Consider the following 288,358-nt stretch of genomic DNA (forward strand, 5'->3'; position numbering starts at 1 on the left):
GAGAGGCACAACCCAATCCCACAGTGCCTTAGGATCCTGAGCTTGGCTTATTGTGACTGTCCAGTTTGGAGAGAAAAGAAAGTCAAAGGATGTGTTAAGCAATCCTTGAGCAGGGACTCCTGGATTCTGTGGGGACCAAGTAGCTGAACTTTAGGATTTCTGTATTCTCAATTCAATTAAAATTAAGTTTGTTTGGAAAGTGAGTACATGGTTCTTGGAATATGGGATGTTTTTGAGAGCCGACTTTATGGGCTCAAAAAGCATAAAACGAAGCCTCTTGGACTTGACATTTTATTAGCCTCATGTGTTTTTGTGTATGCAGACTCTTGGGGATTTCCTGGTAAAGCAGGTTCTAACATGGTAAGCTCATGCTTCAGCACTTTATCAAAATCAGATTAGAAAAAATGTTTTCTTGTCTAAGGTGGCACTACTAGGTTTAGTAATGGCTGTTCGAAACCTTACCCAAGATCAACCAAGATTACCAAGAACCTTACCATCTCCCTTGTTGGTCAATCGCCTACAGGATCTTCCAATGACTTAGTTACATCTGCACATTTTGTCCCCACTTGTTTGTATGCGACGTGAGATATCTAACAAGTTATTTGATTTAGTATTTGCAGATTCAAACATGAGGAGGATGTTCACAGAGCGCAAATGGAAAAAGTGCAAGTTATTGTTTTTAGGAAATACAGTGTGCTTTCTTAATGCTGTTTGGTCATGTTCCTGCAATTGTTAAACTCCTTGAAGTTCAGTAATAATACTGGTTCTTAGCAAAATGTGTTTTTTTCCATTCCTAGAAGCAGGTGTGTGCATTTGTGGTTAGAGAAACAAAAGCTATAGCTGACCAATGACCAAGACCTAGAGAAAGGTACGTTTCCTACATCAGGCTGTGGGTGGGGTCAAATGTTCATCAGCTTTAAGAAAATGTCTCTACTGCTTTGAATGGACGTACATCCATTTTCTATCAGCTTTATCCCTATCCCATCAAGCCACTGTTGCAAGGCAGGGTACATTCCAGACAAGATGCCAGTCCATCACAGGGCAGACTGACACAAGCACACACTCATACCAATTTTCCCAGAAGCCAATTAACCTACTGTACCAGTATGTATTTGGAGCATGCAGAGGAAACCCACACAGACACAAGAAGAACATGTAAAATCCAGGCAGGCAGCATACCTGTTCTGGAACTGAACTGGGATGTCCCGGGCTCCCACTGTGCCACCCATATATTAAAAATCTGGTTAGAGGTTATTCTGCCAGAAAGCAAAATTCTTTTAAGGGAGACACATCACCCTCACACACCTAGGAAAAAATCAATATTCCCTTCAAACACAATACTCAGGATGACAACAATGAAAAAAAATATTGCACGCAAGACTGAAACCTTTCGTCTTTTTTGTACCATATAAGATTATAAGCATTCATTATTATTTATTAATTTCACCTTCTGACTTGAACTGAGAGTGTCAAATCTCCAACAGAACTCATATGAAAAGGAAGGCATATGAGTTGTACAGTAGTCAGGCTATTTTTGCCTAACTGTTTCTCGCCCGGTATTAACTGACATTTTCCTCAAAGCTGAACATGATCTGGGTCTTGTCAAACAGGAGCCCAGAAATCCTAGCCTTAAGCTCCATGCAATGTATGAAGCCATTGCTGGATATAGTTGACATTTGGTACTGCAGGCTGCCTGCCAAGGACTAAACTCTTCCTTTCACACTGTGCTGTCGTTTGCCCCTAATCAGAAAACCTCCTATCCCTTAATGTTGAGTCTTATTGGAGATTCCGAGGAGTTAACCTCATTTCAGAGTCAATTGTTAAATTATCAATGCACCTTAACACACCTCTTTCAGCTCAGCCTTGCGGCAGATTGAAAGAATTGTTATTCAGGCCAAGAGTACTCTTATTCAGCAAGATTCAAGGACCGCTGGCCTTGCTAAAGCCAATCTGTCCAACTTTGATTAGAGAGGAGATTATTTTTTAAAATTGGCAAATCGCTTTCCTCTACTAACACGCATACCTAAATAAAATGTACAAGCGGAAACTCTTTAAAACAAATTGAGCACAGAAAGATCTACTGACTGGGAGAGATCAGGTGATTGTCTATAGACATTTTTTTCAGAGATAATTATCTTATATCAGACAAGAACTGTTTCTAGGCATAAACACATCTTTTCAGGCTGAATCCAAACAGTTCCAGCCAACATAAAACCTCTTATACAGTTTTAGTATGCAGATTTGCAAATATTGCCATGCTATGAAACAAAGAAAGGCAGAGCTTGTTTGCTTTAAGCACAAATGGCCCAGCTCCTAAGGGGGTGGAGTGGTCAGTGTAATGCAGCAGCACATACAGTAGCAGTGAGTCAGATCCCAGGCTGGGATCTATCTTTGGACCCCTGGTGTCACTGAGGCACCAGTCCCTTTCTCTCACCCTTTACCTTGATTTGCACGTGTTTCATCTGCAAAGACCCTGTTTATGATTATTTTCTTACATTCTAACTGTGACACAAAGAAAAAAAGAACAATTTGCAGATCCGGACGGACAATGTTAAAACTGGGCTGGTTATTGTATCTTTAGCATGCTTCTAAAATTAGAATAACCATAATAATCTGATCACCTTATCTTGATAACAAAAAAAGTGGAGAGGCAAATGTTTCAAATAATTATAGTTGCTGCCTGCCTTTTCTCTTCGAAGAATGTGTGCTGAATCCCTGTTTATTTACAGTATGCTCTCAGATTTAGCTCATTGGAGGATGTAATGATAGCGCTTGCTGTGTGTGGTGATAGTTTCAGTGTTTCCATGCCGTGGAGACTAAGCTGTTCTTTTATCAGTCTGTCTCAGGTGACTTGTGCAGTGGGGGACAGAGGCATGTGGGGTGGGGCAGTTTATTTGGGGCCTTGACCTTTCATTGGTACAGTATGCAAAAGCTATCAAATCAAAACAAAACAGCAATTTTGTAGAAATAGAGTATATAATATTTTTAATTTCAGTTGAGCCAGACTAGTACCTCAGCTGCAGTAATTTAACGTAGAACAATGGCAGTTTTGACGGAGACTCGATATCTTGTAAGAGGCAGGCAAAGGCAACTCAGACTGACTTTAAACGGCAGGCAGCCAGAGGGTTAATTTGAGAGCTGCAAGGAGCCCAGAGGGTTAATAGCAGCCATATCACCCTGCAACTCACAATTGGCAACCCACTGAAGCTAAGCAGGTGTGAGCCTGGTCAGTACCTGGATGGGAGACCTCCTGGGAAAAACTAAGGTTGCTGCTGGAAGAGGTGTTAGTGGGGCCAGCAGGGGGTGCTCACCCTGCGGCTCATGTGGGTCCTAATGCCCCAGTGTAGTGACGGGGACACTATACTGTAAACAGGCACCGTCCTTCGGATGAGACGTAAAACTGAGGTCCTGACTCTCTGTGGTCATTAAAAATCCCAGGGTGTTTCTCGAAAAGAGTAGGGGTGTACCCCGGCATCCTGGCCAAATTTCCCCATTGGCCTTTATCAATCATGGCCTCCTAACAATCCTCCTCTATTTATTGGCTACATCACTCTGCTCTCCTCCCCACTGATCGCTGATGTGTGGTGAGCGTTCTGGTGCACTATGGCTGCCGTCGCATCATCCAGGTGGATGCTGCACATTGGTGGTGGTGGAGGGGAGTCCCCATTACCTGTAAAGCGCTTTGAGTGGAGTGTCCAGAAAAGCGCTATATAAGTGTAAGCAATTATTATTATTATTATTATTAATGCCAGAGCTGCAGGTGCAGCAGGGAGCCCAGAGGATTAATGTCAGAGCTGTGGGTGCAGTGGGGAGCCCAGAGGGTTAATGTGAGAGCTGCAGGTGCAGCAGAGCGCCCAGAGGGTTAATGTGATAGCTGCAGGTGCAGCAGGGAGCCCAGAGGGTTAATGTCAGAGCTGTGGGTGCAGTGGGGAGCCCAGAGGGTTAATGTGAGAGCTGCAGGTGCAGCAGAGCGCCCAGAGGGTTAATGTGATAGCTGCAGGTGCAGCAGGGAGCCCAGAGGGTTAATGCCAGAGCTGCGGGTGCAAAAGGGAGCCCAGAGGGTTAATGCCAGAGCTGTGGGCACAGTGGGGAGCCCAGAGGGTTAATGTGAGAGCTGCAGGTGCAGCAGAGCACCCAGAGGGTTAATGTGAGAGCTGCAGGTGCAAAAGGGAGCCCAGAGGGTTAATGTGCAAAAATAATTACTCTGGATCCTCAGACAAACCATTCAATCTCTTCATTATTTGCTAAGTGCCAATCAAAGCAGCCAAATAAAGAAAATAGCTTGTAATTTCTCTCTTGTCCTTTCTTTTTTTTGCAGTATTTTAAAAGCAGGTTATCAGTGGGGAAAGTCAGTGGGACAATTGTCCTTGCAATCAGATAGCATTCACTCTTTACAAAATGTTTGCTTTTCTTTCTGTCGTTTTCCTCGGGAGATTTTCAAACATAACTTCCTCAATGACACTCAACAGAACAATCCGAAGAAACCTGTAGAACAGGCAAACTGAACTGAAAGCAAGACATTCTGGGCAGATAGAGGTGTGGAAGGGGAAAAAAAAAACAGGAACCTGACCATAAACAGTAAAAGAGCTCCAAAGTTCACTTCCACACCTTGTGTGCCTCTCAGCACAGATCAGAGATGCCACAAGTCCTTCTGTTTGCGGTGTACAAACTAAATCTGAATCAGGAAAAAAGTAAACTACATTTTGGTATTTTGGAATTCTCGGTTGTCTAATGGGAATATATCATTTTAATTTTAAAATCTGGTTTCCATTTTAATTTTTTCATTGGCTTGAGGGCTTTTGGCTTCCTCAAACCACCAGTTCTGCTGTTTCAGTAATGATGGGGTCTTTTTTTCTCTGCTTTGAAACTATGGGGCTTATTCTGGCCTTCATTCCACTCTTGTTCTGCCCTGGTAAGTTATTTTTGTACAATTTTTTCTTCATTTAAGACATTAAGGGGAAAGGCTGTGTTACCAAATGATTCTTCGCGGACTAGTATCTTCACTGAGGTATTTAACATTCAGTATAGCTAAAGGTTAGGTTTCACGTGAAACTCACCTGGTGTTTAATCACATCTACTGTATATATCAAACATCTAACTTGCTTTATTGTGTAATATTTCTTAGCTTTATGTCATGTTAAAAAGCAATCTGTTGGTTTTAATTTCAAATAAAAATGTATACTTTTGAATAAATGTTATTAATAGCAACGTTATTTTATTCAGATTTTGGTTTTGTCCTGAAGATGGCAAACCTTGTATATAACAATTGAACATGTTCATGATGTAAAAAATAGATTTAAGCAATAATAGTATGATAAGAATTTAACTTTATTAAAACAGCTCTCAAACAATACCCTCTTTGGCAATGTGAGGAGATTATCCTGAATAAAGGTGTCCTTGTTATTGAATGAACCACTGTTTAAGTGTAGTTTTTTATTAATTGCTTTGGATTTGAGATTGTGACAATATGATACACTTTGTACAATCTTTTTGAAACTGCTCTTGAGTTGCACATTCAGCAAAGTGAGGTCATTAAAGACTGTGCTGTTCTGGCATGTGAACATAGCTCAAAGCCAAGCTCTTGGCCTGCCCTCAGGTCAAGACCTGTCCAGATGTCCATGATCTGTCTTGTTCAAGAGGACTGTTTGTGTCTTAGCAACATCAGAAAATGGAATCACAATTACACAGCCTTGGTGTGTCTGCTTGACAGTTTAAACAAGCTTGGCCAGGTTTCAACACAGGAATGCTGGGCCAAGCTTGTTTCAAGGAAAAGCAGCTGTCATTTCTGGTTAAAAAAAAGAATGTTTTACGAATAGTGGACTCTTCCAATTAAAGCTTGATACAGCAGCTTGTCAATGTATCACTTGTTAAATACAGGGCATAGCGCAAATGTGTACTAAACAGAAGCCGGTCTGAATTAAAATGTATGAATTTTAGCTTTTTGACAAAAATTGGAATTACCCATTTTTGATTATGCAGACTAAGTTTCATGGAACTAAAAGAAACATACAACAACTCTGAGAAGTTTTATATTTTTCTGTGTATTTCTTAGGTCTTTTAGCATCAGAAAATTCATCACAGCAGACAGCATATTTTGATTCCCGAAATTTCCGCAATATCCTGCGCTGGGAAAGATTCGGTGGCCCAGATGAAATCGTCTTCTACAGTGTGCAGTATAATATGTAAGTTGAACATCCAGTTGCCTTGAAGTCTCCCTGTTAAAATAGTGGTGTTTAAATGTCTAGAGTCAGGCTCTTCAAAGCTGAACTACATAAATCTGTCCTTGCAAGAGTCCAGGACTTTTAAAGCCATTTATGTAGAGTCTGAAACACAGATGTTGTTTCTGGAATCTGTAAAGCTGCACTTTAAAACACAGGTGGACAATAGACCTTGAACAGTCTGGTGTTAGGAGTTAAAAGCTGCAGAATCTTTGTTTCACTTTATGAAATTATTACTAGGAAGGCATATTTTGAAGTGATAAAATAACTGCAAATTTGCTGATTGTGTAGGAGACATTTTAAAGACCTATTTTCCAATTTGAACAAAACTGTGTTCTAAGTATTGTATAACTAGCAAAATTGTCCTTGTCTTGTCTAGGGGGTCTTTTTCTAAAGTTTAGAGGAGAATCTGAAATATAAATTCCCCGAAATAATAGTGATAAGCTCACTGATAATACAGGGCTCCTCTGCTTTGTCTTCCTGAGGTCTTACTGTCTCAAATGTTCTGAATGACCTCCTTTCAAGCAATTGTCCGCTTTAAAGCTTCACTCCCAGTATCCAAGGGAAACTTTTTTTTCACCTCATAATATTGAACTTGGAGTTTTATATTTCATGAGATATACTGATATTGTAGCACGTGTTGTTGTAGCCCGGTTGATGTTACCAGTTTTATCTTGCTTTTCTATTGATTAATTAAAGCTTGATCATGATTTAGGCTGGTGTCAACCGCTCAGTCAAATTAGTTTTGCCATCTATCAGGGCTGCCAGAGAGTGAGCCTCTGTGAATTTGTCACGCCAGGGCCACTTGTTTCCTGCTGCAAGACCTGTGCAGCCCTGTTTTCAAATCTGATTCATTTGGAATCAGGATTCTTGTGACGTGGCCACAGGCAAGAAGTTTGTTTTTGCTGGGATTCTGTGCCTGAGCTGAATGTGTGCTGGGTTACTGGTCTGTGTTTTTTCTGTAACTTTCTTGAAACCAAGGAAGCGATACCCAATCATGCTAATGATGATACCTGTTCCCATCTCCCATCCTATACAGTATATTAATAATCCACTATTGACAAGTATAAATCCGCAGGGTTCTTTAGAAGCTAGATAGCTTTTTCAAACAAATCTATTATGAAAATTGCGCACTGTGGAGGAACTAATGCAGGCACATATAACTGAGACCCTAGCAGATATCTACTGCAAAATGGCAGTACAAACCAGAAGGGGCTAGTTTTTCCAAGTTTTTCCAAGTATCTTCTTTTTTATACTTTTTCTGCTCCAAGTATCTGCTATTTTATACTGTACTTTATACCTGTTGAACATCAGAGGTGTTTGTGTTCAGAGCAGTGAACTATTGTCATCCAAGAAAGCGTTTTCTCATTGTACCCATACTTTATATTGAACCCATATAAACTTACATTGTTCCATCGTGCACAGTTTTCACAATACAGTGTTATTTTCAGCTATTCCCATACTGTTACTAATAAATGTTTCAGGGACAGCTGATTTACATGAACAACAATAAACCTTTGTTGTATTAAGGAGAAATAGTAGTTCCTAAACGACAGACCTTGGCTTTGTCAGGTGGAAGGTGTTTTTAATCAGATAAGCATTTCTTTGGAATAAACAGGCTATCCAAAATGCAAAAATATTGCTCCATCCTGCAACATACTTTAAAACAGTAAGGGTGACCAAACAAAGAGCTAAATACAGAGTTAAAGGGGAAATAATCAGCTTAGGTGAGTGTGAGGTTATTTTTTTAACAACAAGTACTTTTCTTTTTCACATATGTATTTAACTGATGTCAGTCCTGTCTTACAAAATATTAAAAGACAGAGGCTCACATGAAAAACAGAGAACAAGACAAAACCACAAGGAGGAACGATCTTTACCCTAAACTGTGTATCAGAACACCAGGAGACCAACAGCTTTGCAAGAGTGAGATTCTAATTATGCTCATTCACTAAAACCCTTTATTCCTTTATTGGCTGCTAGTGGCTGTGAGAGACTACTTTATTGGCTGTGAGAGAAGCAGAGTTTGATATTACTCACATGCTCTGCTCTTAATTGTTAATCTTTCTCGTGGAATTCTGACTACATACGAAGACTATTCAAATGCTTGTTGTTAATGATAACTTGAAGGCAGAGGGAAAATCCTAGCAGCAAAAATGCAGTTACTTCCTTCTGTTTTATTTTTTGCAAGTGGAGTTCTGTCTGTTAAAAGTCTGGCATGATTAGTCTAGGAAAGCACCTAGATTTAAAGGATCTCACAGAGTGGTATCCAGTATTTTTACCTTTGAATATGGGCTCAGCTTGTTATACTTTTAAAGCTGCGTACACTTTACATACTCATTGCAGAATTGAATGCTTCAGTTTATTTGTTTGACATGCCAAAGGTATGGCTCAACTGAAAGTAAATGTAATTAACTGGGGAAGAGAATAATTTCTGCATTGGGGACAGGTCTAAACACTCTCTGATTTCACAGCTGTAGACAAGAACATTATCAAAACCATTATCAAACCTCAGCGTAAATGTCATTTTCAAAGCCACTTCCAATTCCCAATTCCAAGCCAATTAGAGATATGTGGCATTGGGCTAAGGCTGTGTCCCAGTATTCACATTTGGCTGTTGCACCCTTCATATGCATGTTATCTGTGGTCCTGGAGGAAGGGCTTAGTGTGAGTTTTGGGACATGGCATAAGACCGTGAGGAAACCAAGAATGAGAGGAATTGTAGAAATAATGTAGCATGACTAAGACCTAATGCTGTAACAATTCCTGCATTCTGATGTTAATCAGGGATTTTGTTTTTTATCACTGGCTGGCTCACCACTGTAGCTAAGACACTTCATCAAGAACTTCTTCAAAGCTGTGGTTAAACATGCAGACAATGGAAACAGGTGTAAGTGTTCAGATATTGTGGAACCAGGAACAGAAAATCTTTCCCCTTTTAAAAAAACCCCAAAGAGACACATACTGGAGAAGCAACACAATCTGCGCATTAATGCTGTATTGCAAGTTGTCTGAAACATTTAGTCTTAACTGTTTTACTTTAAAGCTTCACTTTAGTTATAGTATTTTTTCCATAGGCAAAAAAGAAGAATGTGCTCTTTAGAACGATGCAACACTTAATGTTTAAAAATGAATCTCATGATAACACCTTACAAACATCACAGCTCCTGGACTCCTGCCAGGAATCCTTGTGTATTCCAGTGAAGGTTTTGCAAATGGGGTCACTTTATAGTTTTGTGCTAATGCAGAACAGCTGCAGCCCTGTCTCCCCAGTTGTATTCCTGAGTGATGCATGTGAAAAGTGGATCTTCATGCAGGATGAGGAGTGAATGTTAAGTGTAAATAATAAGAATCCGCATCAGCCTGGTATGTTTCGCTTTAATGCATTTACAGTACGTGGCATGCGAATTGTGTATTTTAAGATTGATTTATAAAATGAATGTGTGAAGCTCAGTCCTGTGGGTGTGATCTGTATGCTTTTTTTAAACACGCAGCCTTTCACAAGGAATAAAAGTGATATGTAATTACATGTATATAATTAAATCATTTGTCAATGGCCATGAGGCGTTTGAGAGATGTGTAACATGAACTTCAGTGGAAATCCTGTATCAAGCAGCATCATACGAAGCCAAATCAGGGCAAAATGACTGGATCAGTTATTTATAAGCTTTTCCTGCTGTCAGTCACAAAATGCAGTGATATGTAAGAACATAACAAAGCTTACAATTAAGAGACTCAGGCTGTGCATTCAGATGATAGCACCACAAGGAACCACAATGCATCTACTATCTAGCAGTTTCCTAAAGAAATGAGATTTAGCAGTATGACTAGTGTCTCTCAAGCTTGTTGATCTTAATGAAAGCACATGAATTTATTTTGTGGGGCTTTTTAGGAGTTTCATTATGTGGATCAAGTCCCCATGTAATTTTCTCTGATCCAGTCTTACAAATAATTGAACTGTACCAGAAGCTTTATCAATATCATTGTGCGTTTTTCTTGTTACCATTCCTAAACAACAATTGAACTTCAATCTATCTATAACACTGCACGGAAGTGCCTTTAAAATTGAGAATAGGAGGTACATCCTTACACAAAGGATGGTGGGAGAATGGAACAAGCTACCCAGCCATGTTGTTGAAGCTGATACCCTTGTTTCTATCAGGAAACAGCTGGATGAGATCCTTGGTCCAATCAGGCCAGATAAGCTGAATAGCCTCCTATCACTTGTAACACTCCTTATATTCTTAGATTCTCATGATGTAAGTGATTATTTGAGGTTAATCTTTGAATGCTTAATTAGGTTTTTAATTCTGGTGAATTGGCACTAACAACTATCTCTTTCTCATGTGAGGCATCTGCGGTTGTAATAAAGAAATATAATCTACAGTACCAGGAGACTGGCATTCTAAACAATTGCTGAATTATATAAAATATATAGTCCCCAAAAACACATAGTGTGGAGTAATAGGAACAAAATAAACCTCAACTCAATACAAGGAATGACAATTATAAGAAATAATTATAATATATTGGGCTCAATGTTCACTGTTAGAAGACACCATTAAGACTTTTGTTTTTAGAATTACTGTACATACTGTATGAATGTGGCTTTAAAACTAAGGATGTACAAGTTCCTTCGAAGTAGTTTTCTGTAAACACAAGAGGCCGATAAAGAAGACAGTTCTTTAACATTTCTGCTTTTATGAGCTAAACCATCACACAGGCAGAATGCAAGAATGCACTTATTTTAATTGGCTTCCCATGAAATGAACACTGTGCTCAGCCTTCCCAAATGCCCACAATACCTAATGGTAAGTTCTTTTTATTTTCCTCACGCTACACCCTTAAATGGCTCACAATAATGAGGGCATTAGGTTTTCTAAATAGAGGTAGCTATGCAAATAAAAAACAATCTCATTCTAGTCTTGTTTACTGACCATGGCATTTAATTGAACTGAAATGTCAGTGCTTGAATTGCCCACTGTTGCTGTCCTTGGAAAATGTCAGGGTGGTGTAAAGATCTGTCACTTGGCAAATTTGAAGTACGTTTGATATTATTACCTGCTTTTTATTTTAGTTTAAAAGGAAGAGGAACAAACATGAAAATATTTAAGTTTAAGATGGATAATTCACCTCCCTTAAACTCTGATGCCCAACCTAAGTAAAAAGCCTATAGTTATCCTATCATACTGCAACATGAATCATGCTTTATGATCCAATTTGTTTGAAAATGACCCTCCATTCTTGTTGTTTGTTACTGCCTTCAAACAACTTTTAAAAAATGGTTTTTTACTGATTCATCTGTGGTGTACAACTGTCACTTGAGACTTTACATAGTGGGACCAGTATCCTGATAGAAGATATATTGTACCAAAACTATTGAGACAGCAAAGTTATTTTATTAATAAATAATAGGCTTTAGAATAGACAAGACTGGCTGCGGCAAAACAACTCTAATGATTACACTGAGTGTTTGGTGAGCACAACGGGTCACATACTTAATGCAGTTATTACCTCAATTTAAATATACTAAACATGTGTCCCAGATCATATAGTCACTAGAAATCACAGGAATGAAGAAAGTACAATATATTTTGGTTCTATGATCAAATGTGTGCATGGATTACCATACTGGTCTTGCCATTTGTACTAATCTCATGAATCCAAATGCAAATGTTATGCAAAAATAACAGTTTTGACTTTACTGTGGCCATTCAAAACCTCCAGCTCTGGCTCCACGCTCTCATTTTAGAGCGCTGTCACATTTTAAAACATTTTTATCTTTTAGCAACATTTGTTTTCTGGAAGCGATTGAAAAAGTGAAATTCTGGCCTAGCTTTTATTTTATTACATTTCTTAAACATACTGTAAGTGCCTGCAGAAGAAGTCTTGTGAATTTTGCACTGGGGCGAAAAGCTTTCAAAGTCACCCTGCAAGTGTTCGGTCATTGTGGTATATGGCCTCAATTATCTTGGTGAAAAAAAGGTACTTTCTTCCCAATTGTGATGACTGCATTCCAAATTTAAAGGGAACCGGTGGATTCAGCTTTGACCTCTAAAGCCAGATTTGTGCAAGATATATTACGCTTCAGGGTGGCATGGTGGCATAGTGGTTAGCATTGATGTCTCGCAGTGCTGAGGTCCTGGGTTTGATTCTGTATCTGGGGTGCAAACTGCAAAGACTTTGTACATTCTTCCTGTGTTTGTGTAGCTTTCCTCCGGGTGCTCCGGTTTCCTCCCACTGTCTAAAGACATACTGGTAAATTGGCCCTGGTATCCCGTCCAAGGTGTACCGTGTCTTGTGCCCACTACTTACCAGGATAGGGTCAGGCTCCTGTGCAACCCCGAAATGGAAGAAGTGGTTAGAAGAATTAAAGGATATTGTCTTTCTTACAGGACCATGTCGTTTGCCGCAAGACTTTATTTTTTCGGCGGCTCGCTTTACTTTGGTTAAGTTCAGATTCAAGTGCTCTAATCCTACACAAGGAAATACTCCACCCATTTGTTCCTACAATATTCATTTTCTCCTGTTACATAACTTTTTTTGGGCCGAGGTAAAACTCCAGACAGGGGGAACAGAATTGACAAGGGACTTTGCTCCCTCTGCTCCAGAGAGATGGTTTAATCCTTGTCTCAAGTACAATTAGAAATTCTTCTTTGAGGTAAACTAAGCACATCCCTATTTTTTTCTGTACATATTTTTTTTAATACTCGAGTACTGATGAAATGAACATTTCATGGAATTACATGTATAAGGACTTTGGAGAAGTATAGTTCAGATTTTTAATATCTTTCACATGAACTGTTGTTATTATTTTCCAGATATGGAACACCTTGGCGTGATAAAATTGAATGCCAGAATATCACTGTGTTGTTCTGTGACCTCACTTATGAAACAAATATATACGATGAATATTACCACGCCAGAGTGAATGTGGGAGGCAAAGAGATTTCTAAGACCCTTCGGTTTCATCCCAAGGGAGACAGTAAGTAATCACTTTTCTTTTATTCAGTATTCCAGAGTACAGAAAGGAGTTGGTTTATCTGCCCTGAGGTGAAAACTGAACCTGAAGACGATGGTGTACTAAACACAAATACGATACTACAGTGCTGCAGTCTTCTGAGCATTTGTTGTTGTTTTTTGTGATTCTTTGTCCAATGCGATCGTTTTAAACAAGTGTCTAATTTCTGGAAAGAAATAACCAAGAAGAATAGTGGAGAAAGCCCTGCAGCACAGCCTATTTGTATGCTTTCTGTAAAGTATATTGTATTTGTGAACATGGGATGTCTTGGAAATCTGGACAGAAAGAGGCTGTGTGTGGTGTTTGCATGTTCTTCAAAAGTTCACGTGGGTTGTGTCTGGACAGGTTTGGTTCCTATAAATGGGACCCCCAAGACTCAATCCCTTATTCCCACATGGAAGGTGGCTAGTCAACTCCTCCCTATTACACTGCCTGACCAGAGTCTCTCCAGTGCTCCTCTGCCCAGTATTTGGAACAGACTACACAGTTACACAGATATCAGCATAGACAGAGTTAAACTAAAATGTTGTTGACTGCAGATTTGAAAGTGCACCTGCAGCACTTTATGCACCTGGATATTAATCAGGATTTTCTTTCTGAACACTGTATTATTTTGTATTAAGCACCTCAATGGGAAAATTACTGTTGCTGAAGTGCTTGTTTTTTTCCTGGGTCAAAACTTCCTTTATTTGGCGCACATGTGAAGATATTCTGGGAAATTTCCTGGAAAAAGTCCAGAGAAAGCTCAGTAGCCTTGCAAAAGGGTGTTTAATATAAAATATTAAATGACAGAATAACAGTATGTCAATAATAACAATACAACACATGTAGTTAACATTTGTTACAGGAGACCTAGACAAAAAACAGAACTGACAGGCACATTTTCCAAATTCCAGTAGACTTTAATGTACAGTGCATCGACTGAGTCATTAGCATTACATAGAAATGGCTGGGATTTTCTTTCTCCTAGCTTGGGCCTCAGTCTACAATGTAGTTTATCCACACATATTAACTAAATTAGCTAAAGCCCGGATTACCGTAAAAACACTCTCAATCTATTATTGACATGCTGCTAGTGAAGCATTTACGCATTATATTTTGTCATTTTAAGTGGAATTGTAACTCCAGGTTGACCCCTTCCCAAATCAAACATTGTTCACTTCCTTCTAGGGAAAAATGAGCAGACTCCTTCCTTGTGCAGATCTCCCCCTTTTCTACTAACACTGTCTTGATCTTTGACACCAAAGCATAAGAGTTTCTATTGCAATCCTGTTCTTTTTCTGCTCGCTTGAAAACCTTTTTTTCAATCAGGGTCTTCAACACCTCTCAGCCCTCACATCTCTGGCAGCTGTCAATACCTTGCCAAGAAGTGCCTCTCTCCTTTGTGTGCTGCCACCTGCCACCACGTCATTCCTGTTCTTTGGAAGCAGGTTACTTCACCTTTGGGTCTGGCAAACAGGCTGCCCAGACAACCTGCTTGTCCGGAACCTGTGCCCCACCTCATTAAGACATTCATTATATCATCTTCTCAAGCTGTACTTTAGGGCTGTGATGCCCACAGGCCTATTAGGGTACAAATAACCCTTATTAATGAAGCTTGAACACATGGTACCTCCCAGGGGATCCCATTTTGTTTAGGGACACATCTTCATAACAACCACGGGCACCTGTACCTCAACAGCAGCCAGTTTTGATCTCTTGTTCCTTCCCTGCTTGAGTCTGCACGTAGAGTGACTCATATGACCCTCTGTCTTACTCGTGAGTGTGGCTTATTCCCTTAGAGGTTGTGCAATTAAGTCTTTTCCCTCCTCTGGAATTCCAGTCATTCTGCTAAATTTCTGGCATTTGAAAGCCCAGGTGTGTCTAATTCAAAACCTGCTTTAGTTGTTCACTATGCCATTAGCAGTCTCTCATGGCCTCCCTGTGACCATGGACGTCTTCTCTCACTCGATTACTGTTACACAGAAACCTCAACTCACCCTCTCATCGGAACTTGCCGACCTGTTTCAAGACGGTGGCTGACACTTTGTACTCAGTGGGAACTCAGTGGAAATATTTTAATTCTGGTCTCTGTGAGACTGGGAGCAAAAGCCTTTTCATTTTCATGGGCTGGTTACGAAGAAAGCTTCGAAGACAATGAAGATTTCTGAAAACAATGATTTTATTGGCTTAGCTTTGCTGCTGTCTGAAAGGATTGATTTAGAGCAGAAGTTCTCAACCTTTTCTATTCCATAGCATAATGACATAAATTTAAACGTTTTGTAGCACATTGCCTCGTTCTCTTTATATGCATACACCTCACTGGCCTGAGCACATTTTTAATAATATTATTTTAAAATCTCAGTGACTGATCTGATTTTGTTTTCAAACTACTCGGATGAATTTTCCTGCCAAGAGTTGTTGACTATAAAACACAGCTTACGTCACGCTTAGAAGTCTTCAGTTTTTCTTTCTTGCATCCATCAAACTCTCACCACACACAGTCCTCACGTGTGCAGTCGTCTGTATTGTGTGTATACACCAAACATGCACCGCGACACTTTGATCGGCACTGTCACACAGTGGTTAGCATTGCTGTCTCTCAGCTCTGGGTTCCTGGGTTCCTACATTAATTGTCTTCTCGAAAATTGAACCTGGTGTGAGTGTGTGTGTGTGTTTGTGTGTGCCCTGTGATGGACTGCCGTCCCATCCAGGGTATATCCTGTCTTGCCCTCTTTGCTTGCCGAAACTCCGGCTCTGTCACAAACCTGATTTGGATGGAGCGGTCAGAAAATAGATGGATGGGTTTATTTTTTTTGTTGTTGTTTATTTTTCTCACAAATAAACTTTACCAAAACCCCATGATGCAACTATTAGTGCCGAAAGTACACCACACCTCCTGAGAAACATTAACTTTAAGGATTAGTCAGAAAGTGTGACTCTAGGCACACCCTTAGTAACTGTTTTGCCAGCCTCCATTTTTTTTAAGCTTGACTCACTTATGCTTTAGGAAACACAAAAAGTTAATGTATGTGAAATAGTGTGTTATTTAAATAATTATTTTGTCACGTGTTCATATGTGAAAGAGTTTGCTGTATGAACTTAAATGTGTTTAAGCATTAGTATATTGACTGTTTGGTCTTTTACGCTGTCTGAAAGCTTTGTGTTCTTTTTTTTTTTAACAATGCAGCTCTCCTGGGACCCCCTGAAGTGCACGTGTCTTCCACCAGTTCATCAATCATTTTGAAAGTGATACCTCCATCAATCCCAGTCAATAACACATTGAACGAGAAACATGACAGTTTTACATATCTAGTCAATATCACACACCCGCCATCTGCAAAACGAGTAAGTCACAGAGATTTTGCTGTCTTCTCGCAGAAGCCAAATTGGAATCGGAGATTTTCATTCGAACAATAGTTTGAGTTTTTGTGCTTGTCTCTTCCCAGTCAGTGTATACTGTACGTTACAGAAATCAAGTTATAACTCAATCTGAATTTATACGATGCAGCACTATAATTATGAATTCTAACTGCAGGGAAATAAAAGCCTGTAATATCACACTTACAGTCGCAGAAGAGAAATATTAGTGGGATCTGCATGATAATAGGAAAGATCTGGCCAACGTACAAGATGTTGGCTGTAGAGCGGCTCTGAAGTGATCTGAAGTGACCGTTCTTCAGAGAGCAGGAATAGCTCTGTAGTCTCTGTAGTCCACAACCCAAGCCTGACTCAAGCCTGGGTTTTGTCACCTGCCCGCTGTGCAACCAGAACCTGAGTGGTCTGAGTTTGCAGTTTGTCACTGAGCGCTGCATCTGTTGCTCTGTTCAAAGCTGGCTCTGCTGTGACTTCCCCATGCATGATTCTAAGTAAGGAAGGCAGGTGCCCCATCTCTCCTGTGTGCCAATTCTACATCTGTGTGTGCTTTGATGGATGGGGTTAAGAACATCAACGCTCTGAGTGAGAAGAGCATGTCTTGCACAAATCAAACTGTGCATAATAACCGCCATTATTTAAACAACCCTGAATTATTTTGCAGGCTTTTATGAAGAAGGTGGAGAACATGTCCACACTGAAAGCTGTTAAACTGTGGAAGCCCAACATTTAACTTTCTGAACTTGTTTTTATACACGCACACACAGGAAGAATACACAATAACAGATGTTAAATGCAATTTATGTGCTTTGAGTAATTAACATTTATCTTTGTTAAAATGTTTTCTAGGTACTGGAGCAAAGCTCTGAGCAATTTAAGATTGAGTTTCTCAAAAATGACACTGAATACTGTGGATCTGTGACATACAGTCGCTTCAACAAAATGCACAGTGAATCCTCTCCATTCTGTACAAAAACTTTAAGAGGTAATGAAAGATTTCAAAATCACTTCAGAAAGTGAATATTAAATAACAGAAAAGCCTTTTTACGGAATTATGATGAATTTTCAAATCTATATACTGTACGTTACATGATTAAGTTGTATGTCATTTCAGAATGTTCCTACATCTGAATCATTTTATGTTGTTAGATATTAGATAAAACAGCAAAGTGAAACCTTGTTATGTGTGATAAAAGTGCTTCTTCAAAACCTGAACTAAATATTGGGGAACATTGCTTTATGACATTATTTAAAACAATTTTAAGTACTCTTACTGACGGTCAGAGCTGTGGTTAATTAGTTACTTATGGATCGAAGAATATCATGCTGTTAGCATGATTTCTGTTAATATGAAATTACCTGACTGGTAATAGTAAGCACCTGTGAAGCTCACTATGTTATTGCAGAAACATATTTTATTAGCATATAAATCATAGAGCTCGATTCACATAAACTACCTCAAATGCACAGAGGTGTTTTCACTTCAGATTGGAATGTTTTTATCCCATTGTCACCATCTGATACTGAACACAAGAGTTTGCTCTTTTTTTCACTTTTTTTTGCATTTTTAAGTGCCAGTTCTAAAATGTCTCCAGAGTGTGACCATTTAGAAATTATTCTCAAATTCTTGCAGCTACCCCTGTGACACCTACAGTCATTTACTGTACTGTATGTCTGGCATTTAAATTTTAAGTGATTCCTGTATTTCTGATACAAAGCCCAGCAAGCAAATCAGCATTTAAAATAAATAGATTGACCTGAAATTTATAGAGTCATTTACTAAGAATTAAAGACGTGTTGTGTGGCAAAAACCTTTACTAAACATCTCTTTCCTTAATTTGCTTCAGATAAAAAGCCCAGGGAACCTATCCATAAACCTAAATATTAACCTGCATCACTACTCTTGTTACTGCTAGAGTAACAGGTCTGAGTTTAAATTGAGAATACTAGGGTGACCAACAGTTCACATACTGTATGACATTAGCTTGTTTTAGAGGATCTAACTCTCTCTCAGAGCTGCCCCTAAGATGTTGGTCCAGACATGAATCCCTGCCATTGCTGCTGTTGATGGTTTTGCATCAGACCATTCCGGTCTGTTTGTGATTCTGTGCTGGAAAGAAACACGTCAGCACTGCTGCACTGAGAGTTGTGTTTGGGTTTCAATGAGTAACTCCACATCAAACTGTGGAAGGTGTTGTTTGAAAAGTTGCCAAGGATTTTAAAATGACTCTGATACACAATTAGCCGTATTTGACATTTTATTTCAAGATGACAAGAGCATAAGAACATAGAAAAGTTTACAAATGAGAGGAGACCCATCTGCCTCTTTTTAAGTCCTAAAGATGGAAGGTTTGAACTCTGTGTGCATAGGTCTTGTTATAAATAAATAGACATTTTAAAGCAGCACAAAGGCCCAATGCTACAGTATGTACTTTGCACAAAGCTTAAAGGAAGAAAACAGACGGTTTCATGTCACTTTATTGTTATGAAAGACATCATACTCCTTTTGAAAAATTGCTGGCAGAATATTATAACTTGCTCTGCAACTTTCGTTATTGATCGTTGTCAAAATAAGTGCCCATTAGTCATCTGACAGACCCTCCAAATAGCGCTTGGTGTGCTGGGAGCACTTTCAAGTAAAGACGTGCATTATGCATCTCTTTTTCTTCGTTTGCCTCAGATAAAAAGCTAAATGGAAATGTAAAATCAAAATACCGGTATATTGAATTACATAAAATATTTAGACAAAAACAATTGAAATGCAAAGTTGTTATCAACAATTCCTTGCAATTATAGCTGGGCAGTAATAGAATTAAAATGTAAAATTGAAAATGATGTATTATTACACATTGTATGTTATGTTTATGGGATAAATGAGTTCATTGTGATTAGATGCAGATGGATCAGTGGTGTGGTGCTTCTTAGGTTAATTCCTTACTGTGACATTGTCTGTGTGGAGCCTTCACTCTTCTGAAGGCATCCAGGGTAGGTGATGTGTCTTTGTTTGAGCCCTGTACTCCCTGAAAGATAGATAGCTGTTGCTGCAATTTACTGTCACAGGTTTAACATTTTAATCAATAGTATGAGTGGACCTCATAGTGAGAGAGGTACTTTACGTTTAGAAAAGAATGTAAGTATACTGTAGCACTAGATTACCCATGAATTTGCAGTCCCTACTAATTTTCTAAGATTTCAAATTTTCTCAATCTTTCCTTGATTCTAAAAAACAAAACAAATGTGTCTACTTTAATGGCAAAATGGATATTTACAATATCTTAAAATTAAACATTCTTTAAGTATATATTGCTGTTAGGCATTTGTCCACCCCCCTGCTCCCCCACCCAGCCTCTAACAATACAGGAATAATCTTCAGTTTGCAGAGTCACCGATTCAGAATGCACTTCAACACTGAAAGGATTCTCATCACCAGCGTGACAAAGAAGATTATTTTATTGTTCTTCCAGGGATTTCCTGAGAGTGTGCGTGTAAGAGAATGCTTCCTTGAGGCTGAGAGTGATTGCTCAATCTCTTGCGCCATATTGCATTCCTGAAATATACACAACAGCTTCTGGCTGTCACAATGGACCCATCCCTAGATGCTAATAAAGTTACAGAATGTTTAACTATGACTAAAGCAGTCGTAAAGCACAGGAGAGGACAACGCTCCTTTCACTCTGGATATACTCAGGGCAGTGCAGTATTTCTACGGTGTTATCAAGGTAAAAGGTAAAAACTGAACATACAGTACTGTGCCAAGGTGCTGTGATAAAGGGAATGTGGTTTGTCTTCATGGTGTGAGAATGAATCTTAGTGAGAACTTGATGCTGCTGAGAAGAGTGCCATTCTTTCCCAGTGGTGATTGGTTTTGACCTGGATGGATGGAAATGACAGCGATTGTGTATGAATGCAGCTGACAGCTCTCTTTCCCCCTTTTTTTTCCTTCCAGAAAGTACCAGCACATGGTCCCCCATCTTTTTCTTGCCCATCGTCCTGAGTATGGGTGTGATCATCGCCATAGTTGCTGTTCTTTCTTGGCAGTACGTGAGGAGGAAAGGAAGCCTGCCAAATTCTTTGGTAAGATTCAGGAACGTTGGAAAGAAGGCTCAAGGAAGTGAATTTGGCCCCATCTCTATTAAGCTGATCAAGAACATCGAACTGCTAGAAACTAGTAGTTCAATGGTTCCTACCACATACCTCAATATTGGCCTGGAGAGCATTACTAGGTATTAAAGGGCCTCATTATTAAGACCAGAGATTTCATATGGTCAGGTGAGGGGATTTTCCTTTGTGATATGTACTGTATATTCAGAAACCGGGGTCAATTTAGTGATTTAGTTTGGTTACAGACCGCAGGTATACACTCAACATCTTAAAAAAAAACAGGCAAGCTTTGTTCCTTCCAGTCTCTGGAAGGAATAAAAAGGAACACACCAAAGTGATACGACAGTAGATGCAAATCAGCAGGTAAGAGTTGTTACTGGGTAACCAAACACCATGTGTCATGTTATTATGCAAATACAATTCTCTATTTCTTCATTTTCCTTTCAGAAAGAAAGCCTGAATGAAAGGTAGTTTCCATTATTCTAGGGTTCTTTAACAAAAGGAGTATAATAATGCTTAAATAATTACACAATACTTAATACAGCCATCGCTGGATTAAAACAGAATTCTATGAATATGTACCACAACTTCAGAACAACATTTTGTAGTACTTGAGAAAATCTAAAATTATACCTGCTAAAGAGCAGGAAGTATTCTGCTACTATACTTTAGCTACTATAGAAGGTTCAGGTTTAGTCAGTACAGGTGTGTCTTGTGAAAATGCATTACTAAATGCTTATTTCTGGGGTTGGCATGAGACTTTTCAGGAAAGTGTTCAGAGAAAGGTTTTTCTATGCACATACAACAGCAGCTAAAAATAAAAAGCAGTTTTGTAACAGTTTGTTTGTCTGTTTTAGAACTTGTCCAAATGTGCTCTGTTCTTCTCTCCTTCCTGTGTTTAATTTTGTTGTTCAGCTTGTTGTTCTCTCTTGCATTAAAACGTATTCAGTTACACTGCTGAATAATAATGCCTACCTGTTTTACAACTTAGTGTTTTACCATTCTCTGTTAATATAGGCTTTTACTCGCAATGACTGTTTTTAGATTTGTCTTTGTGTTTCAAAAAAGAAGTCTCCCAATGCAATTTGTGGACAGAAAATGCTCCCTCCCCTTTGTCATAATTTAATCTGAAAAAAAAACACTGCAGATAAATTCTGGTGTTTTGAGTGCTTTTAAAATAAATTACAGTGGTTTAAGAGGATAATTACTGGGCTTGTATTATAGCATGTTTTAAGACTCCTTTTCCACCTATTTAATCTCTTCCTTTTAAATGCCAAAATCTGTCACTTCTGCTTTCGAGCCATCACTGCTAAGAGCTGTTTGTAACTGTAGATGGAAAGTAAGGTCCATAACTCATGTTTTTCTGATTGTTCTTAGCTTATAACCAGGAAGAGCAATTAAAGCAATACATATCAATATCATTTCTATTTAGAAAATCAAATATAGCCTATTTTATATTAATAATAAGAAGAATCACATTATTGTGCCTTACAAACATAGAGGGGTGAACAAAGCAAACTAAAACATATGAAGGAAATGGACTTCAGAAATAAATCTAAAAGAACATACATTTTAATATGTTTTAATAAAAGACATTTCTTGTTTGAGACGTTTCTTTGTTCCCTTGCTATTGAGGTAACAGGACTTTGTTATCCCGCAAGCTCGATTCCTTTTCTCTAAGTATTCTCTCTTGTCTTCTTTTATTTCAACAGAAACTGCCAGGCAAACTCCCCACTCCAGCTCTTTGGTTGTCAGAATCCCATGGATTCGTCCAAGAATTTGAAATCAATCCGTGCCAGCTGTTCATGGTTAAACAGGCTGACACTAAACCTCCAAACAGCTGGGCGTCTCTGCCAGTGGCACAGGGGAACCCTAACCCCTACCCTCCTCAAGAGTCCTGGGAAACAAAGCCGCCTGGATGCTCCCCATTGTACATGTCCCAGAACCGTGAGCCTCCAAGAAACCTTGACAGCACACGATCCTCAACCACCAGTTACGGGCTAGTTGTTGACCTGAAGCCAGATCTCGCCACAAAGGAGAACATGAGCATCAGGGACTTGAGGATCTGCGCTAATCCTGCTGAAAAATCTGAACTGAATCACTGTGCTGTCCCAGATGGCAACCAAGGTGAAGAGAAGAGACCTGTTTACTTCAAGAACAATGAAAGAGAGTGTCTTCCGGCGCACAGAACGCAGGCGTCAGAGCCATCCATCAGCTACCAAGCCGGGCCACTCATTCTCCCTGCAATGAGAGTGGGAGGCATCCTGACGCTGCCTTCATTATTTCTCAGTCTGACCCAGGATGACCAGGAGGTGGACACCAGTTTTGGTGGCCAGAGCTGCAGGGAAGACAGGCCACTGCTGTTAGACCTTAGAATCGACAGTGAGGACTCTTGGATAGAGCCAGTGGCATCAGAAGAGGAGGGGGAGAAGAAATACCTCCCTGTGCAGTTCCCTGCACCTTGCACTCAAGAACAGACTCTGTGTTGCTACCTTCCACCCATCCATAGTCAAACAGCAGGGCAAACGCCAGCGGTGTCTAACTGCAGCTCAGGTTACAAGCAGAACTGGACCCCCCAGCAAACACAATCCTTACCCTCATCGCAGCTGGAAAGGCCTGAAAAAGATGATTTCACAATACCTTCTTTCATAAAAACTGAAACAAGGGAAGGAGGGGACTTTCTCAAAAACTGGTGCATACAAATTCATGAAGGAAAAGACTAACCTGTTTGGCAGCTTTTATTTTTTTACTTTGATCTTTCTTTGATCCCATCAATTCACACATTTCACTCTAGAGGGCGTAATCTAAAGAAAATTTTCTGTGGTCTCACACGGTTTCCATTTTTGCCCGTAAACAAGCATCATCACGCAGCTAAGAAAGAAGATGATATCTGAGAATCAACAAGTAAAGCTTTGCTCTGAAATTAGGTTGCTGCTTTTAGTTTTCATAAAAACAGTGACCCCCACAATGACATAGTCCAAACACTATTGAGCAAAAGATGAAGGTTTCAATGCAGTACACATGACTATGCAGCATGCATTAACATTCTGGTTACGTTTCCAAGCATAACCCAGGCATCACAGTCCTTCACGGAGAGTCAAAATGAAATAGCACCCAGGCATGCCCTGATTAGCATGAGCTGCCTTAACTCAAAGATCCTGTACAATACAAGCGAAATGCCAAGCACAGCACAAAGTAGACACAAATGCACCCAAATCTGCCAGCTTGGTGTGTATCAAAATCACATCCACTTACCATTAGTAGGAAAACCAGACCACCCCAGTATCTGTCCCGGTGTTCATTTTGACAGAGAAGGCTCTGTCTATGCCAGTAAGGAAATGTGGGCATTATGCTTGTGTCTAATGTGTGTTATCTTTTCAAACTTTACAGCAGCTATTTTGCACATTCAGTTTATTTTTTTGTACTGGTAAAACATTATAATAAGTTATTTTGTGTGCTTAGTATTTTTTAGAAATGTGTGTAATTGAAGGAGACAAGGAATAAAAGATGGAGAGCTAGGATAGTTCATGCGACTAATGCATAGTTTGGAAGAGCTGGACCACTAAAGCATTCTATGGTACACCCCTGGCAGACCTCCCCTGGAAAGATTCCTTTTGCTTAGCAGTTTCATCCATTTGACACTTAGGTGAAATTGTATATATAGGATGGTTCAGTGTGAAAGACCAAATCCTGTCTGGGCCAGAGGAGGACAGCAGGCTGGAGATTGTAGCCTTCAACTGCATGTTATTCTAGCAGTAAACCTGATCTGTACGAGAGGAACCACAGGGATAGACGTGGTGTCTGTGCTTGGCTGAGGAGCCAATGGCGTGATTCTACCATCAGTAGGGTTGACAGTTTAATGCCAGTCAGAATCTCCCCTAAAAGGTTTTGGCATTTAGTAGTGTAATAGTAAAGATAAAAGAGGGAAAGCTGAACGATGCAAAATTCTCATACCAATGCAAATTTCTTTCCTTCTTTCCTTGTTCTTGAACCCCAATGAACGGAAATTGCTTTAAAGGCAGGACACTGCCCACCTAAAAAGTTGCCAGTTGGCCACATTTCATCCCTTCAAGCCTATTCTGTTCTTTGTGGGTAAATGTGTGGAGATTAGATTAAATGAAGTTAGAACAGTTTTCAGGAAGGGTTGTTCAGAAATGTTTATGAAGTTGTCAAGAAGCTTTGGGGTTGACCACCTGGCAGTACTGTAGGATGAGAAAGCTGAGACCCTCCTGCAGAGTGAGGAGTTACCCATGAGGCAGCAGCCAAGGTGGAGAAGCACTGGAGGAGGGGTGCAGAAAGACCAATGGGAGGAAGGGAGGTTTTTACTGTGGTATTTCCATCTTTCCAGGAAGTGATACTATGGAGAATTAGTAGTTAATTCCAGAGAAGAGAATTAACTTTTGGTGGCTCTCATCACCCCAGGGATTTCATTAAATATCCATAGAAATGTCTAGATTTTTGAGTGTTGTTAGTACAGTTTTAACTAGGGCTTGCAAACCCCAGAATGAATCGAGCTTCTCCGCAATCATCCTGCTTTTCATCCGGGCAGAGAGAGGCCGTCCCGTACTGGGAAAGTCAACAAGCCTGGCACACACTTGTGAGGTCATAGAAATTGATAAACCTTGTGTGCTAAGAGAGATTACAGCAGAGGACAAAAAGGGTGGGGTTTGTGATATTGGAGAAGGGTAAAGTACATAAGTGACAAATCGCAGGTAGCAAAAGTGATTTTTAAAGAGAAAGCAAAGAGTAGCAGGAAAAGACTTAAACCTTCTGAAATTTTATTTTATATATTTATTATATTAAATATTACTATTTTTATACTTCCTGTTAATTGACATACATGTATATTGTTTGGGATATCAAGAAAATAAATGAATCAATATGTCTCATTTTTAAGGCAAGACCATGTGCACTCTCAGGAATCTGGAGTGTCAGTGTCATCAGTCTAATTGGGGCCAACATTCCTTATCTTATCAATTGCTGGCCAGGTAGCCAGACAGGTTTAGGGATATACAGTATGGAAGAAACCAGACCATTCATTTTTGGGAGGTCAGTCAGTAGATCTTTTTGGCACAGTACAGCAACACGGCCCGTCACCAGTACAGTATAAATAACACTCCACACATTCACTCTTTGTCTCAGATGAAAACCCAGCAAAGTGATTAAGCTCCTACTGTACCTTTACAGGCCTTTACAGGCCTGGCTACAGAAACCTAATCTTAGTCAAAAGGACTAATCCCCTGTTAGGGCATTTTAAAGGAAAATGCCCTGTTGTCAAATACAGGTAATATTTATTTTGTTCTTGTGGTGTTGCCCAGGCAAAATAAATCTCTCTCTCGCATTTTGATGCACTAGCTGGTATAGTGAGAAAACCTCATACTTATCTAGTATCTGTTTTGCCCTGAGTAGGGTTTTTATTTTATAACAGATGTGCCTTTTTACTCCATGGTTTCTCTGTGTCATTTGCCTTTTTAAGATCTGTACTGGTTCTGTGGAAAACTGGACCCAGGTCCTCACAGGTTTTGTAAATAATCGTCAAAAATTGCTGTAGACAGTTACTGTTTGTGTTTTTCTGTTTATAACTGTAAATAAATATTTGCTGTATTTTTATATTCTCTGCCTTATTCATTACTTTACGACCGCCAGGAAGAACAAAGAAACCTGGTGCCACATGTGTTATCAATTCATATCCCCTGCCCATGTGGGGAGATGTAATTATTAACTTTTACCATTTATTTGCAAGGTAAGCTAGTTTCAGGACCTAATTTTTATTGTTTAATTTTAGCTTCATTTGTTAGATTTGTTTACACGTTCCTGGTTATTCCTCTCTATTTTAACTTCAGTTTATAATTATTCCATCTTCACTCTGCATATTCCAATAATGATTCTTAATGCTTTTACGGAATAATGCAAACCTCTATGGAAACTCTGAAATTGATTATTAAATCGTATTTTTAATTAATTTGCATGAGTTGAATAATGGTCTTCCTGTAACAGAATAATTGAATGTTAAATACCCTGTAATTTAACATGTGCTTTCTTGTAATAAAAAAGTCATCAAATGAAGTAAGTGAGCAGATATAACTATACTCTTCCAAGTCCCACAGCAGAGAAGGTTACTCATTTACAGTTTCATATGAAATGAAATGCTTCTCCCTTTGTGTATGTGTGAAGATTTTTATTTTGTCTTAATTTATATATGTCTCCATTCTGAATTTAAAAAATCGTTAAAACATTCCAGTGGAACAAGCTCCCATTTCAAAATGCTGTATTATTCCTAGAAAAGCACATATTTAATGTGGCAAAGAAAAATAAGGAATGAGGTACTCAGATTGTTAATAATGCCACTTATTTAATATGACATTCAAAAACACACCTTAAAATGTGGGGAAACAAAAAACAAATTCAATTGAATAAATTGAACATGATAAAATTAAATATTCGGATATTTTATTAATTTAGGTCATGATTTAAAAACAAAAGCTGGATCCGTTTTTTAATGGCCATGGTAAGAGAGATCCTCTGTTATGTTTTTTATATATACAGTGTAGACAATACTTCAAGTCAAGGGCAAAGCTCAAATATTAAATCTAATGCATATAATTGTAAATACTATATTGAGGATGTCATGGTAGCGCAGTGACAGCATTGTTGCTGTGCAGTGCCTAGGCCTGGGTTGAATTCCTGAGGTACTGTCTGCATGGAGCTTGCAAGTTCTCCCTGTGTTTATGTGGGTTTTTTTCCAGGTGCTTCAGTTTCCTCCCACAGTCCACAGACACACTCGCAGAGTAATTGGCTTCTGTAAAATTGGCCATAGTGTTAATGTGTGTCTGTATTTGAGTCTGTGTCTGCCCTGTCTCGCACCTGTTGTTTGCTGGGATAGGCTCATGCTCTCCCACAAACCTGATTTGGACACAGCAGTGAGAAGATGGATGGATTGTGTCATGTCTAAAATATTATGGTACATACAGTACAAGTCAATTGTGAATAATTCAGGGATCTATGATTTAAGTGCACATTTGCTTAAAAATAAAACAACGTAAGAGAAGAAACGTTAGAAATGACAAGAGATTGGTCGAATGGTTTTTAAATGTGTGTTTTTTTTTGCAGTTTGGCAATGTCAACCAGAAAATTCTTGAAGGAACGCAGGAAAGCAACTACAACAGCATAACTGCAAAGTTTGCTCAGAGGCAAAGAGTTGTGGGAGTATGGAATTAGAATCTTTCAAGCAGTGGTTGGATAAGAGACGTAGATCAATTAAGTACCAAACAAGCTAGACAGGATGTGCGGCTCCCTTCATTTGTACGGCTTCATTTGTAACCACTCTTATCTTCTCATTTTCATTGCTAAAAAGCTATATTATATTAGGTTTCAGTGAAAAAAAAAACTAAAATGGAGGAAACTAAGCTGATATTTCCCTTCTATGGCTAGGCGATCCAAGAGTTTAAAATAAAAAGCTTGATAGCAGGTGGTTCCTTGTGTTCAAGTCCTATTTTGTAACAGAGCAGCTCGCTGAATCACCCTTTCCTGTAAAATAAACTCCTCTGTCATTATAACATGGCTACTATGACAGTTTTGCTAATATGTAGTTATCCAGCTATCTCCTTTAGGACAAAAGTCACTACAAATCAACTAATTATGAAATTCATCATTTCAATACAGCAATACAATAATCATAACCCTGCATAATAATTTAGATATTTTTGAGAATCAATGGGTGTGTTTGTTCTGTCAGATATGTAGTGCTAACAGGAGCATTTTACTCCAAGATACATAAAACACTGAAACATATCAAAAGATAATTTTTTAAAGTATATTGTGTTAGAACTGTGTTAGCATATTAAATGCTATTGATCTAGGTAATATAACCATGTCTAGTCTGTTTTGAGTAGGTCACCTTGAGGACTGATTTTTTTTTCAGATGGTATCCTGTGCAATTTTTTCCTCTTTTCTTTCTTTCTCAGACTCCTTTGTGTCACTCTCAGAAAAGGCTAGCTCTTTGTTTATAAGCACAGGGATATTGCTGGCAGGCGAGGAGGGATGTAAGTTATTTCACTGCTATATCTTACTTCCACAACTTGTCAAAAAGAACTTGCAGAGATACATAAAAGCAACTTATTTACAAAAGTGCCTGAGGAGGCTTTAGTGACGCCAATAGCAGAAGCGCCATGTTATTTTCACAGCAGGTATTGACACTTAAACCCATCATCAATATGCCAAACGCTTTTCAGATGGGGGTGATCAGACAAGAATAATATAAACAACCTTGCATAGCGTAAGTGTCATTTTTCGCATCCAATAATGTAGAAGTATCTGCATTCTTTTATCTCAAGATAAAAGAAAAGATCGTAAAATAGTGGGAAAACCATTTCAAACATTTTCAAACAGCGCTAAAATCTTCAGTGACTGTTTTCCCAAACTACTTCAAATGTTAGCTCAAGCATTTTCAGAGCAATGGCGATAAAGTTAGTGTTACAGGCTGCTGGATGTACAGATGTATTAATTATACTATGCACAGCAGATGCTAAATGTTTTTGCTTTGCTGCCTTTGGTGAAGTTCTTATAAACTCCACAGTGGATGCAGATTTTTAAAAAGCTTTTTAAAACTGTTAAAAATAAAAAGCTATCAAGCTTTATCACACCTAGTCTTAGAAGAAAAATTTCAGACATTTTTTTTATTTAAACCAACAAGGGTTTTTACTGTTCTCACACTATACATACAGTATTATTTTGCTTTCTATTTATAAATGTGCTTTCAAAGATTTGTCATGGGATGCTTGTCTGTATATGGAACAGCATGCAAGAGTGTTTATTCCTCAAGAATCTATTCCTTTGAGCAGGACCTGCACCAGAAACAGGAAGTCACTGGAGGTGTAGCCATGCAGGTATAATTTGCTCACGATACCGATGTTCTGTGAAAATTCTGGAAACAGTATTTTGTACATGATAAAATTGTGAAATAAAAGATATCAGAGAAATGTGCACTACACTAATACAGCCTCAATGCTACAGAAGCATGCACTACTGTCTCAGGCTGAAAAAGGACTAAGGAAAGATTTCTTAATCAGCTATTTAATGTCACTGAAGCAAAAGAACTTGAACAGTTGATGACCTTTAGTAGATAAATTTAGATAATAGTTTATTTTACCTCGGTTTCTGATATTTTGTCAACCTCATCCTTGACAAAACACCCACATTTTAGTACATTCCACTGTTACTGAAGGGATGAATTTGTTTGTTGTGTCAAGCAGAATATCTGTGAATATTGCCTTCCATTCTCTACTGATTCCATATCTATGTTACCTCAATGTACTGCTGGCTGTACTACTGCTGTAATTTTCCCTAAATTACAGACCTTTGTTTTGGACTCTACCTATACAATTTCACCCTTGATTCCTCTAGGTTCCATTCTTGTGTCTCAATACTCTTTCTGATTTAAAGTCAGATAGTTTCATATAGTTTCTCCTCCCCCTCTTCTATCTTTCCTGTCTGGAACACTGTTGTATCTCCAAGTGTTGCATTTGTCACCATCACTCTGTTAGCCATGTTTCAGCTACAAAAATTACATCACAACTGCCTGCTAATGCAGAAGCTTTCATTTTCTGCAATTTGTTCCTAATGCTCCTGACATTTACGTATAAATGTTAACTCAACAGGTCCTGTGACATTTTGTTTTTTCCTTGGCTTTTTTTATTCCAATACTTGTGTATCTCCGTTTCGGATTTTCTTTGATTTCTTCCCCCTTGCAGTTTAAACATTTTTGAATTTCTGTGTAGGTCCTTCTCTGTAGTTTGATGAAGAAGATCTTGAAACTCACTTACAGTAACATTCAATACTGCTTAACCACTAATCTGGACACAGAATAAAACTTTGTTGGAACTGATCTGGTAAGAGAAACAAGCCTTAATCAGTTACTTACACTGTTACATTTCTGTGAGATTGCAGTATTCTGCCTGTTCTTTACAATTCTTCACATAGGCTGCCTCTTGAAGGTCTAGGAAACAATATCACTGTCAAATTGTTGTGTTGATTAATAAGCCAAAATAAAGAATCAGTGATAAATCATCTACAGGTATGGGATATGGTAATACCAAATCAAATGTGATTAAAGACCTTAAGATTATTATTTTTTCATTAGCTAACATGAAACCTGAAATGTAATCAATCAATACAATAAAAAGTCATTTTTGGTGCCTAGATGTTCAGCAGAAGGTTTCAGGTTCTGGGTAACAACAAAAGTGAAATTTGAAACATTTTCCAGCTAAAACTGTCACCAAGCTACAGGAAATCATATGTCATGACTCATTTTAGACTTTTGTTCTTCCTTGATTTCTTTGGCTTTATGGAACACAGTATCCCTTTTACACCACAGAAATGTGCTTGACCAAGTTTATATAACCTTGAGAAAGACATATTCTTACGTGCTCTGGGATTATTATACTTTATATTACAAAATACTTTATTTTGAATAATGTCTGACTTACAAGCTTAAAAAATGCTTGTAGGCCTAAAGCCTAAAGCTTTGCTTAGTCTCTATTGGTTAAGTTCAGGAAACATTAAACACCTGGAAAGCCTACAGCAGACTGATGTGCTTGTAAGAGTGATAAAACTAGATCTTAAATCGTGACAGAAGTGTATAAAAGTTTACCTTTCCCAGGAATCCCATCTGACACAGTTCAGTAATTCACAGCATAAACGTGGCGAGGAAGGCTTGTCTGTCATTGGTGAAATGAGGTTTATAATGTATCTTTGGAGGATTACAAAGAGAGGTATTTACTAAGGAGGACAGTAATTCACAGAAAGGAGGGGAGACACCTGCCTGTTGAATTTTAATAAAGAAAAGCTGAAGCACTGGGCATTTTAAATGTAAAAGAAAGAGACAACTCCCACTCAACCTTTTTTATTTAAAACGGCATTTCACCAAGGAAAGTGTTCAGTCTACAAATGTCTTGATGAAGGACAATACGCCATCCCCATTTATAGATTATGATACAAAATGTAAGAAATTCAATTCCTGAATCCTGTATCTTCTTCTCTTTCAAGTGCCATTTTCTTTCTGCTTTGATCCTCAAAACAACTGTTCTGCATTTACATTATGCATTAGAACACTGGGACACTTATGTGCCAGGCTCAATTTATAAACCATCCATTACAAACAGAAAAATAAGGTTAGAAAATGTTCTTTCCTTTGATATTTTTAAAATTTGTATCTTTTTAAATTCAGACTTTGAAGGAACACAACTAGAAAATTGTTCTATTTTCCATCTTTTAATCTGCATTTTTAATCTCCAAACACATTTTCCTATCACAGTGGGAGACATGATTACAGTCGCTTTTCAGATAAGTGAAATTCTGCACATCTGCATTATAATTTATTTGCAGTTTCTATTAATTGAGTGATCTTCTCATGCTGAATACCAATTACACTGTGAATAGGTGATTTGATATGGAATACCTCTTCTGCAATACAATTTCTGTGGGACAATACTCCTCATGAAAACAAATTCTGAGTCTCAGGACAGATATGTGGGTGGATGTTGAAACATTTTAGTAAAACTAGTTTTACTGACCTACACACTTTATATGTGGAGTAAGTCATTCAGTCCAAATCAGTTGGTCTTCAGACGTGAATAAATCTGCTCTCTAAGTCATAAGTTACAAAGACAGCATAATGCACAGCTAAGGTGTACTGAAATGGGTGGCTTTGACATAAAGGTACCTGTAACAGCAGAATGATTCATCAGCTAAAATGAATATGGGAATTCTCCCAATCCCCTTGCATTTCCAATTACAGTACTTCTGACTCTATCCTCTAGGCTGGCTCTTGTAAGAATGGGATGTTGCTTTAATTGTGTTCTAATCCTACTTTGCCACTTAGACGTCATTGTCAATCCTTAAGTCCCAGCCTCATACAGCTTCCTACAGTAGGCCAAGCAGATGAAACCCAGCTGTGTGGGATCCAAAGACCCAGGCTGGAAATTTAGAAAATCAGCCATTGGATGCACTGCACTGTGATGGCTTGTTGTCTCATTGAAGAATGACCAGCATTACATCCTTACCCTTGTTATCATACACCATCTTTCATACTGTGAGTTCTGCTCTGCCTATACCAGACTGATTTCTGATCATGCAGCATGTGTAAGAATGTTGGAACATTAGAAAAATGCAAATGAGAGAAATCCATTCTACCTGTCTTGATCACTTGGGTCATCAACATCATGACTGAACAGCTCGTTCAAGTCATTCAGAATCCTTAGTATAATGCAATGCAATTTGTATTCGGTGAAACTGATTTTGGGTTCATTGCTGAGCGTGAAGCACTCAGCTGTGTTCACTTTGCAAGAATTTTTGGTAGTGCATATACTTTATTTGTGTTAAGTTCTTCTTTAATCTTCTTTGTTTGATTATGAGGAGTTTTAACCTGTCAGCATACAATATTCCTTCTTGAATCCTCAATATAGTATTTTGAACTCTGCAGTAGGTGATCCTTGAAATTAAAATAAATAACATATTACATGAGCTTGATTAGATAATTTGGTTTTCTCACTAATTAAATAATTTGGTTTGCCCATTTTTATCTGACAAAAGCTTCATGTGAATGCGTGCTCAATTATACTGGCATGTGGGGAAAAGTGTATAAATAAAGGTGCTCATTAATTAACAGAAAGTCATAGAAGGTTCTTGCTGTAAGCCAAGGGTCATCACAGAAATCATACAAGACTGGATCGCCACTCAAAAGGAAGAGCAAACCTGTCAGGATTGTTAAGTGAGAAGCCCTGCAAAATGAGACACAGCTGGTCTGAATGTGTAATTAGCACTCAGAGGAAGTGAAATTCCACATGAGGAAAAGGGGCTAGTGGGATGGGCTCTGTGTGGAATTGGCCTCTCCTCTGGACTAATTAAGAGACTTATAAGACCAGCTAGGAGGAAGGGTTTTAGTCTGTGTTTAGCCTCCATGTTGGAAGATAAGAGGAGTCAGTGCTGTTGTGTAGAAGTGCTGATCAGTAACAGATGGAGGTGGGTTAGGGATCCTCTAGGAAATGTCACTTATGTATGTACTGAGGGGTGTTGCTGGTGCTGGACAGATGGCTTTTGGGTTGATTGTTTGCCAGTCTTGATGGGGTGTCCTCCTGTTTTGTGAAGCTCGGCTAGCTGAGCCATGGCTGATGGGGAAGGTGTTTGCTTCCTGGTATTGCAGTGTGTTTGCCTTCTGCAGTCAGCAGGAGGAATGTCAGTGACCACTTCACTCTTATCACCATGTGGATGGTCTTGGAGTGTGCAGTGAGAGAAACCAGGTGCTGTCACTAATACAGGCTCTGATTTATAGAGCAACATTGCTGGCCAAAGAGATCCTGGTTGCTTTAGTGGAGTAAAGGTTTGTGAATAAATTAGATTCTGGACATTACATTCAATGTAATGGTCTTTCAAGATCAATAAATGGGTAACACGCACTGTGAGATGAATTCAAGTTCCTCATCTGAATTATCCAGTACCTGTTGATCCAGGTGAAGTTGGGTGTTACACCTTTTATTGATTGACATAAAATATGGGTGGTGTGACAATGGGGAAAATCTTAACTAGGAGTCAAACCATGTGAGAAGCTACTGAGAAGATGACCATGTTTGATTTTAAGATCCTGGAGAGCATTTGAAAGACAAGGACATAAGAAGTCTGGTGTTGATGGAGCCTGTTTTTGCAACAACCTTTAACTTCTCCTCCTGCCCCATCCCTGTGTGGGAAGTTAACAGCTGCTCAATAGCAAAAGCTGGTTTAGGAAGGAGCTTGCTAAGAGTGATTTCAAGGCCAAATTTAAGTCTGGAAGTACAAGAACTAAAACCTACTCACAAATAACCGCACAAGACATGATGTGGAATAAGTGAGTAAGCACCTCATAAGAACCCTTTCAGATGAGGGTGGCTGTTCCGATGGCCTCAACATGTTTGAGACTCTCATCCCTTTTGGTAAAGTGCCCCCTTTTTGTTTTTACATGCACTGCCCTGTAGTTTTCACTTCTGGAGGGGGAAAACCTGCACAAAATTGAGCAATGATTGCACTACATCCCACAAGGATACTTATTTTGGTTTAAAGCCTTATTGTATAAGGCTTCCTAGCATGCGGTGTAGCTTTGTCAAAAGGATTAGCTGTCAACTTGCTTGTATTTCAGAGGCAGTATGAACAGCTAGTGCTTTTCTCACAGTCTAGTTAATCTCGGATCAGCTGCCTTCCCTATGCGGCTTCAGGAGCTGCACACTAATAGCCAATCATATTAGAATGGGAACCTTTTTTCTAAGAGTCAGGCTGAATGAAAATTGGAGTAAAGGAGCTCATAATTGAGGAAAAAGAGCAAGGGATCTTGGCCTGGTCCTAGTGATACCATTGGCTCATTTACTTAGTCTACCTACTCATTATGATTGAACTAATTTGCTTCTTTGAAGCTTTTAAATTTTAAGTTAACTTGCTCAATATACTGTAAATACCGATTTACTGTACAGGTAAATCCCTTTTCAGGTCTGAACCTGAGTGTCTCATTAAAATGTAATAGGTAAGCTCTGAGCTGGAAGACAAAGCAGCATAAAAGGAGGTATCGGGGAGCAGAATCACAAGCCCTCTAGACCAGGAATGTGGCTTGGCATCACTGCACGGCACAAGACCTGCCGCTGCTTTCAGTGCATGAAACTATTTGGCAGGAAGGCTTATGCTTTGGATCCTGTGCTGCCTTCCTGCAGCAGCTGGGTTCAACAGACCATTAGCAGTGCTGTTTAGCCTCCCCCTTGTGCTTTACTTAGCCAAATGTCATAGATGAAACATGAGGAGCTCAAGTCCCACAAGTCAGGCCAGCATTGTTGCTGAGGATTTGACATTGGTGGCAGGTGTGGCCTGTAAACATTTTATAAATAAACCTTGCTTAGCTACTGCTTTTGTCCTGTTGTTTTTTGTTTCCAGAATATAGAAACAGTTCTGAAGTAATTTCTTTGCTATGGTTGATTAGCAGAAAGTGCGCGAGCATGACAATCTGGATTTTTTTTTTTGGTCGGTTACTTTCGAAGGTGATTTAAACTAGAAGGCAGCATTGGACTGGGGGAATAAGTTTTGATCTGACTAAGGCATAGAAGTGCTCCTTTGTGGATTGGTGTAGGAGAGCTAGGCTTAAAAACCCAGTTTTGGTAGAGATGAAAAAATTGTAAAGGAAATCTTAATTGCAGTTAAGACAACCTGTCAAAGGCCGGGCAGTTGGAGGGCTCATGCTACCACTACCAAAGAACTTGAGCTTAGTCATCATTCTAATTCTCATTGAGAGCAGCACGTCCAGTTCGATTATTCATTGCACTCTATGTGAGCAATTTTGGGATCAATAGTACTGGAAGCAAACTGCTTCACTATTGTATACTGTAACAGACATTGGAAGGTGGGTGGTGGATGTATACTCTACCTGCAATATTAACAAGCTTCAGCCGAAGTATTCAGGGTAGCAACTGGAAGCCACTCCATTACTTCAGCATTTAGTAAGTAGAAGTATAGTTTTTTTCCCTCACCATAATTTACCCTCTGTAAATGGGGGGGGATATGGAGTGCATATTGAGCACAGCCAGTCTTAACCTGGGCAGTGTCATTTGCCAATTCTAGCCAGGATTCCGCAAGCATAAGGGTCCACTTGGCCAGATGTTATTGAATGTCATGTGACTTTCATTGTGCTTTCCTCTGCTTGCCAAGTAAGAGCAATCCCTGGAGCTTCTGAGACTCTGGGAACTGTCCTCAGGGAGGTGTTGCTCCTGCAGTTGGTGCTGTCCTGCCTCTGTGGATCTCCAGCAAGACGAATGATGAAAAGCTCAGCCCCCCCCACACACACACATCCTCCTAACATCTTGACGTGTATGTGGGGTGATCGGCAGTTGGGATTGTCAAAATAATGGATGCCTTATTTTATTTTTAGGGAAGGACTGGCATTAATAGATTTGGAGCTGTATGTGTTTTCAGTATTTGCGGATTTTGCATGCACTTTTTTCATGCTTAACTCATGATGCAAAAAAATGTTAAAAGGTATGAAATCGGTGTTTTCAGGAGTTAAAGCTCTTGAATGAAACGGAAGACAGGATGACATTTACGATGCTACTGTGACACCTTTCCTGACTATGCAGTTTTCTTTCCATGTCCCTAAAAGTCTTTGTCTCAAGTTGTAGAGTGATTGATTCCCCAGAATACACTGTTATTGGTTTATACGATGACGGGTGTCAGCGCCAGCTCTTGTGATAGTCATGTGATGCCACGCAAGTGGTGGCATCTCCAGCTACAACCAGATAGAGGCAGCTTTATCTTGCATCCTGCTAGAAGTCTACTCCTTGGAGCAGCCAGCAACTGAAAGTACTATCCAGGCTTCCTTGAGAAGCTCCTGTTTTTATTCTCTTCAGCCCTTTGAGCAGTACCATTTCACCAGAAATAGTGCTGTTAATATTTTCTGACATCTTGTCCATTTTATTTTTCAAACTTTTTTCTGCTCTTAATATTTATCCATCATTTCATTCGCAATTTGTGGTGTTAAATATTTTAGGGGATGGCTGTAGTATATTTTTGGTTATGTATTCTCAAATCTGTATTTAATGCTTTCCATAACTGACAAACACTGGTTTCTGAAATAGAAGACAATTTGTTTCCTTCACTTTATCCCAAATATGCTATTGGTCTTGCTTGTTTTTCTGCATATGATTTATGCATCCTACCTCTTTCATGCTGTCTTATTGCCAGGACTGAGGTTTTATTACTTATTAGAATCACAAGTGAGTATCTTGACTCTTCAGTGTCACATGACAGACTGCTGACCTCATTCATAAGAAAATAAGAAAGGGGATCAATGCAAGAGGCTGCTCAATCCATCTTGCTCATTTCTGCTCATATATTCCAGTGCAGGAACAGGCTGGAGATACAGCTGTCATTGCAATGAGTAATGCAAATAGCATGAGGCCTGTGCACATGCATATGAGTTGGCCTGTAGTTATGTTACATTAATCTTCACTGCTTTAGAGTTAATGTAGTACACAGTTGTGCTTTTGTTCAATGGTATAGCCTAATTCTCTAATATTGCTTCACACAGTGTTATGAATATTGATTTCTGTGAAATTTGAAGCCCATGACTGCCAGAATTTTTTAAAAGACTAGTGAACTAGGCAGCTGCCTCAATGTACCTTCTGAATTGTCCTTCGGTGTCAGAAATCTCCTGTCTGCAAAGGTCATGATGACAGGAGTGCAGGAAATTAAGGAAGGCAGTGCCTTATCCCTCAGCACTGTTTTCTTCTTGACAAAAACTGAAATCACATCAGAGGTGGCAGTCTGGTGTGTCTGGTGGAAAGTGCTCTCGAAAGCCCTCTCACTGTTTGGTGCAGCTCATCAGTCACACTTGCAACAGGCCCAAAGATGCATTGTAGTAAGTGAAGCTCAACAGCTTGTTGCTGGTACAGCCTTTTTCCATTTACTTTGTCTCAAATTGAATAAACCCCAAATTCATAAGCGCTAAAAGCAGAGAAACCCTCAAGTTAGCACTGGAGCTTAGTTCAATAAACCAAAGTAAATATTTAAAATGTAGATGTTTTTTAAACTAAGACACGTGCCTCACGTGAAACATGTTTCAAACATTATTTGGCAACTGTAATAGATGTAGAAATACTGCATGAAAGCCTACATCTGCATAGCTCCAGTCTTCCCACAATGAACACTGTTTGTCTAATTCCTGCACATAAACCATAGCAGGAAGGCTGGAAACATTCAAATAAAACTTTAGCTAGTGGCATTTCTGAATTGACAAGACCAATTAATACATTTAAATGTTTTATTGCACTTCTAGATGAGGAACGTGATTTCCTTTACAATTTGATGGCACGTTTCTTATTAAAGATGGCTTATGGAGTAGTCATTTTCTTAGAATAAGCTAGAGAAACTTCAAAAACATTTGCCTCTCTGTAAAGAAGACCTGCTGTTCAGTTTGAAGCCTTTCTGCCAAGATCTCTTTTCCTCTATTGTCTGTTCAGCTGCCAATGAAGTGTGGTGCTGTGAGTCTAACTGGGCTGTAACAGAGGGGAGTCTATATTTACTGCCTTGGGAAGGACACCATTGTGTGAGCCACATTCTCAGGCTGAAGGGCACAGTGTGTCATCAGCTGGGAGAACTAACCAGCTCTGTCCTCTCTTTTGCTCCTCAAGGTGCTCAAATCCCCTGTGTGTTGGAAGAGTCGTTTCTCTGCGACTGGCTTGTTGCAGCAACATCCTTGAGTGATTTGCCTAATTATTAGGTAAGGTTTTGTTTCAGAAAAATGGGGTTTGTCAAACGGGTGTCACCAGTGGGGGCAGATAGTGAAATGAAAAAAATCTAGATGAAATATAGAATTGAGAAGCTACCTGTCCCCAAATATCAGTTTTTTGTTACTGTTACTGTACGTCTTTGTGTTATTTGTTTGCTAGTATGTTTATTAAACTGGGATCCACCTTGAATTGTTCAAGAGCTTCATGTAATTTATTTGGGTGTTATCTATTTTTAGTGATGTATCTTTGTGTTCTTGAATGTAGAGCAATCTATTTTTCTTGCCTATATGTAATATGTACAGTTTCAAATGTACATAGTGGCTTATTTCTCAGTGATACCTCTTATTATTGTTTTAGCTAGTGGTAGTTTTTTTTTTACTTTGTACCATAAACTTGTTAGTTTTTTTTTTTTACCTTTTGTACTTGTAAATAAGACCCAATAGTTGTGACTGAAGGTGAAAATACTGAATATACATTTTTAGGATTAAACTATTTTTTTGGTTTAAATTAGTTCGGAGTTGACAGAAATAGATACTGAACTTACACTGTCTTAATGGAATTGCATTAATTTAATTTATTCCCTTTGGGTTCTCAGTTATCTGCAGGGAGCACAGATATGAGACATTAAATGTAACTGGATTAGATGGACTCATCCATCAAAGTTATCCTTCAAGGAGTGAAGCTTTCTGTAAAGCTACATAAGACTACAGGTCGAAATGTCTCATTATCTGATTTAAGATGATATTTCCCAAAAGCTTGTTAAAGAAGGTTTAAAATAAATTCAGAAAAGGTTTCATTCTACTGTACTGCCCTCTTGAGAATCTATTACGAAATTAAAGGGATATCATTAACAACATACTGTAGTCTGACATTGTTCATTTTAGTCCAATTAAACTTCACAACAAGTCATTGCAATAATCTAAGAGCGAGAGCTTTTGAATAATAGACCTGAACTGATTAGCTGCTAGGTCAATGGCCCACAAAGAATTATAGCCATATTTAATTTAATGGGTCTTTAAATTGTTAAATATATTTAATGCTCCTCTTTATTTTTCGATTTGCATTAATATTTTATGCTATGTTCGGCGTAAATAAGGCATATAAATGTCTTTCTTTATTTCCATTTCAAGAGTTGCCTCAGAATGGCAACAAAGACGCTGATACATCACACACAGGAGGAGCAGAGTGATCAGATGTTTCACGGCCTCCAAACATCCTCCACAACCACCAAGAAAAAATTCAAGTCGAGGTAATTAAGCCTGTCCATCTAAGTGGAGTCTTTTTTTTTTATTTGAACATTCCACGGTCCTTTATGAGGGAGAAGCACATAATGTTAAGATTAACATAATGTTCCTGCTCTCTTCACCAAAAACATTTCTGAATCCTAGCCACTTCCAATCAAGAAATAAGTCGGCACTAAATACTGTTAGGCCCCTACTGAGACAGCCAGGTGTCTGGATTTGACCTGTTACAGTATGTCTGAATGGTTTACAAGTCCGTGAGGCAGCAATGAAAAAGCTATCAAGTCCAGTTTTAAGATTATTAATTAGTACAGAAATCATGACAGGGCAAGGCCAGGCTAATATATTGATACAATCTGCGCGATAGTGTGGGGTAACCAGCTGAATAGGTTAACTATCAGGAGGAGCCTGGAGGTGGGGTGTGTATTAGAAAAAAAGTGAACTAAAGTGAGGTGTTGCTGAGCTGAGTGGATAAAGCAAACTCACAGTTAATAGCTCCCACATTCATTAAAAATACAAGGTTCTGAATGTTTCCATGCCCTCATTGTGAATATTTCAGCATGCAAAGAAGGCAAGAAAATGATTTGACTTTGGCCTAGGCTAATTAAGGAAAACATTTCAGTTTAGTCTGTGGAGGAGGTAGTGGCCCTATCATATCTATGACAGGAACAGATGTCAGTGGTGAAAACAAACTTTTGAAGCAGAGAAAAAAGGCATTCCTTAAGAATTCTGAATTACCATATGTCCAACCTGATAACAGATCATTCCAAACAAGGTACTCAATATTTCTCATTTTGTGGGAGAACTCTGTAGCTTGCATCCAAAACAAACCTACTGTGAAGTCCTTGGTTCAAAATGTGTACTGTAGGAAACTTATTGGGTGACAATTTGTTTAATCCACACCTAAATACTGACATTCCGCAGAATAATGCTTTGATGGCTCTGTGGCAACATTGCTTCGTTCTTTGTCAGATTTTTACAGCTGTCATTTTACAAAATTTTAAATTCATAGTGACTTTTGTTCCTACTGAATTTTAGCCTGAGCTCATGCTGAAATAATTATGCAAATATAACAGCAATGAAATACTGCCTTTAGGTCTCTTGACGGAAGCTTTCACCTGGAGAAAGACTATATCTGGCAAGAGGGATTGAGTGCAGGAAGAAGAGGGTCTGTTTTTGAGATGTGTATAATAGGACTAAGAAATGTTTGTTCGATATTTAAAGTCAATGGTCGTTTGCAGAGAGCTGTTATTTCCTCAAAACTCAGGTGCCAAGAAAATTCAATTAACTAATATTATTCATACAATCAAACCACTTTAGTGTCACTGCAGCAAGCATTAAATTGAAAACAAATTAAATAATCAATAGCAGCTTAAGTTACTGCTACACTGTTATTATCAATCACGTTCATCAGCACATACAGTATGACTGGTTTCCAACGTACTACGTCTGCTCACTGATTCTGCATATTTTCTGTATTTTGATGACTATCAGGTATGGTACCTTGTCACATAGATGAAAATGAGGTTTAGATATGTTAGGATATTTACAGTATGATGATACAGAAAATGCAGTTTTTGAGTTCCTGTCACAATACTCCAATATGCTCATCTAACAAGCAATGAGTCGTCAAAGGTGATGCAGGATAAATGAAGACAGCATGCTGGACAAGAGCAAAAGGAACATTTTGAAACAACAGCTGCAGTTTCATCTGTATTCTGACTGAATATCAGAGGAAGAACATCTGAATATTTTAGATAGATGGTAATACCATAACTGCTAGTGAGTAACACCATAAGGGTTTACATACAGTATGCACAAGATAGGGGGGCATGGTGGTGCAGTGGCTAGCATTGATGCCTCACAGTGCTGGTGCCCTGATTCCAACTCTGGACATGGAGTGCTATCTGTGTGGAGTTTGCATGTTCTCCCCATGTTTGCAACCCCAGTCTAAAGGCATACTGGTAGGTTAATTGGCTTCTGAGAAAACTGTCCCTGGTGAGAATGTGTGCATGGTTGTTTGTGTGTGCCCTGTGATGGACAGGACACCAGTCAAGGGTGTATTCCCCCATGACCCTGAATTGGATGATGTACTGTACAATACATCAGTTACTCCTTGCCAGAAATAACTCATTTGGAGGGCTGTTAGTTGTCTCCTGTTAAAATGAACCATGCTCATATCCCCAGTTTTGCTCGGTCTCATTGAACAGAACTGAAAAGAGTTTCACCTTATTTGTGCTTTATTTCAAAGTATTTAGAGATGGACAGGCTGAGGAATCCCTCTGGCCTTGCAACACAGTAGCCCAAAAGCTTCTCAAGGCCTGGATTGAAGTGTTACATTCATTACATATAATGACATCATGATTTCAGCTCAGTACGAGACAGTTTATGATGCTGTGAAGACAGAGTGAGGTCCCTCCAGGAACTGGACTTGACAGATGGTCAGTAACATGGATGGCCAGTCACGGCCCAGGAGGACTGCAGTCTAGCAAGTTTCACACGTCTCATTTTAAACAAGAAATCAAATCCAGCCATTAATTGGCCAAAAACCTGGAAAGTCTTATTCGGACCTGTCTCCTGCTTAGATTATCAATTCTTCCTGTGTTTGAAAACAAAAAGGTACGATTCAGGTATGGGTTACTCCAGTCTTCAAAGTCCACAGAAGCCTCCGATTCTTGTTCTTGTGAATGTTACTTACTGTATTAATTACTGTGTTGATTAATTGTTTGAATAAAAATCTTATCAGTTTTAGTCTGAATCAAATGCCTACTGCGAAAAACAGCAGGAATCCCAGCCTCTGAGGACCCATTCATTTCAGAGCGTAACCTGTAAAAACTGCCCGTGTTTTCCAGACCATCATAGGCCAGCTCTCGTCAGTGCATCAGAAAGATAAAATAGGGAAAAAAATGAAGCGTTCATCATAATTCACACTGCTTGGTGCTTCAGCCCATAAAAAACTTAATGAAAACTGGCAGTTTTATTCAGATACCTTGCTGATGGCATAAATAATTAAACAGCATGGAAATAAATGTCTACAGTGTGTTAGCCCTTGGAATGAAGAAAAGGGTGAAACATTTAATTGCTGGTATTGTCTTATGTTAACCTACCATTGCTTCAAGAGTATACGTTTTATTTTTTTTATTATTTTAGTTTTATCATTTAGCAAAATACATTTATTCGAAGTTTCAGATTATGTTAACTTAAAAGAATGTTTAAACTACAAATCAGGATTTAAACAATACAGACTATGGGGTGGGGGGGACAATGAATTATAATGACAGTCCTTTTTGTGGTTACCCATGAAAGCACTGGAGGGTCCTGTTTAAAGCAATTGTTTGGCATTGACGCCCCATTTTTTCAGAAGGCTTATGAGCATGTCTTCTCTGACAGGGCGTGATTTTTGTGATGTCTCAAGATCAGTGGAAAAAAGTTAAGGAAGGGAGAAAGGTTGGTTCCATGCACCTGAAAAAAGGCTCCACGGCCTAAACGTTGTTTCTTCTCTTTTCAGCATGGAACAAACCTTTACTTGTTCCTTAATAACACTTAAGACTTTCCATGTTTTTATAGATTTTCTCTGTGTAAGTTGTAACCCCTGAGTTACAGTGTTAGTCAGTCTTTTAAAGGAATTTAGGGGGACCAGGCTAAGCTTGTTAGCACCAGGATGCCGGGCGAATGTGACGCGCCATTATGTAAGGTCAAACAGATAAGCATGTGAAAGGAGAGGGCAATTGGTATTCAGGAGAAAAATGCCTGCCAGTACTGCTGCATGATAATTACTACAATCCCTGACCAAAATGAATCCTTGCAGAGAGCAAAGACAAAACTAGCAAAGGCTGCAGGAGGCTGTGAATTTTTTGTGTTGTCCCATACAGCGTAAGCAATCCTGTTCTTTACATTCGCAATGGCAAAAATGGGAAAATATAGCTTCATTTGTGTTTTCGGGAAAATCTATAGTTTTACCAATGGGGTTTTTACTACGAGGTGTGTACTTTACATCTTCATAAACACCTGCAATCCTAACCCTAAATCAATAGCATGAATATCAAATTCTTATGATAAGAGTTTGTAATCTGACAGAGTGTTCCCAACAGGTTTTTATTCTGTTACACTAAAGGTTAAGATATAGGTCAGCTTTTTTGGAGTTTACTGCTAATGTGAAAAGGATTTTCATAATGGCTTCTGTATAAGTTGATACTATACGATAGCTGATAACACTTGCTTTTGCATAAGTTGTAAAGTACAAGGACGATAACAAAGGCAGAGTATTACAAATTAGTTGATTAACACGTTTATATAGGATTAAGACATTAGGAATCTAGACATTTACTACAGAGTATTAATACTATAGTTTAAACCTCCCCATTATATTTTTTACTAAATTTTGCTTTTATTGTAGTATAAACATCAATTCATTTTCTAACCGTTTTATCCAGTATAGTGTTGCTGAGAAGCCAGAGCCTAACATGGCAAGCAACAAACACAAGAGCTGTACAAACACTCCTGTGCTATCTCAACTCTCTACAGCTGATATTTTCTGACTCTCTCCTTGAACAGCCCCTGGCCTACTGTATGCACATGACTGCTGACTTCTGACTCCTGCTGCCCCTGTCGAATGATCTGTTATGCACAGGACCAATCAGATTAACTTTTTCCTGTCTGTGAAATTCCATTCCACAGGAGGTAGATCTGTCAATTGAGGCAGGTGTCTCCAATTTAGTCCCCAGCAGGAGGCTGCAACCAAGCCTAAGATCATGCTATAAGAGGCACCAAATAAATCCTAGAAAGGCCTTGTGAACACAAAGAGGATATTACTGGGGGCAGCCAGGTCAGCGTGTGATAAAAAGTGAGGCTCAATGGGAGTGGTTTGGAAGATTGGAATTGGTAGCAATATTCCTCATCAGCTAAGTGTTTCTGTTTCTGTCATCATCATAGGATGTAGTCAAAAACTAATATGTGAGATAGCATTCTGTATGTTTGGCATTAGTACTTTTTTGTCTTGTGTGAATAATTGTCCCATCCTGAACTGTGCAAAGTTAGAGCTCAGTAAGGGTTAGGTTTTCTTTTGTTTCTCCTGTAAAAACCTTATTTGTTCTTAGGAGCTCAACACAATCATGAACTCAAGCTTCAGCCTGGGCGTTTGTATAGCTGTGGTGTCAAATGTGTTAATGTCCTGCAGTCCTGCCTGTAGAGAATATCTTCCACACATTAATTGCCTTCTGCTCTTAAACAGCTGGAGGTAGTTCACTAAACAGCTCAATTAAATAACTCAGTAGGAATCAAAAACAGAAGATACAGTGAGCCTCATGTTACAAGTTCTTACAACTGACTGAAGATTTATATACTATATAGCTATAGTGCCTTCAACAAATTGCAATGTAACAGTGTTATTTGCAAAGAACAGAGCTATCTTTGATACAGTATATACATGTTTGAGCAGCACCTTAATTTCCTATTTCAAAAAAGGACATGGTCCAGGGTAGGGGAAAAAAACACAAAAACTGGGTGGAGATTACGCAAATAAAAGTCCAATCCATCAGAAAGGTGCATGTTCCTGGTAATGTCTGTGGCCATCCAGCTTAACCCCTGTAAACCCCACATGGAATGTGACCCAGTCCAGACCGAAACCCAGGACCCAAGAGCTGGGATGTGGAAATACTAAATGAGATGTGACCATGACACTCTGAACATGCCCCTGGTCATAAAATAAAATGTGTTAAAAACATGAGTGCTTGGAGAAGGCCCAATTTCTCCAGGAAAAAAACACCAAGAAATGTTTTTGAAGTGTTTTGCATTCTACACAGATCTGATGTCAATTCACCACTCTTGTTCTGTACCCATTGTAGTTACTGCTTCTACGGTATCTTTACAGCCACCACTACCCTTCAAGCCTATTTATATGCACAACCATTCATGAAGTGGACCATAGAAAATCCATAAATCAAGTGTAAAATGCAATGTAGATATTTTGTCATTTCATGATCTCCCAATGGCCCATTAGCCTCCAGATTCCTTGTGCTGTTGTTCAAAACCCTGTGACTGAAGCTAGTGACCAGTTAATGGGGTCATGGGCCAAGTAAACTGAGCTGTTGAACCACATCTTAGACCCAGTTTTTCAGTGAAAAGTTTAGCTCCAGAATCATCTCAAAGACAAACGACAGAAAACATCATTGACATGGAGTAGTACAAAGAGCTCTATACCCACAGCAGGCCTTGCAACAAAGATCTGGTCTTGAAAGACATTTCATCTGCCGTCAGTGCACAGCCTGCATTTTGTAGTTAATAAACTACAGTACTGTATGTGACAGCATTAAATTGGAATTAAGATCGCATTTCATTAATTAAACAAGAAAGCATGTTGTAGAATTGCCAGATATGTCTTTGGTTACTTTGTTTTATCAGAGTCTCTGCGATGTTGTTGACGACAAAGAAATGGTGCCGAAGTTCAGAGTTTGTGTTATTTGATCACTAGGCAGTGGGACAGAAGAGGCTTCCGAAAAATAGAATGGATCGCCAGCTGTGAACACAACACACGTGTCATAAGACAGTATAGCTTCAACTTTATTCCTGTCGCAGAGACCAAACGGAAAACTGTCTGCTGGTAATTCATGATAAACTTGGTTTTTGCCGCTTTTGATCTTGCCATCTGGCTCTGCCGAGTTCCTTACTGTAGGTTTTTCGGCCAGGAATCTTTCTCCACTATAATGTGGTTCCAATTGCTGCGCAGGTGTGCTGCCATTTTGAGGCCAATTTATTGATGGGTACTGTAGCGTCTTGCTCTGTTTTCTTCCCTCTGTGTCTAGACCCCGCCATTGCAGTTCTTTCCGTTGCAAAATGCACTGCTTAGTGTGCCACTGCTTGCTGACAGTTTTCAGTTGATTATCCTATACATGTGGTCAGGTGTTGTTCATATGGATACTCTTTCTGCACAGCAATTCTTGTAATACTGTATATGAGACCCAGTGAGACTTCAGGATGATGATTTAAAACCTCTTCTTGAAATCGACATGTTCTGCTGCTATCTCAGTAACATAAGCCTGTCTCTGCAACACTGTGTGACAAATACCATAGATCTTACTGGAACCCACCAATCATTCTGTGAGCTGCCTTTTCCTTTTCCATATTGCCCTGCATAGTCATTGGGCTCCCAACTTCCTATTGCCTTTGCATATTGCTTGCATGATAGAAAAACATGTCTGACATTTATTTAGAATTATTAGTATTTATTAATAGTATTATTATTTGTAACATGTCATTTATGGAGCTATTCACAATACACCTAAAACAGTCATGCAATGAAATGTTGTCAAAGATTAGTTTTTCATACTTGTTCTATAATAGGTTCTGTAAATCCAAACATAAACCCCTTTTGTGGTCATGATCATGTGTGCAGATTGCTTTTCCTCAGAGCTCAGTAGAACAGAAAAAAAGCAGAAGAGAGGCTGCTCCCATGGAGTTCAGCAGTTTTGTAAAAAATTAATTTCTTACATCTGTACTGCTTTAGTTGTATTTATAGCTCTATATAGAGCTCTCATCTGAAAGAATCCCAAAGCACTTTTACATACAGTATATTGAAAAGTACCATTTCTTCTCCAAATGAATTCTAGGGCATCTTTAAAAAAGTCAGATTTTACAGTCCCTGGACACCAGGGTTAGCAACCCTACTCTTACAAGCAGTGCCTTAAGAACCCAGTAGTCTGCACCTTGGTTTAATGCCTCATCTGAAGACCAGCACTACCTATAACATGTCTCTCCCCTGGTCACCGTACTGAGACATTGGCTTGGAAAGTTCAGAGGGAAGAGCACCACTTACTGGTCCACAAATGCCACATGAAGCAGCAGCAGCCTGGTTTTCCACAGAGGTCTTCTGCTTCAGTGCTGGCCATGGCTTAATGAGCTTCTGGTTCTGACAAGATCAGGCTACAAGGTCATAATGTTACTGACTTTACTAAATAAATCATCAGAAACACTTCTCAGTTCCATCTGCTCCATATTCACAAATCTGTTTTCAATAATGTAACAGAGCCTTAATGTAAAACTTAGTTTTCTGTGCTGAGCTGCCACAGGTGTGGCCAAAAACATTTCAGTGAACAGGGAGGAGATAAAAGGAAAAGCATCATCAAGGATTAAGTAAAATATACATTGGACAAAAAAGGGGGATGATGGACTAAATTAGTTTTTCACTCAGGTGCTCTCTAAGGAAGCAGGCAGCAATGTGCCTCAAGCAGAAGGACGACAAAATTCTGTATTGGAAATTATGCGCATAGAAGATAGAGAAGTGTTTTGGGTACTAGAAGACATCAAGATTAAGAACCTCCCTACATCCCAATGGTATCTTACCAATTGTATTCAAGGAAATGAGAGAGATTATCTGTAAACCAATAGTTGTTTAAGAAAATACTGTAGCATACCCTGAATGGCTAATGTAGTACCCATCTGTAGAAATGTTCAGAAAACAAAGTCATTCTAGACTATTAATTCCGACTTCTATTATATGCAAGGCAATGGAAATGATAAGAACTAAACTTGAAATTCACCTACATTAAATGTACATAACGTAGAAAATAGCCTAACAATATGAGAGAGGCAGGGTGAGATTCTTAGATCAATTAACTACTAACTACTTCATGGGCCAAATGGCCTTCTCCCTTTCGTAAATTTTATTATGTTCTTATATAAATTCATTATGCTGATTGACATTTATCATCGGCAGGGCAGATCAACAGGGGGTCTGCTGTGAACGTCACATGCTTCTGTGCTAATGTGTGACCACTGCAAGCTGTACTGTGCATCTGTAACACTTGCTTTGCCCCATGATGCAGATGTTGAAGAAACATCACAGAGCCCAGACAAGCATGTTCCTGTTCACAGGTCTAAACTGTAGATACCAAATAGTATCGGTGCATCCCACAAATGTTCCATTCATCCACTTTCTGACTGCTTTATCCAACTTAAGGTAGTGGGGTTGCCTGTCCCGGAATGCAATGAGCGCAAGGAAGGCAACAGCCTAGACGGGTCACCAGTCCATCGCAGAGCATTTACGGATACAATCATACACACACTCACACTAGGGCCAGTTTTCCCAAAAGCCAATTGGCCCATCAGTATAGGTGGAAGTCCAAGCAAACATGGGGGAGGGGAATGCACAAAGCACCCCAAAAATCTAATCCAGGGTCCTACAGCTGCAAGGCAGCAATGCTAACTATTGCTCCACCATGCCACCCCACAAACACCCCATGTTCAATGGGGTTTAACTCTAGTGACTCGCAAAGTACTCCTATAGTGAAGTGACTATACATTCCTGTCTAGACCATTGCAATCAGACCTTTCCATCAAGTCCACCTCAGGTGCGATGGCACAAAGGTGATGATCCCTTGATATTTGCTCTTTTCCGTGATTCCTTTCTTGATTTTCCTCCAGCTTGACATCCAACAGATTAAATCACCTCTTCATGTGTACCCAATCAATCCTATATGCAATAGTCACTTGATTGTATCATGATTCGTCATGAATAATCAATTAATCATAGTGACATGAAAAACCAATTCCCAAATCTGTGCATTTCATTTTTCTAAAAAATATTTATGCATAGAGTGCATCGTTTGATGCCCAGTATAATAAGATTCTAATTATTTAATAAGAGCTTTTTCAAAGCAGCTCATGCAGGTCTTTGAAGAACAAAAGAGCCATTTCAGAAGGTAAGTCTAAAATTGCACAACCAGTCATTTCTCTTTTGGAGTAATTTAGTCTGATTAGATTAATTTTATTTTCTATTTTTATATCTAAAATTGCAACCCTCTGCTCTGCTGTCAATACTACCACATACTCGTTATTAATAACACTTGTAATCTTACATTGACATCTGCCACAAATTAAAATCTCCATGAGTAATGGCAGGTTTAATCTGGGGCTGCCGTGTTGCCAGAGGTTCATAGCTGCTCACGTAATAAATGACCTGGCCTGTTATTGCAGCCTCCAGGTGATTGTTAACTTTTCGCCTGTTTTTTGTTTAAACACACGGCACTGCCTAATTCGATATTTTTCATTTTCGTGATTAAAAACAGGGTGATCATTAGCTAAACGGCAGATTTTGGATTCAGGAAGAAAAAGGCTGCTCCAACCCCAGCACTCTCTCACACACACAAACGTTGTAACCTGCAGTTACTGTAAAACCACACAGGGGAGCATTTAAACAGATTTTGTGCCTTGGCAAAAGAGAGGTTATCTGCTCTCTGAAAGAAATAATGCTGTTATTGGTGTCAGCAAACAAAAGCAAAACATATGAGCCATTCATCCCATGTGAATCTAGCACTGCTCCCTGCAATAAAAGCTCGGTATATCTGTCAGTGATATGAGGCACAAGATGATGGAGCTTTCTCTTCAGTAAAAGAGTCCCGACCAATTCAAAACTGATAAAATAGAAATGCCAGCTTGCTCAGATCTATTGGGTACTGTAGCTCTGCAGCTAGTTCATAATCTATAATCTTGTTTAAAATGAATCAAGCCCATGGTCCTTCCCAAGTGGCTTAGCTGGTTTAAGGCACTCATATGAGCATAGGTTGGGTTTTGTGATCCATCTGTCATGGGTTGGATCTTGGGGCTGTCTCTCAGGTGGCTGAGTGCTGCAGAGAGTGGGATAGGAATAGCTGTCCAGGGCTCTCTTGGCTTCTGGTAAACACATTGCCCCCTATGGTGACTTCAGAGATTGCAGGTAGGCAATACTGTCTGTGAGAGACATGCCTCCCTCCAGTCAGTTCCATATCCAGCTCTTAAGGGACATGTCTGCTGTTTTTTCTTCCAAAGGAGCTCTAAATAACCAGTGCTAATTAATGACTTATTGATCTGTGTGCTTATATGTTCAGTTAACTTGTTTATGGCCTCTGTCCTGAGTTTCAAAAGGACACAGTTTCAAGGGTGTTTTCCAGCAGGTTAGGTTACTGCCTCCTTTATTTCTGCCTGTATTTCTAACTAAGTAGAACTTAGTAATTGAACCATTTATGATGAGCAGACGTAGGTAGGAATGATGTGTCCACAGCGGGAATTTATTCTTTTCTTCTCCAGAGGTCCAGTTGGTTAGGTCCAAATTCGGTGAACATACCTAAAAAAAGGTAATTTTGAAATTCGGAAACTGGTAGAGGCTGAAGCCTCTATTACTCCACATTACCATTGTACCACTTTATAGCCTTACATGTACTGTATAGTAGGGCCTATACATTTTAAAATGATAAAGGAACATGCGAACACAGAGAGAACGTGCAGAGAGCATCCCAGAAATCAAACCCAGGGCCTCAGCGCTGTAAGGAGAAAACCTACCAACTCCAGGTAGATATCACCCTTTCAAAGCTCCGGAATTTAACCCAGAGCTTCAGCCACTCTGCCACTGTGCCACCCTCTGCAAAGCATCCGGTTGTAAAAACAGATCCATGTTCTGTGGTTATAAAGTTTTTTGTATTGGTGTGTATTATATCATTGTCTTCTTTTGCTGTCCCAGTCCAGGGACTCTCCCTCTTTGTGTGTCTGCTCTCTGCCTATTAATCAGTAAACTGCCGTATCAGTGCAAGAAGCTACCTGTATTTGATAGAGTGATCACCTGTGGCCATATAATGTGGGGGTAGAGATATTCACCCTCAAAACGCAGGCATTAACTATTAAAACATCAAGTGATCTACTGTAGGTAGAACGGTGCACAGTTTTAATATAAAATCCAACAAGATCCACAGGGTCTAATAACATAGCAGTAATGTATTCCAGGATGCGGTCAGCTCCTAAAGAGTTTGCCTTGGGTATGCCAGTGTAAGCCATTTGCTAATCACTGCTCACAATGACATTGCATTACCACTCCAGAAAGCATTATAAATCAGTCCCAGAGAATGCCTTTCTATCAGCGGACACAACTTTAGCTGATGCATATTTCATGGAAGTGCTTGTGCTGTCCGTGTCACTTCAGATAAAACTGGAAGCGCATCCCAGATTCCTCCATGGGTCTCCCTGGCACTTGTGAATATATACATTATTGATGTCTTTCCCTGATGCTCGCATCTCCTTAGATTTCGTTTGCAAACTTTCCAAGCCTTTTTAACAATGCTTCTAAAAAGGCAGCAGTAGACCTTTAAAAAAAATCATACTTTGAGCCAATAAGTACAGATTACACCTCAGAATTTAACTGGTTATTGTTACTAACAGTCGTTATAAGCATAGTGCTGAAGGTTTCTTGTAGTTTGATCCCTCATGGTTATTTCTCCCTGAAACATTTGCTGTGTTTTGTGCTAAATCTGAAGACAGAAGCCTTGAAGATGACCATTATAAAGACATCATCTAGGTACAGCCACTGATTTGCACCCATTAGTTTAAGCATTCCTACATTTAAACATGCTACAGCAATTTCAAGAGATACAAAGTGCATTTTGCTATTTTGCTGATAATATTTAATTTGAGTTTATGGTGTGATAAGCAACTTTGTTAGAAACCTAACAATGCATATTTATGAAAAAAAGCTGCAGCAACCCAGCAGAAACTGTATTGTATTACCTCTATTAACTGGCTGATGGGAAGAAATGACCTTATGAGCATTCAGTTCCACCTACTGGTAACCAATAAAATAACAGCCACATATTCCTGAGGCTACAATACCTACAAGAACACAGCATATCTTTTTCTTGCATACAGTATATTTATGAAATTGATTTACTAGGCTCGTTGTCATATATATATGAAAAGCAAGTTATTGGAGACCTTCAAAATAGCTCAATGAAGTGCCCTAGCTATCTGCCTACACTACACTTTTTCACTTTAATTTAACAGACTAATAATGATCTGTTTCAATAAATAAATCTCTTTCGTACTAACAGTCATATTTAATTTGTCTGTTCTCTTCCTTTTTATATCAGACCCCTTTAAAGGGTCAAAGCTAAGAATAAAGGAATTGACAGACTTGCGTTGTGAAGCATTCTAAGGTCCTTACTCTGTAACTATAGCAACAAATGAATTAATGAATAACAAAAAGAAAGTTACTGTGACGGAGGTGGGGAGTGTGGCATTTCAAAGTTAAAACACTAAGAAATTAGTTCAAAATAGAATCCTCGTCATTCGAATGCAACTGAATATAAACTCTAAGGAGCTCAATTTGATAATACTGTGAAATGAAAAATAGACTGAAAATGCCTGTCTTGAAGTGAATACAGAAAACCCAGGGTATGCTGGCAAAAAGCTTCTTGATTATTTATAAATAAATGCAGCTTGAATGAGCATGGTACTGTATGAGAACAAGAAAACCCATACCTCTCACAAAGGCCATTTTTGTGTTGCTGCAGTTAAACCTTACCTGTACTGGCACACATTTTATTAAATGAGATTTAATTAAAAACCATATTAAAGGATATTTCATGGTTTTGAAATCAGAATTCAGAGTACGCTTACAGTAAATCATTATACAGAAATTAAATTTGATTGCAATTTGGTTTGGTTTTTATCTGTACAGGACTTGGTATCATTCCTTCCTCTGGATCACAGTACAGGAGGATCTGTGCTTGTAGGAGGCACTGTCCTTGGGCTTTGACTTCTGAAAGAGTAGTGGTTTTAACCCCAGTATCCTGACTGAACCAGACTCTGTTGTCTGGTGCAAAGCAAAGACATCTTAAAGCTGGTCCACACATGTCTGCAGGAGAATCAGGTGGGAACTGGTCAGAAACAGAACCAGCTGAACCACATCTGTGCTAAGAGGGCTTACAGGAAAGCGGTGTTAATAGTAAATGATCCCTCACATCCATTTCACTCCCAATTTGAGAAATGACCATCCAGACAATGTTTCAGAGTACAAAAGGTTGTAAAATAAAACATTAAGAAGTCATTAATACCAAGTGCCATTACTCTTTTAAATTCTGATGTACGACTCCCTTCAAAGCATTGCATTGACAACATACTGTATATACACGTATGTACAGTATAGTATGTAGCTCACTTGAATGCTGCTGTATGTTTTTATACTGTATTGTGTGGTATTGTCATTTACAGTATATTACATTGATTGTATACATATGTAAAGTCCACTGGATGTTTTTTGTGCTCTGTATATGCACTGTTTTCTAAGTGAGGCACACAACTGAGTACATTCTACTTCTGAAAGCCCACCTCCCATTTAATCAATTGCTTTAGTGAATTCTCAGCTCACCATCTGATCTGCTGTGCAGTTGTTCAGAATAGCTGATGTGATCACCCAGGTGAGGCTGTTCTTCATTGGTGGTTGAATTGAATTTTTCCCTATATGTGGAGCACTTTGAGATCCTTTGGGGGGGAAGTGTCTTGCAAAACTATTCCGGACTGTATAATGCTGTCTCATTTTTTTTGGATTGCAAATAACATGTACATGTTTGTCTAAAGTGGGGGGAAAAAATAAATCATGAATGCTCAAACTGCACACCTTTTATAGGTCAGAGAAGTTAACCATCAGTAAAAAACCACAAAGAAAAATCAACTCAAGTGTTCACCCTCCTGAGTCAATACTTGGTGATGGCACTTTCGGGAGCAATTGCAGTTGTGAGTCTCGCTGGATAAGTCTCCACCAATTTTCTCACACCAGGATGGTGCAATTTCTTTTCCATTCTTCCTTTAAAACGTACTTTCAAGTTCTGTCAAGTTGATTAGAGATTGTTGATGGACAGCAATTTCAGGTCTGGCCACAGATTTTCAGGCTCGAGTCAGAACTTTTCTGGGTTACTCAAGGACATTCACTTTCTTATTTCTAAGTCGCTCCAGTGTAGCTTTGGATCTGTGCTTTGTGTTATTGTCCTGCTAAAAGGTGAGTTTTTATCCTGGTTTTAGGTCTCTAGCAGACCAAATCTGATTTTCCTCTAAGATTTGCCTTTGCTCTGCTCTGTCCTTTTTCCTTTGACTTTAGAAGTTTTCCAGTCCCAGCTAATGAGAAGCAGCCCCAAAAACATAATGTTGCCACCACAAATCTCGGTATCTTTGAAATTGTTTTTATATCCTTCTCCTGATTTGTGCCTTTTCTAAAATGTTATCCCTGAGTTGTTTTGAAAGCTTCTTCGTCTTCCTACTTGAATCCTCAATTGAGATTCTACCACTGTCTGCTATCTGACTGAAAAAGCTCACCGAGACAGGTTTATTCATTCTTAAATCATGTGAATAACCGCACACAGACAGGGGCCTTTCAACTAATGCTTTGACTTTTTATAGCTGTTTTGTGAACCTGAACTAATTTAGATTTACTTTAGCAAAGGGGGTGAATACTTAAGCAGTCAATATATTTTGTTTTTTTCTGATTTTTCCTCGACTTTTTTCACTAAGTGTCAAAGTGTTCAATTTCAGCTTTCACGTTTTGATTAAAAACATTCACTTTAAAACATTTGCATATTTTATTTGTAATTTAACAAATGGGACATTATCGGAAGGGGGTGAATGCTTTTTCAAGGCATTTTAAATGTCAGCAACTATTATTTTTAATTAAATGTTACACTGGTAAGTGTCAAAAAAAGGGAAGCTGAGGAATGACTCTGCCTCCCCCATGACACTGAATGGAGAGAAGATGAATGAATAAGAGATAAGATAAGATCACTTTATTAGCCATATACAATTTCTTGCATTAGGAATTCATCTTTTGCATACCCCAGCCTGCTCTTCATGAGACACACAGATGGGGAGAGAAGCTTGGGGTCAGAGCACAGGGTCAGTCATTGTACAGCGCCCCTGGAGCAGTTGGGGTTAAGGGCCTTGCTCAGGGGCTCAACGGAGTACGATTCCTCTGCCAGCCGCAGGATTTGAACCGGCAACCTTCCAGCCACAGGCACAGATCCTTAGCCACAGTGCCACCGCTCCGCCCACTTATTTTGATAAGTGTCAAAAATACAGTGGAGGGTATTGTGTTATGACCGGGTTCTTCTGAGTGTGTACACAATCAACAGAACTTGTGTTCTGGTTTCTCCTGCACTGAGTGCCTTCCCTTGTGTTTTTCCCAACAGTGATGAGGAGGTCACATACCAAGAATTCCACCCCTTCGTGTCCCCTGAGGTCATGTCTATGAAGGAACTCCTGAACTTTGGTGCATCCTCTCGCTCAAAGCCCTGGTAGGTGAGAACGAGACAACAGAAAGCTTATTGCAGTGGTACTTGCTTTTTGGTCATCTGTTACTGCAGTAGCCATAAGCCATTAGTTTCCCAAAAGAAACTTGAAGTCTACATGGACCAAATACTGTTGTAACTCTGTATGTTTTCTCATTGTGTTACTGTTGTACAGTACCTACACTTTGACTTCACTCTGGTAATGCTGTTCATGCTGTTCACATGATACCATATATTACAATTTTTCTAAAGAGATTTAAGACGGGAAGTCTGGGCACAGAGGTAATATGTAAGGGATAAAACACTGGGCACAAAATGGAGCCGACGGAAGCAAAACACCAGTACCTGCAAGCCTGGCTTTGTGTTTCCTGCATGTCCTGATACATATGTTCATTTGGAAGGCTAAATTGAATGCCATGGATGCAGGCAATGATGTATAGAAAACTAGATTTTCAGTTTGGCAGTGCCTATTTTCATATTGCAGGGCTTTTCATTACTCGCATGTGAGTCTTTGAAAGTGCTCGACTGCAGAAAAAGGTTCCTGTATCTCCGTCTCATTGCTGTGAGTGATTTGAGTTCTGTCCGCCAACAGAACAGAGTGAGCAATGGCTTCTGTACAATGTGTCTGATTTTTTTTTCTTTCCCATATACCAAAAGGCATATTTTAAATCTCAACGCCTGCAGTAAAAAGAGTAAACAGCTGACTCACTATTCACCTGCCTCCTTAGCAAAACCATGTCTCAGCACTTTGGTAATGACAGGGCACACAGAGAAGGCGACTGGGCATATTGTAAAGTGCAAGAATCTCACTTCGCCATGGCTCAAATCCTATTACTTCACCACAGATTATATATTGTGTGAGGTGTACACGTTGTATACTTTTGGGAAAAAAGCTAAGATCATAAAACCTTAATAGCTGCTGTCAACTTTTTTCCCCAGTTATTGCAGGATGTGTTCCACAATGCAGGCAGAAAACTTTGGTGCAGCATGATTTTACTTTATGCTTAATAATAATATAACATTAATGTTATAAAAGTATTAGAAACACCTCAAAACATTAGTGCCACTCTGAAGCTCATCCATCACACCATTAAGCAGTTTCTGAGCTCATTTTTTTTACATGCATCTCTTTGCATTTTCGCTCCAGAGAGATGTGAAAGGCATTGAAAACCAGACATTTTGCTGGAGAAATGGGTCATTTTTTTCCCACCACAAGTGGAAGTACTTAAACCAAAAATAACTGGCTCTCTTCCCAAGGATTTAGATTTTTCCACAATAATAGATAGGCACTTCAGCTGAGCTTTTCTTACAGAAAGCAATTAAGACATTCTTAAGCCTATATTTTTATGTAGTCTAGACCCTTGGGGATTTAGTTTTAATTAATTTAGGAATCGCTTTCTTCGTTTTCTTTAGCAGTGAGCCATCTATACTTGTGGAAACAAGACAGATGAGGCTCTCTTTGTGATCTACAGATATATGCGCTCAGGAGAATCGACGTCCTTCAAATGTTGTGAGATTGGTAACAAATTCACTTCTGCTGCTGTTCAAACACACAACAAGGCATTTCTGATCTGAATTTCTTGGAGAGGTGATTGGCCAGCCTTACATATGGGTAACCAGTGGGAACAGGCTAGTCTGAGGCTAAATGACAGTGATAAATCTCTTGAAAAGCTTTACTACATATACAGTATGTATCAAAATAAAGCCTACTATCTGAGTGAGGGCTTGATCTAGTCCAGCAATTGTCCACAAAAGGCAGCAGACAGGACTGGGCGTGTTGTTCTGGCCTTGCTGTACAGCTGTCACTCCTGAGGTTTGTCCTGGGAGTCAGGACGGCTGTCAGCAAGGGTGGCAGGTGTACCTCTTTGTGGCACTGTGAGTCGGTCATGGGATGAGCTACATCCCTGTGTTTCGGAAGGATGTGCATACGTCTTATTCAGCTCCCCTGCAGGTAGGCCAAGCTTGCACAGCTCCGAAGTGACGAGGCATAAAGAGAAAACTAATTATTTTTCTGCAGGAGAAAATAATTTGGATAAAAAAGGAAGATGTGACTGTAATTTTAAAGGGTAAATCATTCATCTTCTCCAAGAGAAAGGTTTATCAGCAAGCTCCATGCTGAGGAAAACTAACCTGTTTTTCTGTATGTGACCTAACCATTATCTTGCTGTCTCAGGTCCTTTTATATTTGCTGAAGTTTGGGCATCTCCCTTCATAGCATGTTTAGCCACAAATCAAATCTAAAGGATAACCTTTTCATCTGGTTATTCTTCTAGCACTGAGCTTAACAAGGTCACACTCCTTTAAATCTTGCTTTTTATTCATGCATTCATCTTAAAATGCAGCTGATTCTGTGTTGGAGGAGAGACTTGGTAGCGAAATGCACTCAGGGAGAGTGCAGCACAGCAGGTCACAATATGAAATCACCTCTACAGATTCAGAAGTGGATGATCTAATTTATCACCATTCACGAATTTCACTGGACTGGTGCTCACTGGCATTTTTTTTTAAAAGCAGAGGAGCCTCACTGCCGTTTGTTTCAGTTCAGAAAGGGAGCCAGCAGAAAAGTCTTAGTTACATCCTACTCACTGACAAGTGTCAAAACATTGTAGACTGACTGTAGTGTTACTGATCAAATGTGAAATTAAAACAAAAGAATCCCATCGATAATTAAAAGCTGATTTAAGTGTCGGGACAATTGAACAGATTAAAAGATATACATCTGGCTGTTTTATGGACCCTTTGTAAAAACTTTGCCTACCTCTATCAATAAGACGAATGTGTAACATGCTCAAGTTTTCCAAGGGTTAAGCCAGCTTTTCTTTTCTGAGGTATTTCTCTTTGCACTGCTTTAGAGGAGAGCTCTGGATCTTTGAAGGGTTTCCTGCTGACACTGAAATTGGAGGCAGAACAAATCATTTGCCTACTAGAATCAGGAGGACTGATATTTTTAGACATCTGGGCATGAAAAGGGAGAAATACAGATAAATTAAGCATCAGGGAAAATTGAATTAACCCTGCCAAGCTAGAGTGTACGGATCAGGACAGGTGTGAGAGGGCAGTGACCACAGACAATATGGAGATTCTTGTCTGTACCACATTTCCCAGAATGCTGGTCACCTGACTTTTCTCAGTACTGTAGCCAAAGTTGAACAAACTCACTCCCAAAAACACAATCACATCAGGACATTCAAATGCCCTTTTTAAAAAGGTGCCACCTTCTGCCTGGATAAGCACAGTCCACACAAAGCTGCATCACTAAGACCCAATAAAATCCTTTCAAAGTGGTGGTGCATATTCTAGTTAAACTGGAAATAGATGATGGTTTAATATTCCGAGAGATCTGTTCATTTCCCAGAAGAATTTGTCATTCTCAAATCGCAAATCATTGTTGGGTCATATGAGTTTCTTATTTACATTTGAAATTCTAGGATGAAGCCACCAGTCTCACTGCTCTGCCTCTTCCAGCATATTGTGCAAAGGGTGAGGTGAAAGCTCTGTGCTGCAGGAATCACTCTGATACACATTATAAAAGAAAATGTCTCTGGTAAATTCTCATGTGATTGGGGGTGTTGGAATGTTGCTGATTGACAAGAATATGAATTCCAACCACTGTGGAAAAGGACTGGACAGGGAGACAGCATTATGTGAGATGGCAAAGTGTAAATACCACATCCAATTTCCAGTTTCAGTGCCATTTTCCACTAGTTGCCACGCTTTGATTTACATCATCTGATAACTATACCAGAGAAACCAGATCTTGTAGTCCATTGGGAAAATACTTTTGCCTCCACAACACTTGAACCCCATTCCAGGAACCACACTGTGGCCAGACAATGTTGAATGACTAAAAATAAAGTACAAGTCTAGGTAGATGTAATCCTCCAGCAGATTTGTCGAGAGGGAAAGTACTGGATCAGATAGAAGGATGCTTCCCCTTCCACATGAACGCAGAAATTACGGAATCCAACTTGGTCCAATTTCCCCTGGGAGCAGGGAGTAGAAGAGTCGGACTGTCAAAACAGACACATGGAAGCTGATCCGGTTATATTATGGAAAAGTGGGCCAAGAGACAGCTGAGAACCTGCATTCATCTGTTCATGTCTCTCTCGGTTATCCAAGTCCTTTATTGAAGTTTGCTAATTCAATCATGTTTTCAGATGGCCACATTTCCTTTCTGAGATAGTTAAAAGGTTGGATCGTTGATATATCTATAGGTAAAACCGCATCTTTTTGTATTCAGAGAAAGCAGGTCGGACTTGGACCAGTTCATTTTCTGCTCGGGAAGTATGCAGCAATTTTTGCAAATAGCAAGGAAGGGAGTAATTGGGAGATCATAACAGGGTATCCACAGCACAATGGGAGATGTGGAGCTGTCTGTTCTTTGATACCATTGAGGACAAAAGAAACAGATTGGCAGAGTGCTTATGCCAGTGAGATGGGAAACAGTAAGAGGGTCAGAGAGCACCCTTCAAGCATTTGAAAATAACATGTTTAACATCCTCTTGAATTCTGTCCTTAACCCCATGTGATCTTTTACCAGCTGAGACAATCCCACTCCACTCCAGCATCTAGACATTGCTGATGAGCATTTATCATCCCTGGCAGCATTAACAATTTAGAGGACAAGACACCCGAGTTTTAACAAACCCATATAACCATCCATTATCTGATGGGCACTTACACCAGTATTTCAGGTAAGAATCACAGCAACCTGGAGCCAGTCCAGAAGATAAGAGAGCCAGAGAGCACTACAGCCTAAATGGGACAACCTGGGAACCAGTGTCCCAGGGAAAAAAACCTATGTACTGTAGATGTGAAGAGTGCATCCACAGAGAAGGATGCCTAGGTTAAAACGAGTCAGGACGAGTTCATTTATTCACTGAATTGTCAAGTCTATGGCATACAGTTTGACAGTCTATTTGGTTAGGAACAGGGGGCAAGGACTGGCCCAAAAATGTTTTTTTTTTATTTCAGCAGTATTGAAATAACACTATTAAAGTCTCTAGGACTAGGAGTCTCTCCTTTTTATCTGCATCATTTCAATTTGTCGGGGTCCCAGCTGATTCCAAAAAGTCAAAAAGGACCTCAGAGGAGTTGCCTTTGCTCACACCCTGCAGTTCTGCTTTGAGCTCAGTCCGAAGAATCAGAGCACCCTGAGACTCCCCAAAAGCTGGAGTTTCTGTGTGAAATACCAGAACCATATCATTTTAGTAAAAGGACCAAAGTACAGAATAAATTCAGATCTTCTGGGATTCAAACCAGGATCACTACTTGAAGCTGAAATGTTTCTTTAAATGCATTTGGAAGTATAGTTTCCTTTTGATTGTTGAGTATTTCCCCTTTCATAACTGAATATTTTAATTGATCCCCCAAATCTATTTACCTAAATCCTATTAGAGCAAATCAGCATGCAATCAAAACAGTTACAAAGCTGTAAAAAGATATTAAGTTGCATATTGTTGAGTGCTATGAACAGAGTTTAGATTTTTAGACTTGTAGGTTGTGCAGCGAAGGTGACACATTATGGATGGATCACAGCCTCCACAGCTGCAGTCAGAACAGGTGGGTTTTGTGAAAATTGAAATGAAATAGTTTTTTTAGGGAAAATCAAATTCATTTCAGAAAGCTCTCTCCTTTGAATTATTCATCACAGCAAAAGCTTCCCAATATCACTTCAAAGGTACTAAGCAAACCTTTTGACATTAAGAAGAGTTGGCTTTCGTTTATTTGATGTTGTTCCAGGCTAGTATTGTCTACTGTATTAAACATAGTATTTACAAGCAGACTGGTGTAGTAGTTAGTTCAGTGGCTGATATTTGTCATTGATAATATCAAGAATTTGACAGTAATTGAAGTGATATCATCAGGACTTTGAATTCATTGACTCGCTTTATGTTGTAGCCTGGATATTTAAATGTGATGCTAGCAGGGTTGACTTTTATAAGGAGCCTATATTGAATGAGCTCAGCTGTGCCTGTAAAACATATCTTCCTCTTGTACAGGAGGCATCAAGCTAACGTTTTCAAGGGTTATAAAGTCTATAAGTAGCTGATCGACCTATCTGATGATTTTTAAATACACTTCTGCCCAAGACCAAATAGGGCATGTAACCTGAAATCGAGGGAGTCTTCAAAATCTGCCATTTAAAAAAGACCTTGAAAACGATGGAATATCACCATAGTCAGTGGGTTCAAGAAAACAAGAATGAAACCAGAACAAAACCCGATGTCCCTGTCTTACAGCCCCTGAGATTCAATGATAAAAGTCTCTGTGTGCTATCACGTTTATCCATACTAATGCCAGACGTATTATCCTGTCTGTAATCTGGGGCTGTGATCTGGCCAGCAGCAGCTCGCGACTCAGGCCCCTGGTCGTCTCATCTCCGCCTCGTGTTTGCGTTCAGATTATCCAGATGGAGGGTCTGGATGTGGAGGCTGATTGATGGGCTTCTTTCCTGGCCTTCTGCTGCCCACTGTCCCTGCAAGTCAGCCTGCAGCTGTAATGAATACAAATGCTAGAGGATGTCAAGGCGCAGGAGGTCACCTCTCCAAATTACAGAAAAATGTCACATGAATATTTTCAATCTGGCAAATTGATTCCCAACACAGACTCCACACTTAAGCATGTCTGGCGAAATGTAGTTTGACGACTGCATTTGCAATATGTATGTGTATATATATATTATTCCCAGTGTCACAAGAGGTGGAAATATCTATGAAAGAACTTCAGTAGGGTGTTACAGAATTCTCTTTTCATAAAAATGAAATTGGAAATAATTATAAATATATAATATTAATGTAATCTATAGTTATATACTAATATATAACATACTAATATATTGATGATATGTAATAAGTACAGTGCAAGTGTAAAAAACAATTAACCCTAGTTTATTTGCACAAGGACTAAAAATCTATGAAAGGTTACAAGAGAAAGAGAGCCATTTAGCTTTTATAGCTCATTGACTGCTTGTACCTAATTGATCTGAGCATCTCTTTAGCCATGTAGAGAAAGAACCTGGGGTATCTCAACGTGGTTGGGGAATGCGTTCCAGACTCCCACAACCCTTTGTGTAAAGAGTGCCTCCCGTTCTCTGTATTGAAGGCACTTCTCTGTAGTTTCCACGGGTTCATCTTCCACTGTGAAGCACTGGACTTCTGAAGAATTCCAATGGGGTGACAGTGTGAATGCCTTTGAAGTTTTTGATTATTTGCAACATGTGCTTTTGTAGTCTCCTCTGTTCAAGTTCAAAAGATTCCACTCTTTTAGCTTGTCAGTCTACAGATTTCATTCATTAAGAATTCGTTAAGAATCTAATGGGTTGCTCTTCTCTGGACTGATTTCTGAGCAACAATGTATTTTTGTTGAATGTCTACCAAAACTGTCAACAGTATTCTACAGTAAGTGAGGTCTTGCTATCTATTACTATTATTATTACAGTTTTATTATAATTGTATTATGTTTTTTATTTAAATCCTACATTTTTAGTTTTCATCCAATGATTTTGCCTGCTTTTCTATTGTTCCCCACATCCTAGAAGATTAAAATTATGTCAATATAGTCAGTTAAGTATTTTTTGTAGCTATAGCTTATATCTCTGCTATCTGTATGTAGAACTTAACATAATACTTGTCTACATTAAATGAAATCAGCCAAGTGTCTCCAAATTACCTCTTCCTGAATTTTCTTTGTTCCTTCTGTTAGCTAATACTCCTGAAATCTTAACTAGTTTACAAACTATATCAATTTAAGTTCAATTGGTAGACTATCATCAGTCTTTAGGGATCTTTTTTTTATCCTCTGTGCTTCTTGAAAATGTCCCTCTTCTATGCTAATATTTTTATATTTAGATCTCTGATCTAGTCTAATAATAATCTAATAAGATCTGTTGCAATTTTTATTCTTTTGAGCATATTGTGACTATGCATCATCGATTAACAGAATGTTGGCCAAGGTGTAAGAAAGCTTACAAAAGACGGGAGGCTATTAGGACAATCTAGACATCATTGAGTGTACAAAGAGCTCCACACAGGCCAGAATGACTGTAATCTTGAGTGAGTCATCAGCACACAGAACCTTTACATAAACCTTTACATAAAATGTTAATGCCAAAGTGTTACGTTCATCATGAGGGAGACAAAAATATATTTCAGTAACGGGAAAAAAAAGTGAGATTAAATAAGACTGGAACAAGACTTCATCTTTAATTGGATTCATGCTTTTGTGTTAACAGGTTATTCAGTCCTTCTAAGTGCACATGGATGTCCCATTGAGTCACCTTATTTTCCAGGTCCCTAAAATACAGTGCTGTAAAAAAACACATGAAAAAGTAAACCTAATGGCCCATAATAAGCATCACAGTAACAGGCAGTTTAATAATGAGTGAGTGGAAGAAACAGGCATTGTAATCGGAAAGTCAAGGTTTTCAGGACACCCTTAACAGAAAGCAGGCAGGTTTGCTTTCTTTTCATGTTCATGCAAAAGATAATTTGATTTGATCCAATTCAATCTATCCCTTATTATCCCCCAGGGAAAATGTGTTTTATGGCAGGATCCAATACAATAAAAACAGAAAAACACCACCAACTAAGAATACAGTACAACAGGGTTACAGGAAATAAGAGTTATTTGCCATTGTTGGAGAGAGATAATTGCTGAGGAGATGAAAGATTTCTTGAATCTATTTCCAATTACACCTGGGGATACAAAGACATTTCCCAGACTGGCGTAGTGCAAATTCACAATAGGGGGGGTGTGCCACACACTCCATTCTTGTCCTTCTTTAGACCCCTCAGCTTGTAGAGGACAGTTAGGTTTGATTTGCCCCAATGATTCTTCTGATTATCCTCACTAATGTTCCCAAGCTATTACAGTTAAGAGTACGGATGTTGCCAAACTACAACACGACCAACAATCTTTTCATAAAATGTGCTGTGACCAGGGAGTACATGGCCACTGCGGAGGAGTGGCAGGAGAGGGAGAAGAGGACACTGTTCGGGAACGAGGTGGAGAAATTGGAGGTGGCGGTGATCAGAGACCAGCGAATCATGAGGCGTCGAGTCGACCGGAAAGCCCTCCGCCGCAAGGTCTGTAGCAGTTCCTGCTCTGAGTAAACATGGGCAGCTGCTCCATTTTCCTGAAGGCCATGTGAGGGTCCCCTGGTCTGAGAGATTCCTTTATCCATCCGTTTTTTCGTTTTCATACCCAACATTTAAAATAACAGATATTACTGGCCCGATTTCCTCAAGGAGGCATTTTGGAGTTGGCATATTAGTAATGTCTCCTGCTGCTGCACTTGTTGATGATGGTGTATTTGCTGCTAATTAAAGCTGCTCTTAGCTCACCTCTCCACCCCGTTTTTTGTAAAAAATATTATAAAGGGCTACTAATGTGGTTAATGAAGTATGATACACCCTTGGCTGTAAGCTTGTAGCCATTTAGAAATCCATTTGCCTTCATTTAAGATAAAAAGAAGCTTTGAAGTGGAGGACAGGGTTGAAAGTTGTTCTTTGAATGGCAAGTGCTTTATTGTTTGGAGAACAAAAAAAACAGTGGTGTTTTATTAAGCCTGAAAGGTTACAGACGCAGTATTAATAAAAATAAATGTACCTCAGCTGTTTGAAAGTCCAGAGATGGTTCTATGTTTCTTTATGGTTTGTTCAGTCGGGTGTACTATAGAATTTCTTAGAACAAGATTATGGTTCATTTATTCGCTAATAACATTTGAATGCACACTATACCATCCCAGGCACAGGAGAAGGCCATGGTCCAGAAGAACATTCTGGAGCTGAGGAAGATGCGACCCCCTGACTTCCTCATCCCCCTGCGCAGCCATTCAGTGTGGGAGCAGATGGATGTGAAGCTGTCCTGCACTGTCCAGGGCTGCCCAGAGCCAGAGGTCACATGGTGAGAATCTGATCAGAAAACACCCTTCCTCTTTCCTGTGTTCTTAGGAGCATGGCATGTTACCCCTCCAAGGGAAGTTAGTGTTTTGTTTGTACGAATGAATTCAGACCTTTACTCTGGTGTCCTATCTTGTGAATCTTATTTCTGTCCCTCTGGTGGACAGGAGAGGTGAACACAGGTCAGGGAGAGACCCACGTGTGAGGCGCACATCACAGTAGGCAGGGAAAGTTGGATAAACCAGAGGCCAGGTGTGAGTGGAGAAGGGGCCGAGCAGCACAATGTGCACAATGATCACGCGCAGATTTGCGAGTACTTTGCTTCTGGTCTGTTCATCTAGTCTTGACAAGATTCCCAGTCCCTGTGGATGAGAAGCTGAACTAGAACATAATGCGGCCACCACAACACTTGGCTCTAGCGACGGTGTTCATTGAGTGGTGCACTTGTTACACTTTGTCAGAAGGCTCCAGCTTTGTTGTCGGACACTTCTTCTTGTTACTTGTTTGCAGTATCACTTGTGATTTTTTGCAGACCACATGAAAGTTTTGAGATGTTTTTTAATTTCTCATTGACAGTTGACATATTCTCCCATCTCAACCACCAAACTCTGGAGCTCTTTCAAATTCACAGTTTCGTCCCCCACCAATGTCCTCCTTATCCAGTTGCTCACAGGAGGGACAGCCTGATCTATGCAGTTTTTTGGGGTGCTATAAAAACCATTCCATTTCTCAATCAACATCACATGCTCCAAGATTACATTTGGTGTTTTTGAATTTACTCCCAATCTGTTACTTTACAACTTTTTTCCTGAAGATGTTTAAAGAGTGCCTTTTTCTTAAAGGTTGAATCCTTGCTTGAAAATAACTACCTGACTGACTGACTGCCTTACATTTCACAGTAAATACAGTACATCTCTTACAGAGACAGATGTATTTATTGTGAAATCATGTGAGCCACTATTATTGCACACAGACAGAAACCAATCAACTAATTGGCTTGTTAAGTTAATTTTGTGTACTTAATTTAATTCAGAGAGTTTCAAAACGTATGTAATCAAGATTTTTTCTATTTTTTCATATCTGCTTACATCTTCCTCTTTAAGATGTCTGTCTTAAACTAATTTATTAGGACATCTTAACAATCACATGAGTCTTCAATAAAAGCAGAGTAAATATCAATTGCTAAAAAGCATTTTTTATTTAAGATTATATGTATTTAGAGCAAATACTTATTGTATTTTATACAATGATGATCTAAAAAGTATTCATTGCTACAGGAGAGAAAGTTTGGGTGAAGTATCTTGCTTAAGGGCTTCAGCAGCAGCTTCTCTTGTAGGATTTGAACCCAGGACAGAAGTGTGTGTAGTATTTGAATAGCTTAGTGTGTAGTATCTATTAAATGTCATGCACTGACCAGCATTGCCAACTAGCAAACAACGTATATGTACCCAGTAGCACCCGCATCGGGATTCTTTTACTCTAAAGCTCTCCTGGATGTCCCCTGTATGAAGGGCAGACAAATGCTACAGCCTTTGCAACAGTGGCAGGAAGTGATTATTCTCAGAGGAAGCTGCCAGTCTAGGCAGGCATAGTGAATAAAGTTAATAATGCAGTGTTACCTGACATTAGGGAAAGTGCACACTAGAAAACTCTAGGGATCCCATTTATACACCCCTTTCTGCTAAACCATTTGAATGGATATTGATAACTTTACATAACCATTTATACAGCTTCACGTCTTTGTCAGTGGTATTTTCCCCGATCATACATGAACACAGATGCATCCCAAAATCTAGACGTGATGACGGACCCCAGCACTTGTGTGTGCAGCTACACCTTTATCTTTGACCGTTTTTTACCACTACACAATGTGTTGAATCGGTGTTCAGTTTGTCCAATTTAAGAAACAATATTCATTCAGTGAAATGGATGAGTAAACAAATATAAAGTGCCAACAACTATAATTTGTGCTGTAATTATTATTAGTGATTTCACTGCTGTCAGTCACTTCACTGATTTCTTTGCTTTTCTCGGTCTCACATCATACTCTTGTTAAATGTTGAAAATAAAAAAACTATATATATTAACAAGTTATCCTGGAATGCCCACCGCTTCTAAAATATTTAACAATTCTTTTTTTTTTTGTTTTCCTAAAGTGACCAGCTGGCCATTGCTTATCTTGCACATAGATACATTGTGCCTTTAAAAATGAAGTATAATGTAAGCTGAGCTAGAATAAATAATTCGAGTAAACAGCTGATAAAAGACTCAATTCACATTATTGAGATATATTCCGAAATAAATGAGGTCAGAGATAGTTCATAATAGGCGAACGAAATATAATGAAAAACATTCAACGTGGCTTTTTTTTTGTATAAGAACATTATCTTCCTAAAAATAAGGAATAATTTAAAAAACATTTGAATTTCTGCAAAATAAACAGTGCAACATAAACCGTGGGGCACGAGTGGAAACTATACAGAAGTGTGTTTAAAACTAAAAACAAGAGGCATTTCATTACTCTAAAGGTGATGGGCCTGTGAAATAAGCTACCCAGTCTTGTTGTTGAAGCTGATGCCCAGGTTTCTATCTTGAAACAGCTGGACTCAGTCCAGACCATTCAGCCTGTGTTTGCTTATTTAGCTACCTGGAGATCATGCCCAGCTGTCTCTCAGAGGATCCAAGGTAATCAGCCTTGTAAAGCATGGCTGTGGAGTTTGTTCAGATTCCCAGCCACCCTTTGAGTTCCAGTCTGCCTTAGATGAATATCCAGATCCCTGAGAGCAGAGAGTTCTCCCAGAGTGTGTCCATGGAGACTGTTCTCTAGGAATACATTATCTGGCTGACAGGAGGCAGCCTCTGGCACAGGAAGAGATAGAGAAGAGAGTTGGCTCGTGTCAGAGAGAGGCGCTTCATTCTGACCGAGAGTGTAGGAGTCGGGAACAAACTGTATGTCTACGTGGTAGAAGTCCATTCACTGTGACCATTGAGGGAATGGCTAGATGTGATCCTTGGATCTTCTTTCCATTCTCTTCATCCAAATTAGGGTCATTGGGGAGCCCGAGCCTATCCTGGAAACACCCCCAATGTAGTCTATGGATGCCAAACCATCTCCGGGCAAACAGACACAAACACTCACACTCACACCAGGGCCAGAAGCCACTTAACCTACAAGAACGTCTTTGGACTGTGGGAGGAAAGTGGAGCTCCAGGCGAAAACCACACGAAAAGAACATATGAACTCCATACAGAAAGCACCCAAGGAACTGAAACCATGGCCCCTGTGCTGCAAGGCAGCAGCGCTAACTACTAACTACTACTACTTGTGTAGCCCCTTGATCAATTAGCAACAAAATAAGACAAATGGGCATAAAATGTTAAAACAATTAATATTAACGGTATATGAAACATGTTCTATGATGATTATGGTAAATCCATTCATTTTTCTTCTCATTTTTCTATTATTATTATACCTAAAATAATATTTATATTAAAATTATATGAAATAATTGTAAAGTGCCTTTCCAAACCCAAGGATGTACTACATAATGAAAAAAGGCACACAAAAAAACAATAAAATGTAAAAGAAGAAAAATGTTTTTACAGATGTAGGTCATTCTGATGTAGACCTTGATAAAAAGGCATGTTTTAAGTTTGGATTTGAAGAGAGTCAAAAAAGTTCTCTTGTAGAGTGTGTAGACCTCTCGTAGAGTAATGCATTACTGCAGTTTAGAAACCATGTCAAAGATAACTCCAATATGGGCTCTTATTACTAATATCTAGAAAAATATGAACCACAGGTCAGCTTCAGTATGCTCAGTTCCCAGCAGTAGTTTATTCGATTTCTTGTCATGAAAGCAAAGAAAAAAACATTACTGTGTTCTGAAAGCATCCAGTGTGGATAAAAACAGAAATGTAGATAAATCCCAACCTACCCGGGCATTTTATTAAGGTCTTAGTTGTCAGAATTGAAAAATGGGAGGTCAGTTGTCCTGCTCAGAGAAAATTCTAACTGACTAAAAAAGCAAGAGTTAGCTGTGAGTTTTATGTTTCTATAATTATATGCAGTTAACCAATTCACCAAAGCTCAGGCTTAGCTGGACACTTAGGTCATTTATTATTTATAACAAACTTCATTTTCTCATTAACTTTTTTTTGCCTATTATACTTTTAGAGGTCTCTTACTGTACAGTTTCTAAGCTAAGCAGCTATTAATCTGTCACTGTTCTGTGGATTTCATTAACAACACTAAGGCACAACAGATTTTTTTCCTTGCAGTAATATTTGGTCAGAATTTGTCATTTTATGTAATACGATTAATGGCATCTTCCTTCTACTTTGAGACAGCCCTGTCTCCTATGTTATGCTACTCAGCAGTTGTACTGCAATGCACTAAAGGTACGCTGGACCTCCCACAGTTTCACAGGTGACACTAGAAGACATCAATAACAAGAATGAGCAGAGCATTTAGCATGTTGTTGCTTACTAAAGACCCATTTTTTCCATACCACATCAACAAAATTACCGTTATTTCTTAAATAAAGCTCAGCGTGCTACAGCTTGCACCTAGAAATACAGTGCTTATGAAGGAAAGCAGTTCCTTAAAGCAGTCTCATACAGTCAAGTGAAGTGATGTTGAAGTCATCCATTCATCCAATTTCTAACCACTTTGCCCAGTACAGTGTGGCATAACGTGGGGGCGTGTTCAGTGTGGAGGCGGAGCCCTGGATTGAGGGTGATGCGTTGCCTTAGCAACCACATCTGCCCTGGCAACCACAGCTGTAGAGGTCTTTTAAGAACAAGCTGAGCACCTCCCCAGCGGGATGAGGAAAACCCCGCAAGGGGAGAACATTCCAGAGGGGACTGTTATGAGAGCGTTTAGGCCTCGTTTTTACTTTTTTTTTCCTCCTGTCCAGCTATGAGGATTCACACTCACCAGGGCAGATTAAGTTTTCTTTTGTTTTGGCCTCACGTTCTCCTTTTCTTCAAGTCTGGACCCCGCTAAACAGGGATAGTCCCGGGCGAATCCTGCTGTTCCAAGCAGTCTAACTTTTCCTCCAGAAGGGACCCTGATAAATAGGGACAGTCCAGCCTGGACGCAGCTGTTCCAAACGGTGCGTTTTTCTTTTTCCTTTTTTGGGGGGTTCTTGCAAGCCTCTTTACTGGTGTTTGCTGTGGCTCCTCCCACTCCCATATTGTTACCACAAGTTGCAGTGGACTGGAAGCCTATACTGGTAAGTAATATGTACAAGGCAGGATACACCCTGGATGGGGCACCGGTCCGTCACAGGCCTCACACAGATGCAACTCACACCAGGGCCATTTTTCCCAGAAGCCAATTAACCTACCTGTATGTTTGTGGACTGTGGGAGGAAACCGGAACACCCAGAGGAAACGCACACTAACATGGGGAGAAATTACAAACTCCACGCAAACAACACCCCAGGAATTGAACCCAAATCCTCAAGCACCGCAAGGTATCAGTGCTAACCACTGCGCCACTGAGCTGCTCCTCCTGAAGCCAGTCTTGGCTTATTACTCACTATATCCTCACTCTTGAGAACATACAGTAGGTTATATATCACCAATTTTATTCAATAGAAACCTTGTTCGTCAGGCTGAAGTATGCATGTTAAAGTACTGTCATTTGCAGTCTTTTGTTTTATGATGAAAGAACATTGCTCCATGCTTGAGCAGTTACGGCCACATAACCTTTCACTCCACTCTGTGATTTTTCGGTTGAATAAGCCTCTCAAGAACATTCCTCCTCCTCAAAGTGCTCACATGAATGAGAATGGATTCCAAGTCACATTTGTCTCCAAAGCCCATTTTAGCCGCTGTCTCGTTTTGACATGCACGTATGATATCGGAAATCAAAATGAATTGCGCTGTGTGTTACTTGATGCCTCTGCGCTTTAACAAATGGAAAAAAGCCACAGCTATCTCAGGCTGCATGATGAAAAATCCAAGTGTCAAACAGAACAATGTTAAACAGTACAGGAACATTACCAAGGATGCCAAAGATGTTAAAATGGTGAAAAATGAGGGTATTTGCTTTTGGATGTGACACTACGGTATAATTTCTGGCAGTACAGCACTGTCTGGGGCTGTACAGTATACTTCCTGGCACTAGCAGTACAGTATAGTTCCTGTCTGAGGTAGTATAGTATAGTTTCTGGCTTTCGTAGTAGCAATGTAGTATACTTTGTAGTACCAGCAGTAGAGTATGGTTTCTAGCTTTGGTACTATAGTATACTTCCTAGGACTGGCAGTCAATTATAGTTCCTTTCTGAGATACAGTACTGTTTCTGGCAGTAGCAGTACAGTACACTTTCTGGAGATGTAAGAACATTATAATGCTTCACCTGAGCTAGTACAATATCATTTCTGGCTGTTGCAATGCAGTATAGTTCCTGTCTGAGGCAGTACACTGTACAGTAGTTTCACATCTCTACCTGCTGTGCAGAGGGGTTGCTGCTGCCGAATGGGTGCTGTTTGTCACTCCAGTAAACACTTCAGTGATGCATAAAGTGGGTCCCTATCAGCTTGGAAAGTGCTTCAAGGTACTTTAGAATGAAAACTGAACTTCTATACAAAACCAAGGAATTATTAGAAAGAAGAAATGCACGAGGAACTGTGCTGATGTTCTACCAAAACAGCCATCATTGTGTTCGACTATCAATGTCTCAGGAAATTTCTGACAAAGTCATTGAAAAAAATGCCTTGGTTATACAGTATGCTACTTTGGTCCTGAACAAAACAGCATTGTATGTGCAGTTCATAACCAGGTCAGGCCGTAAGGAAAGAAACGCATTAGAGTCATGCTTCTCATAAACAGGCGCTGAGGTGTACTGTGTACTGTCCACTTTCTCTTTGAAACAGGAAAGAATTGAACCTAGGTCTTGGCATTATCAGCCCTGTGCTGAAGCCTCCTGAGCTACCTATTGTACAAGTACAAATTGAGAAATGGTTGGTGAACACCCAGTATAATCATTGCATTTAAAATTTCTTACCATGCTCTTGTTGTCAAAACTGCTTTTTCACATGACCAAAAGTGTTTGTATTTACCACTTTGGTGTTTTGAGACTCAATTGTTTATGAAGCAGAAAAAAAGAATAATTAAAAGTCTGTGTATGTGAAATGATATTTTAACTCCATGTTAGCTTAGCACAATTAAGAGTGTAATTAGACACAGGTGGTTAAATAATGATCAGAAACATCCAGGTTGGTGGGAATATCTCATGCTACTGCTGAAATAGGGATTTCAGAGGTCCTCCAACAAAGAGTACTTGATGATCATCGGTCTGGAGAGGCAAAAAAAAACAATTTCTAAACCATCTGGGGTTCCGAACATTGACTGTTACACAATCTACAAATGAAAAATCACCCTGCCAAGATCTCTTCAAGAGCAACCTGGAAATTCACACAGCATGTCACAAAAACCCCCAAAGAACAATTTAAGGATCTGCAGGTCTCTCTCTTGCTGCTGATACTGTCAGTGTGCATGCCACAAGCATCAGAAAAGACTGCCAGGGAATGCTCTTCATGAGAGGATAGCCAGGAAGAAACCACTGGTCTCTAAAGAGAATAGTGACACCCATCTCAGATTCATTAAGAATTTCCTTCTCTTGATCCTTCCTTTTTCTCTTTCTTCCTTATTTCTGCCTGTTTTGTGCTTTAACTGACAGTCCCCTGAGTGTTAATCATTGACTGTGTTTGATCAGGTATAAGGATGGAATTCCATTACAAAGGTCCTCACTTCAGCCCTGGAAGCACAAGATACAGAAAATGTATGGTCTCCACACACTGGAGATCAAAAGGTAAGACAAGGTTCATACACTTTGTATTATGATAAATGTCATAAAAATGATAGTGCTATGAGATTATGACTATTGTTATATGACACTGTGTCTTTAATGAGGGTGTTACTTGGACTGTGGTGCCGTTTGCAAACAAAGCATCGTCAAAATTTTCTACCTGCTGATCTGACCTTTAACGCATAGGTTTTAATGCATTAAAGAAACAAGAGGCATTACATAGATCCGTTCCTCCGAAAAACCAAGCAGCCTTGGTTTTGTGATTAAGCAGACAAGAATTGTGACTTTTTATGTCATAATAAGATCACGAACAAAGAGAGAACTTTTTCATATAGTAAGTGACTAGGCATCAGGCACAAAGGAACAGTAGGATAAGGTATGTAGGCTTACCAAGGCTCACAGAATTTCTCCATCATTGAAAACGACTAATAGTGAAGAAATAAACAGACATTTTCATTTATTTTTTTATTTCAGATGTACTCCTGATGATTCAGGGGAATACAGAATAGTGATCACAAGTTGCTTGGGCACAGCTTCCTCCTACGCTATGGTCTTTGTAAACTGTAAGGAAATTTATTTTTTTACATATATATATATTTCACAGCTCGTGAGGCAGACAGCATCATTATAGGCAGAAGTGGTGTTCTCTCCCCAACAAATGGGTTTCAGCATTCACATTTTAACAGTTTTATCTAGGGGTCACGCTCATATTCAGCATCACTAACCAGTATCTCAGCAAGAGAAAAAAACATTTCCCTGCTAGATTTCTTGTTTTGGATTCTCAGTCTTAGGTGTCTGGAGGAGGGATGTCAAAACATTGACAAGCACTCCTGGATGATCATTGATATTATTTCTAAGTTTTTGCTTTTTTTTCCCCTCTCTTTCATATTTCATTCTTTCATATCAAATTCCTCAAGGCAGCTCAACTAGTCCCTCATTTGAGTGTCATTTAAGCTTTAATTATTCAGAGACTTTAACGCATTTCTGTGCTGCCCTACTGTTTTCTGACTATGTTTTAATGTGAGGCTGAGATATGATTTCTCAAAGGAAATAGAAAAGCGTGAGTCTGTCTAACTGACAAGATCTATCAGCCATATTGGCTGCAAGCAATATGCCTTTTATGCCCTTTTATTAAGAAAAAGACAGTTTCCAATTAAAGAACAAAAGAACGAATTGGCCTTCTTTGAAACATTGTAAATGGACAATAACAGTGACATCTACTGAAAAGGGTAAATCCACGATAACAGTGTATTTCTGAGACAATGTTCCTACTCTTCTTTAGCATGTATACTTCAAAAAACTCTTTTCTTACTGTGAAAGGGAATATTTGATGTGCTTTGGATTAATGTGGCTCTTCTGGTTTGATTCATTTCAGCATGCCATGGTCCGCAGTCAGGATATGACCATACACAAGCCCAAAGTAAGAACATCCTTTCAAATGAGAAATTTCTGTATGGACAATGTATGGAATTTCTGTATGGAAACTGAAACTGAAGAACGACTTTGTCTCTGGCTTTCCTTAAAGCACTCTAAAGTCTTCACTTACTTCAAGTAAAATTTCAGAAGTAAAGAAGTAAATCACTGTTATTATTATTACTAATTGTAGTACACATGTTTTGATAATGATACACCCTTTGTGTCTATGACTAATAAATTACAGTCAGCCTGCCAGTGCCAATTTGTATTGGAGGCACTTGCAAATAATTATCAAAAGATAGATACTTTATAAATCCCATAAGTGCAGTGCAACAGCAGCCAAGCGCAATCAACACAGAAAATTACAAGGTAATAATACAACAATAAAATATTACAATACAATAAATACAGTCAGTGAGAAGTGCAATTAAAAATGGAGTATAAAGAATTGCACACAATACAAAATATACAAAATAAACCAGAATGTAAAGTGCATAAAGAAAATGTATTAAACAGTCCACGAGCATATTGTACAAGTGTAAATATATATTACACAATTATTGATAAATTGCCCAACCCACTTCCACATATTTCTGTGGAAATTGTTCTGTGGCCAGTTGTAAACAGAGGATTCAGGTTTAGTCCCAAAACAGGTTAATATTGCCCCTGCCCAGACACACAATGGATGAGTTGTAAAGTTTTCTGGCAGTAGGCAAGACCCTGGTTGGATCAGCCTATTGCTGAACGTGCTCTTCACTCCCACAAGCATGTCATAGAGGGGGTGGGAGACGTTGTCCATGATGGTCATTAATTTGGACACCATTCTCCAATCAAATCCAATGACAAACTTGTTTTTTTGATGAGCGTGTTCAAGCTAACAAAAGCTTACAATGCATTTTTATTGAATATCACAAGGGGCATACTATATATGCAGGTGTCAGATGTCCTAGGCATTTTGATTTTAATGTTGAGGTTTATAGTTAGGGTTGAGGCTGGGCTCTTAGATCCTGATATCTTTCCAACTACTCTTACCCTCAATTGGAAAAAGCAATTTTCCAATGAAACAAAAAAGCTGTTAAAAAAAAGCATCAACTTCCAGTTTGCTAAAACTTAAAGGCCTTCTGAAATTTCTTGACCCTTACAGAGCCAGAAATCTGGCTCTGTTTTTTAAGCAAATATTAGTTTGCTTAAAGATACAGATGAGCCACTGAGCAATCATTGGAAATGAAATGTCTAGGTTCTGGGGTACCAGGTTAGGAAAAATACCAGGCTGTATTAAAATTGGGATTTTGCTTTCACACATGTGATCGATATCAGATATCAGTAGAACAGGAAAGCACAATTTCACAGAACTAGATCAGCAGTAGTCCTAGACTTGCATTTCTAAATTTAATTGTCCAGGGTTTATGATATTTAGGGTAAGTGAATTTACTGGAAAATATTCAGGTGTAATTTTGTTAGTATTTAATCAGACCTTACTGTGAATTAGGGATGCCCCTTGATTTCACCTCAACGGATTAACAGCCCATTCTCATTTGCAATAATGCCAATGTCAAAACAATCCTTCCACTCGGAGTGAATGTCACGTGGCACAGTGAACTTGGAAAACAAGCACATTAACGGAGACAAAATGCAAGGATAAAGCGCATTAGAAAATCCCAACTTTGGCAAATGCCAGTTTTGATCTAATGACTAAAATATCTTCAGATGCTAATCCTCCTCATTTTAATTTCTGCTGAAAAACATTCTAGTTATTAGCTATTGCAAATGGAAATGAAGTCATGCAATAAACAGCACAAGTGCTGCCAGAATACAAAATTGGATTGTCCCTTCCTGGACAAAAAAAAGATGCTTGCTGCATGAGTGACACCATTAATAGAAATAGAAAAGAAAGTAGATAGAAAAAGGTTTTGATTTAAATAACTTAGCTGCTTGTTATCTAGTTGTACTTTGATGCTTAAAAGACACCTCCATCCTGGAAAAGTCAATATGACCATAGGAACATGATCACATTTGTGCAATGTCATATAGTAATTACTCATCATAATGGTATCTTCTGATATGCTTTAAAGAACAGGTGGTATTTTGACCTTTCTGTAGAAGTACTTTAAAACTAGGGCCTTCTGAATGGCTGAGCCAGAAAAGGAAGTCTCCTTGAACACAGGATGAGCCCTGTAGTCCAGGAATGGACCAGACTATGTTATTAGCTAGTCGCAATTCCTGTCCAAAAAGCAAAGGATTAACTGAGCCCCAGGACTGAGCATTAGATTTGGCTTGCTGGGCAAAAGTGACCCCTCTAAGACTGTAATGTTGTCTGTGAGAGCTTTATCATTTTTTTCTTTCAATACTAACTCTGCTGTGGATGCAATAGGGTTCACAGTGAATAAAATGGCAGATGGCTATGACTGTGCACATTTCTGGAGGAAGAGGAACACGGTGCCCACCCTCCTCTTTTCTCACACATGGTACCAGAGCTGAATATCAGATCCACAGTCTGTATTTCCAAGTGTGAGATATAAAATATTTTATTAATTCAAATTTATTACTTGAATGATAAGTACAGTATTACTACCTGTTATGCGGTTGGTTCAACCACATTAAGTGTTTATCTGGAAGGTTGCCAAAGCTCCATATGTAGCTTAAACCTTATATAAAGGCACATAAAAGTATGTGTATATACTTTTATACTACCACTCGCATTCCACACATAATCGATCAGAGATCTGATTGCAACATCAAAAGTTAGGTGCATGGTGATCAGAGAGCTTCTCTTTGAAGATGATGCTGCACTTGTTTGCCACACAGTGTGCTTCAAAACCCAATAAACCAGATGGCCCATGCAACTGTTTATGTCATGTTATAATGAGACGACCCGTCCCTGTTGATCACCCTAGATGAACCTTGAACCTGGTCTTATGCGTTTTAGAAAAGATGAGGCTATCTTTTCAGAAATAAAGGAGTTCCTTAAAAAAATTGACCCAATTAGGTGTCTAAACGTTGAACAAAACGTTCATTGTTTTCTGTAAGATAAGAAAGATCACTTTATTGGCCATATACAATTTCTTTTAGCATACACCCAACCTAGTCTCTATGAGACACACAGACAGGGAGAGAAGCTTGGGATCAGAGCACAGGGTCAGCCATTTATACGGCCCCCCTGGAGCAATTGGAGTTAAGGGCCTTGCTCAGGGGCCCAACAGAGTAGGATTCCTCTGTCAGCTGTGGGATACAAACCAGCAACCTTTCAGCCCAGCCACAGGTGCAGATCCTTAGCCACAGCTCCGCACTGCTCCTTTCTGTGGAATGCTGCTTGGAGTCAAATACAGATTTTTTTTCCCTTAGCAGCTTGTTAAGAATGACATGTCTTTCTTCTATTTCATTTTTCATTTCCTTACATCCATTTCTGGCTAAACCTTCTGTGGACCTTCATTGTCTCACTTAAATGTATCTCCATCTACAACAGAAACACCCATATTTATCATGTGATACAGTACCTCTTTCTTTTAATAGCACTTTATTCTCATTGCAATTAATTCACTGAGGTAAACTTGTGAAATGGATTTTCATTGGATTCTGAGCTTACACACAGGATTCTTCATCTTTTTTTTCTTCAGGTGTAGCAAACTTTAATAAAACCCAATCTAATTATAGTGCAAGCGGAAGGCTTCAAATGTATGGCTCCCAAGCAGCTCTTAAAAACTGAGGTATGAATTCTAAGATGAAGAATTAGGCAGTGATTAAAATTGTTTTCAGCTTTACATCTGTGCCACATTAAAGTAATGAAGATGGTCTGCAATGTAAGACACTCAATTTATGCCACATCTCAACTTCCAGGATTTTCTCACACTGATTAAAAAATGTCATAGCCCCGCTACGTGCTGTCTATCACTAGGCCTTACAGGTGGCAAAATAGCCTTATAAATATGGAAGACATGTTTCAATGTTGGCTTTCAAAGGCTCCTTCAAATCACAGTTCATTTTTTAACCATTTTAAATGTTCCAAAAACATGTAAAAAAAGACGATTGCATATAGAAGTTCAGAGTATTAAATTTTGATAGGTAGTATCAAACTGAGACAAAAGGCCATAGTCGATAGTCATAGTCCCTTTAATTGGTCTATTTACTTAATTGAGTGAAACGATGGCAGTTCATCCAAGCCCTAGTTAGAGGGTATCTCTCAATTCATTAAACAGAATATATTTTGATGTATAAATCGAAAGATATAGCTATATTTTTAAGCAGGCTTTCGTATGGAACAAAAATTTACAAGCAGTGTGTCCCAAAAGACATGGAGATGAGATGATTTTTGCCATGTACAAAAAGGTGAAGCTGGGCAGGGGTGAGAATGATGTATACTGTACAGTACGTGGGTGCTCTAGAGATGTGACATTTGTGTTCAGGTGAGAGGAAAGTGGGTGAGAACCACCTCCAGAACGTTTCTTTAAATCTGCATTTTATGCTTTCAAACTTGGGCGTACAGAAACAAAAACAGAAAACAAACTTTTGGCCAATCAGTTCTTTATTTGAATGCCCCCACTCTTACCAAAGTGACCAGCATTAGAATTATCTTCCTTATCAGCACTCAGCTGTGAATGTAGGTCATCTTTTTTCTTGGCAGGTAATGTTGTCTTGTCTTTGATGCCACCCATAACATTGTTTCCACAACCCCAGTAGCCAAGACACTCTGAAAATGCTCAGCTGAAGCACATAAGTGATTTCCACAAAAGTGATCAATCAGCACAAGGAAGTTGCAACACTGTGACAAAAAGAGTGTCCTGTCCTTTTATGTTTGTTTTTCATTTGGTCTCCTGGGAATTCCAGCTCTCTGTTAGATCTTTTGAGCTATTGTATACTTAGAAAAGGAAGCAGTAAAGCAGATGTAAAAATTTAAATGTAAGATACTGATTGACTACAAATGTAGTACAAGATGTACTGTAAATACCATATGCTTATATACAACATATGCTGCTCTGCCAAAACACTAGAGAATCGCATGGTCAGTAGGAGTGACCCATAGCTAATTGATATTAGGATCTCCTCCATTTCCTGAAAGAAGCTGTGATAGCATCAGAGAGTTTGATCATAATCACTTCCAAAATAAGACTAAAAACAATCATGTGTAGAGCAGTTTCTTTTGATGTTCAATATATTTATATATCCCAATGTTTCCAAAATGCTTTACATACCATACCTTGCCTGGTGATGGAGATTGACTAGGCTTAGCTAAATGTGTCTGCCACCAAATTGGCTTGGTTGTTCTTAAATTGTAGTGTTTTTATTCTATAGCACTGTAGAAAGGGTGTTTTCTTTCATCTTTAAAGACTGAAAGAAAAACATTCCATATGTAGGAATTGTCAATGAAACCATGTGAATACAAATTGTGGTCATAGACAAAAAAAACTAACATGTGAAAAATGTTGTGACATCATTTACATCACATAAATGGCCAACAGTGACACTTTTTTTAAGGAACCCAGATACTGTATTTAAAGGTAGATAGTACTATTTCAACACTTTTTCTATAAGTCATTAATTGAAAGTGTCTTAACATACTTTAACACACTAGCTCATGTGTTGGTGTGGCAACATCAGTACTGTGAATTGTAATAGGTGGGGAAAATTAAAGAAAATAAGTAAAGAATAATTAGGGCAAATCAATTTAAATATTAATAATCTAATCTGGTAGATGGCTCCATGTCCCTGGGTGTAGGAGTAACAGATTCAGGAAATTTGTTTTTGTCCCCACTGCAATATCTATTTCAAACAATGTAAAATAACGCTCATATCTCATGTAGCACTATTGTCTTTTCTGTTGGCAATGTTTGTTTTACATTTTCTATTGGATTCTACTGTAAAACAAAATCACTGTTCCTAAAGCTATTATTGTACTCCTCTCTAGAAGGTACCCCTGTTTCTTCTAGAAAGTTATTTTCCTTTTCCTCCACAGTTGCAGCGTCTGAGAAGGAGGCAGATTTTGAGGCAGCCTTCAAGCCGTCTTTCGCCAAAGAGGGAGAAGCCTTCACCCTGTCTTGCGGATTTTCTTCTGCCTTGCTAGCACACCAGCGTGGAATCACCTGGCTTAGAGATGGTCAGTTTGCTGTTTTGGAGGCATGATGTTCTACTGCTATGTCTACAAAGACATTGCACCATGAGAAATTACATGTTCACCTGCCTGTATCAGCTTGCAGGGTCTATGAGGCAGGATATATTAACTGCCAAAGTGGGACTAGCATTCACCAAGCTACAGTCACATTATACTTCTGCCAGGGCTCTGTCAGTAACATAGCTCCCTCTGTGAACTCCTAAGCTCTAGTAGGTATGTAGTGTGGTGGATGAGAGACACCCCTCTGTGCTGCCTGTGAAGTGTTAGAAAACAAGTGTTTCAAAGGTGGGAGAGTCAGAGGAGTCTGCCTACAACTCCTCAACCTCCTTTGTGAACAAAACTGCGAGCTGAGACATGAGACATAGAGAACATACAAGGGGCTATTCCAAATCAAAAACTAATTGGCAATTTCAATCATAGCTTTTAGTTTAAACATCTATCATCATAAAGTCAGTGATGGTAGCTTGGATAGATTGGACTGAAATCTTGACCGAATGCACTGACAAAATCAGTAAACATTAAATATGGCAGGCCCAGGAAACTAAAGGCTTTCAAGAAAACAAATCAGTTTATTCTTTTACATGGACTGTGACAGCAGTGCAGTTATTGTGGAAGCTAGAAGGCAATAAAAATATATTAGTTGACATTGCCTACTTTCGCCAGCCATTCTTTTCTCTAATGAATACTATACATTGCTATTCTTATTATGAGTTAGAGGCTGGGAAAAATCGTATTTTCCAGTGTTGAAATTCCTATTTATTTTATTTTCCAATAATGTGTAAAATGCTACAGTGAGATGTCCTTCATTTATCTTAGGATTGTGACATATAATCAATTGGAAAAGATTGTGAGAGAGTGATTTTGGCTGCCATGACCTTGTTCAGGTAGTCATTTCAGAAATTAGAAAATTCTTCACTTAACACTCCTTAAGTTGTATCCGTGGCACTTGGATAACGATGGCCATTACCTGCTATTAGCAGAGAATCTCTAGTGCTTTAGTGATCTTGACTGCTTTTCTAACATGAGCTTGTGGGCTCAAAACATGGCTTGTGGCTTGAATAGGAGATTTCCCAAGTTACCCAAACGTTCCGTGTTTTCTTTTGCTCTCTAGGGGTCCCACTCAAAGAATCCGAGGGAATTGAGATCAACACCGGACCAAGTGCAACAACTCTGACAGTGAAGGAGATGCACAAAGAGCATGAAGGTGTCTACACTATCTGCCTGCCTGCTGCAAGTGGAATCAAGGAGCACAGCGCATACATCTATGTTAAAGGTGGGAGAATCGGCTGCTTATGGTTGGTCACGATTGGTCGATAAAGCTGCACAGATCACTATTCCCAGGGCAGATTCCAGAGAAAACCAGTCCACTTCCTAAAGGGTGTTCAAAGCATGAAAAATACTCCTCTGCTGATGATGAAGTCTGTGCCTACATGTTATGGAGTAGGTCCTCCCATCAAGAGTGGTCTAAAGGATCTACAGTACATGTAACCATATTTTCAAGGAGTAAATGGAATAGTACCTAATCGGCTGAGGATGGAGCAGCCTTGGTGTTTCAAACCTATCCACCGGAGCTTGGTCCATCCTTGGTCAACTGAGGCAGATCCTGTCTGGGCAGGGACCAAATATCAAACCTGTGTCTTTATGTATCCCTTACACAACAATTATCTGTAATTATTTCCCTAGTTCTTACCATATCTATATGAGGTCAGGACGTATACACCTCAATGCATATCTTAACCGAGACATTATTAATCTACTCCTGAAGCATTACACCACCTTTGTCATTTGTTGTTTTATGAGAGAATTCAGCTCATCTGCTGGTATTGGTGATTGCTCTAGTAACCTTGTATGGAATGTGCAGTAATTTATTTCAGTCTATTGAGTGTTTATACTTCTTCCCCAGTGGTCTAACCTGAGATTAAAACTGGTTTGTTACTGTTATTTCCATGGTTTATTCTACTTCAAAACATGAAAAAGTACACTGATATAATCTACAAGTCATCCTCATGCCTTCTTTGTTTAACACAAAGAAGAAGAATATAGATATACCCTGTATTCCATGTTTTAAGGTGATAAGACTAAGGTTTCTGCACAATTTGAGTTTATATTAAGGATATTGTCACGGATGTCAATTGAAAATATCCTACCCTGATTTTGCACTTTTGAGGAAAGAGGTTTATGTTTTACATGATTTTTTGGAACACACTCATCACTTCTTGACTTATTTCTCAGGCTATGCCTGAAAGCACTTATTATCACTGCCAACCACTGTGAGGTTCCATTTTCCAGTAGTCAGTCCTGGTGAATCGTGCGTGAAATCTGCTCTCTCACGCCAATTTTAAACAAGATTTGGATCTTAATGTTAGTAGTAAATGCTTTTAAAAGATTCTCTATCTTTTCAAATCTCAGCTTCCATTTTTGCCAGAAGTTGTAATTACAGCGCTCAGCTTTGCTCTGTTGTTGCTTGCTATATAAGTAGGTTTTCTGTTGGCAATCCAAATCTTTGAAGAAGCAGGCAAAGTGATCTGCACCTGCTGAATAATGTGTGAGAATGAGAGAGAGTGCTGAGGAATTGCTGGATAGCCACATGGACACAGAGCCATGTGGTGACCCCGATAAGATCCATCTCTCTAATAAGGAACTCCTGAAAAGATGCCTTCTCGTGCTGCCGAGTTTGGCATCAGCAGATTCTCCGGTTATTAATGGCAGGCAGGAAGCCACTCAGCTCCTTATCCCTTATTTATTTCCTTAACAGACGCAGCAGCAGCTGTAGTCGGGGCGCCAGGGTCCCCTCTCAGTGTGGAGTGCAGCGACGTGCACAAGGATTATGTGCTTGTGACCTGGACACCGCCAAGTGCAGATGGTGGAGGCCCTGTGTTTGGTTATTATATTGATAGGTAGGAGAATCTCCTTCTTTTGACTACACAGCCGCCTGGTGTGGATCAGTCTGCTTTGAACTGTGATAACTTCCAGCGTGGCCAGTGCTGATTTGAAAGTAGCTTGTATTTTCTGTTGAACAAACCAAGGAACAGGTAAAGGTTTATTACATGTGGAAATGAAATAAGAGATACAATGTTTTGACTGTGGAGCCTTCTTCAGGTGTCACACTCCAGCCTGCTACTCCAGTAATTATAAAATCACATTTATAAATGAGAAGAGGCTGTTCTTTTAACAGGTCACATGAGCAGCAGTGCATAGGCGTGTTGAGTGTCTAGAGGCCTGATCTGAGTGCTGTGGGTTCAAATCCCAGGCAGACACTGTTTTTGTACCCTTCATTAAGATGCTTTGCCCAGGATGTTCCAACAAACCCAGGTGTTTGCAAAGAAGAAAACTGTAGCCTCAGCCAAATAAATCAGTAATAACCATAAATGTACATTAGTTAGATATCTGTAACTGAAACAAATTCCAGTTTAATATGTAAGAATTGAGCAGATATTCTTAACATGGTATTCCACTTTTAGTCAGGTCGCTGTAAGAGCAGTTCTTTCTATTCCCATACATTCTGCTGTCGGGCAGCTGCAAACTAATCTGGGAACCTACACCATTCACTCACAAGAACTCAGGTCTGGCTACAACAGCTTCTAAACACACAAGCAGTACAAGCAAAAGTGAAACACTTGATATCACTAATTCATTATCAGATTATCCAGTATAGTCTTCTGTCAACAGCACAGTATTGTGTGTTCAACATATTGGGACCATTGTATTAAACTATTGCAGGATAAGGAAGTCCCATGCATTTCAAAACCATTTTCTCTTTTAAAAAAGGCAAGATCTAATGTCTGTAGAGGATTCCTAAGGGTTAAATCTAGTAAAGGTGATTGTGAACAGAACAGGCTGAGACCTATGGCCCAGACCTCACCAGTTTAACCTGGGTCATGTCACTAGTGGCCTGTAAGTGAGATTCCATAAACAGTCACACCCAGAACCATGCCAGGTAAGGTTTGGTCATTGTCCAAAGTCCTCAGCAAATCGGTGACTCCTGAAACATATTGGCCACATGAGAGGCTAGGAATGTCAGTTTGAAATGCATCTCTCCCCCAGTCAGAGGGGGAGGCACTGTAGAGTTTGCAGAGAGCCCAAATTATGTTTTCTCAAGGGTGGTATTGTGGATGAGGAATGTTTATTGGTCCTCATTATTCCTGTAACGAGGGTACAGGAGTCATTGCTGGAAAGAAAGGCACTGAAACAATTGGGTTCCAAATTGGAGATTCCACATTTAAAAAGGAGTTTATGAAATAAGATATTTTCACTACACTACAAATGAAGGCAGATTCCTTGGGATCACTTTTTTATAACCTGAGACACAGTTAAGACACAAATAAGCTTTCCTTAAAGACAGAAACAGATGATCATAGAATTGGCCTTAATTCATACCAGACTGGCTCCAGTGCTTGACAGATGTTTCTCTGACTGTGAGTCTCATTTCTATTGTCTGGCTCTGCCAGGCCTGCACAGAGGAAAGTGAAGCTCTCCTGCCTGGTTTGCCATCTGCATGGTCTGAGAGTCCAGGGAGATGGATGTGACCTTCACAGCTGAGTTATAATGTACCTTTCTACACTTCCCAATATGGTAGCCAGTTCTCATGAAATTCCAAACACACATGCTAAAGAATATGATATAGGAGATGCTAAGGGATTTTAGGTGATTGCTATTTTTTTCTGTTTTTTAATGTTTTCATGAATTTGTCAGTATCAGTTGAAGAATGTTTTCAACCCAGAATTTCTTTCAGATTAAGTTAATCAAAAAAGAAATTGACTGTGCAGCAGGACACCATTTGAGAAGGCCCTATCCAACAGCATATATGCATAATTGGTGGTAATGTTAGTTTTTTTCATACAGAGGTTAATTAAAAACTGGATAATAGGATAATGGGATTATTTCACTTAATTTCTGGATTTCAAGCATGTCTGAGCTGAGAATAAACCCTTCAAGTGTCTTTTATATTAATTTATATAATCAAATCTGGTATTCACAAGAAAAGAAAAAATGTTTAGAGATTGCATTTTGACGTAGGAACTTCCACAATTACTGGCGGAGAGGAGTTCTGAGGATCCCTTTGCATGAGGACACCCGAACAAAGAGCCTGCCCCTTCTCTGAATACAGGCGATAGACACCCTTTTCATTCCCCATTAATTCACTCTCCTGTTTTTTAAAAATCCCATCTGCTGCAAAAGAAAGAAAACTGACTTTATAACTTAAAATAATTTTAAAACAATTGATATTGTAACGCATACGGCCGACAGGCACTGTGTAAGAGCCGGCTTACCAGAGCGGTGACGTCCCCGCCCTTCCCTGTAATAGCAGGACCACAGCCGCTGGGCTGTGGAGAGATCTCTCTTTAGCTCAACAAGCTGGGTCCCTGTTGAGTGATGCCGGAGGCCCGGGTTCCCGTCCCCGACGGTGCGGGGCCGACCTGTGTAGGCAGCAGGCGAGGGCGCCCACTTGAACCCCGTAGCGTTACAATATGTAATCATGAGACACCTCCTCGAACTGCTTTATTGTCAGTTATGTTACTTTATAGCCATTTACACAACACAACTCTTTTCAGATCACCTTCATCTGATCCAAGCAGTGGAAGGAAGTTCAAAGTCAGGTGGTTCTGAATGACTCTCTATATAAATTGTCTAATATCTGCTTGGAGTGTTGCCAGAAGTAAAAATGGGATGGCAACTAGCAGAAACTTCCAGATAAAACCTTCATAAAAAATAATCTGATAAGCAGGAAAAAGAGTATATACTGCTAGTAGTGTGTCCTGACCCGTTGCCTGGCAACACAGTAGCACACTCGGAAAGCTTTTTTTATCCTGAAGAACTTATATTTATCACTGCCAATATCAAGCCATCTTAAACCCAGCCTGAATTTATTTACTCCCAATAACAGCCTACCAGGGTGCAAATATTTATCCGTTTATGTCTCACATAAACATTCTAGCAGAAACAGGATAGATTTCTTCTCTTAAAATGTGCTGAAAGCACTCACTCAGATAAAGTTTCAGTAGTTTATTTTGTGGCATGTTTTTCTCTTAAGTAAACAATTACCCACAAAAATTGAAAATATTGCTATAAGTAGGGGTTAAGAAAATGTAAAATAGAGTCAAGATAAACAATAATTAAAATACATAATTATTAACCATCAAATGTCAAATATCGAAATGTAAAAAATATACCTATGTGGTTGGAACAGTTTAATGCACCTTAGTTATTATTCTCTTGCACAGCTTTGGCAAAAGAGTGATAAATGAGAGGCAAACTAGCATAAACATTTTTTTAACAGTAACACAACTAGACAATGCACAATGTTGCACACATACAACATAAATCATATACTATTTACATAAGCAAGGTGTCACAGAGATGCTACTGTATATAATACTTACACAGGCCAACAAGAGAGATAAACCTTGCTCCCTCAATTAACAGAATACGATTCTCCCTTTCTATAAACCACGATGTCCCTAAGTGTATGGGAGTCTATCTCCCTATTCTACAAACGTATAGCCAACTAGGGGAGAACGTCTTTAGCCTGGGGATTCCTCCACAAAATCATTTTCCTTAAATAACAGAACATAAAGCTCTCTTGAACAAGGTTCAAATGCTGAGTAAGAATCTGGTTTTCAATATGAATCAGAACAAGGTTCTCTCACCTGGTACACATCTCTCTCTGTTTTCTGCCTTGCTTCTGCATCTTCCTCTGTATCTCTCTGACTATCTTCTTATCCTGTCATTTTCTGGGTGTTGAATGTTTTAATATAAATAATATAATGCTTTTGCGATGGACTGGTGTCCCATCCTGGGTGTACCCCTCCTTACACCCATTGCTTGCTGAGATAGGCTCCAGCTCTCCCACAGTACCGAAGTGATTATATGAAAAGTGATTAGAAAATCAATGAATGGGTATAAGAATATAACACATGATAATAATCTTTAAAGTACTTGTGACTTTAGTACCTTACTTAGTGACTGAGCTGTACGTCGTTTTAATTTGCACTGGGTTCCACCGTGTGTAGTGTCACCCAGTCTTAAAGGTGATGTGCAGTTCGAAAATCGACTTTGTAAGACTATACATGCAAAATACAGTTGGGATGTCAAAATGAGTATCTGTGAAAGTGTGTGTTAGCAGGTTTCAACAGTAAACGTAAAAAGTACTGTAAAGTTGACGAACTATCAAAAACTCTCCAGCTCTCTGGCTCCCTGCCTAGCCCCAGGTCATGACATCATACCAGGCTGAACTGCTAGTGCGCTAATGCTTTTCTGTCAGGATCGCTATCAGTCCCCTGCACATCGCACCCATGGAACCGTTATAATCACTTCCTCTTACTTGTTATCTCCCTACTTTATACACATGTATTCCATCCGTACTGTTTTTCACATTTTTCTTTCTTATTATATTCAACATGGTAAATAAATGTGACGTGTGCCATCTAGGTACCCAGAGGGTAGCTGGAGGACAGCAGCATCAGCATCAAAAGCTGTGACTCTTCCAGCAGCTAGGAGTCTAGGAGTAGACGAATAGCTCAAATGACTTTCAGGATGTAGGTTCAATCAACGTTTAGTGATTTCATTAGAATTTTCTCTAGCTGTTTGATGCAAGAGTGGCACCGAAGCACAACAATCAGAGCTGCTTTCTTACTCCTCTCTGTTCCCGAATTCAGTTCCAACATGGGTCAATTTGTCTCCACTAGGTGGAGCTTGTATGTTAAGCCCAGGTGGGCCTCCCATTATTCAAAGACTTGCTGTCTAGGTAGACTACTGTTTCTGAATTGTCCTCTTTGTGCTCAAGTGCCCTGTGATTTGCTGGTGTCCCTCCAAGGTCCCAATATCCTACTCCCACATTTTTCTCTCTGCTTCTGAGATTGGCTCTGGGCTGCCATGACCAGGAATAAGCAACTGAAGGTTTTATTAAAAATATTGAACCAATTTGATTATTTAGCCCTCAATCTCCCGTATAGCATAACGATGAAATTGTGAACTTGAATGCACCAATCAGGCAAATATCCCATCCATCCATTTTCTAACCACTTCTTCCAATTCAGGGTTGCAGGTGAGCTAGATCCTGTCCCAGCAGGCAGAAATCAGTGCAAGACAGGAAACATCCTGAACAGGACACCAATCCATCACAGGGAAAACACACACACTCTCTCCAGGGCTGATTTTCACAGAAGCCTCATCTACCAGTAAATGTGGAAGAAAACTGGAGCACCTGGAGGAAACGCACATGAAACACAGGTCCAGAATTGAACCCAGGGTCCCATTGCTGTGAGGCCTTAATACTTACACCTGCACCACCATGCCACCAACAGGCACCATTTATTTAATTCAATTTGCTGTCTGAATGAGAACACGGGGAACCACCTACTGTTCTGTGCCATAACAAATTTCCTTCTACATAAATCTTCTTCTCTAAAAGCTGGAAGATGCCTCTGCCAGCCAAGGATCAAGTCCTGCCACAACACTGAGAAACACTGAGAAAAAAAACTACTACCACTTCACGTTAACTGACTGACACATAATATTTCCAACATACTACATTGACAGTTTGCAGATGCATCTGCTTAGGCTGTTAGGACCCAAACACAAGCACGCAAGTGCAGAAAATGTCAACAGCTACTCTGTGCTTGTTCTTTTTGCAGCCCACACACTGACTCACCACTCTTGAGAGCTAATTCTAATATGTAACTTGGTCAGTTTAAAAACAGTTACATAAGAATAAAAAGGTAAAAGTAAGAACATAAGAAATATTATAAATAAGACTAGGCAACTGGTCCCAGTATCTCACACAGCCATTACCTCAAAAACCAAAATGGATATCTTATTTCATACTCCCACATGTACCAAAACCTAGCTATAGGTCAAAAGAGCCTTCCCTGCCCAAATTTTGATATTCTTGCCAAATTTTCTTCAAACTGTAGTCTGATGCTCAGATAATTAAAAAGAAAAATGTTAATGAACCCTACCGGAGATCTTTTGGAGTAGAAAAAATGCTCTTTTTACCGAAGGTGGAGATAATTACTGAAAATAACACTTAACTGTAGGCCATCAAGTAGAACTAAGGCCTTACTTTTTTAAATATGATTTGTCTATAGTACAGACCTAAATAATTAAATATTACAATTGTTTACAAGTAATTGAAATTTAGAAGCATTTTTTCATGCAATAACCTTTATATTCATTTCTCTGGGACTGGCTGGAAGTAGTGGCTCAAACGTAAAAAGTACAGTAAAGTTGATAAGCTATCAACTATGCCAAATGTTTTCCTTTTTGTTGCATCGTAAGTGATGAACATGAATACAACTATCCCATGAAAAGGGTTATAATATGACATGTAGGCTTGAAGTGTATATAAAGGTGCTTCAGAACAAACTGGGAGAACAAACAAAGGAAAAGGAGGAAAGTTTGAGTGACTCTAGGTTGGTGCTGGATATTTTTGAGAAAATTTGTTGTCATTTTATTTTGAATACAGTTGGGAATGCTACAGAACTCTAAGGTGCCTCATTATATGGAGTATGTTTGCTTTGGATAGTAAGGACACAGGATCTTCCACTGGATAGTTAGGATATAAAGATATCTGTAAAAAGCTTAGAAATACAAGTTGACTTTTTAATGTAAAACCAGCTGAGAAATGTTCCCTTGTAAAAAATGACCGTGTCCTCTTCAGCTCTTACATCTCGATTTGTTGGTGTAGATTTTGTTTCGTTGCTTTCGCTCACCCCCACCCATCTCTGTGATCATGTCTGTCCCTTCTGTAACGAGCAGTTGATTTGCGTTTTTAATATTATCTTACTGCCCTTAACCCCCCAACCAGGAAATGGAATATTTCCATCAATCAGAACAGTAAGTGTTGAGGTCTGGTGGGTTTTAAGATTCGGAGCTGAAGGAAAGTATTTTTTAACTTCTTTCTTACACTTTCTTTCCTCCTCTAACTCACATGTGCTCCAGATGAACAAGAACTTTCCATACAGTAGTGCATTGAACACTGTTTAGAACTATTGGATTATATTCTGGATGGCCTGTTCATGGGACTCCACTTCAACTCAGCAATTAGAGTATCGTTTATGAATGCTGCTGGAAAGGATATCTGAAATCACATTCATCTAACAAAGCTTATGGAAAATACTCCCTTTATCCACCCTTGATCTGAAGAATCTGGAAGCTGTCTTCTGTGTCATCACTGTCATTACCGTGTCCACTGCAGTATAGAAGGTGAAGACAATAGAGCTCATGATATTGCGTGATATAAAAGCATAGACGTACCCCAGAAAGGACCCCATTCTCACAGACGTCACGGTCGTGTCCTGAGGCTGTCAGCTCTTTGTTTGTCTCCAGGTGTGACGTAGAGACTGGAGAGTGGGTGCAGTGCAATGAGACCCCTCACAAGTTCTGCCGGTGCCCAGTCTTTGGCCTCTTGGACGGCAAGACCTACCTGTTCCGGGTAAGAGCGGTGAACAATGCCGGAATTGGTCGACCCTCCAAGAGCAGCAATCCTGTGACTATGACAGACCCCGCTGAGGCTAGCAGGATCATGGGTAAGCCCACGCATCCCCTATACCTGCCAGCACTTCAAGCAGCTGTGACAAGAAATTCTACACAAGCCAGTATAAAACCTCGGGAAACTGATTTGGTCCCATTGGCCATCTGTCGGTCCTTCCTCATTCAACTCTTCCAGAGAAACACTACCTCATTGATTCTCCTAAGGATTTCTTTCTCTTACCTGTTTTCTTACTGGAAGACATCTCGGCTCGACCAGAGGTAAGGGTATTGTGGTCCTGAGGGAATATAAAGGCAAGCAAATGTAATTCACATTCCAGCTGAGGTAAGATGTGTGGGGAAATGTAAGTGTTCAGATCTTCCACCATATCGTACATGGATGTAGCTCCTTTCCCTTTATAAGGTATTTTGTTCAGTTGTAGCTTGATTTAAACAATGCGTGTAAAGGACATTACAAAAAAATCTGATATTTTTAAAAGGAAAAAAGATTATTCACAAAGAGAAACCACTCAAGAATGCACCATTATTAACCTGCCCTGTGAATAATATCTGTCTCTAATACCAGAGAATTCTTTTTTTGCAGCAAAGACCTTTGTAATTCACCAATAACCCAGACTGCTCCTCACTGTGTGCAATTTTATCTTACAGTGGTGAAGCTGGATAAAGGAAAGGAGATAATTATTACTAAGGACGAACTTGAAGGTAACGATTTTCTTAATTAAATTCACAAACTCAATTTTAAAAATGTTCTATTATTATTCAATTATATGCAGTATGCAGAACCTGGGAACAAAGCATCGGCTACAGATAATAGGAGAAGATGGAACGCCTGATAGTTTCTTGTGCTGCTTTTTCCTAGTCAAAAAAAAAAAGATGTGCCATTTTAATTTTGGGGGCTTTTGTAGTTTGGCTGATGTAAGTTGCACTAAAAGCTGTTTGATCATTTTAAGGGAGGCTGAGGGGTCCTGGTTTAGGTCCTGGTTGTGCCTGTGTTTATTGAATCTTTTTACACTCTTTTGCTGAGAATTAACACTCAGGTCCCATTATAAGAAGACTGCAGTAGATCGTGGTCTCCCCAAGCCTCTGCAGGTTGCCTTCAATACAAACATTTCCTTAATTGTTTATGTTCATTTTCTAATTGAAACTATTACTGGCTCGCCTTGCAATTACGCAACGTCACCAGCGTTGTCAGAGGCCCAGTGGGCACTTCACCACCTTTCGCCATCAATGCCGGCGTTCACCAAGGATCGGCCCTTTCGCCCCTGCTCTTTCTGCTCTGCATGGACACGGCAACGGCCGACCTCCAGGCACCTCACCTGTGGTTGCTGCTCTACGCCGACGATGTCTTCAACACCAAATGCAGAGCTGGAAGATCCGACTGGATGAGCATGGAATGCGGCTGAACACCAAGAAGACCGAGTACATGGAGTACGGCCCTCAAACGGATGGAACTATCGGCATCAGTGGTGAAGAGCTCAAGAAAGTGACGCAGTTTAAATACCTCGGCTCCATCATCAGCAGCGACAGCGACGCCAGGGCCCAAGTGAACGCGGCGGGGATGAAGTGTCGCCAGGTCACCGGCGTTCTCTGCGATCGCCGGATGCCAATCCGACTCAAGGCCAAAGTTCACAAGACCGTTGTCTGTCCTGTTGCCCTATATGGATCGGAATGCTGGCCAGCAAATTCCAGGCATGAGCAGGCCCTCCATGTCATAGAAATGAGAATGATCTGCTGGTGTCTCTGCCTAACAAGATTTGACCACGTCCTCAATGACGATGTCCGTCGATGCATTGGAGTGGCACCAATAATGGAGAAGACGCGAGAAGGAAGACTGCGATGGTATGGACATGTGATGAGAAGTGGCGACCACACAGTGGCACAGACAGCGATCCGACTGAGCCTGCAGGGTCAACGGCCGCGAGGGCGGCCCAAGAAGCAGTGGATGGATCGGATCACTGAAGACATGCGGAAAGTGAACGTCGCCCCAGAAGACACCTATGACCGCGCCAAACGGAGACGGGCGTGCCGACAAGCGGACCCTGCCAATGCAGGATTAACGCTAGAATGAAGAAGAAGAATTATTACTGTTAAGGTTCAATCAGAGAGACAGCAAGAAATTTGGACATTAAAATATCAGCTATAATTCTTTGAATTCTGCCAAACATTACAGGCCATTCATTATCAAACCTCTACTGGAAATAAGTGATCTCTTTAAAATGCTGCTTAACCTTATTGATATTACATAACATCCTGTGAGAGGCTGTTTTCCTCGACAGACTGAAACTTCAGAGTCTCCTCTGTCCTTCACAGCGGACATTCTTGTTCCCTTACCACCCACTGGTGTGCATGCCAGCGAGAGCAGTGAGAGCTACGTCATACTGAGCTGGGCCGAACCAGACCCGCGGGGCAGGGAGCATCTCTCCTACTACATAGAGCAGGTAAACGGTGCTATGATGGCTTGAACTCCACTCACTTTTCCCCAAGCACTTTTCCTTGAATTCCATCTTTCCACTCTGTCATGTGCTGACTCCCACAATCCCCTGCAACAGCGGGGGTCGACCATTAAAGGCTTGAGTTGTTTGAGTCCACAATTCAGTGTAAATTCTGTAAGGTTATGAGCAAATTTCACACTTACACAGAAAAATAAATAGTAATACTTGATTTAAAGTATAAGGAATAATACAATTTGCAATCATTTTGTTATGTATACGTATCCATAAACACAATTGGATCCCCTCCAGAACAACCAGAATGCTGGAAAAGCTATAAACCAGTATACAGAAGGTGAGATATAGCTGACTGAACCTAAAGTTGTCTAAAGTACCTTTTTGTGTAGAGAAATAAATTAAATAAGTAATTAAGAAATTTGTCAAAATGCTCTGCAATATTCCTCTATGAACCAGTAAAAATAGTTTAAATTGCTGCATTAAAACGTTACTTTTACAGACTCTAAAACCAAACTCACTAAGACAAGAATGCATGACTCGTACCCTGTTTTCTTCAGTCAGTGGCGGGCAGCAACAGCTGGATGATGTCAAACTTGGATATTCCTGTGAACTCTCCGAGGTTCCCTGTGTTTGACCTCCAAAAAGGACGCTCCTATCTCTTTCGAGTCCGATCGGTCAATAAGTACGGAGTCAGTGACCCGTCTGACTGCAGCGAACCCATCTCGCTGAAGGAAAAAACTGGTAAGGGCTCTGAAACCCCTTCTCCGCTGACAAGCAGGATGTGCCTGTTCTGGGCAGGGTCTCTGTTGTAACTCCTTAAAGTTATTCGTGCGGTACCGTCATTTAGAGAGCCTCGAGCCTCATCAATTTCCCTTCAGGATCAATAAAGTCTTATCAATTTCAATTGAACATCAGAGTCATGCAGCAAGGCTTGCTGAGCGGTGAGTGGCTAAAGACAGTGGGCATGTCAGAGGAGGACGTGCCTGAGTCCTCGATCAGTCTGTGCTGTTGAGGGTACGAGGCAGAAGGTGTGATGCCCTTTCTGGACATGGTCTTTGTCCTGCTGTTGTGACAACCACGCTGAACAGCTCCTTGCAGTGTGTTGCCACATTGAGGGAGTGATGGCAGGATAGGTGCAAAGTGAATCACTGCCATGTGGTGGCTAAGATGGAGACCATGGGAGTGAGACCATGCATCCCACTTCCAAATAAGCTCTCTGACATTGTTGAACTATGCCAATAGCATTGAAAAGTACAGTAAGTGCATGAAGAGTAAACGCTGGTACAGAGCAGGCACCTAGAAGGAAAAGCTGTTGAAAATGAGGATTTTGGATTAGGCTTAGGAAAAGTTAGGATTTTGCCTAGACTTGCGCTGCAAACTCTCCATAGAATGTACTCCTCCTCCTCTTCCAACATGGGTTGCTGCAGAGTAATCCTGAGCTGTGGACCAGCCTGCCATCATTCTTCTTGGAACTGGTCATCCAGTGCCAGAGCTACAGTTGCACGCTGATGTTCACTGACCGTATTGACCTGCCAGAAAGGGTTGTGGTTGGTGAGGTATACAAGAAGACAGCCCAGTCACTCTGTACATTTTTTTAGCTGAAGTGCATAATGACATTAGGTCCAGAATGTCTCACCCCTGCATCAATATTTAAAGAGGAATTAAACATGTGCATTTACACCCTTGAGAATTCCCAAGTGCTCAGTATTGTTTAATTAAAATGTACTAAAAGCTAATTTATTGTTCTTTTTCTATTGGTGCATTCAGCTTGTCTGGCCTTAGTTTTCAGGGTTGATTCAAATATACTGTATATTACATTTGTGGTGTTAGTTTGTTTTTCCAAAAGAAGTGAATGAAAGATTTCATTTCAATCAATGCACCCATTACTTATAGGTGGCAATGGCTTAGAAACATGTTCCTGAACAATGGTTTCAACTAGAAACAACACCATACAATGTCTATTTTCATGTGGTATAAGACCTCTGACTCACATTAAGAAATACAGCAGAGTTGACCTCCTATACGGCCGCAAATGTGTGGTTTATATGACTGTAAGAGCAAACACAAGGGAGAGAGAGACTTACAAATACAGGTAAATAATATGAACTATGTTTAAGGTGCATAAAATATTTTTTTCTGCTTCTCTGTCAGCACTGCCTCCTCCTGCACATGGCATTGTGGCCTACAGGGACACAGACACGTCAGTGTTGCTGCAGTGGGAGGAACCCAAGAACGCTCAGGATATTATTGGCTACTACGTCTACAGCTGTGAGGCCGGGACAGACAAGTGGCTGACAGTTAATAACAAGCCAGTTAATGGCAACAGGTACACCAGCCACCTGCAAGGGAAGAGATGCCAGTAAATGATTAAAACTCACTTGCCTGTATATGAGGTGCTGATAATGTTGGTTACCCAATTTGTAAAGCTGCACTGTGAAAGCTGTGCAATAATGAGTTTTGGTGCTCTCACAAATGAGTCCATAGAAAGCATTCCTATGGTAGAAAGAACAATATACACAAAGGAGCACTAATGCTCTGCAGTGCTCACCCAATTGTGCCCAATGTCTCTCTTGAGTAATACCCTACAGGCCCTGAAATAACATCCCATAGTGTGGACTGTTTCTTTTCCATGATACAGTTTGAGTAAACCTATTAATGATATGAGGACCAACCACCTATATAAATTTGGAACATCTTACGGCTTTGTAATTGTGATTGATATTATGTATGGCACAGCTTTGTCTCTTTGTGAAGCTTTAGAAAATTTCAGCTCTAAAATCTCCTGCATGGGAACTGAAAACCATATTTGCTGTACCATTAAGCAAGGCCTGAGGGTTCTCCTTTGCTTTCAGGTACAACAAATTTGCATGGGGAATTAGTTTTTTTTTCATGATTATTAAAAGCAAAGAAGACAGGACAGAGGTCCATCATACACAGCTGAGCATTTAACAAAGACACTTTCTTTCACATCTCTTTCTCTGTGTCCCTTTCTAGGTTTGCAGTTCATGGCCTGACGCCTTGGAAGAGCTATGTGTTCAAAGTGAAGTCGGTGAGCGCAGCAGGGAGCAGCGAATACTCCGAGCAGTCAGCACCTATTGTAGTCAAAGCAGCAATCTGTGAGTTTTACAGAGGTGTATTCTGTGCCTGTCAAAGCATGATCACGAGTGAAAAAAAGAAGCTGCGCTGAACCGTGGCTTGGATAAACATGCAATTACAATGGTCAATTCTATGCAGAGATGCACAATGAATATATGCAGTGCCTTGCAAAAGCATTCACCCCCTGCCAGCAGTGTTCTGTTTTGTTGATTTCCAAATGACGTAAACAGCTTTCCTGAAGTGAATATATTTAATCAAAGCTTGAATGTTCAAACTGAACACTTCTATGGCTAAAAAAAGTTAAAAGTCAGCAAAATCTGCAAAGAAAAATTAAAAATTAAAATAGGTTAGTTGTACAAGTACTGTATTCATCCACCAGAGTCAGTGCTGGGTAGAAGCACCTTTGGCAGCAATTAGAGCTGCAAGTCTTTTTGTGAAAGTCTTTGCTAATTTTTGTGCAATTGCCCTCTGTTCTTATTTGCTCACGTTGGCAACTCAACAATATTCACTTTCTTCTTGTTAAGCCAGTCCACTGTAGAGTCACTGTCCTGCTGGTAGGTAACTATTTTCTCCAACTTGAGGTCTTTATCAGACTGAATCAGGTTTTCCTCTAAGATTTGCTTGTACTGCCTACGTTTTCCAGTCCAAGTTAACATAATGCTGCTACCATCATACTGCACCACCCTGAACAATCGCATTTATTGTTGTTACAACCAGAATTTTTATTTCATTGAAATTAATTTTTAAATTTAATTCACACACCCTACATAATAATTTAAAGGGACAAATGTATTACCTTGTCTACTAAAGTATTCACTCCCCTTTGTCAATACTTTGTAGAAGGAACTTGTGCAGAAATGACAGCTATGTCTATACCAGCTTTAGATATTCCAGCTATACCAACTTTGATTACCAACTTTGTGGAGTGGTGTCATCTTATCCATCTCCAGCTTAACACCAGCAAGACCAAAGAAATGATCTTCGAATTTCGAAGGAATAAGTCTCCGCTGAACCCTGTTTCCATCCAGTGTGGGGACATAGAGGGCGTACATTCCTACAAGTACTTAGGGGTACACCTGCTGGAGTGGTCTGGTAACATTGACGCCCTGTACAAGAAAGGTCAGAGCCGACTCTATTTTCTTAGGAGGCTCAGGTCCTTTGGTGTGTGTGGAACACTGCTACACATTTTTACTGTTGTGTGAGTGGGCAGCAGCATCATGACAAAAGATGCAAATAGGCTCAAAAAACTTATCAAGAAGGCTGGCACTGTGCTGGGGATGAGCCTTGACCCCATGGAGGTGGTGGCTGAGAGGAGAATGCTGACCAAGCTCACAGCCATCATGAACAACACCTCTCATCCGCTTCATGGGACTGTTACTGGGTAGCGGAGCACATTTAGCAACAGACTGCTCCAGCTACGGTGTTCAAGGGAACGTTTCCGCAGGTCTTTCCTCCCAGCGGCATTCAGGGTGTATAACACTGCCCTAGGCTAGGACTGTTAGCCCTTCATTTGCTCGTCTATGGACAGCATGTTTGCTCCATTGTACTTTTTGGACAATCAGTCTGTATAACCCTATGCACATTTTGCACATATTTTATTGTTTTTACAGTGACTATGATCATCACATTTTGCACACACCTATGTATTTATTTATTTTTTTGTCTTTTGTTTTATAACTATTCTGATGTCTGTTTTTGCTTGTCTTGGGCTGGACTGCTGTAACACATCAATTTCCCTGCGGGATTAATAAAGTATTATCTATCTATCTATATACCAGATATAGGCTATATCTATACCAGCTTTGTACATCTCGATTTGAGGATGTTTCCCAGTTCTTCCTTGCCGATTTTCTAAAGCTTCGTCAATACAGGTCAGATCAAGTCCTTCCACAGATTTTCAGTGGGACTCATGTCCGTGTTTTAGCTGGACCACTTGCAGACATTCACCTTCTTGTTCAGAAGCCATATCAGTGTGCCCTTGGCTGTGAGCTTTGGCTCCATTCATTGATCCCTCTATCCTATTGAGTGCCCAATTAAATGATGCCAGCACCCCATGTTTCATTATAGGAATGGTGTCACAGAGGCGAAGAGTTGTGTTCAGTTTGCCCCAGGCATAATGTTTTACATTAAATTCAAACAGTTGAGGTTTTTTTTTTCACCAGACCAGTGAAGGTTTTGCTACATGGTCTCAGGATCTGCTACATGCTGTCTTGAAAACTCCAGGTGTGTTATTGGCTTCCTTCTAGCCTCCCTCCCATAGAGACTAGCTCTGTGTATTGCAGCAGAGATTGTTGTCCATCACTGGTATGGAGGTCCGTAGTTCTGTCAGGGTGGTCACTGGGCTCTTGGTTACTTCTCTGGACGTTACAGGCCCAGATCTTCCTTGCCCAGTTAGTCATTCTAGGAGGACAGCCTTTTCTAGGAAGTGTCTGGGTGGCTCTGTATTTTTTCGATTTCCTAATGATGAACCTGACTGCATTCTTAGGAGCTTTCTGGATCCTAGATATGTTTTTATAACCCTTTACAGATCAATGCCTCCTAGCAAAGCTATTAAGGTGATCATGTCTGTCATGTCTGTTCAGTTCAGTTCTATTCAATAGAGGTGGACTCTATTCAAGTGTTTGTACAAGTAGCTTAGATGCACCTGGGCTCATTCTAGGGTGTCATAGCAAAGGAGGTGAATACTTAGAAACAAATTGAAACATTTCAGTGTTCTTCCTTAAAATTACATGTTAAACAATCTATATCTTATGTTCTACTTTGAATAGTTTGTGTAGATCAGTGACAAAAGAATCCCATACAAACTCTAGAGTTTGCAGCATAAAAATTGTGAAAAAAAAATGCAAGAGGGATGTGAATACTTTAGAAGTGTCTTTTCTTTGTGTGTTTTTAAACTCACAGTAGCTGTTCCTAATGTACTTATGTAAATAAATGGAGACTGTAAGATCTTAGACATTAATTGAAGGCAGAACAAAGGCAAGACAAGTAGCTCTTCAGTCTGATTACTACCACAAACAACATTACTACCACAAAGTTCACTGAAATTTTTAAAAATTGACCTGTTCTATATGTTCTAAAATGAAACTGACTAGACTGTTCAGTCATTAATAACACATCAACATCATCAACACATCAACTGTTGACAAAATACTGTTAAAAACTATGGGGTTGTCTTAAACTGTGTAACATTACTGGATTCCAATTTGTCCAACAAAGGAGAAAGATTTGGCAGATTATATGAATAAGAAGAGCTTTCTTTTCATCTAGGTTTAGTAAAGCAGTATAAAGCAATGGTTATCGAGATAGCTGCTAACTTGCTGAATATGAATGCACCCCTCTGCTAACATCTCTTTAAAAAAACAACTCTGGAATCTCCCTGTGGTCATTATTAACAGAAGGTGCAGAGTCAGGTAAGGCTGGCAGGAGGTTCAGCAATCCCTTTAATAAATCTTTAAAGAGCACAGTGCTGGCTCCCTGAGAATCCAGACTTTCTGCCTCTCTTTTTAATCATTAGACTCAGCTGTTCTTCCATTTTACTACATTTTCAGGAAGGCCCAATTCTTTACTGCAGCTGCCAGAATCAGAAAGGTTAAAGAATTGTTTTATGTGAGATAGGACTTTATTGCAGAAAGGACAGGTCAGCCTTCTCTCATTTTGAAAATGGTGGGGAAAAAAAGGGCGCATCTTTCTTCTTGTCCAAAAGTAATATTTAAAAAGAAGCAAAACAGCACACCAACCTTTCCTCACAGCAAAGAGCTGGAGGTTAGGTTGATGTAAAATGGTCTGACCTCTGTGGCCCTGGAGGCTGTTATTTCCAGCTCTCCATTTTCTAACGGCTTCTTCTAATTCAGGGTCACAGAAGGAGCCAAAGGAAAGGAGTCTGTCCCAGCAAGCAACGGGCACAAGTCAGGATACATCCTGGATGGGATGGCAGTCCTTTGCAGGGCCCTCACAGACACGGACATACAGTAACACACTCACACCAGGGCTAATGGTCCAGGCCAGTATGTATGTCTTTGGACTGTGGGAGGAAACCAAAGCACCAGAGAGAAACCCATGTGAGCATGGGATGAGGTACAAACTCCACACAGACAGCACTCCAGGTCCAGAATTGAACCCAGGGACCCAACGCTGCAAGGCAAAAATACTAACCACTGCCCCACCATACTGCCCGGCTCCTGTTTCACACAACACCTATGAAGAAACTGGCGCTGTTTAAAGGCAATACTGGGATGTCATGAGACGTGGAAACTTTTTTCCCCAAACGGCCCCTTATTTCTCTTTCTCAGTTGCGTACATAAGGTGTTTTTCATCCCACTATGGTAACTGCTGTTGGGAGAGAAAAAAGGAAAACAAAAAAAAAATGGACACTTTAGGGAAGTTCTATGTGACTGGTGTTACCAAACCTAGACCTGGAGAAACAGCTAAAATCCTCACTTTCTACAGACACATTAGGGCTCTTAGAGACCAAGATTATATCTGCAAACTATTAGTCTCATGAGACATTTATTAACTTTATTCAGCAACAATCTCCAGCTCCTCCTCGTTGATCCCCAGGTACTCCCAGGCCAGCTGAGAGACAGAATCCCAACAGTGTGTCTAGGCTCTGCCCCCCAGTCTCTTTTCAGTGGGCTGTGCCCGATATAATACACCACCAGCAGAAGGTCCTCACCAGATTCCTGAACCACCTCACCTGGCTCCTCTCCTCAACTCTTCTCCAAGGTCCTTTACTCCAACTTTTAACTTTGTTGAGTTTTCCTATCAGATTTACGATTGGAAAACAGGGGGCTAATCTGAGCAGTGGCACTTGTTTTATGAATACAGCTCACGGTGAGGTGCAGCTCAGTGAGATAAGGCATGTACACAGTGCTGGAGATTGCTTTTGGAATAAAGCCGACACCGTGTGCCAAGAAGGTTCAGGAGGATTTAGATGTGTTTCTTGTTCCTTGCTACAGCTAAAGGCATACTGTGCAGAATAATTTGTGTCCTCTTCTCTTCCCATCAGCCCCTCCTTCCCCGCCCTTGGCTATAGCCCTGCTGAACTGTGGGAGTACGGAGATGGTGATTGGTTGGAGAGCTCCGGCCAGAAATGGTGGGAGTGCTATACAGGGCTACTTCCTGGACCAAATGGACACTTCAGAGCTGGTCTGGCATGAAGTCAATGTCAAGCCGACCTCTGAAAGGGTGTACAAGGTGCAGTATGATCGCCCCGAAATCCTGGCTCAGCACCTGCGACTTGTGCAGATAACCACCTGGAGTGATCAGTCTGTCACAAAGAACTGGCCAGTTTCACCATGTCTGGGGAGCAAAAAAAAAAATCTTTTGTCTGAATCTGTTTGATAGGCCTACCAGTCTCCAGATCCTCCTTTTATGTGACAAATGATATTGTACATTAATTTGTTGCGCTAGTGTACAAGATGAGTCTCAAGTGAGGGAAGAAATAAAACATATTAAAGGCTTCCGATCTGTCAAACTATATGGAAGTCGGAGAGCCTTTCCGGTCTCAGGTGCAACAGTTAAGTCCACAGCCTGATCATTCCCCTAGGGCAGTGATCCTTTTAATTCCCCGCTGTGCTTGGGAGCAAATGAAAAGCTGGGAAATGTGCCGAGAGGCTTTTTTGTCAGACATTCTATGCTGATCTGCCCAAGACTGTCGATTCGCTTCTAACACTACACTTTTTTCAGTGCTAAAAACATCATTTTTAAAAATCCTTTCTCAAAATATTGCAGGTGCAAGTGATCTCCATTTTCCTCTTAAAACAACTATGATTTTTTTCCACAGCAGCGAAACTATTTCGTAATAAACAAATTCATAGTATAATGCTGACAACAACACTTCAGCCAGAAACTGCACAACGGGGGTATTATAGATATATTTACTAGCAAGGTCTAAAATACACAACAAATGAAGTTCTGATATTTCTTCTGAAGTACACATTCACAAATGATCACCGAAGATATCATTCCTTTCACTTCTTTCAAGGGAACAAATCGTGCACTACTCTTGTCTAAACCTAAATGTCACGACTGCCACAAGGCAGAATGGAAGAAGACATTGCTGCTCCTGAAGGCAGGAATGTTAGTGTCGCCTGATACTTCGTGTGCACCGCTTAACGATATGATGTCTGGAGTTGCGAAACAGTCAGATAGATCCTCGATATCGTCGCCTTGTTGTGCACTTCGCGCTTAGTGGATTACGATTCTACGAGACAATTGTGATATTGTCTAGCACCGCTAGCAGCAGGTTCTGAACGCAAGAAATAGTGAACCTATTGACATCGATATTGATGTGATTAGGGGTTTGTACATTACTGTACCCCAACATAAAGTGCTATCCTTTTTTTCCGCCTAATACATCCATCCATCCGTATTTAGTTCTTAATAATGATGACCTTTCTATAGCCTTTGCTGGTACGTTGTTACCGACACATAGTATATTATCATTAAGCGAATAGTTGTTAAGGGTTACGGTTAGTAAAGAAGAGTTAAAACTACAAGAATGCGAGGGTATAGAGGTATATATAGGAAAGATGGGGTATGACACCGTTCTTGTTTATACGAGTTGCAAAAGACGTTAACCCTGTTTACTTAATTTTTAAGAGCAGTACCATTTATAAAGCTCCTCTACAACAGTGTGCAACAGCAGTCCATTAGCGAACGGAATATTGGAAGCCGTCCCTTAATCAGGACTCAAATTGAGCGGAACAGTATATAGCAGTTTCGCTTCTACCACTTATAACTAAACAGTAAAAAAAAAGACATTAATGAAAATGTCTTTTTGTTGAAAACAAGCACTTTTATAATTAATGCGAGTGCCATTTCTGTTGTAGCGTGCAGAGAATGGAAAATGGGGGGAAAATCGAAATTAAAGGGGTGCTGATTATATTAGAACGGGCAGCAAAAACTCACTTTCTCAACTCACAGTATTCCTGCTAGTTTCTGACTGATACAACGGCAACTTGAAAGGCAGACCACGATGGAAGAAGCACACAGACCTCCCGATAGAACTGAAACTTGTTTCATTTAGTCCAAAAGGAAGGAGAAAATTATTTTTCTCCCTTTTAGTTCGCTCATAATAGTAGCTAGAATAATTCTGTATTCTGGTGCCGCAGCTTTTAAAGAATACTACACGTGACAAGACAGCACGCGGTTTTCTTCATATTTTTTATTCCGAATCTCATGCTTTGTTTTGCATTGCAGAAGGTGCACACATACCTTTTTCTACAATTCCACGTATAACTAATAACATCGTACGCCAGTCAAATATATTGCATTATTTCGTTTTTTCTGCTTCGCATTTCTTACAAACCTTTTAAACCACAGTGCCCCCTTATGGGAGACTCAGAGATAGATCTTTCATTTGCATTGTAATCAATTCCTGCTTAATGCTGAAATTAGCTGACTCCTTTTTCTAAGGATTATTCCAATTAAATTAAATTAATTAAACTTATCGATTTTCAAACACGGGACTTGGACGTCTTTGCTCTTTTCACTATAGAGTAGACTTAAATTAATTTTCTCGATATTTTCTTTCCATTTAACAGTCAGAAGGCATACAAACCTATCAAGACTCATTAGAAGGAAAGCTGTAATGTGAACCGATAGAATTTGATTATTTCTAAAGCGAAATCTGAATTTATTAACACTCATTCTCCTTGGATCTAGTGCTCTCTACTGTCCAGTATGAGGAATAACTATCAAATTGTAAAAACTATGGTATCACATTGGAAAGGGAAATTGCAGAGGGATTGTTTGAAGTGTAACCTTTTATCAGCTTTATCTTTACACAACAGCAGTTAATAACTCTTAAAATAAGAAATTTTCAATTGTTCATACCATATACAAGGTATATTCCCGAATTCAATTACTCATTAGCATAATATGGCATGTCAGTGAAATTGCACGAGTATCATTAGGGCTAGTTCGGTCAAACCGAACTGAAAACATGGTTGGATTTTTGAATTGGTCTGAAAATTGGTCTAGGGTGATATCAAACACCCCCTTTTAAAGTCCTGCTGTATAAAGGCTATTACAGAAGTGTAGCCTTGGGCTTAAAATTCGTGCCCTGAGAAAAACACGCTTCCATCTCATCACTGACAAGGTTGCGGCAACAGCAGGGGTTTAATGCTTATTGCCCGCATCACAAGCGAGACATTCATTGTATGACCCAATTGGATGTATTAGGCAAATTTTGAAGCGGCGAGTGATTTGTGGAGCGAGCATTGCACCTGAGGGAACAAAGAATTTAGAGGCGCATTTTTTTAGACATATTTTGTACAATTGCGCTAACTGTGAAACATACTGCATTCAGCGTCTCATTTGACGAGCTGCACAGAAAATGAAACTGTATAACAATAATATCCACATGAACAGGTTTTGTGATGCACAAATGACAAGACATCATTAAACCGAACTCGCCAATGTTGCGTGTAAGTGTTCATTTAATACATGTGGAGCTCAGCTTCTCCAACTGCAAATATGTACTGTACCTTTGCTGCAGCAAATGACGGTATTACTACAGGTAGATGACAACAGATGTGTTAAAACGGGTCCACTCAGATAGCAGCATCTGGGGTGTGAGGTTTAAATATGCCGCATGAGATACTGTATGTATTGTGCTCCCTGACGGCGGTTTTGTCGTCCACTAACTGATACCTGTAAATACTTGCGACTGTCTGAATTGACACATTGACTGCTGTTGCCTTCAGCAATGAACAATAGATGTGCACTGACAGTCGTGCCTCTTGTGTAAGGTCAGTTACATTTGCCTTATTTCCAATAGTGTAGCCTAATGAGACATAGACCCTGGTTTGCTAATACATCACAGTTCTTGGAAGCTACAGGACAATCAACATGCAAGGCAATTGCCACTATGTTGGACAAAATACTGTAGGTCACTCCTAAGGAAAATACAGTACTGTCTATTCTCTAACACTGGGGTAGGACAGTGTTGACAGTGTGGCAATGCATTGGCCTAAAGATTCAACTTTAAATGCTTTAAAATAATCAAACACTTCTCCACCAGAATATTTCAAGAATCATAAAGCACCATGATTTTGTATTGCTCTGTTGTGTTAGTTTGAGCTACCCTATTATATTTGTGCTGGGATATTAGCAAGCATGTTTAATTATTCAGTCAAATGAAGTTTTTAATAATGCGCGGCTCACCTCTGCGCCTTTAGCAGCGTAGTAGCAGAGCAAGAGCACAGGGGATATAATAAATGGAGACTGTAAGAGCACTGCCGAAAAATGACATTCACAGCAGCCCTTTTTCATAAAGGAGCTGCCATCTAGTGTGTTTCTCTCAGATTTAATCAGGAAGCTTTTCTGTCCACATATAGTCTTTTGTATGTGTTTTATTCTGTTCAAGGTTTGCAGCCTGCAAGAAGGTCACTCCTACCAGTTCAGGGCTTTCGCAATGAATATTGTGGGCATTGGAAAACCTTCAGAACCCAGCAGTCCGTTCTTATGCCAGGAATGGAATATGCCTGAACCTGGTAAGGAGACAGTCTTAAATAGATATGTGCAGCTTAGAAATACACTCCAGAAGAGTCCTGGTAAGGATACAGAATTTAACAGTGATGTGTGTGTTAAAAATGTAGTCCAGAAGAGTCCTGGTATGGAGAGTGATATACAGTATGTGTTAGAAACACAGTTCAGAAGGATTCTAGTAAGGAGACAGTAATGGTATATTGGTGCTATAACAGCAGAAGCAGTGGGCATTTGATATTTGGCTGCTACAAATCCACTTCATTCTGTGAACCTAATTAATTTGACCTGTAAAAATTGACTGAAGATCAGTAAACAAATTAACTGATCTAGTTGGAGGAATTAAGTACAGGAATGGAACCAATTGGAAACTTTCCATATTTGCCAGCTCCTTGCTAACTACAAACGGATTTCGCTTTTATGAGGTAGAGCATCTGCAGGTGAATTAAGTATGTTGTTACAAGACTGGTGGTGTTTCTGTGACACTACAGAAGGGTCACTCCCCAGATAATTTATCTCACACAGAGCAATTGTATCAGTAGGGTACTACTCTGCTTGTCATGTAAGTTGCAGTTACAGATACTTTTATGTCAACAAAATGCACAAGGAGTTTGCCAGTTGCACACAGCCATTCAATATTGTGCTTATACACAAGTTTTTCATTATGATATATACACAAACCTAAATTTGCCCTATTCTTTTAAATAAATCTCATACATAAACATTGCATTGTTCAATACTTACAATGACATAGGTTGATTGTACTGATTCCGATCATAAAGACTGTGAGAAACGGAACTCCATAAAGTCTAGCATCATGAAGTCAGAATTGTTATACAGAGTGTTGGGGAAGTAATCCATTATAGTTAATCATGTAAGAGATCACTTTTTGCTTAATAAGAAGTGGTCGATTTTTTATGAGGTGCTTCTTTGGATAATATCTACACTCACCCAACATAGATCGCTTTAACCACTGACTTGTTCAAATTATTTTCCCCCAGCTTCCTGCTAATTTTAGAAGGTAATCCCTTACTCCAGTAGTGCTCACGTATTAAATGGTAAGCAGTGTATGGAGAGAGCAGTGCTGCCACTGCCCCCTGCTGGCCGCTCTGCTGATCTGTGTGTGCCTGCAGGCTGTCCCTATGACGTGACATGCAGGGAGGTCCGGAGGGATTCCCTGGTGCTCCTGTGGGAGAAGCCATTGTACGAAGGTCACAGTCCCATCACAGGGTACATCGTGGAGATGTGCGAGGGGAGAGAGCCGGAGGCGGAGGACTGGAAAGCGGTAGTGGAAAAGCCCACTGTAGGGACCTATTTAAAGGTCAGTGAAAGATCAAAGGGAAAGGATTTTCAAAGCAATCACACCTCACCTTACAAACATAAAATCATTGGAAACACAAATGACCAGAACGGGCCGTTTGGCCCAATAATGCTCACTGATTTCTACAAACTCACTGTTCTTTTCTGGCGCCAAGCAAAGCTTTAGAAAGAGACTTGCATTTTTGCTTCTGTCTTAATGAACTGTTCCATCCATGGATCATTTTCTGTGTGAAAAGCATTTAGGGATTCATTTAGTTCATTGCAGCAGATCCTGTTTAGTCTTGTTATTATTTTCTGGACATGTGACTGCTATATATCCCACAGTTGTAGTAGACACTTGAAGCGTGGTAGTCTACCTATAATTTCCTAAAAATAATACAGCATTCCTCATCTTTTCACTCATTTAAAGCTGGATACCACTGTTTGCTGTTTTGAAGGAGTATTTTTCCTTCAAACAGTTTTGCCTGCATAGCAAAATTGGCTTCCATTTGTCCACAACTGTAAATGTTTAAAGTGGCCCACAATCTATCAAGGAGCAAAGGCAGGTAGGTACATTAGATAACTGGATAGATTTTTTTTTCCATATTACGCAAGAATTTTGGAATGTTAGCTGTGGGCTCATTTGGAGTTTGAAAAGGATGGAATTGATGTTACGCTGGAGCAAAATGTTTTTGAAATTTATCCCAGATGTTAAACTCTTTTCTCAGTAAACCACACGAGTCTGGTAATTCAAGCTGGAGATTTCTTTATTGTAATAAAGAAAGGAGGACAGACAAAGTTAATAGGCCACACTCATCTTTCACTCACTTTCCCAACAATAGCAACGGGCTTTTATTCTTGAAGATGAGCAAAATTTTCATACAAAAACATACATTTATGATTCGTCAGTAGCAGTTTCTTACCATATACGATGTAAACAAAAACAGAAAGTTGCCAGTTAGGTCACCCTAATCAGCTAAAAAGCTATTCCCTTCCTTGTTGCTAAATCACGCATAGGATACATGAGTTACACCTCCACTTAAGAGGCCTTGAAGAAACCTTGGCCATCCGTGAGTGTACAAAACAGTAAAACAGTTTTAGAGGACCTCATTTTTAACTTGTAACAGTCATAGGATCTTTCACATGAACTGGATCCTCTAGCTTTGACCTCTCTTGCAGGTGTCTGGACTTGACGCTGGTCAGATCTACAAGTTCCGCGTGTCAGCGGTGAACTCGGCAGGGGTCGGCCAGCCCTCTCTGCCGTCTGAGGAGATCAGAGCGGAAATCAAGCCAGGCAAGTACAGTGCTTGTCTGGTAGGGCGAGCTGTGGCTGAGGATCGGGAGCTGTCGAGGAGCTGCGCAGTCTCAAAGGACAGGTGGAGGAGAACAGCAGCTCCCTCTGAAAGGGCTTGCCATTGTTCTCATATTGTACTAACAACCCCGAGCAGCAGTTCTTAAATATTCTAGGATGGCTGTGCCATTCATTCCAAAGAGTATTGTATTTATTTACAGCAGCCACTGCAAATACTTTTGAAAGTGTAACTGTATCAGGAATGTCAGTGCCTGATGTGGTCATCACATATCTAGAGACTTCTGTAGTGATAGTCTCAAGAAGATTTAGGGTCTTCAAGACCGTGTTTTCTTCTTGTTTCCATTGAGCCCCATTTCATGCCCATGAAAATACCTCTAAAAATTAATTTTATTTTAAGAATAAAGGGTGACCCAAAATGCTGAATCTTGTCAGACGTAATTCAACCCTTCAAGGTGTCAGCTCTGTTGCATAATTTTGCATTTTGCTACAATGTAACATAGTAAGTAGAGTCTTAGCAAATAGTTTAATGTCTGTGTTGAACATTGATAACAGCCTGTAAGTAACATGGGTCTTCAACTTTAAGTTTAGATTTAAGAAGAAGCATTTTTTTCTATCTAAGTCCCAATTTACAATAGAGAATTGTCATTTTGTTGCTTTTTAAAGAGCCAATATGATTCACCAAGCTAGGTAAAACTCTGCAAAGCAATAGGAGCTTCCAAAAAGGAACCCACCTGTTTAGCGATATCCAGGGAAATTATTAGTGGATTTAAGAATGTCTTGTTTCTGGCCAGGTCTGTGCTGATTTGAGAAATGTAGTAAAGTGAGAAAAGGTTTCGATAATTTTACCAATCTGTTCTGAGTTAATGAATACAGCATCATTATTGTCCTTGATCTCCTCAATAGAATCCAGTCACTTATTTCGTTTTAGACTGAGTGTAAATAAACTAACAGGATGCTCAGCATCTTTGTAGTGGAGCTGCTTTGTCATGTGTCAGGGATTCTCTGTTAATTAAAAAAATGTTTCTATAGTGGCAGATGTCCAGCCACACTCTGCAGAATTGTAGTTTTCAGCTGATAAATCCAATCTCACTTTTTGTTCATGGTAGACTCTAAAGCAATGTTTCTAATAAAGAATTTAGTCATCTCCCATAAAGAATGCCTGGATTGATTTCAGTATTATAATATGTAACTAATCTTTATAAATCCTCAAAGCGATGCATTAAGAGGGACGAAGAAGATCATTATAATAGCTATGTTTAGTTATTCCTGGAACCGAATCAAAGTAGAGAGCCAGGGTATGATCAGAAATGAGAACCGTAAGTGTATCTGTGAAGACAATGTGCTTCAGCAAGATAAAGAGATCTAGTCAATACCGTATTTTCTGTGTCTAGAAGAAAAAAATGTCAAATTTTTCTAACCAGTGTTGCTGTGCTGATGAATGTAATTAAAAATCTTGTGCCAGGACCTGGAAACATCTGGCACAAGTACATTTTTGTGGAGAGATTTCCACTGCCGGGTCAAAAAAACAGACTAAAATCTATAAACAGTGCATACAACAATCACTCTGAGAATCTGTGTCTTTTAAAGTGCAGAAAATGTGGATTGGGTGCATAAACTTATACATTATTCTATCACCTGACAGAAGTGATATTCACTTTTTGTCAGTTTCTGAAAACAACCGCCTTCCTAATAGTTTGACTTACAGTATATATAGTAGGTCAAAACATAATATGATCCGATGGGGGAAAAAAACAGAAGTCACCCCACAATAACATAAATGAAAGATCCTGATTGCTTGTGCACTACATATGGATGCAATTTAAGAACCATGGACAAACCTATAACTATCCTGACTAGAAATATCCATCCGCACCTCTGGTGTTGATGAGTAGAGTCATTGGATATGGAAGCAAAACTCCGTATGCATTTTTTCCGGAACTTGGTAATTACTTTTCCGGTTTTGTCATAAAAGGAAATTGTGCAGTATTCTTACAGTATTAAAGGTACTAATTTTAAAATGACAAATGAAAATATTACAGGCAATATGGTAGCATAGTTAGCTTTGTTGTCTCGCAACGCAGGGACCCCGAGTTCAATTCTAGACCTGAGGGGCTGTCTGCATGGAGTTTGCATGTTCTCCTCATGTTCACATGGGTTCCCTCTGGGTGCTCCGGTTTCTTCCCACAGTTCAAAGACATGCTGGTAGCATGATTGGCCTCTCAGAAAATTGACTCTGGTGTGAGTGTGTTTGTGTCTGTGTCTATGTGCGCTGAGCAATGGACTGGCATCCCATCCAGGGTGTATCCTGCCTTGCGCCAATTGTTTGCCGGAATAGGCTCCAGCTCCACTGAGACCCTGATTTGGAAGAAGTGGTTAGAAAGTGGATGGATGAATAAATTACTGTTGTCTAAACCATTAATAAAATTGCACAAAGTCAGCTGAATACTGGCAGGAAAAACTCCACAAAACAGGATCTTCTTCTTTACTTCTGGCAGCTTCACGAGTGTTTTTGTTTCTCATCAGGAGTGGAAGATATTGAAATTGGTGTTGATGAGGATGGATTCATATTCTTGGCCTTTGAGTCGCCAGAGATGAATGACTCAAGCCAGTTCATCTGGGCAAAGAATTACCGTGATGCTATAGATGCTGGAAGAGTCAAAATCGAATCCAAACATAACAGGTGAGAATGACTTAATCTACTAAAGAACTTTTGTGTGATGACAGATCAATTGTTAGGTACACACCACAGGTAACTGTTTTTAGATTTAGAGGCAGCTTTGATACAAAAATGTTTGCTTCTTACTTTATGTTAAAAAAAACCCTGAGACAGCACAAAGAAACAGAGACTGGTATTCTGCTTCAGAGGAAATGGCACCTGCTTTCTGATAATTTGATACTGGGCTTATTTTTTTGCTTCACGTGTTCTCCTTGGGCAGCACTGTGTCCCAGTGGTTAGCATTGGGTTCAATTCCTGGGGTGCTATATATGTGGAGTTTGCATGTTCTCCCTGTGTTCGCATGATTTTCCTCTGAGTGCCCCAGTTTAGTACTATAATCCAAAATCATACTGGCAGGTTTATTGGCTTCTGGGAAAATTGGCTCTGGTGTGAGTGTGTTCATTTGCATTTGACTGACATCCCATCTAAGATTTACAGTATCCTGCTTTGTGCCCATTGCTTGCCGGAATAGACTCTGGCTCCCCTGTGACCCTGAATTGGATAAAGGAGGGGTTACAAAAGGAATGGACAGATGTCCTTAGACTCAAGCCCAAGCTCATTACTATATATAATATATTGTTGGTGAAAAGTCATGAAGTATAGCTGGAAACCAACAAAGGGCTGAGTGCCACTCAAAACCCAGAGCCAGGGATATATCTGATCTTGAAGTGAAAGAAGGCATCCCTTCTTCCACAAGTCATTGTGGAAGACGTGTACAGAAAGGACAGCTAGAGCGGCCTCTGCTGGTAACAAGTAGAAGTGCACCAGGGTGGTGCTAAAACAACAAATTATTCACACTGCAATCAGGGTTGAGCATTTTTTGGGATGGGGACTCATGTTCATTTGCAGAATCTGGAACTCATATTCTATAAGCATATGAGACCTTGTGCTCCAGAGAACCCAGCCTGAACGCACCTAACATGGGGTTTGTTACAGTGATGACTTCAGAGCAGTTCAGTCCGTTTCTGCTCCTGGAGGACCAAAGTATTTTAATTTTTTGTTTAAAAACAGCAGCATTGTTAACAGTAACTGAGTTCTCGGTCCTTGAAATGACGAAGGTTGAAGCTAACTGAACTATCAGTGTCCTTAATCAAAGTTTATTCAGTTTGGAGCTCTTGAAACCGCAGGACCTTTAGAAAACCTAGCTGCAGTGTACAATACCATGGTAAAAGCATTGTGAAGTGTAAGAAAGCAGCGGTTCCCATTCCTGGTGCAGCAGGCCCACACACCTGCTGGTTTTCATTCCAGCAGAGCCTAATTACCTGAGCTTGCTTGATTTGAATGTTTGTTTGAGGTTTTTTCCTATTCAAAACTTTGGGATTTTATTTAGCTAATGAAATACTGTAGTTAAAAGGCACCTTCCAAAATGTTTAAAAGTTGAAAATACTCAAAAGGTTCAAATTAATCCTATTATGAAGTCAATTAAGGGTTCAGTTGTGTAACTGAGAGTTCATCTAGAAAATAAATCAGTAGGTGTGTGGACCTGCAGTACAAGGCCTGGGAACCCTTGTATTAAAACTTTGGTAAAACACAGGGGGAAGACAGTAAAAGGGATGCAAAGAGTCGGAAACAAGGAAACACAAATGAGTTCTATCAAGCAGAGTAAAGCCGTGGGGAAAATTCAGAAAGTGCCCTGCAATTTCACCATGGCAAACTCTCCGAAGAGGAGGTGTCAGATTAAAGATTTAGTTAATTGGCATCTAGAAGCCGGACTGAGAGTCAGAATTGTAATTCTGTGGTTCCTAAGGTTTGTGAGCATGACATATGTTAATCAGTTTATTTGTTTGCCTCAGATCCAGACTCATTTTCACCAATCCATCCGAGAAGGACCTGGGTTTGTACACAGTGGAAATAAGCGATATCAATGACATCTCTTCCAGCTACGCTTTTACAGAAAAAGGTAACAGCTGTTATCCCTTAGTCGGGTACAGCACAGTTATCAGGACACTACTGGTAAAGGGTACCAGCAGTGTACATAGTATGATCTGTCTTTTCCTTCTCCCCCCAGACTTGGAGAGACTTTTGAAACTTAGCTGGCAAGTAAGGAACCCGTGTAAGTGAGTTTTGAGCTTTTCTACTTAAAGGACAGAACCCACAGGTGTTTGGTCTCATGCTAGGATTTGACTGCCTGATCCTTCTCAAAGCATTGCTGCTGTCTGCTAGTAAGTGTATAAAGATTCCAGCATTGGAGTGAATAGATGTAGGATTAGAAATATATATTTTTTTACTTAAACTATTCTGGAAAAGTGCTGCACCTTATATGGAGTTTAAACCATATAAGTAAATGTTTACCAAAGCACAAAGAAAGCATTTCTGATGTTTGTTTCAAATATGTATCAGAAACATTCCAAAAGTATCTATACTTCATGTGAAAGTCTAAGAACTTAGCATATTGTATATTCTAAATATGAAGCAGGTGATGGTTTGCACCACTAAATCAGGTTTCTCAGTTGGAAGCATGCTAAAAATGTCACTTTTGATTCTGGCACATCCAACAAGACTTTAAACCAATGGATTTAAGAATCTCCTGGGCCCCCCAAGAGCTTTGCAAAGTCCCAGGTGCCGTTAATCTTTGGAGACGGCCGAGCGCGGTGTCTGAGCAATTGTAAGCCAGCACTACATTTCCCCTTCTGTCTGTTGCTTTCGGAGCTGAATCCTAAGCTGGGCTCTAACAAATGAAAATATAGTTCACGCAGAGTGAAATGAGGTTTGTCTTGGCCTTGTCGTTTTAACAAACAACCAAGAATCCCCTATGCAGACTCCAACAGACATTGATGAAAACCGACAGGTCTTGCTTGGCATTTCTAAGCATCACATACTGCTTCTGGCCTGTAGACGCACATTAGGCTTATGAACTGTCATAGTTAATCCATAACAGGATCCGAGGAGGCGACACTTGGGAATTTTGCTTTTGTCTGTCTTGCATATTTATGGAATTTATCATAGAGCACTCCAGCATGGTTTATCTGCTTGAGCTCATTAATTTCAGTTTCAGTAAACTGCAAGAGACACAGGGCCATGTGCCTAAGGCATTCTTCCCTGAGCAGGCCATAGTCTTCCAGGCTTTTTTTGGGAAGAAGTTATAGACCAACTCCTGATGTTAATATTAATCTTAATCAATGCAAAATAATTTAATCTTAAATTAGCCTCCTGGAAAGACACACAAGACTGATTTTTCCCAGCTTTGTAAACGTAGTCAGCATATGGACTCCAGTGGAGAAAACTGGATGTCCGACGCAAGCTGTTTCCTGTATCCTGCAGTGATTGGTCTGGTATCGGGCTGGGAAGTCGAGGTCTTCGAAAAGGGAGATGTCCGCCTCTGGTTGCAAGTTGAAAAGCTAAGCCCTGCCGCGGAGCTCAGACTGATCTTCAACGATCAGGAGATTACCAGCACTCCGGTGAGTCTGTGCTTCATCAGAAGACATGACTGCTACAGTCTGTCTAACCGCAGGGGCATAGTCAACCAAGATAACACAGGACAGGAGGAAGTGTTACAAAAGTAACCAGCAGGGCAATGAAAACAAAGGAACTGAATGACCCAGTCTGGAAATACAGACAATGATTCCTCTACAGCTCATTTACTGTTGCATGTGGGAGACCATCCTCATAACTGAGACAGAGGTACTGTACATTTCGTTACAAGAGGTACATTTTGCCATACAAGAAAAAAAAAATCTGCAAAGGAGCTTTGCAAAGTGAGCAGCATACAAACATTCCCTGAAACATTTGAGAAAGAGATGGATCTCCTGGTTGTCTAATTACCTGCTGCAGAGCTGTTTTATTCATGAGATCTGCAGGCTCTGTCTCAGTTCAAAGTACAAGGCTGGCTGTGGCTCGCGTGATGTGAGATTGTAGCTGCAAGTGCCCCCAGGTGACAGCCGTGTCAGTACCAGATGGCACCCAGGCAGTGGAAGTCCTGCCTTCTGGCAGGGAGAGGGGTGAGCCACATGTCTCGAAGTCACAGTGGCCCTGTGTGTGGCTCTAACCCAACATCCTTGCTGTTAGTCTCACCCCTGCTGATTCAAGACACAAAGAATTACTTTTCTGTTCGGCAGATGGCATACGATATTGATTCTGGAAAGCAGTAGGTAATGAAAAGAAAATGGCTCATTACATTGGAATTTCTTCAATACGTCTGTCTGTACGTATGCCATTCAGCACTGAACAAACTCCACTCTTTGTAACTTAGTGTCCTTTTACAGTAGACCATCCTTTTGGTTTTTAATTGCTATAATGATAGGTACTTAAATTTGTAGTGCTAGTGGCATACAGAATATAACATAATATAAATATTTGTTTCTCTTAAAAGCTAAGTTAACATTTCAATTATGTGCAGTGCTTTAGCATAAGAACTTATTAGTTCTCTTAAAAGCACAATTGTTGCCAGATTTTTACCAGTGTTTGTGTGTGCTCCATTTTGGGCAGGGTATTTATTGTGTCACATTTTGTGTATTTATTTTTTTATATATATAATAATTATATAATAATTGCTTACACTTATATAGCGCTTTTCTGGACACTCCACTCAAAGCGCTTTACAGGTAATGGGTTCTCCCCTCCTCCACCACCACCAATGTGCAGCATCCACCTGGATGATGCGACGGCAGCCATAGTGCGCCAGAAAGCTCACCACACATCAGCTATCAGTGGGGAGGAGAGCAGAGTAATAAAGCCAATTCATAGATGGGGATTATTAGGAGGCCATGATTGATGAGGGCCAATGAGAAATTTGGCCAGGACGCCAGGGTTACACCCCTACTCTTTTCGAGAACAGGGCAAGCACCCCCTGCTGGCCCCACTAACACCTCTTCCAGCAGCAACTTGAGATTTTCCCAGGAGGTCTCCCATCCAGGTACTGACCAGGCTCACACCTGCTTAGCTTCAGTGGGTTGCCAGTTGTGAGTTGCAGGGTGATATGGCTGCTGGCCATATACCCTTATATTTAGACAAAGCAGTTACTCCAGTGTTGGCCTGGTTCCCAGATCTGTTCAAATAATGGCTGTAGCTCAAGACCAAGCACAGCTGAGCTCTGGTATCTGTGACTGTGCTTGCACCAAATCTTTTTACAGACTCGCAAGATCAATTTCGATAGAGCCAAGGGACTGGTGGAGATATTGATTGACCCATTTTCTGATGCTAATGAGGGGTCTTACACCGCCCAGCTGAAAGATGGACGCGCAAAGAATCAGTTCACCTTGGTGCTCGTGGATGAGAGTAAGCAGAACTTGTTTTACATTCTGGGACCCACAGCGAGTAAGGCTTCGGCAGTTGCAGTAGAAAATATTTTTGGTTTATATTTCTTAACTTCCCTCCATTTTCTAGCCAAATTATCCAATACATGTTCGCTGGGGAGCCAGAGCTTATCCCAGAAGGCAACAGGTGTAAGGCAGTATATTCACACACAAACACAGACACACACTCACAGTGGGAGGAAACTGGAGCACCTGGAGGAAACCCACACAAATGCAGGGAGAACATACAAACTCCACACATATAGCACCCCAGGAATGAAATCTAGTGCCCGGGCACCACAAGAAACCAATGTTAACCACTGCACCTCTGTGTCACTCCATTACTTTCCTTAGTAGTCTCAAAGGTCACGTGAAATCACATGAAATGTGCAACCAGAAAACATTCATCCTTTTTTTAAGGCCATGTACTGACTACAGCATTAATTAATTAATTCAACTTGATTGTCATTAAACTTACACAGGTGCATAGTATAATGAAAAGTGTTTCTCATTAGTCACTCAGGTGCAGTATATAAAAAGGACAGAAGATAAGACAATAGACAGTAACACAATAGCAATAACAGTAACATGTAATAACATAACATAAATAACATGTAATCAAGTAATCAAAACTGTGCAAAATTCCGCAAACAGAGAAAATATAACAGGACAAAAACAGTGCAAGGTAATTCTTGGAACAGTGCAAAAATAGTATGGTTAAAAATAGTATGGTTAAAAATAGTATGGTTAATAAATAAATATGAAATATTATTACGACTGGTACAGTTTTACTGGACTATCGAGGGGACAGTACAATTTCGGCTTACATGTGTGTGTAGTGGTGTAGGAGTACAGTCATTGTGGGTACAGGAAGACGTTAGGAGAGATCATAATATGGTGGGAGGGAGTGGGGGCGTCACCAACTTGACAGCTCTGGGGAAGAAGCTATTTTGGAGTCTAGAAATTAACTGCAATTTGTCTCAACAAACTCAAATAATTAAACCAACACATTCAGCTCTATGTGCAGTGGAGTGGACAGTCTTCCGAGATGCACCCCTGAATGGTGTCCTTGTAGTGAGAGATTAACGGAAAGTTTCTTCCACAGAGTTCAGGCAGACTTTGGCACAGGCACAGAGCAAAAGGAGAGACTGGAAGAGAAAGTGTGGTGAGTGACCCCAAGATTGTTCAAACCTGCAGTACTGGCAGAGGCTTGTGGTGTATTGACAGACCTCAAGCAGGGCAAAGTCCTAGAGACTTTTCCATGCTGTATCTTGTGGCTGCCCTTGAAATGCCTCCCATGGTATTTGCTGCTAGTTACCATTGGAGTGTCTGGAGTAACACCAAACGAGGGATCAGAATAAAGTCTGTAAGTTGAGCATTAAATATCTAAGCATTAATTCACACCATGGATTAATCACACCCTGAAATGCTTTTTAAGGAAGAAAGCCTCTAAATATGTGATTAATACATTTTAAGCATTTCCCCAGAGGGGTCTTAAAATTTGTACTGTATGTATTTTAATTAGTACTTCACCGTGCTTAATTGATGGTAAAATATCTTTGAAACAGTTTTAAGTTAATGATGTGAGTCTAGTTAAGACAGCAGCTCCATAGCAATTGAACCATTACTCCAGCTGGCTTTTACCAGTGGATGGACTGTAAGTGAGGCAGAGGGATTTAGAAAGCAAAGTCAAGTGCTGAAGAAGTGAGCACAGTGCGATGAAGAGGTTGCAGAATGTCACGCTGCCCTTGCATGCTTGTGAGTGTGGCAGACCATTTTGAAAGCACAATGAAACAATGGCAGATCAAACATAAAACGTGGTAAAACTACAAAAATACTATGAACATTTACCCTGGCAGAACATTTACCATCAACAGTCAGAGAGCGTGTTTAATAAGAGCCAACACTAGAGGAAAAACTGAAAACACTGCCAAGGAGCTGTTTGTCAGAAGTCTGGCCAGATGTGATAGATATCAGCACAGCTGCAATGCCCAGTGAGATCCAATACACTGCATTTAAGCCATATGATGAAAATGTTACAGTATACAGTATAGGAGCACTTAAGGGAAAACACTTTCTTGCAAGTTTAAACAGATGTGTTAGAAAAAGCTGTTTAGAAAAATTCAGAAAGAAGCAGGCCACACAAGCAAGGAACACATTGCATAAATATATCAGCAGCCATATCACCCTGTAACTCACAACTGGCAACCCACTGAAGCTAAGCAGGTGTGAGCCTGGTCAGTACCTGGATGGGAGACCTCCTGGGAAAAACTAAGGTTGCTGCTGGAAGAGGTGTTAGTGGGGCCAGCAGGGGGCGCTCACCCTGTGGTCCATGTGGGTCCTAATGCCCCAGTATAGTGATGGGGACACTATACTGTAAACAGGCGCCGTCCTTCGGATGAGACGTAAAACCGAGGTCCTGACTCTCTGTGGTCATTAAAAATCCCAGGGCGCTTCTCGAAAAGAGTAGGGGTGTAACCCCGGTGTCCTGGCCAAATTTCCAATTGGCCCTTACCAATCATGGCCTCCTAATACTCCCCCTCTATGAATTGGCTACATTACTCTCTGCTCTCCTCCCCACTGATAGCTGATGTGTGGTGAGCGTTCTGGCGCACTATGGCTGCCGTCGCATCATCCAGGTGGATGCTACACATTGGTGGTGGTGGAGGGGAGTCCCCATTACCTGTAAAGCGCTTTGAGTGGAGTGTCCAGAAAAGCGCTATATAAGTGTAAGTAATTATTATTATTATTATTATAACATTTTAATACTCTTCCATGGTTATGGGCTCTTGTGAATTGACGAAGCACAGCCCATATTCAAACCCATCCCTGGACACTGGAGTAGACCTGCTAATCTGGCTGAAGTTTCCTGGGAGTCCTTATTGTTCATTAGACAAAGAAATTGAAATAAATAATAGTTAACATTAAACTGACAATGGCCAAAGTCTCACCTAATTTAATCTTTGTTTTTTCTGGTGCCATTGTGTAGTTCACTGGAAAACCCCTCGATGACTCACACCTGCAGGGCAAGCTGGAGAGCTGTCTTACTGAACCTGCCTAGTCTTAACAATACAGTCCTGATGCTCTGATACACAGCCCTGACCTGTGGGCTCCCTGGAGCTCTTTCAGACACAGTGGTTGTTACACAGCTCCTCAGAGGTCAGCAACACTGATTCTGATTGGAATGGCTATAGAGCGTACTGTGGCACTGGGGGACGTACAGTACGTAAAGGAACATTCCATTTTAAATGTGTGGTTTATTGAAAAATCAAAAGTATATTTTCTGTAACCTTGGTGAATTATTAGATCTCGATGGAGTGTCATTCACCTGCCCCTCTCTCTTTATTTTTAAGGGCCATATTTTCTGGAGTTCTTGTCTTGGAAAGTGACAGAAAACTGTGATCTTCACTTCTCGTGCAAGGTACTCAAATTTCTCGAACTTGTCAGTGCACTCTTCCAAGGAACAAAAATAGTAAATTGGTAGAAAATATTTGGACAGCTGTATTGAGTTTTAGTTCCTTTAATTCTTCGTTTAAGATTGCCAAAAGTTCTGTTTTACTGTACTTGACTTGCAACTTAAATATCCCCGTAGAATAGCCACTGATACTCCATTGTTCCAACAGAAACAAACTCCTACCTCAAAAAAAGTATTTTGGTACTTTATATTCATTTGCTCGAAGGGTCTTTTCTTTTCAGTGTGCTATTCTGTGAGCTGTTGATTCTGTTCTGTTTTGTGATTAGCTGTTGATTCTGTGCTATTCTATGATTAGCTATCGGAGTCTCTTTCCACACAGGTCACCAACACAAAGAAGGACACAAGTCTGAAGTGGTACAAGGATGGAACCGAGATTCCTCAAATTGAATATAATCCACAAACGGGGATCTGCACCCTAACGATCCCACAGGTAAAGTTACAGAACGCAGGAATAGTGCCACCAATGACCAACTACTGTAAACACACTGTCCACTAACCACACAGGTGCACTACAACCAGCTGCCTGAGAGAACACTGAAAGAATAGTGTGTTCTTTTTCAAAACCTATAGTTAGCTCAAAGCAGTTATTCAACGGATACCAGCTCAAAAGACAGGTTTTTCCTAAGACAAATCTTTTTTTTTGTACTAATAAGTCATGGTTAATTCTGTCTGAAGTTGCTTTCAACTTTAGAGGTAAAGAAAACTGTATGAGTCTTGCATATAAAAAAAGATAGTTACACAGAGAGTTTATCCCCTTTGGTAAATTCTCATGTTTACGCCAGTGCTGATAATTTAAGCATTGTAAGTTTAAAAAGGCATACCCTTAAGAGGTAAATAACAAAAACATGGAATGATAAAATATTTCCAAGTGACTTTGCATAATATGCATATTTATGTGTTGGTCTTTAATTAAACACAGGGGTGTGTTTCCTCACTATAGACTGTCAATATAGACATAATACACAGGAATGTCTCATTCCTCAGTGAGTGTATAAATAGCCTTGACATTAAGACTCAAATTCGCAGTCACTCATCCAGACTGATGGACTGCACACAATACCAGCTGTTGTTTTAAAGAGGTCTTTTTAAAAACTCAGACATAAATATCCCCACCACCACCCCATCTGTACAGAATTAATCAGGCCCCACAGCAAAACTAGCCCACCTGCCTAGGTGATCACACAGAAAGGATCATTTGTTCCTACTTTTTCTGAAATGCAAAAGGATATCAATGTACATTAAGTGGCAGCATTTACTCATTAATGCAAATGCAAAGCTGAGGATCAAAGGACTCTTTTTCCAGATGTGGAGAAAAATATAGGGAGAGGCCTTCACATTCAAATTTTTTTGTATAATCTGGAACATCCCTATATTTTTGCAATAGGATCTTACTTCCATCCCATTTTTCCAATATAAAAATGGGTGGTCACATTGAAAATAATACATTTCAACTGAATAGATTCAGACACAACTGATATTTACTGACATACGCATGAAGAACCCCCAGTGAATCCATTTGAGTAGCAGGACCTGTGGCTCTAAACCTGCTACAGAAGTGGCATCATGGCCCTTGAAACCTGGGCTGTGTAAAAGTATTCCACAGCAGAAGACCTGGCCTTGTGGGGTAGCAGATTTTGCCACTGGCTGTGGAGTGTCACTGCATGACTCAGAACCCACGAGTGGCCATAATCACACTATGGAAGAGCTGCACCTGTTGAACAGGTATATAATCCATAAAGTTTAGAAACAGGTCTTGTATTTCACTGTCTCAGTGGGGGTTCTTACAGTTGAGGTTGTCAGGAGAGACTCAACAGATCTTCCACCAGTTATCCATGGAACAGCCAGGGAAGTTGGTCAAAACTCTTTCTTCTCTGCTCCTGAAACCCAACCACACATTTCCTACAAGCCCCTGAGTTTATCTACTGTTATAGGTGTGTATTTAGTGTTTATATGTATATAGGTCTATATGTTTGTGAAATGCCACGATGAGAATATTAAACGTACTAAAACAATAATGCTTCTTTATGTCTTCCTGTGTCTCTTTCATAAGCACATGCTCACTTCTCTGCTCCATCGTTTCTGTCCTGACAGGTGACTATTAAGGACATAGGTGTGTACAAAGCAGTGCTGTCTGATGACCGAGGAGAGGACATCAGTACTGTTGATTTAGTAGATCAAGGTAAGACAGTCTGCAAGAGTTATTTGAAGACACCTTCTACAAATAACACCTGTACTCACTCATTCAGTCCATACAGCTGCTTTGGTAGTTGGTCATTAAGTGATCTGAGGATTTTATCTGGCTAATTTTTGAAAGAAGTCCAGGGATCAACTTCAGTAATATACTTGGATAGCTTGTTCCACACTCCTACAACCCTTTCAGAAAAACAATTGTGCCTTTAGTTTTAAATTTCACAATTTATTCTTAAGAAGTCACCTGGGCTGAGTTTTATCAAAGAAAAATAATCATTTATATGAAGCCAACAAGAAATTATCCATTATTCCTTTTCTTTTGGCAAGAAATACTTTGAAAGTTACAAAAGGTACAAGTGCAGTGCACTGTATGATCTTTGGTGTAAGATTAGTGTTCAGGATTCCTTAAAGAAATTTCTAACTGTTAGGGTGTATCTAATGTGGTATTTTAAATGGCTCAGCCTACTGTGCAACGGCAGTCTTACACTCACTGTCACCCGCAGAATGTAGATAGTGCAGGTTTGATTCTTTTTTAGAAACAATTTTCTTCCAGGATCACTGGATTTACGTAGGTGAATTGAGCGCAAAAACACACACAACAACCCTGTACCCTGTAGAAACAGAACTCTTCACAAGAGCCCATAACCATATCGACACAATTGTCACAAGTGGCCTTGTGTAATAGAGATGAACTACTGGGTCTGCGTCAGCTGTCAAGGGAAGAGAATGAGGAGCAGTGAATTGCATATAGAGAGGTTCAATGACTTTGAGATGGAAAAGCAGCTCTCCATGAAGTTGGATGTCAGTAAGACAGAGTCTGCAGTAAGGCCAGTGGGGCCCAGTAAGGAAAGGTGTTCAGTGGCTGATGACATCCTTCTATTGAGCAGATATTTTGTTAAGTAAATCCAGAAAAATCCTGCACTTGGTGGCATGGTCTTTAGTGTGCCTGCCCCCCCCCACCAACTGCAGATTCCAGGGTTCGATTCCAGCCTCAAACTTGTGTCTGTCTGTGTTTTCTCCAGGTATGTTTTCCTCCCACCTCCTAAACACACATGGGTTAGATTTGATAGGATACTCTAACGTGTCCCTGCATTCTCTGCTGCGCTTCTATGGATAAGTATCCTGTCCAAGGGGGCCAGCAGTCATGTGATTTCAGTTCTGCCTTGTGCCCTGTTCTTCCAGGACTGACGTCCCATGAACCTCCATAGGTTAAAGGCCTTCCTCGTAATTAAAATGAAACCAAAGATTTAAAATCTGAACTGAAATGACTCAATCTAAAGGTACTTCAGCCATTTAAAAAGTTAAATGTACAGTATTGTACCTTTAGGGGAAATGCCTTGTTAAAATGAGCGCCTTTGTATGCAATATATAAATGTCGGCCCTCTGCCTGACCATTGTGCATCGAGATCTCCAAGAAGCTGAGAGGTGCAGTTGTGTTTATGACTACACATTTTGTGCTTGGTGTTTTGTTCCTTTTGCATTGTGTGCAAGTCAGGATTGCTCTTGATCTGGATGGGCCCTGCACAAGTGTCATCATGTTTCATGGAAAGTATGGAAAACACTTTGCACAAAGGGTTGTGGGGGTATGGGCCAAGCCACACAGACATATTTTTGAAGCTGTTAGCTACTAGCAACCAAAAAAGACCAAATGGCCTTCGCTCATTTGTAATCTCTCCTACATGTTGTTGTTCTCAATTCTCTGAGAGAAGCATCTTTCCAGCTGCAGAGAGTGTTGCAATGGCTCTTGCGCATAGGATCGCCGTCACTGATCCACAATGAGATGTGAGAATCAACATTTATTTCTCATTCTAGAATTTGAAAAGCTGCAGCAGGAGCTGTGCAGGCAATGCGGTAAGTGCTACAGAGAAGCTTGACAGTTTCCGTTAGCGCTCACAGTTTAAACACAGCCGAAAATCCCTGTGCTGATGGAGGAATAGGCATGGGTGATGCAGTTCTTCCTAGTTCTGATGTTGGCCAAAGTGGACCAGGGCAGCGTGTCCATTTTAACATTCCAGCCCCTGAGTCACAGAGTGCCTCCTCCAAACATCAGTAAATTCCACTGTCACTTCAATGGGCTCAAATGAGCCCTGTTATAAGAGGCAAGGCTCACTGTACATTACAGCTGGTTTCAGCCTCAGGCTTGGTATAGGCCTAAGGTTAGGGGTTTATGTTCGTAAACAGCATTTGAAACAAGCCTTTGAAACACATCTTAGCTTAACATGTTACAAACAACATTTTATTGAAGTCTATGGAGCATCGATTCATCCTTACGAGCCAGAGGAAAAAACAAGTGTATAAACTGAGATCAGGCAGAAGATGCTAATACTTTTGTCTGCTGCTCAAAAATGCTGAAAAAAATCAGTTTAATATGTGATATCTATTAAATAAACCAAAGAATGGCAGTGTTTCAAATTCCAGGGTGTCATTATATTTATTTGCAATGGTGCAATCAACATCAGAACTATTACATAGTATATCATAATTATTCTTGCAGTTTCATTAAGAATTCCTTATTATTTTGAAGCACTTACCTGTTACAGACATTCTTTTTCACTGTTGGGTGATGGATTCTCACTCTGTGCTGTATTACAATAGACAAGGCTGGTTCTGATCGCCCTGATGGGATGGGATCCTTAATTAAAACCAGGTTGATGCTGTGTGGTGCTGGTAGACCAGTAGGTGGTGCTCTTCCTTCTAAAAACCAATGTGTTGACCAGGGACACAGGGCTGTACAAGGTTTTGTGCTGCAGAGGAGCAGTTAACCTGAGCTCTTGATTAAAGACCTGTGGCACTGTTTGGAAGAGCTGTGTGTGTTTACTATGGTGTCCTGACCATGTTCCACTGTGGACTTGCAAAATCTAGATACATTTTCTCCTTAATTCAAAGAAGTTTGTCACTCCTCCCCCTGTTCTGCCTGTGCAGAACGGCTGCTGTTGGGTGGTGAGGCAGAACTTCAGTGGTGGAAGAAATGGACTGCCTCCTACACCTACAGAGCTTTGTGATTCTTTGGGATGAAAAGTACTGTTTAAATACAATTCATTATTCGCTTGAATTATACTTTCAACACACTGACACTTTCATTTGGCTATGTGGAATTAAATTAAATTGACAGATAATAACACTATGAGTATAAGCTGTATAAGAATAGCAGTAAAACATTCACTGATAACTTAAGCTTCAAGCTAGAATGATGGTTTAATGATCCATAAAGATCACTTTTAATCAAAGTTTTTGAGGCCTTGACGTAACCATTTTGCTCTCAAATCAGGTTACACCACATTTCTACTGAAAGTCTACGATCTCTTTATCTAACGTACACTTGGACAAAGATTATTTCTGCTGTCTGTTGGGTGCCTCTCAGCACTAGGTCACACCCCACACAAAAGCGGAAAATTTGTTAAACACTGTACCTTGCCGTATCATTCTGACGTTACACTATGAGACGTGTTCACATTTACAATGCATTTCTAAACAGACTAATGTTGCTTCATACCCTGCAGTATGTGGTCTTTGAGAAAGTCCAGAAAGCTCTGTGGATCTCATTAGTTGTGTAACATCTATGAAAAAGCATGCAGATTTGACTCTGTAAACTATCACCCCTGAACCCAAAAGAAAAATCTCCTTTCAGGAAACTACATTTTCAGTCTCCTGCAACAGGGTTATTCCATCTGCATACCCAGCAGGCAAATTCTTTGTTTCAATCTGAAACCACTTTTAGCGGATTTGGAGGCTGATTAAAATGTGCTCTCGGGTTCATCTGAGCTTTCCTCTTCACTTAGCCCTGTCTGCGGGCCCACTGGAGGTCCAGCCCACTGCTGAAGGGTTTAAGCTTTATTGCTCTTTGAAGTACTATTTGGACTACATGAAAACCAGCTGGTACTTCAAGTAAGTTTCCTTGGCGTTATTGCAATCTCTTTGGTGAATTGCATGCCCGCTCGTTACTGCTTTTATCTTATTATTTACGGTACAACAAGGGTTTGTTTCAAAATCACCATCTGAATCACCTCTCTGTTCTGTCCTGCTTCATCACCTCCTTAACATTTCAAGTAAAACACACACATGTAATCTGTCTGTGGATGGAAATATAGAGATATTGGCCTGCAGTAAAGCTGGAAGGAGCCCTCTCAATGGAGTCTGTCACAGATAGTCATGGAGAAGACCAGCAGAGACCACAAGCATGGAAGTAGAAAAAAAATGGTCAACTCTGTTTCAGATCCACTGTTCCAGGGGGATACATTGTTTTCACAACAGGGTTCTGTGTATTGTTTTTTTTTTACTTTGGGGCAGCATTGCACAGTTGCATGGTGAATATCATAGTTTAATTTCAATTTTGTTTGTCTTCCTTTCCTTTAATTTCCTAAATTGATTTCTGTGCATTCGCTACTCACTGGAAAAGATGCATGAAAGCAATTTAATTGTACAACACAAACAGAAATACGAGCCGTCTGCTCTTAGCAGCAGAATAAAGGGGGCCCTAGCAGGTGTGTGTTTGTTATTCTCACCTTCCAAGCTCACATTTACCTGAACGACACTTTACACTAATGTGTACCCCTCGTGTTTTACGTTAAGAGAGAAGAAACTGGGCAGCGAAACAAGAACTCAGGCTGGGAGCAGCATGAACAAGGTGTGGTTAGAGATCTTTAACCCCACAGAATCCGACAGAGGGAAATACACACTGGAAATGTTTGACGGTCGAGACCCACACAGACGAACCCTCGATTTGTCTGGCCAAGGTAAAAGAGGCGTATCAAAGCTTTTCTTTATCCCCACTAACATGGCAAGAGTTTGTTTTCGACAAAATGCCCATCTTTTATCAAAACAATGCCACAGAAGCTAATCTGTTAACAATGTCTTACTGTCTTACTAATCCATTACAATTACAAGTTACTTCTATAAGGGGCTACGTTTTTACTTGATAAGAACTTGGGGGAAACGTCTGTCAAGAGGTAAAGTACTGGATGAATTCACAAAGTAACTATATGCACACTACTTGGATCACTGTAACCAATGACTTTTTTATCTCCTTGCTAATTATAATAATAATAGGTAACATTTAAGCAAAATGGATTGTGTTTTAAAAGTAATTTTCCCCAAGCCTATCTGTTGAGTGCTGGATTCAGCTGTCAGCTTCAGAATCAGAAGCTGTAGAGAACTGCATAACTGAGCTCACAAACAAAGACTTTTCCCTTTGAAAGCAGGGGGAAACTGAGACAGAGCAATTGTGCTAACCATAGCGATCTTATTCCAGAAAGAAGGCAGGGAATGTTTTTAAAAGTTTTAAGTCTGACAAAGGACAGCTTAAGCAGCAGGAAAAACAGGATTACAATGCTGTTTTTTTTGCAAAGTAAAGACTTGTATTTTCTTTTCTTTAAGTATTTGCAGACGCCTTGATGGAACACCAGAGGCTAAAGTGAGTAATGAGCTGTTCAAAGTCCTGCACATATTTCACACTATACTTGCTTTGTTTGGCTCAAGAGAACTCTCTACCCTCTTCAACACCCCAGTTCCTCTGTCTCAACTGATTCCACTCTACACACAGTGCCTCTTCCTCACTCTCTTGTCCCCAGTGTCCAACAGTGTAGCCAAGCATCTAGACACCGGGGCAATTTTCTAACCAGCTTCCACCACCAGCTCAGAAAGTACCTCCAGATCCAACAGTTCACTTGTGTATTTCCTACAGCTGCACACAAACTGTTGAGCTCTTTCTTTTCTCCCACTGTCCACCGTGAAACTGCTACACCAGTCTTCTGTTTCTCAGTAATTATTCCACAAGTATAGATAAAGGCACCAATTAAATAATGAAAAAAAATTAACAAGAAGAAGAAGTGTATCCAGATTCAATGAGAACAGTAATATTATGTAAGAAGGGAAAAGAGTATTTCCAATAAAATAAGATTTATTTTACAGATCTTATGAACTCTTTGATCTGTATTAATAATAGTCTCAGTTTCACCATATCCAAGGTGATTACTAAATGTTATATGTGAATTGACATCTAAGTACAGTATGTATCATTATATGTAAATCTTTGTTATGTGGCACAGTGGTGCTGTGTTGCCTTGCCGAGCTGGGGCCCCGGGTTCAATTCCTGGGATGCTATCTGCATGGCGTTTGCATGTTCTTCCTGTATTCGTGTGGTTTTCCTCTGTGCTCTGATTTCCTCCTACAGTCCAAAAACATACTGGTGGGTCCAATGGCTTCTGGGAAAGCTGACCCTGCTTGTGCTTGGAGTGCGTGCTTGTTGGTGTCTTTGTGAGAACTGTGATGGACTGGTGTTCCATCCACCATTGTGTATCCTGCTATGTGCCCCTTGCTTACTGAGATCCCGTGTTGGAAAGTGGTTGGATGCATGGAAGTCTTCATTACAATGATGATCCTGACCTACTTTATAGTGAACAATGTCGCTTCTCTCCCCACAGACAAGCAGCAATTGCTGAAAAGAGTAAGACATTTTCCAAATTAATTTCTCTTGTTTGTAAATATTTGATATATATATATATGAAGTATGGAGATGGAGTAAGGAACCCCCACTTTAGTTTTTTTTAAACAATTCTTCTCTTTCAGACCGAGCAAGAGTAACCAAGGGGTTACCTGACGTGGTGGCCATCATGGAAAATAAGGTGGGTGGTTTGTGATGTTTTCTAATTCTAAATTAAATTAGAGTAATGAAATGCAATTACTCAATCATTGGAACTGGGTTTTGTTCCGAGCAGAACCTAGCAGAAATTACTCTTTTAAATAAAATATTTTCAAATTAAATCTAAACATGCTAGTCTGAAGACTTCCTGTCCTGTTTCTCCCTGCTGATTGATAAATTGGAAATTGTTAACTTGTTAGATCAGGCTCATTCTAACCACTTCTCAAAAAACACTGAAGCAATCACTTTATTTAGCTCTTTTTTTAAAAAAAATCATCTGAATACAAAATAGAAGACTGTTTTGCACACATTGCCTTTGAATGCCAAATCGAGAGAAGAGGTGTGAACAGCTTTTAATAGATTGTAACAGTGCAGAACAGCTCTGCAAATTTCTAATAGCAGAGTCGCAAAATGGCTCTCAACACAAGAGTGTTTTAATAATATGGCTCTTGTTTTCATACTGCATTTTAAATAAATGAGCTGTCAAGGACTGGCACTTTAATCAGCCTCTTCTAAGAAGAAACCTAATTCAAGTAATAGTTTTAATAAAGCCTATTTACACAAATGGCTCGGGTTCCTAATCGAGAAATTCCTGATACCTTTGGGGTTTAAGATTCAATTGATTTTGTTACAATTCTAATTTACTGATGTTCCTCAAAGGCCTTGGCATTATCTTGGAAAACTGATTACACAGAAAGCAAGGCCTGTGTTTGTTCAGGAAAAAAAGGGCTTTGAGCTCTCCAATTTGTATTTTTCCTTGTGGTTTCGCAAAAGAGCACTGGGTGTTTTTCTGAACTTCTTTCTGGATTCATATGAACCACTGGATAAACTGAAGTTCCATTTTCTAGAAATCTGGAAACATGGTTCTAGACTGGAAAAAACTTAACCTTTTGAAACTCCCTTTTGCCAGCAAAATGTTAATATGTGCAGTAGCAGTATTTCCTACCATTTTGATTTTGTTTGGTCTATATTATGGTAAAAGATGACATTCCAAAAAGTTGTTTTAATGAAAGTCTTCAAATCTGGTGCACCTGAGATCTGTTTCTCCTGAATCTGTGAAAGAATGCTGGATGAGGTGTAGCCTGAGTTACTTTACACAAGGAGCCCACTTTGTCTTGTGCTGATATGGTTATGCCTATTGAATTGAGTACAAATATATCTGTAGGCAATATGGATTTGAAAAACTTAAAAATAAAACAGTGTGTTGTGTGGTCTGCCAAGGATTAACAGCTAGTGCAAAACAAATGGCATGCTAAAAAAACTGTGTAAATTTGGATGTGTTGTGAGGAACCACAAGAAAATATGTAAGTTCTAGTAAATTAAATAAACAGCTTAACTAGGAAACGTTGTCAGTACTTTGCCACACATATCAGAGGAGGTTACATATGGCACATTTTGAAGACATTCATGTTTCTAGTCTCCCCTCCAAGCCATTAATCCAAGTAAATGGATTAATAAACAATTAATTAATAATTAATAATGCTGAATTGTGCTTGTGACTGAAGTGAGTTTCTCCTTCACACACAACAGTCTCTGTGTCTCACCTGCTTCACGGCCGGAGATCCGACCCCTGAGGTCTTCTGGATGAAGAACGAAAGAGAAATTGTCACGGGAGAGCAGTACAAAATCACGACATCAGCCGGGTGCAGCTCCATCACTATAAACCAAGTGACGGCGGAGGATTCAGGCAAATACAGCATCTTCGTGAGAAACAAGCACGGGACACAGACGGAGGATGTCACCGTCAGTGTCTACAAGTATGGGGAGAAGCCCAGAGCAGGAGCTCTGGAAATGTAGAGCACCGCCCTACCGGAAAGATCATAAAACCAGTCGTATCATTTCATTCTATTTACTGCTTTTCAGTTTCTTGCACGTGGTAGTTTAGCACAGAAATGTCTGAGCCCAAGCCTGCAAAGCACTCCAGAACAACCTTTCAAAAGAGGCAAAAACAAGAATTAGGTCACAAGATTGTTTTAAAAACCTGAGTCATGTAACAGAATAACTTTATTTACATTACTCATGGTTAAAGAAGTAAATAGTGACACATTTTATACAACCTCTCTGAACATTATACAAAGAGAGGCGTTTTTATGGCCTAGTTATTTCTGCAACTTTTGAACAGTGTCTTCTGGTGGATATTTCAGCTGAGCTCTGAATGACTTAATTGGATCAATATTGTTTAATGTGCCTGGGTAGTTGTGCAAATGTATTTTAATGACGGTTGACAATGAGTTATCTACAGGGGTAATGCATGTGGCTGGATAGGAACGTATTAGAATTGTATTGAGGCAACCGTGTAAAAGAACATTAATTAGCTGTTGTAAACCGGGTATCTTCATGGAATTACGTGGCCCTCCATGCCCTGTTATCAAGAAGGCTGCAGGAAATGAATTGCTCTGGTGGTTTGTTTTATCTGCAACCACAGGGTACAGCTGTTTTTGGTGTCTGCAACTTCCTCAGTCAGAATGTGCAAAGCATTTTGAAATTAAATCCCTCAAAGCTCAAAGGAAGAGATAAAAGAAACTAATAAAGCTAATGCAACATTCTGTACTGCTTGATTTTTAAATTAAGCATTTTATTAGAACTTAAATAATTATATTGTCACTACCGAGTTTACCAATCATCCTGAAGTTGCACATTGAAAAGAAACCATTGCTTTCATGCACAATGTTCCATCCCACTGAAACAAGACACAGGGGTCATTAGACTTTAATTTATACTGTATCACACAGCAAAAGAAGAGAAATTAATTATATTTGCTTACATTATATTGGAGAATTTACAGAAATGTGAGCATTTACATTTACAGGGAAATCATTGATTTTCTGAAAAAAAAATCATCAGATAAAGTTCAACGCCTTTAAGAACATTTTTAAGGATATGTCAGAATAGTCCGTCTTGCCACGTGCTTACAGTCTTCAAACAAACATGCAAATGTGAGATCGGGACACTGGGCACAGAATTGCCGTGCTAGGCTCAGTTGGAAATTACATGCTGTTTTAACAGCATTTGCAGCTTTCTGGTCAGATAAGCACCCAGGTTCAAAATTCAATTTGTACCTATGTTATCTGTCATTAAAAGCAGATGACATTGATAGGGTATAAAGCAAGCTGCCGTGTACTCAGAACAGATTAGATTAAGTATGAAGACGAGCCTAGTTTGTTCTTTTATTAGCGTAATTTATGCATAGTTTCCAGCATTATAGCCGGTTAATTCCATCGTAAATCACACAGCAGCACAGGAGCGATTAACCTTATGCTGCTACTGTCATTTGTCACCATAAAGCCCTGATCACTGGCTGCATTTATGTTAATGAAGCTTGCATTATCAGACCTACAAATTCTACTTTAAAAAATTAAAATGTTTACCCTTTTTAAGATAGTCAGTGAAGAAATGTCACTGTGCAAGATATCTCTTTTTTAATATAGGAAAAGTACACAGTTGCCTCTGTGTCCTAGATGCCATTCACCTCTCCTCTGGTCACCTCAGAGTCATTTTTGCCACCTTTCCTCTCTTTCCAATTTATCACCTGCAATACCACAGTTAGCCTCCAGTGGAAGATGGAGAATTAAAAATGCACACCCACCAATCACTCTGGTTGTATTTTAAATTATCGCATTATATGTAATTAGCACATCATTTCATTAGCACACCAAGATTCCATTCTTGGTGTAACAACTTGCAAAAGAAAAAAGAAGCAAACTTTGCTCTCAACTGGAAAGTATCGACAGTTTCATGTTTCAACCACTTTTGAAAATGAATTCAGCCATTCCGTCACGATTACACGATTTTGTGTCAAAAGTGTTGGGCTATTTTGCAAGTGGATAAAACATTGAGCTGTTTTGCTTTTGCTTTTAAAAAAAAAAGGGCAGAATCGACGATTGCTTTTTTGGTAAATACCCACATAGTTTGGAAGGGGCGATTTACATCACAGCCCACAGTGATGACTCGTGTACCTATTTGGAGAGAGCAGGAAGTGAAGGCTGGCTTCTCCACCCTGGCCAGGACTGGAGCGATTCAGTGCTGTTGGGTAGAGAAGAGAATTCCTCACTGGCTTCATCATGGGCCGTCAGGTGTCTGGGAATGCGGTGAGAGCCAAGACCATCGTGAATGACTAACCCCGTCCCTGATGATACTGAGCCCAATCTGGGGTCATAGTGACATGATCCAGGCTTGAATTTGCATAGCTTGAGCGATAGAAGTGAACTTGTGCTCAGGGTGGGCACCTTTTCCGGTGGAGCCAGCTGGGAGCCAAGAATGTCGAACTTTAAAAGCAATGGGGAAAAAAATAAATAAATGTATTGAGTGCAAACAGGTGTGCAGTGCTCTTTCTTTCTCGCTTTTGTTAATGACAGTGGCCTTGTGAGGACGTAAAATTGCCAATATAGCATTAATTCATAAAAAGGCTGACGACACTGAGCCACCGAACGGAATAACAATTGGAAATAAGTCTTAATTCCACTACATGCAAGGTAACAGAAACATAAAATAAAACTAGTATTGGGCGTATGATAATAAGAATCTAATGTGCACTTCAAAAATGTAGTTATTACTTACCTAACTCGTTAGAGTTTGCTGATCAAGTCACAGCAGGAGTCAACACAGAGCACATGATGCAGTATTGATTACGTTCCTCATAAATTATTCATTCTCAAATTGCTGGCAGTAGGTATTCGAGGTAGCGTGAGAACTTGGACTGAGTATTTGATAATAGACGGGAAACACTGGGTACAAATAAGGGGTAGATGGTCAAATAGGGGTGATGTAATTAGTGAACTCATCTGTACTGGGGTCACTGCTATTCCCAATTTATGTCAACAGTCTAGGTTCTTTTGGTTCTAGTATTGTCAAGTTTACAGATCACATCCAATATGGAGGATCTGAAAACGCAAAGCTTGAGTTGAGCTGTTGATATAAATCGCAGCTACCACAGGGCTTCAAGCTACAGCTACCTACAGCAGGATACAGCGCTGGGGATTCAAGCCAAGCCTCAAGAAGAAGAAAGGCTAATCCATTGCTCACAAGGGGTGTTAGCTGTGTGAGGCCTGAAATTACCTTACAAACCCAGTAAAAAAAAAGATCCCTTTTCCCTCACACTGGAGCAGCCTGCAGGAGAGTGTTAAAAATCACATTTCCAGGCACTGGCATAGGTTTGTACTGTTCCTATTAAGTCCTCTAAGTACTCCTAAAAGATATGTGAAACGATTAAAAGTTGCCCAGTCAAGCTCATTGTGCATTCAATAAAGTAGAAAAAAACTCATTGTCATTTTTTTGAAAGTGTAAACCAGAGGAAAGCCAATTCACAATTTGTTCTATCTTTGTCCATACCTGGAGATTCGTGGCTCATATCCGTAGCCAGGTTGCCTAGGTCCTTGATTCAAGAACCGAAACCATCTGACAGCGAGGCAGCAATAAAGATGTTGTGGAGAAATCTCCAATACAGGCCTCATGGGAACCACCTGTCTCCAGGCAACCACTCTAAATTAAAAGCCTCACCAAACAACAGAACATTCCAAAAATAATTGGCTCAGATCTAACACGCAACTTATTCCAGCCTAAACAGTTCTAACATTTTACATGAAAATTAGTTCCCGGTGAGCAAGATTCTACTACTGTGCTGTGAAATTACACAGAGAGTTCATTTACACAGAAGTGGAGTGAGTGAACGACAGGTTATTTAAATAGGGGTGTCTAGAAATTGCTTCAGAATCGGCCAAAAAAAAATAGCTCTTGCATTGGCTGTTAATGATTAAGACAAAGGGGGATTCATAGGCTACAGGGGCATAAATATCAGAGAAGTCTTGGGCCTTCTTACATTGCTTTGAGCTTCACAGCTACTCCTACCAGCTTCCTGAGGCAGAGGGAAAAACTAACAGTAAGCATGGCTTTCAATGGAACATGGCAAGTCTACTCACAGGAGAACTATGAAGAGTTTCTGCGATCAATACGTAAGTTTGCATTTCTATTATTCATGCTCTGAAGCATGCAATCTTGACTGGAAGGGATATTTCTAAATGTGAGGATTCTTGCAGAATTATGTTGCTCATCTTTTTGAATTGAGCTAAACCTTTGAATTATAATATCCTCTCATGATTGGATAGAAGCTGTCAGATACAATATGTTATTCCTTTGCTTTGTAAAATAATTGAAGGCTTTTGATCTACAGTGATTTTCTTGTAATTCCTCAGCATTTCAAACCTTAAACTTAGGCAGTTGTGTCTCACCAAGTGTCACTAAGATCATCCCTGACAGAATACATCTTCAACCTCCACCCTCCATTCACACAAAGCTATACAAGCAGGAATTTTATTCCTGTGTGGGCAAATAACTTCGTTCATAAAAGGCGGTGAGGTGATTAGATATATCTTAGCCAAAGATCAGGGGTGTGCTATGAAATGTTGTGTTCGCAAGTTACCTTAACTTCATGTCTGTGACATGTAAGGACACCCTATAAAAACCAAGTATGGTAACGTGCTCAATTGAAGTTTAAAGACAGAGTTAATTAGGGCAATGATCTGCACTCTATATATTCCATGTTGTTGAAATTGATATACTGGCTCCCTGCAAAAAAAGATTGTATTGTATCCTTGAATTAATTAACTACTAACCGATGATGATGAGCCAAATGACCTCCTCTCCTTTGTAACTGTTCTTATGTTCTTCTGATTTTATAAGGCACCATACCTTGCATGCGAGGTGAAAGAGCTGAGATCTAGGAAGAAATATTCCTATAGAACAAGTTTTCTTTCGCCATGTAAACACTCCTTGCAAACACAGAAAGGTGTCATCATCAAAGGAGGAAGAATAGAGGCCGGAGCCCAATGGACAACAAAATCCCTAGTTTATACAGCCGAGGCAAACCTAACTCAGTTTATCAGAGGAAGAAACCCCCAAGAAGTACACTCTGAGCATCTTCTGGTTCTTTTACTTCTGCCAGGTTTTAGCCTCCGAAGACACACCAGGTCAGAAATTTCATAAGGCTGTAAAATAGGGATTTTTTTTAAGTCAACTTCATTTCAGTAATGACCTTCATTTCTGTTCCAAAAACAATTGTGCTGTTGCTTTTGGGTAAAGCACATTAATGTGATGGGTTTTAGCATACATAAATAATATAAAAGTTTGTTTGTTTTACAGTACCTTTAAATCACTAAAAAAGCATTGGTTTATAATAATAATGCACAATTTTGTTTTTATTAGTTATTTATTTCTTAGCTCGGTAATCCTGGTGTCTGCTGACTCTCATTAAATTTCCTACATCAGTGTTTCAGGGGAATCAGCGTTCCTTATTTAATGTTTCCCCTGAGTGTTTCAGGGGAAAGCAAGCGCTGCCCTTCTTCCTCTCATGCTAATAATATGCTTATTACTTGAGTCAAGTTCAATAACAATTGACAATTAACAATCTACCAAGCCAGAATTGGTATATAAAAACATCCATCTATCATTTTCTAAGCACTTTATCCAACTCAGGACAACAGGGGAGCTGGAGCCTACCCTGGCAAGCAACTGGCACAAGGCAGGATACAGCCTGGATGGGACGCCAGTCCATCACAAGCCAGACAGACGCAAACACTGCTATGCACACACTCACACCAGGGCCAGTTTTTCCAGAAGCGAATTTCCCTACCAGCACGTCTTGGGACTGGGAGTAGACACAAGGGCAGCAGCACTGAGAGGCAGCAATGGTAACAACTGCACCACTGTGCCGCCCACAGATAAAAACAACATTTCCAAAATGCAAAACACAGATACTCAGAGGATCCTGCTCTAGTAACGCACATTTTCAGACATACAGCACATATCTCCTGCAACTAAAACAAGACAACACTGATAGAGGAAGTCCATGTTTCTCTGTCCCTTGAGGGGGTGTTTGTCATGAAAACATGATGGATGAACTAAGTCAAATTCTTTTTTTTTCTAAAGGACTAAAACAACCCATGAAGCTATGGTTGCATTAATGATTGTAATTGTCACATGTATTGTAATTTGCCAGTGACACTTATTCACTGTACACAAGGAGTACATGCCTACAGGGTGTTTACCTTATGGTTTTGTGCCCACACTGTTTGAATACTGAATGAATACTTTTGCTTTGCATGGTATTTGTGTTGCACGTCCAGCTCTATTCCACCTTATTATGATTTCATTTGACGAATTTAATTAATTTTACTCTATAATGCTTGCATGACTGTTCTGTTACCAATGGTAATTATAATCTGGGCAAAAAAGCTTTATAAAGACCACAGTAGGGTCTGCAATTTCACACCCAATGTAGAAAACTGAAACACTTCTAGGTGTAAAAAATACGAAAACATGCACTACCGCATGCTCCACTCCATATCGATCAGACATAATATCAAAGTTAATAAACTGTTGCAAATGCAACTTTTTTCTACTACATAAGCAGGATAAATGTTTTTACTCCAACACACCATAATAACTGAAGATGTATTAACGCCATATGGGACATGAATGTTATGTTATATGTTATATGTTATATGTTATATGTTATATGTTATATGTTATATGTTATATGTTATATGTTATATGCTATGTCATATGTCATATGTCATATGTCGTATGTCGTATGTTGTATATTTTATGTTATGTTATGTTATGTTATGTTATGTGTTATGTTAAATGAAAGAAAGGTGCACAGAATACCACTGATATTTACCAAAGTGAATCCCTGTAAAAGTAATAAAATATAGTGTAGCACATGAACTGCCAGGCAGCATTAGGTAAGCTGAGGTAGACCATGGAAAAGGCCCACTGAGACATGGAGAGAACACGCAAGCTCCACACAGAAGGAGCCTCAGAACAGACTTAAACCCAGGACCCAAAAGCCGTGAGACAGCACTGATAATGGTCAAGCCATCCTGCTGTGTGCTCTAGAATTCCTAGACCCAACAGCGTTTGTCCTTATTTTCTACACTTTGGCTGTGCTACAGTTTTGAGGAACACAGTGGCACCCTACAGGTAGAAAGAGCACAGCCTGAAGAGCAATAACAGCATTTAGTAAAAAGAAAAGTTTCAGTTGCATTAGTGCTTCATTTTCCAGTCTTAGAGTCATTCCATTAATTATTGTGTGTACCACCATATCTTAGTACTGGACTACAGCAAGCTGTCTGATTCTGATAAAGCTTTGTTTCGATAAAGGTTCAAATACTCGTCCTTTTCAACAACCACAAGAGTCACTTGGTAGCAGGAGGCTTGTTAAAGGCGCTGTCAAGCTCTGTACATGTGGTGCCCTTAAATGTCAGACAGGATATTTGAAAGGTGGAAATAATTTTTCAATCTTGCCAGTAAATGTCACAGGGGAAATACATTGCTTTTCACTCTTGGACGATAAGTGGATTGATGTTTAGGGTGTCCTAATTAGAAATCTGACATGTAGAATGTTACAATCAGTTTAATACAATATTCACCAGGCTGGTTACGTAAAGCTGTTGTTAGGTGATCATTGTATTTATCCCAAGAGCAAAAGATTGTAGGATTGCTTCATAAAACAATTAAACGGAGCTAAGCAATTTCTAGAATCACAACGTCTGGAAGAGTTACAAGGAATATATGACATTTGTTCATCCACACAGCTACAATACTCTTGATCAAATACACTACTAAAGTAAAAGAGTCACAAATGAATTTAGATCAACAATATTTTTATTTTCCCCTTAATAGACATGTTCAGATCTAGCCCTGAACTTAAACACGATGGGTAAAATGTTCCTGGGATTTATTCAAAGAAGCTGTCCAACATCCAGTACAAAACTTTTCAGGGTGGCAACAAAAATTAAATTTTCTAAAAGACTTTGCCTCATTGAGCAGAACAAAATATTTAACAAAGGTAAATATAAAAAAGGGCTTAAGTATTTTACTTCATACACCAGTGTGTCTCAAAACCCAAATTGGTAAATATCAATGTTTCTGCTTATTTAAGAAAAACAGTTCAAGTTAAACAAGGGCATCATGGTAAGGAAGTACAATTCCGATAATTATTTTGAGTGCTCACAGAATTTTTTCTCAGCACTGTACATGTATATTATGTAAAAATCTTGTTGTAGTTTTGATTTATTTCGTTTTGATTTGTGTTGCTTTTTGCGCCAATATAACAATGCTGGGGCTTAATCAGTTCTCTTCTTTAGCTCTGCCAGAAGACGTTATAAAGATGGCGAAGGATGTGAAGCCTATCACAGAAATCAAGCAAGACGGAAACAACTTTGTCATCACTTCCAAAACACCCCGACAATCCGTAACCAATTCCTTCACCATCGGTAAGGAGGCTGACATCAACACTATGGATGGCAAGAAGCTCAAGGTAGGTCGTGTTCATCCTGGAAGAAAGACCACTATCTTATCATAACATCACACTGTTTATCAAGGATTGCCCTGTTTAGACTGTTTGGTTGCTAGCAGCTAAAGCTAGACGCTGCCAGCTAAATCTTTCAAGGACCTTGTCCAACTATTTCATTTCCAAGAGAGCAGCTTCAACAACGTGGATGGGTAGCTTGTTCCATACTTCCACAACTCTTTGTGTAAAGAAATGCTTCCTGTCAGGAAAGGATCATCTCATCCAGTCTCTTCTTAAAAGAACCATGGGTATCAGCATCAGCAGAGCAGCTGTATGAGAGCCCTGCATGCCTTTGGATGAAGAAGTGCCTCTGGTTCATGTGTCATTGCTCTTTCTTCAGAATCAAATGGATTGCATCATGAGGTTCTAATTCTAGTTAAAGGACTAACCACCGTAAACAATTTGAGGGCAGTTACAGTACCTTGCAATGCTCCTCCAGAATGTATTGCTGAGCAGGTCCACAATCATCTTCAAGCATTTTACACTACATCACACTGAAGCATTAGGGATGCAAGTGAGATTTCTAAGCCCATGTTTCTAAGCCCATAATCTCAGTAAAAACCCTGAAACTGAAAGAATAAACTATCACAACTTGAGAAATGTTTTCCCCACAAGCACAATCAAAATTCTGATTTGTTTAGTGTAAAAAATTGTCTTGTTAAAGAGCACAGTGTGGCAAGATGGTGCAGTGGTTTGCATTCCACCCTTGGGATGCTGTCTGCGTGGAGTTTGCATGTTCTCCTTGTGTTCTCAAGGGTTTCCTTCAGGTGCTTGGGTTTCTTTCCACAGACCAAACACATGCTGGTAGGTTAATTCGTTTCTAGGAAAATTGGCCCTGGTATGAGTGTTTTCACGATTGTATCTTTGTCTGCCTGGGAAGGACTGGTGTTGCATCCAAGGTGTACCCTGTTGCTTGCTGGGACAGGTTCCGGCTCCGATTTTGACATAAAAAATATGGAACTAAAAAATTTGAAAAATTGTGAAAATATGCTCTAGTGGGAAAAGGGATTGATCGGTATATGTCAATTACATGACCAACCCAAACAGAAAAAAGCAGAATGTTTGATAGCAAACTCTAATGAAATACCAAGTGTAAAACAGGCAGCACACCACACCCATATCTGGCAACTTGTCATTATGCATCATGCAGGGCCTGATCCAGACAGCCATGTCGCAGTGCTGATATCCATCCCTCCACTGACAGCACAAGCATGTGCACATACCAACACAGAACTGCCATTAGATCTCCTACCTCATATCAGATCTGAGAAGACAGTCACGACTTTGCAATTTGAATCCTCTTTAATTCACTGCTGTCAATAGTGTACCCCTCTCTCATCGATTTTATTCATTGTGAAGTCCCTTAAGGTAATGCGTAATCGTGCTATATAAATTAAGATTACGTCTCCGTTCATTTTCCATATCTACTTAGTTCTATACATTGTGATGGTGATATCAAGGACAATTATGATGTATATTATAGATATGAAAGCAATTCCACTTTTTTCTCTGGGGGGGGTTGCACTTAGACTTGGGCTTGTAATAATAGTGCTGCACAACAGCGTGTGATGCTCTTTTTTCAGAATCCCCAGACTTACACCCATCTTCTCTCTCTCATTCTCAGTGCACTGTCAGGATGGAGGATGGGAAACTCATCTGCCAGACAGAAAAGTTCTCCCACATTCAGGAGATCCAGGGGGATGAAATGGTGGAGGTTAGTGTGTTTCACAACCCCAGTCCTAACAAGTCTCTGTCTCTTCTGATTTTGGATCTAACTGAGTCGTGCTTGTTTGCCTGCACTTACCTGAACTACAGTATTCCCTCCTGTCTAAGAGCTGAAAGCAATTGAAAGGATCTTAATGAGACAGTCAGTGTTTCCAACTAACTGAGAGATCAGATAGAATAAAAAAAACAGTCTAGTTAAGGAAGGGTCAGTAAGGATCTGAACTGGAAAACATTGCTTAAATAATTACTCAAATAGAGATGGTGTGGTTCATATACACTAAATAAACCAGTTAAGTCAGTCCTATCATTTTTCAAAGTAATGCACTACATACTAGAGTGTAATAAATAGCTATTTTTTAGATGACAACCCATGTTTTAAGACACAGCTGGTGAGATCCAGACACATGCCTGCACCCTTATGCCAGTCAGACAGCTCGTTTGGCCACTCAAGGAAGTGTAGCAGTGCCTCATGGACTGAGCCAGGTACAACTTGAAACGGGCGAAAAGCAGGATACACCCTGCACGGGGTGCCAGTCCATCGCAGGGCACACACAGACATAAACACACACACACTGACACCAGGGCCGATCTCCCCAGAAGCCAATGAACCTGCAAGTATGTCTTTGGATAATGGGATGAAACCAGACCACCTGGAGGAAGCCCACGTGAACATGGGGAGAACATACAAACTCCACACAGACAGCACCCCAGGTCCAGAGTTGAGTCCAGGGCCCCAGTGCTCGTGGCACTCATCATGCCACTGGCTACCTGATACTGGTGTTAAGCAAACGAAATTGTCTGGCTCTTGCTGTCCATACTTGGAGCAAAAAAGTTAAAAAGTAAGAGTTTTAAGAGTTAGAAGCCATTCACATTTAAATTTCTTCAGCTCCTTAAAGCATAAACATCTGAGGGATATACATCTTGGATAACGAAAACATTTCAACTTCAGTCTTCACCTGTGTACGTGGCGCCCAGTAATACAAGATACTGAGGTTTCACTTTCCTCTTCTCTCGCAGACAATAACTGTCGGTGGCGCCACTCTCGTCAGACGAAGCCGAAAAATATAACATCGCCGGCGCAGAAGTACCCTCCCTGCTGGGATGATGTAATAGCTTAACGAAATAAACTTATTGAATGACCCAAACGAAGATTCGGACAAATGTTATTTGTTTCAGTTCTGCTAAGAAACACATCTTTCAGAAGCTTCGACAATTAAATCAATACTGCGCGGTTTTTCGTGCTGTGCTGTCTCGGCCATTTTTAAACTGTAGCCCGACAAGGAGCAAATTGTTGGCCATGAGCCAGTGTTTATTTACGATTATGATACCACATAAATCTTAATTAAACTTTATTACGCTGTCTTTTGGTAAATCCCAGAAATGTGTATGCTTTATTTGAATTTATGAATAAATATATATGTTATAGTAAAAGGTACAGCGCATCTCAAGAGACACAGTACACCAATTACCACACAATTAACATTACACTGCAAACCCCGTGGGAAGCTTTACTTCCGAGTATTTCTTATGGTTTAACTAAATCGAAAAGCTCTCTAGGACCCCAAAATTGGATATTTATTTCCACTCAGGCCAGACTGCACACAACTAAAAACAGTCAAAGTGATGTTGAATTTAATAAAGTAACACAGTACTGTAATGCAGTTTAAGCAGCCATACTCTCAGTTTTGTCAACAGCAGCTTTTACTGCAGAAAATGACCTTGAACTGCAATAAAAGCAAACTTGCGCAAAGCGTGGGGACTGAAGTGGGTGGTTGTGGTTTATGACAGCTGCAGACCAGCGGCTCTGGAAGCGTCAGTTCTAAGGGAAAAAACACAACGTGTTAAGATTTCTAGAGGTGGGGTTATTTATTTTTTATTTTTTTGCAAGGATACAGACATTAGTATTTCCATGATCTCCCAGTCTGTATCACATCAGGCCAGGGAATAATTAAATAAAAACTGAAGTGCGCAACACACTCTCTCACACCCCACCGCCATTTGCGCACGGGTTGAAGATTTTACTTGACAAGCAAGAAGACCCGCGCGCTGTCGGAACAAAAGAAAAAGCCCGGCCGATTGACGATCGAAGTAGTGATTGCTTATGTTTGGACGCTTGTCTCATGACTGTTGCTCTTCACTGGGACACCTAGTTAAACATGAAAAGGCAGAGGGAAAGCGAGGACGCGCCCGGAGGGAGCGCAGCCGGCAGGCGCCCACAATGAACGCGGGAAAGACTGCCAGCAGAGAGTGAACGTCACCGCCCCCTCATGTTTAATCCCAGTCTCGGGATGTACCCTGTCAAGGTTCGTAGAGCCACGCTACAAGTGAAGGGTGTATAGTAAAGCACAGTAAAATGACGGTATAAAAACAAAGTGTAGACGGTGCAGACCACAATACTAATCACCTACAAGGTCCTGTAGGTGTCCTACTCTCTGTGGTCATTACAAATCCCAGGGCGTTTCTCGAAAAGAGTAGGGGTGTAACCCCGGCGTCCTGGCCAAATTTCCCATTGGCCCTTACCAATCATGGCCTCCTAATAATCCCCCTCTATGAATTGGCTACATTACTCTGCTCTCCTCCCCACTGAGAGCTGATGTGTGGTGAGTGTACTGGTGCACTATGGCTGCCGTCGCATCATCCAGGTGGGGGCTGCACACCGGTGGTGGTGGAGGGGAGACCCCATTATCTGTAAAGCGCTTTGAGTGGAGTGTCCAGAAAAAGCGCTATATAAGTGTAAGCAATTATTATTATTATTATTATTATTATTATTACCTGATACTACGGCAAAGTCAAGGAACACACAGGGCAATGCAAAAGCGCAAGAATACGAACGCGTACCCTGGTAATGTTTTCAGGAGGCGCTAACCACTGCGCCACCGTGCTGCCCCCTCGTATTTTTAAGATGGCAAAAGAATTCCAGAATTGTAAATGAAGGTGAAACAAAGGGGTTAAAGGCCAGGACCTGTGTAGTGCCAAACAGAGAATCCAAGGCAATATCAGATCCATGTTCACAAATGGGAATGAGATCAGAAAGAAGAAATGAGAAACATTAGGACTTTAAAACACGAGGTGCCTCTTTACAACATGAGTGGCTCTTGTCTGGACCCAAGGACTTACAAGCTTCAAGTAGAAGTGGAAACATGCTAGAAACAGCTGGACGAAATTTGGGGATTTGTGACCTTTAGCTATAAACAAAAAAGGAGCGAGATGGACCAAAGGGATTAGATTTACATGCCTGGGTCTCCTGTTTTCAGTCAATCCATTTCCTTAGTTTCCAAGCGAGCCCTCTGGGCTGTGTTTCTGTGTTAATTCTTGGGAAGCATGCGAGTTCACTTCCTTGGACTGGAGTCTGCGTATTTGACTTATCTCAGTGTTTAGATATTTCAATTTCAATTTTGACGCTCATAACGAAGAACGGGTCCCTCGGGAGCGGGGACGCGGGCTGCGCGCTCGTCCACGAGGAAAGCACGCGCAACGGCGCGCAGTGCGGGGGGGGGGGCTCACGTGGCCGGCCGTCCATTTCCAGTCCGGGTCACCGCTTACTGCGTCTGCGCAGCTCCTTCCTCCGCTCGCTGGAGTCGTAACTGCGATTGTTTCGGCGCCAGCGTTTTCATTTCACGAAAGCTACATTCGGTTGTGAGAGACATACATATATATTCTTTTCGCCATGGCCAGATATTTGCGGCCTCCTAATACGTCTCTTTTTATCAGGAATATCTCCGACGAATCCAGGTAAGCAGCTCTGCGGCCGTTACGGGGGGTTGGGGGGTTTGTTTGCAGCTCGAGCTCCGGCCTTTCGCACCGGGCCTCGCGCCTGGCCTCGAGGGAGGGCTGGGGGCGAAGCGGAAGGCGAGACGGGCTCTAGTGGGGCTGGGATTGCACACGGAGCGAGCGCTGCGGATTGTTCTCCGTGTTTCTGCCCCGGAGGCGTGCTCGGCGGCGCTCTGTTTGCGCGGCCGAGTTGCCTGCGTGGCAGCCGTGAGAGCAGGGGGTAAACATGACTGCCATCGCCTCGCATTTCAGACCTACGGCTTCACGGCGTTTCACGCTTTGCTCTGCACCCGAGCTGGGCTTTATGCTTTGAATAACTAAAAGGGTCGTCAGAAAGATGTGGGGTTGCTCCGGATACTGTATGCACACGTATGTGAAAATACGGACTTCTTATTCGACATCTGCTTCTTTTGCACTAGCAAAGTCCCAGTTAGCTCGAAATCGTCCAGTAGGGCTGAAGTAGTTAGCAAGCGTCACAACAGTTATATTTCCAGCTAAGGCGTATAAAATACTCCAGGATTGTGACTAATCGCGATTCGAAACACTTGTAAAATGGCCGGAACAGCCAGCGTGCTTTGCTCTCAGGGGCGCAGGGTGCAGATGCGAGCGTGTTTCGCCGAGGGCTCTGTTGGGGAGACGATGTAATGCGCGATGGCTCACGACAGGGGACGGAGTGACTTGTGCTCAGTGGAGCTCCAGTAACGCAGCCCCCTGTCTGTCAGAGGGGTGCCAGTCTTTCAAATCGATGAGCACCCGGCGGAGTTTGACCCCGACTTGACTCGGTGTGATTTTTAAATTAAATCGCCCCCCCGAGCGCCGAGCTGTTCTCTACCACACGTCCTCTTCTGAATTGCAGTTACTGCACTGTTTGCTCGAGGAGTACACTAAACAAACCCTGCCCTCCCCCTCCCCTTCCCAAAAATGATAAACAATTAAAGCATTTCAAAGCCTTTTCAGGCCGTGTGCCTTTAAGACTTGTTGGCTTGTAAAACCGCATTAATGCTTTAATACGCTAATTGGAATCCTGCAGTGACGCAATTACAGCTCCTTAGCTCCGTTGCCCAATTAAAAAGGACATAAAAGGCCAATAATGTGGGCCTTATAAACTGGCGCTCATATGAAGATATTGGCGTTTTGCACGGGTCTGTCATCATCGTTGGCCTTGCCTCTGCACGCCTGTCGTTCGTCTGTGGTATGATTACCCCCTGTTCCACTAATGGTGTCAGTCTGTATCAGTCATAAGGCAGTGTGCAATCCAGTGAAGTAAAGCTGCTGTCATTTTACGGTACTTTAGGCCTGAGGATTTACGTCGTGAGTTTGGTCGTTATGGGCCAATAGTAGATGTCTACATTCCAGTTGACTTCTATACTCGACGATCCAGAGGATTTGCATACATTCAATATCCTTTCTTCACAAATGTTAACACAAAAGTGATGACACTGCCTGAACTCTAGTGGTTTGCAATGTTATAAAGGCGGATGGAAATCTTAAATACGCTCGGCTAATTTTGGATGTGGTGAGGGATCTCCTGTTTTATCTTTTAATCTCTGCATCAGTCTGAATTTTGAGATACTGATGTTTACATAGGGATGGAAGTAGGTCTTCTTTTGCTGGGCAGTTTGAGCCATCAGATTGTTTTTACAAGCTCCAAAGTCTTGTCCGGAAACACAAAATTTAGTGTTGGATGTGCAAAGTTTGTAAAGTTATTTTGAGCCGCTTTGCATATACAAATGTCGCGTTCACATCGCGTGCGAGTGCAGTTTGTTCCGCGAGCTGCTACTCGGGAATCCTGAAATGGATCTGACTGGTCTGTAATGGGAGCCTGAACCATCCCTGAAACGGGCTGCACTGAAGCTGCTGCCTGCGCCATGTAAAGGCAAAAACGGAGACCCACACCCATCCATCCATCTGTCACCAGAGCTTGTAAAAACATCTGTCGATGGCGGCCCGCACTGGAAGCTGCCAGAGTTTGCTGCCAGTTTTTTTTCCACAAACTTTTGTGACTGGCTTGGAGACTGTGGGGCCTTTTTGGTCGTTGGGTTCTGTGCTCCAGTGAAATGTGAGCAGGTCCCCGACTTATAAATACTAAACTGTTCCACTACAGGGATGGGACTGGGTAATTTATTTTTAAAGTCTTGCACTGCTTAAGTGGGCAGTAATTGGTTTGTCTGGGGGGTGGGGGCGTCTGAAAATTCATTTGAATGATTGTAGCTGTTCTTGTATTTAGGGATTCACAAGAAGAAAATAAGTTTTCTCTCCTAACTTAAATTTCTTCTGTTGTTGCCCCAGACTATATAAAGCCATACAGTACTGGAGACCCCACAGAGAAAGTAGGAGAGAACCATTTAGAGTAGATTCCAAGAATTAAGACAAGCCAAAGACCGCTTAAGGATCAGGCCTCAAGAAAAAGAGAAAGGGAAAGGTTGAAAATAAAGAGAATTTAAAGCTTGAAGAGACAAAGAGGAAAAGGGACCAAAATGGGCATCAAGGCTTCGATTTGTCTGCAAAAGAGAAAAAAAGATTATTGGGCAAAGCCAAGCAGGAAACCAAGTTCTTCTGGAAAGCGTTTAAAGAGTTAAAGGTCAAGATGAAGGTGAAAGTCAAGCATGTTTAAGGTAACAAACTTAACTTTTGTATCCTACCAAAAATACCTGTTTCATTTAATTATTGACATTTATGACTTAATTGTAAAACCATGGAACATATTCTTTTAAAATCGTAAACTCACAAAAGTTTATAGTTTGTTGTTTACTTTTAATCTACTGTATTTTGCCTGAATTGAACAGTAATGGAGTTACCTTAAATTTACAAAAATGTTTATGAATCTTGTTTGCCTTTTCTTTAATCTCCAGAAGAACAGCATGTTTGTCTTGTTTTTAATTGTAGAAGTCAATTAATTGTGAGAACTGCTGTAATAAGTAACTGCAATAAGATTCTCAATGCTAAGTGTGCAGTCGTGTGTGTGCGTGCGCAACAGCAGTGTTTTCTCCCCTCAAGAGTGCCAAAAATATAAACAGAAAAGCCTTAACAGCTCAGCATGTTTGAAGATGTCCGTGATGCAGAGGATGCCCTTCACAACCTGGACAGGAAGTGGGTGTGTGGCCGTCAAATTGAGATCCAGTTTGCCCAGGGAGACCGAAAAAGTAAGACAACCATTTTATGTGACCATGCTTTTATGTATGCAAATTTCCAGTTTTTGTTAACAAATTTTCAATCACCAATTGAATATGACTTTGATTTGGCTGCAACTCCCTGACTGCCCGGTAGAAATTTCAATTAGAGGCATGCTCAAATAATACCTTCCCTGTATGTATGCCAGCAGGGACATTTATCTCTGGGGAAAGCTCCACATCTCCCGATAGGAGAGAAAGCACTGATCAGAGGAGCAGTGCGTCCCTCACTGAAATCCCTGTAGGTGTTGCAGGCATCACAGAAGTCCCAGGTTTTGTCCGACTCGGCTGGAAAGCTGAGAGATCCCTGCCTGACTAATGTCAGCACAACTCTGGTAGCATCTCCACCTCACTCACCACTTCTGCCAACTTCAGGACAGGAGGGCTGTCTGAGCATGTTGTCTTACTGCTTGAGCCACTCCAGAGCGTCCGCTAGTGTTTTGTTTATTGTGGATTATTTTTGCAAGTATTCCTTGTATACTGTAGGAGGATTCCCAGTGAATAAGCAGTGCAGTATACAAGTTACAGGGGCTGTAATTTTCCAAAGCAGTATCCAGAAAGAAGTGAATGTTTACATGGCACTCTCATGCCCCCTTCTTCAACAGCTCCCAATCAGATGAAGATGAAAGAGAGAAGGTCCCCGCGGAGCTTCTCCCGCTATGATGATTACGATCGAGACGCCAGGCGCCGAAGGTCTCGGAGCAGGAGTTATGAAAGGAGACGGTCCAGAAGCCACTCGTACGAGAGGAGGCCGAGGAGGTCCGAAAGCCCCAGAGAGTAAGAACGTTTTCCTCCATGCAGACGGAAGATGATGATGTATATAGCTGGTTTCTCTCTTCCGTCTTTAGTCCTGCCTCGATCAGGAGACTCCAGTTCTGGTCCTGAAGAGCCCAAATCCAGCAGTTTTTGTATTAAAAACTGTAGCTATTAAATCAACAGTTTCGTAAAGACCTTTAACTGATCAGTTACACAAGCAATTAAATATAATATATTTGAAGATCATGTAGGACACAACTGTAAAGCTCTGGCAGCCCTTCGAGCTCCAGACTGCCCTTAACTGAACAGATTACTGTTGTAATTGACTAAAACACCTATATTTTCCGAGTCTTAGGAAAGAAAAGGGTGACACAGGGTGACCTGAAAGAGTAACCAGATTGGGGCTCTCCAGGAACAAGGTTAATCACTGCTGTAGATGTTCAAGTGTTGCATTGCTTTTCTCAACTTGGTAACTATTTGGTTTGTTGATTTAGTAGAAAAACACGATTAAAATCAGCACTAATTTTCTACAAAATGAAAGAGATTGTGCACAAAATGACGATGTGCAATTATTTCATTGTATGAATAAATTATAAATATTAGGAGGAAGGAGAATTTAAGTGATTATAAATCAAACCAAAAACATAAGAGGAATTTAACAGTACACATTAAACAATGCACAATTAAACCAGAGTTGTTTGATTCATAATTATTTGCCTTTTATAGCTCTGACTACACTTTAAGTTCCCATCCAGGTGATTTTACTTAATTTGGGGTTAGAAATAGTAGGTCTGGACTAAAGGTTGTTTTTAAACCATTGATGCATCTCTGCCTATCAGGTGTAATTAATGGATATGGTAAATGTTTATTACAAAAGCATATGGACACTTTGACAAACTCGTAAGCTTAATATTTCTCTGTGATGGTAGTGTTAAATTATATTCCCCACTAAATATTATATCTAAATGTCGTATGTTACAAGATATTTGGAAGACATTGGGGGGGGGGAATCAAAAATGGAAAGAATAACATGTTGCGATAATTTGGTCATTTCCTTCTTTCTTGGGTCAGTGTTCTTACTGCAGTAGGTTTTCATCGATGGGCTGGATCGCCCTTAATTCACCAGAATTCGACAATGTTTCGTACATGACGCCTACGAGTTTGGATTCTTTGTGAAAAGTTTCCAAATACCCAGTGGCATTTTCTATTATTTTAGTTACAGTTTTAGAATTATTTTTTGTCTTTTTGGATACTGCTGGTGCAGGAACAAATAGGTAAGAAAACATACATCACTAGTGCCAGAAGTCAGTCTTGTAATCTTGTATTTTAAGGCAGTACTGTGATTGCTGTTAAACACAGGTGGTTAAACTCATTTCCGGGATCAAGGTTGAAATTTGTTCCCTACAACACTCTTCATTATTAAATATTGTTTTTCAAGTGATTTAATGAATTGATGTATGGAAAGGGGAACTGCAACTCTTATTTTTATATTTAGGGGTTGGAAAGTATCGGCATTTCAAACCACAATGAAAGTTAAATGTATTTGGTAACTTGTAAAACCTCCAATTTAGACAAAGTGGAAAATAGACAATTTCTAGGTATGTGTAGTATTCTGCGATTCTTCGAACTTCCTTTGACATGAAGCGGTCCTATTACAGTGTAAACAAGCAAGCTTGTGAATACATCTCTTTTAATCCAATAGACGTATTGCTCTAGACTCTGGCAAATACAACTTACTTGTTAACTCTACATGCAGATTACATCGGAACATTCCTGTGGTGAAATGTCTGGTGCACAACCTGTACTTATTTGCTTGTACATCACATTACGTTGGTCATTACAGTGACTAGCAAGTAAGAAGAGCTGCCTCATTGCAATTCGCCCGTGGAGACCATGGGTTTAAGACAACCTTCACAAAGTTCACAATTTTGTGCTTAATTTGGAATTTGAACAATTTGTTAAATACTGGCAGTTAAATTAATTAGATTTAATAACCAGTCTGAGAAATTGGGACTGCAGTTCCTCTTTAATATTTATATTTAATATCGTATTCATCCAGCTCTAATAAATTGTCAAAAATAAAAATTATAGTGGATCATCCTAACAAATTACACTTACTGAAACAGTGGGGCAGTTGTACTTCATCCGCACTCTATGTAAGTGAACACGGGAAGATGTTCCTGTCTTGCTTTTTACAAGACAAATTATAGTTGAAAGATGTTGTTGCTTTACTGTTACAATAGTTATTTAAAAGACGGCACTTTTCCCTCCAGCTCCCGTGGACGATCTCATGGGAAACACAGACGAAGCAAAAGTCAAGAAAATGACAGGTGGGTCCGGCTTTTGAAACCACACAAGTTCTCTCTTTTTTTTGTTTTTAGTTCTTGATGTTTACTGTGTTACCAGAGAGAGGTTTTAAGTTAGAAAAAAGTAACCTTTTTGTTCTGCGGTTTTAACATTAGCTGGGGATGTCTCGTCTCTATGGATTTGTGTCAAAGATGGACACAGAGGGCATTTAAACTCGAGAGAAACGGTTGTCATTAAATTGCAAAGTGTTTATTTCCCCCAGGTACAGACGGCACAAAAAATCTAGATCTCAATCTCATTCCAGGTCAAGATCAAAAACTAAGAAGGAGACCAAGGTCAAGTCAAGGTCCAGATCCAAGTCCCTGACCCCAGCGGGGGAAGATTTCCATCCCGCCTCAAACTCGCGGTCCAGGTCCGAGTCTCAGAAGGATTCCGGACTGAGATCTCCATCGAGGTCGCGCTCCAGATCTCTGTCGAGATCACGGTCCAGATCGCGGTCATGGGCGGGTCGGAAATCTGGCGGCCATTAGACGGATGTCCTGCTCGTTTGCTTACATTTTGTTTTTTACTTCATGTGACACTGAGTATCGACAAAAAAAAACATCTTTCAAATAAACATTGGTTTGGCCTCTGTAGAAGACAAGCTACAGTATTCTTTTTATATATATAGTTGAATTGTGGTCTGTTGTATTGCTTTTGTGTTTCAGCTTTCAGTTTCATAAAGACCACAGAAATGGTAAAGATGAGAACCTGTTGCTGTAACGCAAGTGTATAAATTGAAGTATTAAAGTGAGCATTGTTTCTGGAACAAACTGGTGTGTAAAGGATAGAGTCAAAGTTGGGACTAGAGAGCGTATTTGTACTATTATCCCTTTTCTATTCATGATACTATTGATGGTAGCCCACTTTTACTCTAACCTCTATGATGTTTGGTTTCTTGTGTGCAAATGTAAATTATATTCATGTGTTTGTATTTATCACCACATCTTTGACTATTCTTAGAGGCCTGTAGGATTTTCCTTGTTTAATGAAAAGTGTTTTACAGCTGTGTGATCTGTTGTCAACACTTAAAGGGCTGCTCAGTGCTATATTGTCAAACTATAAATACATCTCCCATTCCCTGTTAGCCCTAATATTCTGTTCTGTTTGCTATAGTGTTTTCTGGAGTGCAGTTTATGATTAACAATGGGGCCTAGAGAAGGCATATTCTGGGTGTGTCGTGCACAGGAAGAGTAGTGATCTCAGCCCCCCATATTTCACCTGTGAACTGAGTAGCTCTCTAAGGATCTGCTTGCCTTCTGTTCAGTTTGCTCAAAACAAAACCATGGTCTTCCAGTGAAAAATGGGATTTTATTTCATTATAATGCTACTGCAAAACTGCTGTTGTGACAAGTATTCTCTTCATTGTACCTGTTACAGTGACCCAAACTCTGTAAAGGAATTATTGGAAACCTGTAGAGAAAATCTTGTTGGCTGTGCTTAATTTTGGCTACCCCATAGGCAAAAGGGAGATGGAGTTGCAGTTTCAATAATTTAGAATTTTTCTTTATACCTGTGTTTTTAGTTTTGCTGGGTCACAGATTTGCAGTGTTCTAGTCGTGTTTTCATGTGCTGACATTTGGACATCTTCCCAGGTTTGTGACACATTGGTTTATCAGTAACCAATGAAAACTGAAACGGGTTTTTAAAAATGAGCTTCTAATTTATGGCTACAGCAGTAAAAGTGATGGCTGATTGTTTTCGCCAATGAAGGGAAGCAGAGCCTACGTTTTGTCTTTTAAGAACAAGTGCATCACAGTTAAATATGTAATTTTGTGTTTTTATGTAGACAGCCAGCTTTTGGTTTTGAAACCTTTTTAGAGTGCATAGATATAATGGGAAATGATTTATGCAATAACTTCTTTTACAGCCAGTCAAGATTTGTCTTTACAATTTCTTCCTACAGGCTTTGAATTATATCTCAAATAGATGTAGACACTTCTTTTGTATTCTACAGACTGTGTACATGGTGTTTTCCTTATATACAAGGAGTCACAGCCTGTATGTTTCTTTTGAGGGGTGGGGGTGAAGTCAATGTTAGAGTTACATTGAAAAAAACTAGCTGCTTCCTTGATGGTTTGTATATACAGTACTGCCCTATAACGGTCTAGAGCTGACTTCTGTAACTCTTAACATTTTATATTATCAACATACAATAAAAGTTTTGCTTGACAATTTGCTGCATGTATGCCTTGTATTCACTATTCTTCACGAATGCAGAAAGGAAGTGGCATGAAATTTCAGTACTGAAAAGGAATGTGGACATTTTTCTTTGGCAGTAAGGTAACATTAGTTGTATAGGAAATTTGTACAGGATTTATCAAATTATAATGGATCAGTGTTAAATATGTTAACTTTCTCTAAGACTTTGAAGCTCAAATGTCTCAAATATTTAATCAAGCATTACAACAGTGTAATCCAGGGGTTTTTGTTTCTATCTTATGGACTTTAGTTTTTAACTTGTATCACGTGATATAAAATGATATAATCTAAAACATTGATATAAATGCCTAACCCTCTGGAAGAATTGCTGGCAGAAACCTCCATCTTAAAATTTCTTTTGGATTTATATTTTGAATGCTTATAAGGGTGTCACCTTACACAAAATTTCATCAGCATCAATTTCAGCATTTGCAGATGTGCCATACTGTTGTTTTTTCTTCACAATTAGTAATTGCAGAAAACATTTAGGGATATGTGCCTTCAGTCTCAGAAGGTTTTTTTTTTAATTCATAACTAGTTACAGTTGTAGGCAATTCTATTAAATGTTGTTTTTTGTTGTTTTTGCAGCTTTAATATTACCAACAAATCACATGAAAACAAATGTTAAAAGTAAGGAATGGCAAATTAGTCAACATGCCACTAGTAATATTAGGGAAAGTGTAGTACTATGGGAAGAAAGCAATTTACATCTCAGAGCAGTAAGGGGAAAACGGTTAAAATACTGAGCAGGTTTTGAAAGATCCATGTTTCTCTAGGCTGCTGGAAATTCTTAAGTTTGACCACCCTTTTTCTGTACTGTAAGTTTGAAATTATTGGAAACCTGTATAGGTGACGAGAAGTTTTCCTCAACAGTGTTAATTAGAGCTCTGCTATTGAAAATCTGCAATGTTAAGCAAATTTGTATCAAAGTAATCAATGTTGCAAAATGGTACAGGGTCAATTAAATGATAGTGTTGTGAGAGACAAAATCAGATATCATACTGTGACAGTCATGTTTTTCTACTACTCAAAACAAAGATAGCAGGACCTCTAGTGAAGGTTTCAGTTGTCTGCACTATATATATTTTTTTCACCCACACAATTTATCCATTTTCCAACTTCATCAAATTGAGGGTGGTAGAACACAGACACATATACTCTATGCAGAGAGTACCCCAGGTCCAGAATTAACCCCAGGGCCTCAGCCCACCAAGGCCACAATGCTAACCACTGCACCACCATGCCACCCTTTGCTCTTGATGTACAGTAAACAAATCAGGATTTTTATTATGCTTGCAGGGAAAAACAATTATATTGCCAAATGCAGGTCAACCAGGGTTGAAGACGAAGACCGTAGTAGTGCCAAAAAAGGAGAATAGTAGACAATTTGATTCAAGACCAGGGCCCTAGTGCTGTGAGGCAGCAATGCCAACCCCAAAAGAACTTCCAACCAAATTCTTTAATGCAGTTTGATACTTGGGCAAGAGTAGATAACATAGGACTATATAGTTTAGGAGCAAATACAGTGTGGTTCTTGAAAAGGTGTAGTGTAGTGTGACAAGTTAAGTTTCTTATCGTTCGTGTGATCTCTGGAGACTGGTTCACTCTTCATACTTGAAAACTCGTTCTGACAGTTGATTTAAATCCTACAGCCTTCATGCACAATTATGAAAAAACACACCAGAGCCTGAATTACAGTATTAAACTGTCATTTACCCAAATAAATAAAAACCAGACAAATGTTGGGGGGACAAGGAAAGGAAATTTTATTTTAGCGGCCAAATTCATTAATAGTGCAATATCTTAAGGTTTACAATTTTAAAGACTGATTTGATTCTTGGGTCCAACTTTTTACCGATGCGGGAATGAACAGAAGGGAAATTAATTAGCAGCCAATTAATTCATCCTGGAACTTTAACATGTGCGCTTCAGATGAGCTTTAGAAGATTTTTGCATGTACAGACCGATCAAATTAAAACATGAATATTAAGAACAACTTCAACAACACTATTCTACAGTGTTAATCTACCCTTAGCAACCACAAAGTGAATTTAAGATGAAAACACTGTACCATGGAGGCCCTGAGAACAAAAGCAGAGATAAGTGCAACAGGCCTCCATGCAACTGGTTTTCACCACAAGCAAGGAGTAATGCTGGTAACCAAACAGTTAACTTTGGCAGTTGCCTATTCAAAGAAACACTGGTGAAGAGGTAGTCAAGTAGCACATTCCTACACAGGTCTTAAACACACCTGACTTGAATAAGTACCGTGACATAATTCAGCAACGGAACAGAGGTACTGTAACTGTTTGTCAGGGAAGTCAATCTGGGTTCTGGGAGCACAGCTGTTCGTTTGAAGCACTTTAAATTGTTGTTGATTTCCAGTTACTAACATTCTTTTGAAAGAACCTGGATCCAGTGACAGAGTAAGCTAGAAAGAGGTCAGTTACAATATCATAAGTCACCCAGAAACCAGGAATGAAAAGCCCCGCATTAAATCATCACCCATTTCACATTTCACAACCCTTCCCACCCACCCCACAGCAGAACCGATTCCCTAATCAGTTTAAGATGTTGGCTATATGAAAACACAATGCAATAGAATTTCAAGGACTGGAAATAGGGTTTCCTTAATTACTTCATACATGCAAAAATGTTCTAATCTCATTTTCATTAAAAATGTACTTAAATAAAAGCATTTTTTAGTACTGAACGCAACACAAAACATTTCAAAAACTAAAAACATTATGTGCAAGATCATCGGTGACACCAAACGGGGCAGACACGTGTGCTCATTACATTTTTTTCTTTTTTCTTAACAAAATAGCTTCTGCATTTAACAAGTCATGTCCATTGCATGACTTTTACATTCAGTGTTCTTACTAAAAATACTTTATGCAGCAGGTAAAAACTCCTGCAAAATATATGCTACAAGTTTTACATGTCATTATTTACATGGCTCTTTCAAATCAGGCTTACATTTTTACAGCCATAATAGCTACCATCTTGCACAGAAAAGCCATCTTCGAACGAATGGGATTACAAGGCTCAAAATTAAAAAAAGTTATCAGAAGTGTACAGTATGAGAAACTATGCAACTGTCGAGGGGCCATATGCCCTATCAGCCTATGTACACAATGTCATACCAGTGCAAGTAGTACAGTAAGTCCAAGGCAGTGAAAAAAATCAGTACACTGGCAAGCCACCTTGAGACCTTTTCATGTAAACGAGAAGTGCTGTATTAACACACCCAACGCCTTAAGTCCTCTGTACCACGTCAGGCATTCCTTCTTCACAAAAAAGGAGAGCAAACAAGATCCTGCAAACAAAGGGGGTCAAAAAAGTGAAAGCAAGCAAGATCCTGTAATCAAATGGGTTGACGCTCATTTGCTTAATTTCAGTAATACAGTGTCCTCATACTGCTGTCTATTTAAGACAAAGTAAAAAGCATAGTACGCTTCAATGCAGTAAATGACTATAACCATAAAGTCAGATCTGATCCAGTTAATATGGCACTTTAAACAATCTTACAGGGACAAAACCTTTGCTTTGGTAAACAAGCTGACTAATGCATAAACAATGTAAAGACCTAAATATTCTATTGCAAGAAGCTTACAGACCTGTATTTATACACAACTCCTATAGTGCAGTGCGCACAGCGCATTAAAAGTACAAGAGTTGCGTTACAAAGTCCTCAAACTAGAGCAAGGCTAGTTAAAGACGTCAGTTTAAGAGCTTTAAAGTGTAATTTGTGCATATTACAGCAAATTCTTCTACAATCTGTAGGTTCTCTGCACCATACAGAAGATCATCAAGTGGCTCCTGTTAGCAAAGAAAAACTGATTAATTTTGAGCCCTGTACAAATCAAAAGGACAGACCTGCTAGGTTTTTGCTCTAGACATTTGCTTCAAAAAGGTGTTGGAAAACACCAGCGTAAACAAATGGTGGTCAAACTTCAAAGGTATTGGTTCGGAAGCTGACCCTGCTCCCTGTCAAGTGTAGCCAATTGGAGAAAATAAAAAAAAAAACTACAGCAAAAACGTAACAAGTCCAGTTGAGCATCCAAACTGACCTTTCCACATTGTTAACCTGCCAGTAAAGTGGTGCTGCTGTTATTGTACACATGCCTGCAGTTATAATGTGCTCTACAACCCTTCACACCCAGCAAAACATGGTAAAAAAGGCACTTTAAACTTACAGGCAGGAAAACACAGTGGAAACATCCTCATTTCAATTAAACATCTGCTCCTCAGGCCTGAACCTTGAGAAGACTTTTAAGCTGGAAGGTCATAATTTCTCTGTGATCAAAAGGCGCCAAGGGAACAGACACCCAGTGGCTGGGCGGTTTTGGAAGAACACTTGGTGACGGTGGCTCGCTGAACTTTGCGCCGGCATAATTCTGGCTACACTGGGACTTCAGCAGGGTGTTGAACTGGGACATGGCAGCATCCCAGTTCTGGTTGCAAGAGGCAAAGCCCACAGTGTTCCTGTCCATCTGCGCGGCCTGCCGCGCGTCTGGAGCCCGGGGGGAGCCGCTCTGGCCCCTCTCCCCCCTCTTGGCGTGACCCGCCCTTGCGGCCGCTGCGTTCTGATCCTTGTTTCGCTGTTTGCTGACGATCAGCTGCTGGTTCTTCATCAGCATGCCCCGTTCAAGGTGGGGAACTGGAATGTTGTATCTCTCACCACCACCCATCGTTCTCTGATTCCAGATGTCACCTGTGGGGGAAAAACAAAGAGGGCCCCGTCAGCAGCTGGGAGCACCAGGGGAAGAGGCTCTGATCATGCGCACAATGCAGCCCTCCTGTCCCATGAGCCTCAGTGCTGTTCAGATTCTACCCACAAATGTCTAAAACACTGCTTTTGAACAATGGCAGCCCACTCAGCATGGTTAGCTTCTGAGGTACTAGCTGTTTGCTCTCATCATGTTCACATGGGTTTCCTACCCCATCCCAAAGACATACTGGTAGGTTAACTGGTTTCTGGGAAAACTGGCTCTGGCGTGAGTGTTCATTTGTGTCTGACTGCCCTGCGGTGGATTAACATCCCATCCGGGGTGCATCTTGTCTTCCGACATTGCTTGCCAGGACAGGCTTTAGCTACCCTGCCAGAGTACTGGACAAAATGGTCCATCCATTTCTCTAACCATCCTTCAAACTGCATCTCCCGACTGCATGCAGAGGTTCTTGTCATTTTGGTTGGTTTCCCCCCAACTTTTACAAAAACATTAGTGCAACCCTGGGGTTGTACTACAATTCCCAACTCGGTTACAGATATGTTAGCCAGGTGATCATCGAAAGTGTTCGTTCGTCAACAACCCAGCAGATGCACACAACAGCCCCCACCACCCCCGCATCCCGGCTGGGGCTACTCACCTCTTAGCCGTCGAGAAGTACAACCTGTTGGATTCCTTTCCCCTTAACTTCTCCTCTCCGACGGGGCTCCAGGTCCTCGAAGTTGGTCGTAATCCACTTCTCTCTGATGGCGTCAGTCCTGCGAGGTTTGGCGTTTTCATGTGCCGGAAATCGGGGCTGTACCGAGAAGCCGAGCCGAACATCAATCCTCCCGGCCCACGGCTGTCCCAGAAGCCAGGTATCTGCAGAAACAGGTTTCACTCCGGATCACAACCGACAGGACACAAAACTCCCCGGTCTCCTTTTGTTTCTATACACCGAAGAAGAGCTCTGGGGATTTTGTTTGTTTTTTAATCCATTTATTTAAAAAAGTTTTTCAAAACAAAAACCCCATCGACTACAGACTAAGCTAGCTGACGGCAAGCGTAATAAAAAAAACACTCGTCAAAAATAATGACGTCTACTTTTAAAAAAATATCTAAACCTCGATCTGTCTACAATGCTCCTTCAGTCAACGAACGCTATGTTTTCCTTTAAAATACAAACAAAAGCTCAGAAGTAAGAAAATAGGTCACGGTTATGTGGCATCGAACCAAAACAAAGAGCTCAGCTCTTTCCTCAACATGGCGCCCGTACTCATTGACGACAACAACAATCTGTCGGACGAAAAGCCCCACAAAGACACTGAAATCTCTTACCGACTTCTTTTCTCTTGGTGTTTATAACCGCCCCCACAGACGGTGGTTTGTGCAGATAAGCAATGTCTTAGATGGGGCGTAGATGTTAAATCGTGAACACGACTATTTCGAGCGCAGAATAATGTCACACAACCATCAGTTTCTCCTTCTCCCTCTTCTGTGTGTTTGACACAAAATGGACCCCGACTAGCGTCAAGTAGTTCGCTGTGCCTTTCTGTCGACCAATGGTCGAGCAGCGCCGAAGCAGCGGGCCAATCAGAGACGGCCTTGAGAGGCGCAGGACGCCTGTTGCTACACAGTTACCATGAAGGTTTGAAGCTTGGCTTGAATACAAGGGGAATGTTTTTAAAAACCGTTTATTACAAAGACTCGGGAAAGTTTAATTGAATCTGCCAGTGATATTTTAAACATTAAGCTACCCTTACAATAAATCTAAAAAGTCTGTCATTCGTGAAAAAAAATACTCAAAAGCGAGGTAGTTTCCAAAATTACTAAATAAATGACTACACTGAAAATTCGCACGGAAAAAAAGTCATTTATTTAAAATACTTGGTATGTTTTCTGTGCTTATCGTACGTAGGACGGTAGTGATGTAAAATTGACGTTTTTCTGGGTTGAGCGCCTGCAGTGTGCTTGGTAGACGAGTTTATTGGGCTTGTTATTCTCTTTTGCTGTTTTTAACGAGGAATTTCTAAGATAAAATTCAGTATGGCGACAAAGTAAGAGGTTATTGCATGTCTGCTTTGATCAGTGGATCACAAACCACTGAAAAGACACGAATACAACAGTCCGGAGCGCAAAGAATGATGAGAAGAGTTCTGTTACCTGTTGAATTAAAAGTAAAATTAAAACCTAAACTATCAACCACTCTGGTAATTATAGAGCGCATCTGAGCCCGGCTGTTGATCAGCACATCGAACCGTCACTATCAAAAACGAGTTTGGGCGATAAGTCCAAGTGTGAAACATGCTTTTATAAGCATTTTATTTGGTTGTTGGGCTACATGAATTAAAAAAAGGGAACAGCTTCAAATTGACTTGGCTCTACATACATTCAAACGCGAACTGAAAAGACGGGCGCTATCCAGTAAAGTATTTACCATTAACGGAGAAAAGTAACCGCACCTTCAAGACCCGTTTTAAGCATTTTTTTTTATTGCACAGACCATCATTTTTCATTTCCTGAACACCGTCAGTCCGTTTATACATGTTTCAACGTGTATCATTCGAACAGTATCGTATGAGTAATCGCCGGAGTGCCCACAATAACAAGCTCCAACAGGGATCGAGTGGGTGCGATGGGGGTGGGGGCTGCCTAGACAAGAGGTCTGTTGGTGTCCGGAAGCCTCGAGTTTCTAATGCAGACCTTTAGAAAAACAGTACACTGTGCGACATTTCCGATCAACACACAAGTACCTATTTAATGTGGTGTTAAGACTCCTCCTGTCACTTGGCTAAGGTGGGATTGCATATTTGTTTGAAAATCATGCGCCAAGGAAGGGTTTTTTTTTTTACTGAATCAAGCAGAAAAACCCTCCAGGGAATGAGATAAACCTCAATCACTAGCTGTTCTCTGAACCCCAGCGGCGATTCTTTCGCGAGAGAGAATCTTGATTTCCGACATCCTTTCTAAAGACTTTAGATAACCAGATAACCAGCAGTGGATGGGTTATAACCAGTACGTCTTAAAAGCATTGCTCTTATTAAAGGACACGTAGGAAATCAGATATTCTGCCAGAATAGTGTGGTATAAATCCCAGAAATAATATAAATATTAATTCCATAACAAAAGGTTAATATGCTTTGCCTCTTTTAAATAGTGGAACGTGTTAGTCATTTTACAGGAAATGACTGCAAATACTGAGACTCAATTTCTGTCATGCCACAATTGTATGTTTTACTACAAAAGGGGGACAGTCCTTGCATTTTACTCTCAGGAGGTTTTTGCTTGAGATGTTGTCAGAAAATTCAAATACAGAATAATGGGTCTTCAATCAAACCATTAATGCAAACAACTTACCATTTGCTAGATCATGATTGTCATCGAAGCAAAACAAAACTGTCATTTAACTGGTCACTGTGCTTTGTGTTCGTTTTTTTTTTTCAACACAGCTAGGCCCATTGACCCAGAACAGTTTGCCACAGGAACAGTGTTTTAATTTTTAAATTTCTCCCTAAACTGAAAGTGAAAGCGATGAGCTCATGAGCTCATACTTCCGGAAACTGTAATGATTCCACAGTGTATTTTAGAAATTAAAACATTTTTAATTCCGATTCCTCCGACTCTTCAAGAGAAATGATTTTGACTCTTTTCAAATCCAAACTCAAAACTTAGCTTTTCACCAGGGCCTATATCTGATTGCCTTACGGTTTGTCCTGTACGTTCGTGTTTCATTTGATGTACGTTTTATGGTACATTCCTCTTCTTCTTCTTTATCAATTTGTACAGCGTCACATTGATTTGGATCCCTCTGGATTTTGATGCCTTTGGATTTGCAAAGGCACTTTAAAAATAAAATTATTGTTGTTATTAATGTTGTTATAAGAAAAGAGTGGAGTGAAGTGTCCAGAAATGTGCTATATAAGTGTAAGCAATTATTATTATTAAGAGCTTAAGAGCAAGTGAAATCTATGACTGAAAGGCTGAAAGAAGCTGATCCTTAATCGCAATCAAAGATTCAGCTAGCTCACATGCTAAAGTGGCTACCTCCAGGAACATCTTAATAATAATAATAATAATAATAATAATAATAATAATAATAATAATAATAATAATAACCTACCAGCATGTCATTGGCATTGGCTCGGCTTTTAACAACACAATATGCTATTTATATGGCCCAATTTACGAACTCCTCCTTGCAGACACACAAACTAAATCATAGACACTGGACAGCAATAGTACCTGATCGAACGCTTGATTTTGCACAACTGTGTAACAACAACCAATTCACGGCAGAGGGGGCTGTGAATGACGGTCGACTGCTCAGGAAAAAAAGTCATTCTCATCTCTCCTTTGTGTACAATGTAAAATGTAATAAATACGACAATGTATGTTAATGAATATCAGCACGTTCTAATACACTCTATGTTTAAATAGTTATATATTGAAAGTTTTGAGTAGTGATTTGTACACAACAGCAAGGTAATATTTTAGTCCAATTTCAAATAAAAATTAACTTGAAGAATGTTAATTCTACTTTTATTATAAATCCAAAACCATCACAAACTTGCTTGTTGCTTCCAGCTGCCATTATTACGAAATATAAATGCAGAAAGAAATAAGAAAACTCTTCAATGAACTTTAACGTGTATTTACAAAACAAACATAAAAAAATAATATTCTGTGATCTTAAAACATGGTTTTTCTGCCTTATGTTGCAGACTGTCACTCGGTTGGTTTTGTTTTTTTTTTTGTTGTTTTTCGTTTTCTTTTGCACGCTGTGGATCTCATAGGACTGGGCGATATGGCCAAAAACATTATCACGATAAAAAATTTCATATCAGTCGATATCGATATTAACACGATAAATGTCAAATCATTATTTCTTTCAAGTTTAAAGGCAGATTTTTTCTCCTGACTGAAAGTTGAAGAAACCAGACAGTTAATTGGTAAATTAAACAACTCTTTATTGTGTGATAAAACACACAGTGTGAGAAAACACACATAGACACTAAGCCAGACTGCAATGTTTAAAGTGCTCTGTTTTATGTCTGATCGTAAAAAGCCAAAATATCTCCAAATTACCGAAGTTGAGTGACCTTTTCTGTCGACGACGTCATCGTCCTTCGAGCTGGTCGTTGGCAGCACTACATTTGCTTCAGTGTCGCTCATTTCTCCACTCTAACTACAATCCTGTCAGCCACCACCGTGTGGATAAACAACACCACGTTGGCTGCCCGGTTTGCAAAGCGCACTCGCGCAGTATTTGGCGCAAAGCATAAACATATATACCGAATATTTATCGAACTTTAGTTAAAAATATATCGCGGAAAATTATATCGCGATAATTATCGTTATCGAATTATCGCCCAGCGCTAGGATTTCATATAGAAAGCCAAGTACTTGAAATCTTTTAGCAACCGAGTAAACAGCAGTTTCAAGGACTGCGAAGTTGGAATTCATTTGGTCCAGGTCCAGTATCATCAAAAATTTCAATCAAGGCATTATAAACGTTTCCTAGTTCACAGCGAATATGCTTCTAATGAATAGTTAGGTACAATAACAGCCAAAGAACACATTATACAACATGAAAGTTACGCTATTTACAAAACAAGATGTCTGAGAGGCCTACATTCCACCGACCCAGAAATCCAGAATACTAACCCTGTAACCTGAAATCCCATATAATGACTATACAGGCCAACAAAAAGAAACTCCGCTTCCGAAATTAACAGAATCCAACCCAGTGTTAAATCTCCGTTCCAATAATCACGGATGGGCAAAAGTCAAAGTGACTCATCTACCTATTTTAAAACTGCATCACGAAATCCAAGACCAGAACAAGCTTCACTCACCTACTGCTTCTGCTTCCTTCAGTAAATTATCTCTTCTTTTTTGTCTGACCCCACTTCTGTGTCTTTTTATAATAATCATAATTGCTTACATTTATATAGCGCTTTTCTGGACACTCCACTCAAAGCGCTTTACAGGCAATGGGGACTCCCCTCCACCACCACCAATGTGCAGCATCCACCTGGACGGCAGCCATAGTGCACCAGAACGCTCACCACACATCAGCAATCAGTGGGGAGGAGAGCAGAGTAATGAAGCCAATTCATAGATGGGGATTATTAGGAGGCCATGATTAATAAAGGCCGATGGGAAATTTGGCCAGGACGCCGGGGTACACCCCTACTCTTTTCGAGAAACACCCTGGGATTTTTAATGACCACAGAGAGTCAGGACCTCGGTTTTACATCTCATCCGAAGGACGGCACCTGTTTACAGTATAGTGTCCCCGTCACTACACTGGGGCATTAGGACCCACATGAGCCGCGGGGTGAGCGCCCCCTGCTGGCCCCACTAACACCTCTTCCAGCAGCAACCTTAGTTTTTCTCAGGAGGTCTCCCATCCAGGTACTGACCAGGCTCACACCTGCCTAGCTTCAGTGGGTTGCCAGTTGTGAGTTGCAGGGTGATATGGCTGCTTTTTATGGTCTTTCTCTGTGTTAAATCGTTTATTCTTCAGTTCTGATTACCTAGAGTTGATTTCTTTTGATAATCTGTCTCCCACAGCTAGATAAACAACCCCGTTTCTTCCCATGTTTTTTTTTTTAATTTTACAACCTCTAAAGTCGTAACAATATTATCAAATGTGTCCCGACAATTCATTGAGAAAAGTCCTTATTATTTCTTACACGTAATCCAGATAAGAAAGAAAGGGTCCGAATTATACAGCCCAACAACAGCTATGGTTTAATAACACTTGAAAATAGCCACATTCCGGATTTATAAATCTGAAGTCACTAACGATATCACCACTCAATGGCAGTAACACAGGCGCCAGTGAAATAGGAAGCGAAGCACCTTTAAGAAGCATGGTGACAAAGCAATGGAAATTAAATGTATATTTCACGGTCTCGGAAGTGGATATTTGGTTTATTGCTAACTTCTCAGAAATCAATTATAATTCATATTCGCTCCTTAAATACACGTGAATTGAATCAATTACTGTACATCTTCTTTTTTTTCTTTGTATTTTTTTAAATCTTTTACATTTCTTTAAACGATTTTAACTTTTTTTTTTCTTCACAATTTTGGCGCCCCGTTTAAAATGGCTATCTAGGCGACAGCCGAGTTCGCCTATATTGTTCCAGCCGGCCCTCAGGATGAAACAGCAATTCGGTGGCGGAGGCATTAGGAAAGACAGGCTGACTGGCAGTTTTATTTCCCCTTTCATTACAGCAGGTCTCGCCGGTCACGGAGCGGGTAGCTAAGCAGGCAGAGAGAAGCAGGAATCCTCTGGACTCCGAGGTGGGGAAGCCAGATCAGATCGGGAGACATCCGAAGTTTTCTTCTCTTTTCAGCATGTATTTGCACTGTGGACCAGGGGGTTCTACTGTATACTTGTATATGGCTGGAATGACAAATAAACGTGAACTTGAACTTGGAATAAACCTTTACTTATTCCTAAAAGAAAAAAAGCTCGTGCAGTCAACCCAACGCCGGTGGGTGTGGATCTCTACATTATTAGGGGCAGTGCGGTGGTCCTGTGGCTGGAAGGTTGCCGGTTCGTATCCTGCGGCCGTCAGAGGAATCCTACTCTGTTGGGCCACTGAGCAAGGCCCTTATGTTTTTTAATGTTTCTTTATTAGCCCTGTACAATTTCTTGCATTAGGAATTCATCTTTTCGCATACCCCAGCTTTTCTCCATGGAGACACACAGGGAGAGAAGCTTGGGGTCAGAGCGCAGGGTCAGCCATTGTACAGCGCCCCTGGAGCAGTTAGGGTTAAGGGCCTTGCTCAGGAGCCCAACGGAGTAGGATTCCTCTGCCGGCCGCGGGATAAGCAAGGCCCTTAACCCCAACTGCTCCAGGGGCGCTGTATAAATGGCTGACCCTGCGCTCTGACCCCAAGCTTCTCTCCCTGTCTGTGTGTCTCAATGAGAGCAAGTCGGGGTTTGTAAAAAGACAAATTCCTAATACAAGAAATTGTATATGGCCAATAAAGTGATCTTCTTCTCTTAAACTCTGCAGTGGAGCATTTGAGCAAGAGGGACCGAGAACTCCAGGTTACCTTGAACAAAGTGAATTAGCATTGAGCTTCGCAATTGCTGCAAAACGGCGTTGCTGAAAGTCATCCAGCTGATCATTTGCAATTAGGAATTGAATCATCATCTTGCAAAACCTGATTCTGTGCCACCAGTGTGTGGCATTTCTGAAATGTCCTCCCTCAGCCCCTGGCAATATTAGATTGCCTTTTTGTGAGTGCTGAAGTAATGTCATTGCTTATCAACCAAAGTTATTGCTTTCTAATAATGTATTTTGCTTGTGACTCTGGATTCTCATGTCTCAGTGATTCCGTTACCACAATGTGTTCTCTCAGTCAATTAAAATAAATGATTTTAAGGCCTCTATCATCTGTAATCTAATCATCGATTATAATTTACTTTCAGCAACATTAAAATAACCAAAACAGTTCCCATTCATTTGAATTCATTAGCGCTTTCATTTAAAAAAAAGCCTTCCATATACAAGAACACACTATCTCATTATCTAAAAGTAAACAATTAAGGCCTGCAGCTTATAAATTAAGAAGATTGATTCTCAGCGTGCGACTCATTGCTTTTAATCTCATTACAGCTCAAAGTTACACTTTTGAAGCTAAGTCCACAGCTGCAATTTTATATGTAAGGCAAGTGTCATCTAGTTTGTATTTTCTTTTTTTTAATCAGCTAAAGGGCTAATTATTTTTTTAATTTCGGGTTCCATAGCAGTTATTCGATTAGTTTAGATTTAATCATTGTTTCCATTAGACTGCAATATGTTTTCAGGCCCTTTAATCAGATTAATTAGTATGTCAGAATGGCAAGTCTTATAACTCAAAGACACAGAAATAGATTTTATTTTCTGTAAATGAATTGTTTTGAGGAATACAAACTTTGAGAACTATGTGCTCCTAGGTGTTGGTGTTTGGAATGTATTTGTCTGTTGACTGGACCAACCCAGTGGCATAGTGGTTAGTACAGCAGCCTTGTAGTGCTGGGGCCCTGGGTTCAATTCTGGACTTGGGGTACTGCCTGCATGGAGCTTGCATACTCTCCCTGTGTTCATTTAGGATTCCTCTCACAGGCCAAAGCCCAAACGGTAGGCTAATTGATGTGTACCCTGCAATGAACTAGTGTCCTGTGCCTCCCTCCATCCACCAAGCTTAATCTTTATGACATGCTTGACAATGCATAGGTCAGTACCTATCCCAGAACTGACTAATGAAACAAGCAATACAAATGAATGGGCTGCTGTTCTTACTGTACTTCTATAGCATGCATTCCTAACTTTGATTAAGTCAGGAAACTCAAGAGGAGTGATTCAAACACTCTCTTACATCAACCTTTGAATTGCAGCAGTTATTATGAAGATGATTATACCTGAAATTGGTTTAGCCGCCAACACAAGACAAATTCTGTCATCTGTGGGTAACAGGCAGGTCGGGGTGCCTGGTTTTGTGCTTGGTGTTGTGCCATTTTCAAGGCTCTGAATAATCAGCCTTTACCGATTCAATTTAAAGAGCTTAACAGACATGACCGATGAAATAGTGTTAAAAAATAATCAATTTTAACATAACATTTACAGTAAAAAAACACATATTATTGAACATTTATATAAATCTCATAAAACATCACTGTGAGACAGGCCCACTGTTTGTTCCTCAGGCTGTGACAGGAGATCACATACTGTATATTAGTAGTAGTACTGAGAGACAGGAGATTACATAGTAATGGACTGCTGCTGTTTAGCTACTGTACCATACTAATTGATCTACCCTGACTCTCCAGCAGATGGCCCTGTACAACAATGACACTTCACTTTTCATATTCATTTGGATATCAGATAACAAGTTAGAAATATTATTAGGTGCTGTACTGACTGCCTAAAGCAAGAAAGTCAGAAAGAGAATGCAACAGGACCAGGAGAATTACAAATAAGATGAGGCCATTGAGCTTGTTTGCCAACTAATAGCAAATCAATCTGAGGATCTGTTCCAGCTTTTTCTTGGAAGATGCCAGGGTACTGGCTTTGAATATATGGCTGGACAGCCAGTTCCTTGTGTCTCTCACACTTTTTCTCTTTTTCAAAAAATGGCTGGATGAGATCTTACTACTGGAAATCAAACAAGCTAAATGGGCCAAATGGCCACCTCTCATTTATAACTTTTCTTCTGTTCTTACATTCAATATTTGAAAGGTATTCTTGTTAGTGCAATATACAATTTCAAAATGATATCCCTTGATTATAATTCTACACTTTGAGCTATGTATAGCATTCTGTTTTCTTTTATGTTGCCATCTCAGCAGCTGTCTAATGCCTATCTTGCTAGAGCAAAGAACAAAGATCATTTTTTAATGCATTTAACGCAATACCTTTTCTTCATTTATCCTACAGAATCCCATGGCCACACAGACAATCTTCTCATTTATTGTATCTATAACCTTACATGTCATATAATTCAGAGTTAATGATCTATAATTACCTGATTCAGGTTCATCACTGTAAACCATGAGCACTACATTAGCCATGCTCCACTCCATCCAAGTCTTAAGGCTGCTGGAAGAGGTTTGTTAGTGGCCTATAAATTAAACTCCTGTTTTGTTAAATACCTCAGATAGGATATAAACAGGCTCTGGGGGTTTATTACTGACTTGTTTCTAATACCAGTAACACTTCTGTATCTTCCATGCTGATACAGTTTAAAAGGGAACTTTTTCCTTCCTCAGACTGGGGCCCGAGACTCTCTCTTACTTAGTGAACATCTGACATATAGAATCCAGTTCATATCAATTTCCCTTCCTTTGCGTAATGGTTTACCATTTTTATCTCTGAGACACTTAACGTCAGCATTAACTGTTCTTTTGTGGCTTCAATATTGGGAAAAAAAATTGTTTTAGTCTTTTAATTCCCCTTTCTATGACTCACTTGGTATTTCTAATATTCTTCTCCTACCACTTTTTGTAACTCAATATGCAGCATTTCTTCATTTCTTTAATTGGACCCTGTTCTTTATCATTCTATATTTATTTCTTTACTAATTAATTTGGGCCACTGTTTTCTAGTCTATGATGTATTGACTCTTGGGATAATTCTGCTCATCAAGCAGATTATTTTTAAAACTTTTGCCATCCATTTTTTGCTGATTATATATCTTATCCTGTTCTTTGTCTCTTCAGCTTCGATTCATTTCTTCAAAGCCTGCTTTCTGGAAAATATAGACCTTTGTTTTGAAAGTCTAAAGTTCTGACATTGACACAGAACACAAAAGCACAAAACCGAGAAGGTATAAACTCGGGTCATTTTAAAACCCTGCACCTGCCTGTACAGAAAAAAAAGTTTTGTAAAACACTGTAAAGCAGAACATTATGATCACAGTTTGTAATGACGAACATTTCTTAGAAGGTCGTAGTTGTAATGTGTTCCAGCAGAGGGCGCACGTTTTTTTTTTTATAAAGTGAACGATGTGCTTTTCAGATGTACATGGCATAGTTTTCAATAAAGCTAGTGCCCTTTACTGCAATTCCAGACACTGTGTTCCTGAATAATACAAAGTATCCCAATGTGAAGACCTGTTTCCCTCTCTAGTAGGTGGTCTGACACGGAGTAAGAAAACAGTCACTAGTCACACCTACCGTCTCAGTTTCAATTTCAGTTTGTGTCTAAGTAAAATCCCCAATGATAACCACTTCTTCCTTTACGCATATCCCTATTTCATTATATAAGATTGCAGAATAACTGACACCAAAGTTGATAATGTACCCGAGAGACCGAGAGCATTCCCACGAGTGTTCACAGTTTTCTGTGGCTGACGACACAGCCGGCAGAATGTAGCGCCTCGTAGCCAGGTGAAGAGCCAACAGTAAAACCCGTCCTTTGCACTGCGGTCGCACCTGGGAGGCTTGGAGAGACCGTACGAGGATGGAGCCTTAACGACCACTTGCCAAATGGCTTGATTGACACGGGACAATCACTTTTTAAAGTCCTTTTAATTGTAGAGATTTTATGTTAAAGTGGTACTCTTTGTAAGAATTGCATACGTTGTGGAAATAAAGTTTAGTTCCTTAATAAAAAAAAAACAGCGGGCAGCTGGGGTTTGCTGCTACTTCATCTGTCTCGCTGGGATGCTAAAAGTCGGCCACATCCCTCGCTTGCCACACCCTCTGCCGTCCCGGAGAACTGGAGGCTTTTAGGTAGCCAATCAGCTGCTTCAGCCGGCTGCAACGACGGCAGCCTCTCGGGGGCGCTGTAACTCCCGGTTACCGCACTGCATGGCCGTTTCAACCTCCACCACGTTTGGTCTGCAGCTTCAGGAACATGGGATTGTCCTGGGAGACTCCCCGCTGCTGAGAAATCTGCCACAGAATCCACTTTTGCTTGGAATCGCACTGGAGAATCAGCTACACGTGCGGAGAGAGCAACAAACTGGCAAATCCCATATTCACTGGGGTGTGCTCCCCAAATCATCACAGCGGGAGCCCTGAGAAATGGATGCAGAGGGGCCGCTTGCAGTACAATACAGAATGCCACCTAATAGTGTATAGTAACATTAAAAATAAACAAAAGGAATAGAATCAAAGAATCACCAGGTAATTACACACCAGAATTAGATAAGTTCACTTTATAAGCCATCTACGATTTCTAGCATTAGGAATTTGTCTTTTCACATACCCCAGCTTGCTCTCCATGAGGCACACAGACAGAGAGAGAGAAGCTTGGGGTCAGAGTGCAGGGTCAGCCATTTATGCAGCACCTTTGGAGTAGCTGGGCTTAAGGACCTTGCTCAGGGGCCTAATGGAGTAGGATTCTTCTGCCAGCCAGGGGATTTGAACCAGCAACCTTCCAGCCACAGGCACAGATCCTTAGCCACAGTGCTTCTGCACCACTTGGAAGGGCAAACATGCAAGAAACACAATCTGTCTGTGATCTAACTGGAAAGCTGACTTATCAAGAGTGATGGCGACACACATTATTAGTGTACGAGGCCCATGACACAGCTGCTGGGGCGTTGTGGTTGGAATCCAAGTGCCAGGGGTGGGTGAGTTTCCGATGTACCTCGGAGAAAGCTGAGGGAGAGTTGATAAGGAAGTGAGTGCCACAGCGAAGCCTGATAAGGATCCAATAGGAGGCACAATACAGGCAGACTGTCAGCTAGCGGTAACCAGCCTAGTAGGTACAGTGGAAGTACAGCCGAGCAGGTTGAGAGGTTTGCACCTGGAGACAGGCCAGCTTCATGCACCTGCATGGACACCACGAGCAGCACACGGCTCATTCAAGGCACATTAAGGCTCTTAATTCAGCCCAAGCCCGGAGACCAGGCCGAGCATGTGCCATCAGAGCAGTCCTTGAAGGTGCAGTCTTCCAGGCCTGCTCCTGGAGCCAGAGCCTGTGGACTTATCACAGGCCCAGCCCTGCGGTGCCCCGTGGCCGGATCGTGGCAGTCCAGAGTATCTGCTTTGGTCACAGCAAAGGTTGGTCAAATAACAGCCTGGCAATGGGGTTAAAACCACAGCCGCCCTGTGCAGAGACTGGAGACAGGGCGTTCGTCATCAGGGCGGTCTTCTGGGAGGAGTTCATCATCAGGGCAGTCTTCTGGGTGGAGCTGGGCTGATTCAAGACCCGTGCTGTTAAGGGGGGTCTTCTCCAGAGACCAGACCAGGCAGGCATGTGGTGTCAGTCGCATTTCAACAGGTGTGCCCTGGACCGGGCCGAGGAATTCACCTACTGAAGGTCAGGTCCAGCGCAGGCTTCTGATGGGAAAACAGCCGCAAGTGAAGTGAGGTCAGCTTCTGGCAGTGAAGTAATTGCAGGAACAGGCTGCTAAGACCACAGGATCAGGGACCGATTCTAAGGCAGATGATCATTTTTCAAACTAAAATGAAGGATATGTGATTCAAAAGAAATCAACCCTTCACTTTGGAGACCAAAACAGTGCAGCCTTTCCTCCACATCTGCTTAAATGCAGTCAGCCTCTCAACCTACAATGACAATTTATCAGCCTGTGATACATCCTGTAGCCTACAATATAGTCCCTAATGACAAGCTGATTGATTTAGTGCATAAAAGCCCTAGAGCACTAAAATGCAACCAATGTTACCTTTATTCTGTTTTATTCTGAAGTTAAATGGTAAATCAGTGACTACAACTATTTAGCTATACAACAGTTTATATGCAAAACATTCTCTTACCCAACATGCAGCCTCTTCCACTAAATATTGATGTTAAATTTAATTTGAGAAACAGAAATGTGTGTGGTTAACATTTTAACATGAACACAGATTGTTTTAACATAAAAGGCTCCGACATTTTACTATCATCTTGGCAGAATCACACTGGAAATCAAATATGCTCAAAGGAAGCGATTTCTTTTTCCATAATTCATAGTGTTTGTTGTTCCTCATCATTTTCCAGAGGGGTGAGGTGGATGAAAAAACCTCAGAGATTACAGTGCAAAACACACCTTTTGTCTTTTGTTGTCTTCACTTCATTTCCTTCAGCTGTCTTCCAAACAGACTGATTCTTTTTACATTTTGTAGCAGTGAGTGAACCCTGGGTTTTTTTATAGAACAGATAATATCCTTCTGACATAAAAACTACAAAGAGATGAAGGGAGAAAACAAAGAATACAGAGGGGGGAGGAGAGGAATGTTTAGTTGGGCAGCTTGTGTCTGGAAGTAACTACACAGACATGTGTGGCCTGCCTTTTCAGACACTAAAAAAATAATTAACACTGCCACCATGCACACCTTTTAAATACCAAAAATCCCAATCACGCTTATATAGCTCCGTGAAGTTGGCCCACCTATATGTGAATGTGATTTCCTAAATTTTACCAGTTGATAGTTCATAGTTGATAGATTCATATAATGCCCCTGGGTTTAATTTCTGGGATGCTATCTGTGTGGAGCTTGTATGCTCTCCCTGTGTTTGTGTGGGTTTTCACTTGGGTGGTCTGGTCCAAAGACATGTTGGTAGGTTTACTGGCTTCTGGGACAGTTGGCCCTGGTGTGAGTGTGTGTCCTGTGATGGACTGGCATCCAGTACAGAGTGTGCTGTGCTTTGCACCCGTTGCTTGCTGGGATAGGCTCACGCTCCCCAGTCACCCAGAATTGGCAGAAGTGGTTAGAAAAAGGATGGATGATTCATCTCCAATATGGCTATTTACAAAAAATAGAAGCTTGTTCGGCAGCCTCTAGTAGAATATCTGCTGCAATTACATCCCTCTCTTTAGCTAGCTTGCTATGGTACCCTTTCCTACATTTTTAGAAATATTATCTTGAAACACTTGTTCCCGAATACAACTTAATCTCACAACCCCTGTTGAGATGAAGTTGGTGCCTTAACACTTACTCAGGATTTAGCATGCCACCACAAGTTTTTTTAACATTTAACTACCAAAACAAGGTATTGTAGCAATACTATAAATGGTAGAGGAAGATGTGTGGTAGCTGGTAACTCAGAACCAACAACCAGTCTGTTAGCTAACACTCACCAAGAATTTACTTTGATTGAGCTTCACTGATGGACACTACCCAGACTTGCCCTACACAACAACCCTAATCTGCCATGTATTGGTTTTACTGGTCTCATGGTACTGTGGTATACATTAGCTAAAAAGAGGGAAGTCTAGTCAAGAACTGTGCATGTCCAGTGAAAGCATTTTGAAATGTGCACAGCTGCAGCAAGTTCTAAGTCAAGTGCAAAAAAAGGAAATGAATATACAGCAATATGCTGAAACCATAGGACACATCTGTTGCTGTAAACTTTCAGAATGCAACTCTATTTAATATTTGTAAAGTACACAAGTGAGCATCATGACATAACCTACTTTCTCCACATCTAAAGCACTTCCAGGCTCCCAGAAGACGCACTTAATTTAGAATCTGGGGCAGCAAAAAGTCTTGTTCTAACCCAGACCCTTCTTACTGTTCAAGATAAAGCGAAGAGGAAGACATTCTTAAAACTTCTCTCCACCCTCATACACACTTAAAACAATTGTTCTGCAGTGTCTGTCTGTTCAGGTAAAGGGTTCAGGGAGAAGATGAGAAAGGTTTTTGTCCTTCAGATAATGTATTAACAGGAAGGACCCTAGTGCAGATGTAGACGTTGAGATCCTCTTTTTTTCCAGAAATTGATTTCCTCTCAAAATCTGGTGCCACATTGCTTCTTTGAAACTAAGATGTGAAAGGTTACAAATGCAAGAAGGCCATTCAAACCACCTGTCCTGTTTATCTGGTAGTAACTAATTGAGCCAAAGGATCAATTATAGCCAGAGTATCACAACAACATTATGGTAGCTTGTTCCATACTCCCACAAACCTTTGTGTAAAGTGCCCCCAGTGCTCGTGTTCCTGTGCAGGGCCATATTATGCAATAAACACAACAGGCTTACAGAAACTTTAGGGCCTATTAAAAAAAACCTTTGACCATATTTTTTTATTTGCATGATATAAACTGTAACAAAGATCTCTTCTTGAATATACAGTATATACAGTATAGCAAGGATATACTATTAAAAAAAATAGTTCATATTGATTACCCTTCTACCCATAAAAATCAATATACCCATAAAAATGGCTCCATCACAGGGCCTAGGAAACAAGTAGCTAAGGCCCACAATGACCCTAGTTGAGTCCTGTTCTCCTGATTCAGGTTTCACTGTTGGATCTAAAGAAGCTCTTCTCTGAACTGGTCCCAGGGCCTTCTCCTTTTGTACTCTGGAGTCCAAAATTGTGCTCAAAAGTCTAAATGAACAGCAAAACATCTACACATCAGAGTTTCAAACTCCAGTCTCTTATATGACAGGTGGGGGCACTTATTACTATACTAACGAGACGCTACCTTTGAACACATTGACTGGATACAGATGGACTGGATACAGCAGAAGAGTGACTGTTATCTCAGTTAAAGAGAAGTGAGATGAGTACTTTCCCATTGTTCAAGGGATTGTTGTCACTTCTGTTCCGAGGTACATTTGACTACATTCGTTTGATGCTGCCCTATTTCACTGCTCTGTTAATGAGGTTTTTTATCAACCCTTTTCCAGTATGACGATGGGTGTCTGTTACTATGCTGACAGTCTGTGACGTAGCTAGAATGGCAATTCCTGGCATATTATTTCTACTGAAGATCTCAGTAGCTCACGATCAATGTTTCGTGATCTAGGTGCTCCTGAGACACTACAGACAGTCACCCAGTGAAACTCTGACCATGACCACAACTGGCTGGGGACTGTGTGGGTTGGGCTTGGCCAGGAAACCCACGTCTTGCTGAACAGCAGCAGGAATTTCCCGTTCATCGGTGGGATTGCTGCGTGGTAAGTGTGAGCCACATCGCTCCTCTGAACAAGACTGAGCCTTCTGTGAGGCATCATGGGATTATCTGGGTGACAAATGGCAGATTGCCCTGACAAGTGGAGGTGTCCTGCCCACTGTGCTCAAATGTGCTGAGCAGCTGCTAATTCCCGATTGGAAGGGTATGGAAAAAGAAAAACAAATGTAAGTTCCAAGTAAATCTAGAAAGCAAACTATTTTAAAGCAATCCAGGCATGAAATGTGTTTAGACTTAAATCTTCCAGCTTTCACACACAGGTGTTGAGGAAGTTACAACTGTGGCCTTTATTTTGACACGTACGACGTTATTTATTTCACATGTTCTGTGCAACTTGTAAATGTTTTAAAAGGCCTACAGTACATTTGATCATCTCAGAGATGTTGTGTTTGATTTGGCCACAATAAGTTTATTATCCATCTGAAGAGCATAACAGACAGGAGCTGTATCAACAGCAATTTTTAAATTGCCCGTAACCACCCCTGCTGTCCTAAGATTACGGAAAAATAGTGACAATTTTAACTGCAATAGGCCGTAGATGTACGGCCTTATCACTTCAACAGCTATCTCCTCTGCTAATCTGGTGCCTTAAAGGAAATACTTAGCAGTACCAGGGGACTGTCAGATCAGATCACATTGTAGAGAAACATGAAGCAGTATTCTGAAAAATAAGATTTATCTATACGAGAAAAACCATGACTAATGAAAGAAGGTCTTTTGATCCATCTAGCCTGTTTAGTTTGAAAGAATCCAGGTACAACATAGTTGAGAAGCTCGTTCCAGACTCCCTCAACCCTTTGTGTAAAGAAATGCCTCCTATTCTCAGTTTTAAAGGAACTTTCCCATAGTTTCCTAGTCTTCATGATTATATTTGATTTCTGATTCTAAAGAAGCACATTGTCTTCTCAAAGACTTGGAGGATGTAATAAAATGTCTTGATAATATACGGAAATGTATTTGGCAAATATTAAAATAAACATTTTTAATATTTTCCTGTATTATATGGGGCAAATATTTAAAAGATGAATTTTATTGTCTGCAAGTCACAGACTGCATAACACAGTGTCTGCGTATCTTTAAGTCTGAGTATTTGAAGTACTGTACATCAGTGCATGGCTAAAAAACGATATTTTCTCTTCCTTCTTCTTCTGCTGCTACTACTACTAATAATAATGATGATGATGATGTTACAAATGGGGTGTTACGAAAATGGTGAAAATCAGGAATTGACCGAACGGTTAAGTCAATAAATAAAATAATCAATCATAACCCCCAACTTGTATGTTATTTTAACAGAATATACCCAAGCTATTGGTAGAATTAGAGGCATGTGAATTCTTTATTCTCTGGCACATGTTTGGAGAAAAGAGTAATATTCCAGGCACACTTAGGTAAATAAGTCTTTATTAATGATGACACTACACTACACACAACATACAACACACAAGTTTACTCAACTTACAGAATGTACAAACAAGTCATATCAGAGGCCTAACATCCTAATCACTCCAAAAACCCAGAAAAAAAGTATTGAACTCTTATTGAGCTCTTGGACAGTATTGAATGTCCAAATAAGAGATAAGCTGCCTTTCTAAATAAATGCAATACTGCAGTTAAATCTCTCTCTCTGCACTCTCTGCACCCCGGATGCCACAAAATAAATGGGAGCCTATATCCCTATTCTAAAAATGTCTCTGAGGAATCTGTTACCCAGGAAACCCAAGTTCCCTAAAAACACAGGAATAGCAAGCTCTCTCTAGCAAGGTTCGAATACTTCGCTCCAGTCAGGTTTTGTTTGGATGATCATGAAGTAGGGCCTCTCGCCTGGCGCAAGCTTCAAGTCCCAACTCCTCTCTTCTCACTATTTTTCTCCTCCTCATCCACCTTTCTTATTGTTCATTCTGTGGTCTTAATGTGATCTTATATGTTGTGTTTCTTTACTGCTCATTGGCAATCATTAACCCACAGACTTAACTACCTAAGTATGAACTTTTCAATTTGATCAGGGGACTTTCAGTTTTTCAGTTTTTGATTAGGAGACCCCTTCACATCTCAGCAAACATCCCCTCTGCTTTGAAGCTAAAAGTGTTTACTCTAGCAGGTGTATCTAAGCTCTTAGAGACACTTCCTAGTGACCTAAAGCTGTAATAATAATAACAATAATAATAATAATTGCAAGGAAGTTGAAACGTGTCTTGTATTATACAGTATATGCCTGAGTGTGGCAATGATTTTTCTTTGGACTTCAGATTTGTAGTTTGCTTTTTAACCAGTAATTTATCTTCCTTTCTAATTATACTGTTCTGAATCATCAGGACATTGTAATTATTCATAACGCCATAGGTAATGGCATAGTTTATCTTCAGTGACAGACTGTGGGCAGCTTCAGCTGGGGTATGTTCCTGTGGTGCAGCCTCGGTGTGGCTGGATCGTATCTCTCTTCCTGTTTTAGTCTCATGAAATATGGACACGGACCACCGACGCTCCAGGTTTTATTTTCTTCGCGACGGTGCCTTGCACTGCTTCTTTTGCTTTTCTTCCGATATTACAAACGACTGCAACACACTTTCCAGGCTCTGCTCCACCTTTCCTGCCCCAGAAGAAATCCTACCCTAAGTTTCATAATTGTCCCAAACAAAATTGGAGTCGTTTCTTTGTCTTCCTCCTCCAACATGGTGTCTTGCTGTAATCACACCTGTAAACTTTTCTAATTACTGTACTTGGCACAGAAGTCGAACTTACATCTCAAGCAGAAAGCTGTGAACATTTGATTCTGACGTCTTGGACAAAGGTGGCAATTTATCTCCTTTTTTATCTATCTTCAAGCACAGGCGTACAGCAATCAGTCTAGCCTCGACTTTAAAGAACACGCGTCTGGATTTCGAAACAAATGGTGCCGTTTTGTACGTGTCGCTGCGGCACTTTTTAGCAACCAGGCTGTGGTCGCTCTTCTCGTCGTTCACATCCCAGGCAGTGCAGGCGTCCGGCGCCGTTGCTTTGACGATGGCCGTTTGTGCAGCAGCTGCAGACGACCGCGCCCCCCTTCTCTAAAACACCAGCCAACCCCAAGGGAGCGGACCGTAGACTGAGGTTAAAAAAAAAATTCTGACTGGATGTGAGAGACAGAAAAGAACTGTTGCAGGCAGCTAGAACTGTCGGCTGTAGAAAACAGCTGTAGTAGAATGGCTCGGGCATTTCACACACTGGGACTTGCTTGCCAAACATATTTTTTTTCAAAGTGCTTCCATCTCTCTTAAGTCCACAACAACCCTCGTTTTAGCACGGTTTAAAAGTCACGTGATTTGAGTGTCGCATACTTCCACCTTGTCCTTGTCGTTCCACTTGTAGTCAAACGTTTCTTCTCCCCCAGTTCTTCAACCAGGGTTTTGCACCACTGCCTGTTGAGGCCTTGTAGCCTTGAACCTGGGCTACATCCCTATAGTACTGTGACTGTGGTTCTCTAAGCTGTACTGACTCTTCTCAGCCTCCCATTGTTACTCCCAGGTAACACTGACCTGTAGGTCATAAGCAGAACCTAGGGCTGGCACAGGGCTTGTACCAGCAGGTTGTCTGAAATGGGCCTTTTGAAAACACGCACAATGATTGTTTGGTTTTATAACTGCTGAAAAACTGGAATATACGTGGTGCATAATACTGTAACGCTTACGGCCGACAGGCACTGTGTAAGAGCCGGCGTACCAGAGCAGGTGATGTCACCGCCCTTCCCTGTGATAGCGGGACTACAGCTACTGGGCTGTAGAGAGATCTCTCTTTGGCTCACTGGGCTGGGTCCCTACAGAGTGACGCGGGAGTCCTGGGTTCGAGCCCCTGACGGTGGGGGGCCGACCTAATGCGGCAAGGGTGCCTGCCTGAGCCCCTGTTGCGTTACAATACTATGCACAACACCAAAAAACTGAAGTGCAAACAGCATGATAAAGACAGTCACCATTATGAAAGTCTGTGGTTATGGAACGGAAAAATGTGTGTTCTGTAAATTATGCACAACGTCATCTACTGTAGGAGGCATGCAAAAATTTATATTGCAAACAAGTATGCAACTGCTAGATGGTTCTTTTTGGTTCAATGAATCTCTTGATAAATTAAAGTCAGGAACTGATCAGGAAATATTGTGCTGTACATTCTAATCCGCATGAAGAGAGAAGCAAAGAAGAAGCAGAGCATGTAACTTGCTGTGTCATGCCCTGGTTCAAAAGCTGAAGCCTTTTCTTTCATTTGCATTGGACATTTTAAGGTGTTTTATTTCCATGCTGTTCAAATCACTGGAAAATAAAATTAAAATGTGTGGACCCCCCTGTGTACAGCCTCTCCATCATTTCTCTTTTCAGGATTCTAACGCAAGTCACCATTTTTACAGTCATATTTCAGGGTTGTACAATTCTATCTTCTCAGCGGTCAACACTGTAGCTCCTTGAAGCGTGTGATTCGCAAAACCATTAGTCCTTGAACACAACAAGTCCCGGTTGTCCAAGTGAAAAGCTGTAACCCAAGGGTATCCCAGCCTCAGCCTTCAGCTCCTGCTGAAATGAAATTTCTGTTGGCAGGAGAGGCCGAACGTGAGAATAATTCCCATGAGTCTTTCCCGGTGGGACAGAGAGGCCACAGCACTCTTCGCACTTTCAGCAGCTCTCCCAAGTCTGGGCACGAGAGGCTTCTCCGGAATATTGGGAAATAACAGCCCTTTTCATAATTCACACACGTCCCAACGGCCCATTTACTCAGCATGCCTGAGCTTTAATTATCAGAATTCCCCCTGAGAGCAACGCACCAAACTTAGTTTTGACCTTGCACTCAGTCAGTGGATCCAAAGTCATGGTATGACATTTAATGGAATAATATCGTTTCTTGGCTTTTTTATGACTCCAGACAAAATCTGATCCCTTCCAATATGCTACAATATATTCTGTTCAGGCTTGGGTCTCTGGTTCAATTTTTGTTTTTCTTAAATTCTTCAGTTAAGTCTGCTGTACAATTAAGTAAGATAAAAATTGCTCCTTTGAAGGTTTCCTGCAGCACATCTTAGGAAGATTAATGTGAACTCACTTTGGGAGCCTGGATTCAGGAGAGCAGGTGACATACAATACATGTTATGTGTATTTTAAGGAATCAAGAACTGAGATAATCAGGCTGGCATGTGACTCAGTCAGTAAAGGCACAGAAGACGGGGTAAAATCTATGATATTATACGTTCACTCTGGGGTCATGTGTCTTGTCACCTGTGACCTGAGCCTTCTCCTCAACGATCAGTAGATGAAAAGGGCAAAAAAGACAAACTAAGGTAACACAGGAACTCCTTCCATGTTCTATCTTTTTATCCAATTCAGGCTCGTGGGGGACAGGATGCCAGTCCATTGCAGAACGCAGGAATTGTTTAACTCAATAGTTTATTGACAAGTTATCGCAGTACCGAAGGAAATAATCCACGGAGCACGTAGCACATTCTGCCTCTTTACATGGAAGACTGATAGCATTTAATACAGTTCCTGTGCCGGATTGTTTTTAGTGTATAGCACTCTATTACCATTTCGAGTTATTTCCTCAGACTTTGCTCTCCCGCTGTAGGTAAGGAATTGTGGCGATATGTTCATCCAGCACTCCCGTCTGCACGGCCGTCTCCCCGGTGACCAAGCTCCACGGCGCCTGACCGGAGAGAGGAGCCGCCGGTGTCACAGCGACCCTGCAGGCCGGCTCGCCCGACGATTCGCGGGAGTCAGTGTAACCCTGAGAGCACCCTGTCCCAGCCGCGCTCAGCTCACACTGGCAACACCTGGGCCTTTCAATAAGGCGCCTTTGCTCACACGTAGTTACTCACATGAAGGACAGTTTACATCTGTTTGCCAGGATTTCACTGTGCTGTCCTGAGGTCTTGCCATGATTTAACTCTGCTTTACCACTATAGTGATAATGCTGTGTTTTACTACGAAAGAACTACTTAGAAGGGTGTTTTAAGGACTGCATCATACTACTCCAGTTATCATAGTCTCTGCTGGAAACATTTGGAGAAACACTGAATATGCAGGCAAGCACAGGGAAATCATGCTCAAAGTGCCACTCAGATTTGCCATGGCTAGATTTCAGAAAGGGAAAAATAACTCAATCCCCAGTATCTGATTCGTTTTCTTTCAAGAGAGAGCTTTTAATGACTAATTTACATCCCAATTAATGATTCATTGAAACCCAAGTCCGCCATCACCTGTGTTGCCCTCAGCTCTGAAAGTTTTGTGCCCCATTGCTTTAACTGTCTTACTTCTGTTGTTTTTTGTGGCTTTCCTTTAGTGTCCTCCAAGTTATTTTGACACTCAAAGGCTGCACTGAAAGGTCAAGAGCGTGTTACTGTAGTTCCCTGTGCCGCTTTGCATGCTGGGACCAAAGTAAACAACTACAAACAAGTGAGCCACTACCGCTTCCTGTCCTGCTCCCTGCACAAACCTAGAGCACAAACTACGTAAAAAAAACTTTTCCACCTGTCTCTCTAAGAACGGAAAAGTCTGTATAAATCTGGGAGTCATTCTATTAGTTAGACTCAGATGGTCTGACGTGTAGCGCTTTGGCTGAAACTGGCTAGACTGTGGAACCCCAGGTTTGAGGTAACTCATTTTCTGCTCCTCTGCAATATACATTGGACATTTTCATTGGTTTAATTAAAAGTGTCCTTTCTGTAGACCCTTTAGTTGTGAGAGAAGGGAACTGATATTCAGAAGAAGTAAGAAAAATGGGAATAGAAAGCTGCCTTTTAGAAACTTTTGTATTTGTATTCTGTCGCCATTCCACAACAGTGGAAAAGACAAAAGGAAGGGCTTTGCATTTTGTCTCTGGAAATAAATATGCATTGCAAATACTTTGCGACCTCAATGCAGAACAAGGTAGAAGAATGGAAAAGAAAAAATGATGACCCACATTTTGATCCAGATTTTGCACTTTTTTTTTCTCCTGGGCAGACTGCTTTCTTGGAGTAATGTATTCATGCCCCAAAACAGGCCTATTCAGATTGATGCCCATGTGTAGGGAATAGAAGAAAATCCTAAGTAGGACATGAATGTTTGGCTTCCTTGCAGCCAAACTTGTTATTACAAACTGACTCAATGAATTTCCCATCAGTGTACAATGGTTAGTCAACTAGCAAAGTACAAACATTTATGTAAGATTCCTTTAGTTATTACAGCCCAAATGCTGTATTGTTGGTTATAATTGCTTTGTATTTTTTTAATTATAGTATACCCACCTGTTTTGGAATCTTGGCCGGCAGCTGCACACAGAGAGCAAGGACACACAGACATGCTCTTCTGGCCTGCCCACCTGTCATTCAGAGTCATTCAGCAGGCCCAGGGTGGCCATGTGCCAGTCGCAGAAGCAGCACGCCCCTTGCTGGGCGTCACTGCAAGCCAGCAGGTGTCTAGAAAGTCACAGGGGTCACTGTTCCTCCAAGAACTGAGGGAGTCCTGGGGAGAGAGTGATGACTACTCATCTCCACCGTGTTCCCAGACGCACTGGACGCTAACCATTGGGAAATTCTGGCCAAGCATTGATATAACCTGCTCTTGGTAACAGTTTTGAAGGATCAATGAATATACAAATGCATTGGCTTACAGTCATGCATACTGTCCACTGGCTTTACTTCACTGACCACACAGACCAGGGCAGTAGTTTTAATCTTAAATAAAGTAGTATAAATGAACTAATTGCATGTTCCAGGCGAATATTGTAAGTCTGTGCACTTTCTGTGTAGATTAATTTATAATAATTATTATTAATTCTAATTATTGTTTTAATCATGCTAGTCATTACTTTGGCTGTATTGTATATTAGAATTTCAAGCTTCAAGTGAAATATACAAATTGTATATGTAATTATATACAGATAGCTGCTTTATCAAGTTTAGCATAATCTTGTTAAATTTCTGAATCTGCGCCAGGCTGGAGGATAGGGATCAGTACAGGGATGAGAGATCTTCAAGGAAATCCTGGCTGCTGCTCTTAGTGATTTTGGTAGACCAGTAAGTGGTGCCCTTCCTTCTGAATCAGGATTTTTGGTCCAATGTTCCAGTAGAGTTACTAGGAACACTGTTCCATTGGATTCTGCTCCACTGTTCTATACACTGTTCTTTGGGTGAGATGTTAAAGAGCTGTGGCACTGTTCATAATAGCAGTAGTGGGTGTCAATCCTGGAAGGAGTGGAAGGACATTCCACTCCTTCAGTCTGGCCTCCCTAACTGTCCTGGGCTGCTGCAGTATAACGACTGCCACACGTTACTCAGCTGGGGCTGCACTTCACTGGAGGATGGAGTGGGTCTCTGCCCTACAGTAAGAGGAAAGTGCTTTGGCTTGCCTTGGGATGGCTTAGACTACATAAAAGCAGTTATTTATAACTCTAAAAAACATCCCATCTTTCAGAAAACAAATGTGAACACAAGCTTTTTCTGGCATCTTTAAAAAGGTTACTTAGAGTGCTTATGCTGTGTTTTTCACTGAATTACTAGAGAGCCACTTTCCAGAGAGCAGACAATTCTGCTATACTTACCCTCCAGGCTCCCAGGCTGCCATGGGACAATTTCCTTTAACCCAGGTTCCAAGAGGCTGACCTCCCGTCCCAAAGTGGGCTCACTGCCAGACAAGCACAAATTTGCAGCATGAAAAGTGCCAGTAAACTCTGAAAAGTGCATTAACTTTCTTAAAGCCTTCTTAAAGCCAGCAGCGACATCACCCTGCAACTCACAACTGACAACCCACTGAAGATACGCAGATGTGAGTCTGGTCAGTACCTTGTTGGGAGACCTCATGGGAAAAACTAAGGTTGCTGCTGGAAGAGGTGTTATTGGGACCAGCAGGGGGGTGCTCATCCTGCGGTCTGTGTGTGTCCTTATGCCCCAATGGGGACATTTCGTTGTAAAAATGGCATTGTCCCTCAGATGAGATGTAAAACAGAGGTCCTGACTCTAGATGGGTGACTCATTGGTGGTGGTGGAGGGGAGTACCAATGACCTGTAAGGTGCTTTGAGTAGCGTGTCCAGAAAAGTGCTGTATGAGTCTAAGGAATTACTGCTGTTATTATAAGCTTTCTTCTCCCTGCCCGTGCTGGATAGGGGAAGTAGCAACCCCTAATTAACTGACTGATTAACAGTCTAATTAAAGGTTAGCAATTCCAGACTGGAATGGTATAAAGAGCAAAGAAAAATGGTTAATTCATGACAGAGTCTGAAGTAAAAAAGTAAGACAAGGACTTTGCAGACACTCTGCAGAGCACAGCAGTGACAATCCCTGGGCCTGCTCATGTCACTGAACCTGTGTTATTCCACATCAAAACCACAGCAGTGTTGCGACACTTGTGGCATTATGACACACAGTTCAGAATTAACTGGACAAAGGCCTTAGAAGTCTGCAAATTAAACCTTGTTAGTACACATTTCCTTAATGAGTATGTGCCTGTGCATCAACCATAAAGCTAAGTCCTGGTCTCCAGAACACTTCCTCCTAAGAAAAAATTAGAATAATTCAGTAGAAATAACATGTTTTGGGTCATTTCCAGGACCAGAAAATTCTGGATTTTTTTACAACTACCAACAAAATGAAGTTTAACACACAAATCTTGATAGGAAACCCCAATGTTCATCTTATTCCATGTCCTCTTCCGACCTAACATTAACAGTGATGCTGAAAAACTCTGATATAATGAGAATTCAGCATGGACAGGATATTGTTATTCCATCTGCCTTTTTACCTTTTATTTTAAAGCATTTTGCAGAGATCAAAATTACAAAAGGGAGCATAGGAGAAGCACTGCAGGAGAGTTAAATCAAGTCAACATTAATTTCCAAAAATTAAAAAGGCTCCATAAAAAGGTATTTATGTATTGCAGGAGTCTGAGCCTGCAGGGTTCACAGGGATAAAGGCAAGACAGCTGAGTGAGGGAAAGCCCCATGTTTGGGGGTATTTGAATGATATTTGATAATCCTCACATTTTTAAGATTTGATGTTGGAGTTTACAAGAAATCAAAGGACAATTTTAATATAAAATAACTTCCAACGCATAGAAAAGAGCATTTGGAATGCTGGCATCAATACATTGTCCATTCAGACCTGTCCTATTCTGAGTCAGCCTGTGGAGGCTGCAAAGGAACAAGTAAAGGTTTATTCCATGCTGAAAAGAGAAGAAAAGAAACACAACATTTCGTCTGTGGAGCCTTCGTCGGGTGAAACGTTGTGTCTCTTTTCTTCTCTTTTCAGCATGGAATAGACCTTTACTTGTTCCTCTGTCCTAGTCAATAATACTGAGCTCTGCGCCTTCTAATCACAATTCATCTGATTCTATCTGTGGTCGTATATGACTGTTAATTAACTTGAACAAATATCATCAAAATGTTAGAAAGCAGAACTGCCTAAAGAGACGTCTAATTCTGCATTGCAATTTAGTGCAGATGAGTAACCACGAACAACTGTCATTGTGATGTAGTCAGTGCTCATTAATATTTGCATATATAATATTGAATCCCATAATTCATAGTGACTTCTGCTAGCTCTTAAAACACTAGAACCCTGAAGGGTATTTATTATACCTATTAATTCTGGGTATGGATATTAATTAGCTCTCCTTCTAATCACAATATTGGAGGAGACAGAACTGTAGCATGTGTAGGATACTCCAATACCATTTTTCTTATGCACGCAGAAGGAAGTAGATAAAAATGACAAATTGTGTATTTTCATCCTCATTTTATAACCACAGCAAAACAGTCACAAACAATAGAGTGGAATTAAAACTATAAACACTTTACAGACCCTTAGATGTGGAGGATATTATTCTATAACTAGGAGAACCAGTTTTAAAATCTGCCCGACAGTTTGCAATATATTATACTTCATACTGCCTTACTAAAATCATAGTACAAGGCCCCTAAACTAAAGGTTCTGCAATAATACCATGTGATGCTATTATAATGTTTGTGAGGCAGAGAGAGAGAGCAGAGCTCTGTGGTATCAACCAGAGGGGTCTTGTGAAGTGTGGCTCCCACACACCGTCCAACAGGGAGAGAGAGAGGGGGAAGAGAGTGAGAGAGAGACTGAGACACTGGGCTCACAGGAAACATTAGCACACTTGTTCTGTTAAAGGTGTGGAGTAATCAAGCTAAATTCAGCGGCAAGGGTTTATATGTGGAAAAAGGATTCTTGCTAAGGAGTTCTGGGCTTGTCGAAAACTCAATCATATACGGTAAGAATCTGTGTCTTTCAGACTGTATTTTATTAAAATCCTTAGCAGGTCATTTGCTATTAGTATTCAGGATTTGGTAGAAAATGGGCCATTTATTTTTATTTCTCAGTTACATACTGCATGTCTTGTGAAAGTGCTGTCTCTTCATTTTTGTGTAAGTAGTTTTTTGTCTGCGAAATTCATTTTAGGAATTGCTTTGAATTGTAATTTTTTTTAGCATTTTTAAATGTATGTATAAAGAATTGCTGAATATAAAAGACTCCCGGATTGTCACGTAGCCCCAGAATTATGAAGAATTGAATGTAGATTTCCTATAAGCATAAAGGACCACCACAGTTTCTACTAACATCTTATAGAAGGCATTGATGAGAACACTCTGCTCTGAGAGAATGTTCATGTTTTTATAGTACATAAACAATACAAAAGTATAGAAAAGAGCCCTGAGTATACCACACAGTCAAAGCTGAAGTCTTCCGCTGAATGTGATAGTTGTCTTTGCATAATCAGACTTTGGGAAATGTGCAAAGTAAAGTAAAGAAGGTCAAACATGAGAACAGATGATGTTCTAGACCATTTTTTTCATATGTTTACAATTTCTAATCAGGAATAAGTAGCCTCTAATTTAAACAAATTTCAATTATCATCGAAGGCACTGCTTCTTTACTGATGAAAGAAAATGATCAGGCAACATGTAAAGTGAATTTATGGATTATATGTCATGTCAGCTCAATTGTCAGGACAGATTTTTAACAAGTACATTCTTGTGCTGCTTCACAAGGTTGGATGCCATTGTAGCAGACAAGTTGGTTGTTGCCTGAGCTACTTCTGCACCAGATGAAGGTCTGACCTTCAGGTCTGCATGTCTTGGCCACCGTTCTGAGGAGGCAGGCAGCTCCTGGAGACAAAGGGCATGATTCTGGAACCTGGCAGCACAATTACACAGTGCAGTTCCAGCTGGGGCACATCTTACAGTCCAGATCTCAGATGGTCTTGTTAGCACATGGCAGACCTCATGAAGGAGGCTCTCCGATGGTCTGAGCTGGAGGGTTTGACCAAAGTCTGAGCTCAAGGGAGACACAGGTCTGAGCTGCAGGGTGACACTGGGGTCTGAGCTGCAGGGAGACACTGAGGTCTGAGCTTCAGGAAGACACCGGGGTCTGAGCTACAGGGAGACACAGGTCTGAGCTGCAGGGAGACACTGGGGTCTGAGCTGCAGGGAGACACTGGGGCCTGAGCTGCAGGGAGACACCGGGGTCTGAGCTACAGGGAGACACCAAGGGGTCTGAGCTAAAGGGAGACACAGAGGTTTGAGCTGCAGAGAGACACTGGGGTCTGAGCTGCAGGGAGACACTGGCATCTGAGCTGCAGGGAGACACTGAGGTCTGAGCTGCAGGGAGACACCAGGGTCTGAGCTGCAGACACTCTTCTTGGTTTCCTTTCTTATACTTTGCCATTTCAAAACAATCTCTCCTCCTACTACTCTTTCTGGGGCCACCAGACTACCCCCCTTTTTCCTTTTTCACCAGCACTTTGCTTTCAACTCAAAATAACTTGTTCACTGACGCATGTCTCCCCACTGGTCTGTAATGGCAGGTCCTCTTCAATATTTCAGAAGAAGGGATGTTGTTGTTCAAGACTCAAAACGTCTTTAATGCTTCAGAGTTCAGTCTGTCAGGAGAGAGACTTAAATGATCCAGTTTTTATTAAATAAAAGCAGTGTTTAGAACTGAGCTCTGAGCTCTGAGCTCCCGCTGGTATCTACATGTCCAAGTATATTTCATTCATGCTACAGAAACAAAAGCAGTGAACCTAGATTAACAGTAGAATATTTACTTTTATTTTTAGGATTGCATCTAATTTAGCAAAAGACATGACAGACATAGCAGGGCCTCCTGGTTTCAGTGTCTCTACTTAAATCTAGAAAACATGCATGAACAGACCACAGATCTGTGATGAAGGATGATCTCTATGAAACCACACTGTTCTTTTGGTTTTCATTGTGTCACAGACTTTCACAGACTGAGAAAGGAATCTAATATTTTTTTCTTTAATGTCTTTCAGAAAGGAAAATGTGCAAAAACAGTTGCAGAATTTCAGAAAATTATAACTGGTTATAATAATAATGTTAAAAACTGTCTAGACCTTCCCACTTCCTCCAGCAAAGGGCTGTCGTCCATGTTTCTGTTAGTAACCAGTATGTTCTTCCTTCCTTGAGTATAAATCTGTCTAAAAACAAGATGATAGATAAAGTGTGAAGTAAAGGGAAATGATACATGAAAAATTATGATGTAAATGAAAGTAAAAAAAGATCATTTCAAAAAGATAAAGTTCAAATCTTGAATTGAGAACTTCAAAACATGAGAAGAATCTTGTTTTAGAACTGGTTTTAAAATAATTTCACACACTTAAGACAACAATTATGTCAAGCTAACTGTTCAAGTCAAGATAACTGGGAATGATTTACTGACATTGTTTTTTCAATACATCAAATCACTTTTATCTCATATTCTCTTCACAGGATCTTACAATGAGCTCTAGTTCTTTACGATACCTCAGACACATTGTATTGTACAGTATGTTAAATGTTGAGTCATGGTGGTTTTTACATAGCACTCCTCAGCCCAGGGTACAGCATTGCACAAGTTACAAGCCTACAACACAATGTGTTGCAGCTATATACAAATAAATCAACAGTGATTAAAAGGACCATTCAAATAAGAAAAAATCAAATTGGGCTTAAAATAATTCAGTAAGGTTCAGCCTGCCTAATGGAACTGATTAATCATTTATATTTATATATTGCATTTCAATTCTGTGGACATGTAGTACAGGAGGGGAACCACAACTTACCCTCTAAAGTGTCACACCCACTGAAGTTCCACACCCACTGGAGGGATCTGAGTGATATCAGTCATTTGCACTGCACAGCCACTAAAATTACTTCCCCAGCTGAAAAAAGAGGGACCAGTAGTTAGATCAGACTGAACCAGAACAGAGTGAAATGTATCCAGGACTCTGAGAATAACACCTCTAGTGTTACAGTGCCCTAACAGTGACCTTTAATAAACAAGCGGTCAGGACCTTGGACTGAAGACCCATGTGGGAGGCTGCACATCTCCTGTCACCATACTGATGCACTGATTTGGACAGCATGGTGCAGTAGTGGTGAACATGGCTGCTTTGCAGCACATCTCTGGGGTCCTGGGTTCAATTCCTGGGGTGCTGTAGCTGTAGAGGTTGTCTGTTCACATGGATTTCCTCCAGGTGCTCTGGTTTCCTTCCACAGTCCAAAGACATGCTAGTGGGCTAATTGGTTTTGTGGGAAAACTGGCCCTGGTGTCAGTGTGTGTATCTATGTCTGTGTGTTCCTTAGATAGGCTGGTGTCCTGCCTTGAATGTATCATCTCTTACATGTGTATAAATGTAAGGAGGTGGAATCACTATATGTTCACTGTCAAACCAAACTACGTTTTGATTTCTCAAGTTCACTTTCAAAATCAGGAACATTCTGAGTTGTTAAACGAATGACTGTGACAGCTTACATAAGACTGAACTCTGTCTGCAACTGGACATAAGATGAAAGCATTTTTTTAAATGAAAGCTTGAACCTTTTTAATGAGCTCAAATACTTTAATGGAAAGGCGTTTAAAAATCACAGTGTGATTCTGAGTCAGACAGAAATGAAAGAGTTGGGGTCAGGCTGTGCTCAGAGAGGACATTAAATGGAAATGAGTTAAGGTCTGTTAGACCTTACGCTTCTCCTCTCTCGGCTGGAGCTGAAGCAGATGAAGAATATATGCAGTCCAGCTCCATCTTGAATCACACTGTGAAGCTTAATATCACCATCTATGAGAATGAGAAACTGAGTCCCTTTGCGAGAAAAGGTGGTACTTGTCTGATGTTAAGAAATAGTTTAGAGAGCTTAATTAGGATAAAGGAAACATCCACAACCGTATCTGAACTTAAAGTTATGGATATAATTCAGTGCACTATGCGAAAAAGTTGAGAAGTGAACACAATGCAATAAGTTGTACAGCACAACACAATAAAAACACCGAACACATTGTCAATAAATTGACAACAATACAGTGTTCATCATGCATACTGACAATAAGAGTATAGCCTATTTTCTGCAATATTTTCTTTTTCATAGAAAGTTTGTGGCAGGAAAAATGTTGCAATACTCAGTTCTAATCCAGAAATACTATTCGGGACATTGCAAACACTTGATGTTTCAGCCAGACATCTAACATATATCTGCCATAAAATGCATTTGTCTGCAATTTATTCTGCACAAATGCAACTTTCTTCATTTTTTCAGTCTCATCCACTCTCATCCACAGTATACCAACATGTGACAGAAATGACAGCAGATTAAAGATTTCTCTCACCGCATCCTACCAAGCAGGAGGAAGTTAGGCACACTGTACAAGAGCCACAATATAATACTCAGTTGCAGAAATTGCTAAAAAAAACTTTCTATACCCAGAAAGAAACACAGCATTCAAAATGTTGTGTGTCCAATTCATCGAAATAAAATGGTCAGGATTACCTCCAACAGTATTTAAACAAATGTTATTAGTAAATACAGGTTTTGAACTCCCTAATTAAGGAGAATAGGGAAGAGGGATGCTGAAAGCAATTAAACAGATCCAAGTATAAGAATCTGCTGAGTGATTATAAGACGTTTTGAAGCAGGAAAAGACCATTGGAGCCATTGAGCTGCCAATAGCTAATTGACCTAAGGATCTCATCCAGCCTTTTTTGAAAAAAAGCAAAAGAATCAGAATCAACAGCCTGGCTAGGTGGCTTCTTCCACTCTCCCACAACTCTTTGTGTACAGATGTTCCCCCTGTCCTCAGTCTGAGCTGCACAGCCCCTGAGCAATTTTCTTTAAAAAGTCGCTACAAACTCATGGGGGGTTTAGATCCAACAATCACGAACATATGCTTTGAAATCAGAAACTCAATTAAGATTTTGTTTCTGCAATCTGGAAGATGAAGGAGAATGTAACCGGCTGGCACTGCCTTTCAGCTGTTTGGTTTTTTTAGTTAGTAGCACAGTGACAGGCTGGCTGATGCAACCGTTACTTCAGACAAAATGGAAGCTGGTCAAAGCCCTGCAAAAGAGATTGCGGAAGCCCCTGTCCACAGAGAGCTGTCTCCGGGGAAGAGTGGTTTATTCAGACAGGGTGTTACACCGCAGTTCTTCTGCTCCTAAGGCTCAGGAGTTTCACCATCTCATGGCTAGCACATTATGCACAGCCTGGTGTGTTTAACTAAAACATAGTGGAACTGTGGATGGGGCCACAGCTGTCAGGGGCTGCCTCACAAATACCCCACTCGTAGCCGACACACTGCCCAGAAAAAAACAACAACATAGCATCCTGCTTACAGAGATTAGTGGGGCTAGAATTAGCCATGGGTGTGACCCCTCCTCCCTCCTTTACACTGGTATTGTGGACAGCATGTTTTACTCCCTATACAAAAAAATAGTTTTGTGCTGTTGACCACAACCAATACATCCTCCCTTGCAGGTGGCTGCTGTACCTGTTGCCATTAACTGGCTTGTTGTTAACTGTCAGCCCCTTATCTGGCCCTGCCTCACAGCTGTAGAAGTAGTAGCCAATAATATCCTGAGCGTTCTTGGGTTCCTCCAAATGCAGCAACAGTGATAGGACCAGTTTTGCATCTCCCAAAAGTGATCAGCAAGGCAGGACTGACTGTTTCGCGTTAATGCTGAAGTGAACTTGTCCCGACTCAAGGATGTGTTACAGTTTTTGTCTTTGTCCTCATTTGATTGTAATCTCTCGAGAGAAGAGGCTCATAGGTAAGTGTTTCCACATCTTCACACTTCTCTTGTCTTACACCTCCTTATTGATATTTTACATCTATGTAGATTTCTAAGTAAAATCATGCTGTGCAGAAGTGCAGAACGGTTTCATCACATTGAAGCAACTGTTCTGTTGAGCCCCATGTAAGAAAAATGCAAGATTACAAAAAAGCATGTATTAATTTGCAGTGCAAATTAAAAAAAATATCCTAGGAATCTAAAATTCTAAAAGAGGCTAAATATCACGCCTAGGCACATTGCATTCTTTATATTGCACAAAGAAAACCATGAACATCCAAGTCAATGTTGAATAGCTCCATCTTGTGGTCGTAATGTGTGACACACCTGCTGGAAATTGTAAACTTTTCTACAACGCAGCTAAGGTAGTTTAACATGACCCTCACTGGTGCTCAAACAGAAATCACACCTGACAGTTTTCATTTATTTTTGGGGAGGATGCGGGGGGGGGGAGTTGGATTCCCAAGCCATGGTTTTACTCTCCTTGACAAGAGGGGCAATGTGCCCTCTCCAGCCATCTGTTTTCTAACTGCTTTATCCACCTCAGGCTCGCAGGGGAACCAGAGCCTATCCCCAATTGGCAATGGGCACAAGGCAGGGCCCACTGTGGAAAGGACACCAATTCACCACAGACACACTCCCACCAGGGCCAGTTTTGCCAGAAGCACCCCCCAGCATGTCTTTGGACCTTGGGAGGAAACCGGAGCACCCGGAAGAGACCAGCAAGAACACACGAACGCCACACAGCTAGCACCCCAGATCTGAAGCCAGTGTACTGCCAGGCAGCAATACTAACCACTGCACTGCCCGTGGATTTTCCAGTCGTGTCACAATTGGTAAATGAATGACCCGATTTTAGCCTGAGTAGAGGAACATTGGTATTTTTGTCAAGTTCCACGATTATTTATTTAACAAAAAGATTAAAAAAAAGATCATGTTCTCCACTTTGTTTTATATATACTGTACACTCATGCAGGGACAAAATGTAATGCAGTTTTCATTAACACCTGTACTAATGTTTGTCTTCTAATACAAAAAGCAGACTGAATTAAATTCATAATACAATGAATAAACCCAGCTCTGTGATGCACTGGCGTCCCCTCCAGGATGTACCCTGCCTTGTGCCTGTTTCTTGCTCGGATAGACTATGGCTCCCCTGCAACTCTGAATTGGACGAAGCAGTTAGAAAATGGATGGATGAGTAAATCCAAGCAGATCATTAGATGGGTTTCTTTTCTCTCCCTATGCAGGCTCAAGAGCTCCAAGAAGTCTGTCTTCTCACAATTGTTTTGTGATGGGTGGCGCCAGTCACCCAGATCTTCTGAAAGCTGTACGGGTTTGACTGGGTGTGTGGCCACGATGGAGGAGGTAGACAACTGCTCTACAGTGTGGAACAGCAACATCAGTGTCTGCTGTCCGTTTTACGTCAACAGTCCAGAGGATGGGCCATGCCCAGGGCTCCAGTGTTACATGGTCCTGGAGAAGAGGGAGAAGGCCGTGATTAGTACCATCTGCTTCTTCGCTGGGCCTCTGACCTTCCTGGAGAACGTGTTGGTTCTCTGCCTCATCTTCTTCACCCCAGCGCTGCGGCGGAAGCCCTCCTACCTCTTCATCAGCAGCTTGGCACTGGCCGACGTCTTCGCCAGCTTGTTCTTCACCATCAGCTTCTTGGATTTCCACCTCTTCGAGCGCACCGACAACGCAGAAGTCTACCTGTTCAAGCTCGGCGGAGTCACCCTGTCTTTCACCTCCTCCGTGGGCAGCCTGCTCCTGACGGCCCTTGACCGCTATATCTGCATGCACAGACCCTCCGAGTACAAGACCATCCTGACCAGAAGGAGGGCCTTGGCCTGCCTCACCGCCCTTTGGATGACCACCATATTCATCGCCTTCCTCCCCCCCCTGGGCTGGAATTGTAAGACGATGGACCGTCCCTGCTCTCAGCTCTTCCCCTATGTGGACCACAGCTACTTGGCCTGTTGGATCATTCTTGTGATGTTCCTCCTGGTGCTCATCATCTATGCCTACATCCACATCCTCTGGAAGGCCCACAAGCACGTGGTCTACATGGCCAAGCACAGCATCCGCCCGGGACATGTTCGAATGAGGATGGACATCCGCCTGGCCAGGATGTTCAGCCTGATCTTGGCCATCCTGGTCACCTGTTGGTTCCCGGTTCTGGCCTTCATGATCGTCGATTTTTTCCACTGCCTGAGCAGGGAGCAGAAGAGGGCCTTTGCCTTCTGGAGCACCCTGTGTCTCGTCAACTCCAGCGTCAACCCGCTCATCTATGCCCTGCGGAGCAGGGACATGCGCCGCGTGATGCTGAAGGTCCTGAGTTGGTGCCGAGGGCAGAGAAGCTACGTGGAGGGCAGCCAGGAGTCAGACATGCAGCAGAAACCCTCCAACCAAGAGACCATTTCAGAGCGGGTGGAAAAACAGATATAGACCACATTAAAGATTCTACATGGCTTCCAAGACTGGGGTTGTGATAATCTGGTATTTATTAAGCTGATAATGGAGAAACAGTCAAACACACGTCCCTTGTTTTTGTGTCATATGCGTCTGAAAGGGAGCCATTGTGACAATACAAAGAGATCTGGCCCTGTCTGCTCGTTCTCAAATTAGGATTTTCAAAACAAGGGCAGAAGATGAAAGTCCAACCTATGACCCAGAGTTCCAGTTTGTGTTCTGCTTACCTGATTGTGATCCCATAGCTACAGCACAGGTAACAGTGGGCTCCAAAAAAGACAGTAAACCATTCAATCACATGCCATCACAGACCAAACCAGTGGCACTCGACCACCAACAGTAACATATTCACTAAGTTAATACTGCACCAATTTTCATAGAGTTAGAAGTGTTAGCACACTGTGTTTCAAGTTTGTTAAATTAACAACTTCCAGCTTCCTAGGATGAAACAGTGTTCAGAAAAGTTCGAAAAGAGAGTTGTTAAATTATTGTAATTTAACGAGCAATACTGATTACACTTAATTAATTAGTGTCTGTATTCACCTGCCTATACTTGCTATGCAAACATACAGTTTATTTTTCATTCACTGGAGGTGAATTATTTTTCTTTTCTGTTGCTTCAGTTTTCATCTTGCACACACAAAAATGCCCTGTTTGCTGTAGTATTACAGTATATTCCAGATTTTATTTTACAGATGTTCTGTGAAACTGTGTCATATGTTTTCAGTTTAAGGCAAAATCCTTCACACACAAGATGATAGTCTTGCTTCACTCTCCATCTGACCTCGTCTCCTAGTGCTTCTAGACTCAGGGCCTGATTCCTAAAGCATATTATTATGCATTAAGGATGGCTGTATTGAATAAGATCCTTTCATGAAGGAGTTCCTGCGTGGCCTAGTGGTTAAGGCAAGTGGCATGAGCCCAAGGATTCTTAGTTTAAACCCTAGCCATACCACTGAATTATTGTGTGCGCTCTGACTGAATCTCCTGATGCTCAACTCTCCAGATGTGATGTAACTGAAGCCCTTGTATATTTTTCAGGTCTTGACAAAATGAACTTTCTGTATCATTTAGTTTCCATGGTAACAGCAGATCTTGTGAACTTTCTCCACCAGTTGTATGAAGAGGGACCTTTAAGGAGGCCACATTGCCAAAGACATTGTATAATGGTTAATATCACAAATTCTTCAAAACAGTTCTGTGGAATACTTGGTTTAATGTATCACCTAAAAGGATAGAACATCCTGCAGCACAGTGTCCAAATTCATTATAATTATGAGCTAGAGTGAAGAGCGCCACCTACTGGTTAACCAGCACTACTTTCAGCAGCAACCTGCTTTTCCTTAGAGGTCTCTCAGGCTAGTACTGCCCAGGCCCAGCCTAGCTTAACTTCTAACAAGATGAGGCTTGCAACACTGCTGCTGATAAACAGATCACAGCACTGAGTTCTCTAATTGATTCCTTATGTAACAATAGGATGACCACAGTCACAGGCTGGATGCATGCGATTGTTTAATTTCCAATAAGAAAAAACACTTAATGAAAACAACACTCCACTGATTGTTAAATGAGTTCTAGTAGATTATAGACATAACGGTTATTGACACCATTTATGGTGACTTTTTGTTTATTAAAAAAACTTCCAATGGATTACCCACTTCCTTGAGCTGTAAATATTCTTTCTCAGAGCAATAATAAAAACACTGTAGCTGGATGTAGCCACTGTCCTTGGTAAACCTAGCCAGTACAGCCTTTTCTTCAAATTATCTGTATCATTACCTATTATCATAGTATTTATAATTGAGACTGTGTATGTGTTTCTACTGCATGTTCTTCTTCTTTATGCCTGTTAAAGTTCGAGCTTCTCTCTTTGTTTCTAAGTCTAAGAGAAAGTGTGACACACACAAAGGGACATCGTCCAGACTGCCCCCTTTCTCACTAAAGGAACACAAGGTGCTTTGTTTGCTCATCTCTGTCTGAACACACTGAGCTTTCTGCCATTTGCTTTAGAGCATTTCATGAGGAATTCATTACAAAATACTGTAGGCGCATCACAGAGCCCAGACTTTCTAAAACAGTAAGCCTCTTGAGGAAGAAAACACAAACGCGGCAGGATCTGGTAGCTTGAATCTGCGTGTGTGTCAGGCAGGGTCTGATGTAGATGCTTATGAAGAAGAGTGAGGTTGTTCTGTTAGTATACAATTGTAAAAAAACTAGATAATTCAACTGGGATTGTGTGTAGGTAGGGCTCTTGATGTTACTGTTATTGTAATTACCACTAGTTGTAATATAATGCCAATGCACTGAAAAGTAATTTTAAAATTATTATTACGTTTGCAGTAGTACTCCCATAAGTAAAATATTGTTAATATTTAAATGTTTTCTTTTCTGTAATTGTATAATGAAATATGTTAAGCTATGTTTTTGAGCTATTTCACTGAAACATAGAAATAAAGCATCCTGGTCATCTCTTGAATGTTGTCCATTCCAATTACAGCTGACAATTTTTTCTGACTATAATCAAGATTTCTGGTATCATTTAAATGCTGCTCAGTACACTTTATTAAAGAGGTGAAGCCAGTAGAAAATAGAACTAGTCTGTAGGTCATTAAGACTGACTCCACATCTCTCTGAAACATTCATAGAGTAGTCTGTCCTTTATGTTGCCAGGGTGGCACATGGTATCTGTCAGGGGAGACAATGGGAATGCTGTTCTTCAGGCCCTTCTTGAGTGGCAGAAGGAGCTCATCCTGGAGAGATGTGATCTGCTTCTCACAGTAGTGAAATTTGCATTGAGATGTTCCTGAGAAGTCAGAGGAGCCAACTCTCGCTGTGTGTTTGTATGCATTCCTGGTGACACCTCCAAGAGACTTCCAGTCTTCAGCCTTGATACCAACAGCTTCCATTTCTTACAGCAGAAATCTTTGCAAGTTTGAGGCAGCCTATGTGACAGATACACAACACCCAACCTAATAGGGAACAGTCACAAATACTGCAGTACTGCATCATGCACAGCCTACTGAAGATGCTTGACGTTTTTATCAGGGAAACACTGGACATAACAGTACTCTGCTGTTGCTTATAAACATCAACAGGCTGAAGATTAGAGATGGCCATTCAACTGTTGTGCTCATCTGATGGCTGGTTGTTATTCATTTAAGCCATTTTTTGATGGTTTCCAAGGCACTGGCTCCTACAAAATTGCTGGCATTCTGTTCCATGGAAGTCGCCACTCAACACAACTTATTTTGATGGAGGAGTCAGCAGAGGGCATTCAGAGACACCCTTGTGTGCCACATAGTCAGTCAGGACCACTTTCAGATGGTAAAAGCTGACACAGGTGATCAGCAGGACTAGAAGGATCAATAAAACTGGACCAGCCTTGCTAAGAGACCAATCACTATACAGCCTGGCAGGAGATGGCAAATCCCAGCTTCATGTACTGACTAGACAATGTTCTCTAGGTGATTTTCATGATATTAAGATGTATTACAGACAGAGAACAGCACACTCTCAATAACAGCTGATAAAACTGAGTTATAATATCCTGGATCACAACAACATCTGAGGAAGAACATACACTATTGTCCTTTTTATACAATAACCTTAGTTTTAACTTCCACTTCACAATGTGGGACATGATTGTACCAAGAAACCTGTACTCATCAGATATCCCTACAGACCCTTTGTGACCAGCTGTGCTGCAGAAGCTCTTTTTCCTTCTGCTTTCAATGATGATTTCTTTCATCTGCTCAACATTAAGTTCCACAGTGTTTTCTGAACACCAATGTGCCCGGGTGTCACCCTCAGCACAGTATTCAAGTTCATTAGCACTCATAACCAATCTCCCTCCAACAGTATCAGGAGCTATCAAGGTCTGTGAACCTTAACTATTAAAAATATCTATAATAACTGCAGCAGGTTGATCCCCACCACACTTCAGACAGGAAGTTACTGGGCCAGGTGCTTCCTCAGTCTTTATTTCCTATAACTTTTCTTGCAGGCTGTTAGGGAACTCTGTGGGGAGATAATATCAAAGGTGCAGTGATACTCAGGTGCTGTAAATCAGTCACCCCATCACTGGGGGAAGGAGGAGTCTGTGGGGTGGCTGATGTGCATAGTCGATGAGACACTGTGTGCCCTGTCACTGGCACCCAGTGCCATTGGCTACAAATCCTGGTTACAATTTCTGGCTTTAGGAAAGTCATATTTTGCCCTTTTATAAAATGTCATGTTAATACGGAAAGCATCCCCCTTAATTGTAATATTTAATTTCAGTATGTCTGGAGTCAGCTTGAGTTTACTACGGGTGCGCCGGTTTACTCCCACAGTGCAAAGACATACTGGTAGGTTAATTGGCTTCTGGAATAAGAGTATCTACATTTTTGTGTCCATGTGTGCCCTGTGATGGACGGGCGTCCTGTCCAAGGTGTATCCCACCTTCCGCCTATTCCTCTTGGGATAGGCCCTAGCTCCCCAGTGACCCTGTATTGGATAAAGCGCATTAAAAAAATGGATGGGTGGAAAAATGGTCATAGCCTCTGAAGTGAATACAGGCAGTGCCAGTGCATTATGCAACATTATTACGACTAAACATTAAACATGCTCTAATCATGTGCTGACCAGGGTTTTGTGTTGCTAATGGCAGGCATTTCACCTGATTTGTCATGGTTTCTGATGAATCATATGCACTCCAAGGTGCCTTTCCACTCTTTCACTGGGAGCTCACTTCACTATGAGCTGCTATCATATCTGCAATAAACATTTAGAAGAGACGGGGACTTAGCAGCCAGACCACAGGAGCATTTCCAGTAATGATTTTGCAGGGAAATTATCCTGGACAACAGATTCATTTCCAAAGAGCCAGCTTTTCAGCCTTTGACGCACATAGCATTAACCACTTGCCTGTCTCAAGCAACTCACATCTCCAGCTGTTCGTGTGTAAGTCTACAGATTACAACAGATCACATGGATTTCAGAGCCTATGTTACAGATGTTTTCTAGCCCGCCACTAACTTCATCTCAATGGAATAGTGTAGCCAGCATTGCTGTGCATTCAGACACTCACTGAGACTGGGCAATTAAGCCATTCCAAGATCTCTGCAATTCCACAGCGCTGATGGATTGAACTGGTGAGAGCCGGAAGACATTCTCCACGTGCCTCGTTCTGCACATTTGCCTGGTTTCCCCGAGCTCGGATCGCTAGGAAACCGTGTTGCCAACCTCGGGCGAGCTGAGCTCTAAAAACAAACTGTGCCCGCCTCGGGAATTCTCAGCTGCGGTTTCACACACCCCAGGGGCTGCTGGACGTGGCCCCTGAGCACACACGCCCAGAATACCACCGGAAAAAACGGCAGGGCAGACGAGAACATTACTGTGTCACTGAGAAAAAACCTCTGCCATTTCTGTAGGGCTTTCTTCATCATTATAACGTAAGAGTGCTTGAGAAATGAGCCTTTTCGACTTGTTTTGCTCACTCACATGGTTCTGAATGATAAAAATGAGTCTTTTAAAAGTTACCAAGCGACAGAGCCTCTGTCAATACATGGTTCATCCATCATCCAAGATAACCAGTTCTCCAAGATTAATCACCCTAAAAATCTTTAATGGGGATGTCCCCAGGACTCCATGGGAAGAGATGAAAAACAAGGAGAAACACCAAATTTTGCAAATGCCTTGCCCCTTTATGCTGAAGTAAAAAATGCAGTCTTATTTCCCTTGTCTTGTCTTCAGTTCTTCAGCTAAATGCAGCTTAAACAAGAGATGGTAAGTCCCTCTAGTAATATTTTTTTAGCAACAAAGGCGAGAGAATGTTTTTCCCCAATGTATTTCAAAAGCTACTGACAAGTTGATAACATACTGTTTATGACATGTTCAGATGGTGCCTTATGTCACAGCACAACTGCGGAACTGTAAAATGATGCACTGTGCAGTGCATGATGCGAAAAGACAAACTCCTAATGCAAGGAATTGTATATGGCTAATAAAGTGATCTTATCTTATCTTACATGCCATACATCACAGTGGTGAAAGGAAGTAAAATAATTTAATTCAACAGAATTGCAAACCAAAGAAGCCGATTAAGGAAGGAGCGATTATTAAGCAACGCTGGTGTGAGGCTGGTCAGGACCTGGAAGGGAGGCCTCCTGAGAACAACTGAGGTTGCTGCTGGAAGAGGTGTTAGTGGGGCCAGTAGGGGGCGCTCACCCTATGTGCATCCTAATGCCCCAGTATAGCGACAGGGACACTATACTCTAAAAAGGTGCCATCCTTCGAATGAGACGTAAAACTCAGGTCCTGATTCTCTGTGGTCATTAAAAATCCCAGGGCGTTTCTCGATGCCAGGTGTAACCCCTGTGTCCTGGCCAAATTTCCCATTGGCCCTTACCAATCATGGCCTCCTAATAATCCCCATCTATGAATTGGCTTCATTACTCTGCTCTCCTCCCCACTGATCGCTGATGTGTGGTGAGCATTCTGGCGCACTATGGCTGCCGTCGCATCATCCAGGTGGATGCTGCACATTGGTGGAGGTGGAGGGGAGTCCCCATTACCTGTAAAGCGCTTTGAGTGGAGTGTCCAGAAAAGTGCTATATAAGTGTAAGCAATTATTAAAATTAATTCTTAAGGATTTTAGTACAGTACAATTCAATAGTCGACAGAATTAGTTTAAAATTCGATCAGATACATAGGCTGCAGCATTTCTTATAAAACTTTTTCATACGTTGGTTACATTCAGTTCTAAACCTATGGCACATGTGCAAGGGAATCATGTCAGCACCGTAGTCTGTAAGGAGCTCGGTGGCTATCTGTTGTGAAGAGAATGGTAGCAAATAAACAAATTGATTATTAGAAGAAATGAAACTGTTATTAACAGGTGGGCAGAAATAAGACAACGCAAAGCAAACTCCTAACCCCCTGGAATCTAAAACATACGGTATCTGGTTGGGAAAGAGGGGCAACACAGTACATTAATCTGATTCAGGTTCAGCAGCATATGGTTTCTCTTGAGATTTTTAAAGTGATAAGCAACCTCTTGAAACTCGGGGCCGTTATCGCCTCCTTTCCGCGCTCGGCTCTTAACACCTCACCCAACTGCCAATGACCGTCCCCTTGAAAAATGATCTCCGTGTGTCTGCAGTGACAGTTATCACCTTGATCATTCCGCAGACGGAATTCACCGCCCATCGCGTGGTCTTGTGTGGAATTTTCATGCTGCTCATGCGGGCTAAACCCTCAGGATTCCGGAACACAGCCGCCGTGCTTTTGCTTTATTCTGAGTATTTTATTCTCTCCTCCAGCTGGTATTCTGTCATATGTGCACATTAGACTGAAATCAATCACCTGTCACACTACACAACTGCTGTGTTCGATATCATTAGTAGTCGCAGAAGCTGCGGCAACAAAAGTTGCTTTAGCTCAGCCTGACTGGATATTTGTGCCAACCATACACAGAAAGTTTCACAAGTTCTCTTGAACTCGTCTGCCTGGAACAAATACCGACACAAAAAGACATTGTGTTAATTAGTGAATGATTACAGGGGAATTAGACACTTTTAAATTTTGTAAACTAGCATCCAAAACATCAGACAAATGAGCTGTGACCAGAGTGACAATAACCCACGAGACAAGTGGGGCAGCTTTGTTATCCTCTTATTAACTACGTGTGAAGACGTAGGGCGTTACGTCGGGTGTTTGGAAGGCAATTATCAACTACAGAGTCTTTGAAGGCATGGAAAACATCCAACAACAGTTTTAAACTCCTGGATCCTTGGGTTTTATAGTCAGTCTTTAAGAGGAGAGAGCTCTCAGGGTTCTTAAGCATGGCAAACGCCTTCACTTTGCATTTTTAAATAGAAATTGATTAACTCTTTTTTTGCCTCTTTCACTTGAGCACATTTTCTTGCTCCAAACCTTACTTTACAAATGCCTTTGAACCTATGGAACTCCCTGGATAGGATACATAATATTTAAAAACTAAAAACAGTAATGACAATTTTCTCTATTGGGCATTTTTATGAAATTAAAATGATAACAGTGCTGCAGACTGCTGAGAATTGCTGCAAAGTAAAATCAATTTACTTCTTTTGGTAGAACTTTGTTTCCCAGTGTCTGTTCTTGAAGAGTGTGGTGCAATAGCTTTATCATGTTAACAATGGTGATAGTGTGTAATGAGGTTGCCAAGGAAACACAGTGTGGGCACAATCATTCTATTGCAATATGCCAGTTTCAGGTGAGGTTTATGCCAAAGATACATAGTTTCTTGAACAAAGAGAGGCCACATGCCTGACTGTACTACCAAAGCCCTTAGTTTTGCTTATCCAACTTTCCCTTTTAAATTAAGAAGTCTGTCAGGCTATACCTGAGCAATAATAAATAACATTAATCAATATGTCAGGGTCTTAAAAATAAGCCATTCAAGACAAGTGTAGCACACAGAAAGCTCACATATAGAACTCAAGAGCTGATAATAAAATAATTGCATAAAGCAGAGGAGAGTGAGATAATGAATAAGATTAAAGATTAAACTGTAAGCATTTGAAAAAAAAGCTATCTATTAAAAGGTGCGTTTTAAGGTGAGAATGTAAAGCACCCATGTAGTCAGGATAGCGTAATTTGTTGGGTGAAGGGCTTTCCACAACCTAGGAACATCAAAAGCTGTGTGATATCTACTGTAAGTGCATTGCAAATCACCCTAATGATTCATGCATATGAGGCTGTGGTGGAGTCTAAGGAATTAACCTTAAAGACGAAATATTTGATGTAGGTGAAGCACGTTGGCGAAGTGGTTAATACTGCTGCCTCACAGTGCCCTGACCTGGGAAGCTGTCTGCGTGGAGTTTGTATGTTCTCCCTGTGTTTGCATGGGTTTCCTCCCGGAGTCCAAGGACATAATTGGCTTCTGTGAAAACCGATCCTGGTGTGTCTGCCTGTCTGTGTGTGATGGACTGGCGTGATGGACTGGTCCACCCCACCTTGTACCTGTTGCTTGCTGGGATAGGTTCCAGCTCCCCACGACCCTGGATCGGAAGAAGTGGTTGGAAAATGGATGGATGGATGGGTGGATATATAAGGTGGGCATGTCCTCCTGCATTGTCTTCAAACTCCACAGTTGCTTCAGCTCAGCGCAATAGTCAATCTGTCACCACCTGCATTACTGTGATTTAATCTGGAGCCCCAGAGGCGGCAAGGAACAGCTGAATCTGCAGTTGTTGCAAAGATCTTTTCCAATCAATGTTTCATTAGGACACGGACGTAAATCGTTCATGGCTCATGATTGTATCCTTGGAACAAACACTCTTTGACGCCGTGAAGAAGAACAGAACTACAACGTTGGGACGTTCAGGGTCTTGAGTGAAATTAATCAACTCTCAATCCGATTGATAATAACTGCTTGCACTGCTGTGGCACTTTTCATCCTGAAGGATCTCAAGTGTTTCATACACAGAAGAGTGGGAACCCATCTGTGTGACAAATGGCTGCCTTTCTGCGCTTGCAGCCCCACTGCACAGTAGATCAGGTGAGGAAGAGAAGTGAGGAATTATTTCACCCACTGAATGAATGGTGAACTCAATGGTGCCCACATTGTACAAACCCAGAGTGTAATTAAGCCAGGATGCTGGGTTGGCATACTTATTCTAAACACTCCAACGGGATCTCTAATGACAAGGTAGTCAGGACCTGGTAGAAGGGCAGGACCCTTTACAGCACAGTGTCACCAAACAGTGACATTGGTTTAGAAATTCTGCCCCGAGGGAAAGAGTGCCACCTACTGGTCCATCAACACCATTTACAGTAGCAACCTGGTTTGCCATATAGGTTCTCCATATTAGACTCAGCCTTTCAGCTGGAACAGACACATTTACTTGTTTTACATCTGTGCAGCAAATAGCAGGCGGTATTATTCTCTTCCTCACCTGATCTGCTGTGAAACAATCCGAATCAGCGGTGTGATTCACAAATGTATTAAAGATTTATATTATTTCATAATACAAATATCTCAAGAGGAGAAAGGCCCAAGATGGCCTTTTAGCGTGTATACTTGAAAGCATACATCTCTTGACTGTTGGTGTCTCAGTCACAGATAACTTCTAAATTCTTGCTAGCAATATGAGACCAGGAGTGTAGGCTTAGGTTAACGTCTCTGAGACTGAACAAAAATCCTATGTGTTTAGGAAATCAGCGAAAGGATCCTTCTAACCACATTATTCGATACCGAGTCACAGGGGAGCTGGAGCCCATCACAGCAACCAACAGGCGCAAACACACACACCATGACAAATTTTCTGAGAAGCCAATTAACCCACCATTTTGTCTTTGGATCGCGGGAGAAAACTGGAGCACCCAGAGGAAACCCACACGAAAATGGGGAGAACATACAAACTCAAGACCTGAACCCAGGGCCGCTGGTCGGCATGTCAGCAATGCTACTAACCACTGCACCATTATTTTGCTCCAACTAAAGGATCACTTTATTTATGCTGGGAATATCAGTGGAAGGCCTTTTTTTTTGCTTTAAGGCTGCTCTAAAAAAAGCAAGCATTAGCTGGTTCAGCACCCCACTGTGTATATAATACAACAAAAGAAACAAAAAGAAGATGAAACAATTGTTTGTTTATGTGTGAGGGCTGCAAACCACCTGTAGCAACCAGCCAACCAGGAAGGAATTTGCTGTTGTGCAATTTCGACAGCGAACGTCAGAATAAAAGCTCACAAAGCCGGGAACTTCCACATTCTACGCCTGCTGTGCCTTGCGGGTGTTGCCATATCATTTTCACCGTCTAGAAAATGTGAGGAAGAAATAAAAAGGCAAATAGAACCACAGGCTATGTAGTGTAAAGCCCCGAGTTTGAATCAAGGGATATTTTGTTCAAATTGTACAATATACTAGTCAGACCTCATTTAGAATAAAATGTAGAATGAGGTGTGCAATTTGTGTACACTTTCAGCCACACATTATAAAACATTGCTACTTTGGAATGAGTTCAGAGAAGAGAGACCAGCTCCATTCCTGAGAAGACTGAGACCTGATTCAGACTCTCAAAATCCTCAAAAGCTTTGAAAGAGAGAACCCGGTGAAGTTCTTCAGTTTCAACAGTGAAACGGGTTGTGCATTCCGTACTTGTTGAGCACAGGGACAGAATTTGAGACTATAGGGATGATTGTGCATTTAAACTGAGAACAGGAGGCACACAAAGGGTTGTGGGTGTTTGGGATAAACGACCTAGCCATGTTGTTAAACCCAATACCCTGGTTTCTTTCAAGCTGGATGAGATCCTCAGATCAATTAGAAACTAGCAAACAAATGGCCTAGATGCGACAGATGCTTTCTTCCCATTTGTAACCTTTCTTACATTCCCATATCTGATTTATCAGTCAAGCATGGAGCTGAATGTGCTCTCATTCTTTTGTGCTGTAAACACTACACGTTTCACAACTGTTGGTATATATCTGATTTTTGTTTTGTTGAAAGCAACCTTTGAATTTCATAGTCTTTTGATTTTTTTTAATCAGATGATGTCTGGACACAAAAGATAACATCTCCTCCAGTGATCCAAATAGGTTCCACAGGTTAAATACAGGATCCTTCTGAGAACAGCGGTTTTTCATCTGTTCAGTGCTGATTACAGTATAGTGCTACTGGGAAACAGATTGAGTCATAACTTGAACGCGTTCACAGTATTCTGAAAAACACTTTGCTAACTGCTAACAATGCCTGATATCTTATACTGTGGCGTTGCTCAGCAACACTCTCAAAAATGGTACCTTCCTGCCAAGCTCTGTCTTCTGTCCACATAAACCAAGGTGCCATAAACAGAGGGTTCCTATTTAATTATCTGGGTAACATGTAAGAACCCATTAATCCCAGGATGACCCACAGACATTCCTCCTCCCTATATAATTAATAAGTATAATTGCTTACACTTACATAGCACTTTTCTGGACACTCCACTCAAAGTGCTTTACAGGTAATGGGGACTCCATCACCAATGTATAGCACCACCTGGATGATGCGACGGCAGCCATAGTGCTCCAGATCACTCACCACACATCAGCTATTAGTGGAGAGGAGAACAGAGTAATGAAGCCAATCCATAGATAGGGGATGATTAGGAGGCCATGATTGGTAAAGGCCAATGGGAAATTTGACCCTTACCAACACCAGGGTTACACCCCTACTATTTTCAAGAAACACCCTGGGATTTTTAATGACCACAGAGACTCAGGACCTCGATTTTGCATCTCAGTCAAAGTACGGCACCTTTTTACAGTATAGTGTCCCCGTCACTATACTGGGGTATTAGGACCCACATAGACCGCAGGATGAGCGTCCCCTGCTAGCCCCACTAACACCTCATTTCAGCAGCACCCTTAGTTTTTCCCAGGAGGTCTCCCATCCAGGTACTGGCCAAGCTCACACTTGCTTAGCTTCAGTGGGCTGCCAGTTGTGAGTTGCAGGGTGATATGGCTGCTGGCATATAAACAAACCCCAGCAAGAAACATCAATACATTCCTGGCCCCCAATCAATTATGCTTCCGGGATGTGGAGAAAATATTTAGCAGAGTGTGTGGATTGCTTTTATGAGCTACCGTGGATCTATGTAAAATGTCTATTCATTAAGACTTTTTCTTTCTTTGAGTGGGACAGTGTTGTCGTTCTTGCGACTGGAGCACACGAGTTCAAACCCGAGCTGACACATCGACATTCGTGCGCGCTCGGAAATATTCGTGAAAAGTCGGTACAATGATGTAACATTTAACCTCTCATGAAGTACAGACAAAAATGAACTCTTGCGTCGTCGAGGCAAGAAGGACATGGAGATAGTACATTCGGATAGTACAACTGGAAAGAAGCTGTTCCTTAATTGAAAGTTAATGCAAACTTTATTGGTACACTATAATTAAATAATAATACTTAGGTAACATTTACTAGCCAAGTTAAAACTATACATGTTCTCATTTGGGCACCACAGCTACCGTGCACTGGCTCAAGAGGTTGGCTTATGTCGGTTGCAAACAGAGGAAATATGCTACTTTGGCTAACAGTCAAAAAACAAACTGCCCTCTGAAAAAGAAAACCGTATAAAATCCATAAGAGGAGGTTTGAGTCTTAACATTAATACAATTTACAAAATAAATAAAATGAACTTCAAACTATGTCAATGAAAAACTACTGTACTACATTAATGAATCACCTCACCGGCTGATCTCCCCCAAAATACTCTGTCTCCACAGCTACAGTGTGGAGTTTGTCCACTAAACAACAGACACTTCCCTCAGGGGTGTGATCGATAACCTAAACTTTTTAATGTTAGTATTTTGTACCATTTATTTTGAAAATTCGTATTCGTGTTTAGTCATTAAAGGAAAATAAAACGATATTTAAGACTAGCAGTTTAAATGCTTGCACAGAGGTCAAACTTTCGCTTCGTTAAAGGTTTTGATAACCCCTTCTCCCAGGAGTGGCTCCGTCCTCCATTGTGACGTAGCTGAATTTTGTCTGAGGCTCGGCAGTTGGCACAGCAGCCCGGCCGGAGACGCCATTGTCGGCTGTAAGGGGAAGACAGACGGAGGGGGTTAGTGGGATTATTTGTTTTTATTGCCGGGGGTTCTTTTTTTTTAAAACAAAAAAAAAAGAAAAGAAATAAAACACTTTTTGTGTTTTGAGTTGGTGTGACCTGCTCCTCATTTCTTCGGCAACCATGGCGTGTGGAGCTACATTAAAGCGGTCGATGGAGTTCGAGGCCTTGCTCAGCCCCCAGTCCCCGAAGCGACGGAGGTGCAACCCGCTGCCGGGCAGCCCGGCCACTCCGTCCCCGCAGAGGTGCAACCTCCGGGCGGCTACGGACAGCCCGCAGCATTCGATACCGCCTCAGCCGATGGGAGGAGAGCACAGGCTTACCCCAGGTAGGATGCGGGAGGGGTGTATTTGGGTGGAAAGAAATCGCGGGAGGGGGAGGGTAAAGTGAAATGGCGATGGGGGTGGGGGGCGAGGGGGGGGTCGTGTACGGTGTACGCGGGTCTCTGTCAACGCTGTCGGCTGAAGCGGCGAGCCATGCCCGCACACTCCCGAGCCCTGCCCGGCGATCGCCTCGTCTGCCTTGGCTCGGTGCACAAGCTGTGATTGATCAGTCTGGCGAGATTTCGCTCCCTCACCCCCCCCTCCTCGTCCTCCTCCTCCTCTCTCTCCCTCCCTCCTCTCCCCTCCAGCTGGGAAGTCATCTGGGAGAGATGGGAAAGAAGGCGCAGCCCAGAGAGAAGAACCCGAACCGGGAAAAGATCGCGCTTCGCATTTAATGGGGCACGGCGGGGAGTTGGCAGGTGTTGGCGGGTGAAGGGGGGGAAAAAACCCGAGTGAGCTGATCGCGGCCCCCGGAGCAGCTCTGCCCACCCCCGCGCCGTGAGCCCCCTCAGTCGGGCTGCTTTGTGCACTTTTCCAGTCGAGGGGGTTGGAGCACCGGGCTTGAAACTTAAAACCGCGATGCCTTTCCCTCGGTTGTTTTGGTTCAAACCTCCAGTTCCGGCGTATTTCAAAAGTGAAAGCGACCCAAGGCGGCCGGATTTGGAAATCTGCACTGTCGGGCTCCCCCTCCGTGCAGGAAAACAAAAAAAAAAAATAATTCCCGTCTTTCAGCCCGAGACAATCTGGTTAAAACGGATCGTCATGTGTTTGTTTTTTTTAACCTACATAGGACTCGCAAGTGAAAGCTTGCACTAGGAAGTCCAGAAGTACGCCCGAACGGCATGTGAAAGCGCCGCTACCCCCCGGTTTGTCCGCCCGTGTCTTAACGGCTCGCAGACGGAGCCCCTGCCGCGGCAGAGCGCTCCTGCCTGGGTGTCGGCGGGGCCTGGTGAGGGGGGGGGGGGCAGGAGTGGGTCTCTCCCGCTTCCTGGTGCGCTCGCTCGCTCGCCGAGTGTCGCACTTGAAATTCGGGGCATTTCAAGAGCCGGCTGTGTCGTGAAGGAATCGCGACGGCCACGGGAGAAAGGAAGAAAAAAAAAAGAGCTGGCACTTTTGTACTGTACATCACCCTCCCCTTGCTAAAATCGAAGGTTTTAACTTGAACGCCATTGCTCGGGGAACCGAGAGTCCCTCGGCTTTTAAAACGAGCTGCCCTGGATCCTGTTAGCGGTTAAAGCTGAAGTGAAATTTCTGTGAATTATCGGCACCCGGCTCCCAAGGGCTGTTCATGTCTTAATCCAACACACGGGAGGTTTGTGACTAGCTAATCACAAGACTCTTGCTTTTCCTGTTACCATATTGTCTGGTGTTCTGATAGCGGCGTAGCTGTTTGTCAGTATCGCCTTACTTTGGATTTCTACTGCCACTGCATTGTTCGTTGGTGTTTTTTCTACCTCATTGCCCACACGCTATAAAAAGCAACCTCCTGTGAGAATTAAGTAGACTGGAGGCCTCTTGAGCTATAGCTCTGCTGTAAGAGATAATTACTTGGGTTTTAATGTTGAAATCCCGGAAAATAAATTGAACTTGACTCCCACTGCTTAGAGGTTTGGCAAGTTTGGTAAATGCTTATTTCAACCTAAAAGATCTCAAATGAATGACTTCTTTTAAGTATTTCAGGACTGTAACTGTTTATGGAAGTGTCTGATTTTCTCCTTCAGTGTTAATTAGGGTTATTGGTTTCTATGTGTTCTGTAAAGTTGCTTATTTAAGGAGCTTTAAAACTTTTAATACCCTGTAAAGCAGAATAAAAGGCATCTTAAGAGCAAATTAAAATGCAGCTGAGGTGTCTCTTTTGGACTGAGCTCATAGCACAGTTCATAGTGCCTAGTTTGGGGGTATCCAGGCTTAATGAATATACAGGTCAATGTGCAGAGATCTGGAAAGCACACTTGCTGATCCAGTAGAGACATTCAGAGCTCATCTGGAAAAAGAAAACCTTTTCTCTCCGGGAGCAGGGTTGAACTCTCATCTGCTAGTATAACAGAGCTCTGTGTCAGACATCCTGTAGATTTGGACTAAGCAAAGCGTTTAGTTTGCGGTCATCATACTGCAGAGGATTCATAAATCTGAGGCCAAGTCTGTGTTTTCAGTTCTGCGTCTTTTTTTTCCAGGTGTATTTTATGAAAGACACATCTATTAGACAATGAAGATCGCCAGTTAGAACTTCAGTGAGAGACTAGGATGATTTTTTACAAATAAAACGGGAAGCACGGCCTTCTTGGTATGATACAGATCCTCATGCTGAGACAATTACTTTTGTAATGAGAAAAATGTCACCCCTTAGTCATCGGGAGTAAGAGAAAGGTTTAACTTGGAGCTTTTAATTTTTAATTGGTATGCTATGAAGTAGTTCAATATCCCTGGTATCCACATGATCATCACGTTTGGTGATGTAAACCAAATATTAGAACAGCTGGCCATGTCAGCAAAGCAAAAGCATTGCTGTGTGTGCAAACTGTCACTTATTGTGACCCTCTTTTGTGTGTTTGTTTTACATAATAGTCTCTGTGGACTTACCATCTTGTTCAGGTGTTACTTTAATAGAAGGCGCCTTGTTTTTCCAGTCTTCCCAACTGAATTTCTAGTGCTGAAATGCATCTGTAAGTGTCTCTTGTAGTTTATTTTTGGTCAGAACATTTGTTTAAATCCAGCTGCCCTCTGTAGTCAAGTTTTGGGATGGATCACAGTGCATCTGCAGTTTCTTCATGGCAGAGGAGAGTCATGCATGGCACAATATTGACTGACCATTTTGAGAGCACAGTTACTTTGCTGCTTGATAGCCGCTCCTTGACGTGTTTAACTGTTTTGTAATAAAGGCCACTACTGAGTCTTGTGTAAAATAAACTGCAGGGAAGGAGCTGCCAGTGAAGATAATTCAAGCTGTCACACACTGCACTGTCAGTGGAAGGGATAGCAATGAAGAGTATAGCCTGATATATTCTTTGACACATGCAGCAATATTTTTTTGCTGCACTGTACCTTTTAACATGGTTTGTAAAGAAATTTGAAGCCTTGTTTTGGGCTATGTTGTGTAAACAGTCTAGCTGTTACAAGCTCTTTTTTGACAGTTAGCTGTAGTTTTGTGGTTGGTAAACCATGCTGAAAATGAGGGCTTTGTTTACTGTTGATAGTTTAACATAGTAGAAGTAAAGTTTGAAAGTGTTTGCTGGTCCATGCTATGCTTGGCCTTGTGTCTTGAGACAGTATTGACAATATTTAGTTTGCTAGTTTTATTTGGAAAAACATGACTTAGAATAACATGCATTGGTGTCATTGAAAGTGAGCGTGGAAATGAAGAGGATCTACATGTAGAATGATGAATGGCAGAGATGTCTTTACATTTAGGGTTGTAGGTGTCTGTAACAAAGTATCCAGTTATTCTGCTGAAGCAGATTCCATGGCAATCCATAAGGCTCTTTGGATTAGTAGCATACTATAAACCAAAAAAGCCAGTTGGGCCTCTAAACGGTAGAAGACAGACTTGCTAGTAGTTATTGAAAGTGTCCCTTGATGTTCTACTTTATTTCCCACATTGTGTTTTAGAACAGATGACTGAATGAAAGTCCTAAAGTGAGAAATCTGCCTTAGTGGTGATGTATTTTTTTTTCTTGTTGCAAGGGTCATTTTTCACAATAAACCCATCACACATCCTTTAAGTTGGAAAGATGCTCTGAGTGCCAGTGGTTTGATTGGCTTTAGGATGTGTGAACATGAGGCTGATACAAGTTGTGAAAATGAAGTAGAACATGAAACGGATATTTCCACAACACTTCTATGCAGTAAGGTAACAGTCAGGAGATAATCCCATGTCTGTTTACGCAGTCCACAGCTCCTGTTAGAAAAGTTGTTTTTATATTAAATATGCTCTTCAGCATCTGCACACCCTTGGCTGCTGGGAAACAATGTGTGGTTTAATTATGTGATAGAGAAGACAGGACTTCGGGCAAAGAAAAAGCTCATCCTTCTGAGTTCTGACATAATAGTGGTTTAGGATTCATTTCTTTGTATTTGTTTTTTTTTTCATTGTCTAGTGCTTTAATGTCCTGAGTGATTAATGTGTATAACCAATGTGTTTTAAAGTCCTCCTCCTCTCCTTTGGACTCAGGTGTATAAATCAAAAGAACCTTAAATTCTTGCCTGCGTGCTTCAGGTCAGAACTGTTCAATATTTGACCATTCCCACCTTCCATGGTGAGAAGTGGCCTGTGTAAAGGATTAGTTTGCAGGGTGTTTCAGTGAAAATCTGCACATTAAAGCATAACTATTACCAAATTAAACTGCAAAAAACAACTTTCCTGCTTTAGTACTAGAATTCCAATGCTGAACACCTCCCACTCATGTTAAGGTAATTTAACCTTTGTTGCAGATGAAGGCTATAGTAAAATTTTCATGAAAAAACATGGCATTTTCCAAACCCATGGCTGATAAGATCTGTTCTGCTAATGTGTTGCACTCCTGCACTGTGATCAGGATAGCGGCAGGAGCCAGTCGACTTCACTGCAGTTGACTTTGTGTTCACATCTTGAACATGGAGCATGAAAAGCATGGAAACTGTCTTTAATGCTTAGTGCATCTAGGTATTGGGTATTTGGGGTTTTTAACATGTAGAGTGGAAGAGGTGACATGGTTGCATTTCCTTTTAATCGGTTCTACAGTATCTAGGTTCCCGTGTACACACTTATGGTATTGTGGTTTGCTTTACTGCTCTTTCTCTTACAGCTATCGTTGAGTACATGGAATAAGGCAGTTTAGTTTGCACCATCTGATGCAAGTCAGTCATTCTCTGCTCTTGTGTTGGAAGGCCAGCCTTACAGAATGCCTTTTCCTGCAGGTGGATTTGAAAGTTGGAACGGTTGCTTGCTGGAAAATATTTTGCATGTGCCAGCATGTTGTATCCTTTTTAACTTATTTTAGGAAATATTTGGCAACTAGCTGTTCTACAGTAACAGTATTGTGCAAGTGTGATGCTTGTAGATTTGCTTTCAAAACAGAAATGGGGTGTGAGGCAATGTTTTTTTTTTCACTTGTTAACCAAGTGGTATTTAACTTCCTTATTTTAATTACTTTTTTGGCTGATGGTTTTTTTGCAGTGCTTTACATTCATACTCCTTTATGCAAGCCTGTATTTTACTTCATTTTCTTTAACCCAGGGGGACAACAGCTGCATCACACATATGAAGTTTGAACTCACTACCTTTCAGTTCATGATCCAGAATCCGAGCCACTATTGCACACTGCCAGTGACTTTGAACTTGCTTTAGGTTTCTGGAGATTGATGCAGTTTAGCAAGGCTCAGTGAAAGGCAGTTCCTACCTGTCCAAGACAATGGATGAGCTGTATGACACATAAACCAGGAATGACCTGATTTGCTGTTTTTGTAATCGCAAATGTGAAAACCTTGGTTTAAATGACAAAACCGAATGGTTCGTAGCCTTTTTAGTATAGGCTATACTTTTATGTACTAGGACAGCCAGATGTGATTGTTGTCCAGCGTTAGACTGGTGACCTGTCCAGGAGGAGAGCAGCCATGTGCTCGGTCCTGCCTCGGGCTGCCCTTGATCTGAATGGGTTTCATTGTATTAGCCAAGTTCCATTTGCTGAACAAATAGCCAACTAGCTTGTTGACTGTGAAGTGAAATATGGCTTGTTTAATAAAAATGACAAGTTGCAAGCTACAGCTAATGCTATGATTAGCAGAGGTGTGTTAATGGCTGCTGTGTATATTGCTACAGTTTCCATGGAGACGAGTTGCTGACAAGAACTGATACCTTTGCTGTGGTGAGAGAGCTCTGTGCAGCACTAACCTTTTACAGAAATGAGATTGGGCCTATTCACGCTTCGAATGAGCTCGACCGAGCCTCGTTATGCGTCATCCACTCTGAGTGGTCTTTTGTATAAAAGTGCAGATCTTGTGTGAAGACCATGAAAAAAGTACTTGATGTGGCAGGGGTGCCTTCACTCCCCAGTAGCTAAGTGGTCTATGTTTTTTGCACCTCTGGTTTTACATTTTTAATTGAAACATTTTAATCAGCTACTAATTAAAAGGTGTGCCTAAATTGCGTAACTCTCGGTGGCTGCTGTTGGAAAACAGCAGTGTGCTTTTCCTCCTCCCGTAAATTTTGTGGCAGCTGCTAATGGCCAGTTTGCAGTCTGGTGTTATCTGGGCCACAATGCTGCACGGTGGCATTGAGAGTGCAGTCCCTGGAGGAACCACCTGCAGCAGCTCTGTCTCTCTTGTTGGAAGGGGATGGCACCTGGAGCTGAGCAGTCCTTCAAATGACTTAATGCTACTGGGTTCATCCGGGCCTTTGTAGAGACTGCGCTTTTCCTAGACTTGATTTTTGTAGTTGAATGTTAAGTGGACAATCTGATCAAATCAAGTAAGCTGTTGGGAGAATATGTCCCAAAAAGAAAAACAGGAGGTTTTACATGTACTGCAGTATTTCATGGAGACAAGCATTTAAAAAGTAGGTTCCTGCTCGAAGCCAATTCTGCAGTGCATTCAAGTTTTAATTCCCTTTGTGCTAGTCAGAGCATGCTAGAATAAAAATCATAATGACAGATGAGTTTGTTGCCTCTGGCAGAAGGCTGTCAGGTTTTTCTTTCTTCCGTTCCAGCCCTTTAGACCATTGAAACCGTATCCCCTTCTCAGACATGGTGCTTTGATTCATCTTAACATCTACTCTGCAAAACGGAGCGTTCAAGAAGCCACAATGAAATAAAAGAGTGTTTTACGGCACTGCAACATTGCCTGACACAGCATCACAAATATACAATACACGGCTCGTGATAAACATTTTATCCTGGATTTGGGAAAGGCTGGACGATTATGAAGACCGTAATTAAAATTTGAGCACGGAACAATTTGTCACTCTATGCATCTAGTTTGAAAGTTGCTCTTCACAGGGCTGTGAACTGAAACACCGGTCTCCAGTTTTTCACACTGTTCCTTGTATTACTTCTCTACCGATGGAGTGACTCAAGCTGTGCCAGCTGTTTCTTCTGTTTCATCATCACAAGGTTTAATGGAAGGTTGTGCTATCCTTTCATCTTGCTATGATTTTCCAGCGTATTTCAATTACAACAATTGAAAGTAGTTGTAATAAAGATGTTCTAGCCCTGTGTCACTCTTAAGGAAAAGCATATTGGCAATCTACATCAAATCAAAATAATGAACAGCTTAAGACCTAGCCAAAGGGCTTTTTAAAAATATGGTTACAACATGTCTAAATTGAAAGAAATCATATCCTCAACACCTACCAATTATGCTACAGCAGTCTTTTGCAGTGGGATGCCAGAATGTAATTTTCTGGGTATGATTTTAATACCAGCTTCTCTGGAGTAGTGTTTGTACCAAGCACAGGAGTTTGTAATAAGTATCAAGACTTGTATTTAGGTAGACATCTTTGACTACCTTTGTTAGTATGTGCAGATCTATTTGAACACAAGTTAAAGACATGGGTTTTTGATAGTAGATGATTGATGATCCAAGGATCTTATTCAGGTGTTTGAGAGAAGCAGAGTTTTGGCTTCACCAACATGGCAGGGTAGCTTGTTCTACGCTCTCAATCCCCTTTGCCTTAAGATGTGTCTCCTGTTCTTGGTTTTAAAGGCACCTCCACATAGACGTCTGCTGGGTTGACTGACGATACCTCGGAGGGTTTCAAACACTTGTATCAGATCCCCTTGCACTCTTCTGTTCAACAGTAAAGGATATTCCCTTAATCTCCAAAGCAGCAATATCTTTTCTATTAAATGATTTACAAAATTGTACACTATTCTAATGTTGAAATATTAAAACACTTGATGTCATTCTAAATATTTGTACAAGTACAGTTATGCTGTAAACAAATGTCCTCAAATAAGTATCATAACATGTCTATTACTGCAAAGATTTTCTTAAGTGGCAAGGATGTTGTTTTTATAGTCAGCTTTTATTTTTTCTTAGTTGTCTTTTAGAGTCCTGTGTAGACTTAAGAGTGCAGGTTGATCTATGTGTATGTGTATAGAGCAGTTACTAATGCCCATTTTCCAGTAAGATTAACCCTTTGTGTGGCTGCGTGATCATTGCCTGGCTTTCTACACAGAATGCGTCCCTCAACTCTTTTGAATTCTAAACTCCCACCATTATGCTTCAGCACTGAAAGGGTAATGAGTTGGACACTCTGCGTACGTACATATAGTCTGATTTATCTAGCTAATCTCTGTTCGCCACCAGTCCGCTTTTCCTTCTGCTTCTGTGCTTCTGCTTTCTCCAGTGACGGAAGTGGTTGTGACCCAGTTTGTCCAGCCTGTAGTCACAGTGGGGGGGGGGGCTTCCATCAGCTGGCCTGGCTGTACTTCCTGGGAGATTGACATTGACCTTTATTAACAAATTTTGGGGAAAGTTTTCTTTCGAACACATTTTTCTTTAGGAGCCTTTTTCCTTCGAACTACATGAATATCCCTGCTGTACAGCCAGCTGGTTATATTTTACACGTACTCTGTGTAGTAAACTGCAGTGCATTTGAAAATCGGAAAGTCAGATCCTTGAGTGTATTCAAAGAAGCTCAATAGGGAGGGAGGTAGAAGAAAGTCAATCGTATATAAAGACAGAAGCCACAATGTGTAATTGTTTCTGTGTTATCTTTAGAAGCTTTTTTGGCAGTGGTTTTCTCAACCCATCTTGACAATATGCTCACGTGCTTATGAGGCCTGCACGTGCTCTGGTTTAAAGTCTTACTGCAGGACAGCTGTTCACAGATGAGTTCTGGTTGTGCTGGGCTTTAGGGTGGTTGGTGCAGTTTACCTTCTCATGCAGAGCTGCATGTTCTTGAATGTGGCAGGTCCCATGTGCTCTAATTGATGTTGGATCTCTTTGCACTGTCCTTGTACTTGCCTATCTGTTGACAGGCAGCAGGGCTGCCCTGAAGGGCAGTGCTTTGTAAATAGGATAGAGGCTGCACTGCCCCCACCCCGTGATTTCTATGCTTTGTTGGTTTTGCTTTGGCAGACTACATTATAGCAGATTACTTTCCTAATGTGTCCCAAAGTGCTGTCGGTATTTAATGTGCCAAAATGTTATTGTAGTAAATTGGTTAAAGTTGTGCTGTTTTTTTCTTTCCACAATTATTATACAATTTGAGTTGTAGGCTGACCTCTATTTCTCTTTTTATCCTATGTGTTGTTCAGTGGCATCATTAATGAACTTTCAGCTTATTTTTTGATGTTCTAAAACACATTTTAGTGGTGCTCTTACGGTGCACTGCTTTGTGACCTGATTTCAGCTGTCAGGCTATTCTAGGAATGGTCAAAAAGCAGTTCAGGTCCTTATTCTTAAGCTGTATAGTGTCATTTGCTGAATCTTCAGTGTTTGCAGTTAATGATATTCTGGAAATCTTTATTTGCACATGCATGAATCCTAGCATAAAATTCCAAGTCCAATGTGAAGTATGTTAACTTTGAAGTTGTTTTGACCACTCTGGGTTTCTTAAGCTGACTTTATGATTTGGCTAAATGAGACTTTAAAATCAGATTTGCCTCAGGGCATTTTTATACTCAACTAAAACCTTCTGACCAATTTGTTTTTCTGTGGGGTCAAGAAGCAGTAGTTTGGTAAACGTTTCAGCCTCTGCCTGGATTGTGGAGAGTTGGGTCTGGATCAGAGAGCAGGTCTGTTTTCAGACGACATCTCCAGAGCCATTGTTCAACTTCACCGTTTTGGCCTTGTGAGCAGCCCCCACCCCTCAGAGTTTCTCCTGTGTGGTATGGATCTGACATGACCATACATGCAGCGAGCGGTTATTTGTGAAATGCCGTTGTTTCAGGCGAGCTGATCTAGTGTGATATGTTGAAGTTGAAGAAATTACTGCTTGTATTGAATTGTGAGCCACAACCTTCCTCTAAAGATCGCAACAAAAATTGCCGTCCGCTATACATAAATGACGAAATTTAGAAAGAGGACCTAAAGAAACATTCCCTTAATTAAATATGTACGAAATATGTATCTTATATGGCGAGAATTACTACTTACTCTCTTTTCAAGAACGCTACATGCATGGTTATCTAAATACTGTCTCTCCTCTCGGCTTTTTACAGAACAGATCTTTCAGAACATCAAGCAGGAGTACAACCGCTACCAGAGGAGACGTCAGCTGGAAGTCGCTTTCAACCAGAGCGAGGGCTGCAGCTCCAGTGATGGGCCGTCCCACGCCACGGTCCTCCCCGCACCCAGCTCGCCCCCAGGTTAGACATTCACTGGCTTAATACTTGGGACCCGTTTCATCCGGGCCACCCTGGTGGCGACTCGAAGGTTTGCCAAGAGTCAGATGTTTTTTCTGAAGTCCTCAAGGCCTGTTTGTGCAGATTTTAATCAGCTGCTACGCCTTTTCATCCCAGTGCCTTGCACAGCTGTCAAAACTGAAGGTGCGCAGTTTCAGGAGAGATTTTATTAGCCAGTTCTTGATAAGCGTATTCATTTGTTTTCAGGTGTCAGGTGCCTTATTTCAGTCTGAAACAAGGCCAGTGAAGCTGTTATTAAGGTTTAGAATTTGGCTAAGCCCTGGGCTTGGACATGTGCTGGGTGTCGAATCCAGTTTAGAGTTTCCATGCACTCAGTATGCTACTGCAGTCTGACACTGGTGATTTTTAATATCTGAAATGTATTTTTGCTTAGTCCAGTGATTGTTCTCGGTGAGTAAAAGTAGCACTTTTTAAATTACCCTTTGCACAAAAAACATTTTTATGCTTAGTTTTATTTCAAAGGCAGCATGGATAGTGCATATTTTGAACTAGAGGCTATTTTTAACAGACTGTAATGGGTACTAGGAATAAGCATTGTGCTCCCCTGCTTGTATAGTTCTCGCAGTGCCATGAGAAAGTAATAAATTACATTTGGAGATCCCAGTGATTGTTACTGGAAATGGCTGCATTAAACTGTTTTTCACCTGAGTGCAATGTTATACATTTTTTTGGCCAAAATATTAGGAACCCATTTATGATGCCAATTAGTACTGTATCCCAAAAACTATGTGAAGTGGAGTGACCAACAAATTTCAGTCTCCAGTATGCAAAGCTGTACACAAACACCTGGTAGTGTGTTCACTGTTTTTATCACTGTGAGCCTACCGGACAAGAACCTGTATGTTAGACAGGTGAGAGCAATCTCAGCATTTAGGGTCTTGGAGCACAGAGATTAGGGCTGGAACACCACTTGGTGGGCCTGCCTCTCTGGGTTCTGTTTGGGAACACTGTGTAGGTCAGCAGGTTTTGTTTGGAAGAAAACCTGTTGAAAAGCCTTGTTGCCTTTCTTCTTTTGTTCCAGACAGTGGGTTTACAGCTGATTTTGCTTGCGCTTGTAGGAGCATTACAGAACATTTGAAAACAAGAGGAGACTGCATTATTCTCTATCCTCTCCGTTTACTGGTAGCTTATTGATCAGATGACTTCATCCAGCAGTGTCTTGAAGGAACCCATCAACAACATGGCTGAGTAGCTTATTCCAGACTCCCGCAAATATCTATATAACCAGTGTGTAAAAAATATTCTGTTCTCCTGTTTAAATGCACTTGCCCATAGCTTCCAGTCTGTTCACTGGTTTGTATTTCACTGTGGATTCTGAAGAAGCCTGGTAGATTGACTTTGTTTAAATTGTCAGTTGTTCAAGACTAAAAAGATTTGATCATACATTTTCAGACTAAAAGGAATGCCCTACTCCTGTTTTCTTCTCTGAATTGCACAATTGATATAAATGCTGCTAGTTAAGTTAAGTGCTAGTAATCAAGGCATGCTCTGTTAATATTCTACAATGCGTTAGTAAAACCTGATGTAGAATCCTGTGCAGTTTTGTTTACCACGTTATAGAAACTATATTGTTGCTCTGTAATCAATCCAGAGAAGAGCAACCAGATACATTTTGGTCTCAAAGGAATGATACATTAAAAACTAAACCTCTTAGTCTTGAACAGCAAGGGTTAAGCAGAGCCCTGATTCAAGTATTGCATAATCTCCATGACAACTCTCAACTCACTTCATTTAAAACTGAGGAGGAAGCTCTTTGCACAAAGGGTTGTAGGAGTATAGAACAAGGTGCCTTTGCATGGTTTTGAAGCCAATGAGAGGTCTTCTTTCAAGAGAATTGGAGGAAATTTAAAAAAGGCCTAAACGTGGATATGTAAAGGAATATTCCTTTATGAATGTTATCTCAAAATGAATGATAATGGTCATGTGAAAGCATTTCCTGAGTTTATCATCCAGTGTAAATTGGTACTGCATTTACCGTGCTGGACTTTATCATCACTTGAGATTGCACTAGTTCTCAAAACCAGTGGCAGACTTCAAATTACTGGATAATGTATAGTAAGAGGTTCTCTTAATCCTTAGTTTTTGTGAATTATAATCGTATTAATTTGGTTGAATTGAGATAATTTGCCTGGTGTCAGGTATTCGCTTGGCTTATCTTTTTATATCTATTGTCCTTGAATGATGCAGAGTATCTGGAAAATGTCCCTTGGTAAATCCCAGCTGGCAAGTGGTCCAGAGCTGCTTGTTGCAGCTTTTGGCTAGGGATCTGATGGAACGATGTCCTGTCTGCACAGGTGCCTCCTCAGTAAAGAAGGACCAGCCCTCATTCACACTGCGACAGGTCAGCTTCCTCTGCGAACGCCTTCTCAAAGACCATGAGGAGAAGATTCGTGAAGAGTACGAACAGATCTTAAACTCCAAACTTGCAGGTAAGGCATGGGATCAAACTTAGAGCAGTTGCTGTATTTAGATGTTTTTTATCTAGCATAAAAGGTGAATACTTGCTATAAAGTTAACACAGCCGTTCTGTCTGGCACATTTGAACTGTACAATTTATATAATACTTCTCAGCAGGCAGTTAAGATAATTTCTCTGCAATTAGTGATGCCTGCTCTTGAAAATCAGATTTGTATGGTGGCAGGAATTTAGTGTTTTACTGCTTCTAGCTGTGCATTTTAAATGTATGATGTCCTTTTTTTGACACTTCAGGAAGTGGATTGCACAAAATGGATGCATGTACTTACACTGCAGTAATGCATAATGTTTCTTTATTTTTAGAACAATATGAATCTTTTGTGAAATTTACACAAGATCAGATAATGCGGCGATATGGGGCAAGGCCAGCAAGTTGTAAGTATATACAGTGTTAGAAATGATGTGCTTCATATTGTTTATATCTTTGAATGTCAGATGTGTTTTAGCTCCTTTAAGAAAAATTACTGCCAACTGTATTAGTTTTAGACCTTTTCTATTTTTTAAATTTTGCCTTGTTTCTGCTTTCTCACATCTGTCTTGACAGTCTGTATCTGCTGTGGCTGGGCTCTGAACACAAAACACTGTGGTTGATGGTACCTTAGGCATGATGTATAGAAAAGGGCAGTAATAAACCAGCCCTCCTACTCATCAGTGACGTGATGTGATTTTCTATATTATCTATATATGGTATCTTCTATTTCTCCTTTATCTGAGCATCCTGTTGGTATTACGTTGGTGTTTCCTGGGTGGTAGTGTTAGGTGTGGCTGATCAGTGTAGTGCAGGCAGTTGCTGTGTCTTCAGCTGGTTGTGAACCAGGATCCACAGGTGACTGAGCTGGGGTTGGGTGGGGTAGCATTGCCTTCAGACAGTGACCTCTGGCCCTTGCTGGGGAGGGTGGGTGACTAGTTGCCTCTCCCATTGGATCTTAGGGGCTCACAGTGTCAAATTACAGGGCAGTGTGTTAAGGGAATGTTTCTTTAGGTCCTCTTTTTCTGTGCTGTAAAGAGGTTGTAAGGGTATACCAGGCTTAAGTGTTGGTTTCAAAATAAAATGATATAAAACAGAAAATACAAACATTTCAGTTTTTAAAAAGCAGTGTGATCTGCTTTTATCTTTTCTTCCAGATCTGTGTGATCTGTTCTAGAAACCAGTGCAGATCTTTAATTTTCTGTTTCATGCTTCTCTTAACAGTTCATTTCAAGATTTAATATAAAACATTGGATATTCCTTAACTTGTTGGATTGTCATTTCATTTATTTTCTTTTGCAGATGTCTCTTGAAGAACTCTGTCAATCAGTAGGTACCAGCTTTCACCTCAAGATGGCTGCTGTACTTTTTTTAAAATTTCTTTTTACGTTTTTCCAAACTGTTTGGTGCCATGGTTTATCCACGTTTTAATCCCTGGAAGAATTACTTCACAACTTTTTTTTTTCTGCCGGCCCACATTAAGAAAAAGGAAATCGTTCCTGATTTACTCTTTGATTTTTTTTTGTACAATTCCCCAACGCTGAAGCTCTGCTCCTGTGACTGTTCTGTATTACCCGTCAAACTTCTCCATGGTTTTTGCTGCAGCAGCTAAGAAAACCCTGCCTTTTTTTGTACGTGGTCCTTGAAACGTGGATTTTTTTTTCAAATAAACTTCTGCGATAGTCACTTTTTATGTAGATAATTCATTTTTGGATTCTGTATTTTAGTGCACTACAGTTGTTTGTACAGTTTTCTTTTCACTGTCCCAGGATGCAGAATACTATATATCAAGACAATTGAAGTTCTTCAACTGAATGATTGTTTTAATGCTGTAGAATACCTAACTGAACTCTATGGAATAAGCATACCAGGGTTTAGTGCTTGCTATAGGTAAAAACTGATCCATGACCATTAGGCCCACCTGTTTTTCTGAAGCCACTCCAGGAACAGTCAGCACGTTATGCATATGGAGTGTTTTACTTGTTACCATTAACTGCAGAATATCAGTGGCAAAGTAAGACTGTTGATTGTCTTGAACTTGCATATAAACCCTTTAATACCATGCTATATACTGTACAAGAAAACCAAAAATGAGTAAAACCGGCATGATTTTAAAGCATTGTCCATTGTACAGGGGTACTGCAGGTTGAATGGGCTGTTATTAAAGGGACAATTTGAATGTACCCACTAGGAGTGTGTGATGAAACTGCATGACTTGGCAAGGTGGAAATGACTGGCTCTAGAAAAACTCATTTGTACAGGTTTTTTTTTTAAGCTTCTCGCAGGGAATCGTGTAATTATGACAACGAAACTTGACAGACCTAAATATAAAACAGCTGTGAACCCAGTCGTCTGGATGTTTGTATAGTTTTTTTGTTACTTTGATTTTCTTTACATTTTACATATTAATTGAATGTCATTTCTACTTAGATATAGGTTAGAATGTATCAGCACAGATCAATTAAAAAAAAAAGCACAGCCTGCTTTTTTTTTGGAAGAGTACATGCCAGCAGCATGAGTTTTCCTTAAGCAGTGGGTCATAGCCTCACTGGTTTAGAGAAAGTGGTTGGACTTCATCATAATGTTGAATGTATGCAAGAAACTAACTTGTACACTTCAATTAAAACATTATGAGCTGTTTTATATCTGAGCCAGCATTGGAGGAACGTTTCAAGTTAAGATAAAAAAAGCCCTAGTTAAGGATAACTAAAAGAGACAGGTTATGAGATATTTGCCACAGAGCAAGGAACTGTTTGAGGACCACATTGTCATAGCAATGCCTTCTGTCTGAATGATGCAGTATTTTTCTTTTTTTTTTACTTAACTGACTTGTTTGAATTGTCTCTGTATGTATATATACTTTAAAGCATATGTAAGTGGAGGAAAGTTGTCATTTTGTAGGACTGCCATTGCATTTTTTGTAAAGCAGTTTCTTCGATTGACAAAAGTGATACATGCTTACCAATGAATTGTTTTAGAGGACACCTTACCAAAAAAAAAAAAACAGCAACATTTTCTCTTTGTACAGATCTTTCTTTTATTGTGTAGTGTTAACAGGATTAGTTGAGAAGAAATAAATTGATTGAAAACAAAAGCTTGTCGTCTCTTTTCCTAAGGTTGGGTGTACACTTGGCAGGTACTGCTGAAACTGATGACTGTTGGGCAAAAGGCCTACAGTCTGACAGGGAGCAGAATTACTCAGACCGTCCAAATCCTGATATTGATCACTGGTGGTGTACAGCAGGCATCGAGAAAGACTTCATCCTAGGATTGAGCTGCAATTGTGAGCATCAAGTAGGAAAACGTGCCACAAAGTCATTTTCTTGCTTGAAGAAATGGAATTTAAGCATTAAAATTACCAGCTAAGAATGCTTATTGGGAGCAATGTTTTCCAGTTTTGGATCTCAGATTGTAAAGGGTACAGTAAATGTGCTCCTAAAGTCAGATTCTGATTTTTTTTAATCTTGCCCAGCTGTATTGCATTGTGGGGTCTTTTGTCAGTTGATGTCAGGTATGTAAAAAATTGCCAGAGACTAGTGCTTTGTAAGAAAGGGTCTGCAGTGCAAGGGCAGTACCTAAAGGTGTGTTACTTGGGAAGGTGGGCAGGGGTGTTTGGGTAGCTTGGATGTAAATGAGATGAGCATTTGGTCTATACCAGCAAACTGGGCATGAGATGGGAATGGAACACCAGTCCATCGCTGGGCAGAGCAACACAGATGCAGAGACGCACATATGCATTGACACCAGGACCAATTTTCCCAGAAGCCAATTAACTTATGTTTTAGGATTGTGGGAGGAAGCCCATGTAAACATGGGGAGAACATACAAGCTCCATGCAGACAGCAGCCCAGGAACTGAACCTAGGGCCCCAGCATTGTGAAGCAGCAATACTAAACACTGTACTATGGTGCTGGGATAGGCTCTGTCTCCCCGTGACTCTAAATTGGGAGAAGCAGTTAGAAAATGGATGGTGTGTTCTCGTCTTTGCACGCTTAATTGGGAGTACAGTAGATGTTTGGATGCTGCACATTAGTGGTGGTGGAGGGGAGTCCCCATTACCTGTAAAGCGCTTTGAGTGGAGTGTCCAGAAAAGCGCTATATAAGTGTAAGCAATTATTAATTATTATTATTATACAGTTACTCCCCCTGGTGGTTAAAACGACGAGAAAATTGTGCGCAAAAATGCACATTTTATTTTGACTGGAGCGTCCCTCGGCTTGAGACGAGAATAATACTTCTCAGTACGTCTTTATTCTCTTTAAATTGTGGTACATCCTCCGGTTTTAGTCTCTTATCTGCCTTCGCCAGAGAATTGTATGTTAGAGATTTTTGTGGACGCAGTCTGGAACGCCCGGAACATCTCTAAGGTTAATATGACAGCTATTATATGGAAGACGCCTTCCGCACAACACGGCTTGCAGCAAAACAAAATAAAAAAATACGATTAACTGAAGAATACAGCTCCAAGGTCTTGGGTTCAATTCCAGTCTGGGTGCCGTCTGTGTGGAGTCTATGTTCTCTGTGGTGACGCGGTTTTTCACCAACTTGTGCTTTCGTCAACATAACACAATCCGAATACGTTTTCTGTTGACTTATTCTCGTCTCTACCTTGTGTCTTCTCGCATGCGTGTATGTACCCTGCGATGGACTGGTGTCCTGTCCCCAGTGTATCCTGCCCTGCGCCCACTCCGGTATCGGACTAAGCGAGTATTGGAAATGGACGGTTACACGGGTAGTTAGCTTCCGCTTCACAAGTACTTTGGAAGTAAAACATCCCACCAGTGACGTAAACACTCCAGGTGCGTCTCTTCCTTGATGTGCAGGCGGGCCAGGTGAGGGCGTTCCTTCGGTCAAAACCGCTGAAAGAGCAGCGTGTAGACCTCTTTTGAGGTCGGACTGCCGCCCTAGACGAATCTGTTGAAACGCGAAGGCTTTTCCATTTAGTTTTCGGATTGAACGCGGTTCGCCCTGCCTCAGGAATAACAAGAATGTTTTCAGTATGATTTTGGACTTTTCGATGAAGATGCATTAACCCGCCTGGTAGTTTCTAAAGTGCCCTTACATTTTCTTATGTACTTTTAATTGATGATCGTTTTTAAGTTGGGTACGTCCTGCCTGTATTAAATACTGGCATTTCTTGTGTAAGATACTGGGACAAGACCAGAGTTACCGGAACTCCTGTGCGTTTAATGCAACTTGCGAGCTCATGAAAGCTGTTTGTTTCTCAGCAGGGAGGAAGCACAGTACAGGAAAAAGCAGGCTAACCCTGTCATTAACGTAAACAGCAGAGGGGAAAAAAAGGCGCTCCAAGTCTTTTGTTCCATTACTGGAATCCGGTCTCCAGCAACAAGGATGAGTAGAAAAATGGACGTGGATGAAGTTTAAAATTGGAATAATCCAGCCCACTCATCTATCAGATCGACGCGCTTTAACTTTTTCGAGGAGACGTCAGACTTGCGTTTGAACAAATTAGGGTTTCAAAGTTTTGTTTGTTTTTAGTAGTTTTTTCCCCCACTAACGGTAAGTGTCCGGGTCTCTTCTTTTCAGTTTATCGCATCTGAATTTACACTAAGTGGCTACAACGCAAAAATGTTCAAGCATGCCGGTCGGGTTGTTTAGCTTCTTGATGTGCTTGGGATCTGATCCGCAAGATCAGTTTGAGACCGGTAGTGTAGTGGCACTTAAAAACTTCCCCAATTTCGCCTGTGCGGTGTTTTCCTGTAACTTTTGTTGTTGTGATTTTTAGGCGTCTTCCTGTTTTAAACGTGGGAGTTTTTTTTTTTATCCTTTCAACAGTGTATACTATTTTACCCACGAGTACTTCTCAGGGATCGAGATCATTTTTAGTACTTTAACGTTTTACTAACATTGTCGAAGAAGACGAAAAGATGTGTGTGTATATATATAACAAAGATAAGATAGATTTATATAACAAAGTCTCAAGTGAAAGCAAAACTTCCCACCCCTGGGCAGAAACAATTATCTTATGTTGATAAAATATAAAATTTCCGTTGAAGCCATAAACTATGTATTTCAAAGTTCATATCTCTAATAATAAGAACCTAGAATTTAATATATATCTTATCTTCGTGTATAAAAAAATATTTTAAACGAGAACAAGTAATACAGGGAAAACAGCAAGTGAATCTATATTTCTGTCCGATAACCACGTTGTTGTATTTCTCAGAAGACATTTCGAATGATAATATACGTTTCTGTTTTTACCATCAGAGTTTTCTAAAGGTAAAACAGAAGGCTGAACGATGTTAATCAATTTCTGTTAGAAAAGTGATATGTTCGAGCATATGCTCGGAAGTAAAAAAAATGGTTTAAGTACAATGCGCGGCCTTCAAAAAACAATTATGGTTACATTATGGGGGTGTAGTTAAACATCAAATGAATGTTGACCTTGTCAAATATATTCCTTCGCACATTTTTGAACAGTCAACCTAAAGCAGTGGTCTCCTTCTCTTCGTCCTAGAGAGCCACAGGCCTTCAGGACTGGTTGATATCTCTAAGCAATAGCTACTGTATGCATCCGCTGAGCTTTGACCGATGAAAACCAGTTCCTGCCTTTTTTAAGTAGCTGAGCAGTGAGCCTGCTCCTCCCGTTCTGTGGCTTCGAGCCAACTGGTGAAACCGGTCGGAGTTGTACACAAATCACCGCGCTGTACCAACAAACTACCTTGTTTGTTGAATTTCGATACGCAGTCGCCCGCGGAACCATGGCCGCCGAAGAAGATAACCCGTTTAACGGGGAGGGCGAGGCGGAGGAGACGGTGGAGGAGACCTCCGAGGGGTGTGGCTGGTGCGAGAGGCTGCAGCGCTCTGTGGCCAAATGGATGCTTCCGGAGCACGCCAGGGACATCTACCTGGAAAGAGCCAACTGCTGCCCCCCTCCCATCTTCATCATACTGATCAGTATCGGCGAGGTGGGTCCTGTTGACTACGTTCCAGCTAATTGCCTGTTGGGCTTTAAGGGACTTGTGGAAACCCATTAAAAATACTTCTTCGTTGCGACGTTTACAGACCTTCTAAGAATTATCGTTGGTCATATCTGAAATCTTTTCTGTCAAACTTCACAGGCCTTAAGTGGTCTTTATATCAGTGTACCCAGAGCAAATGGAAAAGTACCTTAACTATACTCTATTATTTTTAGGTACCTTGTTTGTCCTGGATTCTAAATATTCATTAACAGCACAGTGTTCAATATCTCCAGTATTGAAGAGCTGATCCTTCAGGTTTTCCAGATGGAGCTCGGATTTGGTTCTGGCCTCTGGTGTTATGAATTCTCTTTTATGAATGAGTTTCTATACATCCTGGCATTTTGTTTCCCTTTTTAATAATTTCTCTACATTATTGTGTGGAAAACTGCATTGCGTCTACATAGATCTCCTAATCCTTGTCGTCATTACCAATTCAAAGGCTTTTACTTTCTGAACAGCATCCAAGTCTTGAATTCCTTGCTTTTGAAACTCTGGAACACATTCTTGGAGTTCTTTAGCTCCATGATTGACAATATCCTCCATCACATTCTCTCTACAATGCACGGTACTCCATAGTAATCCACTTCCTCTCTGCAGGTCTAGTTTTGCTGGTTCCCCTCTCTTTAACCTCTCTCTACTTGACACTGCAGGTGTAAATTAATTAGTAGTGTGTATGAAATCCACCTCCTGCCTATTAGATCCCATTCCCACTGTTGCATTTCAGTCCTGTTTTTCTCCTCTCTGCCCTGTTTTCCTCAACATAATAACCTCTTTGAACCCCCTCCACTCTGGTTTCAGACAAATATACAGCACGGAAACTGACCTGGTTAAAGTCACTAACAATCTTCTTATGGCTTCTGATTCTGGTTCTATTTCTCTTCTTATTCTTCTTGACCTCAGTGTTGCTTTTGACACTGACAGCCACTATCTTACTTTCTTGTCTTCCGACTGTGTTTGGAGTTTCTGATCCAGCTCTTAAACGGTTCAGATCTTACCTCACTGATTGCAGTTACTTTATCTGTCTTGGCAGTTTTAGCTCTGAAAGTGGGCTCGTTAAGTCTGGTGTTCCTCAGGGCTCCATACTGGGCCCCCTGTTATTCAGCATTTACATGCTTCCACTTGGTCAGATTTTAAGAAAACAAGGTCTAAATGATCATTTCTATGCTGGTGATACTCAAATCTACGCCCATACTAAACCTGACAGTGTAGTGGCTGTGTCTGCTCTCTCTAATTGTATCTTTAACATAAAAACATGGATGACTCACAATTTCCTTCATTTAATTTGTGACTGAAGCCCTGCTTCTCAGAATCCCCCCCCCCCCAGGTATGTAAAGCCAATCCAGTAACTATATCTGTGGGTGGTTCTTTACTTGAGTTTCAATCTAAATTGAAGAACTTGGGGGGTAGTATTTGACCCAGGCTTGATGTTTAGCCCACATGTGCAACATATCGTAAAAACATCATTCTTCCACCTCAGAAATATTGCCAGACTATATCCTATGTTGTTAACTGTTGCTGAAAAGCTGGTCAACACTTTTTCTCTCAGATTGATTTCTGTAATGACCAAATTGCTGGGGTATCTAAATCAATACTGAGCAAAGTTCAGTATGTCTAGAATTCGTCAGCCAGAATCCTGACCAGGTCTAGCGCAAGTGATCACTCCTGAGTCTTTGCAATGGCTTTCTGTCAGGTTTTGTGTCAATTTAAAAATCCTCATGCTCACCTCAGTCCCTGTCTGAGCTACTATCGTTTTACTCCCCACCTCCCATCCTTCGCTCTTCTAATTCTCCTATCTGTCACCAGGCCCGTCTGTGTGTGACAGGGCCTTCTCCTGTTATACCCCAAAGCTCTGGAACTCTGCCCCTAAGGATATCAGTTAGTCACCTTTTCTAAACTCTTTGAAACTAGACTCAAAACCTTCTTCTTAAGAATGGCTTTTATTTAACTGATTCTCTGTCTGCCCTTTTGCTTTCATACTGTATTCGAAACCTTCACGGTAACTGTTAAATTCTGCTACCTTGTCCCACTCTGTATCTTTTTTTTCTTTAAAGCTCTTTGAGAAGCCACTTTTAAAGGTGCTAAATTTAAAAATAATGTTAAGGATTATTATAAACTGATCTCCCCCCTCTGCGTTTCACATGACCCTTTACTCCTCGGCTGCGTTGGTTTGCTCTTCCATGCCTGCTCCTTCTGTGCAAACCTCAGGCCCGTGGTTCAGTCAGACCTGAGATGCTCTCTCTGCCTGTCTTCACAGTTGGCCGTCTTCATCTACTATGCTGTGTGGAAGCCCCAGAAGCAGTGGATCACTCTGGACAAGGGCATCCTGAACAGCCCCCTGACGTACCGTCCTGATAAGAGAGAAGAGGCCTGGCGCTTCATCTCATACATGTTTGTGCATGCTGGGTAGGGTCGGCAGTGCCCGTCGTGTCTTTGTCTTCTCCTGTGTCACAGCAGCAGGGCCGGATTTTGGTGTTCATAGGCCCTAGGGACATTGGGTAAATGCCAACTGAATAACGTCGATTTGACATGATACACTATTCTCGTGTCGAGAGACCATCGCTTCTATACTTCTAGTTTCTAGAACAGCTGCTAGATAGTGTATGATTATTGGTTTGGAGCACCTAGAGCCGATCACAAGCATGTTATTTCAGTTCATTTGCGTAAGTTTCCCTCCTTCAAAGGCCCTAGGCACTGTGCCTAATGGGAAATCCGGCACTGAACAGCAGGTACATGCACAGGAGATATTGCATATTGGTTAATATTGTAGCCTCACAGTGCTGGGGCCCTGGATATAATCCAGATCTGGGGTGCTACAGTATCTACGTGGAGTTTGTTTCCTCTATTTACATGGGTTTCCTCCCATAGTCCAAAGACATACTGCTAGGTTTATTTGGCTTCTGACAAAACTGACCCTGGTGTGACTGTGTGTGTGTGTTTGTGTCTGTGTGTGCCCTGTAATGGACTGGCGTCCTGTCCAGGGTGTACTCTGCCTTGTGCCTGTTCATTGCTGAGATAGGCTGTGGGTCCCTAATTCTAGCGACCTTGCATTGGGGGGGGGAAAAAGCTATGAAAATATCTATGGATATTGTTTGCCTCTTTGTACTGGAGCGCAGAGCCCAGACTACATTCTGTTGGTATCGTCTGTTGTCAAACCAGCACTTTACACAGTCAGATTTTACAAGTTAGTATCTTTAATTTAAAAGGAAAGTGTTGTTAGCAACAGCATGTAGCATAAATAACATATCCAGATCATTATGCTGCAATAAGTTATTTATAACAGATGTGATGGATTGGTATTATCGAAGCTGCCTCAGGTTAATTTGGTTATGTAGCTTACTCGATTTCCCAGACACAGAGTATATTATTGAATGAAAATGCCCAACTCTGGCGAATATAAATTATGGTATCATACATGATCAACTTTTGTGAATTTGTAGAGGCTGCAAGAGAATCACATTGTGAATTCTTTTAATTGGAACACATATGGCCTTTTTTATATAAAAAGGTCTCAAGTGGGGACAGTTTCTTGTGCCTTAGTTTAATTTTCATTGTCTTGCACCTTGTTCAAAGGTGACATGCGGGAGTTATGTTGTACGAAGATAAGCAGTGTAACCAGTAACGGTGCATATGAGCTTAACTAGTGAGGGATAATAGAAGTAGGCATTCTGCATTTACTTCATGTTTGCAAAAAATGGTGTACAGTTTTGGCAAGAGACTCAGACTTGTCCTGGTTTTCTGCGAGCTAATGGCCTTTTGTGTGCCAGTGAGGTGGGGTGCTTGTTCATTAGCCGATAATACAGATTGTGTTTGTCCTGCAAAGAGCCACACCAGGACTAGCCCAGGCTAACCAGTACGCCGCCTGGGAGACTTCATGACAAAGAAATCGAACGTGGTGTCCAGAGAAGGCAGGAAGCATTGTTTTCCTTTCCGCAGCGACTTTGCTCTCGGAATGCAGGGACAGTACGTCTTTCCTGTTGCGTGTGGTGCCACAGGGCTGGTTTCTGGGGCAGGGTGGGAGAAAGATGGATAAAGTGCTGCTCCCGGTGTCCCCAAAGTGAGCTCGCTCGCTCGAAACAACAGCACATCCTGGTATGAGAGGAAGGGCGCTCTCTCTGCAGGCTTTCTTATTTTAATCCTCCAGAATGGAGCCCCACGTGACAGCAACAAACCTATACACGCAGGATAGTGGTACTATAAAGGACAAGTAGTGGTTATTGGTAATTTCAATTGAAGGTATTGATCTAATTTGCCCTTTAAAGTGCACTACAGGTCTAAGAGATGGAAAACACCCCTTTTCTTCAAATATTTCCATCTGTTTGAAGATCTTTGACTTCAAATGGAAGTCCCCTTCTGCCACAAGACTGGGCAATAAAGAACAGGCAGTTCTGAACTTGCATTTTGAAAAGTTTGGTTTTGGAAACCAAATAGGCACGTATACTAATTTATATTTCGGTAATTGCAGCCTCCTATACTATTCATATCTTAGCTCACATGAGCTCATTTTGTCATATAAGTAGACTATATGTTGCAATAAAAGGAATATGTGTCATTCATGGATTAAAGAGACTGTAGAAGCAGACAACCATTTAATGGAATAAATAGCAGAAGTTATTTTAGACAGCGCTTCACGGCCGTAAGTAGTTCCCATGTATTTTTAACTAGCTTATGGGAGTTGCACATTTGCTGTGGCTGAGTTGTCGGAACCCGGGACACGCCTTTGTAAACTCCTGGTGTTGAATGGCAGTGTGCCGATCGCTGGCCCCACAGTGTGGTTTCCTCATTGCAGGGTGGAGCACATCTTGGGCAACCTGATCCTGCAGCTGCTGCTGGGGATCCCGCTGGAGCTGGTGCACAAGGGGATCGAAGTGGGAACCGTCTACCTGTCCGGAGTCCTTGCAGGTCAGGACCCCCTGCCCCGGGCTTGGAAACAAAAAAAAAACAAAAACAAACAAAAGTCATGCACAGAGCAACTCCCCCCGAGTGAGGATGACCGCACCAGATGTTCCGCCTCTCGCGAGGCAGTGAAATACCGCTCCAATCACTTGACACACGATTAAGCCGGGAAGAAAGATAGCACCTCAAAAACGAATGCATAAAAAATGTCTAACAGTGGTAAAGCTCATTTTATTTTCATTCAAGACAGTGGAGTCTTAGTTTCTCTCCTCTTCTGAGTTTACAGTATCTAGAGTGACTCAAATTTGCAATAAAATCAGCAGAGGTATCGGGTTTGTAGCATTTTTATGACTCCATCATTATATGACCCTACAGACTGTGAAAAGTTCAACATATACTATGTTTTAAAATTATGCCAAAATTTAGCTGGGGGTGGGGGACTAGAGTGGGTTCACAGTGAAAGAAAGGCCTCAGTTAGTTGGTTGGAAGCAGTTTTTTTTACCACACTGGAGAAGGAGGAGGTGTGGCGACTTGGTCAGAGTAATGAGACACGAACAGCTGGCCGCAGTTCGAACCGGGATCCAGCTGTAACTACAGCACTGCTTCCTCTAACTGGATCTCTAGAGCAAACCCCCGACCCCCTGAAAAGTATTAAATTCGCCTCAGTGGTTTGGTAATTTGCCCTGAGGCTTTGAGAGGTGGGTTAACTTCCTGCTCTCAGGTTGATCCTAAATTTCTCGTTTTTAAACTTTTCTCATTTTTGTGTGTATGTGTGAAGTGTTTTGTAGCGCGTGCCTCAGTGGATGTAAGTACTGGAAACCTGCAGCATCTGCAGACGGGTTTTCTGGTGATTTATCAAGTGTATGATCTCTGAAGCCAAATTTAATTTTCAGTGGTGGGTCTTTAATTAAACATCCAAAGTTGAAGCAAAGCTGATCCTATGAATTAATCTGTTTCTTAGGAGAAAGCTCCCAAGAGCAGCAGAGTCAGCCCAGGAAAGTCTTTAAACCTGCCTTGGGTGGGTTTTCTCTAGTACGTTAAAGAATCCCTTTTTCTATGATGGCGTGCTTTGAAAGTGAGTCACAAAGTGATAATCATCTTCAGAAAGTGATCACAGGCTGGTGCCTGTGACCCTCTGGCCCTCTTTTTCTACACTGTACACAGAGGGACTAAGACTGTGCCTAAGACTGCTGACCATTCTCGCCCTGATTTCTGTTTGTTTCTATATCCAAATAATATATTATATTGTCGTGTGAGGATTTCCGAAGTTTGGATTAGTGTAAATATGGGTGCCCTTTATATCATTATATCATGCACTGTTTGTGTAGTATTGAATCGGATTGTTATTGGTAACATCAGGGCAAATTTGTGTCCCTTGGCAAATAAACTTGGATATTGAATTATCTTCCTCTCCCCCCCTTTCCTCAGGCTCACTGGCCAGCTCCATTTTCGACCCCCTGCACGCTCTGGTCGGTGCATCAGGAGGTGTGTACGCACTCATCGGGGGGTATTTCATGAACGCCATGGTGGTAAGTGTATTTCTGAACGTCCAGGTGCAGTACTGGAAGAAAGAGACTACTCCCGTCAAGATGCGCTCGGTCTTGTGCCCTCTGGTCCTGGTATTGACAGGTCCAGATGTGATTCCAGTCCAGGCTATCACACTGTCCAGCTGTGGAGCAAATCCTGCCCCCTTGATGGTGCACATTTGGGTTGGGCGAGTTTAAAATGGATCCAGGATTTGACACATAGCACCGATCCATGAGCCTTGATGAAAGCCTCTGTGTGAGTTTTTCTCTCCCGTGTGGCGTTAGTCTGCAAATTGACAAAAGGCTCTGATAGGTCAGCCTGATCCGTATGCTCCTGAAGTGTCTCATAAAATAATTTAAGATTACCGAATGACTGTTTTTCCCAGCCTGCAATTTTTCTGTTCACGTTAGACTATAGAAAAAGTTAGTTCAAGTGGGTGTCAGCTTGCGTAGGCTGCAAAGGAACAAGTAAAGGTTTATTCCATGCTGAAAAGAGAAGCAAACGAACACAAGGTTTTAGCTGTGGAGCCTTGCCACCTGAAGACGGGGCACAGGGCACAGGGCACAGGGCACAAGGAGACACTGCAGTCCCCCTTACACACACAGTAACAAGTTAGAGACATTACTTAACCTAACAAGCGTGCCTTTAATCAATGAGGTGTGAGGCAGCCGGCCCATGTGAAAATGGGGAGAACATAATCTTAATGGTTAATCTTTATAATAATATTTTCTGGGAAATGCACAGCTATGCAGTTGAGGTTTAGGAAGAAAAAACAATAGACTAATGAAAATGACCCAATTAATATACTGTATGAGGAAGGTTTTACATGTCTGTTTATCTTGTATGTTCTTGTGTAAAGAATGTGACTGTATATCACAAGGACTGCTTTGTGAGCTTAAACTTTGTCTGCTTCAATTCCTCAACAAACACATTAATGCATGCATTCCCCCAGAAGCATTGCTTTGATTGTATGATAATGCACAATTTGTCAAACGGTCATGTAAGATCACAGGATGAGTTTCTTCTCCATCATCCTGTTGTCCGCGCACTTATTTTTAAAATTATATTAGCACAGATTCATGAATCAGTGTACATCTATAATGAGAGGTTTAACTACCGTTTGCAGTGTATTGATTTTTGTTTGCCGTTGTTTGGCTGGGGTGTAACATGAGCTAAGGTTAGGCAGGATCTTGAGCTGCTGAAATCTCATGAGACTGGAGTGCGGCGACACTGCTGGTTCATATGGCTTTATGATTGTTTTTAAGCAATAAACAGCGAACACCCATGCCTTTTAATCTGCACAGTGTGAACACAGCAGTTGTCTTAAGAGCAATGTGCATTATATGTGTGGACTACCTCACTTAGGACCAGAATGTAAGAAGTGTCAATGAAAATGAATTCTTTGCTTTGATTCTGGCCTTTCTTACGTTCTTGCTAATAAATGTGAATCTTTTCTCTCTTTCTGCTTCAGAATTTCAAAGAGATGATTCCATTACTGGGTGCATTCCGAATAGTAGCAATTTTACTAATAGGTAAGCTTACATTATTTCTTTCTTTATATAGAGCAATAATCTCCGTTTTCCATTCGGCTTTTATTAGGACTGCTGTTTTGAATTTGGCAATAAATCCCTGCAGTCTTTGTAAGTATCCGTGAGCTGGAAGAATTCTTGTGAAAAAGGAATAATTCACACAGGGAAAAATTAGTTTACACTTAATTCATTTATTATTCAAATTGGTTGCCAGTTAATATCCATAAACATTAATTCTTCTATTCTTAAGACAGAAACATTGAACTAATGAGAAGCCATTTATTTTTTATTTTGATGCATTATTATAAAGGTATCCTTCCCACAAGTAGAATAGGTCATGAGGTTTTCTCAGAATTGCACAGTTCTAATGGCGCCCAGTGTATACTCTCGGGCCATGGGTTTCAACCAGTGTCTTAGGCATACCTCCCCGAGATGCAGACCATACAAACGCTAGATCTGCTGTGGCATATGGCCGAGGCTCTGAGGAAGGGGGTCGAGTGATTTTACTATAATAGGGTCCTTATGAGCCCTGTTGCACTCTCGCCCTCTGTAGAACACGGAAATCCTTGTGGTGCTCGATCTCGGCATGGCACCACTGTAGTCCCTTGCTTCCAGGCTCCCTCTCCAGGTGTGCTATAAGACTGGGGGGCTCACTCTCAGTCCCTCCATAAAGGAACTTGCTCGGAGTCCAGGCTGAGCTCCATGGTGCACGCCTGGGAGGTGTCACTAGGCGAGCACTGTCAGGGGTTCGGTCAGGGAGCTCGGAGCAGAAACGGAGACCCCTTCGACTTCCCAGCTGCCTGCCAGCTCTCCTGTAAGGTGCTGTGGGGATCGCTGGGTGAGAGACTCCCATGGGGGGGAGGGGGTAGCTCAGTCCCCCCCAAAAATGAAAGAAATACTGGTCTCCCAACCAGGGGTGCTTGAATGCACTTGATAATGCAGCAGTCCGGTTTTAGTTTGCCTTCCAGGGGATTCTCATGAAGTCTGTGTTGATTTGGGAAGATTTCTCGTCCTGATAACCATCATCTGCAGAACGAAAACCCTTTGGCAGCAAAGAGTTTTTTTTCTCCTGGTCTAAGACCATTACACGTTTGCATGATTTTGCTTCCACAGCATGTACTGTGCAGCTGAATTGTCAGCTTTATAATATAATGAATACCATATTATCTCCTTAAAATTGAGAATTCTCTGTCTGACACTACAAGCAGAAACTGACCAGTCAGCCTTAAGATCTAGATCTAGAAAGGCGAATGTGTTGTTGTAAATGTTCAGCTAGAATTACTGATCCTACGGTACATAGAAATAATTGTGCTAACCTGAAGCAGTGAAACCAGCCTGTCTGAACACTGGGTTCTAGGAGAAAGTGTTTTACTTGTTGGCTCATGTTCTTGTAGTCGCAATCCATACTCATAAGTACGTTTTATCTGATAATCCACAGTTGTCAATGCAAATGTCAAATGGAGGACAATAGTTTTTTTCTGGTGTTTGATGATACATTTTCATTTCCAGTTGGGACGGATGTTGGATTTGCTCTTTACAGAAGGTTTATAAGTCACGAAGTCGGTTATGCAGTAAGTACACTCTTCTCTCACTGTTTTTTTGCTGCATTTAACTAGCAGCAAATTTAGTGTAATTTGAATAATCAAATTCTAGATAATGTACCATGAAGTAAAGGCATGAAAAAACTGATAATAAACAAATTAATGTTAAATGACACATCTATGTAGTATATACTGGTATGTATGTCCTTCAAAGGAGATAGGAGTTCCAGCAGACGGGTAGATGTTTTCTAAACTGTTCTCGGCTTTGAGCAGTTTCACTAAAAGGTTCATGGCGTGCAGTGTCTGTGCCTTGTGGGCTCAGGTGGTTAGAATGACAGCCATTACAAGAGCTCACTGAGAGAGAACCTTCTTCAGTCTGTCCCAGACTCCCCAGAGAAAGCTGTGAAGCTCAGTGCAGTCGTGCCGAAAGCATGTGGTTAAAGAGTCATGCAGGAATTGTTAATTCACTGCAGGTCTTGTGCTTGTTTGCTGGCGGCATGAATTCTGGAGGAGCATGTTTGTACGTGAAGCAACAAAACTCCACATAAATGCCTCCTAATTACTTTTAACCACAGCAACTTGGCTGGCTAGGTAGTTAGATCCTGCGTAATTGTTCAGTGTGTGAAATGCATGTCTGATCCTCCTACTGCATGGCAGAAACTAAGTAGGCCTTTGGGGATTTTGGTGTCTTATCTGTCTTTGGAAACTTTGCTGTATTCACGTTTTGGCAGTGGGGTTGCCTGTGAGGGATCTACTTTTTTTCTCCCCCCTCTTGAGATAAAATGTAAATTGTCCATTCCTTTCTTCTGCCTTCTCCCTCGAAATCTCTCTGGCTATTGCGCTGCATTGCGGAAAAGTGTATTTAAGTAACCGCCTAACTCTCAAACCATGCAAAGAGAAGCTTCCCTTTTCTGTCGCTCAGGGGAATGGAGAAATGTGTAGGAATAAAAACAGACTCATTGAACTCAAGGGTCTGGGCTCAAGCTTGTAGTTTATTTTAAATTTCAGTGCAGAACTTCAGAAACTCTTCTGCATTTTTTTTTCCCTCGACTTGGATCTTTAAACCTCTGCAGTTCTTAAAGTCAGTCCAGCTTGGCTGGAAAATGACTTTAGTGACTAATTGCACCTGACATCAATAAAAAGTAACTGAAAAAAGACAAAACAGTGAAAACCACATGTGCGCACGGTTACTGAAGTTTAAAGGAAATGCCTGAAGAGTACCTGAATAGAGGATAAAGTCCCCTTTATTTTTACTAGGAAGCTGTATGGAGTGCAAGAGCCTATTAAGTACTTTTTAGGCTGGATGAATGGAAGTCAGTCATTAATTTTCACACTGTTGTCTTTCAGGTCTCCTTTGTGGCTCATATAGCTGGGGGAATGGCAGGCATGACTGTGGGATTCGTGTTCTTCAGCAACTACAACCAGAAACTCCTCAAGGACCCCAAGTTCTGGGTGTGCATTGTGGGATACTTCGCCTTCATCCTCTTTGCCGTGATGTTCAACATTTTCTTATCCCCAGCCTGACGGGAGGCAGGGGGCGAGCTGGTGTTTCGTTCAAAAGTGGACTCGGGACAATCTTTTAAATTCTGATCGTTGAATCCCCCTACTGCCACTCGAATACGGCCGAGCGGACTGCTCGATGATGGATCGAGATCAGCGTTTTTCTGACCGGAAATTTAAGCACCACAACTTGACCTGTGATCTAAAAGAGAATAAAAAAATTATTTTTTACAGTACACAGTTTGGCTCAGTTTTTTTTTTTTCCTCTTGCAAGAATAATGGGCCGTTTCGGCCATGAGGTGTTGTTTGCAATTCTAGTTTTTAATGTTTTTTTTTCTAAAAATGTAATCTTTCAACCTCGCCAGACATTTGGCATTATGGATTAGTATAGATTGTCTTTGCAACCAGATAGAAACTTGCATTTCCCGAGAACCTCTGTAGACTTCTTGACCCACAGGCCACAGAACACTATTCCAGTATTCCACACTGATTCCATCGCTTAACACTGTTAGAATTGCCATTTAGAATTGTGTTTTTCCTTGTGCCCATACAAAGGTGTAATTTCTTAATTCAATTTGGATTCTTTTTCAAGGTCTCTAAGGAGCTTAAGCCCTCAGCCTCTTCCTAGTATCCAAGGTGGTGATGAAATGGGGTCGTAATTTAATTCTCATCCTGAGAGCGACCTTGAAGTCTAATATAATGTCTCCTTTCTGTACACAACAGCCGGGTGTGCTAATAAATGTCAGCCCCAGATGTGCAGAGCTGATTTATTCACACTGAGCGAGTGTTTGCTTCCAAACCAACTTGCAGTTCTTGCAGAGAGTTCAATTTGCAGAGAGTAAAATCATCACTGAACCATGGATCAAAGTTTCAAACATAATTGAAAAACTGCAGGAACTACAGGGTGTCTGTCCTGCCAGGATGATCCCATGTAGGGACTATTTAGCTGTCCAAGAGCACCTGAGGGACGTGTATGCTGTGCTTGAAAATGTAGCCACTAAAGGTGCAGAAATATAATTGTTCTGCCACACTTCACTGCTTTTTGAATTGCAATACCGATGGCATGCACTTTATATGGTGATGATTTTTTTTGGCACTTCCTTGAGCTTCATTTGTGATGTGATGTTATCCAGTCATGACCACTTTAAGTCCTGACTAATCAATTAGAGGCAATCCTACCATTGTATAATAAAGAAAGCAAAGATATTTTTTTCATAATGTGTATAGTGTGCCAAACTAGGTGATCAGGAGAACGTTAATTAGGGTTACACCTGGAATAACTCCTGCAGCTTTGCAATTCGAATCTGTAGATTTGATTAACCACAGCAATGACAAATGGATGCCCCGCAACTTTTTTTGTTTAAAGGCTTAGGTTTCATTTTGAATCCAGACAGTAGATGGCAGCAGCTACCAGCATTGTGAATAGCAGATTTTTCTTCCTCATCATCTGTAAATTGCTTCAGCAAATCACAATTTTTTTCAGGTCTCTGGCTGTTGGTGGTTCAGTGGTTACCTGTAAAACCAGCTAAACTGGGGCTCTCCGGGGTTTTGGTGGATTAGTCCTGTAGTAGTTTATTCATGTACTAAAAACGCCGGGTACTGTGTTCGCCATCCTGTTTTTTAATTTTCCAAACTTGACTGGTGGTTTTGGGCCTTACTGTTGTGTCTGCTGGAGTTCTCTTTGTTTTGAGGTTTGACTGGGGAGCTGTGCCAGCGTGTGGGCTGCAGAACCGCAGTCCGAAGGTGACTTCCACACCGAACAGCAGAGCAAAGGAACAAAAACGTTTTGGCTGTGTGGGGGACAGGGATGTGAGAGCAGGTGGAGTGGTCCTTCATGAAGGATTATTTTGAATTCAGATGTTCAAAAGTATTCTTAACATAAGCTCCCAGTAAGTTGAGAAAATTTATTTTAAATTAGGATCACACGTGGACTTGGCAACTCTTTATGATCGACGAATTTCTTTTTAAAATATTCCCATTTACAAATTTCATCCTTTTCCTGTGGACTTCATCTCCCAGATTTCCATTTCTTTGGACAGTTTCGCCTGTCATGTCCAGTTCTCTCATTCTTTATGCTTTCTTCTGATCCAACCCTTTACTTTAGATTCCTGTTTCCTTTCTCATTCTCCCTCACTCTGAAGGAAGAAGCTTCACAGCTGAAACTGGATAATTTGTTCTATTTTTCAGCATGGAATTTACCTCTAATTGGTCTCTTCACATTTCTGCAGTTGCTGTAACAGAGCATGTTACATGGGTGCAGGTGGTCCCCAGCTTAAAATTATTTTTGTTTATAAACAATGAATGATTTTCATTGACAGGTAACACTCAGTACAAGACCAAAGGGACGCAATGCTCTTTATGGGCACAGCTGAAGTGCTTCAGAAATATTTGTGAGCAACTCTCTTCTGTTCATCTCCATTTTATAAACTTTTCTCTCCAAGCTTTAAAAGGGCATTGTGCATGTACCAGGAATCAATTAAAACAATTTTAGAAACACCTCAGCAATGAATCATGTTTTTTTAGTAGAGTTAGGATGCTTATTTATATCCGGTACCCCTGTGCAAAAGAATATGAGACTTTTGATTTTCTAAGTGATGTTTTTCCATTCTACCCCAATTTGTATTTGGGTTAAATGCTCTGGTTCTGAACAAATTTGGAAGATTCAAGTATTGGTGTAAAACCCTGTCAAAAGAAAGTGAAAATCCCCCAGTTTACTGGGTTGTCCTGTTGTAGTTCTGCCTGCGAGTGATTAAACTATGCCTCATGCATCATTGTCTGCCTCAGATTTTGTGTGATGCCTAAGGCCAAGCTACCATGTCTGGTGGTTTGTGCCTGCCATCTTTTGTGCTTAGCATTTTGCCTCAATCGGTTGCAGTACATCTTACATTTACCTGTTGTAGCACAGCAGGCCACTACAGAATCCAAACCGTTTTGACTGTTAAATGCAATTTGGAATAGATACCTCTGACAGATGCCCAGTGCCAGACCTGAAATGGCAGCTGTGCTTATCCCTGGATGACATTTTGCTCCGGCAGCCCTTGCTTTTAATTAGCTGACAGCTTTTATTGGACATGATTGATTCTGGCACTGCGGCATTTCAGTGGCTTTCAGTGTGAAGCTTTCCACTGCTTTAAGCTGAACCATATTGGCAGGACATTTTTTTTTAGATTCACACTTTGGCAAGGAGACGTGAAAGCTTTTAAGGGCCTGAGTGTTGTAAACTTTCTTTATCCTGAAATAAGTGGTATTGTTTGTGATTATGTATTATAGTACTTTATTAGTATGCTATTATTTGCACTGGCTGGCCCTGTGCCAAGCAGACACAAAAGAATGGTGTGTGTGGAGGACACCAGGACATCCACAGGATCTTTGATCCATTAAACAGTCTTGATCAGCTGTATTTAAACTTCCTAGTCCCCGATCTAAAAATAGACAGCTGATCTGCTGTAGAAGGAAAGGTTGAATCAGGCAACAGTAATTCAACCCAGATGGGAGTGAGGTGGCATAATACAGCAATGACATTTTCCACTTCTTGATTCTCTTATTTGGTATTTATTTTATAATGAAAATTATACAGGTCTGTGATTTGTGTTTACTTTCTGGCTGGCTCTGTTAAGCTCTCTGAAATGTTAAATAATGGATTGTTACAAGAAGCAACTTGCAGCAAGTGTGTTAAGAGCATGCAGTTGCCACAAATTATTGGACTAAAGCATTAATTTTCATCCTCTCACAATACTTGGAACCATGTCAAGGAACTGTAAAACATGTAAAATGTAGAATTAGAAGTCTTCATTATATGATTCTGCTCCCTAGTACTTTGGTGATGCGAACTAATGCAATTATTTTCATAATAAAACATTGATTGTTTAATAATGTATATAAAGTTAGTGTTTGTTGTTTCTGAAATATTTCTCTTCAATCCACATCTATCCATGTGGCTGCATGGTGGTACAGTGGTTAGCATTGATGCCTCGCAGTGCTGGGGCCCTGGGTTCAATTCAGGACCTGGAGTACTGTCTGCGTGGAATTTGTATGCTCTTCCTGTGTTTGTGTAGGTTTGTGTCCTGGTGTGAATGTGTTCGTGTCTGTGTGTGCTTGTGATGGACTGGTGTCCCACCCATGGTGTATCCTGACTCGTGCCTGTTGCTTGCCAGAATAGGATCTGGCTCCCCCACAACCTTGAACTGGAGGATAGCTGTTAGAAAGTGGGTCCATCTGGTAACGGAAGGCTGCTTATTCAGGCTAAAGCTCATGGTAGCCCAGCACCTATCCCAGAAGTTTCAGGTTCCAGAAAGGCACACCAGACCACATTTTCTTCCACATTTTTGGAAGGCAGGGGTGAAACAGAAGAGCCAGGAAAACACTGATTACAGGCAGAACTTGCAAACTCTACACAGATGAACTCCAAGTCCAGATCAAGAGCTGAGAGACAGCAGGACCAACAACCACACCTCTGTGCTGCCAAGTTTCCTGGTTGCTTGTCCTGTATTCTGCCAGGATTCTTGTTTTTTTTTACCTTATTTCTTGTAGAGGGGGTGTAGAAATGTTCTTAAAACGCTGATATCGCATTATAATGGTCCCCACTACATATCATTGCACATTCACCTCTATTTCCTTATATAATGTACTCATGGCTATCTTATACAAAAACAGAACCCATATTCATTTACAGTCAAGTGAATTTATCAAGTTATTTCTCTGATGGCAAACTGACCAAGATGTCAATTCCATGGTAACTTTGCATCTGTCCCACCCCCACCCCCACCCCCAATTTCATGTGGGAACCTAATTAACCAAATAATGACAGTTATCTCTATTTGACACAATAGGTGTTCTGTCTGTAGTGGGAGGTTTACAAACACATTGCCCTCTGGGATAGCTGTATTTTAAATGTGGCCAAGGTGAACTCTGTTCTTAAAAATTGTCTTGAGGCATTATAGTAAGTGTGAACTGTGCTCTATAGCAAAACAACTAAGTGCACAAAATGGAATCCAGTTAGATGCCCCATTCTAGACCAGAGCTCCCTTTGCTGAAATTCAACTGCATTGGTACAATATACAAGCTGCATGCATTGATTTCTAGTAAATGGAACAAACAGCACTGCTGCTGGGAGGAATAATTTAATTACATTCGGCAGGATCCATCTGACTATGAAATCGGACATGACCGATTGATCAAAGCACAGGGCAAAACATATTGATCACCAAAGTATCCTTTGACAAACTCAGACCCGCCCAGGAAGCATCACAAAACTACATATATAGCCTACCTAGAAATTTATAAGCAATGTTGGAAGTCTCCAATCATGATCTTCTAATGAATTGTATGAGAAATAGAAAATAAACCACGTGATTTTTTTTCAATCGCGGTGTTCTTTGAGTTTCTTACAAAGTGTTAATGGATTATCAAACAGTTTTGAACTTATTTTATTATTTCTGCTCCTCTAGCATCAATTGAATGCCCCCCTCACCCCAAAACCATACCCACTCCTATCAGTGGTAACCCCCTGTGAGTCTCCCAAAGACCAGTGTCCAGGAGGAGACTTCTTAACAGAAGGTGTTGAATGCTTAGAAATCCCATGACAAACTTCCTTTCGAATTGGTGACTCTTTTTAAGCTTTGCACCCGTGGGTTCTCACACTGCCATTTCTGGACCTGAGCAATGATAAAACTAGGGGCTGCAAGTCTGAAACCCATCAAAATCACTGAGGTGAGAAGAGATTGAAATAAATACCCTGCCTGATTTTCACAAGATAATACCCATAGTGCATGTCTCAAACCTTCTGGAAATAAAGATGGTCTAGAACGTGTAGATCTTGTATTTTGAGGTATTGAGGCATCTTGATGTAATGTAGATGTAGATAGCTTAACATAAACAAAGGGCCATTAATTGATTTAAAGAAGGATGCCTTTCCTGCCTCATTTTGATTTGCCTCAGACCACACACACTTGCCTCAGATAGAAGACCTTATATCTTCAGCAGAATGAGACAAACCGGTATGGATATGCTTTATAAAAGAGGCCACTACAAGCTGTGTCATAGCTCACTTTACACTTTTTCTTAAATGCCTGGTTTTTACATTACAGTTTAACCCTCGGCAGCAGCGGTACCGATTGGTACAGCTGACTTGACCGAGGGAACTGGGATGAAGACTAAGATCATGTTCAAGGGCACAACAGCAGTGTCACCATGGGAACTGGTCTACTACCCCAGTCACTGCTTTAAGTGATGTCAAAAATGCTTTCCTTCACCGAAACGCCACAGTCAGTCTACAGAGCTTGTTTCTAGGAATCCGTTACGCCGGATTTGTTTTTTTTTTCATTGTCTCCTGCTGTTTATTCTATAGCAGTCATGTGCCAAACTGTTTAGATGGATCTTGGCAATTGAGTGTGTGTGATTGATTATATACCATCAATTTACTATATAGAAGTATTGATATGTGAGCCAGGGAAACTGCCTGCCTGGCTCAGCAACCATTGCCCTCTTGATCCTGCAGACGCAGAGTTCCAAAAGGTTCAGGTGGAAAAAAAAAGGGGGGGGCAATCTCGATAGAACACCATCAGACCAAAAACGATGATGTGATGTGAACATTTTGGCACCCGTGCTGCATGGCCCATGGGGATTTTATTCACCGGCGCCCACTGCACATCGCTGGAAGGTAACTGGCACTGACTCGCGGATTGATTTTCTGGGGGTAACTATAAGTTCTGTACAGTCGTCGGGCCGCTTATTTTGGTTGAAACCACAAGTAGCTTCTGAAAATCGTGGGTTGGTGAAGGTAGCTTTGAAAATGTGACAGAGGGATATTGACATCGTGGACTGTTCTGAGGAAAATGTGTCTTAGTTTATATTTTATCTCACAAATGAATGGTAAGTTATTTTTGTTGCATGTGTTGCTTTATAGCTGTCGGCTTTGAGGAATTGCTGCGGGCGTCTAAAGACGTAAATCTCTCTGGTCTTAAGGTAAAGATCATTTTGTAGTTTATTGATAGGTGAATTACAAGGTATCCTCCTGAACGCAAGCTTGCAAACTCTTTCTGGTGCATTAACGTTTGTGCATTTGGTGTGCAATTCGGGGCAAGCGGAGAATAGACTTTCACAGTCTGCAGAACCATGAACCTGTTCCAAGCACTGTATGTATCTTTCTTTGGTATTGCAGCATGCAAAAGCTCAGTATCCTTTTTAAATGAGACAGGAGTGTACAAGAAAATAATACAAAATAAAAAAACAGTAGTGTAATTTTTAAACTAAAAGCCCTGTTGAATTGATCTAAAGAACAATAGCTAATGATGTGACATGCCTGCTCCATTCTGATTTGGCTCAAGTCACACTATGTAATGACAAGTGCTTTTTATGATGAGCAGAATGAGACAGAAGCTGGATTGTTGGGATTTACAAGATCCTGCCATGGGAAATCTAAAATGTGTATTGCAAATGATAAAATATCCAACTGTGATTCTCTTAATTTTCCATGTACATTTAACTTCAACTTTCATACCCAATTTAGACTATTTAAAATGTCTTTAAATCAACTATTAAAATATTGCAATAGTGTATTCATTTTTTTAAGACTGTAATAAAATAATCCTTGTCCTTTTCCATTATATTGTGTAAGAAAATGACTTTTCAGATGCAAAGGTTATATACAGAGCTGAAAATATTAACCATTAAATATTCATTAGCAAGTTTTCAGATGCCAAAAGATGTAATTTTGCAACATAGAGGTCTCATATAAAATAATGTAAATTTATAGCTTCTCTGAGAAAACTGCCTTATGCATTATAGAGCCCACTTTACTAAAATGTTCCTTGCATATTGGAGAGGGCAGATGCAGAAACGTGCTACAATTTGTTGTTATTATTGTTATTAATATGTAGTAATAATCCAGAGTCTCTTTTTGTATTTTGGAAGCAACACAAACTCCTACATTTAACCTTACAAATGTTTCCAGAAGAAATCATTTTTAATATTACCTTGTCTCTCAAAGCTTGTCTTTCTCCTCGAGAAGTTTTTTTGCCAGGCCGGTTCATAAATTCCCCTCTGAAGGCTGCCTCTTATCCACAAATTGTGTTGTTAATAGGTTTTTAAATTGTTCACCCATTACATAATAGCAAACGGCGATTCAATCAAACTCTCACATCCCATGTTAAAATACAAGATCATCACAGAAAGTCCTTTAAATAAATGATCTATGATCTATAGCTTTTCCTCTTTAAGTCCCAGATTCAAAAGAAACGGTCAATGACAATAAGCTCCTGGGAACATTGTGCCGCACCAATGGTGACCTGCATTTCAGACTGTATATGCTTTTAGACCCTAAAATGTCTTTCTCCCCTATAATCCCTCCCATTCTGCTCTCTGTAGCCCTTGCAAACAGCCATCTGTGTTGTGCTCTCTCAGGTTAGCTCACAGGAAGGCCAGGCTGAAGATGGGTGACTGGAACTTCCTTGGGGGAATCCTGGAAGAGGTGCACATCCACTCCACCATCGTGGGCAAGATCTGGCTGACCATCCTGTTCATCTTCCGCATGCTGGTGCTGGGAGTGGCGGCCGAGGACGTGTGGAACGACGAGCAGTCCGAGTTCATCTGCAACACGGATCAGCCCGGCTGCCGGAACGTCTGCTACGACAAGGCCTTCCCCATTTCCCTGATCCGCTACTGGGTGCTGCAGGTCATCTTCGTGTCCTCGCCCTCCCTGGTGTACATGGGTCACGCCCTGTACAGGCTGCGCGCCCTGGAGAAAGAGAGGCAGAAGAAGAAGGTGCAGCTGCGCAGGGAGCTGGAGGCTGTGGACCTGGACATGGCGGAGGTGAGGAGGAAGCTGGAGCGGGAACTGCGGCAGCTGGAGCAGAGGAAGCTCAACAAGGCGCCGCTGCGAGGATCCCTGCTGCGCACCTACGTGATGCACATCGTGACCAGGTCCGGGGTGGAGGTGGGCTTCATGATGGGGCAGTACGTCCTGTACGGGTTCCAGCTCAGCCCGCTGTACAAGTGCGAGAGGGACCCGTGCCCCAACGTCGTGGACTGCTTCGTGTCCCGGCCCACCGAGAAGACGGTCTTCATGATGTTCATGCAGTGCATCGCCGCCGTCTCCTTGTTCCTCAACATCCTGGAGATCATCCACCTCGGCTACAAGAAGCTGAAGAAAGGGATTCTGGACTACTACCCGCACCTGAAAGACGAGCTAGACGACTACTACGTTAGCAAGTCCAAGAAGAACTCTGTGGTCCATCAGGTCTGCGTGGGCACAAACACCGGGCGCAAAGCCACCATTCCTACAGCGCCAAGTGGCTACACTCTGCTCATGGAGAAGCAGGGTGAGGTGCCCGGGTACCCCATTTTGAACCCGTCATCCGCCTTCATTCCCATCCAAGGGGATCCTAACGGAAACACGAAGAGCTGTCCGGAGAGCCAGAAGGAGTCTAAAGACGCCAATCCCAGCCCAGGGGAACGAAACAGCAACTCGAATTACACCTGCGGTGAAGCCAAATCACCCCCTATTGATGGGTCCACTCCGCCAAAGCAGGACGACCCTGAGGACCATTCGCACCTGTCTCATCCCGAGGGCCCGGGCGAAGCGGTGTCCTCCATCTACCCCTTGCTCCAGGGTGACCCGGCCTCCTGCCCGACCCTGGCGGTCAGCTCCGGTCGCAAGCCGCGTCGCGTCAGCGCGCCCTGGAACTGTTCCACGGTGGTGGAAAACACCGGCTCGGACGGCGACGCGGCGCTCGGGGCCAGCCAGCGCCCGCGGTACAGCTTCGGCGCCACGCGAACACGGGCAGCCTCAAAGTCCGATCTCAAGAGACTCAGCCGGCCAGACACCCCGGACTCGATCGGGGAGTCGAGCTCGGAGTCTAAGCACAGCCGAAACTGCGACAGCCCGCAGACCGTCTCTCCCTCCCGGCGAATGTCATTGGCAAGTAACGCCAGCAGCAGGCGAGCCCCCACCGATCTGCAGATCTGAGCGTTAGTTTGATACCTTATCTATATGTTCACAGTAGTGTGCAGTAGTAGGGCTGGGCACAGCGAAGGTATTTGTTGCATGCAGTAATCACAGCCATGAAGACTGCATACAGTACTCATGAACTGAATGCTTGTTCCTTAACCATATGGTGTTCATGAATCGAGTGTTCATGAACACTGCATGGTACTCAGGCTCTGAAATGGCCTGAAAATACAAACTTTAGTTAATTTCACAAAAATTATATTCTTCTGTGTCGAAGATCGTGTTATTTTCAGGGTCTATTCATATAGACCTTTCAAAGAAAACCCCCCCACAGTTTTGCCATTTGTTCTGATGTCTGGGCAGCAGGATCCTGGGCCTTTTCTTAACTTCTCCTACTTTGATCATGTGGCCAAAATAGTCTTGGAGGGATGCCTGCGTCTTCAGGTTTTCACCGAAGCAGAACTCTCAGGCACCTAGTGGACACCAGGCTAGGGACACGGTTCCTTTAGTGTCAATTCAATTAGGATGGAAAACTGGCAGCTACAGGTATCCTTTAGAATCAAAACAGACAATCCAAAGTACCACACTTATTAAGAGTGCTTTTTTTAATGTGCCATGTGCTGAAGTATGTATACGTGTGTATATACTGTACAGCATATGATATGACTAGAGCAGCATGGAGGCACAGTGGTTATCATGGCTGCCTTACAGTGCTGGGGAGGTATCTGCATGGAGTTTGTATATTTTTCCATGTTTGCGTGGGTGTCCTTTGGTGTCCTTTGAGTGCTTCGGTTTCCTCCAATAAACATACAAGTTAATTGGCTTCTTGGATAACTGGCCTTGGTGTGAGTGTGTGCGTTTGTGCCTGTCAGCCCTGTGATGGACTGGCGCCCCGTGCCTGTTGCTCGCCAGGTTAGGCTCCGGCTCTCTCATGACGCTGAATTGGAAGAAGCGCTTAGAAAATGGATGGATGGATGGATGATAGAACTGGCTTCAGGTATGCCTTACAGTGATACAAATTTTGACTGTTGAGGGAGTAGCTAAAAATCTGAAAACTGAAATATATACTGTTGTTTGTTGTTTGGGTATGGTACACATTTTTTTCGATATTTCACAGTATATTGTCAACTTCCACAAATCAAAAATAAAAGTTTGTCAAAGCAAGATACTCCCTAAATCGCTCAATTCATCCCCCAGAAGTCATTTTAAATCTCTAAATTAATGAAAGGGATGGCTTTCCATCCGATCACAAAAAAAATACTTTTTTAATTCAGTAGTGAGTATAAGTCAAAGAAAAGAAATAAGACTGAAAATGTTAAGTTTCAGACAATACCGTGCAAACGTATGGGCAATGAAACATTTTATTAACCTAATCCAGCTGTATTATTGTGTTGGTTTTTGTTAAGGCAGAAAAGTCCTCTTTACCAAAACAAAATTATATATATTCTAAAATGTCACAAACAGCCTTGTCTGCACTACTCAACTCTTCCACTACACAGAGCTCATTAAGGGGTGCAGTCAATGAACAAGAATTTATTTCACTGCCCATATACATCAACAGTGCTGGGGCCCTAGCTTCAATTCCTGTGGTACTGTGTGGAGTTTGTACGGTATGCTCTCCCTGTATTGGCATGGGTTTCCTCCCACAATCCAAAGACATACTGGTGGGTTTATTGGCTTTTGGAAAAATTGGCCCTGGCATGAGAGTGCGTTTGTGTGGGCCATGTGATGGACTGAAGTCCCATCCATGGTGTACCCTTGCTGGGATAGGCTCTAGCTCCCCTGCGAGCCTGTATTGAATAAAGAGGGTAGAAAATGGATGGACATAGACCGTATAAGAGATCACTTTATTGGCCATATAACAATTTCTTGTATTAGGAATTGGTCTTTTTGCATGCCCCAACTTGCTCTCCATGAGACACACAGACAGGGAGAGAAGCTTGAGGTCAGAGTGCCAGGTCAGCCATTTATATGGCACCCCTGGAGCAGTTGGGGTTAAGGGTCTTGCTCAAGAGCCCAATGGAGTAGCATTCCTCTGCTGGCCGAAGGATACAAACCGGCAACCTTCGACCCACAGGTGCAGATCCTTAGCCACAGAACGACCACACCGCTCCTCCATAGTATAGTTGTCAATAGTGACTTTTCTTTATAAGAACCATAATTGGCATTTCTTAGATGAAAGCCAAATATAATAAAAGGGGATTTTATCAATTGAGTTGAAAAGACACGCTTTCAACAGTTTGGCAATTGTCTGTAAAACACAAGACGAAGCCTTCAACTCTGGGTTTAAAATTGTAAATAGCGGTTAGAGAGCCCAGCCCTATCAATGTATGGACTACAGTCTACTGTAAACAGCCATACTTACTAGAATCTTATAAAATATACTGAGATATTACATAAGTAAATTCAACTTGTTCTGTTTTCTTTCAGATCACCCTACTGCAGCTTTCCTCCATCATGAAAAAGCATTGATTTTATAGTGGCCTACAGCTTAATGAACATTATGCACAATAAATCTAATCATGTGGAATGGCCTCTTATGAGTATGTGCTAAGCAAGGGGTTACAGAATGGCATTTAATAAAATGCCAGCAAAATGACTTTGAAAATAAGCTATGGCTACTTTGCACACTTACTATCTATTCTGTAGACTGTCTCATATGAAATGTACATTTTTTGATAAATTCAGATAGAAACATGTTCATGTCTGCTGTGATTTTTTTAAACTGCCAAAGTCAAAAGGAAGAAGGGACTGGCTCCAAGCTTGAGATAAGGTGTTTGACATGCCTGACAAGGAATGACACTGAGAACAATAGGTGACAGAAACACTTTCATTCCTTAACAACAATGCCAAGAAAATCTGTTTTGTTGAAAACAAACATTTTCTTTACATATACAGTTATGATCTTTACCATGTAACACATGCCAAATGAACAAATAAATGACTAACAGAGGTAGCTACATGTTTGCATCACATCCAGGTGCTGTTGACTTAAAAGGAACAGCAAAAACCAAAGCTAATAACAGGTGTTCAAAGAGTGGGAAAAACATATCAAATCCCAGCATATAAGAATTAGCATCAGTGCAAAGTGTCATTTACATACTTGTATACTGTACCTTTACAGAAGAACATAATGGTTAGAAATTACAGAAACGGTCTTGCTCATTTGGCTGCTAATAGTGTATTAAATATCTATGAATACTTAAGATATTTAATACAGTATGTTTAACTTTTTCTGGTATTTACTAAACTAACAAAAACAAAGTGAATAATTGTTTTACTACTATATACAGAAGTAGGAAAAAGAACAGGTCTTCCTTTTTTTGGTATTAACGCAAGTAACAAAAAGATTAATAAAGTGCGTAATATTACTACAATTTATACAGAACTATGGAAAATAACATTTTTCACTGTTTCCAAACTATATTATTTATTGTAACTCTTATGTGCGCTGTAAACCACATCAAGCATTCGGATACAGGATTAGAGTGTTCTTTCCGAACTAGTGCTCTCATGGCCAGCAGGAACCCCTTATTCAGAACGCCCCTCTTCTTGCAAAGGCTCATATTGTAAAAGCTGCAAAGGCACAGAAACATGTCAATTAGAGGTCAATCAGCTTTAATGTTTTAATAAAAACTCAGGAATCATGCAAACTGTTTCACTTTAGTGAAATACTGGAGCACTTGGAGCTATAAATATTAAATACTATATAAAGGAGATAGAAATATTGACCACCTACTTCATATACCAAGCCCTCTATTGCACTCTGACAAAAATAAACAGATCACATATTCCAGGGAACATTTCAGCTTAATATAAGGATACAGAAATTCATTTCAAAGTGCCTTGAAATGCTTCCCGCATATGAGGGAACCCCGAAGTGCAGCCCCTTCCCGAGCAACACACAGCAGCCAATAACTCATCGGCAACTCCACTACTCAGATCGGGTTGGGAAATGAGAAATTACTTCAGTTACATTAACGGGGGGGATTCTTCAGAATCAAGATGATACAATCCCAGAGTGGAATTCAGATAGGACACCAGGTTGAACAACTTTACTCACATAAACAGTGCCCAGAGATATTTAATGGCCAAGTAATCAGGACCCTGGTTTAATATCTCATCCAAAGGATGGAGCATCTTGCAGCATAGTGTCCCCCAGTCACTATGCCAAGGTATTAATCTGAACATTATGGTCCAGATGAAAGAGCACCACCTATTGGTGCACCAACACCATTAACCTGGTTTTCCTTGGTGGTCTCCCACCCCAGTACTGACCAGAAGCATCCCTGTTCACCCTTTAAGCTTTGGGGAGATCAGGCTACAACGGAGGACATCATCACTGTCCAGTATCTTGAAGAAATCTGTACAAACCAAGTACCTTGTTCTTTAGCTCTTTGTTTTCCTCTAAAACGAGGTCATATTTTTGCCTCAGTTCTGTAAGCTCAAGGCGCAGGGTTTCTACATCGGCGGCCTCAGGCCCAGGGACCCCCAGATGCTGCCTCAGAAAGCTGGCACAGGAGTCAAGGCTGGTTGCTCTTTGACGCTTAAAGGGTGGCACACATTGATCAGACATTATCTTGGCAATATACTTTGTATCCATTACATTCTTTTTCCCATTCATCCAATTTCTAACCACTTCATCCAACTCAGGCAAGCAACAGCTGCAGACAGGATACACCCTGGCTGAAACACCAGCCCATCATGGGACTCACACTCACACTCCTTTAACCTACCACTATTATTTTGGATTGTGGGAGGAAACCCACACAAAGCCGGAAAGAACATACAAACTCCACATAGACAGCACCTTAGGAACAGAACTGACCCCAAGGTCTCAGTGCTGTGTTGCAGCAATGCTAACTATTGCACCACCATGTACCCCTAACTTCAAATAATGTAAAGGCAATTCATTTCTTTTAGATTGCAAATATTAAAGATGTTTCAAAAATACAACAGTATGACCATATGATTTTCCAGAAATTGCTTTTAAAAGATCTTGAAAAAGTGAATTAAAACTAACAGCCTTTCTAAACTTATACTGGCACTTCTTTAGGAGTAGATCATAAAGAAAATCAGTAAACTCTTAATCCTATTAGGATTTGTTTTGAAGACAGTCTCTCACAGTATACCTTTGCAGTTCATCTTCCTCAGATGAATGTGCTTCCTAATTATATCTGACTCCCTGTTCAAACATGTCCTCTGTCTGATTGGGGAAGGGAGCAAGTGATCAATGGGTTTATGGATTTTCTCCCCCATCAGGGAGAGTGTGCACATTAGGAATAGTTATTAACTAACGAAACAATTTGCAAATTTAATCATGAGAAATAAGGACATAAAAAACAAATTACACGGCGCATTAATAAATGTCAGCACAACATTACACAGTCATGACAACTCATGTTAATTAGCCTCCAAAATCAAATTAAAATGAGCAACATTTGATTCACAGGTTATTTAAGCCATGTTCTTAATTAGTTTTAAAATCTTGATATTAAAGCCATATATTAAAGTACAGTGACTCCCAGATTTATCCATCACCCTGTAAAAAAAAAAAACCATCACAACCGAACAGAGTTACAGCTTTGCTTACAAAAATTCTGAAAAAAAAAGTTTAAATGCAATATTAAAAGCATTATTAAGAAAAAGTGGTTCTGCTTTTTGTAAGTGCAATAGAAACCTCTGGAACAATACAGAGGCCTCTGAAGGGTTCCCGTCTCTGGGGAGTAGAACTGCATCACATGGGTGAGGTCAGAAAACTGTTTGAAGACAGCAGGAAAATAATCACTCATCTCCTCAACTTCTGAAATGATTATGAAAGAATCCACACAAAAAAAAGTTTAACCCATCACTTCCTATTGTATTTAAAGCTATTATCATAGTGACAGCCCTGCCAGGAGGAGGACAAAAGTGTACCAAGCCCCTCCAGGCCAAGAGACAAGCAATTCAGGCAACTGGAAATCCAAAAGCCACAAATGGAGATCTCGGACACAAACCGACAGCTTCAGCATTCAAAGTTGCTGAAAAACTGTCTGGCTGTGGTCTCAAATTCCAGTGAAACCTGAAGTGTTTAAAAACTACCATTTAATGTCACCTGCATGAATGAGGTATTCCTGGCCAGGTTGCAAGGAAGAGGCCCCTTCTGAGCAAAGTGCACAACAGGAGGAGACTTGGATTTCCCCAAACGACACCCGAATGACTGGTTCTGGATCTCTGGGTCCTGGAGCCCTTGCTAAGACTGGGGAGTCACACAGTATTCCTTCTACCAAGAAGCTCAAACTTGGTCAAAAATGTACATTCTAGTAGGGCAATCACATAATATACACCCACACTAACAAAGAAAAACTTTGCTGGGTACTATATATATATATGTTCTAGGTTGGTCATCTCAAACTCCTGACCTCCATCCAGTCAAGCATTTATGGTTGGAACTCAAGAAGGCAGTTAAGAAACAAAGGCCTGTAAAGGATTTAGAGTAATCCAAGATGGAGGAAAGTTTAGAAACTAGAACTATGCCAGAAATGCCTAGTACACTACAGGTGGGGTCTAGTCAGTGTAATCCCTGCCAGAGGAAGCTTTACCTTTACAATTTAACTACAGGAGTATGAATAAACACACACCTTCTGTTTTCTGGACTTAAATTATTCAGGCCAAATACAGCCTTATGACTTAAGGCAGATATTCTCCATGTGCAAATCTTTAATGATTTTAGGTTGCTATTTCATCCTGGACATTAACAGATCTGGAGCAGTTAGGCAATGCAATAAGCCAAGATCTGTTTATTTCCCCCCCAGAAGTACTGAAGGATACTCCAAAGCATTGTTGGGCTTCTCCGTTTCTTCGTATAGGGCAACCAGCACTGCAAAATGAAAACATAAAAATGTGAGTCCGTATCTACTCAAATGCTAAGATACCATTAAACAGCTAATGCTTAGTCGAAGGCATATCCTGAGATAACGCAGCAAACCAACCATTGGTGAGGCTGTCGAGCACCCCGGCCTTTTCCAGGTATCTTCGGAACTGCTCGCGTTTGGATTCGGAGGCCTGGAGTTGGGGGACAAAGCGAGACCAGAGCTTCAGCCTGGGCAGCGCTAGGGGGCGACAGCGCACCGCATGAAAAGGTGAGCCGCCGCCGCACGCAGAAATTAAACCTACGACGTGTTTATCAAGTATATTATTTCTAGGGAAACTATTCAAGGAGTATCTTGCAGCCTCATGCAATATGAGCACGATTAGTATAACGAATATAAAGCATAATAATAAACAGTCAATTCTAATTGTTCGAAAAATAACCTACTGCTTACATTTCCTCATATGGCCTATCGGTATTAATTAAAATAGTTTTGCAGACAGCTTAGTTTAGGCCGCTGGACTAAAACGAGCTTTCCTCAAACTTTACACAACTTGAAGTTATTTTGCTCCCTACAGTACCACTTTCTAACAAATAAGCTAACAACGGCGACAAACAATAAACGGATTAACAACGGAAGGGCGCTTAGATCGATTACTACCTGAAATGAGTTTAATTAATAGTTAAAAAAGATTTGTTTTTCAATTAAACGAACTGTACTCACTCTGTAATGCGCCATGTTGGTGAAACACTTTCTCTTTCCAAACTGTTTCTAAACTGCGTCTCACACCGCGCAGGCGCAACCTTTTATATCCGGCCCTAACAAACCGTAACCAGGGGTTACAGTTGCTCGGCGATTGGTAGTTTCCTGCTTTTTTTAATACAAGTGGTAAACAAATAGTTATATTAAACAGCCTATTAAACTATACTGAACATCAAAAGAATCATTACTATAAAAAATTCAGCAAGTTATTATGAGGAGCATCATTATCTTTTTATAGCATATGAACTGACATTTTATATGATATAACAGACGTGCCGGGTGAATTCATCATGCTAATTAACATTTGTCATTTACACATCAACAGGGAATGTGTCATCAAAGTCGCAGTCTAGTAGTTTGTGTGACCAGCTAGACGAAATACAGTGCTGACTCTGTCGCACCACCTGGTGGTCATTCCTGTATATTACAGTTTAAATGTGTTCTTTTTTATGGCTAATATTTACAGTATACTTCAGCCCACTTTTGTTCCGTGTTTGTCCTTTTGTTTTGAGCTGAGCAGAAACTGCATATTTCTTTTAAAGACAGCCGTGTTACTGCCTCGCAGCCCGATCACATCAGATCTCAGACACCTAGCACGGCTGGGCCTGGTCAATGCTGTGATGGGAGACCTATATAGAAAAATAAACTGCAGCGGTAACTGGTGTTAATGGATCATAGGTGCTCATCTTCCATCCATCCATTTTCTAACCACTTCATCCATTTCAGGGTCATGGGAGAGCTGGAGCTTATACTGGTAAGAAATGGGCAGAACGCAGAATACTCCCTGGGACGCCAGTCCATCGCAGGACACACAGACACAAACACAGACACGAATACCAGGGCCAGTTTTCCCAGAAGTGAATTACCTTACCAATATGTCTGTGGACTGTGGGGGGTAACTGGAGCACCTAGAATGAGACATTCAAGCTCCACTCAGCACCCCAGGTCCTGAATTGACACTGTTGAAGGTGGCACCATGCTTTAGATGTTACATTAAACCTAACGCCTGCCACACACTCATCAAAGTTCCCAGGGCACTGTTTGCAAGGGGTGTTAATCCTGTCTAAATTCCTCTTTGGGCCTGTATAACGGCATGGCTGGCTCCTGACCTTCATTGAAAGATTAAGAGTGTTACCTTCTATATACTGTATGTAAAGTGCTTTTGGATAGAAAGGAAAAGCGCTCTGCAACCAAAAGGGATTTTATGTAATTATAATTTTAGATACACAGAATATCATAGCTATTTGTCCAAGCTGGCTACATGCCACCGTCACACATTTGGAAGAAAAGTGGAGGAGTGCAAATTTGGTTTTGCATGTATTGGAAAAATATTTGTACATTCCTTGGTAGGTTACATTCATACTTCAAATTCAGTATTGCAAATAATAAGCCTTCCTGCCTGAAACAAAACAGAATGGAATTTAAGATGGTGAATCTAAAATTCTGATTTCCGTATTGGTTTCAAATATAGCAGATTCATTAGGAAGAGAAAACCAGTCCCATATGTAAGTGATCGAATATTTATTAACAAAGACTCAGATAATCCTTTCCTGGGGGAATTCCCATTACAATATCCTGTCAATATTTACAGTCTCCCTGTTCACAATTGTCCCCATAAGGCTAAAATTTAGCCTTAGTTAGAAGTTTATGTATGAACAAAACAAAGAAAAAACATGCAACACACATTGAAGCACAATCAATGGTTGTAACAAAATTAAATGAAGCAGTACAAAGCAGACTAGGAATGCAGTATAAACAAATTGCTCATTACATGTGAAATCAACCTGAAAAGTGATGGATTTTTAGCAATTTTTATACCTACTGTAGGCTTCCTTGAAGACACTTTAACTTCCCTATCTACACATGCTACAGACTCTATCAGTAAAGATGGTGTTACAGATAAGTTAGCCTGTGGGTTTTCTCAAAATAGAACTAGAACTTTAACAGTTTTCTACCCAACACTAGATCACAATTTAGGTTCACTGTGATGGTGGTAGCAAAACATAAATACAGCTTAACTCTGTTCATATCCATCAAAGACATTTGTTGTTGTTTTTCTGCATGGCCCCAATAAATTCATTGTATTTGAGATTTTGAAACTATGAATCTTTGTAAAGGTCCACATGGGTTTGTTTTTATTTTCTGTTCTACAGAAATTGTATCAGTGTAGAAAATTAGAGTGGACCTCCCTAAGTTTAAGAACAATGATTGCTTGCATGATGGATTGAAGTAAATGTAATGTGGTTCTAAATGCAATAAAGCATTTGCATATCCATTGCCTGAAGACAAACTAAATCTTTGCAAAAATGGGAAGCTATCCAGCAGACCTTCTCTCAGGATCCTTGAGAACCTGTATTGTCTTTGCTGTTGTGCAAGTGCTTATGTGTGAGGCTGTTGTTTTCTGACATAAGGTACATTCTTTCTGTTAAACAGACAGATGTTGGGCCAAGCTGATAGGAAAGTGGAAACTGCAATGAACTCGTTGCTTGTGGTAGAAGTATCAAAACAACCCTTTTAATGAAAAAGCCTGTCAAATTATATTTGAGCAGTTGTTCTGTTCACCACTGTGCTGTTTTCTTTTTTTTCTGGCAGGGGATCTTTATCACCAATGCAATCTGATTATTTTAATTTATCTGCTTGCTTGTTAAGATGTTTAGTTTACTAATTTCTGAGCTTTGAAAATACCAACTTCAAGTTTGTAATTTCTAACAACTTCAGCATGTAGAACTTCAACTGGTCTCTTCTGCTGTTATTCCTGAAGAAACAGCTATTAATAGGTGATACATTTTTAACAGACACAGGTGGGATTAACAATGTATCACAGTCTCCTATGGCATGCATTTCCTGTCTAAAGATGTCCATTGGGCTAGATTTCAGGTAACCCTCGAATAGGGCAAGTTCTGCAATGTAGAAATTGGTATGGCTTTGATGCCATGTAAAAAATATCACAGAGCTGAAAGTAAACTCCAAAATATGCTCCACGTAGAAAGGCTGAAACTAATCAGCCTGGGATGAAGAACTCTGGGACAAACCCAGGCGATGCAGAGTTCCTCTAGGAGCAGGGCGGGGGAGCCCCCACTCAAGTGAGCTGAGGGTCCCATTCTGAGTCCCTTGAAGGAAGGTTATCAACAACTTGGCCCCAACCCTTTGGGTAACAAGTTCCTCCTGACCTCAGTGTTGACATGTACAGGAACAACAGTTAATGCTTCCTTGTTTTTTCAGGACTCTTCCACCCGACAGCCCCGGGCTGGACCGTTGTAAACGAAAGCGTAAAACTATTGCTAACTTCCTACTTCATTTACTCCACCTCAGTAGCCGTTTGCGTTTGTGACATAATGCCGCAGCCAAACGATACAACGTCTCTAACAATGTTTCCTGTTTTGCTGCGCGATCTAAAAAATTAAAAAAACGGAAAAAAATAATGAGTTTGACACATGTAAGCACTAACATAACCCGCAGACAACAACCACACTGCAGGTTAAAGGTTGCTCGCCACAAACCCCAGCGCCAATCGCTCAAGTCAGGTGATTGCAAAACACATGACACGAGACGAACCACCCTGCTAGCATACGGCCACGGCGACTGACGTGGTACTGGACGAATGAGCTTGCGCGGTATCCGTCGGCCGGCGAATCAGAAGCGCAGAAGGGGCGGGCTCTAGCAGTAGGTTGCGTTGAAAGAGAAACAGGGACGCAAAGATTTAAAGGAGAAGACGGAGAAGGGCTGATTTTTTTCTTTTATGTTAGTTGGCTACTCAGTTTTTAAACTTGGACTTTTTATATTCGTATTGGCCTAGGGGAAAACTGCGAAGGAAGGCAGGCGGGGGGTACGGGAAAGCGGGATCTGAGAGTGAAAAATGTCGATTCAGTTCGAGGAGCCGCTGGCGGGGAGCTACGGGGTAGTGGACTCTTTCCCGAAAGATTTTGGGTATGGAGTGGAAGAGGCCGACATGGAAGAGAGCTCGGCTCCTTCCGACAGCAAACCTCGCATCTTGCTCATGGGGCTTCGCCGTAGTGGCAAGTCGTCGATCCAGAAGGTAAGAACCGAGGCGGACGTCCAATCCCTCTCCATGGTATTTTCTGTTAACGCCTTCATTTCCCTGTCTTGGTTACTGTGATGCCTTGTGCAACCTTACCTTCTCCAGATTGCCAGGACAGGGCAGGTAGCTCCCATCAGTGCAATCCTCGACTTTCAGCTCGGCGGCAGATCGCAATGTGTTGGCTGTATTGTTTCAAGTCAAAAGCACTGGGGTGGTCATTATTTTTTTACTGGAGTGGATGCCTGCTGCTAATGTACCTGGGAGAAAGGGGTGGCGTATCCTGGCGTTTTAAAACCCGTGACTGAGAACACCCTCGATTGTCCGTTCTGTAATCATTTTGGCCACCTCCGATGCCCTGTGATGGGGAAAGGTTGATGTCGGGCCCATGTAGTTAAACCACATGTCTCGGGCTCTCTCACCCTGGACTTGATGGTCGGTGAGTAATTGTGCTCTTGTGAGCGCCCGCAGTGTCTGGGAAGCCGGCATCCAGACTCCTGTTCAGTGCCCGTGTCAGCTGGTATTCTGATGTGGCACCTACGAATGCAAGTCATGCTGCCCATGTGTTTCCATTGGGGATGCATGATATTATCATATCCTTTTGTTACACAACACCCATGCTAATCTGCAAAAAGCAGCACGTTGCACTGCTGTTCGAATCGATGCTTTTTAAGTATTTCTTTTAAAGCAGTTGTCTTTTCTCTGTGAATCTGGTTTGCAATTGACTGTGAAACAGAAGTATGATTCTTCTTATATATATATAAAGAATTCTTATATATGATTCTTCTTCTGAGATATATCTTAAACATGCAGATGTTGATTTAAATGCACGGAATTCAGAATTGATCACATTTTCTGCCTGAGCATTACTGTAAATTTGCAGTGCTACAGTATTGCAAGCTGAAAGCCATCATTGGAAGTCAATGTTCTTCGAATAACTTCTTTTTTGCAACGTGGGTGTTATTTTTGTGAAATGTATCCGTGTATTAATTGAAATCCCTCCCTCTTTTTTGAAATGTAGGTGGTGTTCCATAAGATGTCCCCAAACGAGACCCTCTTTTTGGAGAGCACAAACAAGATCTACAAAGACGACATATCCAACAGCTCCTTTGTCAATTTCCAGATCTGGGATTTTCCCGGCCAGGTGGACTTCTTTGATCCCACCTTTGATTACGAGATGATCTTCAGAGGAACGGGAGCATTAATATTTGTCATTGATGCACAGGTAAAACTAGTTTACAAAAAGGGGTCTTGTCGGAGGTTTTCAAGACTGACAGTATGATGCCAGGCAGCAATTTGACTGGATTAGAAAACCAGCATTCTGTGACTTTACCTTTGTGGAAGCTCCATTTCTAGGGACCATGAATACCGTCTTTGTACAGGGAACCGTAAAGATGAAATTCAATCAACTCCATCCATCTGTTTTTAACCGCTTTATAAAATACAGGGTCACAAGGGAGCCTATCCCAGCAGGCGATGGGTGCCAGGCTGGATACGCCCTAGAGGGGATGCCAGCCCATTACAGGGCACACACAGACATGCACACTCTTGCAACAGGACCAGTTTTCTATCAATCTGTGTCTTTAATCTACCAGTATGTCTTTGGCTTACGGGAGAAGATCCCAGTTAACATACAAACCCCACACAGAGAGCGCACCAGGTCTGGATTTGAACCCAGTACCCCTGGGTGGGGCTATTTTGCTTGATCATGAAGTTTCGCTGGGTAATGAACTTGTTTGTGGGTGAAGGGTTGAATGTGGAATGCTTCCAAATTCTGTTTGGTTGACAAAGATGCAAGGTAACTTGCACTATGCTTGAAAATGGTAAAATAGCATGACGACGGACCCACTTTTCCAGAATTGAAAGGTTTTACCATATTAAGCCAAACAGAATTTGTCACTTCTTTACTGTATAGCCAGTCTTGCAAATGAAACGTGATCAACATACAATGTTTTTTTCAGTGTTCCCATTGAAGTACACACTCTTGTCTCTGCTAAAAATCATTTTATACCCAAGGGAGAGTTTCTAGTTTTATTTTCTGCCTTCGGTTTCATAATCTGTCCCTGGCTTCTTGTAATATCCACTCAACATGTGTTAATGTGAAAAGACTACAAATAGATTTTTTTTTTCCAGGCTTTATGGCTTGTAGATTTACAATGTCTGCTTTACTTCCTAAGTGTTTATAGCTGTCTGGGCTCAATTGTGCAACTTTCAAACTTTTTTCCTGTGTAACTGTAAGTAATCGAGTTCAGGTGGAAGTGCAGGTGTTGTGGTCTGGTTTCCTCTACTGGTAAAGAATAACTCGAGTAGTGTCTCATTCAGGGAAACTTGAATGGCAGCTTCTTTATCCATTTATCTAAAACAACAACAACAAGATCCATACCTGCAGCAAGCTTTTCATTGTCCAGCAATTGAATGCTTCTAGGTATAAATGAAGTAAATACTCTCTTATTCTCTCAATGGCACTACAGCACTTTCCCCAGCTGGGCCTCGAGATTCTCAAACTTCCAACTGTCAGTTTAACATCCAAGGGAGAATGCAAATTCCTTACAGAACAATTCACTTACTGCTCCTTGACTAATGGTCGTAAGGCACAAAGGCAGCAGGCCCCTTCACCACCCTATAAAGGAGAGAAGCTGTGCCACAGTCCCAAAAACAGCGAGATTCAGACTCTGCATTCGGGAAATTTGACATGCTCCCTGACTAGAAGTCGTGTCGAGTCCTGAAGTGCGACGCCGGGTGTTGGCAAACATTGACATGAACATCTTCAGTCCCAGTGATTGAGCCCCAAAACGCATTTAAAGGCACTCACTCACTCAAGTCTAATTACCCAAGACCAGCGTAAATAATGTGCTGAAAGGGCTGACTTTGTCTCTCCAGGTAAATCTAAAATCCTGAATTTTCTTCACCGTTTTGCATGCAGTAATAGTAGCAAAAAAATTTTTTTGGGAGCTGTCGGACTTTACTTTTGGTGTGACATTATTTAAGTCACATTTTCAACCTTCTCTTGCGTTATACTGAAGAGAGAAAAATTCTTCCAGGATTGTATATCTGGATTTAATTGTCGCAGCATTGTTGTGCGTTTCTAAAAATTCAGCAGCAGCTGTCATTTCACCTTTGTGGGTCGTTTCACTCTGTAGTTCCCCTTTTCAAGTTCAATTTTCCTTTAAGACCTTGGAAATAATTGAGATTTTTTTTTTTAAGAAGTGAAAACCCCAGAACGTTCTGATCTTATGTTGTGTACCTGGGTGTGGGATGTGGAAAGCACCCTTGTGCAGATTGGTGCAGTTAAATGTTCAGTTTCAGCTTAAAAAGCAGCTGTGATGTGCTGTGTTTAGATGAGATGAATCCATGTACAGTTTCTAAAGTACAGATTTTCTGTATTCGTATTTTGAAATGTAGCTAGTTTGGAGTCTATGTTTGAAATGTTCTATTTTCTGTAACGGGGCTGAATGCGATATCCTTACTCTCTGTAACAATCCTGAGGAGTGCAGCGCTGTAATGTTCCATACTGATCGGGTGAAGGGATGTGCTTTGTGCTTTTTTCCATGGGAAAAAAATCATATTGCTTTTTTTTCTTCTGCATCACTAAGAACACAATGTTCCGCCATGGGTATCTGTCCTTGATTCTTTACGAATCCGTATCTAAAGATGCAGTTTTGTTGGCAAAATAGAATGTTTCATTTATTTTTGTTTTCGATGCCAAACCTTCCCTGGGTGTAGAAGCTCCTATGTACATCCTAATCCAAGCTCTGATTTCTCCGTGTTTGTGCAGGATGATTATGTGGAGGCACTGGGGAGATTGCACCTCACAGTTTCCCGGGCATACAGGGTGAATCCAGAGATCAATTTTGAAGTGTTCATTCACAAGGTGGATGGTTTGTCTGATGACCACAAAATTGAAACCCAAAGAGACATCCATCAGAGAGCTAATGATGACCTGGCTGACGCTGGTCTAGAAAAGCTTCACCTCAGGTAAGAAAGCTTCAGGGTAGGAAGAGCATCTGTGTGTTGCTGTACATTGCATTGAGCTAGTGTCCTGCAGCATTTGGTATTATTGCTTATGTGCCTGCTGATCCAAATCTCTTTATTGTATTGAAAAGCAAGCCACACACACAATGTTTGGTCCCAGGCTGTAACTTTACAGTTGAAGTTTGTGCAAGGTTTGTTTTTAGTTTGGTCCATCCATCCATTTTCTAATTACTTCATCATGTCGTGGGGGAACCAGAGTCTATCCCAGCAGGCAGCGGGCACAAGGTGGTATACACCCTGGATGGGATGCCAGTCCATTGCAGCGCACACACAGGCACAAACATGCCGCGCTTGCATGTAGACCAGTTTTCCCAGAAGTCAATTAGCCAACCATGTCTTTGGACTGTGAGAGGAAACCGGAGCACCCGGAGGAAACCCATGGAAACTCGGGAAGAACATAGACCCGCGCTCCACACAGACAGCACCCCAGATTCGGAGATGAACCCAGGGCCCCAACGCCATGAGGCAGCAATGCTAACTACAGTGCCACCATGATGTTCTGCTGGAAATGAAGTGAATTGCTGTCTTTTTAGCTGTGGCATAAAACCTCGTCTAAAGGACCTTTCTAACGGACCATGCGGTCTGTTTCTGGAGGGTGAAGTCTTCCAGTCAAAAATATAGACTTAATAAGGCACTGTGAAAGGGTTGTAAAACTGGAAAATGGCCACTTACAGTACAACACTAAAGCAGTTGCGTGCTTTGCTTAGTGTACAGCAGATTTTCTGACTCGGGTTCAGAGCCTTGAGACTGTTTGTAGTGTACACATGTAAATACTCTGGGGAATGAAAGCTATTGCTCGTCTTCACCTCTTTCACAAGTTGCAGCACAAAATCATGCAATATCATGCTGGTAATGGTATATGGGCACGCTTAACATGATTTCCTAACACTTGTCTTCTGGTTTCTTCACATTTTCTCTCTTACACTGAGTATTACTTATGCAGATGAGTCAGAATTGTGACATTACAACAAAAGTTTGAGGTATTGAACATTTAAAGCGTATTAAATTGAAAAGCGATAAGCATGTAGCAGGATAATGCGTCTGTGGTAAAATGTTAAGAAAAGGATATTAATATTGTGAAAGGTGATGCTTAAATATGCATTTAAGGTTTGGTTTATGTAATCGGATTAGGTCATGGCAAAGAATTAGATGGTTGGTGTGTTTTAATCATTACTGTTAATTCCTCAGAGCCCCACACAAAGAAAGGATTAGGAATGGTTTTTAGTCTTCGTTGGTTTAGCACTTAAGTTTTTCAAGGAAAAATAAGAAGGCATGTAGATTTAAGAGAAATTATACTCAAAGTCCATTTCTTTATTTTTCTCACTGTGGGGCTAACTGATTTCTTTAAGCCTTAGAAAATGTGATGTCTGTTCAATTTAACATAATGCTGCTCTCTGTTTTGATAACTTCATCTTCAGCAACTTTGAGCTGCTTGATTGTGAATTCATAAGGTTTAGTTCCAGTTAACCACAGAGAGACAGATGTGTTGTAATTGTGGGCATTAAGACTGGACAAACTTTATGTACCAAACTTTGTACAGTTTGGCTTAGTAAATCTAAACTGCTGCCAAAGTGCACTGTGGTCTTGGTATATTGCCTTGAATTATTTTGCGTGAAAGGAGTTTCATGAAAGGGAATGCCTGTTTTAAATGGCGTATAGTCCATTTTTTTGTGTTTTTAGGTTTAGTTTGAAATATTTTGGAATTAATCCAAAATATAGTTTCCTTTGTTCAGTGTGTGCTTCTTGTTTGCTCCCTTCATCAGTGTTGTCTATATAAGTGCATGCAAATGATTTTGAACGAAGAAATCTCTAAGAGTAAGAGATAAAGCTTTTCTGGTTAGAAGGGTGATCATTGGAGAAGTTTTGAAATGACCAAAATATGTTTTTACTTGTAGCTACTTTGGTAGCCTCCAGGTGGAAAGCAATTAAAGATATTACAACGTAGGGGGCAAATATAGGTATTGAATATATCAAAAGGTTTCTGGTCAATGGCCAAGTGATGTTTTGCTTGGGCTGTTCACCAGCTCTTTTCTGTTCTGTTTCTGCAGGTTTTGTTCTGTCAGCAATGGAACCTGGGATTTTAATACCGTAACCTACAAGGTTCTGTTTATTGTGTTTATCTCCAATATTAAGCCATAGCTGGTTGGGTTTTCTGGCTCGCCTTGCAAAAAAACCACAGTGATAGGAGAAGGAATTTAAAAAAATAATCTGGTGGATTTAAAACTGGTGGATTTCCTTTCTAACTTTGACAACTTCTGTTTATTATTGCAGCTTTTACTTGACGAGTATCTACGACCATTCAATATTTGAAGCTTTCAGTAAAGTTGTTCAGAAGCTCATCCCTCAGCTTCCAACATTGGAAAACCTATTAAACATCTTTATATCGGTACGTATGGATAGTGCAGCATGTTTCCTTGTGTAAGAGGGTGTCTGACTGCAAAGGAGTGCTGAAGCCAGTGAAGTCCATGTGAGATCAGTGAGATCTGGTGCAAAAATGGGTTTCAACTTCTGCCTGCTGATCTAGGTTTGTGTTCCAGTTCCTGTGAGTTTACAGCCTGGAGCGTTCCTCAAAGGAAGTATTTTATGTACATAAGTATAATCCTTATATCAATGCAGTTTTACTCTGCACAGCTGCCCGTTTGGACAGCAAATTTAAAGCTGCATAATGATCAAGGTAAAATCAAGTTTTAATCTATGTGGTCTGTTTTCCTATAACAACATTAATATCTTAAGTATAGTGTTGTAAACAGTCTTAGATGTATTTCTTTCTGAAGACCGGAGTTGAAGATTAATGAAATGCAGTTCAGTAACTGAATTGTTTTTTTTTGTGTCATGCATTAGTGATATACATTTCCTGGTGGACCTCCTGGTCTTTTTCCTTAAACATAAGCTCTTCTTTCCTTAATTGGTCTGATTATTTACATGGAGAAATGTACCACTTTTGTCAAGACTGAAGGAAGTTTTAGTGTTGCTGCCTTTATTTCTTTTTTAATTTGGCTTCACAAAGACCTTGAAAAGCTGGAATGAGAAATGCAAGAACCCTGCTGTGCGAATGTTAAATTAAGTTCTTGTTCATTTTGTCTTAAATGTGCATAAATTAACATTTAAATATCTGCACCTGATAAAACAGGATAATATCACCTGATCAATTGAAACAACTGTGAAAACGTACATATTGGAGCAAAGAAATCGAATGCGCTTACATGTTCCTTTTATGACAGTACACACCTGTATTTCCTGGCCTTAAAACCGTTAGTAACTTCATTGACCAATTTCTCTTTCAACAGAATTCAGGAATTGAAAAGGCCTTTTTGTTTGACGTTGTGAGTAAAATCTACATTGCAACAGACAGTTCTCCTGTAGACATGCAGTCTTATGAACTGTGCTGTGACATGATAGATGTGGTCATAGATGTGTCTTGTATTTATGGGTAAGTTCTGTATTTTTAATTACAATCTGGCTTTTTTGGGGGACAGTGGAATGAGGAGTCTTGTCTTGATATCTGCCTTTTGAATTGAGTGTTTTTTCACGCAGTAGGGTGAATCAATTTTCGTTGGAATTATCGTCCTGTACAGCCATTGTGAAACAGTTAAATTTTTTCTCTTGTTGTTTCATTTATTTATAATTTATGATGATTCATTTACAGAGTTTATCTCTTTAGTGAATACAGAAAACAGGCACAGCGCTGTAACCTAATCCACAGGTATCAAGTTAAATATTTATTTTAGAACTTTTTTTTTCCCCATCCAATAATGGCTACATTCCTTAATATTCTCTACTTAAGGGAGTAGTTGAAATCACCATTTGATTTTTTTGTGCTTGTACAAAGTGTGATTCCTGTGAGATTGGTTACTTCTGCAAAATTTTGTCATGCTGACTGATTTCAGCACCAAAAGTAATCTTTCTGAAAGCTCTCAAAAGGTGATTCTGAATAAGAAGTGGGCTAGGGAAGTATCATGATACCGCACTCCTGTCCAGATTGAGCCATCCCTTCTACTTCTGTGCCTCGTGTTTTTTTTTTATCTTGTGCTTTGCTTTGAGGAAGACTTTTGGAAACCTCATTCAGGTGGGACGTGAAAGAGCAGTATTGAAATGACAAATCATTACAAGATCTAAATCAATTAAGAAGTTTGCAAAGCAAAATTTAATGTTAAGGGAAGTAAATAAAACAAATGAGTTTTGTGTGCTATACAAATGTCATTTAAAAAAAAATCCAGTCTCTCCCCCCCTCCCCCCATGGTGTTTTCTGTGCGTGTATGCTGCTGGTTGCTTGTAAGAGTGATGAAGATGTTTCTTCTTGTTGCCAGTCTAAAAGAAGATGGTAGTGGAAGTGCCTATGACAAGGAGTCCATGGCCATCATAAAACTCAACAACACAACTGTCCTCTACCTGAAGGAGGTGACAAAGTTTCTTGCACTCGTCTGCATTCTAAGGGAAGAAAGCTTTGAACGCAAAGGTAACGATCAAGTCTCGTTTGTTTGTTTGAGAGGCATCCAATCATTAGGCATTTAAGGAAGTTTTCTGCTTTGGTTTGGCTCGCTTGTCTAAATGGCTTGGGAATTCTGGTTGAGAGAGAAGAGCGCCACCTACTGGGTCCAATTAACCACGGCAGCTGCCCGTTTTTCGCTCATAGGTCTCCCATCCAAGTAGTCAGGCCCAACCTAGCGTCTCTGAGCCGATGACCTCAGATTACAGGGTGGGGATGCTATGACATCAGTTTGATTGATGGGAAACATTTCCTACTTCTCTACCGGATCTGCTGGGGGACGAAGTGGGTCCTCCTCTTTATTAAAATTTCTAAACCGCTGCAAGGAACAATTTGCTAGTCGGCCCTCAGAATATTTAGACTGGAGTCTGCAGCTTATGCAGAGACCACATTGATTCATTTGAAGTCTTCATCCATGAGCAGGGCTGGTCATCCGTGAGAATCTCACTGACCTCTCAGAAACCCAGTGGACATTCCAAAACTTTTTTTCCAAAACCACTTTTGTGGTGTTTTTGCCTCAGCTGAGGCTCTTTGAGATTGATGACAAAAAAGCATCTCAGGAGCCAGCATCAGTATTCTTCATTGTTGCTAATTTTGCTCGATAAAGGAATGTGAAATAGCCTAAAATTTCCTTTTTTGGAGTTCGTATTTGGTGAATACACAACAAATTGCCACACTGTGATATTTCCGCTTTTTGTAAAAGCATGCATAGGATCAGAGGATTTAAGCTGTCGTAGCTATGACTTGTGAACCAGTTTTGCAAATGACTAAGGTTTAATATATAATATATAGAATGTGTAAGTTAATACTTTAAAGGGGACCTGCAGGGCTGTTTTTATCTTGCTGGGTTAGAAAGAATCAGAATTGATGAGCGCATTTTAAACCACAATAAAAGTAAAAAGTAAACCGTAACTACAATAACTTGTAAAATCTCCAGTTTACATCACAACATTTCCAGGTATGTGCAGCACCATGTTCTGTGATTCAGAATGAGGCAAAACGTACACTGACATGATGCTGCCTTATTACATTGTAAACCGGCAGGCTTGTGAATACATCTCTTTTAATCCAATAGGAATATTGCCTACAATTTTGATACAGTTTTGCCAACAAATACTCAGCACTTGTTAACTCTGGATGTAGATCACGTTGGAACATTTCTGCGGTGGAATATCTGCTACATAACCTGTACAGACTCGCTCGTACGTCACAATACATTAGTCATTGTGGAAACAAGTGAGCAGGAAAGGCAGCATCACACCGCAATTCATGGGAACATGAATGCGAGTTTGCAACAGCATGGCAACTTGCAGTACTTTCAAAAACATCATGTGTGCTTAATTTGAAATTCTTGTTAATGAGATTTAATAACTGGACTGAGAAATTGGGACTGCAGTTCCCCTTTAAATGCAAGCTAAATTCTCTTATTTCATTTTCCTTTATGCACCTGGAATTGCTTTTTAGGTAGGTGAATTGGCAGTCCCATATCAACGGAATCATCCAGAAAGGTTTTTGGGGTAACGATAATGCCCGTGCCTTTAAAAGGGATGATCTGAGGCGAATTAAAAAAAAAAGCCCTCAAATGGCAGGTGTTCTCCACAAGTCACGTCTCCCCTCCTGGTATCTAGCAAAAGCTTTGTCTTGTTCTGCTGTTGACTTTAAATTCCATCTTTTGTTTCCCCAGGTTTAATAGACTACAATTTCCACTGTTTTCGCAAAGCCATCCACGAAGTGTTTGAAGTGGGGGTCTCCACCCAAAGAATAGGCAGCCTACAAGCCAACTCCCCCGCCCTGAAGGCAGTGGCCCACAACGGGACACCTCGGAATGCCCTTTAGAGAGAGACGGGCGAACAGGACTCGCTGGTGCGAACCACACCCCCCCAGTTCGAAGCCTTGCGCACAGCCCTCCCCACAAAGACACGGGCGACATTGTGAATGGACGTGGCTATTCAGACAATTTCCGCTTATTCGGCGAGACCATGAGCAATGTGACTGCTACGGACGGCGACTGTGCAAGGCATTGTGCGCTGGTCGACAAAGGAAGATTGAAACAAACAAACAAAAAGAAACTAACTCGTCAAACAGAACTTTGAAAGGCCTAACTACTGTAAAACGCGCTTTCTAAGGTGTAACATTAGCAGGTCAGTCACCGGTCCTTTTTGGCAGAAAGGAATTTGACCTATTTTGTTGGTTTGCTAAATTAAATATGAAATAATAATATAACTGGGATAAGTATGAAGTGTAACCCTTTGCAAACTACATTTTAAGCAGTGTAAGATGACGTTGCCTTTCCAAAGGTAACCTCACAGACCACGTTTAGGCAGTGTTGTCAAAGTATGCGTTGTCTCCCCAGCTCTCTGGTATTTGGGTTCCTATTTTTTTTAAATGTTTTCTAAAGAATGTACCAAGGGAATAGTTTCCTTTTTCTCGTGTAAAGCCAGGATCGTGGAAACAATAGTTTAGAGTGACAGCCGTGCAATATCTTATTCGCGGTTTCCTGACAGCTTCCCCTCAATGTGCCGTAATGTGAATTGGCTTTGAATGGACAACTTCACAAAAAGGATTTTCTGGGTGTTACTTTCATTCTGCCAGGAGCTGTGTACTGTATGTTTAAGGTTCAGGAGTGGTTTGGTGAGAAAAAACAACAACATGTTGAATCCCATTCCAGAGTATGTGCAAAATGTTTCTCTTGTTTTCTATTGATATAACATTTACATCATATTTTTACTGAAAAATTCTAACCCTTAACGATCATGAATCTCATGTTCAGTCTTGCCTTGACCACAAGAAATTTTCCTCCCCAAACACCTGCATCATAAAGGACTCTGTAAGTGGTAAGTTGTTACCTGTATCTTAGCCAAAAAAAAGTCTTTTTGTGTTGATTATTTAAGTTCAGCCAAAGGTTTTACCTTGCACAAAAACAATAAACACTTGCACATCTAAATCTAGGCTTGTGAGTCTTGTCTGGCGTTGTATGCAAGATCTCTGCTTACAGAAGGTGGTGCTATTTTACCATTTGTTTGGGTTGAACTGCAAAGTGAGAACCTGCAGACGGTTTCATTGTTAACTGGGTCCAACAACTATATTACAATTTTGTTTCTTTTTGATAATATAATTTACATATGTTTGTGTTGTGTATTGAATGCATTAAATGCCGTCATATGCTACAATGTATGTTAAGAGCATCAATAATTTGCTCAAGGCCTTTATAACAGCTTAGCCTGTTAATAATACAGCTTTAGTTGAGGTGGAAAATAAACCGAGCTTTTCATTTACCTTGATCGGAATTCTCAAAACCTTGATCACGACAACCATTTGGGAATTTTAATTTGTGTAGTAGCTAATCACATGAATCAGTCAAATCTTGTTGACTCATTTTTGAGTGTGGCTTGTCATTAACATAATCTTTTTCCTCTCTGTACATCTATGAAGCTGAAAGTCTTGGTTTTGTACTACAGACTACAAATCTTTCAAGAATAACTGTTAAATTTGAACTATTTGGCTAAAATGTCAGTAGTAGGTCATCATATACTTTTCTACAACCTGTGCAGCAGTGTACCGTCTTAGTTTGAATAATTCTGGTAAAATGTCCATTTTTATTCTGGTCATGGGGAATCCATGTCGGTACTACACATTTGCCATGAGATTGTACTGTGGTGACGATTCCAAAGGGATCTTATTAATACTTACCTTTGTGCAGCCAGCAGCCTGAAAGTATTTGTTTTAATGTTTGGTTAGCAGTCTTTTGTTTTTATATGTCTATTTTACCCACAGCTTTGAAGTGTGAAAATATAATTTCCACTGCTGAAAAATGTACTGGTGTTACAGGTTATGTACTGAAGTATCACCTGTAATTAATTTAATTACATGATAGTAACACTATTCCAAAATGTGAAAGAAACCTGGAGCAGACAGCTTTTGACAGGTTTATATAAATGTTTTAAAGGATTGCTTGACAGCTGCTGTCTTAAGGAATGTCAGACCCTACATTCACGGTATTGTGATTCAGGAAGCAGTTTTTGACAGTAAAAAGCATGACATCTGTCGCAGCGATAACTGAATTTGCACAAGATAGTGGGGCATTCGAGGTGAAAATGTACATCGCACCTTGATCCTTGTTGTGAGCGCTTGTTTTTGCTGTACTTGTACTGTGCCTGTTCTCAGTTATGTCTTTCTAAAGCACAAGTGCTGCTAGCATCAGGGATGGAAAGATGGCTTGTTTCAGGGTTGCATGTTGAGATGGTATCTTCAAAGAGGACTATTCATTTCCTCATTGGCTCAGTGCACAGGCAGTTGGTATTGTGCAGAATTTTCTTATATCATTTGCAAAGAATTAGCAATATCTCTCTATCCGGTTTTGCTGCGATTACAAGAAAGCAGTTTTAGATGCCAGCCCCACCCTGCTTTGAATATAGTGTTCAATTTGTTTTCTATTGGGGTAAATCGAGCACCAATTGGTATTAAGAAAAGGTATTTGCAAACCAAGAATTGCACTAGATGTTTTTCCTTTTAATCCTAGATCTAAGTAAATGATCAAGTAGGTTATCAATTAAGTCGTGGAACAATTTCTTCATCCATGTAGGACCCCAGTATAAAAGTTAATCCTGCTTGAATACACATAATGAAATCCTGTCTTGTTTGGCTCTGACCTTCAAGCCTTGAAGCTGGTTGCTAAGAGTGAACTGCTGTGTAAGCAATGCCAGTATTCATACTCTGTGTGGAAGAAGGCGATGCCTCAGTCATGTGGTTGCAAAATGATGAAGCAGGCAAGCAGTTGCCACTGCTGGTGTGTGAGCATGTGTTTTCAGCATTGATGGTTGAAGCCGTATCTTGTGTTTTATAGGGCTGGTGCTACATCCAGTGAGACTTCATTGTAAAAAGCCACTTCTACCTAAAATCTGTTTGCTCCTCCTTTTAATTTCTCATGATAAATAAAAATAATCCTGAAATATTTTGAAATCTGCAGTGCTGTGTGTTTCACATAAGATCTACACTCATCTTAAGATTTTAATGGACATAAGGGACGTGGCATTCGTATCGCACACAACGTAGAAGGTTAAAGGTAATGTTAAAATGCAGCACTTGCATTGCAAAATCTGAATGAAAAGGAAGGGGCCCAGGACATGATTGAGAAACAATGCTACAGCTTGAAAGTCTGTGTTAAAATGTACTGTTGGCAACTCGTAATTCCATTTGAGTGCTGCTGGTTTTTATGTACATGTATATTGGGGTTCTGATAAACCTGTGTGATTGGGTCTGTGTGGTTTTCGCAGATGTGTATACTGTGGTTCTGCTTGATTCAATGTTTTATTTGGACCATTGAAACAGCCAATTGAATTAAAAGGATGCTTTTATATATATATTTTTTTTTGCTTCAGTTTAAGTGTGTATATATATTCTGGGGTATGAATAAATCTCACTGTCCTCAATGTTGTGATTTTATAATTTTACTGCTGAATGGAGTGAGTTTTTTTTTTTAATGCCTCAAAGTGTGAAGATCTTTGCCCGTCCTCCTTTTAGAGTTCAGTTCATGCTATGTATGGTCCAGTTTTAATTGTGCAGGTGGGTCATCTAATCAGCGCTTCCCAAGCGGTATGACTCTTAACTCAGAAGAGATGATGTTTAAAAGCTTTCTAGCACTGAACCCAATATTAAACCATTTCATGTTGAAATTCTAGTCCAAAAGAAGTAATATATTTCTCATACTGATAGTAACCTAGTTTGTTTGAAATATAGGTAATAAAATAGGTTTCTGCAATATCAAGGCTGATTTTAAAAGTGTTTGGTGTGCTGGAAGAAATTTGGGAAGCACAGCTCTAGTGCATTTAGTGTGGAGTGTGTGGAAGCCCCTTTTTCTAATCTAAAATTGTTCAGTCTTGCCCTCTCCAGTCTCGACTAATTCAGTGCCCTGAAAGTGTTCCCATTATCGTGTGCTGTAGCAATTACTGTCCTTTGGATGAGATGTTAAGTCAAAGTCCTGGCTGTTTTGATCCTAGATTCTAGGGTGTTATTCAAACGATTGGGGGGGGTGTTGACCCCAGTGTCCTGACTAAATTCCACTCTGGGCTTCATCAGTCCGGCCTCTCTAATTTAACTGGTGAAGGAATGTCTCGCTTTTCCACCTGATATCCTGTCTAATAGTGCAAAGTGGCTGTCTTAACTTCACTCAAGTGGATGCTGCACTTCAGTGGTTAATACTGTGGATCTTCTATATAGGTAAAGCTTTCTGAAATCCTTAGGGATGATGATGCTACTGTATGTAAATGTAATTGTGTTCATTATGCAGCAGTGAATCTACAAGCAGAATGGTGGTGGTGTTTCTAAGAACTTCCACTAGATGGAGCTCTTGCTCTTTGGTATTCAGAACTGGAGATCGACTATCCAGGGTCCTGTTCAGGTCTATGGAATTGTGGTAAGAGATCAAGCTTTTTGTGGGTTCTTTTAATGTCATATTCCAACTTCTGTGATCACTAACCATTGAAGTCATTGAAGGAGCTCCCCTGACCTCCTCCTGGATGATACTGCTGCAACTGAAGGTTTTCCGTGTGCTTCTTCCTTTGTACCCCATGTACCCCAAAATGGGAAACCTTTGGAGGCCTCTACACAGTTGCAGACAATTTTCTTGCACTCCCCAAAAAGCAGAATGCTACTGTAGATTGCTTTTTGTTGATTTTTATTTCAAAGGATACTAAAAGATGTGAATAAATGTGACCCTTGGCTATCTGTACTATAGTTTGACAAATGTCTTTGCTTAGTGCAGTGGTATTGTAGTAAAACACTTTTACTTTTTTTGTTAAGGAAGACCCAGCGACCAAGTTTCTCTTATTCTGTTGTGCATGGGCATAAGGTGCTATTATTTTCTTTTAACGTAATATCCCAAACCTATGCGACTCTTCCAGGAAACAAATTCCTGCACATTACTTTAAGGAGGTTGAGTTTTAAGAGAATTTGGAATATGTACTGAGGTGTTTTTAGACTTGGTAAATAATTATGTGCAGTTAATAAAATGATTTAAGTACCTCTGGTCTAAAACAGGCCAGAAATGATTGTACAGTGAGTCCAGTATGGGACATCTTTCTTTGAGTTCCATGTGCAATTTTCAAACCAAATTGCTCTGTGCAGTGGGCATAAATGACTTTTTTTTTAAATTAACATGGTGTTATAGAAGAACAAGAATTGCCCCAATTAGCTGTCATAAAGTCATACATGAAATGATTAAATTAAAGTTTTAGTTTAGTTTGTAGGCTCATTGAGAACAGGAGCCACTTCACAGGACAGGGTGAGGGAAAGGGAGAGAACAGCCCTGTTGCTCGAGTGGATTCCCTGGCATACTGTGAGAAACAACGGGATATAAATCTTCAGATCAATAAACTACTTCCAACCTAGCCAACAGGGAAGATGACATTTGTTACCTTTAACGGCGGTGCTTTTTCAGGAAACTTTTCTCTTTTCCCAATGGGTAAGAAATTGAAAAGAGATTGTCTTCTCCTTTTTTTTTTTTGCAGTGGTGGTTTGATGAGGTTTAAAAGAAGAAAAAGCCTGAACACTTCTTACAGTGCGTTGCTAATTCTCTGCCAGTTAAGGGCAAATTAGCCTCCCAGCCTCAGTCATGACTCATTATGTCAGTATAGGCAGAGCACTTAACTCCACTACCATGCAATTTAGATGCAATAAAAACTGTGACAGCGTTTTTTATCCACTTCATTAAGCTACTAATTTCTTGTAAAAGTTGTACATTAATCCTCTGATAGCTTCCTGTGGTTCAGCATACATTCAGTCTCTAACGGAATTATGGCCCAAGTCATGTCGAATTGCCATGGTTACATGTGGAAAAGTAAATACAGGGCCACTAATTCAATAACACGGTGCAGTGCTCATAATGTACCGGGGTGCTTCATGCAGAACAGTCCCGTGACACAGGATACGAGAGAGCCCTGGACTCCTGAGAACTTCGTTTATGCCACCTGTAAGCAGCAGGGTGGCACTATGGAGAAAGTGATATTAAAGGTCCTGTTTTTTTTTTTGCAGTTCTCCCATATTTCAAAATTTGTCAAGACTTTGTCAGTCAAGGCTGTTAGGTGTAGGGGAATGGGGTCAATTTCTGCTCGTTATCATTATTTTCTTAGTACGTTCAATACATTTGAACATATAACTCATACCTGTTGCTGAGGAAGTGAGCCAGAAGCATCCAAAGTGTTTTCTTTCTGCTTTGGACTGCTGCTGATTTGAGGGAAAACGGCAAGTGAAAGACACTGATTTTCTTCTACAGTTCTTGTAATGGATGTTTGGCAATCTCAACATCCCGGCAGGAGCGAGCGGCTGAGGTGACCTTCTTCTGTCATTGCTGAGGGGAAGATGAACTCCGCAGACCGTGGCCAAGAAACGGAGGCTCCGACACCTTGAAGTGGCAAGGAGCTGGCAAGCTCCAGCAGCTGTGGGTCTGTGCAATGGCGTTGAACAATAGCTGGGTGATGTTCCCGGGATTCTTAAGGATGCTGATGAAACAAGTGACGCCAGCCGCGATACTCTTTAAACAGTTCTCCTCCAATGAGGCACCGTTCAATAGCCATGTGTGACAAGCTGTGTGAACCTTTAGTTTCCATCGCTGGTGGCTCCCTCTTGAGCAGCAGTGACTGCAGCCCACCACTTCCTGTCACTGTTCATCTGTCTCTCCGATTGGTTCTGAGCAATTTTTAGGGCCCATGCCTGCTTCCAGAACAGCAGCGAGTCTGTGACCGAGGAGGGCTGCTTTTCATGGGCGCTCTCTTCGGGTCCTGCCCCAACCTTCTGGTGAACAAGGCCATTGTAAAATAATTATTGTAATAATAATTGCTTACAGTTATATAGCACTTTTCTGGACACTCCACTCAAAGCGCTTTACAGGTAATGGGGACTCCCCTCCACCAATGTGCAGCCCCACCTCAATTATATGACGGCAGTCATGGCATGCCAGTACACCCACCACACACCAGCTCTCTGTGGAGAGGAGAACAGAGTAATGAAGCCAATTCACAGCTGGAGATTATTAGGAGGCCACAATTGGTAAGGGCCAATGGGAAATTTGGCCAGGTTACACCCCTACTCTTTTCGAGAGACAGCCTGGGATCTTTAATGACCACAGAGAGTCAGGACCTCGATTTTACATCTCCTCTGAAGGATGGCACCCGTTTTCAGTATAGTGTTCCCATCACTATACAGGGACATTAGGACCTCCATGGGCCACAGGTTGAGCACCCCCTGCTGGCCCCACTAACACCTCTTCCAGCAACAACTTTAGTTTTTCCCAGGAGGTCTCTCATCCAGGTACTGACCAGGCTCATGCCTGCTTAGCTTCAGTGGGTTGCCAGTTGTGAGTTGCGGAGTGATATAGCTGCTGGTAGTGGTGGTAGGGAGCAGCATTGAGGTGATGAAATAGCTACCTAACAGGCCTGCGCTAACAGACATACAGAACCGAACAGAACGACCAATCACTGTTGTTGCTAATGCTATCGGTACCTTCAGGTGTCTCAATGCCAGCGTCCTCCTCGTCGTCCATTTCTTCTTTGCTCCTGGTTTTTACAATAAAACCTTTCCCGAGATCCTTTAAGTTCCACATTTGCATCCTCCCTCTTCTGCTTCCTTTTTCTTTTCTCGCGCCCAATGTAGCATTTTCTAAGTTTATCCCCATCTCTGCTTGTGCTAGCCCTTTTTCCACTGGCTAACTTTTCTGCCAAGCTAGTTGAGTTATGTTGCACCTGAGGCCTATGACTTAGTGGGCGCGGGACACACCTCCAGTTCTGAATAAAGCACCTGCTCTCCCGCTAACTTCAGATTTCATCTTGAGTTCAAATAAGAGTTTTGTGTGTCGCTTTATTAAAATATTTAAACATGTATGCATTTATATTTTTATGCGTGTGTGAAGCGGGAGTCGGGATTGGGCATTGGGGGGGGCTGGTCGGCGCGGGGCCCCCCAAAGCCGCCCTCTTCTCCCCACCACCATTGGGACAGCCCTGTCCGCAGCCATTTCTTTTGTAGATCTGCTTGTATGTTTAGGTAAATAGTCCTATGGCAAGACCTGTTTTCAGTTCAGCTTAAGGCCATGGTCCCTCTTAAGAATCTTCTGCTACGTTGCAGAATTCTTGTTTGTGGCGATGATGGCGAGCCATTGCACTCCTACCACCATGCTTGACTCTTGGGTTGAGCTGCTCCTCTTCAAAAGCAGTGTTTGTTTTTTGCCAGACATAAAAGTTTCTCGTTGACGCTATACCTTTGACTCAGCTGCCCAGAAAACGTCGTTCCAGACTGGGGTGGAGAGCAGCTGGACCCGGATGACGGAGCAGCAGACAGGCCTGAAGGGGTTCAAGCTCAAGAGCGAGAGAATGATTTTAAAAGGAAAGCAGCAGCAGAGGGTGACCAAGGGGGGGATCCAGCCAGAAAGAGCTGGGCAAATTGGCTGAAGAACAAACCTTCACATGGGCTGGGTAGTGACGGATTAGCAAGGAAGGTTGAGAGATGGGTGCCCACTGCAAGAGGGCCCAGATGAAGATCAAATATCATATCGGCACCTAGGCTATAGGATACACACACTCATACCAAGACCAGTTTTCCCTGAGGTCACTTAAACTACCGGTATGTCTTTGGACTGTGGGAGGAAACCCATGCAGACAGCACCCCAGGACTGGAACTGAACCCAGGGCCCCAGCTCTGTGAGGCAGCAATGCAAACCAACACACCACTGTGCCACCCCTTGTTCAGTTATGGTAAAACATTGGGCTACACTGAAAAACAGCAGGCAGGTGTGCAGTAATTGTTCATAACTGAACAATAGGGCAGAGCGGTGGCTGCTAAGGATCTGCGCCTGTGACTGGAAGGTTCCCGGTTCAAATCCAGTGGCTGGCAGAGGAATCCTACTCCGTTGGGTCCCTGAGCAAGGCCCTTAACCCTAACTGCTCCAGGGGCGTACAATGGCAGACCCTGCGCTCTGACCCCAAGCTTCTCTCCCTGTCTGTGTGTCTGTGTCTCCATGGAGAAAAGCTGGGGTATGCGAAAAGACGAATTCCTAATGCAAGAAATTGTATAGGGCTAATAAAGTAACATTACATTAACATTACAACATTACAGTACCCCAGGACCAGGACTGGAAACGCCTGGGCTCCAGAACCTGACTTGTGGGGATTGATGGCAACCTGACAACGAGACTACATTGATCAAGCGCTGGGTCCTCACTTGTATGTGCTCATGCTGCTGGTGAAACAACGGCTTTCTTGCGTGATTTATGGCTCTGACGCCACTGCTTGCCTGACTTGAGCCTCGTTAGGCGTTTGTGGGCTGAGCAGGGTTCGAGTGTGACAGCTAGGGCTCAGGTCTGCTATTTGGACACACCTGTCCAAGTTCTACCAGAATCTCACAAGACAGCATCTGCAACCTGACGCGAAGCAGGAGTTACAGATATACAGGTTGTCTTGCGTTGTGCCAAACATGTTGCAAATAAATGTGAATCAGCAGATTAAATTTATTTACGACACATATTGTTCAATGAAATGACAACAAACCTGCTATAAAAAAAGACTTGTCATTTATCTTAACATGAACAATTTTGCCACAGTCAGAGCTGGTTGGAATTGATGCTCAGTATAGGTTAATAAATCCCACACAGTAGGATATGGAATTATTTACTAGAGACGTTAATTGTTGGATTTGAAAGCCCTGACCCTCCAAAAGCTGAGTGACCTCAAGCTGTCTATAAATACAGTATATGTATTACCTTATCAGATGTTACTGTTGTAAATTTACAGTCTGCACTAAACTTTCTCAGATGACTGTAATCCAAATAGTGCATTTTGAGATTGAGATGGGCCCCTAGAACCTGCTCCTAGCTCTGATGTAATTCCATATTGTTCCTCTAGATGGCACTGGTGTTCTCTTTTGCTTTCTATCAGTTTTAATCTTCATTCTTGCACACATGCAAACAAAATGGTAATATCATCCCGTAGCACAATCAAGGGGGAAACAGCATGATGCACAACTGCCATTTGGCCGAGTAGTGTTTTACGAAATTGCTTGTTTAAAAGAGTCAAATGTTATTAATAATCAAATCCACTTTCATCTAGATAGATTGCCTTAGTTATGATGTCACTGCCTTGTGACATCACTTCAAGCAACCTTTGATTTCATTTCCTTTTGTTTTCACTATTTTTGTTATATGTGCTCATTCTTTCTTAAGATGTATTTCACTAGCTAGGTTTTAATAGTATAGTAATCATTAGCAATCAGAATGTATGCATTAACTTTAGTTTTAAGCATTCTTCATAAATAGAAGCTTTGTAATCAAAATGTGGTTGAATCTAAAATAAAATAATAATATGGCAAAAAGCTCCACAAGATACAGAATAAATGCATCTCTTATTAAATTCGGTGTTAAATGTGAGCACAAACCCAGAACTTATCTATCTGTAACTGAAGAAGGCTAATATTTGAAACAAGAGTGCAGCTTCAGAAATAGTCATGATAAAATGCCACAAACAAAAGAACTACACACGTTAACTGCATTTAGCTGTGCAAGGTGTAATTTCTGAGCCTTCCCAACAATAATGGAAGAAACCCAAGTTAGTGCCCAGTAAAATGGGAAAAAGACTGCAAGAATAATTGGATTTCCTAATGTTAAGGGGTGTGTTTGATACTTCCTGCCTGAGATCCCATGTATTCGGCGGGATAAAAATGAACATGCATTCATGAAATGAACAAACGTGCAGTCTCGACATGCATACATACAGCATGTAGTCACCCAGCAGACCATGTACTGCAGGGGCATTCAGCCAAGTGCAACTTACTAGGAATGCACTGGCTCCAACTAAAGGGTGGTGGAAAGAGACCATTATCTCAGCCTCATGCAGATTCGGAGAGCTGGATGAGAGGATTTCCAGGCTTCTGGCTGCCAAGTCACAGCCGGAAAGATAGCAGCCACTTAATATTTCTAACTGGGAGCGTATTGGTGCTGTAGAGTTAATGAAACAGAATGGTATAACTGAATAATTACCACATGGGATTCCTCAGGGTCTGGGCTTCTTGGAATGTTTAACCATGTGTACATTGTAGTGCACAAGAAAACAAAAATATAACATTGGATAAGAATGCGAAGAAGAAAGAGTGACATGGGGGCACAGTGGTTACCATTGCTGCCTTGCAGTGCGGGGGCCCTGGGTTCAATTGCAGACCTGGGGTGCTGTCAATGTGGAGTTTGTATGTTCTCGTCTTGTTGATGTGAGTTTCCTCTGGGTGCACCAGTTTCCTCCCACAGTCCAAAGATATACTGCTAGGTGTATTTGTCTTCTGGGAAAATTAGCCCTGGTGTGAGGGCGACCCCTTCCAGGGTGTACCCTACCTTGTGCCCATTGCTTGCCAGAATAGGCTTCAGCTCCCCTGTGACCCTCAATTGGAAGAAGTGGTTAGAAAGTGGATGGATGGATAGATAATGCAAATTAATTAAATGCGAAGGACACGTGTTGGTCAGCATGGACTTGGGGAAAGATTTCAATCACTGAAGATGTGTGTTTTTGGGCAGTCATGGAAAAATGTACGAGGTGTTGACCCTTCAGGTGCAGTGATGTATGAAAGCCAGTAGCCCACACAAGTAATGCAGAATACATGAAGGGATCCTGTTCAGTGCTCACAGAGTGTACAGTATGTAAGGCTATCACCAGCAAGTCTATCACAAATGTGAGGTAGTCAAAACACTTTTCTTTTGGTTTGTCCCCCTTTGAGACTGACTCGTTGAGAAATTAGAGCTATATAATATCTAAAAATGCAAGGTTGCTCTGTATGGAGGAGGGGTGTTTGCCTGATGATAATTTAAACATTCCAGACTGTACCTCTCAGTAAAAAGGTGTGCACTCTTTCTGGATTTTAGAGAGGGATAGATGCACCTTTGCTGTATCACAAAGAACTGTGTCCAGATAGAATTTCCAGTTAGTAAACGGTGTCATCGCCTCCTTTTGCAGTTTGTCTGCTGCAACTAGCTCGACTTGGGGCAAGTGAGCACGTGCCTTCCCTGTCCTTCAATGGCAGGGTGTTAAAATGGCAATTTTCAGATGTTTTCACAGAGAAATACGATGAGAAAAATTTTCAGAGAATTCCAGGGAGAGAAAAAGACAAACACGTTGTCAAAGCGAGTTTGTGTTTCCAAATTCTTCTACTTTAAGTAAGGAAGAAGTGAAATACCAAACCGCTTGTGATTGTGTGCTACTTTGCTCCTCGTCTGTTCTGCTCTTCCTCTGTGCAGGACGAAATACCCAGCATCGTTAGATGAGATGTCGCAGCACCAATGTCATGAGATGTGAGCGTGCTCTGCTACCATTCTGTTGCTGCGTTCTCAGTTAACGAACGCGGTAGGACTGCCACAAGTTAGATTTTGAGAAAAAAAAAAGTGAAAATTGACTGCAGTTCCAGTGTTGAGTACAAGGCAGCACCAGGCTCACCAGAACACCTTAATAAAATCAGCCCAAGCAGCCCCGGAAGGGGGAAGAGTTTCAGATGTTTCATTTTTGTCTTTTTTCATGTTTCTCTTGTGGCTCCGCAGGGCCCTCGCTGGGACACGAGATGTTTCTCTGTGACTCCTCAGCTTCTGTAATAGTTTGTTTTGCATCCGTAATTACTCTCAACCCCCAAGTCTGTTTAGGTGGCTTTACAGGGTCGGGGATAGTGGGAGGGAAGGGGGGAGAGACGGAGAGACTCAGAATAACAAACAACAAAATCCGTACAGTTGCGGTGAGCACGCAGCCCCTCTCAGCAAGCAGCTGGGAGGACCGGGAGCAAGGCTTCAGTCGTGGCACTGTGACTCATTAATACAAGCCTTTGCCTAAAGGCTCAGAGCAGCGAGGCTCTACAACTTCCTGCTGAGTAGCTGATAGCTCGTTGCAGCGACTGTGAGACTAATCAGGCAGCTTCAGATGTTGAAGGTTTTGCTACCCTGCCCCCCCCCCCCCCACCACCACCACCTCTCTTGCATCAGAACAAAGATATTAAAAATCAAACATTTTGGGAGTTTCAGCGCAAAGTGGGGGGAAGGAAGCAGGAGAGCTCGGATTTCACAGACAAGTGATAATACCCCGTGATCCCAGGCTGACTGCTATCAATGGCAAAGGGGCACCCCACAAATACAGCAGAGAAAAAAAGATAATAGAAGTTGCATTGGTTCTTTATTGTTATTTAATACCAGATTTACCAAACACAGTGGACACAGGACAGTACATGCCATATGCTTCTGCTGCTCCTATTATTATCATTAGTGTGTTTTATAGCAAAAAATGGCAGTGATTTTAAAGACAATGAAAAAAAGGCATAATTCCCCCAAGTTAGTGTACCCTTTGTTAAGTTCAGGATTTTGTTTACAGTTCTTAAAAGATAAAGAACCATATGTCATTGAACCATGAGGCTCATAACTGCGATCTAATTCCTAAGTTTGCAGGAGGGGTGTTTTTTTTTTAATACAGTGTGAAACGGAACCAACTGAAAATTGTCTCTGGACCTGAAAGTGGTACAATATGTAACTGTAGTCATTCATGAAGATCTGACCAACCTTGGCGATGCCTGGAATCAGATCAAGTCAATTCTCAGTGAGTGTGAGAAAGCAGAGGCTCCCAGCCGTGCCTGAATTAATTTTCTGTGAAGTGTAGTCTTTGTGAGTAGGTTTCAGTAGTGCATTCTAATGACAGTGCAATACTGCTTTCTCTTCACAAATGATTCTATTAGTGTGACAGAAAGCAGAGTCCAACAGAATAGAAAGCTTGAACATTCTCACAGTGAGACAGAGGTATCTGAATTCCCTCTCACTTGTCCTTGTGTATAAGCGGTATAGTGGAACTTATTGTTGTATTTTTTCTGGTACAGTAAAAAATAGTTAACTGTAATCCACAAGGGAATTTGTTTCTTCTCTTTTGTCCCTTGGTCTTATTGTTTATAGATCTTTTTCAAAATAAGGTTTTACTGTCATTTGTGCTCTAAATGCTGTTAAATTCCAATGCTTATATTACATGTGTATTATCAACGTGTAACAGATTAAAAGATGTACAATGGTAACTCAACTTAAAATCAGTTTTGCAAGATCATCCTTAGACAGAAAGATACAGTTATAAAAGGACACTGCCTCTATTTAAGACAGGGGTCTTGCACTCAGTTGACATGATACTGCATCACAAGTTAAAGGTGTCTCTCAGCTCTTCTTAATTCAATCTGTTTGTCAAATGACACTTTGTTTCTCTAATATCACCATTGGCAACATTATATATCTCAGGTAAAGCTGAAGTCCTCAACAGAAAGGCTCTCATGTGAGCATTGATTTGGCTAACATACATTACTTAACAAAATAACAAATAACAAAATAAAACAACGTATTTTTATCTAGATCTTACTGCATGTGTGTCCACAAACTACTATCTGTTATCTTGAGAAGCACGTACAGTATGCTTCAATATCAACAGCATCTGATTTTCTCACTACATATAAGCTTGCAAGCCAGTATGCTAGAAACCTTATAACTTTTTCATCCAGCATGCTTTGCTGAAAATATTTATAACCATCTTGAAACCACTGCCTGGAACATCTTATATTTCACTCGCCACATCCTGTTTTTGAATTTTTTTAGATTATACTTTTCATTATTAACTATAAGGTTAGCCTTGATTTCCTTTTTCCTTTTGCATTTCTCCAGATGAGAGGAAATGTCAGGCTAGTCATTGAAAGAAATCTCCCAGGGTCCTCTCCTCTCTTAAATGAAATCTTGTAATTTGATGCGAAGTTGATTTAATGAAGCCTTTTCAGAAGTTTGCAAACTTTAACCAATCCATCAAATTGTAATCCAGTTCCTTCATTACAACTGGACCCACACAGCTTCTAAAACAGGACCTGAGATTGGAAAAATAATCTCTGTTTTGCTAAACTTTTTTTGAAAATGTGAACCATATATTTTTCTCAAAAGCCCTCACAAAATATGAAAGGAATTCCTTTTTTAAAAGGGAAAGACTCTGGATTGAGGCATTTTTATATGTTAAAGCAAGCCCATGGAAATTTGATTGTGTTAGTCTAATTGAAACCCTGGAGAGTGAGTGTGAAAGGAGTTGCTCTCCTTTTGCTGTGCTTTGACATGATGCACCTTGATCTAAAGACATTACAAGACCATTTATACCTTTGTCTATAATAAACAAGTGAAATGGCACAACAGGATCAAATTGTAATCCTTGAAACATCCCGGAAGAATGAAAAATAACAATTGCCCTCTAACACTGCAGGTTCATTTTTCACCTTCCCAGCTGCTTTTAAGTTAGACTCCTGCGAGAAAACCTTTCATCTGTTAATTTTCCGAACTTAGGAACACGCATCTGTTAGAAAACTACAACCTCCAACTGGCTTCTTGCTTTGTGATTCGGGCCTGACCTTTTTACTTTTGAAAAATAAACGGTTTTGGCTGGAATGTGATTTCAGAAAGCACAATAACCCCCTCAGCAATTGGCTTTTAATTTCAGCGGGTTTTTTTTTTGGAGGGGGACGGTAAGGAGAAGAAGCAATACAAACTCTTTTAACATAATGGAGCTGTTTTTTTTTTTTTGCTGTGCTGTGTAACAAAGTGACAGATCCCAGGAGAATGGGCGAAGGAATAGAAGTAATATTGGGGAAGTTTATAATGCAGTAGAAGTTTCCATTATTGTTTTAAAGTTTTCAATAAGAGCTAAAGCACTTTGAAGGCATTTGAT

At 40.8% G+C, this 288,358-nt stretch overlaps 11 protein-coding genes across 15 annotated transcripts; 9 read left to right on the plus strand and 2 right to left on the minus strand.

Annotated features, from left to right (window-relative positions):
• Positions 1-4,467: 4,467 nt before the first annotated feature.
• ifnlr1 (interferon lambda receptor 1) lies at positions 4,468-26,306 on the plus strand. Its single transcript, XM_088603118.1, has 7 exons — positions 4,468-4,912; positions 6,053-6,182; positions 13,040-13,203; positions 16,409-16,566; positions 17,443-17,578; positions 20,540-20,667; positions 22,407-26,306. Exons 1-7 carry the CDS (start codon positions 4,837-4,839, stop codon positions 23,415-23,417), a joined length of 1,803 nt encoding a protein of 600 aa, XP_088459244.1. The 5' UTR covers positions 4,468-4,836; the 3' UTR covers positions 23,418-26,306.
• Positions 26,307-38,771: 12,465 nt separating this feature from the next.
• On the plus strand, positions 38,772-134,222 carry myom3 (myomesin 3). The gene is made up of 37 exons (XM_088603119.1): positions 38,772-38,971; positions 40,112-40,230; positions 56,194-56,298; positions 65,234-65,378; positions 66,041-66,198; positions 73,919-74,014; positions 74,486-74,574; positions 75,387-75,431; positions 81,375-81,515; positions 82,642-82,803; positions 84,286-84,427; positions 91,857-92,056; positions 92,667-92,720; positions 94,329-94,456; positions 95,023-95,206; positions 96,617-96,791; positions 97,460-97,581; positions 102,567-102,754; positions 106,932-107,058; positions 108,184-108,371; positions 109,529-109,643; positions 112,185-112,341; positions 114,171-114,277; positions 114,386-114,430; positions 115,639-115,775; positions 117,447-117,591; positions 118,714-118,773; positions 120,962-121,029; positions 121,403-121,513; positions 123,175-123,262; positions 125,086-125,124; positions 127,053-127,158; positions 127,843-128,006; positions 128,647-128,683; positions 129,693-129,715; positions 129,838-129,893; positions 131,441-134,222. The coding sequence occupies exons 2-37, from the start codon at positions 40,124-40,126 to the stop codon at positions 131,705-131,707; spliced, it is 4,281 nt and encodes a 1,426-aa protein (XP_088459245.1). The 5' UTR covers positions 38,772-38,971; positions 40,112-40,123; the 3' UTR covers positions 131,708-134,222.
• A 1,264-nt stretch (positions 134,223-135,486) lies between these two features.
• On the plus strand, positions 135,487-143,128 carry LOC148649905 (fatty acid-binding protein, liver-like). Its single transcript, XM_088603120.1, has 4 exons — positions 135,487-135,858; positions 140,053-140,225; positions 141,883-141,972; positions 143,001-143,128. The coding sequence occupies exons 1-4, from the start codon at positions 135,792-135,794 to the stop codon at positions 143,049-143,051; spliced, it is 381 nt and encodes a 126-aa protein (XP_088459246.1). The 5' UTR covers positions 135,487-135,791; the 3' UTR covers positions 143,052-143,128.
• Positions 143,129-145,494: 2,366 nt separating this feature from the next.
• srsf10a (serine and arginine rich splicing factor 10a) lies at positions 145,495-154,201 on the plus strand. Of its 3 annotated transcripts, none has more exons than XM_088603121.1 (6): positions 145,495-145,715; positions 147,049-147,153; positions 148,794-148,897; positions 149,530-149,701; positions 151,954-152,010; positions 152,292-154,201. In XM_088603121.1, the coding sequence occupies exons 1-6, from the start codon at positions 145,651-145,653 to the stop codon at positions 152,515-152,517; spliced, it is 729 nt and encodes a 242-aa protein (XP_088459247.1). In that variant the 5' UTR covers positions 145,495-145,650; the 3' UTR covers positions 152,518-154,201. The 3 variants fall into 3 exon arrangements, with proteins under 3 accessions (XP_088459247.1, XP_088459249.1, XP_088459248.1); XM_088603123.1 differs by lacking the exon at positions 147,049-147,153 and adding an exon at positions 148,044-148,387 and having other exon boundaries at positions 145,504-145,715; positions 148,791-148,897; XM_088603122.1 differs by lacking the exon at positions 147,049-147,153 and adding an exon at positions 148,044-148,369 and having other exon boundaries at positions 145,504-145,715; positions 148,752-148,897.
• Positions 154,202-155,970: 1,769 nt separating this feature from the next.
• pnrc2 (proline-rich nuclear receptor coactivator 2) lies at positions 155,971-160,460 on the minus strand. Its single transcript, XM_088603124.1, has 3 exons — positions 160,279-160,460; positions 159,602-159,822; positions 155,971-158,945 (listed from the first exon to the last, which is right to left on the minus strand). Exon 3 carries the CDS (start codon positions 158,920-158,922, stop codon positions 158,479-158,481), a length of 444 nt encoding a protein of 147 aa, XP_088459250.1. The 5' UTR covers positions 158,923-158,945; positions 159,602-159,822; positions 160,279-160,460; the 3' UTR covers positions 155,971-158,478.
• A 26,664-nt stretch (positions 160,461-187,124) lies between these two features.
• cnr2 (cannabinoid receptor 2) lies at positions 187,125-198,333 on the plus strand. Of its 2 annotated transcripts, XM_088603126.1 has the most exons (3): positions 187,125-187,535; positions 193,933-194,221; positions 194,636-198,333. In XM_088603126.1, exon 3 carries the CDS (start codon positions 194,745-194,747, stop codon positions 195,831-195,833), a length of 1,089 nt encoding a protein of 362 aa, XP_088459252.1. In that variant the 5' UTR covers positions 187,125-187,535; positions 193,933-194,221; positions 194,636-194,744; the 3' UTR covers positions 195,834-198,333. The 2 variants fall into 2 exon arrangements, with proteins under 2 accessions (XP_088459252.1, XP_088459251.1); XM_088603125.1 differs by lacking the exon at positions 193,933-194,221 and having other exon boundaries at positions 187,196-187,535.
• Positions 198,334-209,364: 11,031 nt separating this feature from the next.
• akirin1 (akirin 1) lies at positions 209,365-225,640 on the plus strand. The gene is made up of 5 exons (XM_088603127.1): positions 209,365-209,765; positions 219,900-220,046; positions 222,398-222,532; positions 222,882-222,953; positions 223,849-225,640. Exons 1-5 carry the CDS (start codon positions 209,561-209,563, stop codon positions 223,857-223,859), a joined length of 570 nt encoding a protein of 189 aa, XP_088459253.1. The 5' UTR covers positions 209,365-209,560; the 3' UTR covers positions 223,860-225,640.
• Positions 225,641-227,384: 1,744 nt separating this feature from the next.
• On the plus strand, positions 227,385-241,275 carry rhbdl2 (rhomboid, veinlet-like 2 (Drosophila)). 2 transcript variants are annotated; one of them, XM_088603128.1, is made up of 9 exons: positions 227,385-227,650; positions 227,775-228,066; positions 229,258-229,478; positions 231,787-231,935; positions 234,319-234,431; positions 235,854-235,954; positions 237,424-237,484; positions 238,991-239,052; positions 240,370-241,275. In XM_088603128.1, exons 3-9 carry the CDS (start codon positions 229,272-229,274, stop codon positions 240,544-240,546), a joined length of 870 nt encoding a protein of 289 aa, XP_088459254.1. In that variant the 5' UTR covers positions 227,385-227,650; positions 227,775-228,066; positions 229,258-229,271; the 3' UTR covers positions 240,547-241,275. The 2 variants fall into 2 exon arrangements, with proteins under 2 accessions (XP_088459254.1, XP_088459256.1); XM_088603130.1 differs by having other exon boundaries at positions 227,778-228,066.
• A 5,573-nt stretch (positions 241,276-246,848) lies between these two features.
• On the plus strand, positions 246,849-253,165 carry gja9a (gap junction protein alpha 9a). Its single transcript, XM_088603131.1, has 3 exons — positions 246,849-247,180; positions 248,923-250,488; positions 252,899-253,165. The coding sequence occupies exons 1-2, from the start codon at positions 247,131-247,133 to the stop codon at positions 250,484-250,486; spliced, it is 1,614 nt and encodes a 537-aa protein (XP_088459257.1). The 5' UTR covers positions 246,849-247,130; the 3' UTR covers positions 250,487-250,488; positions 252,899-253,165.
• A 115-nt stretch (positions 253,166-253,280) lies between these two features.
• Positions 253,281-258,176, minus strand: mycbp (MYC binding protein). Its single transcript, XM_088603132.1, has 5 exons — positions 258,043-258,176; positions 257,440-257,512; positions 257,279-257,327; positions 254,850-254,979; positions 253,281-254,044 (listed from the first exon to the last, which is right to left on the minus strand). Exons 1-5 carry the CDS (start codon positions 258,055-258,057, stop codon positions 254,000-254,002), a joined length of 312 nt encoding a protein of 103 aa, XP_088459258.1. The 5' UTR covers positions 258,058-258,176; the 3' UTR covers positions 253,281-253,999.
• A 3,556-nt stretch (positions 258,177-261,732) lies between these two features.
• On the plus strand, positions 261,733-273,579 carry rragca (Ras-related GTP binding Ca). The gene is made up of 7 exons (XM_088603133.1): positions 261,733-262,117; positions 263,139-263,342; positions 265,893-266,092; positions 268,421-268,535; positions 269,437-269,579; positions 270,457-270,605; positions 272,320-273,579. The coding sequence occupies exons 1-7, from the start codon at positions 261,938-261,940 to the stop codon at positions 272,469-272,471; spliced, it is 1,143 nt and encodes a 380-aa protein (XP_088459259.1). The 5' UTR covers positions 261,733-261,937; the 3' UTR covers positions 272,472-273,579.
• The last annotated feature ends 14,779 nt before the right edge of the window (positions 273,580-288,358 follow it).

This window comes from Lepisosteus platostomus, chromosome 13, assembly GCF_059453375.1.
Source record: "Lepisosteus platostomus isolate fLepPlt1 chromosome 13, fLepPlt1.hap1, whole genome shotgun sequence".
NCBI classification, from domain to species: Eukaryota; Metazoa; Chordata; class Actinopteri; order Semionotiformes; family Lepisosteidae; genus Lepisosteus; species Lepisosteus platostomus.

Excerpts from the sequence above, each read along its gene's own strand:
- srsf10a (XM_088603121.1), top strand. The coding sequence starts at position 145,651 with ATGGCCAGATATTTGCGGCCTCCTAATACGTCTCTTTTTATCAGGAAT. Across the intron at positions 149,702-151,953 it reads AGGTCCGAAAGCCCCAGAGA|CTCCCGTGGACGATCTCATG; the intron begins GTAAGAACGTTT and ends TTTTCCCTCCAG. Across the intron at positions 152,011-152,291 it reads AAAAGTCAAGAAAATGACAG|GTCAAGATCAAAAACTAAGA; the intron begins GTGGGTCCGGCT and ends ATCTCATTCCAG.
- gja9a (XM_088603131.1), top strand. The coding sequence starts at position 247,131 with ATGGCCCATGGGGATTTTATTCACCGGCGCCCACTGCACATCGCTGGA. Across the intron at positions 247,181-248,922 it reads CCACTGCACATCGCTGGAAG|GTTAGCTCACAGGAAGGCCA; the intron begins GTAACTGGCACT and ends GTGCTCTCTCAG.
- rhbdl2 (XM_088603128.1), top strand. The coding sequence starts at position 229,272 with ATGGCCGCCGAAGAAGATAACCCGTTTAACGGGGAGGGCGAGGCGGAG. Across the intron at positions 229,479-231,786 it reads TACTGATCAGTATCGGCGAG|TTGGCCGTCTTCATCTACTA; the intron begins GTGGGTCCTGTT and ends CTGTCTTCACAG. Across the intron at positions 234,432-235,853 it reads CCTGTCCGGAGTCCTTGCAG|GCTCACTGGCCAGCTCCATT; the intron begins GTCAGGACCCCC and ends CCCTTTCCTCAG.
- pnrc2 (XM_088603124.1), bottom strand. The coding sequence starts at position 158,922 with ATGGGTGGTGGTGAGAGATACAACATTCCAGTTCCCCACCTTGAACGG.
- akirin1 (XM_088603127.1), top strand. The coding sequence starts at position 209,561 with ATGGCGTGTGGAGCTACATTAAAGCGGTCGATGGAGTTCGAGGCCTTG. Across the intron at positions 209,766-219,899 it reads AGAGCACAGGCTTACCCCAG|AACAGATCTTTCAGAACATC; the intron begins GTAGGATGCGGG and ends GGCTTTTTACAG. Across the intron at positions 222,533-222,881 it reads CTTAAACTCCAAACTTGCAG|AACAATATGAATCTTTTGTG; the intron begins GTAAGGCATGGG and ends CTTTATTTTTAG.
- ifnlr1 (XM_088603118.1), top strand. The coding sequence starts at position 4,837 with ATGATGGGGTCTTTTTTTCTCTGCTTTGAAACTATGGGGCTTATTCTG. Across the intron at positions 16,567-17,442 it reads ACCCGCCATCTGCAAAACGA|GTACTGGAGCAAAGCTCTGA; the intron begins GTAAGTCACAGA and ends AATGTTTTCTAG. Across the intron at positions 20,668-22,406 it reads GAAGCCTGCCAAATTCTTTG|AAACTGCCAGGCAAACTCCC; the intron begins GTAAGATTCAGG and ends TTATTTCAACAG.
- rragca (XM_088603133.1), top strand. The coding sequence starts at position 261,938 with ATGTCGATTCAGTTCGAGGAGCCGCTGGCGGGGAGCTACGGGGTAGTG. Across the intron at positions 263,343-265,892 it reads TATTTGTCATTGATGCACAG|GATGATTATGTGGAGGCACT; the intron begins GTAAAACTAGTT and ends GTGTTTGTGCAG. Across the intron at positions 269,580-270,456 it reads GATGTGTCTTGTATTTATGG|TCTAAAAGAAGATGGTAGTG; the intron begins GTAAGTTCTGTA and ends TCTTGTTGCCAG.
- mycbp (XM_088603132.1), bottom strand. Across the intron at positions 257,328-257,439 it reads GCTCGACAGCCTCACCAATG|TGCTGGTTGCCCTATACGAA; the intron begins GTTGGTTTGCTG and ends TTCATTTTGCAG. Across the intron at positions 254,045-254,849 it reads ACAAAGAGCTAAAGAACAAG|CTTTTACAATATGAGCCTTT; the intron begins GTACTTGGTTTG and ends GTGCCTTTGCAG.
- cnr2 (XM_088603126.1), top strand. The coding sequence starts at position 194,745 with ATGGAGGAGGTAGACAACTGCTCTACAGTGTGGAACAGCAACATCAGT.
- LOC148649905 (XM_088603120.1), top strand. The coding sequence starts at position 135,792 with ATGGCTTTCAATGGAACATGGCAAGTCTACTCACAGGAGAACTATGAA. Across the intron at positions 140,226-141,882 it reads TGGATGGCAAGAAGCTCAAG|TGCACTGTCAGGATGGAGGA; the intron begins GTAGGTCGTGTT and ends TCTCATTCTCAG. Across the intron at positions 141,973-143,000 it reads AGGGGGATGAAATGGTGGAG|ACAATAACTGTCGGTGGCGC; the intron begins GTTAGTGTGTTT and ends CTTCTCTCGCAG.
- myom3 (XM_088603119.1), top strand. The coding sequence starts at position 40,124 with ATGGCAACAAAGACGCTGATACATCACACACAGGAGGAGCAGAGTGAT. Across the intron at positions 40,231-56,193 it reads AAGAAAAAATTCAAGTCGAG|TGATGAGGAGGTCACATACC; the intron begins GTAATTAAGCCT and ends TTTTCCCAACAG. Across the intron at positions 117,592-118,713 it reads CTTGGTGCTCGTGGATGAGA|AGTTCAGGCAGACTTTGGCA; the intron begins GTAAGCAGAACT and ends TTTCTTCCACAG.